The sequence below is a fragment of the Cibotium barometz genome, chromosome 62 (genome assembly GCF_041138505.1).
Source record: "Cibotium barometz isolate CiBa-2024 chromosome 62, ASM4113850v1, whole genome shotgun sequence".
Classification (NCBI taxonomy): domain Eukaryota; kingdom Viridiplantae; phylum Streptophyta; class Polypodiopsida; order Cyatheales; family Cibotiaceae; genus Cibotium; species Cibotium barometz.
The window spans coordinates 35,692,869-35,981,226 of record NC_141107.1 but is presented as its reverse complement, the minus strand read 5'-3'; the positions used below and the strand labels follow the sequence as shown (position 1 = coordinate 35,981,226).

The 288,358-nt window shown below is 42.7% G+C and overlaps 4 protein-coding genes and 1 pseudogene across 11 annotated transcripts; 3 read left to right on the top strand and 2 right to left on the bottom strand.

The window, feature by feature from the left end:
* The first annotated feature begins 13,531 nt into the window (after positions 1 to 13,531).
* LOC147604419 (auxin-induced protein 15A-like) lies at positions 13,532 to 14,436 on the top strand. The gene has a single exon (XM_086795419.1). It carries the CDS (start codon positions 13,700 to 13,702, stop codon positions 14,108 to 14,110), a length of 411 nt encoding a protein of 136 aa, XP_086651545.1. The 5' UTR covers positions 13,532 to 13,699; the 3' UTR covers positions 14,111 to 14,436.
* Positions 14,437 to 89,898: 75,462 nt separating this feature from the next.
* Positions 89,899 to 90,882, bottom strand: LOC147604418 (NDR1/HIN1-like protein 26). Its single transcript, XM_086795592.1, has one exon. It carries the CDS (start codon positions 90,722 to 90,724, stop codon positions 89,963 to 89,965), a length of 762 nt encoding a protein of 253 aa, XP_086651718.1. The 5' UTR covers positions 90,725 to 90,882; the 3' UTR covers positions 89,899 to 89,962.
* A 30,629-nt stretch (positions 90,883 to 121,511) lies between these two features.
* On the top strand, positions 121,512 to 122,949 carry LOC147604417 (uncharacterized). The gene is made up of 4 exons (XM_086795320.1): positions 121,512 to 121,620; positions 121,807 to 121,851; positions 122,388 to 122,490; positions 122,603 to 122,949. Exons 2-4 carry the CDS (start codon positions 121,845 to 121,847, stop codon positions 122,694 to 122,696), a joined length of 204 nt encoding a protein of 67 aa, XP_086651446.1. The 5' UTR covers positions 121,512 to 121,620; positions 121,807 to 121,844; the 3' UTR covers positions 122,697 to 122,949.
* An 8,051-nt stretch (positions 122,950 to 131,000) lies between these two features.
* On the bottom strand, positions 131,001 to 277,060 carry LOC147604415 (uncharacterized). 8 transcript variants are annotated; one of them, XR_015265450.1, is made up of 10 exons: positions 276,878 to 277,059; positions 249,128 to 249,207; positions 248,453 to 248,508; positions 215,617 to 215,719; positions 150,683 to 150,759; positions 150,446 to 150,541; positions 141,796 to 141,933; positions 141,419 to 141,481; positions 131,260 to 131,451; positions 131,001 to 131,178 (listed from the first exon to the last, which is right to left on the bottom strand). XR_015265450.1 is itself a non-coding variant. In XM_086795521.1 (9 exons), the coding sequence occupies exons 2-9, from the start codon at positions 249,198 to 249,200 to the stop codon at positions 131,359 to 131,361; spliced, it is 699 nt and encodes a 232-aa protein (XP_086651647.1). In that variant the 5' UTR covers positions 249,201 to 249,207; positions 276,948 to 277,060; the 3' UTR covers positions 131,001 to 131,358. The 8 variants fall into 8 exon arrangements, 6 of the variants coding, with proteins under 6 accessions (XP_086651647.1, XP_086651643.1, XP_086651646.1 ...); XM_086795521.1 differs by having other exon boundaries at positions 131,001 to 131,451; positions 276,948 to 277,060; XM_086795517.1 differs by having other exon boundaries at positions 131,001 to 131,451.
* LOC147604416 (uncharacterized) lies at positions 186,437 to 187,513 on the top strand (annotated as a pseudogene).
* Positions 277,061 to 288,358: the final 11,298 nt, after the last annotated feature.

Genomic DNA, 288,358 nt, shown 5'->3' with positions numbered 1-288,358 from the left:
TATTTAACAGGATGATGGAGAGAGAGAGAGCGAGAGGGAGAGAGAGAGCAAGAGAGAGAAGAACATGACGACATTAAATCCTAGGATCAAAAATATCGGTTTCAATTACAAATATCGGTTTCAATTACAAATAAAACTAAGTTCATTCAGATATAACTTTGAAATACAACTCTTCTATCATAACTAGTATTCAAATCATGACAACAAACTTGAAATTTCATTTAATTAATCAAAATAACAACAAACCAAAAATTTAACAAGGCAATTAATACAAAAGACAAAGAAATCTATAGTTGGGACCACTTTATTCCATAAAAGTTATTACATCATCCTCTCGGGCTAAAGACAACTATGTACTTATAAGGACTACTGCAATCAAGCATTGTTCCTATGAGCTTTTTTGGGCTGCTCTATTCTTTAACTCCTCTTGTTGTAGGGGCTCCTTTGTCTCTTCGGCAATATACTTTTAACTTTGCCAAGTGCCGATAGTGCTTCCAATCTTCAAATTCCACACATACAAATCACCAAAATTAATAGGCTCATCTGTCTTGCTCAAAAGATTGTGGGCCTCTATCGTGATTTTGAGATGTTCTTCCGTATCTCCGTCCGTTTTGTTACACAAATCTTTGCAAACTCTATCAAGGGTTTTCTTCATAGTATAGCTTGGGCCATTAGAAGAAGCCATCACAGATCAATAAAGGTTAGTTGATGATGGTGAGGGTTATAAGAAATAGAACGATGGTGAGGGAGAGAGAGGAAGGTAATAAGATTTGGAAGTGAGGTTTAGAGTAAGAGGTAGGGGTCATATTTATAGATATACAAAGCTAAAAGCAAAAGGTATTTTTTATGGCTATGCACTAAATTTAGAAAAGTAGATGCATGGCTTTTTCCTAAAATTAGAAAAGTAGATGCATGGTTATCCACTTAATTTACACTTAATTTAGAAAAGTAGATGAATGGAATGAACATATTCAAGCCATTGACATACAACCATATTGATTGTCTTGCTAAAACATTAGGAAAACGAAAATAAATAGTCCTTGCTACAGAATTGAGACAAAGGACATTTTATTATTGCAACATGAAGCATCTTTTCAAAACTACAGTACAATGTCATCATTACAAAATGAGGTCCTTTTCACATTGTTCTTCTGTTGAACATTCTCGTTAGGTCCTCCTTTTTTAAAGTGGGCTGATGTATAACCATATTATGATTTGCATCTAACCCTATTAATCCCATTTTGGATTAACAAACATGATCCTCAATTGAGGACATTAATAAGTGTCATGAAACGGCACTATAAAAGTTGTACATTATGAGATATTGGCCACCCAAGGCCTAGTAAGTGAGTTTTGGGTGCCCAAGTGTGAATAAGGGCCAAATGTATATAAGGCATTTTCTCATAAATGAAAAGACACAATCCCCTTTGTGCTATAGAGAGCTCTCCCTTGTGGCAGAGATTGAAGGAGTGAGAGCATTCTAGCATTGTGCCTCTTTCATGCTTGTATGATTCATGCTTATGTGAGAGTAATATCAAACAAAAGGAAGATGAGTTGATGAGAGACTATGTTTCTCGTTTGAAGCACTTAAATTCGAGGTGCAAACTTCGGGAAAGGTTAACTGATGATCAATTGTTGCCTTGTTTCCGGAGGGGGTTTGAGACCATAAAATGCAAGATTACCTGGTGCTAGCCCGACCTGCTACTCTTGATGCATGCTTCAAACTGGCAATCGAATATGAAGATAATATGTTAGAATTGCTGCAACCAGAAGATGTTAAAACATCCTCAGCCAACTACAACTTCACGTGTCTCGAGCCACCAATGAAATCGGAACTCAAAGCAAGAAGGTCGAAAACATGATGGTGGATGAGCTTAGTAATGCCATATTAGAGAGATTGAAAGTCAAGGAAGGAAGAGAAACATCTAGGCATGGGCATAATCACCTTTACCCCCGCAGGGAATTGGTGTGGTGCTCTATGTGCAGATTAAATCACACCACCACCAAGTGTCCATAGTTAAGGCCATTACTCTATAGTGTCCACAGTTAAGAGCAAGGCCATTACTCTATGGTGCTCACTGTGTAAAATTAGGAAATCATGACACTTCAATGTGTAGATATCCAAGGTTTCAAAATGTTGCACAGCTGGTGCACACTGAGCCCCATTGTCTTTATCGACGCCACCTTCGACGCCACCTGTACATATCACTGCTACTGCTGGATAACCCAACTCTTCCTACTTACCTAGGGGGATGTTTCGGGTACAAGACGCTTCACCTTTGCCACCACCAGTTCTACCACCACAGGCTAAGATCAATCAAGTATTGATCGTAGAGCAGACAGAAGATGTTAACATTGTGAGGGAAATAGAACTTAGCGAGGAGTACTACGAGGAAACGACTGAGGTTACATCGGAATACTACATCCTACTACAGAATAACATGCCAATACCTGTGTTTCAAACCACATCACAATGGAAGGGCAAGGACATGAACTCGAATATGAGAAGAGGACCGCTATAATTCTTTGGCTGTGGAGGGCCGCATCGAGTCACGGAGTGCCCAAACAAGAATATGGGTCATACACATCAACCACAACAAGTGACGGCTTTGCCCAATGACATGCCAGTGCTGCTCACTTGTACTAAATGTGGAGTTGATCATTTGATCAAGGATTTTCCATACCGAGCAAGTGGCTCTACTTCTACTGCCAATCAGGCCACCATCCGGACCATTAGTGTACAATGTGGGAAGATCACACTGCTCAATGTCCTAGCAAGAGCTCAAGCTCAACTAGGAGACAAGGGAAGAAATCGAGCGGATGTGACTATTTCCAGAACTGGCCACTGCAGGAGGAGTGAAAAAAGTAGGTAAGGGTGACACAAAAGTCACAATCCATTGAAGAAGATATAATTGATACCGGATCCACCCATCGAAGGAAGAAGGGTGTCAAGGGATCTATCATAGAGGATCAGACCAGGAAAAGTAAAGAGAGCAACCAACAACTCCTAAGGGGGTCGGTGAATACCCCAATGCCGATGAGGAAATAAGAAAGCTTGAAGATGCCAAGGCCTTAGTCAAAGAGTACCAACGGCTTCATGAAGCCAAGCTGAGGGCCAACCGGGTAAGGGATACAATTTATCCACGAAACGAGCCAACCCGGGATAGGGAATTAGACGTGCCAACCCCAATTATGGAAGGAACAGAAGAGGAGTCCCAAGCAAACACACTGTCCAGAATGTTTGAGGAAAATGGGTTGGGGGAGTCCATCCATTCCTTCCCTATGGAAGGATACGAGATTCCTACATGGGAAGAACCCTCTATCTCCAAAGAGCCTAGAGACATAGGAAGTCTCGCAGCTGTGCTATTCACGCCTGTCCAAATGCCATTAGGGCAATTGGTACGCAATTCACCAACCCTATTCGTACAGACGTAAAATATTAAGGGACTAAGGTTATGTAGAAGGGGAAGAAAAGGGTGTGAGTGTGAAGGGACTTAAGGTCCACTAGCTCATCTATTTAGAGCAAGGCCTAATTGTATGCATAAAAAACTTAATAAGCAAGATATTGTTCTTGTATTTTGTGAGTTCTTTTCCTCCACACACTTGATCTAGCATGAGCACCATGTTTTCTCGACATGGTATCAGAGCCTTAGTCCCTTAATAAAGAATGGGTAAAGGGAGGACTAAAGCCAGTCGATACTATAGATGATACTCTGCCACTCTAGTAGAGAGAACCTTGAGGCATACAAGGAAAACCCAAGTTATTAAGATACCAGTTAATCAATTGGGATGCTACTACGAAAGTGATGACACAAATGCTGCCATTCCGATTCATCATAATGGGTACCAACCAAGCACTGGTGGCTATCCTCGATGGTGGGGCGGGGGTTAGCATTATTACAAAACGTTGCTGGGAAAACTGGGGAAAACCTGATCTAAAAAAACTTGATTTGATCGTTAAAATGGCAAACGGAACATCTTCGAGGCCCATTGGGATTCTGGAGAATGTTAAATTTAGACTTTTTACGTTTCACTATCATCATACATTCGTGGTCATGGACTTCCTGTGCGCCAACCTGATACATATGACATAATATTGGGGAGACCCTTCGTGAGGGAATCCAAATTGCTGCATGATTGGGCCTTGGATCATGTGTATGTACGTAGGGATTCGCAAATCTCCAGAGGCCCATTGGGCTTCTGGAGAATGTTAAATTTAGACTTTTTACGCTTCACTATCATCATACATTCGTGGTCATGGACTTCCTGCGCGCCAACCTGATACATATGACATCATATTGGGGAGACCCTTCATGAGGGAATCCAAATTGCTGCATGATTGGGCCTTGGATCATGTGTATGTACGTAGGGATTCGCAAATCTCAAAGATTGATCTGAGAACATGGAAAGCACATCCCATGGAGGGGCAGTTGTTTGGTAACGATTCGGTCACAACGGAAACCTTGAGGCATACAAGGAAAACCCGAGTCGTTAAGATACCAGTTAACCAACTGGGATGCTACTACAAAAGCGACGACACAAACACTACCATTCCAATTCATCATAATGGGTACCAGGCATTGGCTATCCTGGATGGTGGGGCGGGGGCTAGCATCATTTTACAAAACGTTGCTGGGAAAACTGGGGGAAACTCGATTTAAAAAAATCAGATTTGATCGTTAAAATGGCTGACGGAACATCTTCAAGGCCCATTGGGCTTCTGGAGAATGTTAAATTCAGACTTTTTACGCTTTGCTATCATCATACATTTGTGGTCATGGACTTCCTGTACTAACCTGCTGATACATATGACATAATATTGGGGAGACCCTTCATGAGGGAATCCAAATTGGTGCATGATTGGGCCTTGAATCACTTGTATGTACGTAGGGATTCGCAAATCTTAAAGATTGATATGAGAACATGAAAAGCACACCCCATGGAGGGGCAGTTTTTTGGTAATGATTCGGTCACACAACGAAATGAACCACTTCTATACAAATATGCCAAACCTTGGAGGGAGATTCCAAGGATGAGGAAGAAATGAAAATGTATGCGTCACTTCCTCCTCTGGACTTCCGTCAAAATTGAATGCATGTGTTGGCTACCATTGATGTAATGCAGCCTAGGGGAATCCAGTACTTGGAATCTGGAACTGTCCCTCTAGGACCTCTATCTGCATGTTTAATTGGAAGATCATGGATGAGGAATCAGGAGGGGAGACATCAAGTACAAAAGATACTGTAGCACGAAAATAGAAACGGTATATAGCCCGACGAAATGCCCTATTATTATGAAGAAAACCCACGGATGCCCAATGGCTGAGATACCTCTCAAGGCCACTACGGTACACGATGAGTTCTCAAAGGATTGGGGGGCGAGGAGTGGAGTAAAATATCATTGGAGAGGGAAGGCACAAAGAGAAAGTCGTCCTTCAAGAGCTAGACACACACAATCTTATTACAAAAGCTAGGCGCCAAAAACTTAATAAAGCCCTAGTAGAGGTAGAACGTGAGGCTAAAAAGCCAGACTTGCTTTCAGTACCCGACCATTTCAAGAACTACACTATTGATGATGAACAGAGGGTGGTTCGACTGACAGCTACTAAGGTGAAAGAGGATGGGCTTTCCACATCATACGATGGCCCTGGCCCGATAGAAGTCAAGGAGGTGGATATTGCGGGACCAGGGGAAGAAGCTGGGCCCGTATACATGCTAAAGATTTAACTTCGCTTGAAGAAGAAGAGCTCATTGCTCTCCTCAAGGAATTTCAGAATTGTTTCACCTGGAATTACAAGGAGATGAAGGGGGTACCTCCTGAGGTGGTACAACATACGATTCCAATCATGAACGGATTGAGACCAACCAGGTAGAAACCATACCAGATGAATCCTAAGTATGCAACAATTATAAAGGAGGAAATTGACAAGCTCATTTGTTGCGGATTTCATCTATGAAATCGAACATACGGATTGGTTGTCACCAATCGTCATAGTGCCAAAAAAGAATGGGAAGCTTAGGGTATGTGTTGATCTTAAAAAGGTTAATGCAGCCACTATGAAAGACCATTATCCATTGCCTTATACATAACATGTTTTGGAAAGTGACTGGGAGAGAAGCGTACATATTCTTGGATGGATTCTCCGGCTACAATCAAGTGTCCATAGCACTAGAGGACCAGCACAAGATAGCTTTCATGTGGGGGACATTTGCATACAAGGTTATGCCGTTCGGCCTCACAAACGCCCCAGCAACCTTTCAACAATTGATGTGCACAGCCTTCAAGGACTACTTACAAAAATGGTTAGAGGTATTCATTGACGATCTATGTGCACTTTCTCGATGGGTAGGCCAAGTGTTCGAGCGATGTTGATTATATATCACTAAACCCCTTGAAGTGTCAGTTTTGGATCAAGCATGATGTGATATTAGGACACATTGTCTCAAAGAATGGTATATCCATTGATGATAGCAAGATCAAACTGATATTGGAGCTACCACTGCCTACCAACTACAAAGGAGTGCAAAGGTTTATGGGTCATGTGGGGTATTATCGACGTTTCATAATTTTTTATGCTAAGATAGCCAGACCCTTATACAAGCTCCTCATTGTCTTTGAGTGGACCGAGGAGTGTCAAGAAGCATATGATCGTCTGAAGCAAGCATTGGCAAGCGCGCCAATTCTACGACCCCCCAATTGGGATCTCATATTTCACGTGCACATTGATGTATCAAACTTTGTTGTTGGTTGCGTACTAGCCCAGGGTAAGGTCTTACCACTTGGGACTCCCAAGGGTAGTGTCTAATTCCTTACAATAAAATGTGTTCACTTGGGCTTACTAAAATGAGTGCAAGAAGTTGATTTGGCCACAATTACTTTCTTGAGCTAAATACCTTGTATGTGTGCACTTATGCAAGCTGTGCAAGAAGGATTATGTGTGAGAGGACCTCAAGAGGAGGATTAATTTGATGAAGATTAACTCAAATAAAGCCAAATTAAACTCCAACAAATGGTAATTAAGGACTTTTGAAAAGGAAGTTGAACTTGATTACCGGCAGCTTCAATGGAAGCTTGATGATGGGGTGGATAGTTGATGACAAAATCAATCTATACGGCCACGTGGGTGCTTAGATCACCACAATACTTTAGAGATTCTTAGAAGGGTGCTAGATAAGCCTCTAGCTCAAGCCGTTTGAGTGGATAATATGTGGGTGATAGTGGATATGGTAGCAAGAAGGTTAAAGCCTAATCATACTACTTAGTAAGTTAATTAGAGTGGAGAATTGATGCAAAGGAGTAGAGACATGACTAATGCAAGCTCATAGCATGTAACCAAGCCCTGATACCAAGATAAAATACCATGAGAGCTTGCATTGGGTGAGCAAGGAGAGCTATGGTGGGTATATATGAGTGGCATTCATAGTGGCTTGTGTAGTGATAGTAGTGAGATAGTGGTTATAGATGGGCAAGATAGAACTAGAATAGCAAACGCATGATTTTTTTCTGATTCATATGGCCTATTAAATAGACAAGATACATGGCTACACTTTTACAATGATTGGTGCCATTTGGCAATGCCCTTTTGTTCATTGGCTTGTGCTATTGCACTCTTTTCTAATTGGACCACCTTGATTTGCTCTAATGCTGTTGGACCACCCTTTCTACCATTCCCTTTTCTTTCTAAAGGTGCCATTGGCTTTATGTAATGTGAGATTGTGTGGTCATAAGCACATAGTTAGCATCACTATTTTAACACAATCATGCACCAATTTGGATTCCCTCATGAAGGGTCTCCACAATATTATGTCATATGAATCAGGTTGGCGCCGGAAGTCCATGACCACAAATGTATGATGGTAGCGAAATGTAAAGAGATTGAATTTCACATTCTCCAAAAGTCCAATGAGCCTTGAAGATGTTTCCCCCAATTTCCCAGCAACGTTTTGTGATGATGCTAACCTTGGCCACACCATCCAGGATAGCTAGTGCCTGGTACCCATTATGATGAATCGGGATTGTAGCATTTGTGTCGTCGCTTTCGTAATAACGCCCCAGTTGATTAACTGGTATCTTAACGACTCGGGTTTTCCTAGATGTTGGTTGCTCCCTTTGCTCTTCTAGGTCCGGCCCCTTGTGATTGATCCTTTGATCCCCCTCTTCCCTCGATTGGGTGGATCCAGTGTTGATTGTATCTTCTTCCGATCCATCTTGGATTGTGACCCTTGTGTCACCCTTATCCACTTTTTTCACTCTTCTCCTGTGGCCAGTTCTAGAAATAGTTGCATCTGCTTGGTTCTTTCCCTTGTCTCCTAATTGAGATTGAGCTCTTGTCAGGACATTGTGTGATGTGATATTTCCAAGTTGCACACTAATGGTACGGATGGTGGCCTGATTGGTAGTAGAAGTCGAGCCACTTGCACGGTATGGACAATCCTTGATCAAATGATCAATCTCACATTTAGTATAAGTGAGTACTGCCATGTCATTAGGCGTAGCAACCACTTGTTGCGGTTGGTGCGTATGAACCACTTGTTGGGGTTGGTACGGATGGTGGCCTGATTGGTAGTAGAAGTCGAGCCACTTGCATGGTATGGACAATCCTTGATCAAATGATCAATCCCACATTTAGTATAAGTGAGTACTACCATGTCATTAGGCGTAGCAACCACTTGTTTAGGCACTCGCGCACGACTCGATGCAGCCCTCCACAGCCAAAACATTGTAGCAGTCCTCTTCTCGGGTTTGAGTTCATGTCCTTGCCCTTCCATTGTAGCGTGGTTTGAAACACAGGTACTAACGTGTTATTCTGTAGGACGTAGAATTCAGGCATGACCTCTGTCGTTTCCTCATAGTACTCTCTGCTAAGTTCTACTTCATGCACCATATCAACATCTTTTGACGGCTCTTCAATCAATACTTGATTGATTTTAGCCTGCGGTGGTTGTGTTGGTAGAACTGGTGATGGCAGAGTTGAAACATCTTGTACCCAGAACATCCCCCTAGGTAAGAAGGAAGAGTTGGTTTGTCTTGTAGTAGCGGTGATCTGTCTAGGTGGCATAGGTAAAGCCAATGGAGCTCTAAGTGGTGGTAGCTGTGTAACATTTTGGAATCTTGGATATCTGCACATTGAAGTGTCATGATTCCCTAATTTTACATAGTGGGCACAATAGAGTAATGGCCTTGCTCTTAATTGTGGACATTCAGTGGTAGTGTGATTCAATCTGCACATAGAGCACCACACCAATTCCTTGCAAGGGTAAAGATGATTATTCCCATGTCCAAATGTTTCTCTTTCCTCCTTTACTTTCAATTTCTCTAATATAGCATTACTGAGTCCACAGTCATGTTTCCGACTTGCTTGCTCTCCGAGTTCCAATTTCTTGGTGACTCGAGACATGCGAAGTCGTAGTTGCTAAAGATGTTCTGACATCTTCAAGTTGTGGCAATTATAGCATATTATCTTCATATTCAATTACTAGTTTGCAACATGCATCAAGAGTAGCGGGTCGACGGGCTAGTACCAGATAATCATGCATCTTGTGGTCTTTAGCCCCTCTCCGGAAGCAAGGCATTAACTGATCATCCATTAACCTCTCCCATAGTTTTCACCTTGAATTTAAGTGCTTAAGTTGAGACACGTAGTCTCTCATCGACTCAAATTCCTTTTGTTTGATATGCATATACTCAATATATTTTTTGGTGTACAGACGGTCCTCCACTTCGCCTGCCACTCTTACTAGGTTATCCTCTTCTTCTATGGTTGTAAACCCTTCCTCAGCTCTAGGCTCCTCATTTATGGGTTCCAAGTTTGGAATTTCTCCCTCACTTCTTTCCATAACCAATTCTGGTTTAAACCTCTCGTTTCCTTTTGCTTAGCTCTCGCCCGTCGAGTATCGAGCTCCTGTTTCCTTAATCTCAACTCTCGTAGGTAGCTGTCATTCCACCTCGCTCCTTTTGAGATCTAACTCTACTTCCTCCAAGGTGGGGAAGAATATTTGACCCGTCTTGGCCGCACTTTTCATGTCCCGTCTCATTCGGGGGGTGCCAGTGTTGACAGCCTAGAATTCGACATTTGGATGGGCACTTCTTATCGTGGACCGAGTCCATCGCCTAGTTGACGGACCCATGCCCGCAGATTGTGCTTCTTCGTCATGATTGGTTTACCACTGGACCTAGTTGGGGAGGGTGGCTTCTCCTCTTCCCCAAAACCGGAGTACCTTAGCCCTTCTTCCATGGAATCTTTAATACTAGTTTCAACGGTGGTCAGGTTCCTTAAGACACTCAGGTGTGTGCTTGCTGAATGACCTAAATCCACACTTTTTTTTATAAGATCCTGGGTGATTCGATGCACTATTGTCAAATGTAAGATCGTCTCCGATGAGTTTTCTAGATCTTAAGTGCATGTATGTATGATTTGATAAGCTACTTTGTTGAGCCAATTTAATTTTGATCTGATTCTATCGCTTTGTTTCTGAGGCCATGAGATTGCAGAGAATAGATCACGACATGAAGTGTCAAAAAATGGTTCACGACGTGAGTGTTTTTTTGCACTTTCACGTGTTTAAATTTTTTTGCTTTTAGGGTCAGAACCCCTTGTCCTAGTTGTAGGCATCCTCCCTTACCGACCTTCGTGGCCTTAGCCTGAGTGTTCGTTGGAATGGACTTAACCTATGAGTTTGCAGGAAAAGTTCACGTTGTGGACAATAAAAGGGTTCACGGCATGAAGGTTTTCTAATTGGCTCACGTCATGAACAAATTGCTTCATGTCGTGAAGAGTGTCGAAAAAGTTCATGGCGTGAATGTTTTTCTAAACTTTCATGTGTTTCGAGGCGTCAGAGGTGTCAAGATAAGGTTACCTATTTTTGGCAAGGCAATCCCTTGAGTTGCGGTGTTAATTACGGCACTGATGTCAGGAGCGATTTGTGACGTGAAGTTGCAGAAAAAGTTCACGACGTGAGCATTTCTCTGCAATTTCACGTGGAGACTTCCCACGTTAAATGTTATGTTTTTTGGATGCAAAATACTTATCCAACGGATCCAAAAATGATTGTGCCACGCCTAAGGAGTGGAATACAAGTTCACAGCACAGTCAATGGCTCCTTATGTTTTTGATTTTTGTGAATTTTTGGAAAAGAAGAAAACAAAACACCAATCTGTTCATTCACATTAATGCTTCCAATGATGCAAATATCAAAATTAATAAGAAAAAACAGTGAAGCTCTATTCTAAGACCACTCCACCATACACATACACAACAACACAACCAATTTCACATGATTTCTTACTTTTTCACACAAATCTTATCCATTCATTTTCTACACAATACACTACCAGATTCCAGAATACAAGGGCAATCATGAATCTTATGCAATGGGAGCTGAAACTCCAAGAGGAAGGAAGAAACAAAGGTGTTTTCCTGGGGCAGCGGCGCTAAAAATGTTATGGGCTACTACACCTCCAAGAGGGAACTCAATGCATTCACCTAATGGATGAGCAATAGATCACAACTGTCGTAGGGCACTTACCAATGCTTCGAACTTGAGTCCCTTGGGGCCTCCAATCTCACTTGTTGAGCTCCAAACCTCCAAGCTCCACCTCCACACTGTCACCATAGAGTCGCTCGCACCATCGCATAAGGCAATCACTCTCTCTCACTCTCCCACACAAGCATGAATCATACAAGCATAGAAGAGGAACAATGCTAGAATGCTCTTTGTCTCAATCTCTCTCAAGACACAAGGAAGAGCTCTCTATAGCACAAAAGGGGATTGTGTCTTTTCATTATGAGAAAATGCCTTATATACATTTGGCCCTTATTCACACTTGGGCGCCCAAAACCCAAAATGGGATTAACAGTCAGAGAGGCTCTCTCTATAGAAGAGATCAGCTTGGTATATATGTCTACACATGACAACATAGCAGATTTATTCACGAAGGTGCTTTCCAATGAAAAGTTTGAAGCTTTCCGCAAAGCTTTGGACTTGTTACCATTTGGGGAATGATTTGCTACATCCATGTACTTGTTCACATTATCATTCCAAGGGGGTTTATAGACATTTATGTCATACGAGTAGTGGTGTGTGAACACTAGGACCTATCGGGATACTTTTCCCCTCGTTAGGAGGTATTTCCCCCTTGCGTAGGAACCCACTCTTACGAGAGTGTGAAGTGTCCCTAAACACTAACCTTATATTTGTAGGGTTCAGCCGTTTTCATTATTTTAAGTGAATCATGTTGTACGGTTCAGCTCAACGTCTCTACTCATTTCTACTTGGTGCCTCTATGTGTGTGCTGTGAAAAAACAATCTAACTATATACATATATCAAATGTATCCAATGATGTAAACCATTCTCAACAGTGATGTTCATTTTAGATTGGGTATGTTTAATGCATTCCAACAAAGTGAGTTGCACCTTGTAGGTATATTAATATCAAAATGAAGCTTTTATACCATGTGAAGCTTCTACAGTGTTTAATATTTTTTATGAAAATGTAAAAATAAAAAATATGGAAAAGTGTGTCTCACATTTAAACTATAGTATAAGTTGGTCCTTGTATAATAGAATAGTTAGGTGAAGTTCTTATAAATAGGCATAGTTTAAGGTGATCTTAACTTTTCATCTGATTTGCGTATGCAATTGGAAGGCCCAAGGATCAATTGTGACATCCGGATCAACTGCTCTTTATTGCATTAGCAAGTTGTGATTTCATTTTATCTTACTATATGTAATAAAGAGTGACCATAAACCCAATCTATCACTTCAATTGCTCTTTATTGCATTAGCAAGTTGTGATTTCATTTATCTTACTACATGTAATAAAAGAGTGACCATAAGCCCAATCTATATTGTATATTGTAGATTGAAAGAAGGCAAAGTGTTTTTTTTTCCCTTTCTTGTTTTGAAATCCTCACAATGTTTTAATTCGAGAATATTGTAAATTTGCTTATTAATTTGGTAGTGGAAAGAGAATTGTTTTTTTCGCTTTCAATATTTATTAAACCGTTGATTCGACGTTGATAAGTTTAGAAATCCTTTCACACGTGGAGTGCTTGACCAACTGATTGAGATATATGGCATTGGCTTTTATTTTCAAGGGAACAAAATCCTATATTTTAGTTATACTCGTGATATATTTCCGTTATTTTTTATTATTGAATCCTTTTTATTTTGATTGATTGTTATAAAAATCGTTGTGTTTGTTATGTGTTGGGGCCCGACGGGCCCGACACGTGTACAAAAGACAACAGTAAGGTCATGATATTTATCCAAAAAGCTCTGTTTATTCTTGATCATGAGAAAATATTTCTGTTATAAATGTAGAGGCGCGCACTGCCGACATATTCCAAGATGTTTAATATATATGTTGTGCTTTCATGAATGGTTGACCTAACCGCGAAGCTACATTTCCTGGTTTTAAACAAGTTAAAGGCCTACTTTAAAATGGCCAGTTAATGCTTAATTAAGCCTTAATTAGGGGACCAGTCACACCACGTTTGTTTGCATCGAAGTTGAAGACCTCAGGTGCCGACACCCTAAAAAAGATTAAACAGCACTTTGGTAGTGGTGGTGGTGGTGGTGGTTAATGTGCAGCACTAGTACTGCGACCTGTAAAGCCCTGTACCACTTATATACTAGCCTGTGCACTCCTTCCTCGTAGCATCATTTAAACCTAATTATCATCATCATCATCATCATCATGCTGCAATTATCCAACCTCCTCCTCCTCAAAACAACGTCCAACTCTCAACAGCTCTCCGCTGTCGTAGCTAGCCCTGACTTGAAAAGACTTGAAAAGGTAGATCAACATGATCCACCTTTTGAAGATCGGAAAAGCTCCAGAAGGCCGGCCTGCATGAAGTGCCCTTCTTCGACCACCACAAGGGTGCCTAGAGGATACCTTCCTGTTTGTGTTGGAGATAAAGCAAAGAGATATCTTATCAAAACCAAATACCTTAATAACCCCCTCTTTGTAGAGCTTCTAGAGCTCTCAGCTCAAGAGTATGGCTACTCTCACACCGGAGTTTTGAGAATACTGTGTGATGCAGACGTCTTTGAGAGAGTCGTTGCCGCCTCCACCAGCTCTAGGGGAGTTAGGGTAAAGCTCTAGAGGAGCTAAGGTACTACTGTCTTCTAAGAGATGAGTAATGGTGGACTAAAATAGCTAATTAGTAGTACTACTTTGAGGTTGATTATCACTACAACTATAACCTTGGTGGGGAGCAAAAACAACTCCCACACACAAAAACAAAGAACCTCAACCATAAGATGTCTTGAGCTTGTAGTACAAAAAATGGCGCCAGTTAAATCTTTCCATTGTAAACCATGTGTAGGTGAGTTTCTAGTTTGTATCCCATGGAAAAGTTTCTTTCACTCCGAAGGTTTGTAATTAAGTTTCCACTTTAATCTATGTGAGAGCCTATGAAGCCTTTTGTATGGATGAGAGTATAACCCCTTCTTGCTTATTTGGTTTCCTTATGAGATGTGCTCTTTTGAAGTGTTTTCATAACCTTTCTTGATTTATCGATGAGACAAAGAGGAATATCACTAGGAACTCTCCCCACTCACTAACACTAGAATGCCTTCAGATTATTCTCACATTAAAAGATAAAATCAATAGCATGTGACACATGGGTGTAGCCAGGGGAGTCCACTACGTAAAAACCCCATATAGCATGTATGGTTCAAGGGGTAATTAAAAAACCCTTACCTACAAACTTTTATAATCTATACTCCTCCTATAAAACTTTTTAAAATAAGAAACCCCTTATATATATTTACTTCCTATAACTCCACAAATGGCTGTTGATTGCATGTGCTATCTTACATATTGCTAAGTGGACTCCCTTGAGGGTATAAGTTATGAAATTTAGACTCAAGGTTCCTATGTTGGGAGACACAACTCCTCATCACTAGTCTAAATGGCCGTTGGGCAAGTGTGATAAAGCTTCACCATCTTTCATCATATTTCATGAGTTTTTTACAAATTTCTTTTTCACTTTTCACACTAAAGTTTTATCCTTAGGCTATATTATAAAACTTTGGCTAAAATTTTCACTTTCAAAATAGTCCATTTATTTAGCCCCATTTTTCCCATTTTATTTTGACATTCTCATGCACACTCAATAACTAGTGAGGTGAGAAGCACTCAAGGGATATCCTGTGTTGAGAATTTAAAAAATCATTTGACTTACAGTGCAAGTATCAAGAGTTTAAGTATATATATCTTGTTACAAGCTCTTGCTTTTTACTTCACCTTAAGCTTTATGTTAGATGTTATCATTTCTTTTTGCTCATGGTATTAGAATTTTCTTCCTTGCATATCTCATTGTTCTTATTATTATTAAGATGAGGTGGTTGTACTTAGGTGTGCTTACTATATTAAAGATACTTTAGCTAAAATCTATGGTCGAAGAAAGGACTTGATAGGTGGGTGGGTTTTTAGTGAAAAGAAAAAGCTCAAAAATACTGGAAGGGACCATTTAGGGTTTGTAAAGTTACTCCACAAGATACTATACGCGTTGAGATTCTTGACAAAAGAAGACCTAAACCCAAGAGGAGGCAAGGGAAAGACGAGCAAAACTTCAATAATGTTAATAAGCAAACCTTAGACATGCTATACAAGATTATGTTGGAGAGGTAATCGACAACATATCCCAGTTATCAAAACACCCATTGAGTTGCCTAGCCCCTATGGTAAAGTGTTCTATAATGCTATGCTTGATGCGAGTGCTAGTCACAATCTACACTCCTTTGCTAAATGGAATCAGTTGGGTAAACCTTGACTTGAAACATCTAACATGAAAAAAAAGGGCTTACGTGCCAAAAATACCAAAGCACTTGGGTTGTAGCTTTTTGGTCATGCCCATAGGAATGTTGAAAGAACATGTTGTTCTTGGATGGACCTTGATGATAGTGGCTCAATGCAGAATTGGTTGGGCCATAAGGAGTGTCTCAATGGCAAAAAATCCTAAACCTATACATTTACACTCCACGAACATTGCCTCCACATCAAATGCATTGGACCAACAGCAACAAGCATTTGAATGCCGCAAAGACAAAGTCTCAATATCGACACGATCCAATGTCGTTCCCTCCACATCGACATCCACCACCACAAGGTTCTTCATCTTCAAGTTCCACATTTGCATCTACCTCTGTACAGAATCAAATTATAAGGCATCCGCAAAAAAAGCCATAACCTACCCTTAAGTGGGTCCCTAAAGCCTCTCCACTAGTTCTTGATTGCCACCCACTATCAAAAAAACTAAGAGGTCTCGTCGCTCGTAACAAAAATCAATCCAAACCACATATATACCTATAAATGGATTCTAATTCATCTTCTTCAAGCTCAAGGCTACTACAAGGGTAACACGTATTTGGGTGGTGCCAAACAGGATGCAAATGTCTATAGCCTCATCATCCACTAATCAACAATCTTTGCCAACCCTAATGCTAGAGCAGATAAAGGAAAACAAATTGATAAACCTTCATTGCCAACATCCCACAAGATTTGGATTTTGAAAGCTATTCAAAAGATGGCCTGCCCTTTGAGAAAATAAGACTCCAATAAATCCTCCAGTTCCAATGAGGCCTTTACAAATTGTTCAATGCACGACGAGACTCCATTTTCAAAAGCCCTTCAAGAAATCCCAATACCTGAGGAAAGCCATGCTACTCAACAAGTTCTCGCATCAACGTCAACACCTCTCTAAGAACTTGCAAGTCCTATACGTGCTTATGAAAGACTCTTACCACCTTTAATCTTTGATTACTCAATAGCATCAACAACCAGGTGTGCCCCAAAGCAAGAATACCAAGTGGAAGTGGATAAAAGCTAGAGAGGATGGCTATAGAAAGCTTACATAAGCCTCTGTGAAGTCCAGGGATGACCTGTATAATAGGAAGGGGGTGTATCCATAAAGCCTAAATCCTTACCCCCCTAAACATCTCCACTCCCCGATATTTCTTCACATCCATATGCAAAGGGAATTGTATATCTATACATATTTAGAGAAAATATACACACAAACTAACCCCATAGCAAAAAAAAAAACCCAAAAAAAAGCGATAAGAGAGGAGCACAATAACAATAGAACAAGAGAATAAACAATATCAATGTATTGGCTTTTTTTGTAAGACTGATTGTTTATGTTTCAGGTATCAGGCAATGGATTTCACTTGGCATGACACAAATGCACCTATCTTGGACCCGGACTATCATGAATGGTATTATCATGGAGGGACTAGCATACCACCTTTCTAGACCCACTCTCACTACTTTTATGCATCTTTAGGGGAGAATTGTTGTGAACATGCATTTGTTGAATTATTTTTATTGTAATTTCACCCCATCGCTCCATGCCATGCATGTGAGGGGCACATGCTGTTTGCATCATCCCATCTTTGCTGGCAATGTAGAACCTATGGGATAGCATTAGTCAAATCCATGGTAGGAGTGACCTAGGTGTTCTTTATGCAGTCAATGGACCTGATCAAGGAAGAGCACCCCTTGAGAAGTAGACGAGCAATGGAGGCAAGAGCATTATCGTGCACTCAGCCCATCACTTATGAGATACTTTTATCCACGCCATGTTCATTCTGGGTCATAGTAAGAGAGTTTATTGCAGCTTCTCAGGGCGTGATATGCTGCTTGACCACCTGACGTGGTAGTGTCTATGCCATTTTATAGCCCGAATGTAGTGAGACCATTGCCTACTCATCCAACATCATGTTATATCTTAATAGGCCCAAGTGAGAAGGAAGGTCCACCTAGTGATGTCAAATCAGAGCTGTCTTATGAACTATGGTTATTTGACAATGAGCTTGCTAGATAAAGATTTTTTACAGGTTATCGAGTTGCAATCTAAAGACTTCCGTCATGGTGCACCAAATCTAGTTTTACACCACATAACCTTGATATGGATGAGACTTTTCAACTTGCTCAATTGTATCCTAAATTGACTTAATCTTTCAAATTTTTCTTCAATCCACCTCTATGCATTTACGCATTAACTAAATGAATTTATGATTGGACTAAAGTCTCTTATGCTTATTGCTTAGAGGAACCCTAAGGCTTATTATTTTTTAGATTTTATATTAAACCTCTATGTCCTTGTTGACTGACTTTTGAAATGTGCCGATGGAGTATGTCATGTATTCCCCCTTAGCTTTTAGCTATATTCTAATCCTTTAGGTTAATAATAGTGGTCTTTCGGTATATTCTAATCCTTTAGGTCAATAGTAATCAAAAGACTCCTATATATTTTATTTCAAAAAAATAAAAAAACAAAAAAGTGACCAAGATCATGTAGGATCATGGTAGGACTCTTGGTTCCTCACAGTACTTTGAGGCCAATGCTTTAGTCCTCATGGGGTAGAACCTTGTTCTAAAAATAAGTTAATGAAGCAGAGGCTATGCCAACACCATAATCAGAAGATGTTTGGTGGTCCTTTGATACTCTTGGTAGAGGTTTATGGTCCATTGCCTTGGTCTCCACGGGTTGGTGCCTAATCCTTTTTTTTACCACCTTAATAAAATCTAATCATCTTCCATCTTACCAATAAGCTTAGCATATACCTTCTAACTTCACAAAGTCCGAGAGAGTGAGTGAGAGAGAGGGTCGAGCTTCCATTGTAGTGCGGCGGTGGTGGCGGAGTGGAGCTTTTGGGTGCAATTGCGTGGCAATATCATCTCCTCGAGAATATCATGGCAATATCATCTCCTCGAGAATCCGTGTTATGGCAATATATTTTAAGCCCTCTTAAAAATATTATTCTACCCTCTTAGATAATTCGAGGATGCTTGGATTATCTTTGCGTCATGCCAAATTATGTTAATATCATGGGTGATACCATTTATATATATTAATACGTTTGGTGGATATTAACGTATGCTTGGGGTCTCCAATGTTTGTTTCAGTTGGTTCGTATGTAGGGGTGATTCCCGGGTTACTTACGCCTAGCAAACATGTGTGTGATGATGGTTTGTATGCTTATGGAATATTTATTTCACCAATTTATTGTTGGTTATTTTATAGGTGAAGAGGATTCCGAGGATTGAGGAGAAGTCGTACCAATTTATTACTTTGCACACCATTTTTGTAAACAAGCTTTGTAAATACATGTGCTAGCTTGTGCACATTTCGATTTATTTTGTAAAAGCTATAGTTTATCAAGCATAGACTTGATCTTTAATATTTGGTAAAGCATTATATGCTTTAAACCCAAGCCTCAAATTATGGGCACTCTATTTTTGAAGATAAGAGAGTGTCGTGCAAGAAAAGCACCCTTTTTGTATTTTTGGAGGCTATGGCCTAAATTGGAATAAAATATCTCGTGTGTGGGGGAAAATAGGCCATACACACATGAGGGGTGATGATTGTACCCAATCTTGGAGCCGAATCTTTGTGAGCTAAGTATTTTCATTTTTTTTGAATACTTTAATCATGGTCATGTGATGTTTGATGAATTGTTGAATTTAAATCAATTTCTTGCAATTTATTTGATTTCTATCTCCCTAGAAATTTAGATCCCGTGATAATTCTAGGCAACAAGCTTTCTCGACTCTGCATGACACACCTTGACTATGCATTTGTGTGCTAGGCCATGGTAAGTTGGTTTCTTGATTGAGCTATTTGTGCTCAATCAAGAAACCAACTTGACTATGCATTTGTGTGCTAGGCCATGGTAAGTTGGTTTCTTGATTGAGCTATTTGTGCTCCCGAGTGTGGTTGGGTAAAGACCCATGACATTGGATTGTTCCCTACATTCTTTCTATGACGCAAGGGCTTCCCATCATCTAAATTTTATGATAGTTTATTTAAAAATCTGAAATCTTTATGCAACTTAGATATATACCTCCTACACAGGGGCAATCAAAGATGTATATCTCATACACAAAGATATATACCTCCTCTGAGAAGCTAGTGAGACCTTCTGTCAATGATCAAGAAGAGCTACTGAAAGCATACACAATGTTGTCAATAGCTATCCACACCTGCAGCACAATGTGGCTACCCATAAACGTGATATGACATGGGGATGAAAAAGGGTATGAGCTACATTGGCATGAAATTTATTCCCTAAATTTCTAAATCTTGGTCGATCCGACATCCTACCTTTATCTACACTACCACCATGTAGATGCTAGTGTAATCCATAGATAACCTTGAAAACCTCCATACAAACTCAGTGTCTAAATACATAGAAAAGTATATGGTTATCTAGTGATGTTTAGGCATACTCTCATAGATAGCTACATAGCACCTATAGATATGTGAATCCATCAATGGGTGAGAGCACCTAGAGATGGCGAGTGGTCTCCCAGGTGTAGGTTGGGCACCATGCCCATATAAGAATATGGCACAGCGGAATGAGATAACAAGGCAAAGCACAATAGACAATGCAATAGATACACAATGGAGAGAATTTAAAATTCTGATTATACCAAAGAGGTATAAGTGATGGTGTTGTCCACCCGTGCGCTCTCAAGTAGAGCTTAGATGGCAATCTAGACAAACTCTGGATGGAGTATGTACGAGGTGTAGAAGGGGGTGGATACTCACAAGCATTGGATATCTTAGCTCATGGCAACCATGTCCATATATAGTACTGTAGCCAATGTGGTAGACACGTATACAATGAGGGCAGTTACACTGCATAGACACGGTCACCGCCTGCGTATCAAGAACGCGGGCCACCGACCACTGCCCACTAATGATGGACCTAGTATCCAAGGGAATATTCTAGGACCCCAGCTAACGCTCGTACCCCTGACCATCTCCTAACCATCATCAATGGTCACAATAATGACCCCATCGGCGTCTAAGGCAAGGTTCCTACTAAAGACATATGCACCATGGCTACTCCTCATAATGGGGGCCTAACAAATATGCATTATACATCAAAGTGAGATACATGCTGAGAGGTCGGCATTGAGTGTATACTAACACCCCCCCTCAATGTCCACCCAAAGATGAACTAGGTTTTTGGCCCAATGCCAAGTCGATGAAGATGCCGAGTGAGCTAGTCCTTCCCAGGAGCCTTGGTGAAGATGTTGGTGCAATTTTGCTCCGTAGAGCAATACTCCAGCTCCACTATCTCATCCTCTATCAGCTCCCGCACATAATGATACTGAATCTCAATGTGCTTCGTGCATCATGAAACACGGGGTTCTTAGAGATAGCCATGCAACTCTGTTTGTCGCACCTCAAGACTGTAGCCTTCCTGATCTGAACTCCCATGTCAACAAAGATTATCCTCAGCCATACTACCGTACATGTAGCAAAGCAAGCTGCCTTATACTCAGCCTATGTGGAAGAAAGTGCCACTAGGTTGCTCTTTGCTAGTCCAAGAGAAAGCACCAAAACCAAGCGAAAAAAAATATCCAGAAACTCATTTCCTAGAATCACAATCTCTTGCCCAATCTGAGTCACAATAACCTGTTAGAGTGTCACCCATGTTGTAAGTGATGCCATACTCAAGAGTACCTCTGATATATGTAAGTACCCTCATCCCTTCCTTCCAATGACTCTCTCGTGGCTTGTTGGAAAACCTGCTCAACACACCAACTGTGAAGTTGATATCTAGTCTAGTGTTGATGAGAAAAATCGAACTCCCCACCAACTTCATGTACTTCCCGATGTCAATAAGTGATGAAGAATCCTCTGCAGAAAGCTTCATGTTAGTAGTTTTTGTTGAGATATCGAGCTCATCCAGTGAGGAGATGGACACTGATGACCCGCCTGGGGGATAGGCCCCACACCTACACCACTGGCATGGTTGGTGAGATCTTGGGTGATATGCGGCCAGTGGGATGACAGGGTGTGTGGCAGCCATTCTAGAGACTGGCATAGTTATAGCGCCAGCTCATTTAGTTAGGTTCACACTATAGAGAACCCGTGTATGTATTGGTTGAGTACCTTTCATATTATGTGTACTCTTATCTTGTATATGGCGTGTTGAGTGTTGAGTGAAGAAGAAGAAGATATTCAGCCTCTCACCTTGTGTGTTCTCTATTAGGGTTTTGTGAGTGTGTGTGTGTGCTTGCAAGAGCTCAAGCTCTCTTCCCCCTTGCATCTTTTCATGGTATCAGAGCCTGGTTCGTGCTAAAGGCTGAGCTGCAAGCAAGAGAACCACAAGAAGCGGTACGAGGGTAAGAGCTTCAACTACTCTTCCCTATTTGTGTTGGTGACTACACCCTTGTCGGGAGCTCTACGAGAGGCACCGGCAAATGATCTCTGATTAAGGAGCTTTCTTCGCGGGAGTAAAGCTATAGGGCAACTATACTGTTCTATCGGACTTCATTTTCTGGGCCGAAAAAGCGTTTCGGGCACGTCTGGACCTCCGTTTTTTAGAAAGCAGGAAAATTCGAGCACTGCGGGTAAGTCATCGATTCTTTGCAGAACTCTGTTTTAAGAACTGCAGGAAGACAGATTGATTGTGCAGACACTGTGGGTGCTGCAAAGTGGTCAACAGTTGCCATTGGGTGTATGTATGCACATTGAAGTCACTAGTTGTGACATTTGAGAGTACTACAGTACTGCTGCAAGAAATACAGCAGTTTGTGCAGGACAAACCAGAGTGCTGTTTCTGGTAAAATTGTGTGTTTGGCAAGATGTCAAATGATGGGATAACCCAGATTGTGGCTGAGAAGCTAGATAAGAATAACTTCCATGCTTAGAGGTTCAGGTTGACAAATTTCTTGATGGGAAAGGGCTATTGGGACTACATAGAAGGTGAGCATGAAGAGGCAACGGAGATACCGGACATAAATCCGACTGCTGCAGATGTGAAAGAGTTTAAAGACTGGAATCAAGGAGCCAGGAAAGTTATGTATTGGCTCTCTATTAGTATACAGGACACCATGATTGGGCACATTCAGGATGCCAAGTCCCCCAAGGAGGCGTGGGACACCTTGGTAAAGCTAGACTATGAAACAAATACCAAGGCACGTAAGATACAGTTGAAGAATGAACTTCATACTGTGGAGAAAAAGAGCATGTCTGTGAATGACTATGCGTTGAAGATAAAGGGTATTGTGGAATGCCTTGCATCTATTGGTGTGTCAGTAGATGATGATGATAAGGTGGAGGTCTGTCTACGTGGTCTCGGGCCACAATACAAGGCATTCAAGACGTCTATTCAGACTCGGGAAAACATTCCCAACTTTACAGATTTTGTGTCTATGCTGATTATAGAAGAGAAGAGCTTGGGTGAAGACCAACAGTCTTCACAAAACAGAGCAACAGGCCTTCTACATAAGTTCAGGAAGAGGACGAGGTAGAGGAGGCCGTGGACGCAGTCAAGGAGGTGGCCAAACAGGTGATCAGAATTATGGTTAGCAGCAGCAACAGCAACAGTCCCAGAATACACAACAACAACAACAATAACAACACGCAGGCGGAAGAGGAAAATTCAGAGGTAGGGGGAGTCAAAGAGGCCGTGGAAATTGGCAAAGGTAGTATAATGATACACGTGAATGCTATTATTGTGGTAAGCCTGGACATGTACAAGCAGAATATTATAAGAAGCAGGCTGACATGCAAAATGGAAAAGTGCAACAAAACAACTATGCATCCTCAAGTAGAAATAATGAGGATAATGAAAGGTTGTTTGTTATGCAGCATGTCATGAATGCCATGTCTGAAAATGTTGATGCAACACAAAAAGATGATGTATGGTATGTGGATTCAGGTGCTTCGAACCACATGACAAGTCACGGGGAGTGGTTCAAGGAGATGAAAAACCCAGAAAGACCAGGTTTTGTGGAAACAGGGGATGATACTCCTCATCCAATTGCCCATGTTGGAGATGTGCCATTGTCTATGTAGGATGGCAAAGTGAAGTATCTTGTAGATGTACTTCACGTTCCACAAACATAACAAAAAATCTGGTTTCAGTTGGCCAGATGATTGAGCAGGGTTTGCAGGTTTGGTTTAACCCTGATGGTTGTTATGTTGAAGACTTTAAAGACAAGTGCAGGTTGGTTGCGAAAGGTAACAGAGTGGGCAGAATGTTTACATTGGATGTAGACATGCCTGAAATGAGTGCTGCGATGTTTGCAAATGGTTCAGGAATTGTTGCAGACACAGACATTTGGCATAAAAGAATTGGACATGTGAATGTGCAGAGAATGAAGTCTATGCAGACTAAAGGAATTGTGACAGGGTTGCCAAAGTTTAGTGTGGAAGGTATGCAGAGAATATGTGAAGCATGCCAATTTGGAAAGCAAACAAAGCATGTATTTCCACGTAATAGATATGTGAGCAGAAATAGACTAGATGTTGCGCATTCAGATGTATGGGGTCCTACGAAGACCATGTCTATGGGAGGCTGCAGGTATTATGTGACATTCATTGATGACCACACAAGGACAGTGTGGGTATATTTCATGAAGGAGAAGAGTGAGGTGTTCACTCACTTTCAGAATTTCAGAGTTTTGGTTGAAAAGCAAACAGGGAAATATGTAAAGTGCCTAAGGTCAGATGGAGGGGGAGAGTACTTCTCCAATGAGTTCTTTGAATTTTTGAAGAAGAATGGTATTCAGAGACAGTTTACATGCAGATACACTCCACAGCAAAATGGAGTTGCTGAGCGAAAAAACAGGCACATTGCTGAGATTGCACGAGCATTGATGGAAGAGAAGAATATGCCGCATAGTTATTGGGCTGAGGCTGTTTCTACAGCAATATACATCATGAACAGGACTCCAACTGCAGCCATACATGATGTAACTCCAGAGGAGAGGTTTACTGGCAGAAAACCAGATTTGTCTCATCTGAAAGTCTTTGGATGCATTGTATATGTGCATGTGCCAGATGAGCTGAGAACTAAGCTGGATTCGAAAGCTGAAAAATGTGTGTTTATTGGATATTCCCTTGAGCAAAAGGGATACAGGTGTTATAACCCTGCTACACGTGAGTTGAGGGTAAGCAGGGATGTTGTATTTGATGAGATGAGCAGCTGGTATGCTGCTGAAAAAGAAGCTGTTGGGGCTGATGTGAGTGGAAGTGTGGTTGCACAGAATGCAGGTCAGCAATCACAGTCTTTGAGTGGACCAGGAGAGTCCTCATCTAGTGGGTCTGTTGATAGACCATGGAGTGGCACGCTGCGTCATAATACCAATCCTGCAAATGTGATTAGTACATCACGTAAAGGAAAAGAGAAAGTGGTTGAGCCCCTTGGTATGCCTAACATTTTTGCAGGGCATTCTCATGTTGATGGAGAGTCTAGTGGCTCAGATATGAGCCTTGATGAGAGGAGCTTGGGATCCCAGCTATGAGAACACCTGGTGTAAAGAAGGCTATGGAAGCCATGAATGAAAAGCTGCAAAGATCTGGGAGAGTGAAAAATCCTGTGCAGAGATTTACCTATGATGGTTATGTGGCACATCACTATGCATATATGGCAAAGGTTGTGCAGGTTGTTGAGCCCACATGCTGAGGCTGTTGGAAATGTGTGTTGGGAGAAAGCTATGGATGAGGAGATGAATGCACTATATGGAAATGAAACTTGGGACTTAGTGCAATTGCCTGAAGGCAAGAAAGCCATTGGATGCAAGTGGGTGTACAAAGTTAAACATAACAGTGATGGAAGCATAAACAGGTACAAGGCTAGATTGGTAGCCAAAGGATATGCGCAGATATATGGCATTGATTATGAGGAAACTTTCAGCCCAGTTGCCAAGATGGCAATAGTGAGAGTTGTGATAGCAGTGTGGCTGCGTCAAAGCAATGGTCTTTACATCAGAGATGGATGTAAAGAATGCATTCTTACATGGGGATTTGCAAGAAGAGGTGTATATGTTGCAGCCACCTGGTTATGAGGATGTGGGTCACCCCGAGCATGTTTGCACGTTGAAGAAAGCCTTGTATGGCTTAAAACAAGCACCAAGAGCATGGTCTCACAAGATTTTTGAATATCTTGTCACTATTGGCTTTCATGTAGCCAATGCAGATTTCTCGCTGTATGTGAGCCATGGTGATAGAGGGGTTGTGCTTGTTGTCATCTATGTAGATGACTTGATCATTACGAGGGACCATGATGCAGAGATCTTTGATGTAAAGATCTTGCTTAGACAGAAGTTTGAGATGAAGGATCTGGGGGAGCTCAAATATTTCTTGGGCATTGAGGTGATTAGGTCACCACATGGTATTGGATTACTGCAGAGACAGTATGGCTTGGACATGTTGTCCAAGTATGGTATGACAGGCGCTGTAAGCCTATCATACCACATGGTATTGGATTACTGCAGAGACAGTATGGCTTGGACATGTTGTCCAAGTATGGTATGACAGGCTGTAAGCCTATCTCAGTGCCATTGGATTAGAATGGCAAGTTGAGTGCAGATTCAGGAGAGATTTTGGAGGACCCTACTATGTATAGGCACATAGTAGGAAGCTTGATATACATGACGATCACCAGGCCAGATTTGAGCTATGCTGTTGGGTTGGTGAGTCAGTTTATGTAGGTTCCACGAAAACCGCATTTGGATGCATTGAGACGCATACTGAGGTATGTGAGGTCTACTTTGCATTGTGGACTATTCTATGAGACTGGGACAGAGATATGTGTACATGGGTACACAGATGCTGATTGGGCTGGTAGTATCTCAGATAGAAGATCTACCAGTGGATTCATGTTTTCTTTGGGGAGTGCTGCTGTGACTTGGAGCAGCAAGAAGCAGCCTACGGTTGCTCTATCCAGTACAGAGGCCGAGTACAGAGAGGAGCTGCTATGGCAGCATGTGAGGTAGCTTGGTTGAGAAAGCTACTTACAGATTTGGGTCTATTAGTGGATAAACAAGTTGTCATTTTCTGTGACAACATTAGCAGTATACAGTTGGCTAGGAACCCAGTTTTTCATGCTCGTACGAAGCATATAGAGGTCCACTACCACTTCGTCAGAGAGAAGGTCTTGGCAGGAGACCTTGACCTTGTTTATGTCAGCACAGAGGATCAGGTAGCTGACATCTTCACCAAAGCATTGGGTACAGAGAAGCTCCGTAGATTCAGGGCTTCGCTTGGTGTACATGAGATGGAGTTGAGCTCGAGGGGGAGTGTTGAGATATCGAGCTCATCCAGTGAGGCGATGGACACTGATGACCCGCCTGGGGGATAGGCCCCACACCTACACCACTGGCATGGTTGGTGAGATATTGGGTGATATGCGGCCAGTGGGATGACAGGCTGTGTGACAGCCATTCTAGAGACTGGCATAGTTATAGCGCCAGCTCATTTAGTTGGGTTCACACTATAGAGAACCCATGTATGTATTGGTTGAGTACCTTTCATATTATGTGTACTCTTATCTTGTATATGGCGTGTTGAGTGTTGAGTGAAGAAGAAGAAGATATTCAGCCTCTCACCTTGTGTGTTCTCTATTAGGGTTTTGTGAGTGTATGTGTGCTTGCAAGAGCTCAAGCTCTCTTCCCCCTGCATCTTTTCAATTTTTACTACTTTGATATTGATAATGGGACTTTTCTTAAATTTCTGCCAATTGCTTGGTCTAGATAAAGGTTCTTTTTCTCGACGACTATTTTCATATTCTTTCTCAATTTCTCAAATGAATTAAATTCAATATTCCACTTTTGGAATATAAGAATTCATGGGATTTACAGAAATCAATTCTACCCATATTTCCACTTTTGATAAATAATCATAAATCGAATTATACTAAGAATTTCTCTTTTTTTCATTTAATTTCTTGGACCTCAATTATCATGGGAATTCCTCTTTTTTGCATTTGATTATTTGCATTCCAATGTCATGGGAATTCCTCTTTTTGCATTTGATTATTTGCATTCCAATGTCATGGGAATTCCTCTTTTATCATCAAATATTTCTCATGAAATAAATTCATCTAAAATAAAATATCCATTATTTCAACATGCTAGGAATTTCTCTTTTTACATTTAAATGATTGAATTCCAATTGTTATAGGAATTCCTCTTTTATTATTTAAATATTTCTCATAGATAAAATAATTTTTTCTAAAATTAAAATATCCAATAATTTCAATATGTTAGGAATTTCTCTTTTCCCATCTAAATGATTGAATTCCAAATGTCATAGGAATTCCTCTTTTACCATTTAAAGATTTCTCATAGATAAAATAAATTTATCTAAAATTCATCTTTGAATTGAAATAAAATATCCAATAATTCTAATATTCTAGGAATTTCTCTTTTCCCATCTAAATGATTGAATTCCAAATGTCATAGGAATTCCTCTTTTATCATTAAATATAATTATCATAATTTTTTATTTCTTAATTATTTAATTACACATAAACTTAAAAATTAGTTTTCCATTGAATGTGACAAAAACCATTCTTTTAACCTAGGATATTCAATCCTAGAATATGATAGGAAGTCCTCTTTTCACATTATGCATAAGAATGAATTATGCATCAATTTCTTAAAAATTTTACCATAGCTTCGCTCCTATTACTGGTAATTTTTAATTTTTATGAAAAAAGAATAAGACATAGTAAAATAATTATGATAGTATAACTATCTTTTAGCATTAAATCCAATTTATGAATTTATCCCATAATATTACCATATTTTTCAAGCATATAAGAAAAAACTATTTTTTTAAACCTCGAGCTTTACAAGACTAGAGTTTGATTTGTGAATAGAGAATTTCTCCATGAGAAGCATAAATTGAATATAGAATAGATCATAGGAATAACCATTCTTTGGGGGAGAGAGAGATATGCTTTTTAAAAAAAATATTTTAATTTAAGCATAAATGAAAACTTTATGTGTTTAATCACTAAAATCCATAAGAGAGCTTCAATTGCATTAAAGAGCCATTCAATTGAATACTTCTCAAGCTTGAGAGGGGTTGAGAAGTGAGAAACATTTAGAGATTAAGAAAAAGACCATAAATCACACTTTACCTCTTATTTTGCTTGATTCTTTAGTCTAAGGAGAGGCCCCCAGTATTCTCTTCACTCTCTCTTTCTCTCTCTCTGATGCATAAGCTTCTTATGTTTAAATTTTTTGAATGGTATTGTCTTCTCCCCAATCAATTGGTTTAGTATGTTGATGAAGACTCCAAAGAAGGTTGAAGAGAGAGAGAGAAACTCATTCTCTCCAAATTATAGAGGATTTTTCGAGGATAATAGAAAATATCATTATTTCAGTATAATACTGGCATGGTATAGTTCACATATTTTTTTACAAAGGGCTAAGGATCTATTTATAGGTGAGGGAGGCCTCTAACCAAGTCCAACTAGGTTCTAGAATTTTTCAGGTTTAGTTTGGTTGAATTTGGACAAGATTTGGACCTAGTTTGGCTCCCTTTTGATTAGGTTTGATCCAGGAGAGAGGAGAGATAAAAATATCTTATTATTTTTTAGTTTAAAACTCCTCCACACATGTGAAATAGGCACCTCCTTGAAGTGCCCCCTTCTCCTTACCAAGGTGTCAAAAATGTATCATTATACCCAAAATATCTCATTTTTTTAGTAATATTCATAGTTTTTTACTAATAAACCTTATACTCAGTCAACTCTTCATCTTATGTGGGTATTTACTCATTTTTGGGTATTTTTCTTTTATAAATTGGATTTATCTCCTCCCCACACTTGGATTGATCCTATTGGCCCATAGGAACCTTAATTGGACCATAATCTAAAAATTTCTAAAAATCTAGACCCTTAGGCTAAGGTCCTTTATACGTATTTTCAATTAATTCCAATTGCACATTGGAAAATTCTTTTTGAATTTCTATTTCAGGGAAAACCTTTTTAGACACTAGGAAGATTTTTTAATTAAAAAATATCTCAATTTTTTATTACCTCCCTCTAGACATTTTCTCTCTCCAGGCCAAAACACGGTAAAATAGGATCTTTCTTTTATTTTAGAGAGGGAAATAATTATAAGATCAGAAGGGGAGGTTCTTACTCCTTTACACCTCAAAAGCTACACCACTTAAAAAACGCGAGATGTCCTCATCTCACAACTGGAGGTCAAACTCTTTGCCTTAAGATCCACCTTATTCTAGGGTTCCTTATAGTCTGATCAACCCAACAGAATCCTTGGATAAAGATCCCTTTAGATAGAACCCATTATCAGATAACAATTCATTCAGATCATATCATTCATATCCTTAACACAATAATGGTCCATTAGACCGAAAATTCCATCTAAACATTCCTCCATGGGAATTTCAATTATGCAGGTTTTTAATTTGTCATCCCTTAACTTGATCCAGTGGGTCAAGTGTTAACAGTAGCAATCTGTCAGCACAATCCACTAATCTCATAGTGATTTGCTGAAGTCACAATCCACTAATCTCGTAGTGATTTGTTGAAGTCATTATCGCCATTCTAAATATTAACATCATCACAGGGACTCGTCCTATTCATCCTCATTGTGGTTTTGCTCACCTTATCGCTTTTCAACCAAAATTCAGGAATCATCATTTTTCAATTAGAATCCAAATCAACTCATCAGTTCTCAACCAGAATTTTAAAATCATATAAATCACATTCGAATCTATCATCTGGATAGCATTTTTGCTTATAATTTCAAGGTCTTCGATTTACTCGTATATACTGCCAGTAAAGACCTGCAGTTATACCCTCGGTATATATGGGTAGTCACGGTCCTTGAAATTATAAGGTAAATACCATCATGTCTAGGCCTCAAGCAAGTTAGGGATTCCATACAATTGCGGTACTTCCATCTAAAGACCCAATTACGTATTTATGAATCTTCATTCTGAATATCAACTTGTATGAATTTCATCACACAATTCCAAGCTTTTACTGCTACTTCTTAAATTTTTGACATTTCTGGCTTCTCGGTTGATCCACTTTAGCCAATTCGCTCTGATACCAGCATCACATCACATATCATCCATTCACATCTATCCCAATTCACATCACATCTCATCATATCCATTTCACATCACATCTCATTCATTCACATCCCGATTCACATCACATCACCTCTCATCCATTCACATCCCATATTATTCATTCACATCTCGATTCACATGACATTACATCTCATTCATTCACATCCCGATTCACATGACATCACATCTCACTCATTCACATACATGACATCACATCTCATTCATTCACATCCCGATTCACATAACGTCACATCTCATTCATTCGCATCCCAATTTTCACATCACATCACATCTATTCACGTCCATCACATTCATTTACATCACATCCATTTACATCCATTATCACATCACATTCATTCATATCCATTACATTCATTTACATCACATCCATTTACATCCATCATCACATCACATCACATTTATTCATATCCATTACATTCATTCTCATCACCATCCCATCACATACATTCTATCCACATTACATCACATCACATCTATCCACATCATGTCTCATTCATACACATCTCATCTCATTCATCCACATCCATTCAATCGTTCACATGTACGACTACCCACATCCATCCATACATTCATATCTCTCACTTCACATCCACATGTATTCATATCACATCACATCTAAATCACATCCATTCTTTCACATACACATCCACATCCCTTTACATCACATCACATTCTTTCACATACACATCACATCACATTCTTTCACATACACATCTACATCCATTCTTTCACATACACATCCACATCCATTCTTTCGCATACACATGCACATCCCTTCTTTCACATACATAACCACATCCATTCTTTCACATACACATCCACATCCATGTACTTCTTATCTCACCCTTTCACATATCCTCTCATCTCATTCTCATCTCATCATTCTCATCTACATCCATTCTCATTACATCACATCCATTCACATCCTATCGCATCCCATTTACATCTTATCACATCCATTCACATCCTATCACATCCCATTTACACCTTATCACATCCCATTTACATCTTATCATATCCGTTCCAGATTATCTGTTCGAGATTCTATCACATCCCATTTACAGCTTATCACATCCGTTCCACATCCTATTCCCATTTAGTAGTTTTTATACTTTGATACTGATAATGGAACTTTTCCTAAATTTTTGCCAATTGCTGGGCTTAGATAAAGGTTCTTTTTCTCGATGACTATTTCCATATTCTTTCTCAATTTCTCAAATGAATTAAATTCAATATTCCTCTTTTAGAATAGAAGAATTCATGGGATTTACAGAAATCAATTCTACCCATATTCACTTCTGATAAATAATCATAAATCAAATTATACTAAGAATTGCTCTTTTTCCCATTTAATTTCTTGGACCTCAATTATCATGGAAATTCCTCTTTTTTGCATTTGATTATTTGCATTCCAATGTCATGGGGATTCCTCTTTTTGCATTTGATTATTTCATTCCAATGTCATGGGAATTCCTCTTTTATCATCAAATATTTCTCATGAAATAAATTCATCTAAAATAAAATATCCATTATTTCAACATGCTAGGAATTTCTCTTTTTCCATTTCAATGATTGAATTCCAATTGTCATAGGAATTCCTCTTTTATTATTTAAATATTTCTCATAGATAAAATAATTTTTTCTAAAATTTATCTTTGAAAATAAATAAAATATCCAATAATTCCAATATGCTAGGAATTTCTCTTTTCCCATCTAAATGATTGAATTCCAAATGTCATAGGAATTCCTCTTTTACCATTTAAATATTTCTCATAGATAAAATAAATTTATCTAAAATTTATCTTTGAATTTAAATAAAATATCCAAGAATTCCAATATGCTAGGAATATCTCTTTTCCCATCTAAATGATTGAATTCCAAATGTCATAGGAATTCCTCTTTTATCATTAAATATAATTACCATAATTTTCTCATTTCTTAATTATTTAATTACACATAAACTTAAAAATTGGTTTTCCATTGAATGTGACAAAAACCATTCTTTTAACCTAGGATATTCAATCCTAGAATATGATAGGAAGTCCTCTTTTCACGTTACGCATAAGAGTGAATTATGCATCAATTTCTTAAAAATTTTACCATAGCTCCGCTCCTATTACTAGCAATTTTTAAATTTTATGAAAAGAATAAGACATAGTAAAATAATTATGATAGTATAACTATCTTTTAGCATTAAATACAATTTATGAATTTATCCCATAATATTACCATATTTTTCAAGCATATAAGTATAAAAACCATTTTTTAAAACCTCTAGCTTCACAAGCCTAGAGTTTGATTTGTGAATAGAGAATTTCTCCATGAGAAGCATTAATTGAATATAGAATAGGTCATAGGAATGACCATTCTTTGGGGGAGAGAGAGATATGCTTTTAAAAAAATTAAGTTAAAATGTGTTTAGAGCTTCAATTACATTAAAGAGCCATTCAATTGAATACTTCTCAAGCTTGAGAGGGGTTGAGAAGTGAGAAACATTTAGAGATTAAGAAAAAGACCATAAATCACACTTTACCTCTTATTTTGCTTGATTCTTTAGTCTAAGGAGAGGCCCCCAACCAATCAATTGGTTTAGTATATTGATGAAGACTCTAAAGAAGGTTGAAGAGAGAGAGAAACTCCATTCTCTCCAAATTGTAGAGGATTTTTAGAGGATAATAGAAAATATCATTATTTCAGTATAATACTGGCATGGTATAGTTCACATTTTCTTTTTAAAGGGCTAAGGATCTATAGGTGAGAGAGGCCTCTAACCAAGTCCAACTAGGTTCTAGAATTTTTCAGGTTCAGTTTGGCTAAATTTGGACAAGCTCCCTTTTGATTTAGTTTGATCCAGGAGAGAGGAGAGATAAAAATATCTTATTATTTTTGAGTTTAAAACTCCTCCACACATGTGAAATAGGCACCTCCTTGAAGTGCCCCCTTCTCCTTACCAAGGTGTCAAAAAGGTATCATTATATCCAAAATATCTCATTTTTTTAGTAATATTCATAGTTTTTTATTAATAAACCTTGTACTCAGTCAACTCTTCATCTTATGTGGGCATTTACTCATTTTTGGGTATTTTTCTTTTATAAATTGGATTTATCTCCTCCCCACACTTGAATTGATCCTATTGGCCCTAATAGGAACCTTAATTGAACCATAATCTAAAATTTTTTGAAAATCTAGACCCTTAGGCTAAGGTCCTTTGTACGTATTTTCAATTAATTCCAATTGCACATTGGAAAGTTCTTTTAGAATTTCTATTTCAGGGGAAATCTTTTTAGACACTAGGAAGATTTTTTTATCCAAAAACATCTCAATTTTGGATTATCTCCCTCTAGACATTTTCTCTCTCCAGGCTAAAACAGGGTAAAACATGATCTTTCTTTTATTTCAGAGAGGGGAATAATTATAAGATCAAAAGGAAAGGTTCTTACTCCTTTACATCTCAAAAGCTAGAGGGAGGAATCTTACAGGGGTAGTGATCGTCTAAGCCCTAAACTTTGTATGTCACCACATCCACCACATATCTACAAATGGGACAACTCGCTCGTCGCACCAACTAGATGTTGAGATTCAAGCTCGGTGTCAGCTCTTGTGCCAGTTGCACTATGTGCTGGCATGTTAGGTAGTAACATTTGTGAGACATAAATGACCGCGTCCAGCTGGTCATAGTGTGTGGACAGTAGCTAGGGTTAGCAGTGTGTGGACACAACACAAGTAGTGTGTTGTAGCTTTTGGATTATGGCTTTATGCATGGTGTGAGATGGGACATGGCTTCCCTCTATGGTTAGGGTTTGACCAATACATTAGGGTTTGCTCTTGTGTGTGTGTCTCCTCTCCCTCTACCTGTTTTTTATCATGGTATCAGAGCCTGGTGCTCTCTATTAGGGTTTATGAGTGAGTGAGAGAAGAGGGAGAAGAAGCTATGAAGAAAAGCTATGGAGCTTTCCATTGGAGCTGTGAAGCTTGGAGCACACCGATTTTAACCAAATCTGAGAGCTTGGCCTACCGGGTAAGGAATACTAAACATCCTTGAGCGGATTGCAGGTGCAAAAACACAAACAATATCATATTTGAGTTGCCCAAAGCAAAGAAAAATTTCTGTTTTGCAAGCTCTCCACTGAAGCTTGATTATGGTGAATGTATGAGGCAAATGGTTGCAAATCTGGCAAATATTCATGTATTTGGCAAATGGGAATGTCTTGGCAATTCATGTGCAAGCCCTAGAATGAATTTGGAGCAAGTTTGATGCATTGGAGTGATTGGAAAATTACTGTTTTGAAGCCCTCACAAAAACAGAGAATAGAGGTTCAATTTTGATGCAATTGGAGCTGGTCTCCTGAAAAAATCAACCAATTGGAGGCTTGGGTGCATGCCTAGGAGTGTTGGGAACACACATATGTCTTCAATAGCCACAACCAGCTCTCCAAACCCCCCCAACAGCAGGTGGCACAACCTGAAGGCCAGAAACAGGGTATCATTTTGCAAAGTGGAGGTCAAATACTAGCCTTGTGAAGATTGATTAATCTCAAAATCTTCTTAGAAATTTTGTGATACACACAAAGGAGAAGGTTGCTATGTGGTTTGTTGGAGCAATTATGCATTTGGTGCTAATTATGAGCTGATTAAAAAGGCTGTAAATAGTGATTAGTAAAACATAGGGTCATTAATTGGCTAACTACTCTCTCAAGTTTCACAAATTGGTCTAATTCCTTTTACATGGAGTTAATAGACATCATTGCTAAGCTAATGAATGCCTGGTCCCTCAATTTAGACAAGAATTGAAGAAATTGGAGCACTTTTCCTACTGGTTTTACTGGTTTTTCTCAAGACATAGAAGGGGATTTGATATTTCTGGTATGTATGCACCTTGGTTGGTGTTAATATGCAACATTGAGCTTGTTTGGGTGTCAACGACAGTTATCCACACTTGATTGAACCACTATATTGCAATTTGAAGCCTTGGAAAGCACGCCAAAATAGGGTACTTTGGACTGCGTACGCCAGTTCAATTTGAATGCAATCAGTGTGATTTTCTACATCAACAGTGAAGTTCGTTGAGTACTTTGGAGTATTTGGAACACTTATTAGAGTGTGGTTGAGGTGAGGAAGGCTTATTTATAGAATTGGACGTGTGCGGAAGGTGCATTTGCATTGAGCAAATATGTTAGACAACCAAGTACAGATTGTGGGTGAGAAGTTGGATAGAAAGAACTTTCAGGCATGGAAGAACATGATTAAAAGCTTCTTGAAAGGAAAAGGATTTTGGAACCTTATTACAGGTGTGGAGCCACAGCCGGATCTACCCCGACAACCTACATAACAACAAGTTGTAGCTCATAATTAAACAATGGTCAGAGAGAGCATACAAAGTTTTGCATTACTTGTCTATATGTATCTCGGATGCTATACTCATACATATACATGATGCTGAGAATCCCAAGGATGCATGGGATACTTTGGTAAAGCTGTTTGATACAGATACTAGTGCTTGTAAGTCTCAGTTAAGATAACAGATTCATAATGTGAAGCGGAAAGGAAGGAGTATTCATGATTATGTACAAGAGATAAAGAAGTATGTAGATGCATTGGCAACTATCAATGCCCCCATGCTTAATGATGATTTGGTAGACATTGCCTTGTGTGGTCTTGGCAAGGAATACGTCTTTTGATACATCTATCTCTGTTCGGAGTACAGGTTTACCAGATTTTGATGAGTTGGTTTCACTCTTGCTTGTTGAGGAAATCAAACTCAGTGACTCTTTTCATGATGCATCTACTAGCCATGATGATAATGGTAGGAATCAGGCTTTCTATTCACAAAGGGGATTTAGAGGCAAGGGGAGATTTGCATCATGAGGTCGTGGGTGACAGGATAGGTCACCACAACAGAATTTTCAGCCTTCATATGGTGCTAGAGGTGGTCGTGGATATACACCTCAGAGAGGCAGAGGTAATCCTCGTGGAAGAGGACATTGGCAAGGCCAACAAGCATCTATGCAAAATGTGGAATGCCAGTATTGTGGAAAGTTTGGTCATATGGCACGCGATTGTTACCGCAAATAAAATGATTTGAGAGGGGGTAGAGCACAACATGGTGGAAACTTTGCACAACATGGCGGAAATTATGCAAATGGTGAAAATTTTGCATCAAGCAGTCATGATGGCATTGCAAATCACTTGTTTGCCATGAAACATGTCGTGGGATCTATGATGACAAATGGTGACAGTGATGACACTTGGTATATGGACTCTGGAGCATCAAACCATATGACTTGTCATGGCGAATGGTTTGAATATATGAAGCCAATGGATGTGAAAGGCTATGTGGAGACATGTGATGATTCCTAGCATGCTATCACTCATGTTGGAAGTGTACCATTGGTGATGCACAATGGTGAAACAAAGTCTATGGCAGATGTCTTATATGTACCTTCTATTACAAAGAGTTTGGTCTCAGTTGGTCAAATGGTTGAACAAGGTTTACAGGATCGTTTCAACGAGCATGGTTGCTTCGTTGAGGATTTCAAAAATGGATGTAGAGTCATTGCCAAAGGCAAGAAAGTAAGTTGAAATCGGCCATTTTCTCTAAAAGCCGAAATGTGGTATAGGACATTGAAATGTGACATAACAGGATTAGACATGTGAACATACAAAGGTTAAAGAACATGCAGGCAAGAGGCATTGTTGGTGGGCTGCCTAGATTCAAGTATGATGGGAATATGCATGTCTGTGATTCTTTGCCAGTTTGGAAAGCAAGCAAGGTTGCCATTTCCTAAAGAAGGCAACATCAGTAGCAGGCCACTTGAGATTGTTCATAGTGATGTATGGGGTCCTGCACAAAACCCATCCATTAAAGGTAGCTTGTATTATGTGACATTCATTGATGATTTTAGTAGAATGATTTGGATTTACTTTCTCAAAGAGAAGAGTGAAGTGTTGGGAAAGTTTATAGACTTCAAAGCTTTTGCAGAGAAGCAATATGGTTCTTGGATAAAATGTTTGAGGATAGATGGAGGTGGTGAATACACCTCACATGCTTTTGAGAACTTCTTGAGAAATAATGGCATAAGAAGGCAACTAACTTGCAGGTAATGGTGTTGCTGAGAGGAAAAATAGAGTCATTGGTGATGTGGCTACGGCAATGCTCAATGAAAAGAGCATGCCAGACTATTATTGGGCAGAAGCGTGTGCCACAACGGTGTATGTACTTAATAAGACACCCACAACTGCCATACATGGAAGTACGCCAGAGATGCATCTTACAGGTTATTTTAGGCCAGACATTGGACACCTTAAAGTGTTTAGTAGCATAGCTTATGTGCATGTGCCAAATGAGAGAAGGAAGAAGGTAGATCTCCTAAGGCAGAAAAGTGCATTTTTGTTGGGTATGCACAGGATTGCAAAGCATATAAATGTTACAATCCACATACTAGGCAAGTGGTTATCTCACGAGATATGGTGTTTGATGAACTTGCTAGTTGGTACAAGGAAAAGGATGAGGGTGTCATTGATTCCATTGATGCTGATGTGCATGTGAACTTGCAACAAACAAGTTCTATTTCTATGTCTGGGCCAGCAGAGTCAGAGAGGCACTATACGTCCATGGTTAGGACGCTTGAGACATGAGAGTGTGAGCACTGGATAAAGGGAAAAAGAAGGTTGAAGGAATTGGCATTACAAGTTATGAGTCGTCAAGTTCAGAAAGTTTGGATGAGGAACTTGGCATACCAGTTTTACGCACACCAGGTGCAAGAAGGCAGGATAGATATGTGCCTCCACATGCTAGAGTGATAGGTGTTCAGAGTGATCCGCATGCATTGCAGAGATCCCAAAGGGTCAGGTATCCAGTTAATAGGTTGACATATCATGACTTTGCTATGCATTACGCATATATGACCTCTTTGGTGAAGCATGTGGAACCTACATGCTATATAGAAGCTATTGGGAAGCATGTATGGGAGAAGGCAATGGATGTTGAGATGGACACATTGGTTGCAAATGGGTTTATAAGGTGAAATGCAAATCAGATGGTTCCATTAAGCACCATAAAGCGTGGCTGGTAGCTAAGGGTTATGCACAAGCCCAAGGCTTGGACTATGATGAAACATTTAGTCCAGTTGCAAAGATGGGAACAGTGAGAGCAGTCATTGCTATGCCTGCAGGTAAATGGTTGGGAAATGCATCAAATGGATGTGAAAAATACATTTATAAATGGTTGGGAAATGCATCAAATGGATGTGAAAAATACATTTATAAATGGTGATTTACAAGAGGAAGTTTATATGGCACTGTACACCCGAGGTACCCTATTCATGTACCCTACTCATGTATGCAGGTTAAAGAAAGCATTATATGGTTTGAAGCAAGCACCTCGTGCTTGGAGTGATAAGATAAACCGATATCTTATCTCCCTTGGATTTCAGGTTTCTTCAGCAAATTCTTCACTCTATGTGAAGAAAACAGATCATGGGATTGTCTTGCTTGTCACTCATCTATGTGGATGACTTGATTGTCACGGGAGATCATGCTACAGATGTTATGCATGTCAAGAAGGCATTGAGTGGGCAGTTTGATATGAAAGACTTGGTGAATTGAGATATTTTCTTGGGATAGAAGTGATCAAAGTCCATGCAGGGACATGGTTAGTACAATGCCAATATGCATTGGATATGTTGGCAAAAATGGGATGACAGGGTGTAAGCCAATGATTACACCTTTGGAGCAGAATGTGAAGCTACGGGCTGATTTTGGTGAAGAGTTGGATGATCCATCTATGTATAGAAAGATGGTTGGCAGTCTTATTTACATGACTATCACACGACCGGATCTCAGTTATGCTGTGGGGCTAGTAAGCCAATTTATGCAAAAAAAAACCTCATTTGGATGCAGTGAGATGCATTATGTGCTATGTAAAGACCAGTGCACATTATGGTCTTCTTTATGAGCATGGTAAAAGCTTGGATGTACATAACTACACAGGCACAGATTGGGCAAGTAGCTCGTATGACAGGAGGTCTACTAGTGGTTATGCCTTTACATTTGGAAGTGCAGTGGTAAGTTGGAGCAGTAAGAAGCAACCTATTGTTGCTTAGACAGAGGCTGAATACAGGGGTGTAGCCATAGCTACATGTGAAGGAGTATGGTTAAAGAGTCTCTTGGTTGATTTGGGTGAGCCTATTGATGGCAAGGTTGTCATTCATTGTGACAACATGAGCAGCATACAGTTGGCCAAGAATCCAGTATTTCATGCGCAGACCAAACATATAGAGGTCCACTATCATTTTGTTAGAGAGAAAGTGTTGGATGATACAGTGGATTTGCAGTATGTGAAGATTGAAGAGCAGGTGGCCGACATCTTTACAAAGCCACTTAGTAGGGAGAAGTTTGAGTACTTCCGTACTATGTTGGGAGTACATGGGATGAGCTTGAGAGGGAGTGTTGAGAGCTTTGAGAGCCCAAGCTCATCTACATCTTCATCTATGGCAGTACATCATGAGCTTGAGAGGGGCTGTTGAGATTCAAGCTCGATGTCAGCTTGTGCCAGTTGCACTATGTGCTGGCACACTCCCCTACCACAAACTACAAGTTGAATCTGAAAGAAATAGTCCTTAGAATGATGCTCCACGATCTGACACCTCGTCACCTCATCAAAAAGATACCCTCTCATATCCTCTAGTTGCAATTTAACATGCTCTCTAGACTAGTCGAGCTCTGCTCTCACCTACTGGATCTCTGCTCTCGCATGGTTGGAGCTCAATTGTGTGTGTGTAGCTCAATTGTGAGACTCTAAGTGATATGAGATGTGACTGGATCAACAACATCGACAAACGTTGGTGCCTATATAAAAGGTCGATGTTTAATGAGATATATACCAAATGCATAAAGAACATTTTGAAGAAATTGTTGATATATTAAAATAGAGAACTACCTCAATAAACGGGGTCTTGGATCGTGAAAAACATTGCACCATGTGTTGGATGCTCTTTGTTAGCTGAATGCACATCCACACCAACGTGCGGACCTAGTGCCTTGACACTAGACAGGGGCACGAAATCCGCATCCCCCTGACCTATGCGAAGGGCTAGTGGAGGTCTCCTAGGACCCTGGTCTTGCATACGCCCTCTGCCAGCACCACCACCAGGCCGATGGTTTGTGTAGGCCACCTAATGTCCCAAAGCAAACTCTACGTATAATTATTTCACAAAGTGTAATGGGATCTGTCAATGGTTAGGTATCCTCCCATTGGCAGCGACATATAGGCTATAGATATGCGCTGCCATTATAGGGTGGCAGCACCTGAAAATAGAAAGGGGCTTCCCTATCCCAGGTTGCACTCCCTGCCTATCGACAAAAAGGTTTAAAACTCCATCTCTAATACCAACTAGTCTATCTACCTCACGATAAGATAAGCTCCATGACACACTAGATACATGTACTTGTCTATCCCCAGCACTGATTTACAAACAAAATGCTAGAGAGGTTGCAAAGCTACGTGAGAAGGGCTTCTAGGTTTGACATAATGTATAGTGTAGATGGACTATTTATAGCGATTACACGAACATCAGGTACCTTGCACTCAGTGGAAGCTATCAAGTCGACTATGGAGTCGCATGGCTCATCACTTGACTGATTGTTGCTAACTAAGAGACCTAGAAGGTCAAGTATGAAAACACTAGTTTGAAAATGACAAAAGGATAATTAGGCTTAAGGAAGCCTAAAAAGGGCTAAAATAGGATTATACTGAAGGCACTAACCACTAGAGCTAGAGAGCTTGGTGTGAGAATGGTACTTTTTTTCAACCTTTTATAACACCTTAAACGTCGGTTTAGGGCACCAATGAAATGGTGGTAAAAATTAGGGATTTTTTTTGCAAGACAGCTGAACAGTGTGGATCAATCCATAGTACCTCGATCAAGGTAGCTATAGTCGAGGTTTGCAACTTTTGAACGGTTGAGATTTGATATATATAGCTTGATCGAGGTCTGGACGATAGAGATTAAAACCAAAATATTTCTATTTTGTAGAGCTTTATCGAGGTACAAATGATATGGATATGATATGCTGCATACACATACATGTACAAATCCACATACATGGACCTCGATCGAGGTCCTTTGTGGTGTCAAAACGGAGTTCTAGTGTGGCACCTATGGACCTCGATTGAGGTCCTGCATAGCAAATGACTCAACACCCAATGATCTCGACATGGATTCCCACTTGGACCTCAATCAAGGTCTAGATTGGCCATGTGGATGCCACTTAGACCTCAGTTGAGGCATCCAATCGGTGGTGGGGGATAGGTGGTATGTTGCGATTTGTCTATATACCTTGATCGAGGTAAGCCACCCACAATTTTTTGCAAAAGGTGCTTGTCCCATCTTTGGGTTGATGGGACGGATTTGAGCACACTTAGCTTGCAACCATCCAAGTATGCCATTGTTAATGCTACTTCCATAATTAGCCATTCTCATGTTTGAGAGCTTGGATGATTATTATCGTGGCTTGTTTGTGAAGGTAAATGACCTTTTTTTTTAATGATGAAGAGACATTAGGGCATTAGGCTTATTATAATGTAATTAAGCCATCATGAATACTTCCTATTTGGCCACTCTCATCTTTAAGAGCTTGGATGATGATTGCTAATCCTATGATTGGACTTCAATATCTTTGTCTTAAAATAATGCTAATTTGGGGCTTCTGTTTAATCTTCTATCTTAATGCTCTTTCCTTAACCTTCATCTACTCTTTGTTTAATGGTGATCTCTCCTTGCCATTCCATAATAAAGTTGATTTTTAGACATTGCAAGTCTTTAACTTGCTTTTTGGTTAGCTTGCTATGTTTAAACCCGACGTCAAGATCAACTTGCTAAAACAAGGAAGCTCAACAGAATATGTGAGCATCTTGCTATGCTTAAAACCCGACATCAACTTAACTTCATCATCATCACGGTTTAAAAAATGTAAAAAACATCCAACCTAGCCTCCACAATAAGCTGCGATATTGTGGCCTATTGTGGGCTAGGCTAGGCTATTTTTAAACATTTTGAGACATTATTTTGGGCTAAAAACTACACCATCTAGGTTGTTAAAAACCACATCATTTTGGCTGCCATTTCGAAATTATATGGCTCACCATCATGACATCATCAAGGGTTTCATTAATGAATACCATGAATGTGTGCTATGTGGATTGGGTAGGCATTCAAAAAAGGGGTCACGATACTCCTCAATAGGTGCAGCTAGAAGTAGACAACCATCACCTTGTTCAACAAAGATGATTAGTTTATGTGCATGGGATGATGTCATGACCTTTTCAAAATCAATGAAAATTATTTATGGATCAACATTACATCAGGACGTCATGCCATTATCATGATTGTTGGTAAACACATCTATGTGTAAGGGTCAAATGTTCTAAGGTTATTTCATCATTATAATTTTCAATCAGCCCACCATGAATCATGGAACTAGAATCATAGAGAGAGAACAATAGAGTGTGGAGAGATTCTAGGAAGAGAATCTAGGAGATAATTTGAGGGATGCCTTTGGCTCCTTTTGGATGTACTTTTCCTATATATTTAGGCACATCTTTTGAACTAATACATATTCATAATTCTCCTTAATGCCACTCAAGGTTGATTAGCTCACTAATCATAACTATGATTAAGCTCTTGTCCTTTCTTAATCCTCCATAGTTTCATTCATTCATTCTTATGTTTATGCTCTACACCATGATCTCCAACATGGTATTAGAGCACGTTCAACTCTAGCTATCCAATCCACTCCAATCACTCACTCTAACCTCTCAACAAACTACAGTTGTAGCTCAACAGTGCACAACCCTTCCCAAAGTGTTCACAGAACTCTTCTGAAACCCACTTTGGACAAGTTTCTCTGACACCAAAAATTTAAAAAATTTAAAAATATTTTTTTTAAATTAATTGTTCAGTTCCTTTACTCTTGAACAACCTTAATTCACATGCACTTATGATTAGAGGCCTGTTTAGATGATAGTGCGTCTATTGAGCTAGGTATTTACCACCTTACACTAGGCTCAGGACCTTTGGTTGGAACCCATTTTAGCATTGTACAAGGACTTGCAAATAGAGACCAGTGATACTTCGTATGACTTGAAGTCAATGGAAGAGGATCCCTAGTCCTAAGAAGTGAAAACCCTAACCAAGCCTCACCATTCTAGCTAGCCGCGTAGCTAGTTATCTCAAAGGTACGGCCTTAACTACTACCTATGAACCATCCTACTACATATCGACCACATGATGAAGGAGTTGAGATAAACTCTAGAGAGACGCCTGGGGAAGTGCCATCATTATAAATAGGGAGCATTTACATTGATATCCCTGTCCATACAATTCATGTTGCACCTACTACAATTATGACTATCGGACTACCCCTCGCACAAGTGCTTATGCCTGATAGTAGAACATTAGAAGAAGTGCAAGCAGTAGAGGCACTAATCTAGGCTGCTAGAGCAAAGGAAGAAGAAACTTTACAATTGGTATAGCAACGATTAGCAACCCAAATAGCTCAGTATGCCCAAAACGAGTCCCAAGCGAGGACTACACAAGTAGTACTCGATAGTATCGACACATGCAATAACACCACGTCTACCTCAAGAAAAGAGCTAGGTTTGCAAATCTCAGATGATTGGGAGTATGACACATCAACAAAGACTCTCGTGGATTTCGGTACATACCAAGCTTATGATGTTTGGAAAGGGATTGTCCAGTCAATATTTGGGGCCACAATAAACGAGAAATAATTTTAAGGCATGTGTGATTGCATACATAGGATCATTGAATATGAAAGGATCCAAAGTCCTACGGTGCAAGTTGGGACATCCAAAGCAAGAATGCCCATAATGAGCGAATTGGTAACACCTCCGTGAGCCCAATGGATCCTACTTTTGTAGTATCACCCAGTTATACCATGGACCAACCCACATCTTCTAGCCCCACAAGGCCACGCAAGGACTCAAGGGCATACTAGAAGGAGCTTCACATGCTTAGATCCTAGAGTTGTCTTGTCCAATGGTGGCAAGCACCAAACCACCAACTTTGGTGCCTATGATGACTGATGTATCAGTATTACCTTTGATCCACATGCCCACGGTTTCCACAATAGCCACCACCACCACTTTACACACAGGCCCCCCTGCAGCTTGCACATCTAGTATTGCCATTCTGAGAGGGGTCACATATTATTCTAGTGCACCAATGACACATCCCATTCCTAGAGTGAGTGTGCTGCCAACTCATGCTGCGAGACTGACTGCACTTAATGTCCACATAACTAAAGCACCTATTAGGGCATTAGAAGGACACATGAATTATGTTACACATCCACCCCCACCTAGATTTAGACCAATGCATCCTCATCATGTAGTGCCACGTGTTGCACCTACACCTACTCCTATCATTGCTCGTGTTATGCTAGCACCAGCTTTACCCCCACAAACCTAGCTGCTTTTACATAGGCCCTGGGAAGAGCGATAGTGAAGAGCATAGCATGTGTTGTGAGATATGATGGTCAACACAGCCATCATGGAAAGGATGCCCAGATAGCAAGGCTAACTCATAAATTCACTAGAGATGGTGATCCTAGGAGACATTTAGAGGTATTTGATCAAGTGTGTGAGGCATTAGGAGAACGAAATGAGGTTTCCAAGACCAATGCCTTTAGTCTCTAACATTAGATGGTAAGGCTAGGGATTGGTATAGAACTCTCAAGGTTGAGGAAAACTTGAACTTCACCACTATTAGGAGATTGTTCTTAAAGCAATTTGTGCGTGAAGCAGTCTTATGGGGTGCAGTTTCATAGCTACAAAAATCTGAGAGAGAAGAAGAGGAGTAAGTTAGAGATTTCATTAGCCAGCTCAAGCATTTGAGCTCTCGTTGTCTTCTGCATGAGTGCTATTCAAATAATCAACTACTTGATAGATTCATCCATGGGCTTAAACATGAAGCGATGTATAATGGCTTAGTCATTAGAGGGATCACTACATGATGGGATGAAGTCACCAACAAATTCCATTCAACTAGAAGATAATTTGATGGTCAAGGGAGCCAAAGCATCAACTTCTAAAACTATTCCTTCCATAGTCACGAGGCATAGCACTTCTACAATCAAACCCATTGCTAAAGGTGACACTTTAGCAGAGAGATAAATTTCACAGATTTCATGAAAGCACTCCAAGAGGGAATGAAGGTCAATAAAGCTCCAGAAAATGTACATATATATCTAAGGAGAGAGCTTCAATGGTGCTCAATCTGCTGACAAGGGTATTTGACTAGTGAGTGTCCAGTCCTACGGGCACGCTATAGTTGTAATTGTACTTTTTGTGGATGTTATGGTCATGAGGATTCATAGTGCCACACACGTTTGCAAACCCTTTCTAATGCTTCCAAACCTCTGTAGCAATTGGCTTTACCAGCTCCATCACAGCCACCAGCCCATAATGTCTACTACAACACCTCAACCTAATGTTGAGCAAATGGCACAACAACCTATTGCAAGGGTGATTTACAATGCACAAAATTTGTCATTACCTCTACCAATTTTGGGACCTCAACCTCCACACACTATTAAACCAAATAGGTTTTGAGGAACCTTTGGAGTGTCTAGAGTACGAGGATGACTTGGACAGTGCATCACATGTTGTTGAGGACTCCACGAAGCTTTATCCGGACTACTATGTAGTCAATGCAACAAGCAAAGTCAAACCAGTATACCAACTAGCCGCCGTGATAGGAAGAGATCGAGACATCAATAACTCTACTGTCAAGAGAATGCCTCTTCAATGCTATCATTGTCAAGGACCACACCAAGTCTCTGATTGTCCCATCAGAAACCAACCAATCACCCAAGATGCATCTTCTAGCATACCACCTGCAACATGTGATCATTGTGGCATAGATCATTGGATCAAAGATTACCCAATGAAAGTGGTAGTTTCAAATTAGTAGAATGGTCCTACCATCACGCCTCTCAATATGATTGGAGTGGGTGGTCAACTCAGAGATCAATTTTGAGAAACCCTACCCCACCTATGAATGCAATAACAAGACTCATATCTCAAAACACACTTATTGTGGAAAAGAAAATAGAAATCCAAGCTACTTGAGTAGTAGGATCCAAAAAGAAGAGGGGACATAGAAAAAAGAGATCCATAAAAGGGGAAAAAACTAAGAAAATAGAACGAATGAACTTGGGAACACCTAACAAACCAATCTACATGAATGATATTGATGAGGATTCTAATTCAATGGTCTCACAAGCTGGTTCTTAGCAAACTAGAGACACTCAAACAAAAACGAAGGCGACCAAAAAGGAAAGGATACAAGCCATCAAGAAACCAAACAAAGAGAAACTTGGTTCATACCTTGACCCTTTAAAATAATTGGAACAACTTCATGAGCTCAGGGATATGGTCATACCCTCAAGAGGAGTTACAAACAAGACCAAAACAAGTAAACATCTCTGACACCGTTCATCCAAACAACCTAAATTGTAACCCATAAACCATTGGATATACCTCGTGTCATCCTTGAGGTCAGTGAAAACTCTCCTATCCCAAGCATGTATTCTGAACTCTTTTAGGAGAATATTTCAGTATGAGAACCCTAAACCCATTCAAGACGTGGAGATTCCAATCTCACCAGCACCCTCATATCTTAGAGAGGTGATGGGTACTCCATTGAACATCCCTAAGTTGCTGGATTTTATTGCTTCAAAAATTGAGACCATAATCATTGCATGCTTGTGCAGAGGCCCTAAAATCTTTGTAGCATTGAAAGCTCTTCTTAATGGGGAACTTAATGTTGGGCTAACACCCTTTGTAGACATGCATAATGAGACTACACTAGAGCCTCAAATGGATGAGGACAACACCAAGTTTGTGGTCAAAATACCATTGAACAAGTTGGGACAATACTTTGAGAGTGATGAGACTAATGCAACCCTCTCCACCATCACTGCCAAGGGAATCACAGTAATGGGAGTCCTAGATGGTGGTGTGGAGTGAGTTTAATCACCAAAAAGTGTTAGGGAAATATGGTTAAATCTCGTCTTAAAGTCTTGAGTAAATGGGCTAAATTTTTAGCTTTTAAAGTGACTTTTCGAAAGTTCACAAAACTATACATACTCCCACTATCCACACAAGCACATGTGCCGCCCTTTCATTAATGCTTCCTTTTAGGCACAATGTCTTTGCACCTTTTGCATCTAGTAAATATATCATATGATAAGGTAAATAGTGTGACATCATTTACAAGTTAATCCAAGGAACACATACTAGGAAAAAAACCATGATTGCTCCATTCCTTCGTGTGCAATTCCACCCGGATCTAAGGGAAACTCACCTTTACGGCGTGAGCCACCCAAATCAAAGGGAAACTCACCTTTAGGGAGTGATCCATCTAGATCAAAGGAAAAATCAGCTTCAGGCTCACGATATTCCATCACCTTATAGCAATCATCATAAATGTCCATGGAATTCTCCAACCACATGCTCATGGTTTGATGTGGTAATAAGGATCATGCTTAAAGATATCTTCTTTGCTTGTTACACTCTTTGAAGTGGTCTTTGTTCCACTTCTCCCCACATTTGAAGGATAGACCTTTGCTCTTCATATCATTAATTCTATCCTCTTTCATAACCATTCTCTTGTTAACACCATTTGTGGCCTTGCCATCACCAATGACACCCTTTTGTGACTTGGTTCCAAATCTGAAATTTGGTCTTTCATCCCTTCCATATATTGAAGGTATTTGGGAATGGTAGGAGTCAATGACACTTGATCCATTGACAAAGCGTTCACTTTTAACCTTCCATAAGACTTGGACTTATATTTCTCCTCTCAAATCTCCACCAAAAGTATTGCCTCCTTTAGGTTTGCGGGTGAGGCTTTAACACTAGCTCTTATGTTCATCTTGAGACCCTTGATATATATTTAAGCACTTTGAAGTGCTCACTAGAGCCATCCCCATGCAACATGAGCTTCAAAAATTTGTGGGTCTGGTTTGCTCTAAGTCATCCCATTCACTCATCAAGTTATCATTATACAATTGGATATAAACCTCATTCTTGAAAGCTTCCCCCCAGAGATAATGGAATAACCTCTTGCAAAAGGAGATGTTTCCATGAGGACAAGCCCTTTAATTTGTAGGTGTGCCTGGCATCTTTAAGCTTCCCTTTAGATGTTTTTTAACATGGAGGAATTGTGTTAGCAATGGCAAGCTTTGGATCTGATGGCAATTTTCAGCCCACTAGTTTTTGAGTGGATAAGGTTGATTAAATAAGCTTAATGTAATTTTCACTAGTGGATTTTTGCGTGGATAAGGTCAATTAAGTAAGCTTAATGCAAGCTAATTATGGATTATTAGCACTAATAATGGTAAGTAATTGATGATGATAGGTTAAAAGCTACACTATAGATAAAGATGAAGGAGGTTTGTGAAGCTCAAGAGAGATGGGGTGGCTTTATTACCATGTCAATGGCCATGGCAAGATCAAGAAAGAAGAGAGAGATTGGAGCTCCTCTCTCCCTTGAACTTGGTAAACACCACTTTATCCTTGACTCCCTTAAAATCATCTTTATCTTTATTGCTAGAATGCATCCTTGGTCTCATTGATATGTGGGAAGTCAAAGGCCAGCAGATTGCATTACTATTGATATGTGAGAGGCCAAAGGCCACCACTTTGCTTTACTATTGATATGTGGTAGGTCAAAGGCCACCAGTTTGCTTTACTATTGATATGCGGGAAGCCAAAGGCCACGAGTTTTCTTTACCATTAATATGTGAGAAGCAAAGGCAAATTGTTTGCCTTACCACCACCACTTGATAAAGAAGTGGTTGGCTGGTGCATATCTCTAATAAGAGAAAATTAAGATGGGAAGTTCTCCTTGTCTCCCAAGTCTTCATCATATCCAATTCATCCAAACGAGTCATCCAAAACTCTTGGTTGCCTTTATGTGTCTAACATGAATAGTTTGCCTTTGTTTGATGCATCCCCACAACATATAGGTTGCTTTTCCTTTTTGTGCATCCCCATTTAGCATAAAAGCATCCAATTTTTACCTGAATTCACAACAAAGCACCAAGCCTTTCACCAAGTGAAGAGAGCTCTCAAACCATCTCCATTTGGTCACTCTTGAGCTCACAAAGCATTTTCATTCATGCATTTTTTAACCCTTGAATAAAGTTGTCCCCATCATGGTCAGCATCATCATCATCACTAACTGCATATTGTTATTCACTTGAGGACCCATATTGGCAATATGTATATTCCCATTTGTTTGAACCCTTGCATTGGCATCATCAAAATTTTCATGATCATTTGCTATGGGCACATCTTCATGCATTTTTGCCTGCTTTTTTTTCATTGTCACACTAGCAACCTCATCTTGTAGCATTTGTTATATTTGAGCTTTACTCAAACGCCCCCAATTGCCCATGGTTAAGTGATGCTCCTAGACTCCAAATTCAATGATCTTTGGCTTGTTGGAAGGGTTTTGAGAAGTGTTCTCCACCTACGTGATTACTTTTGGTCCATTCAAAGCACAATACCTCTCTATTTTGACTTTTTATTAGTTAGGGTTCTCGAATTGGGGTGTTCTTTGGTATGTTAAAGAGGTGTTAGGGGGATTGCCTTACAACCATCCAATCCAATTTGGTTTAATCTGATTGGAATATGCCTCTATTTTAACTTTTATAGCTAGTCAATTGGGTCAATTTGACCTAGTTAGGATTGTTGGATTATTCAAGAGGTTGATAGCCCAATTGAAAGCCCTCTCCTAGTTCTTTTAAGTCCTAAAAACCACTTTAGTTCAGTCCAAAAGGTTCGGGACTGATTTAAAGTTTTTCTTGCACCATCAGTTATGCCCTAGTGTAGCCAGAATGCCACAAAGTTTTGCATACCATTATAAGTATTGCTTCTGATACATCATTTAGCATCCCGAATCCCATTACATTGCCAAAAGTATGAATGCATTCACCAAACTCAAGCACTTATCATGTACATTCCATAGCCTATGCATAAGTTCGAATTACATAGGCTCAATGCATATCTAATTGCAAGTGTCCGACAATTTGCATAGCATACATGTGCCCAAGAGATTGTTAATGGAGTCCATGAACTCCAATGAGTGACAAAAAATCAGAATAGCACCATGAACCTCAATTCTCATCCAATGATGAGTGGACAATGAGATCAAATATGTCCAAGGAAGTTATCCACCTTCCATGAGTCAAATACTTCATGAAGTGCCCCCAAACATCCCCCCAACAATGCACTGTGAGTGCTTGTCTCCCATGAAGCTTCTCAAAATGAGGATGTCAAAATTTCATCAATGTGAAGAGTTGACTGAGTACAAGGTTTATTAATAAAAAACTATGAATATTACTAAAAAAATGAGATATTTTGGGTATAATGATACATTTTTGACACCTTGGTAAGGAGAAGGGGGCACTTCAAGGAGGCGCCTATTTCACATGTGTGGGTCATGGAGAAATTCTCTATTCACAAATCAAACTCTAGGCTTGTGAAGCTAGAGGTAAAAAAAATGGTTTTTATACTTATATGCTTGAAAAATATGGTAATATTATAGGATAAATTCATAAATTAGATTTAATGCTAAAAGATAGTTATACTATCATAATTATTTTACTATGTCTTATTCTTTTCATAAAATTTAAAAATTGCTAGTAATAGGAGGAGCGGAGCTATGGTAAAATTTTTAAGAAATTGATGCATAATTCACTCTTATGCGTAACATGAAAAGAGGACTTCCTATCATATTCTAGGATTGAATATCCTAGGTTAAAAGAATGGTTTTTGTCACATTCAATGGAAAACTAATTTTTAAGTTTATGTGTAATTAAATAATTAAGAATGATTTTTGTCACATTCAATGGATGAGTGGTTGCATATGACTAAATTTGCATACAATAGTACTCATCATATGAGAATTGGGATTTCACCATTTGAGGTAATGTAATTCTATAAGGTGAATGTACCCATGGTTGCATTCAAGCAGTACATGGTGAACCCAACTGCAAAGGAGGAGAAATGGTGAACCCAAATGCAAAGAAAATATGAAGAGTGCCAAAGCAAGAATGAAGTAGTATGAAGATACTCATAGGTGTCCACCCTTTAGTTGTACGGGGATGCTAGTGTGCCATCCTAGTGAATTGGTATCGTGGGTGAATGAAGTAATATGAAGATACTCATAGGTGTTACATAATGTCCACCCTTTAGTTGTACGAGGATGCTAGTGTGCCATCCTAGTGAATTGGTATTGTGAGTGACTCCACATTAAATACTAGTTACCTAGTGTTATTGGGATAGCTTGAGACCATGCTTGACAAGTGTATGTTGTTAAGGTGTAACAAGTAGTGTCATGCTTGATAACTATATTATGGTCAAGTGAAACAAGTGGATTATGCTAGACAGTTAGCACATGGTCAAAGCGTAACAAGTGGTTTATGTAATTGATGTGCCATGCTAATTGAAAGTGTAACAAGTAGCAATACACACCATGCTAGATGATGTGTATAATATACTCTCATCGTAGTGAAACAAGTGGTAAGTGTATGTTGTGTTTGTGCCTATCAACGTTTCATATTGGGATTAATTGTAGAGAAGGGTAATTAATTGAAACAATTAATGTGCTTACGTTTGTAAGATAGGTAATGAGCAATGCGTGTGTCGCACATGGAGGATCTTGTCTATATCATCTCGAAATATTATTATCTCATATTATTTTGTTGGCCACGTGCCAAAAGATTGTACATATTATTTATGCCCACTTGTGTGTGGCATTGCTATATTGTTAGCACATAGAAGAGTTTTGATTATTTACACTTAGTGTGTGAACAAGCTCTAGTGTTTGAGCTATTTTTGAAAAAGTGAAAAAAGCAAGCCTAATTTTGTACGCACAACTATTGTTAGCTCCTTGGGGCTATTTATTGAATACAATTCTCAAAATTACTCATGTCGTGGAAGTGGAGCTACACGCATGAGAGGGGAGATTGCACCCAATCTTGTCTTGATGGTGATGTTGTTCTATCTCTCTTGTTTATGCTATGTTATGCTCTTTCATATCAATTTGATGCAAGTCTATGCTTTAACCTTGATGTCTTTTCATTATTGCCAATTTATAGAATATTTAAATCTCCATGTACCAAAGCTCATGTAAACAGTGGTATTAGAGCACGACAAATTCAAGTATTGAATTTGGGTCATGGAGACTTGAAGAAAAATCAATAAATTGATTTTTTCTCAAAGGTTATTGGCTTGGAGCAAATTTGAAGGCTTTTCAAACAAATTCAAAATAAGTGGTATTAGAGCACGACAAATTCAAGTATTGAATTTGGGTCATGGAGACTTGAAGAAAAATCAATAAATTGATTTTTTCTCAAAGGTTATTGGCTTGGAGCAAATTTGAAGGCTTTTCAAACAAATTCAAAATACTTGCACGGGAAAAGAAAAGCTCCATCAAGGATACAAAGACTTTGGACAAAGAGAGAGTTCATTCAAAAATCCAAGAGGTAAAGAAGAGAAGGTGTGGAAGACCTTTGGGCAAAAGAAGGCATGGTTATGTGAATTTTGTGCACCATTGGATGAAGATATGGATCAAGGACAAGGAAGAAAGCTAGCTTTCAATTCTAATCCTCTCCATCACTATAGATGAAATGAGCTCATTGAGGAGATTAAGACCCATTCTCAGAATTGCTAAGCTCAGAGCAAGTACAAAATCTATATTGAAGGGTTCAAATTTTTGCCTTTTCCTTCTTCAACAATGAATGAGTGCTTACACGGAGAAATTCTTTTTGGAATTTAATTAAATTATTTTACGATTGCATTGAGTAATTGCTAAATTCCTTCTCTCCTCTCTCTACAATTCAAGCGACGGCGGACTGCGGGTTCTCTCCAAATCGCGCTACGCGTGGGTGTGTTTTACTGTGCGCAGGGGCTGCAACTGTCGACTACCCGTTTCGTGGCCATTTCGTGAAGTTTTTGATAAAGTAAGCTTAGTATAGCTTTAATTAAAACTTCTACTTAAAAGCTTTAAAAAGCTTGATAAGCTTATAAAAGCTTAATTTCAAAGATTTTCTAGGGTTTCAAAGAAAAATAAAAAAAGGGACACAACCCAAAGGGAAATTTAGAAATTTCAGGATTGCAAAAAACTACAAGAACTTCTTTATATTATTTAGTAGCCTCTTGTAACAAATATTTTCGATCTTTTGAAGATTATCGGAATCATAGCTTTTTTTTATTATACAACATCAACAAAATTCTTTCTATGATTTGTTTTTTCGACATACAAGCTTCAGACTTCTTCCACATTGTGGGTGAAAGCTAAGTATTGTCATTATTTTAGCAAAATTTTCACTTCTACATTTAAAATTTGCAAGCTTTATCTTTCCACGTCTCTTTCTTTCATGAATCCTCTGTAACCTCCAACCATTCAAGAACATCTTCAATCACTTCAAAATCAGATTCTTGTTGAGAAGAAGTTGAGGATGGATCTAGAAGATAGGTTATCCTGCAAAAAGAGTCATAGCTCGAGAGTCAGTGATACATCTTTAAATTCCGAATGGTGATCAAATTCAGCTCCCTCTAGACATTTTCTCTCTCCAGGCTAAAACAGGGTAAAACATGATTTTTCTTTTATTTCAGAGAGGGGAAAAATTATAAGATCAAAAGGGAAGGTTCTTACTCCTTTACACCTCAAAAGCTAGAGGGAGGAATCTTACAGGGGTAGTGATCGTCTAAGCCCTAAACTTTGTATGTCACTACATCCACCACATATCTACAAATGGGACAACTCGCTTGTCGCACCAACTGGATGTTGAGATTCAAGCTCGGTGTCAGCTTGTGCCAGTTGCACTATGTGCTGGCATGTTAGGTAGTAACATTTGTGGGACATAAATGACCGCGTCCAGCTGGTCATAGTGTGTGGACAGTAGCTAGGGTTAGCAATGTGTGGACACAACACAAGTAGTGTGTTGTAGCTTTTGGATTATGGCTTTATGCATGGTGTGAGATGGGACATGGCTTCCCTCTATGGTTAGGGTTTGACCAATACATTAGGGTTTGCTCCTGTGTGTGTGTCTGCTCTCCCTCTACCAGCATCATGGTATCAGAGCCTGGTGCTCTCTATTAGGGTTTATGAGTGAGTGAGAGAAGAGGGAGAAGAAGCTGTGAAGAAAAGCTGTGGAGCTTGCCATTGGAGCTGTGAAGCTTGGAGCACACCGATTTTAACCAAATCTGAGAGCTTGGCCTACCGGGTAAAGAATACTAAACATCCTTGAGCGGATTGCAGGTGCAAAAACACAAACAATATCATATTTGAGTTGCCCAAAGCAAAGAAAAATTTCTGTTTTGCAAGCTCTCCACTGAAGCTTGATTATGGTGAATGTATGAGGCAAATGGTTGCAAATCTGGCAAATATTCATGTATCTGGCAAATGGGAATGTGTTGGCAAATGGGAATGTCTTGGCAATTCATGTGCAAGCCCTAGAATGAATTTGGAGCAAGTTTGATGCATTGGAGTGATTGGAAAATTACTGTTTTGAAGCCCTCACAAAAACAGAGAATAGAGGTTCAATTTTGATGCAATTGGAGCCGGTCTCTTGAAAAAATCAACCAATTGGAGGCTTGGGTGCCTAGGAGTGTTGGGAACACACATATGTCTTCAATAGCCACAACCAACTCTCCAATCCCCCCCAACAGCAGGTGGCGCAACCTGAAGGCCAGAAACAGGGTATCGTTTTGCAAAGTGGAGGTCAAATACTAGCCTTGTGATGATTGATTAATCTCAAAATCTTCTTAGCAATTTTGTGATACACACAAAGGAGAAGGTTGCTATGTGGTTTGTTGGAGAAATTATGCATTTTGGTGCTAATTATGAGCAAATTAAAAAGGTTGTAAATAGTGATTAGTGAAACATAGGGTCATTAATTGGCTAATTACTCTCTCAAGTTTCATAAATTGGTCTAATTCCTTTTACATGGAGGTAGTAGACATCATTGCTAAGCTAATGAATGCATGGTCAATTTGGACAAGAATTGAAGAAGTTAGAGCACTTTTCCTACTGGTTTTACTGGTTTTACTGGTTTTTCTCAAGACATAGAAGGGGATTTGATATTTCTGGTATGTATGCACCTTGGTTGGTGTTAATATGCAACATTGAGCTTGTTTGGGTGTCAACGACAGTTATCCACACTTGATTGAGCCACTATATTGCAATTTGAAGCCTTGGAAAGCATGCCAAAATAGGGTACTTTGGACTGCGTATGCCAGTTCAATTTGAATGCAATCAGTGTGATTTTCTACATTAACAGTGAAGTTCGTTGAGTACTTTGGAGTATTTGGAACACTTATTAGAGTGTGGTTGAGTTGAGGAAGGCTTATTTACAGAATTGGACATGTGCGGAAGGTGCATTTGCATCATTGAGCAAATATGTTAGACAACCCAGTACAGATTGTGGGTGAGAAGTTGGATAGAAAGAACTTTCAGGAATGGAAGAACATGATTAAAAGCTTTTTGAAAGGAAAAGGATTTTGGAACCTTGTTACAGGTGTGGAGCCACAGCCCGATCTACCCCGACAACCTACATAACAAGTTATAGCTCATAATTAAACAATGGTCAGAGAGAGCATACAAAGTTTTACATTACTTGTCTATATGTATCTCGGATGCTATACTCATACATATACATGATGCTGAGAATCCCAAGGATGCATGGGATACTTTGGTAAAGCTGTTTGATACAGATACTAGTGCTCGTAAGTCTCAGTTGAGATAATAGATTCATAATGTGAAGCGGAAAGGAAGGAGTATTCATGATTATGTACAAGAGATAAAGAAGTATGTAGATGCATTGGAACCTATCAATGCCCCCATGCTTGATAATGATTTGGTAGACATTGCCTTGTGTGGTCTTGGCAAGGAATACTAGTCTTTTGATACATCTATCTCTGTTCGGAGTACAAGTTTACCAGATTTTGATGAGGTGGTTTCACTCTTGCTTGTTGAGGAAATCAAACTCAGTGACTCTTTTCATGATGCATCTACTAGCCATGATGATAATGGCAGGAATCAGGCTTTCTATTCACAAAGGGGATTTAGAGGCAAGGGGAGATTTGCATCATGAGGTCGTGAGATTTGCATCATGAGGTCGTGGGTGGCAGGATAGGTCACCACAATAGAATTTTCAGCCTTCATATGGTGCTAGAGGTGGTCATGTGGATATACATCTCAGAGAGGCAAAGGTAATCCTCGTGGAAGAGGAAGTTGGCAAGGCCAACAAGCATCTATGCAAAATGTGGAATTCCATTATTGTGGGAAGTTTGGTCATATGGCACGCGATTGTTACCGCAAACAAAATGATTTGAGAGGGGGTAGAGCACAACATGGTGGAAACTTTGCACAACATGGTGGAAATTATGCAAATGGTGGAAATTTTGCATCAAGCAGTCATGATGGCATTGCAAATCACTTGTTTTCCACCATGAAACATGTCGTGGGATCTATGATGACAAATGGTGACAGTGATGACACTTGGTATATGGACTCTGGAGCATCAAACCATATGACTTGTCATGGCGAATAGTTTGAACATATGAAGCCAATGGATGTGAAAGGCTATGTGGAGACATGTGATGATTCCTAGTATGCTATCACTCATGTTGGAAGTGTACCATTGGTGATGCACAATGGTGAAACAAAGTCTATGGCAGATGTCTTATATGTGCATTCTATTACAAAGAGTTTGGCCTCAGTTGGTCAAATGGTTGAACAAGGTTTACAGGTTCGTTTCAACGAGCATGGTTGCTTCGTTGAGGATTTCAAAAATGGATGTAGAGTCATTGCCAAAGGCAAGAAAGAAGGCAGGTTATATTTAAGTTGGATGCTAGGATCCCTGAGTTGAAATCGGCCATGTTCTCTAAAAGCCGAAATTTGTGTATAGGACATTGAAATGTGGCATAAAAGGATTAGACATGTGAACATACAAAGGTTAAAGAACATGCAGGCAAGAGGCATTGTTGGTGGGCTGCCTAGATTCAAGTATGATGGGAATATGCATGTATGTGATGCTTGCCAGTTTGGAAAGCAAGGAAGGTTGCCATTTCCTAAAGAAGGCAACATCAGTAGCAGGACACTTGAGATTGTTCATAGTGATGTATGGGGTCCTGCACAAAACCCATCCATTAAAGGTAGCTTGTATTATGTGATATTCATTGATGATTTCAGTAGAATGACTTGGATTTACTTTCTCAAAGAGAAGAGAAGTGTTGGGAAAGTTTATGGACTTCAAAGCTTTTGCAGAGAAGCAATATGGTTCTTGGATAAAATGTTTGAGGATAGATGGAGGTGGTGAATACACTCACATGCTTTTGAGAACTTCTTGAGAAAGAATGGCATAAGAAGGCAACTAACTTGTAAGTACACACCTCAAAAATGATGTTGCTGAGAGGAAAAATAGAGTCATTGGTGATGTGGCTACGGCAATGCTCAATGAAAAGAGCATGCCAGACTATTATTGGGCAGAAGCGTGTGCCACAATGGTGTATGTACTTAATAAGACACCCACAGCTGCCATACATGGAAGTACGCCAGAGATGCATCTTACAGGTCGTTTTAGGCCAAACATTGGACACCTCAAAGTGTTTGGTAGCATAGCTTATGTGCATGTGCCAAATGAGAGAAGGAAGAAGGTAGATCTCCTAAGGCAGAAAAGTGCATTTTTGTTGGGTATGCACAGGATTGCAAAGCATATAAATGTTACAATCCACATACTAGGCAAGTGGTTATCTCACGAGATGTGGTGTTTGATGAACTTGCTAGTTGGTACAAGGCAAAGGATGAGGGTATCATTGATTCCATTGTTGATGCTGATGTGCATGTGAACTTGCCACAAACAAGTTCTATTTCTATGTCTGGGCCAGCAGAGTCAAAGAGTAGCACTATACATCCATGGTTAGGACGCTTGAGATATGAGAGTGTGAGCACTGGGAGTAGTGCTGTGGATAAAGGGAAAAAGAAGGTTGAAGGAATTGGCATTACAAGTTATGAGTCGTCAAGTTCGGAAAGTTTGGATGAGGAACTTGGCATACCAGTTTTACGCACACCAGGTACAAAGGCAGGATAAATATGTGCCTCCACATGCTAGAGTGACAGGTGTTCAGAGTGATCCGCATGCATTGCGGAGATCCCAAAGGGTTAGGTATCCAGTTAATAGGTTGACATATCATGACTTTGCTATGCATTACGCATATATGACCTCTTTGGTGAAGCATGTGGAACCTACATGCTATATAGAAGCTATTGGGAAGCATGTATGGGAGAAGGCAATGGATGTTGAGATGGACGCATTGGTTGCAAATGGGTTTATAAGGTGAAATGCAAATCAAATGGTTCCATTGAGCGCCATAAAGCGCGGCTGGTAGCTAAGGGTTATGCACAAACCCAAGGCTTGGACTATGATGAAACATTTAGTCCAATTGCAAAGATGGGAACAGTGAGAGCAGTCATTGCTATGCCTGCAGGCAAATGGTTGGGAAATGCATCAAATGGATGTGAAAAATACATTTCTAAATGGTGATTTACAAGAGGAAGTTTATATGGCACAGCCAGAAGGATATGTACACCCGCCGAGGTACCCCACTCATGTATGCAGGTTAAAGAAAGCATTATATGGTTTGAAGCAAGCACCTCGTGCTTGGAGTGATAAGATAAACCGATATCTTATCTCCCTTGGATTTCAGGTTTCTTCAGCAGATTCTTCACTCTATGTGAAGAAAACAGATCATGGGATTGTCTTGCGTGTCACTCATCTATGTGGATGACTTGATTGTCACGGGAGATCATGCTACAGATGTTATGCATGTCAAGAAGGCATTGAGTGGGCAGTTTGATATGAAAGACTTGGTGAATTGAGATATTTTCTTGGGATAGAAGTGATCAAAGTCCATGCAGGGACATGGTTAGTACAATGCCAATATGCATTGGATATGTTGGCAAAATATGGGATGACAGGGTGTAAGCCAATGATTACACCTTTGGAGCAGAATGTGAAGCTACGGGCTGATTTTGGTGAAGAGTTGGATGATCCATCTATGTATAGAAAGATGGTTGGCAGTCTTATTTACATGACTGTCACACGACCAGATCTCAGTTATGCTGTGGGGCTAGTAAGCCAATTTATGCAAAGCCCCAAAAACCTCATTTGGATGCAGTGAGACGCATTATGTGCTATGTAAAGACCAGTGCACATTATGGTCTTATTTATGAGCATGGCAAAGGCTTGGATGTACATGGCTACACAGGCACAGATTAGGCAAGTAGCTCGTATGACAGGAGGTCTACTAGTGGTTATGCCTTTACATTTGGAAGTGCAGTGGTAAGTTGGAGCAGTAAGAAGCAACCTACTGTTGCTTAGACAGAGACTGAATACAGGGGTGTAGCCATAGCTACATGTGAAGGAGTATGGTTAAAGAGTCTCTTGGCTGATTTGGGTGAGCCTATTGATGGCAAGGTTGTCATTCATTGTGACAACATGAGCAGCATACAGTTGGCCAAGAATCCAGTATTTCATGCGCAGACCAAACATATAGAGGTCCACTATCATTTTGTCAGAGAGAAAGTGTTGGATGATACAGTGGATTTACAGTATGTGAAGATTGAAGAGCAGGTGGCTGACATCTTTACAAAGCCACTTAGTAGGGAGAAGTTTGAGTACTTCCATACTATGTTGGGAGTACATGGGATGAGCTTGAGGGGGAGTGTTGAGAGCTTTGATAGCCCAAGCTCATCTACATCTTCATCTATGGCAGTACATCATGAGCTTGAGAGGGGCTGTTGAGATTCAAGCTTCATGCATTTTTTAACCCTTGCTACTTGTTACACTTTAACCATGTGTATTGCTACTTGTTACACTTTCAATTAGCATGGCACATCAATTGCATAAACCACTTCTTACGCTTTAACCATGTACAATTGTCTAACATAGTCTAATTGTTTCACTTGACCACAATACAGTTATTAAGCATGGCACTACTTGTTACATCATACACCCGTCAACAATCATGGTCTCAAGCTATGCCAATAACACTAGGTAACTAGTATTTAATGTGGAGTCACCCACGATACCAATTCACTAGGATGGCACACTAGTGTCACCGTACAACTAAAGGGTGGACATTATGTAACATCCCTCCTGCTTGGATAAACAATTGACCTCAGTTGCATGTTTGCTTATTACGAGCAAAGGAGATCAATTATCATATAGTATATAAATTCAAGTATCTTCTCTAATTATAATAAAACACATTATATCAAGGATTTCTACGTGTAATAAATTCTAATGTCTCATACCACCAAAAATTATCCCACATAAATCTAGAGATAAGTATGCATCGGAATCCTTCACATAGGATTTATCTTGTGTCTCATACCACAAGACTAATGCATAGTGAAAATTTCATAAAGTATATTTGAAGATGGAAGGGCCAGTTCCCTCAAGAAATTCTACTTTTGATGCATAAAAACTCTCCTTGAAATTTATAAAAAAAAGTCTTAAATATTATTCATTGTAAGAATAATCAAATGAAATAAATAGGTTATCTCAAGAGTTGGAGTAGTCGTCGTAGTATTCTTCTTCTTCATCCATCATTGATCATTTGAGTCTAAGTGAAATAAACTTTGACTTCTGTGGACAATTTGATGCGATATGTCCAATCTTGTTACACCTGTAACACTTCTTTGAATCATGTTTATTAGCTTTTTGTGAAATATCTACCTTGGTGTCAATACGTGTGTTATGGTCATTATTAAGAGATGTATCAAATGATTTTGAATCATGTTTATTAGCTTTTTGTGAAATATCTACCTTGGTGTCAATACGTGTGTTATGGTCATTATTAAGAGATGTATTAAATGATTTTGGAGAGGTTTCAAATGATTTTGGAGAGGTTTTAGGCTTTAAAAATGTTGATGTCGAGGTTTTAGGTGTCATTGGTTTCTTAGGGAAACCATTTTTTTTTCACAATTCAAGGCTAAAGAAATAGCCGAGCTAAGGGAATGCGGTTGAAACATATTCACCTCTAATCGAATTGTAGATTTTAGATCTGCTATGAACTTCTTTCTTTAATCCTTGGTGTGAACCTTCTTGATTACCTATATTTGTAACAAAGTTTACCAAAACTTGTCCACATAAGCTGATATATTTTCTCTGTCAAGCTGTCTGAATGTAGACCATCATTGTCAAGCCTTAGCCTTGTATTGTGAAGGTAGAAAATCTTTCTTGATAAGTTCCGAAATCTCTTCCAAGATTTTGGTTTGTGCTTGCTAGTTCTGATGATGTTCCACCATAATGCTGCATTGTCACCAAGTGATTGGTAGCACATTTGATTTTGTCCTTTTCAGATAATTTCTCCCCAGAAAAATAATTATCTAGCCAACTAAGCCAAGAAAGTATGGTGTGAGCATCCTTCTTGCCATCAAAATTCTGAAAAGTAAAAGCTTTGCCTAATCTTCTTTTCTTTTATAGACTCTTGAGCTCTAAGAGTAGCTTATATGGTTCTCTGAATTTGATCACCATTCGGAATTTAAAGATGTATCACTGACTCTCGAGCTATGACTCTTTTTGCAGGATAACCTATCTTCTAGATCCATCCTCAACTTCTTCTCAACAAGAATCTGATTTTGAAGTGATTGAAGATGTTCTTGAATGGTTGGAGGTTACAGAGGATTCATGAAAGAAAGAGACGTGGAAAGATAAAGCTTGCAAATTTTAAATGTAGAAGTGAAAATTTTGCTAAAATAATGACAATACTTAGCTTTCACCCACAATGTGGAAGAAGTCTGAAGCTTGTATGTCGAAAAAACAAATCATAGAAAGAATTTTGTTGATGTTGTATAATAAAAAAAAGCTATGATTCCGATAATCTTCAAAAGATCGAAAATATTTGTTACAAGAGGCTACTAAATAATATAAAGAAGTTCTTGTAGTTTTTTGCAATCCTGAAATTTCTAAATTTCCCTTTGGGTTGTGTCCCTTTTTTTATTTTTCTTTGAAACCCTAGAAAATCTTTGAAATTAAGCTTTTATAAGCTTATCAAGCTTTTTAAAGCTTTTAAGTAGAAGTTTTAATTAAAGCTATACTAAGCTTACTTTATCAAAAACTTCACGAAATGGCCACGAAACGGGTAGTCGACAGTTGCAGCCCCTGCGCACAGTAAAACACACCCACGCGTAGCGCGATTTGGAGAGAACCCGCAGTCCGCCGTCGCTTGAATTGTAGAGAGAGGAGAGAAGGAATTTAGCAATTACTCAATGCAATCGTAAAATAATTTAATTAAATTCCAAAAAGAATTTCTCCGTGTAAGCACTCATTCATTGTTGAAGAAGGAAAAGGCAAAAATTTGAACCCTTCAATATAGATTTTGTACTTGCTCTGAGCTTAGCAATTCTGAGAATGGGTCTTAATCTCCTCAATGAGCTCATTTCATCTATAGTGATGGAGAGGATTAGAATTGAAAGCTAGCTTTCTTCCTTGTCCTTGATCCATATCTTCATCCAATGGTGCACAAAATTCACATAACCATGCCTTCTTTTGCCCAAAGGTCTTCCACACCTTCTCTTCTTTACCTCTTGGATTTTTGAATGAACTCTCTCTTTGTCCAAAGTCTTTGTATCCTTGATGGAGCTTTTCTTTTCCCGTGCAAGTATTTTGAATTTGTTTGAAAAGCCTTCAAATTTGCTCCAAGCCAATAACCTTTGAGAAAAAATCAATTTATTGATTTTTCTTCAAGTCTCCATGACCCAAATTCAATACTTGAATTTGTCGTGCTCTAATACCACTTATTTTGAATTTGTTTGAAAAGCCTTCAAATTTGCTCCAAGCCAATAACCTTTGAGAAAAAATCAATTTATTGATTTTTCTTCAAGTCTCCATGACCCAAATTCAATACTTGAATTTGTCGTGCTCTAATACCACTGTTTACATGAGCTTTGGTACATGGAGATTTAAATATTCTATAAATTGGCAATAATGAAAAGACATCAAGGTTAAAGCATAGACTTGCATCAAATTGATATGAAAGAGCATAACATAGCATAAACAAGAGAGATAGAACAACATCACCATCAAGACAAGATTGGGTGCAATCTCCCCTCTCATGCGTGTAGCTCCACTTCCACGACATGAGTAATTTTGAGAATTGTATTCAATAAATAGCCCCAAGGAGCTAACAATAGTTGTGCGTACAAAATTAGGCTTGCTTTTTTCACTTTTTCAAAAATAGCTCAAACACTAGAGCTTGTTCACACACTAAGTGTAAATAATCAAAACTCTTCTATGTGCTAACAATATAGCAATGCCACACACAAGTGGGCATAAATAATATGTACAATCTTTTGGCACGTGGCCAACAAAATAATATGAGATAATAATATTTCGAGATGATATAGACAAGATCCTCCATGTGCGACACACGCATTGCTCATTACCTATCTTACAAACGTAAGCACATTAGTTGTTTCAATTAATTACCCTTCTCTACAATTAATCCCAATATGAAACGTTGATAGGCACAAACACAACATACACTTACCACTTGTTTCACTACGATGAGAGTATATTATACACATCATCTAGCATGGTGTGTATTGCTACTTGTTACACTTTCAATTAGCATGGCACATCAATTACATAAACCACTTGTTACGCTTTGACCATGTGCTAACTGTCTAGCATAATCCACTTGTTTCACTTGACCATAATATAGTTATCAAGCATGACACTACTTGTTACACCTTAACAACATACACTTGTCAAGCATGGTCTCAAGCTATCCCAATAACACTAGGTAACTAGTATTTAATGTGGAGTCACTCACAATACCAATTCACTAGGATGGCACACTAGCATCCTCGTACAACTAAAGGGTGGACATTATGTAACACCTATGAGTATCTTCATATTACTTCATTCACCCACGATACCAATTCACTAGGATGGCACACTAGCATCCCCGTACAACTAAAGGGTGGACGTTATGTAACACCTATGAGCAACTTCATATTACTTCATTCACCCACGATACCAATTCACTAGGATGGCACACTAGCGTCCCCATACAACTAAAGGATGGACACCTATGAGCATCTTCATACTAGTTCATTCTTGCTTTGGCACTCTTCATATTTTCTTTGCATTTGGGTTCACCATTTCTCCTCCTTTGCAGTTGGGTTCACCATGTACTGCTTGAATGCAACCATGGGTACATTCACCTTATAGAATTACATTACCTCAAATGGCGAAATCCCAATTCTCATATGATGAGTACTATTGTATGCAAATTTAGTCATATGCAACCACTCATCCCATGCATGTTGCATTTCATGACAATAGTGCCTCAAGTAAATTTCTAACCACTTCTTAACTCTCTATGTTTGATAATAGTTTCTAACCACTTCTTAACTCTCTATGTTTGATAATAGTTTCTAACCACTTCTTAACTCTCTATGTTTGACCATCTGTTTCAGGGTATTAGGCCATGCTTGGAGTTAACTTGGTGCCCATACTCTCAATAAGAATACTTCAAAATATTCCCATTTCACATCCCGATCACAATTTATTGAGGCAATCCATGCATCTTGAACACGCGTTCCATATTTCTTGGCAACCATAGATCTTATATATGCGACTTTTGTGGGAATGAAATGGGTTGCCTTTGTCACAATCACATAGATGCTGTCCCAACCCCTCCTCCTACAAGGAATCCACGTAATGAAATCCATAGCTATGTGTGTCCACTTGCCTTTAGAAATAGGTAATGCTTGAAGTAAACCACCGGGCTTATGAGTGGGATTCTTGTTGAGTTGACAAGGCATGCATTTAGCCCCACAAAAGCACATATATCTATCCAGATGCCATTCCAATGAAAGCTCTTCCTCACTTTGTCATATGTCTTCAATAGCTCTAAATGTCGTGCCCCCACCATTGAGGAAGAATGCATCTCTTCAAGGCAGCACCTTGTAAGATGTCACAAGACACACGGTGTCCTTCTAGTAGAGAACATTTTTGTACCCAAAGTTAGGAAAATATATTCACGTGACCCATGCTATAATTTCTCTAGCATGCAAGCAACACCTTTATCATTCATGTACTCCTCTTGTATATTCACAAACCAATCATGATGCACTCCTCTTGTCTAATCATGATGCACTTTGAAAATGGCCATAAGTGAACATGCCCACATTCTAAATAATGCATTGGCTACAACATTATTCCTTCCCCTTTGTGTATGTGATCTCAAAGTCATAGTTTTGTAGGGTTTCTAACCATCTCTTTTGCTTGGGTGTGGTCCGTTTAAAATCCTTAAGAAGATTGGTAGCGTAGCATACAAACTTGAGTTGCTGGAGAGCGCTCAAGTACATCCTATTTTTCATGTCTGTAGACTCTGAAAAACTAGACCATAATAAGGACAATGTAGTTACTCCTAATGTTCTGGTAGACCTTCTTGAACTACCGACTATTCCACAAGAACCTAAAAAGATTCTAGGACTCGGGGATGGGAACATGGGGCATACTGTTGTTGTTGGGATATATCAGAGCGTGTATGTGTGAACATTCTCTTTAAGTGTAAGTGTGCTTTAGAGTATTTGCGTGTGCACCACCACCTTTTATAGGCGGATAAGCTCGCATTTAATAAGAGCGCCATCAAACTTCGCACACCTTTTTCTCGTCTCTTCGTGCGCCGACTTGTCAGCAACCTTATTATTTTCAGTCATAAGTTACCACGTGGATTTGTTAAGCCTCAGGGCTTTAAATAAAGCCTTATATTAAGGCTTATCAAGCCTTATTTTTGAAAAAGTTGACAGTCCATGGCTCTTTGCCTTTGTGGAAGCTGATTACTCAGCCAGATGCATTGTTGGCTTACTCTTTGGCCCCCGCCCACCTGTGGACTTTCTTAGGAAATGGATGGAAGATACTTGGAGCCCCTTGGGGGTAGAAATCGATGCAGTCCAAGTACTACCCAAAGGATACTACCTCTTCCTGCTTAAAAATAGCGCTATGGCGATCAAAATTCTGGGGGCAGGTCAATGGATGTACAGAAATGCTCCTTTCTGTTTCTTCAGGTGGACTAAGGAGTTCTTTGCTAGTGGCCCCAAACCCTCTACATGTCCGGTATGGATTGAGCTCCCCGACTTACCCTATCATATGTATCAGTGGACTGACAAGATTGCAGGCTCTCTAGGAAAAGTATTAGGACATAGACCGAAAACCTTCATCAACCCCTCCTGGCACCCTCAAGTCCTGATGGAGATTGATCTTGACAAACCCCTTAAAGAGTCAATATCTATTAACTGTGGAGAGTACAGCATTGTGCAGAAAGTGCTCTATAAACACCTCCCGCATGCGTGCTTTCATTGTGGGATGAAAGGGCATGTCATTAAGGATTGCCCACTTAAAGCCCCCTCCAAGATAAAACCCCTGCAAAGAGATCTGGTACAGAATGAAAAGCTTCCTCCATCTGGAAATCCTCCTACTGAATTAGGGCGAAAAGAACCTCTGGCAAGCTCTCCCCCCATTATCTCTGGCTCCTCTTCCAACCAGTCTAACCCTATAGGAAGAGATTCACAAACAGGAAAAGGAGGGGGAGAAGGATTTACGCCGATCCCCAAAAGAAAAACCTTCAAGCAAAAGAAGTTTAACTTGGCCAACACCAAAGCCAACTTCTACACACTTCTAGATAAACCTGAACTCTCAGACGATGAAGAGGACCTGCTGGAAACAGTTCCAGGAACACAAATCGACCTCAAACGTCTGACGTCAGAGTTGGCTCAACTGGAAGATACCCATATCCTCGAAGTAGAAGAAACCACTATAGAGAAGGGGACAGAACAGAACCAAAGACAGCCTACTATGGCAGATAATGAAATGGACATTTCCAAAGAGCTCAAAAGAGCTCATGGCCAAGTGGAGGACTCTCCCATAGAAGTCAACAAGAGCAGGAGACAGAAGAAACCTAATCAAACACCCCCTCCATGAGGATTCTATCTTTGAATGTCAAAGGACTTACAGACGTCAATAAAGCCAAAAAAGTCAAGACTTGGCTAAAGCAACAAGGGAATTTCGATGCTCTGGTCTTAACGGAGGTTAAGGTTAGTGGAGATAACCTTCTGCAAAGACTTAATACTATTAGCAATAATCTCATGTGGATATACACAGTCCACCAACAGGGGTCGGGAGGAGTTGCCTGTGGTCTGCACCCAAGATGGGAGAATCAGATTAGAGATTTTCAAATAGATACTTTTGACCAATGGGTAGCATTTGAGCTTGAGGAGTTTGTGCTTATTGGAATGTATGCAAACTGCCCCCAAGCTATGAGGGCAAGAATGTGGCATTCGGTCATGCAAGAATATGATGAGCCTATAATTTTAATAGGTGATTTGAATATGGTTGAACTGGAGGAAGATAGGTACAAGAAGCTGGGTAAACTTATCTCAGGGGCAGAGAAATTGGCCTGGGACCAATGCAAAGAACATTTTAATCTAGTAGATATTGGTTCCCCTGGCCAATTCACATGGCAAAATTATGGCTCGGGAGAGCTTCTGAGGAAAGCTAGAATAGACAGATGTTATGTCAGCCAGGAAATAAGCAGGATGTATGTCAATGTGGAATGCAAAGCTATACTTGATACCTGTTTGTCAGATCACTACCCCATTAGAGCCTCTCTGGATAAAGAAGATAAAAAAAGAGGCTCCAAGTGGTTTCATACAGACCCTGCCCTATTTAAAATCCCCATGATACAAGAAGAAATTAAAAGGATATGGGGTCATTTCTTTAGTGTAGGCCTGTCTCCCGCTAAAGCTTGGACTCTAGCAGTAAAATCTACGCAATCTCTGCTCATAAGCACCAGGAAAGGGGTTAAAAAGATAAGGTTTGAGAAGAAAAGAGCCTGTATAGAAGAGATTAAAGAGCTTGAAGACAGGGTGGACAATGGAGATGATACAGCTCAGAGGAAGCTAAAGGACACGAGAGCCAAACTCCACAAGCTTGAAGACCAAGAACTGGAGGAAAGCTCCCTCTTCTTCAGGGAATGGTGGGCTGGGAAAGCAGATAGACCATCTAAAGAGATGTTCCAAATGCTCAAAGTAAAACATGCAGCGGACACAATCCCCCCCATGAAAGACAGCTCAGGCAATCTATTGCTAAAGGATGAAGACAATAAAGCCTGGATAGCACAGCATTTCCAAACGCTCCTCACAGAAACTACCACCCCGGATGAGGAACAAACGGGGGCCACTAAGGTTATTGAACAGAGCAGACGCAAAACTGTACCTGAGCAACAAGCCCATTGGCTGGACAAAGCAATCACAAGAGAGGAAATTGCCACAGCCATTGACATGCTCAAGGTCAAGAAATCGCACGGCAAAGATGGCCTCCCAGCGGAATTCTTCCAAACCTTCAAAGAATTTCTGATAGAGCCCCTTCTCAAAATCTGGAATGAAGCCCTCCTCTTCGAAGCCCTCCCCCAGACTGTCAATGCAGGTATCATTAAACTTATACACAAAAAAGAGGACAGGGACATTATAACCAACTGGAGGCCGATCACTCTCCTCAATAGCGCTTACAAGATCTTTGCCAAAGCTCTTGCTTTAAGGCTGAAAGATCATATGAATGATTGGATAAGACAGGAACAGAAGGGATTTATTAAAGGAAGGTTCATTCTGGACACTATAATCACGCTTTGGGAAACTATGGAATATGCAGAAGAATCAGAGCAGGATTACATTTTCTTTAAAATAGACTTTGACAAAGCCTATGATAGACTTAGATGGGACTATATGCTGGATGCTCTGAAACACATGGGTTGTGGCCCTAGATTCTGTAGCATGGTTAAAACCTTATTGGGCAATGCTTCTGCACAGGTTTGTGTCAATGGAGATTTGACACAAGCCTTCAAATTGTCAAGGTCCATTAGGCAAGGCTGCCCTCTGGCCCCCCTTCTGTATGCAATAGCGGCGGATGGACTCAATTGGCTTATCCATGACAGAATAAGCAAAGGTGATCTGAAAGGTATTTTACTTGGTAATGGAGAACAGGTGTGCACGGAAATGTTCGCAGATGACTCCAATGCTCTTGTGGAAAATGAAGAGAACAGCATAGACACCTTTTGGGAATGTCTGCAAACCTACTGCAAGGCCTCTGGCTCAGTGATCAACCACAACAAAACAGGGATCAGAACCAGCATTCAGCCCCCGCCTAACTGGCTCCTACAAGAAGGATGCAAGGTTATCCAGGATGGTGAAATTATTAGGATTCTTGGAATACCTATGGGATTCAGAGTGTCTCTAAGGAAAAGATGGCAATGGGTCATGCAAAAACTTGAAGTCAAGCTAAAAAAATGGCAAAATAGACAACTGAATATGGCAGCCAGGAAAATGGTGCTTAACCACTGCATCATTCCAATTGCAATCTACTTCTTGAGCTGTTGGAGACCTCCTGAAGAAGATGTGAAGATGTTCTTGTCCCTTTGCAGGAACTTTCTCTGGGGAGGAGACCCGTGGGTAAAGAAAGTGGCCAAAGTGAAATGGGAAATCTGCTGCCTCCCCACTGAGCTTGGAGGATTGGGAATTCTAGACATAGTAGAATTAGCTGACAGACTGGCAGCCAAATGGATTCTGAGAGGATTAATGCACCAGGACAAGAGTTGGGCGTGGCTTCTCAACAGGAAAAATCACATGTTTACTCTTAGAGGCCAACATAGATGGAAAAACCTCCCCCATCTAACCATTATTGGAAGCAAACACGGGATAAACCCAAAAGGATCGGAACTGGTGGTTTCGATATGGAAGGCCTGGGGGAAGGTGAAAGGGCAGTTGGAGTTAGCCACGGCCCTCAAAGATTTGCTGGGTCTGCATCCTCTCGACTCCATATGGTGGCCTACCCTTGATCTGCCACCAACGGATACTCAAGATTTGGAAGAGGCTCTGAAGCTGCACAACATGGGCATTAAGATATGGGCAGACCTGTGGGACAGAGAAAAGAAAACATGGCTAGCAAGAGCGGATCTCATAGCTAAACACAACCTCTCAGACTCACAGCTGGACACTGTTGGGAGAAGACTGATGCTATGGCAGAGGGAAGACTGGTGGCTAATGACAATAGAGGTCCCCCCCAAGTTGAATGCCTTCCAGTGGAAATCCCAAAGGTACATCTGGCCTATCCCTCCCATAGTCTCCTCCCCTCCTGTCCATCGGTTTCTTAACCAAAGATGGAATATCCTCAAAGACAGAAGACAATGGTATTTTCTCTTTAAGTCCTTATGGGGGAAACATGTGGAACCTAAGAAAGCCTGCCTAGCTTGGCTTATCATGTACAGAGCCATCTGGACTCAGAAAAAGGCTCTTGCTATCGGGAAGGGCAATGGTACTTGCAGCAGATGCAACAAAGAAGAAGATGATGTCCACATATTTCTTTTGTGCCCTGCCATAGAGCTAATGGTTAAGAAACTTAATGAATATGTGGCTAGTTGGGGGCAAACATCACTGTCATGGAAACATCTGCTCATTGGTGATTCAATAGGATGCTCTACGGAGCTGTGGACTGTAATTAGAACAGAGATTCTCTGGTTCTTTTGGCTTGAAAGACTAGCGGCCTTATACAATGGCAGTACTCGGAATACTAACACCCTCAAAAGTCAGCTCACCTCCGCTGGAGAGAGATTCTACCTGAAGAAGCTCACTGCCATTGAGACCAAAATTTCAAGAGCTAAAGTCCAGATTGAAAGGTCGGCCATGAACATTCAGGCGAAGTTGAAGCTACTACAGCTACAAGAAAAGAGAGAGCAACTCGTCAAGATTGATCTCTCCTATGTTCTAAAGCTCCAGTACCTATAGGAAGCCATCTTGTAACTCAGTACTTTGGTAATCTGTAATCCCCCATGAATCCCGGTATGTAACCTATAGGAAGCCATCTTGTAACACAGTACTTTGGTAATCTGTAATCCCCCATGATTCCAAGTATCAGGAGCTTGGCCATAGCTAATTCTCCGTCTCTTGTAACCTGTATTGTCTTTTTTCAGTAATGAAAATGCCTTTTATTGAAAAAAAGTTGACAGTCGTCTCTGCTCGACGCCGCCCTACGTGATGCCATATGTGCAAGCTCATCATCGTCGCCTCTGCTGACCACCTGCCTACAAAATCTCCACGACAACATCAAAATTCGGGCTTTTCCATAATGTGGTAAAACTCATCAAATAAAAGCTGTTGTGTTAACAAAAAGTTCGGGGGTTTTTCCAAAATTAAGGCAAAATCATCTAATTGAAGCCCCTCCAAGTAGGGAAAAAAAAAGGGGGAAAAAAAGAGAGCGGACATTTTTAATTATCAACAAAATCAGCAAATTTGATTTAAAAAATTTAAGCTCGTGCACTTTATAAAAATTGGGGGTTTCTCTAGTATCCGAGAAATTGACCTCATTGAAGAAAGAAATATTAGGGCTTTTGTAAAAATCAGCCCTTTGCATCGACATTGAAGCCCCTGCAACAATAGCATTATGTCTCTCAGCATTATGGCTCTATCAACCACTATTGCAATCGACAGATTCTCTGTGCTAGTTTTCCTACCTGGCAAACCAAGATGCAACTTCTCTTGACGAGAGAGGGTGTCGAAGCATAATCTCTGGAGATGATGAATACCTAGGAGCCAACGAGCTAGAAATGTAGAAGTTGTGGCGACAATGCAACAAGAGAGCTATTGCACTAATCAGCCTCAATTTGGCAAACACTCTTGTTCATCACATAGACTGCACACAAATCCCCAAGCAAATTTGGGACAAATTGGAGACTCTTTTTAGTAACAAAATTACTAATTTTAAGATTTTCTTAAAGTTGAAGTCCTATGATTTGAAAAGGGGATGACTTAAAAGCGAGCACCATTGAGCGAGCAGATTTTTTTATATAATGGTTTGGGTCTGTAAGCATGATTGAGTGAGCATATTTGAGTTTTGTAATTGATTACACTCTTTCATGGAGTGCCTAGAGAAGACAATACCAATAGAAGTATTAAGCAACATTCCAAAGTTAATAGTGAGTTCAGCAAATTAATTCACAAACCATGTACCACTTTTTGCTCATCAATGTATGGCATAACATAAAATTAAATGAAGTTATAAAATGTAATAATATTGACAATACCTTCACAAATAAGCAATGTTTAATATCGTAAATCTACTTAAAGCATAGCAAATGTCCACAATAGCAAAACTGAGATAATGTCCATAATGTTTGAAGTTGTAATAGTAAAAGGAGATTCTTAGTCTCATAATAAACTGTCACGTAGGCTGTAATGCTTGTGACCGACGGCAGACCGGATGGCCATATCCGGGGTTCAGTGGGAGAGGACGCCCATGCGGAGTCATGGGCGGCCAGGCTAGTGTGGACGGCAGGCCACACACTATATAGCCTGGGGAATGAGGGGCAATCCTCATTCTTCCTCTATGGCTGGGTGGTGAGCCAGAGGCCGTCCCCTCTTGTGGTAATGCCCGTAGCGGCGTTACGGGAATGTAACATTGGTATCAGAGCATGGTTCGATGGGATTGTCAGAGCCCGCGCGTGACCGGGGGACCGGAGCCCACTCGATGGTTTTCGACCATTCGTCTCCTTATCCTTATCTCGAATGGAGGGTGAGGAGGGAGGCAGCCATGGAAGAATGGAGGGGAAGAACTCTCTCTCTCTCTCTCTCCCCGTCACACACAGCAAGTAATGGAGGTAAGCGAAATTCGTTTTGTTTTGTCTCTCTGCGTTGAAATTGTGAATCGTTTCGTAGGAGAGAATCCCCTATCTGTATGCTGTGTGTGGGAGTGGGGGGGCGAGAGCCCACTACTGTGCGTGGGGGCGAAGAGCAGCCACGCTTTGAGACGAAGCTGAATGGTTGCGTGGCCAACCTTAGGCGGCCGCGTGCGTTGAGAGGCGAAGACCACAGTTAATGTGGGAGGGGCGAAGAGCAGCCCCAGCGAACACTAGCCCCACCAGCCTGGGGGGGCGAAAACTTGTCAAGATTTCCCTCCAACGAACACTAGTCCCCAGCGTAGAACCCAGGAGCTGCTGTGCTGAATGTTGACCAGTGTGGGGGGGGCGAACGCAGCCCAACGGAAGACACGACTTGCTCCCTCGACTGTGAATACCGGCTACGGCGGGCGTGTGGAGGAGGATGGCTTGGCCTAAGCCACGAGCCAGCCAGGCGGTGGCCGGCCTAGGCGGTCAGGCCAGCCAGGGGCGGCCAGCCTTAGGCGGCCAGCGGGCGGCCAGCCCAGCGGCGGCCGGGCGGCCATGCCAGCGGGGCGGCCGGACACCCCCCACGGGCGGGCGAGCGGCCACGCCCAAGTGGCGAGGCGGCCCGTTATTTTTTTTAAAAAAATCACATTGGCGGTCAGCGGGCGGCCAGGCGGCCACCAACGAGCCGACCAGCGCACGAGAAAATATATATATATATATATATATATATATATTTATATATATAATAATTGTTCATTTTTTAAATTAAAAATGAAACGGGCGGCCAGCCCAGCAGGCGGCAAACCAGCGGCGGCGGGTCCTAAGAACACTCCCCACGGGCGGGCGGCCACGCCCGAAGCGGTGAAGGCCGGCCCAGCCCGTTATTATTTTATTTTATTTCATTTTTTTGAAAAAAAACAAAAAACAAAACAAAACACAAAACAACGGCACACCCCACGAAACAAATCCATACGACCGTCGTGTCGTGTGGTCGTAGTGCCTGTTTTCCACGAGAGAGACCCACCGCATACGGCCGTAGCGCCGCGTGCTAAGAAAGAGACAAATCCCACGGCCGTAGTGCCGAGTCCTTCGAGAGAAAGCCGTTCTATGGCCGTTGTGCCTAGTGAACACGTCTATGGCCGTAACGCCTCGAAAGTAGCACATGTGGTGATTACACATTTGGTTCAGAACCTAAATTTAAGCTGAGCATAGACTTAGTGTTGACCATCAAAGTCACGTAGTTTGGCTAGTGTAAATCTAAAACTGAGGTGTGTTTTACTTGGGCTAAGAGGACCGGCAATGGCGTCGGTTGTGCCCAAATTAGACGAAGTGCTTATCACGAGAAATCTAGGTAAGCATAATTGAGCGGTAGTGCTCATAACCCTTCACAATCTTTTAACAGATGCTAGAAGATTGTGATAAACTTTGGCAATCAGAACCATGTACAAGCGTAGTCTTGATGTGGTTATGGCTTGTGTCCATGAAAGTTGCTTACTGTTTGTAGCAACAAAAAACTTTGGCCCGTACAGCAAGCTGGCCCTTGTTAAAAGTAACAAAAAAGTGTCACTACTTGGGCCTCGAGATTAGTGACTAGTTTGATTTAGTCACGTACATTGCTTGGTAAAAGTAATCCCTAAGGTGTGTATTACTTGGGATAAAGGGGCTAGCAGTGTTGCTAGCAGTACTCAATTTGGTTTATCTAGGAGTACTAATCTGAGGGATTAGCATACGCATAGATAATAATACCAGATTTAGGATTGATTTGTAGAAATCAAAGGTAAATCTGAAGGGGTATAGTCTTGAGATGTAATGCTCAATGCCCTTATAGAAGTTGATCAGAACTGTTCTTAAACTTACTAGCATGGTTTTCTCTTCTTTTTATTGCCATGCGTCGACATCCCACTGCTCGAGAGTTTGTGGTGATCTTTCGAAGGGGGAAAGAGCCTTTTTATATGTCACATCAATTGGTTTGGTGGTAATTTGATGGTATGGGACATCAAGTTCTCACGGAATCGATTGTAGTCTTGGTGGAATGGGACGCCAAGGCTTGTGCATGTAATTGACTCTTTGGCAGGTCTGTATGTACACTTGTCTGTAGTGATAAAGTGTGCAAGATAAAATTTGAACTTTGACAATTACAAATATAGCCATGAGTTGGGATAAAACCCAGTTACAGAGTTTGGAGAAGCTCTAGGTAGCAAGACCATGATGGTGTACTAGTGCTAACAGAGTAATTTAGTTCCGGAGTGATCTAAATCTAGAGGTTAGCAGTAAGACTAGTTTGGTTGGACAGTTTCATGCATGGGGGACGCCCTATAGCATTTTGCAAGCGTAGTCTTGCCTATGTTCAACATAAGTGTGCGATTGTGAGCACATGTTAGTTGCTACCATATGAATTTGGAAAATATATTACTTTCCTACATAAGCAATTGTAATATTGCATGACAGGCTATTTTGCTTACAAAGTTCATGTGCGTGTAAACCCTATAAGTTGTATGACCCCTTGGGAATGAGTGGAGCATTCCATGGATTTAATAAGGTTTTACATGGCAATAGTGAGTAGTATCTCACTCCAGATGAGCCTGATTGTTGTTAGTATCGGATCCGACATATGTAGTGTACATAAACTCGGGCTGAGTTAGGATAGAAGGCTAAGCCGGAGAGCTTAGTGGTAAATCCTACTGTATCTGGTGAGTTTTGACTTAACCGGAGTGTTAAGAAGTAAACTCAAAGTCTGGGGCTGAACTGGAGTGTTCGGAGGCAGACATATCTTTTGTTAAATCGGAGAATTTAGCAAAAGATGAGCTTAGGGTGAACCATGGTACCCAGGAAAAAAGCTCTTCACACTAAAATAGTGCACAATTATTTTAGGGTGATAAAAATCCATCTCGCAGGAATGTTTTACAACTTTCCATAGATGATAGATGAAGACCATGTACTTTACGGAGTTAAAGTACATAGGTGGTGACTTCGGCGCCACATTTTTTGTAGGAAGTCACCAGTGGTGTGGTTAGGTCAGCCGAGACTCCACAAGACCTATGCACTAGTTTTTAAGTTGACCTCTATGATAAGGACGTCCAAAAATTTGTGTTGTAATACCAGATATTGTACTGCAATGTGCAATGGAGGGGTCAATTTGGGTAGTCACTTCTTAGCAACAAGTGACTTAAGCATCTTGTTATAGATGGTTGTATATGGTACTCCCACTCGTTTTACGCCATTGGGTACGGAGTTACTCACAGACTAGTATGGAGCTACTAGTGTGATGATAGTGGGTACGTAGTTACTCACTACTAATACATAACTGCTAATACATAAGATCCTCGAGTGAAAGACTAGTATGGAGCTACTAGTGTGATGATAGTGGGTACGTAGTTACTCACTACTAATACATAACTGCTAATAACATTAAGATCCTCGAGTGAAAGATACTCTAGATCAACATTTTAAATTACCGAACCACAATCCATGAGTATCGAGGTACTCATAAATATGTTGATGTTGCTCAAATCGAGGGACCGATTTGTTCCATGGTATGGAATAAGCAAGAAAGTGGAGTAACTTAAAAGTTACACATCACTAGTCCTAGTGAGTTGTCAAGGTCATCCGTAGTTTGATGATCCCCTCTACCTATCAGATAACATTCAATTTTGCAAGCCCTGGCATTTAATCCGTAGTGATTATGAGTTGGGTGTTATGAAGTTCTTACAAGAGTACTCGTTTATTTGCTAGTCATTGGTTATAGCTTGGTAGAGATTGCCACCTGTGATGGGTAGGTAGCTTTGCCGCTATAATGAGGAGGCAGCAAATGATGTTCTCATAGTGATACTTCATACCAACACCAAACAGGGATAGGATGAAATTCCTAAGTTCATCATCACGAAGTACTGTGATGTTTGCATTTATATTGAATGTATGATGTAATGAGACAATGAGCTTGTGTAATTACCATCAATTATCTAGCAACCTATGGCTTCGCAGCAAGCTCAGTCATTATCTGTGGATTGATAATGTAGTTATTAGTAGTTTGGAATTTTTCTTGATAGATGGTACAACCCACCCAAATGATTCATAAGTGTGTAATCGCTTATGAAGGGTAATAATATGCAACAATGAAGCACTTTGTTACAAGTGTGAAACCACTGATCTATTGCAAAGCAATTTATCAATAGTACCACCATATGTGCGTAGACACTATATCACATCTTCGTTGCAAGATAATTAGTTTCTTGGAAGGACTCAAGAATATAACATATGATATTAAACATGGTCTAGATTTGTTCTTGGACCTATGACACTAGCGCGTAGTTCGTTAAGAGTACAGTTTTTGAGGACAAAAACCTTTCTTGAGAAAAGGAGAGATATCCTCAAATATCACATAAACTCGAATAGTTGTGTGAGTCCAGACAATACTTAAAGGGATGTGTCTGGTAATAGCAACAAGGAGTTGTAAGTGATTGGATGTAACTCCAGACACCCGTAGTGGTGCAAGAATCTTTATCAAACATCTCCACATACTATATGGTCTACCTGCATATATAGTATGGCATAAAGATAGGAAGTTTGATTGTTATAGTTGAAGGAAAATCTTCAAAACTTACATTTACTCTGAGTTGGAGTGGAGTTTAACCATCCGTAGATTGATGGTAGTTAGAAACTCAACAAGATTCTAGTACATATGCTTGTGCAAAGATGTTACTCTGAGAGGAAGTATCTCTCAACTGTGGAACTAATCCTTATGATGCATGATTAGATTGGCCGTAGAGCTTTCCAAGGAGAAGTTTTAACAAGTTGGTGAAGCAACATGGTAGCGTAGTCTACAAATATCTAGTAGCATAGTCTAAGAACTTGCGCTACTAGAGTGCTCTCTAGCACATTAGCATCTGTGCTAATGACATGATGCAAAATCAAGGCATGAAATTTGCCTTGGGGTTTTGGTTGAAATACCAAATCATGGCTTGTGTGAGCATGATCCTATCTTTACAGAGGTCTGGCGCGCAGTACGCGTACGCACTTTGTCACAGCCTCGCCCACCTTCCTCGCCGACACGTAATGCTAGTCCGGAGAGACTGGCCGTAGGTGCGGCGGATAGCGAAGCGAGAGTTAGTCCGGAAAGGCTAGCCAAGTCTTCGGGGTATAGTTTTAATAGTCCAAGTGCGGGTCATACTGGGATTCAGAAGACCTATGTACTAATAAAAAGACAGTTTTATTGGCCTCGTTTGTTTAAGAACGTCCACACTTATGTGCTGAAATGCAGTAAGTGCCAAGTCAATAAACATGAACGTCTTAAGGTTACAGGACTACTCCGTCCACTGGAGATTCCTCAAGGGAAATGGGAAAGCATTTCCATGGATTTCATTACCGGTTTACCCAAGACGAGTCGAGGGAATGACTCGGTGTGGGTAGTAGTGGACAACTAAACTGGCAAAGTTTATTACCACGAAGAAAACTGTAAAAACGCCAGAGTTAGCAAAACTCTTTATTGAACATCTCTACAAGCTATATGGCCTGCCCACAGATATAGTGTCGGATAGAGATAAAAAGTTCAACCGTCATTTTTGGAGGGAAATCTTCAAAAAGTTGGATACTACTCTGAGTATGAGTATGGTAGATCATCCGGAGTCTGATGGTCAAACTGAAAAAGTTAACCAAATACTCGAGGATATGTTGCGTTCTTATGTAAGTAAGAAGCAATCAAATTGGGAAGAATATTTGCCCATATTGGAGTTTGCTTATAACAACTCCAAGCATTCAGCGACGACTGGATTTACACCATTCATGTTAATGTATGGATTCCAGCCGAGATCTCCAATGGCTGTAGGCCTAGAAAAGGAGAAGATTCAATTTGTCAAGGAGTTCCTTGATAAATGAATGATATGCTCAAAGCTGTACGCGAGAGAATCCGTAGCGCACAGAATCGCGCTAACACATTTGCCGATAAAGGACGCAGACAAGTGACCTTTGTAGAAGGTGACTTTGTATTTTTAAAAGGTTCCTGCGTAGTCAGCAACCATGCAAACGGGAAAGTGTGATAAACTGTCTCCTAGATATTGCGGTCCTTTCAAGGTCCTTAAGAAGATTGGGGATGTAGCCTACAAACTTGAGTTACCGGAGAGTTCTCAAGTTCATCCTGTCTTCCATGATAGTAAACTGAAGAAATCAGTTCACGGGTTAGAGAACGTAGTTTCTCTAGATATTTTGGTGGAATTGATCACTCCACCAAAGATACCACATGAACCGGAAAGGATTCTTTGGTATCGAGACAGACAAACCCGACATAAAGTGTACCAGGAGGTACTTGTTAAATGGACAGATAGGGATGAGGAAGTGGCAACCTGGGAACGCCGTAGTGCAATTTCCAAAAGGTTTCCCCAGTTTGTTTTCGAAGACGAAAACTCTTCTTAAGGGGGGGTACTATCACGTAGGCTATAATGCCTGTGACCGACGGCAGACCGGGCGGATGGCCATATCCGGGGTTCAGTGGGAGAGGACGCCCATGCGGAGTCATGGGCGGCCAGGCTAGTGTGGACGGCAGGCCACACACTATATAGCCTGGGGAATGAGGGGCAATCCTCATTCTTCCTCTATGGTTGGGTGGTGAGCCAGAGGCCGTCCCCTCTTGTGGTAATGCCCGTAGCGGCGTTACGGGAATGTAACATAAACAAAGGCAAGAAACCTAGAGTGATCATAACAAATGTCTACAATAGTGAAACTGAGATAATGACACTAATGTTCGAAGCTCTAAGTATAAGAGGAGCTTCTGAATCTAAATAAACAAACACAAGAATCAAAACATGGAATGATGTTCCAAACAAGAAGACATCAATGGTATTCTAGGTTGTTTGACTTTGTTCTAAATCTGCAAAAGAAATATGTATGTTAGGTAGAGGAAATTATATTTCAATGCACATTAGTGTGGGAATAACTTTACTCAAGCTTGGAAATACTTATGACCTTAACAGAGTAGGGTTCTAGTAGGCGCTCGTAAATGCGCTAATTCTTCTCTAACAATATCACATTGCGATTCATATATGCCCACCTTTGTAGCCTCCTCCATTGTGTATAGGTATGCAAAGAAGCCAACATCAGAGAGACAAAAGTCGACAAATTTAAAGGCATGGGTATATAGATTATCATCAACCCTATTCCAAGATGGAATCTTATTTATGGAACAACCCTCTACAACAATGTCAAATGGAGAGTCACCAAATATTAGCTCAACATAATGATCCACCATCTTCCCTTTCACCTTGCATGTAGTACAAATTATATTCTACGCTTCCATAATTCCACTCATGATGGTGGAGGGTTGCTTCCAATTCTAAACATCCAAAGAAAGATCTACAATGCTTGTATTAAAGGCAAATATAATTCCTGTCATAATTTTAAATGTTAGCATGGCTAGGTCAAGTAGGGATCTTCATTGTGATATGTATGGAGAGTCAACTCACCTTTTGGCTCCAAAATGTCTATTGGTGGATCTCCAACGTTCTTAGTTTCCTATCCACCAATGCTACTACTCCGTGCTTGTGTTACTTGCCTCTTGCTTGCCTGCAAGACCCTATTCTACAAGTTGTCTTCCTAGGTTCACAAGTGGCGTGAGTAATGTGGTTGTGTCGATACAGTAGACTAGGCATGGGATGTAATGGGAGTATTCTAAACATACAACACAAATGCAAAACACATGTTACATCATGTAATTATATTATATGTTGTCTTCCTAGGTTCACAAGTGGCGTGAGTAATGTGGCTGTGTCGATACAGTAGACTAGGCATGGGATGTAATGGGAGTATTCTAAACATACGACACAAATGCAAAACACATGTTACATCATGTAATTATAACACATGAAAGACAATAGGCATGGGATGTAATGGGAGTATTTTAAACATACGACACAAATGCAAAACACATGTGACATCATGTAATTATAACACATGTAATTATATTATAACACATGAAAGACAAATGATTCTCACTTACCTCCTTTGTAATCTCAGGCTATGCTCATAGAAGTAATACAGACTTATGTTGTTGATATAGATCTATCTCTTCATCGGGTGCTATATTTTTTTCCATGTCCAACCACCTGTTGAGATATCGAGCTCATCTAGTGAGGCGGTGGACACTGATGACCCGCCTAGGGGATAGGCCCCACACTTACACCACTGGCATGGTTGGTGAGATCATGGGTGATATGCGGCCAGTGGGATGACAGGCTGTGTGACAGCCATTCTAGAGACTGGCATAGTTATAGCGCCAGCTCATTTAGTTGGGTTCACACTATAGAGAACCCTATTATGTATTTGGTTGAGTACCTTTTCATATTGTGTGTACTCTTATCTTTGTATATGGTGTGTTGAGTGTTGTGTGAAGAAGAAGAAGATTTTCAGCCTCTCACCTTGTGTATTCTCTTTTAGGGTTTTGTGAGTGTGTGCGTGCTTGCAAGAGCTCAAGCTCTCTTCTCCCATGCATCTTTTCATAATATCGGAGCCTGGTTCATGCTAAGGGCTAAGCTACAAGCATAGGAAGCGGTACGAGGGTAAGAGCTTCATCTACTCTTCCCTATTTGTGTTGGCAACTACACCCTTGTCTCGGGAGCTCTACAGGAGGCACCGGCAAATGATCTCTAATTGAGGAGCTTTCTTCACAAGAGTAAATATATAGGGCAACTATATTGTTAGGACATTATTTTTTGGGTGAAGACCAACAGTCTTCAACAAAACAAAAATAGTTCAGAGCAACAGGCCTTCTACACAAGTTCAGGAGGAAGATGATGAGGTAGAGGAGGCCGTGGACGCATCCAAGGAGGTAGCCAAACAGGTAATTAGAATTATGGCCAGAGCAGTAACAACAACAGTCCCAGAATTCACAACAACAACAACACGCAGGTGGAATAGGCCAATTCAGAGGAGGCAAGGGGAGTCAAAGAGGTTGTGGAAATTGGCAAAGGCAATATAATGATACACGTGGATGCTTTTATTGTGGTAAGCCTGGACATGGAAGTATTCCAAACTATGCAGTCTGCCACTTTGTGAGGTCCACGACAATAGAAACACTTAAGTGTTCGATTAACTGCTTCCTGAGTAGTTTCTACCCTTTGGACTGTTTCTGTTTGGTGCATTAGAGATGGAGCTTTTGAGTCAATTTTTGATGAATTAGGATATTGAGTAGTGTCATGACCAAAGGTTTTACAATTTATGCAGTATAAAAAAACAGGTGCCTTGTATGCACAATGGGGATTGGGATGGTTGTAGTGATTGCACTGAACACAAGGCATTTCACTCCTCACTTGTAGAGGCATTAAGGATGTGTTGTGAAGGATCTCATCCTCTCTGAGATGTCAATTGAAAGCTTTTAAGCAAGGCTGCACAAAATTCAAGGAATGACAATTCTAAGATCAATCTTTCTTTTGCCATTGCTTCACTGGATTTAGATGAGGAACATCTCGTAGCATGATCATCTTCCATCATGTTGTCATCTAAACGTATTGCTTCTTTATAACATTGATCAAATGTATCTAGATTGGATACAATGAGCAAGTTGTGTAAGCTTTTTTTCTTTGAGCCCATCATGAAACATATCTTCAATTGAGAATTGTTCAATTTCTCCCATGACTCACATTGTGAGTCCAAGAGTTTTATCCGAAGGATAAAGTCTCTAATGGTTTCTTTTGGTTTACACTCAATTGAATAGAATTCTTTTGGTTTACACTCAATTGAATAGAATTCTTTTGCTGCACTCCACTGATCACCTTGTCTTGAAAAGCCATGAATAAAGACTGTTTTCAAGGTTCTGAAGTTTGTGTTGATCGTCGGCATCAATGTGATGAACCATCGACTAGCCTTTCCCACTAAGCATAGGTTCAATGCATGTACCTTGGTGGGGCACTTTGGATTTCCAAAGGCTTCACATCTCTATTCAAATATTTGAATGAATTGAACAAGATCAGTTGTTCCGTCGTATTTGCCCATGTTTTTGGAGATCTGTATGGCCGTATTTTTGTATAAGTCACTGAGGCCGTGTGTCAGTGCTGAGGTGGGTAGGGACTTAGTCCTTGGCAACCCCCCTTCCTAGACTAGTCAATATGTCCAAGGTGTGGGCATTCAGGGGTTGGAAAGGGTTGGTACTTATAGAATTTGTGGAAATGTTAGGTAAAGGACCAAAGCCCGCCGATGGGATTGAAGTGACAGGGGATGCAAAACCCAATGACACTCTTATTGTAGGCATGGCGGATGGTATTGGGAGATGCATTTGCGGCATGGATCTCAATGGCTCGAAGATGTTAGCCATTGGGTTCAATGAGAGTATCGGCCCATGTAGTCCCTCTATCGATGCCATGTCTGACGCTGTCAATTGCTCTTAATGAGAAAGCACTCGTTTTTTTTTAAGATTTTCTCACAGCCCGTTTTATAGCCTCAAGAGACCTGGCGTACTCTTCGTTAGGTCAAACGAGTGTCCGTTTGTCCTAATTAGCTTAGGCACTACACGCACATGAATGAGCTCTTAGAGATATTTTTCCAGAAAAGGTGCATGCTAGTAGCTTTCCACATGGAAGAGGAGGTCCTAAAACCTATTTTCCATCACTATCTAAAGATTATACGAATTTTTTTCCTCTTTCGCATCCCGTTTCTGAAGGTGTTCCAAAAGGAATTTGGAAAAACTCTATATGAAAGAGTTGTAGTATTTTTGGAGTACTACAACTTTGTCTCTCTGAGTCATTCGTGATGTTATCGTTTAGACTCTCAAAAAGTAACCCAAATATGGTTCGCAATCGTTTTTGTGTTGTTTGCGATTTTTAGTACTTTTCGAGCTGTTGTTTGCCTCAATTTTCGGGTTAAATTTTGAGGCTTCTGGTCAGAGGCCAAAACAATCGATCTTTCCTTCAGACGGTCAAAACCAAATTCGATGAGCATTAGAGCACCTTCATCGGATTCACGGTTTAGGAGATATAGGCCTTCGAACAGGGGTGTTTTCCAGAGGCTTAAGGCATAAGCTTAGGCCATGAAGCACTTAGGCCGTGAACTGTGAGACACGTGTCACGCGGAATTTTTTTTTGGCGCGGACTCCTAAGTCATGAACCCTTAAGGCGTAGTGTAAAAATGGTTTACATGTGAATCGTTTTTTTTTAAAGTCTAGTGGGAAATTTGAATTTCCTTGTTTGGGGGAGATTTTCTTTGAATTTTAAATTAAAGAGATATGGGAATTATCCCAAAAAGGCAAGTGAATAAAAAAAAATCAACCTTTTTATGACACCACGTACACCCTTCATAAATGACCCCCAAAATGAATAATTTGACAACTCATGGGCATCTACTCATTGAATGCTCATTACCCTAATGAGTTATGTAAAAAAAGTGATTAAAAATTAATCAAGTATTAATCTTTTCACTAATCTTTTTCTCTTTTAGACTAATCAAGGGCTCTAATTAACCCCTAATCATTAATTAATTCACACAATTGAGCACATCATTGGATAGAGCAAGGAATTTCTAAGCTATGTGCATCAACTAATGTGTAAATTAATATATAATTAGAGATTAATCAAAATTTTAATTTTGGTCTTTTCTTTGAAGGCAAAATTAAGCAAAAGAGAGTCAAATTCCTCCAATTGATGAAGAAATTGATGTAAGTAGGTGTTTTGATGCATCTAGATGCTCTCAAAACACTAACTTCAACTACTTACATGATCAATTTGGATCCCAAATACTACATTTTTTAATTTTTTTATCTCTTGAAGTGGATTAATCACCCTTAATGACAAACCAGTCAATTAAGAGAAATTAGTCATTTTCAAGAGTTTTTTAATGTTTTTGAGAAATTTTTTCAATGATTAAGCTACTCATAATGGTTGCTAACACTTTATTGCATACAATTCCAACAAAAAACATACAAATTAAGCTAAAATTAATGATTCTAGTTCTATGTTTAACTCTAAAAGAGCTAACATTCACTAAAAATTGCATTATTTGATGCAATGGATGCAAACTAAACCTAATACACTCTATGTGTAGGTCCTAAGAACATTAAAAACCATATTAACAACAACAAAAATAATAAATTAAGCTAAAAATTAAGCAAAAACATTCTTTTCAAAACAAAACAAAATAAAAAGAGCTATTTTACAACAAATTACACATAAATCACCATCAATTCCACATCTTTTTCATGGGAAACCATTAATCAAGATAATGGGAAATGGGTAATGCGTAGATTAAAGAAAAAACGATGCACAAATCCAAGGCATGGCTCCCCGGCAGCAGCGGCACCAAAAATGTTATGGCTCACCCTAACCCCCCTTGAAACACATCCAACCAGAGATTACCTGGTGAACTGCAACTCATGAAGATCTTTCCAATGGCCGAGCTCGTAACCCTTGAAGTCTCCCTCCTTGACAAGCAATTCTATCGTGTCTCTACGAGCAGTGTCGCACCACTGTGTTGCACTACGTATACTCGTCCCTCCTCTCACCTCACATAACTCACACACACTCACTAGCATGCATTAGAGAGAGATATTAGCAAGATCAAGACTCTATTACACAATGGGAGAGTCTCCTTGTATTATGAGAGAAATTCACTTAAGTGTTCACACTCACTTAAACTGTGGGCTGACCGGGCACTTTAGGCTCATAAGAGGCCTAATGCTATTACAATGACTACTCTCATAATATATCCATGAAGTACACCACTTGGGACTTCCTACATGCTACCATATGCTTTTGAAGCGAAAATCACCCCATAAATACTTTGTCACACCATAACAAGCGCCCGTCCAAGTTGTAGATTTGGATACCATTGCTTGATGTAAGATAATGGTGGTAGCGTAGCTCTTATTAACCCTAGGCATGGGTTAACAATGTGGCACCAGGATGAAATGATGAAGAGGCACCATGACCAGCACTCACATTTTGATTACCACTAGAAGTAGTTGTCTGGCGAGTACCTCTCTTCGCCACCACAAGCCAAGGTCTATCATTTGTATCTGCCAAAACTTGTTTACCTTTATCTACCACTTGCTCACTTTGTTTTGGTACTTGTTTTCCCTTCTCTACAGATGGCAACACAGGAGCTAATGTATCCTTATGAGTTGGACCCTAGGACACATTCGGTTGTGGCTGAGCATTCACATCCTCTGGACACTCTGAAATGAAGTGACCCATCTCCCTACAATGGAAGCAATGGCTTGCAAATGATCCCTACTTTAATTCGAAATACAGCGGGTCAAATCCATCCATGCATAACCTCAATTGTCAAGGTCAGGGCTTCCTAGTATCCCACAGCATGCAAACCCTGTTTTTATTCATGGATGGCATTCTGGGCTCCACCAACACCTCCCCAATAGTCGCATGGCCAAGGGTAACAATTCCCTCATAGTTGATGGAAAGTCTACAACCTCCACCCAAATAGGGCATGCCGGGCACAACATATCTCTATACTCTGCCATAGGGCGCCTGAGTACAACATGCACTAACTATCCATCTAGAAATAATGGCTTTCTGCATTTATAACCAAATCTTGAACCTTTTTGGATGAGAATAGGACCTCATAGGATCCTTTGGGACCGTCAAAGATCTTCTCCAAAAAATTACCATCTAGTAAATCATGCAACCAATCTATAATCCTGTTGAAGAATGGAATTTGTCCAGTAAAAAAGAAAATTGCAGCCTTGTTATGAAAGGATTCCACTTGTGCCACACAAACCGCCATGTTTCCACTAGGGCATCTACCACTGCCTCTATTGGAACCTTGGTAACCCTAACATGATTTGTGATGCACATATGGCTGCAAAATCTGATTAGCTTGTACAACTTGAAAGTCAAAAGCCACCTCATGGTTCTCTTCGTGAGGTGCATCAAGAGGCAAGGTATCCTGAAGCATCCGACCAGCCTCCTTCTCTCCATATTCACTGCCGATCAATCTTTGCCTTTTAGCCTGATCTTTAGACTCTGGCTCTGGCCCTCCACCCTCAAACTTCTATGCATCTTCTGTTAAGACATGTGCCTCTACAAAATCCATATCTATGGTTCTCTGACTCATTTCCATTGCTCAACACCAAAATTAATGCTTCCACCAGAAGAAGGAGAAGAGTTACATTTTAGCCCTGCAAACAAAGAGGAGAAGAGTTACATTTTAGCCCTGCAAACAAAGAGGAGAAGATCCACTGCCCGGATGGAAAATCTGTCTACACGAGTGGCTCCGAAAGCGGGGTAAAACCCTAGCACAACTAATACAGTTGGTGGAACCGCTTCAGGCTCACCCACAGAGAAATTAGGGCAAACATAAACACTGTGCAGGTTGAAGATCTATGTGCGGCCGCGATCTCAAATTCTCCACCGCGCCTGGATGGAAAATCTGTATGCACGAATAGTTTCGAAAGGGGGGTAAAACATCAGCAAAGCTACTAGAACCACTTTAGGCTCACCCATAGAGAAGTTATGGCAAACACAAACACTGTGCAGAGGCTGAAAATCTGCACACACACACTCTCTCTCTCTCTCGCTCGCTCGCTCGCTCGCTCAGCACACTGCTTTGTAAAGAGATTCTTTGTCGTTTACTAGTGTATTTGCACTTTTATAAATGTGGTCTAGATGTCCTTGCATCATTTCTCTTGGTTTTATTAAATTTCATACTCAACAAAGATGAAGAATATAGTGCAATTGTGCAATTACACGTGAATTTTCTTGGGAGACAACTTTGAGTTTGCACTTTTAGGAAGCCTTGATGGTATTATTTAGATTGGTCACTCAAAAAAAAACACACAGTAAATAAATGGGATTTTTAAAAATATACAAAGTAGATGCAAGCTCGCTCGCTCGCTCGCTCACTCAGCACACTGCTTTGTAAAGAGATTCTTTGTCGTTTACTAGTGTATTCGCACTTTTATAAATGTGGTCTAGATGTCCTTGCATCATTTCTCTTGGTTTTATTAAATTTCATACTCAACAAAGATGAAGAATATAGTGCAATTGTGCAATTACACGTGAATTTTCTCGGGAGACAACTGTGAGTTTGCACTTTTAGGAAGCCTTGATGGTATTATTTAGATTGATCACTCAAAAAAAAAAACAGAAGCCTTGATGGTATTATTTAGATTGATCACTCCAAAAAAAAAACACAGTAAATAGATGGGATTTTTAAAAATATACAAAGTAGATGCAAGCTCGCTCGCTCGCTCGCTCACTCAGCACATTGCTTTGTAAATTGTCGTTTACTAGTGTATTTGCACTTTTATAAATGTGGTCTAGATGTCCTTGCATCATTTCTCTTGGTTTTATTGAATTTCATACTCAACAAAGATGAAGAATATAGTGCAATTGTGCAATTACACGTGAATTTTCTCGGGAGACAACTTTGAGTTTGCACTTTTAGGAAGCCTTGATGGTATTATTTAGATTGATCACTCAAAAAAAAACACAGTAAATAAATGGGATTTTTAAAAATATACAAAGTAGACGCAAGGAGGCAATGAAAACATTACTAACCTAAAAGCCTCCATGTAAAGATAGATCGCCAATGGGCTAGTGTACTGTTGGGGCCTTCCAAACTAAGGACCTAGTTTATGGATATCCATTGCCTGGATGGAAAATCTGTATGCACGAATAGCTCCGAAAGGGGGGTAAAACAACAGCAAAGCTACTAGAACCACTTCAAGCTCACCCACAGAGAAGTTATGGCAAACACAAACACTGTGCAGGCTGAAAATCTGCACGCACTCTCTCTCTCTCTCTCTCGCTCAGCACACTGCTTTGTAAAGAGATTCTTTGTCGTTTACTAGTGTATTTGCACTTTTATAAATGTGGTCTAGATGTCCTTGCATCATTTCTCTTGGTTTTATTAAATTTCATACTCAACAAAGATGAATAATATAGTGCAATTGTGCAATTACACGTGAATTTTCTCGAGAGACAACTTTGAGTTTGCACTTTTAGGAAGCCTTGATGGTATTATTTAGATTGATCACTCAAAAAAAAAACACACAGTAAAGAAATGGGATTTTTAAAAATATACAAAGTAGATGCAAGGAGGCAATGAAAACATTACTAACCTAAAAGCCTCCATGTAAAGATAGATCGCCAGTGGGCTAGTGTACTGCTGGGGCCTTCCAAACTAAGGACCTAGTTTATGGATATCAATCCATCACATCTAATTTCAGTACAGTCTTTTTTTTTGGGGGGGGGGGGGGGCATTTTTTAAAAGAAACAATGGATCGATCGATGAATCTCATTTGGTGCCATTGCCCCTAAAGCCATACATTTACAACTTTGAGCTTGCAGGACTTGGAGAGGAGCTGAGTGCCCCTGCCAGCTACAGGGTTACTAATCTCCAGATCACAGTTGACTCTAACCTTGGCATCTCTGGACTTCCAGCCCCACACTTGGATGCGGGCGTGGGTGACCGTCTTCACCTGCAGCCAGATGCTGCTCCCACTGCTCACAGCCTTCTGGAGGCCAGACCCAACAGCCTGGACAAGGGGGGTGTCCTTTCCTCTCATCTGTAGCTGCATCTCTTTGCTCTCCTTGTGCCCAACATAGACAGAGGGCAAGGAGCCCGTGGCGATCTGCACCCCTTCATAATACAGCCCCACATCGATCTCATCGTAGTAGATCCCAATTTTCTTGTTTGGGTTCCCCGCCTGCACTGTGAAATTCACATCAGTCTGCAGGTAGACGGGCGCTTCTTCCACACCCGAATTCGGCTGTAGCGGCTCACTTGTCAAGTTGAACTCTGTGATGTAGGCTTTTGTGACGGAGAAATTGGGCGCTTTGGGCTGCAACAGTATGTAGAGAATGGCAGCTGCGATTATTAGGAGGAAGAGGAGGGTGGCCAAAGTGCTACAAAAGCAGCAGAAGCAGCAGCAGCATGGGCTGCGACGCCTCCGATGGAGTCGATACAAGGGGAGGGGAGTGTGGGCATGCTGCTGAAGTGCCTGCTGAAACCTCTTCTTCTGCGCGTCTTCTTTCGAGTGCGCATCTCCTTCCAAAGGATACACTCTATCAGCCATTTGATAGCAAAGAAGAGACACACTTCGATCCACTCAAATATCTACACACAATTGATCTCAATTCTGCAGACGACGAAAAGCGTGAAGTGCAGATGTGGCCATGATGATTTGAAGGCAATACTGAGGTGACGACCCATTCAACGTGCTACAATTGTCAACGCGGAAACGAGCCTACAACCACTCCTCCACGAGGAGAGTGAGACTAGATAGATGATCATTCTACATAATACACAAGAGTCTTTCTTTTTTGTTATTTTCCAACTAAAATGACTCAAATTGCTTTCATGGTGGGCCCATGGGTTCCCTTCACACTGAAATAGATGGCTCTATATTCTTTTGCTTCTTTTTCCAAGGCATCTTTTCTTTTTGTGGCTTAGCCCTTATTCATCCATCCCTTCTTGCTTGCTTCCTTGCTTGTTGGTTTCACCTTGTTTGCTTGCACGTCTACCTCTCACCTACTACACCAGCAAGTGAAGTTTTACATCATGGCCATCTCTCAATAGTGCTTCTTCCTACCACCACCACCACCATGATAAGCCCACCTTCCGTTCAACCACCATCAAGTTGTGTCATCACCATGTAGAAATTGTATGTCTTGCCTTTAAACCCACCCTCTCGTATATAAATAAGGGAGCTTCTAGCATGGTTTTAGGTAGCTTTTCTAACTTCTCCTCTACTTTACTTTAAAGATGCATATGGACCTATTCCTTAGCATTCTATGCAATAGCACTTAAATAAGTAACCATCCTAAAATCTAAAACTAGTTCTTTGATTCTAATTTGAAAATTTTCTCAAACTTTGTGAGTCTCCTACTCACTCTCAAAGATAATGCACTAACACCACATCAAAATTTTACTTTCACACTGAAAAATTAAAGTCAAACTTTAAAATACATCCATAAGTACATAGCCCCACTTTGAAGTCTTAATCTCATTCACCATAATGATCTCAATATCCATAACTTAACATATAGAGTTTGTCCTTAAAGAACGCATGATCATTATTCAATCACCTTTAAAGTTCTCATGAGTGCATTTAGAAGAATGCACTCTTTGCAAGAGCTCACAACTCAACCTTTCGTGAACTCCAGTAAGCCTCTATAGAGTATTTACCCACGTCCACCTCCATAGAAGGTAACTTGTCTCACTGTCTAAGGAGTCTCTCTCTCTCTTCGTAATAGAAGATATATTACCAAAATTACTTTACAAATGGCCACATACTAATTACTCCGAACCACAGGTGTAGCTCAGAGTACCCTGATCCAGTATATAGCCATGTCATTCCCACCAAATGAGCTAACCTCAAGGAAGAGACTTGCCATAATAGTAGCCCTTTATATGACATATGTGAGCTATAATACCCACTTTTGCATCAAATATGAAGGCATTCCTAGTTAACCAAATATGCCACAAACATGTCCACCTGAAAAAATGAAAGAAAACTGAATGTTCTAGTAGGTTGTCCGGCCCATTCGTAATCTTGCCAAAAATCCCAGTCTTTAACCTTTACGATCCTATCTATTTCAACGGAATCCATACACGAGAAAGGAAATCCCACACCTTCTTCGCCACTAGACATGAAATGAAAAGATGCGGGCATGTTTCTAAGCATGTAGAACAAAACACACAATTACCAAAAGCAATCCGTCGCTTTCGCAACTCGTTCCCCAATGGTAGGTCTCCAACTAGCATTGTAAGATTCCTCCCCAGTCCCTAAAGATGTCAAGTATCTTCCCCCTGTAATCAATTTCCTCTTCAGAATCATGAAAGATCTTGTTTCTACCTATTTTGGCTTAGAGAGAGAAAATATTCTAGAGAGATATTATTCACATTTTTGATATTTTTGGATGGAAAAATATCTCTTCTTATTAAAATAAATTCCCCCGAAACAGAAGTTCAAAAAGATTTTCAGAAGGTGCATTAGAAATAAATTATAATCAAAATGCCTTATCCTAAGGGTCGAGATTTTCTAAAAAATTTAAATTAAGGTTCTGAGGAGCCAATCAGATTCATCCAAATGTATGGAGGAGATAAATTGAAGAAATAAAGAAAATCCCCCCAAAAATGAGTAAATACCCACATAAGATGAAGAGTGGACTAAGGACCAAGTGGACTAAGGACCAAAGGAAATACTTAAAAAATGAATTTTTGATACCTCAAGAGTAGGGATTCCCCCTCATGAAGGAGGTGCCTATTTCACATGTGTGGTGGAGTTTTAAATTCTCAAATATTGAGATATTTTATCTCTCCTCTCTCCTAATTCAAGTCTAGTTCCAAAAAGTAAGCTAAACTGACCCAAAAATGGTCAAAGATTGACCAAACTGATCTGGAAAATTCTTGAATCAGTTTGCTTGGTTAGAAGCTCACTTTTTCCTATAAATAGAAGCCTCCCCTTTGTAGAAGCTTAATAGTGTTTTATGCACTGTTACTCTACTCCACCCCAAAGCCAAAAACAGTGAATTTATTTGATAATTCATTAGTTTTTGACCTTTCCCTCTTCAAAAGAATTGGTGGCCACTCTTGTTGCAAACAAGAGTAGATCCCTCAAACCATCAAAGGAAAGCTCACAGAAATTCAAGTAAGCTAGAAATCATACTTTTTCTTTATTCCTTTTAATGGTTTTCTAATTTTTATTTTCTTTAAAATGAAAAAAAGATGTTATGCCTTGTTGGAAAGACTTTCCCTCTCTCTTCATTCTTAAATTCAGCCTTTCTTTATCCTAGATAAGTAATCAAATTATTAGAATTAAACTTTTCATATTGTTTCTCTTTTAAAAGTGAAATTTGATTAGTTTAGAATGCTTTAAACCATTTGGGATAATTTTTAAGTAACTTGAGGATATAAAAATTTGAAAAATGGTCAGCCATACAAAGGAGATTATGGTGAAATTTTCTTAAATTTTGTGAAATAAGTTTTATCTTTTATTATTCAAAAAGAGTAATCCCCACCATTTGTGTATTCTAAAAGTGTTATTTTCATTCTAGGCATAGAAAATGCATAGTAGAAATATTTTTATTATAAAAGTGTTATTTCCATTAAAATTTAAATTCTATGCATAGAAAGATGTATATTGGTTATGTTTTTCTTATAAAAGAGTGATTTTCATTAGATTTAAATTCTATGCATAGAAAGATGCATATTGGATATTTTTTTATTAAAAAAGTGTGATTTTCATTAGAATTAAATTCTATGCATAGAAAGATGCATATTGAAAATAATTTTTTTATTATAAAAGTGTTACTTTCACCAATATTGATTTTTATGCATAAAATGATGCATAAAAGAATTTTTTTTATTATAAAAGTGTTACTTTCATCAAAATTGATTTTAATGTATAAATAGATGCATAAAAGATTTTTTTAATTATATAAGTGTTACTTTCATCAATATTGATTTTCATGCATAAAATGATGCATAATTTTTTTTTTAAATTATAAAAGTGTTACTTTCATCAATATTGATTTTTATGCATAAAAGAATTTTTTTATTATAAAAGTGTTACTTTCACCAATATTGATTTTTATGCATAAAATGATGCATAAAAGATTTTTTTTAATTATAAAAGTGTTACTTTCATCAAAATTGATTTTCATGCATAAAATGATGCATAAAAGAAATTTTTTTATTATAAAAGTGTTACTTTCATCAATATTGATTTTCATGCATAAAATGATGCATAAAAGAATTTGTTTTTATTATAAGAGTGTTACTTTCATCAATATTGATTTTCATGCATAAAAGAAATTTTTTTATTATAAAAGTGTTACTTTGATCAAAATTGTTTTTTTTACATAAATAGATGCATAAAAGGATTTTTTTATATAAAAGTGTTATTTCCATAGAAGTTGGATTTTATGCATAAATAGTTGCATACATAATTTTTATATCAAAATAAGAGTTCTCTTTAATCCTATGTTTAAATCCCATGAATATTGGTAAATGAATAAGTAAATTCTCTATGAGAGAAAATTCTACCGTTTCATATTCTTTAGGATAGTAATGAGAAAATTCAGAAAAAATATCAAAGTCAGAATTTTAGATAAATGATTAATTTATTCCTCTCATAGGAATTCATGATTAGTTTTAAATTCAGTTAAGCAAAATACTCAATGAATGAAATTCAGTAAAGTAGTAATTGAAATATTAACCTTTGAGAAAGATAGTTCAGGAGAACCTTTCTAGACTCAAATTCTGAATCAGACTATAACCAAGACATAACTCCTTCGTCAGTTTCAAGAAAAGACGATGTGACCAGTTTCAGAAAAAGTCACTCAAATCACCCACCGAATCTGAAATCAAGTTAAGACCCTTAATTCTGATCTACAGAATTCAAGAAATTCTGTTAGAATTTTAGACCTGTGATCTAGAAGTATTGGGATACGGATTTTAGATATACCCATTGTCAAAAGAAAATCAAAACTGAAAACTTGCATAGAAGTATTGGGATATGGATTTAAGATATACCCATTGTCAAATGAAAATCAAAACTGAAAACTTGCATAGAAACCCTGTTTTCTTAAAGGATTGTCTTATGCCAGAATGCTGGAGGGAGCATTGGTATATGTGTTTTTCTAAGGGAAGTTCGGTTGCAACAGCTGTGGCGGGGAGTGTTCAAAGGATGGCTCACGTGGCAAAAACCTACCCAGGTCTTGACCAGCCTGGGTATAGTGAAAAATGGTGTGCTTCCGGTACGATGGGCGAGGGCCGATGAAGCGGTCCTCACTGAGTAAAGTGCCAGGACACCTAAGGAGGATCTTGGAGGGTTTTGACCAGGCGATGCACGGGCTCGCGGTGCTTAGGACACCCATGCGTATGTCGTGGAAGATATATATATATATGATGAGACGAGAAAATTATCATAATCTGTTACTGGATCTCGTTGCTGACCTGCTAGTCTCAACGGAGAGTCCAGAGTGATACTGTTTTGTGAGAAACAAGGATTGATTGGAAATTTTGAGTTATGACATCTGTAACCAATAATTGTTTATCAATGGATTGTTTTTAAAAGTTAAAGTTTAAAGAGGAGTGTGTGCGTATCTGTATTCTAAAGCAAAAGTTAAGAAAGGCATTCAATTATGGGTGGGTGAGTACTTGTCTGGTTCTACTAATTCTAGTGGCTAACCCATGGGCCGGATGGGGTAGGCTAGAATCAATAGAGTTTTAATAATAAAATTGATTAATAGGAATACGCTTAGAACTCGAGTAGTTAAATAAAAGCCTGCAAACTTCTCTAATGAATAGATCAACGGCAATGCCTGATTCAATTAGAAAAAAAGCGTTGATTCCTTCAAGATAAGTCTGTAATGGTTTTCCTTCTATCTGGTTTAATCAGATGAAGGTTAGTTCAGTATATTGACCTCGTTAGAAAAAATCGTTAAGAAATTCAAAACGGTGGAATCGTCCCCGTTTTTCGGGCATGGGAAATTTCCCCGGTTTTGGTTTTCGGAATGACCACCAGCTTAGTCTCGTGCCTAGACATTCGAGGGCGAGGCCCCGAGTAGGAAACCCTGCCCCGCACATGAGGGAGCTGCTTCCGCTGCCAGCTACCGGGAATTCGGTGTGCGAAGGGGGTAGTGGGATCTCACAGTTGGTATCAGAGTGCTGTTGTAAATTTATGTGTAACAGCAACAGAAATTGCTTAAAATTTTAAAGTAAATCTGCATAAATAATGTTTTCACTTGTTAATATTATATTGAATGAACTTCAAAAATTGAATGAACTTCACTTGTTAATATTATATTGAATGAACTTCAAAAATTGAAAACTCATAAATTGAAGGAAAATTTATAGATGGATACCCCGAATCTATCTGGCTTAAACTCTCCCAGAGTCAGGATATGATAGCCTTTGCATTCGAGCACCTCATCAACTCTGCTACGACCCAAGTAAGCAAAGTGAGACTTGCACGTCATTTTGAGAGTCTTTACTTTCTTGATCCTATTGAGCGACGTTGGTATATGTGGTTCTTTGGAGGACGATGTATTAATGTTAGAGGCTCAGGCAAAATATTTTCTTAGCCATGATTCTGATAAGGCTAGGGCTTGTGTTCAGCATGTACAACTCTTTGATCATTCACCCAGGAACTTCAGAATTTCATGTCGAGTTTTTAGGCTTCTTAGCCACTTTATCCCTAAAGTAGAATTATAGCACATCTTTCTGTAATGAATCGTGTGTACCATGGTATGTCTCCTTCGCAGTTTCACTTCTTTATGCGTACGCGATTGAGGCAGTGATTTTGGGAGCCGTGATGCTCTATGTATATATCGAAAACTTTTGATAATAAACGATGTTTTGTAAAAAAATTCCAAATTGTTTTCATGATTGTGAATATGGTTAATAAAATTATTAGAGTAAATCTTGTTTCATGAAGTATGATGAAATAATTATCTGTTTAAAGAATAAATCGCAAAAATTAAATAATCATAAATCTGTTGTCAAAGTTAAGATGACAAAAATCTCGTTTTGTCATGAGCGTGCAGCCCGTGCAAGGCAACCGGATCCTCTAACCGATGTGACGAAGAGTTAGATCCGGATGTCCCAACCTGGTCCCTTCAAGGGTGAAGGGGAGCAGTTAGGTGAAGTAGTGGAGAAGTGGATTGAGGCTATGGAAGAATACTTTGATATAACTGGCTACAATGAGAGAAGCAAGATGGCTCTCACCAAGTTAAAGATTGTGGAAACGGCCAGGGTCGCTTGGAGGAATTTGTGAGACTAACTGTCTCGATCGGAATACCCAGACCTGGACCGATCTTAAAGCTTACCTCAGAAAGAGGTTTTGTCCTCCGAGCTTCCTTGAAACTAAAATAAATGAGTTCTTGGAACTAAAGCAGGATCGTCGGGGACAATTGAAGAGTACCATCAAGCTTTTGCCCTTCTCCTCAAATATTCCCCGCAATTGGATGAAGAGCAGCTGATGGCCAGATTCATTCGAGGAATGAACGAGCCATTGGACACCTTAGTGAAGAATGCCAAACCTGTCTCAATGGCTGAAGCTGTAAGAATGGCAAAGGACTTTGCCAAAGCCTGTGTCCTGCCGAAACCTACACCCTCTAACTTTAAAAGATTCCAAACGCCGGGAAGTACTTCAAACTTTCCTCCCCCAAAAAGGCAGCAAGGCCCAAATCAGAATTAGGATACTGGGAGATTCAGAAGTGAAGGAAGACCCTTCTTACAAAGAACACTTTCTCACTTCTCAGGAGCCCCACCTCTTTCAAGGATTCAGAGGGATGAGCTCAAAAGTGAGAACTAGTGTTTTGGATGTCAGGGTTTTGGTCACCAGTTGAAAGACTACCTGACTCCTGCCATGTCAAGGGGACAGGGAAGTCAAGGACCGAGAGTGCAGAGACCATCCCCTTCCTATCAGTCAAATCAGGGTCCATCTCGTCAAAATCAGGATAATCCTAGGAGAACTCAAGCTCAGCCATTTGCCTCTATCCAGAGTAGCCTCAGAACTCCTTCCCAGAACTGGGGCAACCAAAAAGAAAGAGTTCCGCCTCAGACTGCAGTAGCCAGAGTAGTCACAATAGCAGAAAGAGTGGAAGAGGAAAGAGGACATATTTATGTAGCAATTGAAAACCAAGGACCAATCACCAATTCTCCGTCATTCATACTCCAGCTGAGTATCAGAGTAAGCCTTTTAAGCTTTTGATTGATTCAGGCAGTACTCATTCTTTCATGTCCCCAGGATGCTTGCGTAAGCTAGTCTTAGAACAGAAATCAGGGAAACCTATGCAAGTTAAATTGGCCAGTGGGAAGATTCTTTTCACTCACCTTGAGACAGATCATATTCAGTTCAATCTAGATGAAAATTTAACTGACTGTCAGTTCAGAGTTATACCTTTGGGAGTTTTCGACGGGATCCTTGGAATGGATTGGCTCCACAAAAATCAAGCTGACATTCACTGTCATAATGGAGCCATTTCTTTCCGTAACCTTCACGGAAATAAAGTTCAAGGAATCGAAATTTCAGGATCCCCAAGTCTGCAGTTAGTAAAGGCTTCTAAGTTACTAAAAGGACTTAGAAAGAAGCAGCTCATTTATGTTGTCAAAATGAATCCAGTAGACACAAAGTTAAAAGCTAAAGAACCTGAATGGTTAAGTGATTATGATGATTTATTTCCAGCAGAATTAACAGAGATGCCTCCAATTCAGGAAGTAAATCATGTGATAGAATTGACCCCCGGAGCTCAGCCAGTAGCCCTGCGCACGTACAAAATGCCAGTTCTTGAAGCCATCGAACTCAAGGAATAGCTTAGACAGCTGTTAGAACAAGGGTTTGTAAGACCCAGTGTTTTACCTTGGGGTGCGCCAATTCTCTTTCAGAAAAAGAAAGATGGAACGCTAAGACTCTGTGTGGACTATAGAGGCCTCAATCAGCTGACATTTAAGAATAAGTATCTTATCCCCAGAATTGATGAGCTTCTGGACAAGCTAAGTGGAGCCCAGATCTTCACAAAGATAGATCTCAAATCAAGGTATTATCAGATTAGGATTACTGAGCAAGATATCCCGAAGACAGCCAATCAATACTTGGTATGGGCATTATGAATTCACTGTCATGCCGTTTGGCTTGACAAATGCCCCAGCTACATTCAATCGCTTAATGCAGGACATTCTCAGAGAATACTTGGATGATTTTGTTCTTGTTTTCTTTGATGATATTCTGATTTACTCAAAAAATGCAGCTGACCATGAAACTCATGTCAGAAAAGTTTTGAGATTCTAAGGAAGCACCAACTCTTTGCAAAAAGAGCAAATGCACTTTCTCTGCCGACCATGTTGAATACTTGGGCTTTCTAGTATCCAAAGATGGAATTTCTCCAGATTTCGCTATTTCGGTCTCAAATTCCCATTCACTTTCATTCTATGCTTGGCTTTCAACTTTTTCAATAGTACCCAATGTGTACAATGGCACACTCGGTCCTCTTACAATTTCACCTTAGGTCTATTTGGAAACTTGTGAATCCTTACAATCTTGTTCCATGTAGCTCTTTATGTCTTGGTATAACTCATGTTTAGCCTTTAATGGTGCAGGTGTTGATGCTATGTTGGCTTCACCCACGAGAGAAGAGCACTCCTCCAAATATGGATCTAGGAGACTGCTTTAATTTTGTTAGGGATTCATCGAATTCCTCACGTGCTTTTTCAACTACATAATTCATGCAATATGTCTCTAATGACTCTTCTGTAGAGAGTGTGTCTTTCTCTCTTGAAAGGGGAAGCGATACTCCTCCGGTTTTTGTATTTTGGTTGCTTTTTTAGGATTGGCATTATGAGTTTCAATCACAACTAGTGATCCTGTATGACACTCAACAATGCTAAGCATGCTCTCCTGAGCTCATTTTTTTGTTCCGCATATGTCATGTGATCATAATTTTCAAGTCAGGGTGGTTGGGCGGGTTCTAGTTTTTTGATTGGTCTATGAAGTGAACCTAGAGACAAATCAGAACCTGGTTCATCCACACTAAGTGACGTACTAGAAGTTGTATCATCTTCCTCTTGAAAGGGAAAGTGATACTCCTCTGGTTTTTGTATTTTGGTTGCTTTTTTTAAGGATTGGCATTATGAGTTTCAATCATAACTAGTGATCCTGTATGACACTCAACAATCGCAACTAGTGATCCTGTATGACACTCAACAATGTTAAGCATGCTCTCCTGAGCTCATTTTTTTTGTTCCACATATGTCATGTGATCATAATTTTCAAGTCAGGGTGGTTGGGCAGGTTCTAGTTTCTTGATTAGTCTATGAGGTGCACCTAGAGACAAATCAGAACCTGGTTCATACACACTAAGTGACGTACTAGAACTTGTATCATCTTCTGACTTTTCTTGGACCGCCAAGTTTTCATTATGTTTGCCCATGCGACGAGCCCTTGTTTTTCTTGGGTTTAGAAGGTTTTGTTTCCTCTTTTGGCTTTTGTTTTAAAACATGCTCTTCTACCCATTTCAAAATATTTTCTTTTGCATTCTTTTTACTGTATTTCATGCCCTGGATTGTAAGCGTGTAAGCACATTCAAGGGTACCATGGACAATTGCCCATTTTACTGTATTCCATGCCTTGGATTGTAAGCACATTCAAGGGTACCGTGGACAATTGCCCGTTTTATACACTCAAGATGTTAAGAGTTGTATTTTGTGAGACAGGTTGCAAGGAAGCAACTCACCTTGGGAAATCTTGGAATATGTGATTGATTCCACATCGTTCACATATGGGTTGCAAAGTGTCAGTGCTGTGGGCATGAAAGTATTCTAAACTGTGTAGTCTATTACTTTGTGATGTCCATGAGACAATAGAAACACTAAAGTGTTCATTAAACTATTTCTTGAGCAGTTTCGACCCTTTGCACTGTGTTTGGTTAGGGCATGGGAGATAGAGGTTTTGAGCTAATTGTACATGAAATGGGACATTGCGATTTCTTTCATGACCAAAGGTTTTGCAATATATACAGTACAGAAAGATAGGTGCCTTGTACGCACAATGGGAATTGGAATGGACATAGTAATTGCAAAATGGACACAAGACATTTCGCCCATCACTTGGAGAGGCATTAAGGATGATTGGTTTTGAGGGGCTCATCCTCTCTTGGAGATTCTGGTTTAAAATGTTGAAGCAAGGCTACATAGAATTCAGGGAATGACAATTCTAAAATCAATTTTTCTTTAGCCATTGCATCACTTGGTTTAGATGAGGGACATCTCATATCATGATCATCCTCCATCATGTTGTCATCTAAAAGTATTGCTTCTTTACAACATTAATAGAATGTTTCTCGATTGGATACAATGATCAAGTTGTGTAAGCTATTATTCTTTATGCCCATCATAAAACATCTCTTCAACTGAGCATCATTTAGTTTCTCCCATGGCTCACATTGTGAGTCCAAGATTTTTATCCGAAGGATAAAATCTTTAATGGTTTCATTTTGTTTCTTCTTAATTGAATAGTTTTCTTTCGCTGCACTCCACCGATCACCTTGTCTTGAAAAGTCATGGATAAAGGCTATTTTCAAGGTCCTGAAGTTTGTCTTGATCGACAACATCAATGTAATGAGCCATCGACTAGCCTTTCCCACTAAGCATAGGTTCAACGCATGTACCTTGGTGGGGCAGTTTGGATTTCCAAAGGCTTCACATCATTGTTCAAACATTTGTATGAATTGAACAGAATCAGTCATTCCATCGTATTTGCCCATGATTTTGGAAATCTGTACGACAGTATTTTTATATGTCACTAAGGCCGCGTGTGAGTGCTAATGTGGGTAGGGACTCACATAGACCTTGGACAACCCCCTTCCTAGATTAGTCAATACGTCCAAGGTGTGGGTATCTAGGGGTTGCAACAAAGGGTTGATACTAGCATGTCTAAAGGCTTAGGACTTGTGATAGTGCTAGGCAAGGGGCCAGAACATGGAGGGATTGATATGACAGGAGGTGTAAAACCCGATGACACGCTTGTTGTAGGCATGGTTAATGGAATGGGGAGATGCATTTGGGGCATGGACCTCAATGGATTGAAGATATTAGCCATTGGGTTTAGGCTGGGTGTGAGCTCACATTATCCCTCTATATATCGTAGCCATATCTTGACGTTGTCAATTGCTCCTTTAGTGAGCAAGCATAATTTTTTTTTGGCTTTTTAGGTTTTCTTATAGCCATATCTTGACGTTGTCAATTGCTCCTTTAGTGAGCAAGCATAATTTTTTTTGGCTTTTTAGGTTTTCTTATAGCCCGTTACAGCCTCAAGAGGCCTGACGTACTCATCATTAGGTCAAACGAGTGTTCTTTTGCCCTAATCAGCATGTGTTACACGCACGTGAACTACCTTTTAGAGATATTTTTTCAAAAAAAGTGCATGCCATTGGCATCCTAGATGGAAGAGAAGGTCTCAAAACCTATTTTCCATCACTATCTCAAGATGGAAAAAAAAATCTAGCAAGATTTTTCATATTTCGCAACCTGTTTTTGAATGTGTTCCAAAAAGAACTTGAAAAAACTCTGTATGAGAGAGTTGTAGTATTTTTGGAGTACTACAACTTTGTCTCCGAGTTTTTCGTGATTTCATCGTTTAGACACTATAAAAGTAGCCCGAATACGGTTCACAATCGTTTTCGGGCTGTTTTAGGTGATTTTTAGTGCTTTAAGGATCGTTTTTTTGCCTCGATTTTTGGGTTAAATTTTGAGGCTGCCGGTTGAAGGCCGAAATGCAAGAACTATTTCATGACATGAAACAGCGGGTACCGTTCATGGCGTGAACTGGGTGGTTCACGGATTTTATTTTATTTTTTTGTGCGGGAGACGTGAAAAAGCATGTATGGTCCACAGTGCGAACTAGGTGGTTCACGGATTATTATTTTTTTGGAATCTAAAGGGAAATTCGAATTTCTTGGTTTGTCAAAAATATTTTTTTATTTTTAAATTGGGGAGATATGGGCATTTTCCCAAAAGCCAAGTGGTAATCAAAGAAAACCCTTTTATGACACCCCCTTACACCTTTCATAAATGAGCCCCAAAATGGACAATTTGATCTCATTGGCATCTTTTCATTCAATGCTCATTAGCCGTAATGAGTTATGTAAAAAAGTGCTTAAGAATTAATCAAAGATTGATCCTACCACTAATCTTTCCCCTTTTAGACAGACTCTAATTAATCACTAATCACTAATTAATTCACAACATTGAGCACATCATTGTATAGAGCATGAAATTGCTAAGCTATGTGCATCAATTAATGTGTAAATTGATCTATAATTAGAGATTAATTAAACTCTTAATTTTAGTCTCTTCTCTTTATGCAAAATTAAGCAAAAGGGAGGAAAATTCACCCAATTGATGTTATTAGCTATTTTGATGCACCTAGATGCTCTCAAAACACTCAAAAACACTAATTTCGACCTCTTACATGATCAATTTAAACAAAAAAAACACTCAAAACACACTAATTTCGACCTCTTACATTATCAATTTCGACCTCTTACATGATCAATTTAAACAAAAAAAACACACATTTTCTAATCTTTTTGCCTCTCTTGAACTAGATTAATCACCCTTAATGACAAAAACCAATCAATTAAGGAAGATTAGTCGATTTCAAGGATTTTTTGATGGTTTTGAGAAATTTTTAAAAGGATTAAGCTACTAATAATGCTTGCTAACACTCTAATGTATACAAATCAAATAAAAGACATACAAATCAAGCAAAATTTAATAATTCTAGCTCTATTTTTAACTCAAATGAAAGCTAAAAATCACTATAAATTGCATTCTATTGCACAATGGGAGAGTTCCTTGTATTATGAGAGATATTCACTTATATACATGGCCATAAGTGTTCACACTCACTTAAACTGGCCGATCGGAAACTTTAGGCTCATAAGAGGCCTAATGCTATTACAATGACTCATCTCATAATATATCCATGAAGTACATCACTCAGGACATCATCCTAATTTACTACCACATGCTCTTGAAGCGAAAATCACCATAAGTATTCCATAGGACCCTTGCAGGCTCCTGTCCAAGTTGTAGATTTGGACACCATTGCTTCATCTCTTGAATGTATGACCTTTTGGTGTATCTAACTTGAATCCTTGATATAAGATAATAGTAATAGCTCTTGTTAACCTTAGGAATGGGTTAACAGAACCATATGAATCACTTGTGGCTACACTTAAAAATATACCTAACACTAAGCTTCAAGACATAGAATCATCTTTTTTGGCGCATGAATCAAAATTCAAGGACAAAGAAACACTCAAGTGCACAAGCACTATATGCAAAAAGTGAAAAATTTAAAAGGAAAAATCAATCAGCCTCTTCACTTCAAAGATGCTATCATTGTGAAAAACTTGGTCACACAAAGAATGAATTTCGTACTTCAATGAGTTTGTCAATCTCATCCTTGACCATTCTAGAATACTTTGGATTCATTTAGTAGACTCTACGTCTATGCTCTTTCCATAATGGGAACAATATGCTTGATCACCTTTGGAGGTACACCCCTCATGTCCATATATTTATAAGCAAGGCAATCTCGGAATTCTGTTAGGTAGGTGAATGAGGTCTTTTTTTTCTTTAGGGGATAGGTCTTTCGCAATGCATATAGGTTTGGATCCTTGTTAGGTCCTACTTGGTTGACCTCTTTAACCTCAGCCAATCAATTGTAAGATTTCCTAGGCTTCCCATCAGGGGGTCTCTTTGCCTTGTCAAAGTGTAGGAAATAGTCGCACACATTTTATATTTTGGAATACTCAGGCACCTGTCTAAGGTCTCTCGCATAGGTGCTCTCTTGTAGGGTGCACTTAGCTTCTTTTTTAGATTATTCTGAGGCTTTTTTCTTTGCCCTTCTAGCACAATGAGAGAGCTTTATAGACTCACTTGATCCTATGGGATCATCTCTCTTTCTATGGCCATTAACTTGACCAAAATTTTAGAAAGATTGAGCTCATTCTGTAATTGATGGCAAAAATCTACATAGGAGTCTATGGCCTTGATGTATCAAAGCCAATGGTCTTCTTTCCCTCCCTAGAAAAGATATAATTCATCCCTTTTTTATTCTTTTTCCCCAAGCTACCATCTCTTAGTCATGGAGATTGCCTTTAAATCCTAGAGCACATTGCATTTCTACATCACTCAACATATATACGAAAGCAATTTCTTTGCCATCTATCATAGCATATCTTGTGCCTATTCTTGTTGGGAGGATGTCCATAGTTTGCAAGGATGTGCAGCTAATTTTCAGAGTCTTCTTGCTCTAGAAGTGAGGCAAACTCCAAACTTTCACATTCTTTATCCAATGTTTTATGGGTTTGGCACATGTTTAGCTAAGTGGTGTTAGTGGTGGTTCTGGAGTCTTCGGCAAAAGGTCCACCACTCATTGGGTGAGATTTCCATATTCGTAAGTTCACTTTGAGGGCTTCATTTCTCTTTTGTACATAGATGTGGTCAATTTCCCAATTGTGGACCATTCCAATCTCTCTCATAAAGGGTCAGCCTAGGATGCAATCAATTTCCCAATTGTGGACCATTCCAATCTCTCTCATAAAGGGTCAGCCTAGGATGCAATCATAAGAATTAAGCTGCTGAGAAAAGTTCATCACCACAAAAGAGTGACAGAAACTTAGGCCAAAATTTTTAATTATCAGGTTTCACAATAATAAGCCCATGGGTTTTTATGTGGCACCATGCAAGCTTGACTATCAGGCTGGTGGTGTGTCTATTGATGTTTTCCCCCACTTCTCCCAGCACTATTTTGTAATGATGCTGACTCTAGCCCCTCCATTTAAGATGGCAGTGACTTGGCTATCCTCATAATTCATAGGGAGGATGACATTTATGTCATCACTTTCAAAGTAGTGGCCCAGCTTATTCTAGTACCTTTGGAAAGGCTTGGTGAATGACCTCTACCTTTGTGGGTTCATCATTTTTTGACCTCAAAGATTTTTTCCACATCCCCTAAACCCTATTTTGAGTTTTCTTGGGTCATGGGATGGATTGGTTCTTTCCTTGGTCTTCTCCTAAGAAAGTGAAACTAGTTTCTACATTGGAATCCTCTCCACCATGGTGGTGGGACCACTAAAGGGTCAGCCTCCATTTGAGCTTGGCATGCTCTTACCAATTTTTGGGCTTCTTCGAGTCTGTTTTTTCCTTAATAGGATTGGATACTCTACCGGATTTTAGGCAAGTTTTTTGGGGTCTATGACTAGTCCTTCTAAGTATCTGGTGCGTTGCGGATTCACTTCTTCCTCTGAAGAGGATGAAGAGCTATTGGAGACTATGTACTCTCGTGATTCCTCTTGAACTATCACTCAGTTTTCCCTTTGTCCTATCTTCTTGGTTCTTCGTCTTCTAGTCTGAGGGGTAACTCTATCCTATTTTGAATCTTTGTCAAGCAGATAGTAGGGCTGGTGCCGGCTTATGCACCCTTTGAGTATTGGGATATGGAGCCTGTCTAGCTTCATAAGCAGTGGCTCTCCTCCTATTCTGCATTCTAGGCACAACACTGAGAGGAGCCATTTGTAATAGACCATCCTTAATGGGGTTAGCAAATTAAGGCTCATACTTGGTTTATGCTTATGGGTTGGATGCTCTTAATGGGAAATCCTTGTACATGTGGTCAATGCCACATCCTATATATGTAGAGTGGTACTAATGGCTATGGGTGGGTTGGTGCGAATACCATAGCCTTCTTGATGGGACACTCTACCACCCCATGGGATCCCTTACACTGATAGCATTGTAATGGCATGTGGGATCCTAAGGCATTGATTCCCCTTCCCCTATTTGATTATACGCAGTATATAGGGTAGACATTATTGCCATCTTAAACGTAGTAGCTTAAGATCTAGCTTGGGGACTCCGAGCCTCTAGTGGTTCTAGGTAGTTAGCATCCCCTATTATTCCCTCTCCCTTTCCCTTAGGGATTCTTGTTAAGGTTAAATGGTTTATGGGGGTCACTTAGGGAAATGGTGGTTATTGTGGTAATACTAGAGGCGCTAGGGGTAGTTTTGGGACTCTTAGGACTCCTCTCTAGGATATATACTACCTCGGATGAGGTATGTTGGCAAGCATGGGTCTTTCCAGTGGATCTGATAAGGCCAAGTGTTATGGCTGGGTGGAGCTGGTGTAGCCATTGATTTTTGTCTTTGTGTGGCTGACTTTTGTAGCAAAAATGGATAGTTTCATGGTTTCCCATCCTCATGCAATATGTGTGCCAGATACCTGCTTGCCTCGGTCTTAAGTGGGGGAATTCTGTGCTTGTGTGGTTGGCATAGCATATTGAATACTAGACCAACTCACATCTAGGTTACAGATGTGGTTGGCCTACGTTATCTTTCCTTACCCCCCAACCTTCCAACAGTGCTTAATCATTTGTTGCATGAGTGCAACTACTAAGTCTTCTATGGCCTATGTGTCTTTCCTTTTAATGCCTACCTTGGAAGGTATTGTGCCAAAGGATGCTTCAAAAGAGGTTTCTTTAGGGAGATTCCTTAAAGAAGTTCCTATGAAGTTATCATTAAAGTCTATGGCGCTTCTACAACACTGCTCAAAATTCTTATGTTTTTTTTAGTACAAGGCATTATGCAAAGTTAAATCAAGAATTCCTTCTAGGAATCTCCTAGTTAACTATTCGTCAGCACCGCGTACAATGCATTATGCAAGGTTAAATCAAGGATTCCTTCTAGGAATCTCTCAATTAACTGTTTGGTAGAGAATTTCATTGTCTAAGCATTGTGAGTAAAGGTATCTCACTTTGTTGATATAGTCTTTAATGGATTCTTTCCGTTATTATTTGATGTGGTAAAGCTAAAATCAACTGGGTTCCATCAAGTTCCTTGGTGGGAGTACCAACTGTGTGAAAGCAGTCTTCAAGGAGTCTCAACCTTGCCTTATAGTTTTAGTGATCAAAACCATTGTCATGCCTTCCCTTATAGGTTAAGGGAAAAGGAACTTAGTCGTACAAGGTCATTCATCCACATGTGGTACACATCTAATCAAACACTTCTAGGTGTGCAATAGACTCTCCAGTCCCATTGAACTTGGACATCAATTTCGCAATTACATGGGCTTTATAAAAGTTTGGTGCCTAGGTCCAGTCCTACAAGGTGGAGGTGTTATGGCTAGCCCTATTCTAACCCCCTCCTTATTTGGGTTGCAATCCTCAAGATATCTTTCATGGTTAGAGCAGAGGTAACGATGAATGTGGTAGTTAAGGTAATGGCTATGGGTGGTAGTATGGATAGGGTAGGTAGGTGTAGGCATGGTATATGCTGGGTGCTGCCCTTGTTCCTAGGGCAAATTTGTATACTATACACAATATAGTTGTAAAAGGCTAGTTCCTATTATGGCATGTATGATCTTCCTAGAGTTGGATCTAGCTTGGAGCTCCCTACTTCGTGCCGCATGGCTCCCATGGTTGTGCATTCGGTAGCTTGGATGGGCTCCTTTGCCCTAGGGACTTGAATGGCTGTTGTGGCCTCTATATTCATGTTGAACCTAGATCCCCCTACATTTCTCGTACTAGGGTGAGATGTAGTGAATTCAAAGGAGATAATGGATCTCCAAGGTGTTCCAAATACACTTGTAAGTTGGCCGAGCTAAAAGCTATTAAAGAAGTTAGTCTCAGTAACCATTCTCATTGTGGTTCTAGGAAGGATTACTCCTTCCTCTATAGGGTTGATGCTTCTCGTTCTAATGCCAAACTGGTTAGGGTGGTCCATATGGGGTGCAAATGCCTCCATGCTTGGGCTTTCTTGTGAGTGGTCTCTTAGTCAGTTTGATGAGTCTTAGACTCCCACTCCTCAATTGGAACACTTGTGTGAATGATTTTTCTAATGACATCTACAAAGCTCCTTTGAGTAGTAATATGGGAGTTATGTGCTTCAACTTCTTGATCCGTACACCTCTCTGAAGAAATAGGTTCCTTGGAATAGGCCTCACTCAAGCTTGCATCCTCTCACCTACTGCTCAAATGCTCAGTAATCTAAGGTCGCTTTGCTTATGTGGAGGTCTAGGGATTGTGAAGTGTGTAGAGATTCCTCTTGAGAGGGTGCTCTTGATCTGGCATCATTGGAGGAACTCTCCCCTCTGGAATTAAGTCCAAAAATGCTACTTGACCTCGTGTTGATTTATGGGGGGTGGTTAGCTACTAAGAGCACCCCTCCTACTGACACAAGTTCAGTAATGGTCCTGGATATTTTTTATTTGACTGAATTTTTTAAGTTTTCATCGATGTTGGACTTGTGAACATGCATTCACAAGTTGAGTACATGCATTTTGAGAAGGTATGTATGTGGCTAAGTGAGTTGGGAACATGCATGGCCAAATCCCAGTTAAAGTTGCAAATGTGCATTCATAACTTTTGGAATGTGCATGGGGAAGTGAGAACGTGTGTTCTGAGTTAGGAATGTGCATGGTCATGGCTTGTGAATGTGCATTTGTAACTCAGAATACACATTCTCACTTTAGCACATACGTACGGAATTCTAACAAGTCTACCACTTGTAGTGGGGTGGAAATCAGGGCCACATGACAGTCAGTTTTCAACTGTTTTTTTCATCATTGGGCATTTATGTGAGGAATATTTTCTGACCCCTTCCTTAATAAGAATTTATTGTGTAGCTTTTCCTTTTTATACTTGTGGACATGCATTCACACTTGCGAACGTGTATACCTATGCCTAGTCGAGCATGTACCGAGGCAACCCAAAGAGCAATTTTATGTGTTTTAGCCTAAAAATCTAGATTTTTCACTGTAATTACTCCTCCATGCTATATATTTTTAGAATTTTGATTTGATAACATGCTTTAGCTTGTCCTAATCTATCTAATTATGTGCACAATACATCCTAATGGTGTTTGTAGATTAATAGTGAGATTCAGACTATGATGAACAAAAACACATGAAATTGCAAATGCAAGAAGAAATCAACAAAAATCAAAGAAAATAGAATTAGAAACTTACTTATAGCCATGCAACTTGAGCTCAAGGGGTTTCTCCATGCTACATTACATCAAGGTAATCAAAATAACCCATAAAAGATCATCAAACAAAGGTTAAAATTGGTAGATTTGCACTCCTATCGAGCCATGAAAATACTTCAAATGCAAACCCTAAGCCAAGGCACTTCCCCGGTAGTGCCAAAAGATGTTCAAGGGAAAGAACACTCAAGCCTTACAAGATAGAGAGAAGGAGAGGAGAATGCAAGGGTCATACTGGTGTGCACCTCAAGCCACTCTTGGTAGAGTAACTCTCTCTTATGGAGAGCTAGGGTCCTCAACATTGCCTCCTTTGTTGTCACCATAAAAGGAGCTTTATAAATGGGTGGGGAGAAAAGGGAGAGAGAGCTATAAAAATCTCAATCTCTACTTCTCTGCCATGATATGAGTGATAACATAAGAGAGTAGATAAAGAGAAGGGGAGAGGGAGAAGCATATGTTAACACCATCACTCACCCACACAATCACTAATAATACATGCAACAAGAAGAAGATAAAAAGCATACAAGCAACTCAATCACACAAGAGCAAGAAGACTCGAACTTAATTGCAAGAATAGGATTATGTCCTTTCTCATTAGTCAAAATGTCTTATACAATATTCATTTGTACAATGTCCAACCACCCAACTAATATCCAAGGGCCCAATAAGATAATCTAGGCTAACTCCCTAGCCTAATTGTACATCACTGGCATTACACCAGTCACATGAGCTCAGTGTTTAACTATCTTCCAGCATTACACTAGTCGTGATCTCAGTGTTTAACTATCTTCTAGCATTACACAAGTCATAAGCTCGGGGATTTCCCATAATCGTTTTACATGAAGCGCATTGCATTGTTATACATGGAGTAATGTTAACCAATGTGGTTAACAACTGACATACTTCCAAATCTACCTGCCTCTCCACATTCTCTTACTAGTGCTTCCGATTGGCATCTGGATTTAATCAAATCATTAAATCGTTCAATGTACCCAGCATAGAGATCTTCCATGAGTTACATTATTCTAGCCTCATATGAATTAATAAACCTGGCTACTGTGAACTCTACCTGTAGCTGCCTGCACCACATCTATTATGCATTATTCTTGCCTCATATGAATTAATAGACCTAGATATGATCTCATAGACCTCTAGACCTTTGGTTGCCTCCACCATATCTATCCTACTTTATTCTAGACTCATATGAATAGACTCATATGAATAGACCTCTAGACCTTTGGTTGCCTCCACCATATCTATCCTACTTTATTCTAGACTCGTATGAATAGACCTCTAGACCTTTGGCTTCCTCCACCGATATCTATCTTGCTTTATTCTGGCTTCATATGAATTAATAAATTGTTCAATGTACCTAGTATAGCATCTTGCCGGAGAGCTTCAACTATTTGCCTTAAGTCCGCATCATGATTAGCTTTCAAGGCTATCACATTGTTCCATATTATTGGTAACTCCAACAACTCAGCTCTAAATCTATCCAATTCATTTTGCAAAGCCTCCTTTTGCAAAGCCTCCTTTTGAGTTATACTACACTAGTTATGTTTATTTCACACTTTTAAATATAATGGCAAGCATTAGCAAGGGAAAATCAAGATGATCTAAAAAATTAGTCCTCCTGCTATACAGCTTCTAGAGTTAAGGCTTTTAGCACTCCAACTATGATGGAGTCTATCGGAGGGTCATCTAGATTGACTTTTGTCACCACCCTACCTCTGTGACTCTTCTCTCCCTTCAATTTTTTTTTTGCTTAATCTACTCTTTATCGAACACCTCATCCTTGTCTTGTGCCTTTTATATTTTCTTCTAAAATTACATCTTCTTTGCCACACCTGCATATGTTGTAATGGGCATTGAAAACTGCATCTAGTATGCCTTGATGATGCAATAGATACAATTACTATCCAATCTTTATCTTTGAATTAGGATAAATATTTTTAAGCTCTCCATGCAAATGATAGAACAAAATATGGGCCTATCATGCAATAGGCTTTCCTGCAGATGTATACAAGTATAACCCTAAGGCCTTCTTGAACATGTATGTGACCTTATGTGTGAGGATGTCATCTTAATGATGAACCTAAAATTTAAACAATTGTGGGTTTCTTTATGGTTATTTAGCTTATACTCCTTGCCAAATTGTTTGGAGCTGAAATAGAACTCCATGTCCTCTTCTATTGTAGATGGGACATCGATGGCTCCCTCAGAGGTAGATGGAAGGTTTTCCACATATTTTGGAGTGAATATATATGAACCTTATGTGGCTGTCTTCACTACACTATTCTCATGCAACTCAATGAGCTACTCATTCACATTAGGGCTAAGTGTCATCAGACTCCATGTGGTAAAGATGTAAACTATAACAGTCCCACTTTTTTTAGCCATCTGTGCAGTTGAAGGTTGTGTTAACATCCAAAACCGTGTGAGTTTTCACACTCCACCATGAGATCAAGCAAGAAAGTGAAGGCTAAGAGCTCTGTAGAAACAAATGGCAAGAATGCAAAATGAGGTTTGAACTGAGAAAAACTAGGGTAACATGGGTAGAAAGATTACATACCAAATTGTGATTACTTAATTCAAGGGTTACACGAATTGAGATGGTAGGGTGCCTTAAATAATCAAAGAAAATCCCATTCCATAAAAAAGCATTCATGCATGAGGGATATTACATAGTACCCACAAATGCATGCACACCACGTGGATTCACATTGTTGTCAAGTGGAGGTATAACAAAAATGATATATAGTGGTGCTATCTCTGGGAATTTTACCAAAATAGGGTCTCAGCATCAACCCATTAATTGGATTTAGTAACTTCACATCATCCAATGATGTCAACTTGAATGTATCAGTACTAAATTTTGTGAAAATTTAATAACTCTATCTTGAGCTTACCTGGATGCAGACCCATTCTAGAGTTGAGTAGTAAAACTGGATCAAATTTTGTGAAAATTCAATAAGGTCTAGTCCATCATCGCATCTTGAGCTTACCCGGATGCGGACCCATTCTTGAGCTTACCTGGATGCAGACCCATTCTAGAGTTGAGTAGTAAAACTGGATCAAATTTTGTGAAAATTCGATAAGGTCTAGTCCATCATCGCATCTTGAGCTTACCCGGATGTGGACCCATTCTAGAGTTGAATAGAAAAATTAGATCACCTGTATTAAAAATCTTAAAGTTGGTGTTTCGATCCATAAAGAGCTTTTGATGCCTCTAGACAAAATCAACAATCTAGCTACTCTAAAGCCCCAATGATGATAAATTCCATTGGCACTATTTCTTCTATAGGGGGTGTGACCTGTTGGCAATTTTGTAGGCTATTCGGAATTCCCATAATGCTAAATATAATTTTTGATCCCAGTCTGTCCGATTTTGATTAACAATCTTTTTTTAAGATTTTCTACAATACTTGATTTGTGGATTCAGCATATCCATCCACCTATTGATAATAAACTATATACTTTTGTGGATTATCATATGATATCAGACTCTAGATGACCTCATTTGATCACTTACTTATTCGATTGGATAGCCAAATCTACATTATCATCTCATACAAAAAATTTGCTATTAAGGAAGCCTAGTTATCTTTGAAAGATTTGGCTTTCACCCACTTTATTGCCAATTCTTTAAGATGGAGGTGTTAAGCTCACCATAACGTGTCATGGAAAGTTTCCAATCTGCCGAGCTCGAGCTATGCTTAAGAGCTCCATCGCCGCGTGTGGATAGCTGCTCATCATCGCCCGTGATCCTCCTGCACTCACTGTCTCACACCGAGGTGGTTCCTAATCCTACGGGTGGTGCAACTGCTCTCACAAAGATCATGTGGGATCATGATCACGTGGTGATAGCCTAAACACTCAAGTAAGAGGGAGAGAAGAAGCAAGAGGAAAGCACGAGAGAATGAGCAATTAGCACTAATCACACCCAAACCCTAATCCTAAGCATATCACACATGCTAGATTAGAGTTGCGAGAGAGAGGGAGAGAGAACACTATTGCATAAATCGGAGAATATGAGTTACAAACAAGAGAAGTTGGCTTTTATAGTTCCAAGCCTTTTCCCACTAGGCCACCCGAGAGTAAGTGACCCGATGTGCCCAAAACATAGTTTACAAGGCTTTTCTTTATGGTTTAGCCAATTAGTGGAGATCCTCTTATCTGTCCTTTGAAGCTCAAGACGTGGGAGTGTCTTTAGGACATTTCCCTCATCAAATGACGGGATTTACAATATAGTATGGGTGCCCATTATATAAGTGTGTAGACTAGTTGTCATAGAAATGTGTTAACCACATGTGGTTAACATACTCTCTTTCCTAAACTCAATCACGTCCTCATGATCAGTTAAGAAGTTGCCAAAGCATGCTGGGAAGGGTCGCACTTGATTGATCTTCTTGGCTCTCTAGAAATGAGAGGGGGTGGGGGGGTTAGTAAGATGGAGAGAAGTTAGTGGACTATTAATTAAGTATCCATCTAGCCGTATGGGCTCTTAATTACTAGTGGACTAGTAATTAAGTATCCATCTAGCCGTATGGGCTCTTATGAATTATGCTTTCTTGTATGTGCCCAGTAGCACTCTTTATTTTGTTTTTGTTGTTTTCTTTTTTTGTTGCATTTATAGCTTAACATCCGCTTGAGAGGAGTCAGAGTACTTGAATGAGTAGACTAGCACAGAATACTTAATGAGTAGACTAGCACAGAATACTTAATGACCAATATCTAAGTGTGGTAGGTGGTGGTGTTAAAATGAGGGGTTAGAAAAACAATGGTGTTAGTAAGCAAGTGACGAGATGGGGATTCCGGAGGGACATAAGGAGGTAACTCACATGGAAATTGCTCTCTCTGAGATGTTGTACTCGATGCAATGTACATGTAGCTATAGAATCTTCATCAAGACACCTTAATGGGCATCTTGGCTCCCTTGGGTGTTGACCTTTTGGTGGTCGATGTTCTCTCTTTTTATTTTGGTTTTTGTCTTCTTCTGTCTTTGTGACTCATGTGACTAGGATCCACAGGGTAGCAGCTTTTGAGTATGGAAGTCGAAGCTACTTTGGATTATTTGGCTACCAAAGCTAAGGGAGCATAAGAAGAAGTTATGGATAGGATTGAGATTTCCACACCTCCAAGAATATGAGATTGGCGTGGACCATAGGATATATGTGGGCTTGCCACCTTTGTAGACCATGCTCAGTCAATAATCCAATCCAGATTCTTGGTGGGTTTTGTTCTTGTGGTAATTCGGGGGCGGTGGAAGACTTACCAATTTTTGTGGGTGTGAGAGTCACCTTTGTGGAAGCAATTGGTTGTGGTGGCATAGGATCGGATATGGGGGACTCCCCTTCCTAGAGGATCATCATTACCTTTCTCGTGGGAAGCTCAAGGGTAGCTGTGTTGTCAGCTGAGTTTATTGTACATGGGGCGTTCTTGACCCAGCTCCCTCCAAGGATGACTGCTGCTTCTTTGGTCTCATCTGTGGGAACCACATAAAATTTATAAGCCAATGGGTTAGAGACAGTATGTATTGTTCGTCTAAAAGACCCAAGGCTTCATATCCATTTTCTGCGAAGGCAGTTGAATTTTGGCATGAGCAGTGTGAAGAGATGATTTGCCTAGGGAGACCCTTGTTTCCCATGGCAAAAGATTTTGACTAGATGTTGGAGGTAGTAGCAGCAAGGCACACTTTCTTTTCATATTTCTGCCAAAGGGGAAATCTAACCATACCTGAACGGTTACAGTTTTGTGTTGGGGAACTATGCTTACACTAAGAGTGTTAAGTGAGGTGAAGGGCTTGTAGGGTTCATGAAGGCACTAGTAGGTTGGGACCACAAAAATTATGTTTCATGTTTGCGATTTGGGAGTGTATCAAGTGTAGCTAGGATTTTCATCCACTCGTGGGTCGGCTTCGTAGTCCACGATAGAAGCGATTGTGTCTAGCTCCCGCTCTTCATCAAGGATTTGATGACAAGCTTGGCAAACAAAGAGATTGTTAGTCCTAGTTGTGGTCACATAATCTTTTGCGTGCGAAGGGACCTCTCATCATGGGATGTGTCTTCCATGTACATAAGTTCAATTTGAGCGTTTGATCCCATTTGTGGAGGTAGACATGATCTATGTCCCAGTCATGGACGAGTCGTATGAAGGGCCTTCCCATGATGCTGTTACAGCCACCTTGAGTCGGGTACACTCTGACATAAGTCATAGAAGTTCTAAGGGTGGATAAGGGTCATGGGGAAATGTCCGAGTCATAGTACTTCAGATAAAAGACTTTTGAAAGTAAAAACTATTAGATTTCTAGAATCAAGAATCAATAATGCGTTCTTCTATGTTGTTATCTGTTACATCTACTTTTGGTTCCAATAAGAGGCTTGATGACAAGCTCTTTGGATAAATTATTTTGAAGATAAATAAAAAATGAAAATAAAAGCAAGATTGACTTAATGTTCCTCTTGCTATCAAAATTATAAACTTGAAATTTATAAAATTAAATTGAACTTAGCCACTGATGAGTGCATGTCATTAGTTGGTCAACTAGTATAATTCTAAACATGGTCAAAGGTTCAAAATACTTACAGCATTTGGTCAGGATTCCATACCTTAGAGTCCATTTGAACTTACAGTCTCAATAGTAAAATGCGGAATGTCATTATAATGCTTCAACTATATCGGTGTCAAATGTCAAACATGGTCTCAAATAATGTCTTCAATAGGGTCATATGAAAGGTCAACATAGTGTACTGATAGATTACTCGTAAAGTATTTACCTTTAAGCTTGTCTGAAGGGTCTTAACAATAAAAATTAAGACTTTCAAAGTCATTTAAGAAGTCATTTAAGACATCTAGATGTTACTTCCATAGTAAGTAAAAACCTCAATTTTAAGAGTAGTCTCACACTTCACTAAAAGTAACTTATGGTTCCCATGGGGTTTCAACTTAAGGCAATTTAAATAGATTTTTTTTTTTTGATGAAGCTATAAGCCTCCTAAAGCTATAAGTCTTTATATCTAATGGCCTCTCACTTGCTAGTTTGTTGGCTACCAATTTCACTAGCTTTTCAACCTCTTCCTTTGCATGAAGTCCCGGGGGATCTCTCAAGCTTCTTGCTGCTTTAAAACTCGCTCGTAGTCCTCCAAATATTGGTTTACGGTTGCACAATTGAAGAGTATAAAGCAGGGTTAGAGTTTGCCAGTTCATCCTTCTCAGTGTTGTGGGGGTAGCTATATATGCTTTCAAGAACTTCTTGCTAAAGAAGCATTTCCTAATGTGTACCCCATCCTTGTGTTCAAGGTGGTATTGCCTGCCAGGGATGCTCCATATTCTAGGTGCAGTTTTTTAGAAAAAGATTAAACTAAAATAACCAAAACGTTTAACGTTGAGTCTCTCTCTCTCTCTCTCTCTCTCTCTCTCTCTCTCTCTCTCTGCCAGCCTCTGTTGCCAGCCTTGGATGAAGAGAGAGAAAAGGTGGATTAAAGAGCTACTCACAAGCTGCTATTATTTTGTAACCAACCTTCAAACCATAAGGACGCCATATCTCTCATCTCTGATCTGATCTTGCTATGATGCCCTCTTTAATTTCCCGTTACAAAGAACATGGCCCCGTTATTTGCCTCCGTTCACCGTTTTCGCAGAAGTTTAGTTTTAATTCTGGCTTTGATTTAAACTCGAAGCTTTGGTTATGAGTTTGTCCCAATGTAAATTTAAGTCTTTCACTACTTTGTCCAAAGGTCTTAAGAACTTGTTCTCTTTTGTCCACCAAAGAGACAAAATCATTTTGTACTTTTGTACTGGTTTTTGCAGAGATTTTTTGTAAGATTACAACAATTCCATACTTTAATGAATTTAAATCAATAAGGAGGGGCTTACCTCTTTCTTTTAAAAAAAAAACTCCAAAAATAATTTGAATCCAAGCTTTCAACCATGTGTCCTCATGTACTTGGCCTATGCTCTAATACCACTACTAAACATGAATCTTTTCTCCAAGTATTTAAATGAGTTTGTAATTCAAATAAACAAGGGTGCACACATTAAATTAACACACCATAACATAAGACAATAAGAAGAAAATTACTCAACAACACAAGAATAAGAGCATTGGGTGTAATCTTCACCCCTACATGTGTGGCTCCTACTCCCACACGCGGTATTTATGTCATATTTATATTTTTAGCCCTTGGAGCCAATAATAGCACCTATTTCACTTTTGAGATTTTGCTTTACATATAAATAACCTTATCTAAAGTTTTAAAGGTTTACACATGCTAAAACCTTTGCCCAATAATAAATCAAATGGACTTATACATACACAACTACTTGTGCATACATGCACATTAAATAACCTTTTTATATACCTTTAAATAGTTCCTCTTTAGAGAGATCATCTTTAGAAATCATATTTCTCTTCAAATACAAAGTAAAACTATACATATCAAGACTCCTATCCGGCCGTAAAGGGGTACTAGAGGCACCCAAATAACCAAACAAAACAAGGCCAGGACGGAGGCATACACACATAAAATAACCTTATTCACATACATACATAACTCTAGCCACATGATAGGCTACAAATGATCAATTAAATGCTAATATTAAAAATCATGATTAGCATATTATCTTTGTCTTCAGAGCACCGCTCAGTCTACCATCTGTACGACACCTCAATCGGTACCCTCGTACAATGTAACACTATTACAGGACCTTTTCTCCAAGTACAAGATTTCAATAAATTTTATAAATTACTTTAAATAGGTTAACTACGAGTTAATACATCAACCTCAGAAGAAGAATTAAATAGAAAACTTAAACGAAAAAATATTTATGAATACAAGACAAAAGCATTGGGCCCCATATGTAAGACCCGTAGTCTCACATATGAGTATTTCAATGATTTATTAAGGTATGAAGTAATTTGATACAATCATACATCTTCTCATCAGAGGAGAAAAGAGAAGATAGAAAGAAAAGAGAGCTTCATCCAAGGAACCTACAATTCTTACAAACCATGTTTAATCTCTCTCTCTCTCTCTCTCTCTCTCTCTCATGAAATAATTAAACCATACAAGGAAAACAATAAGATAATTAATACTCCCTGTAGACGTTTGCTAGCCTGTCTTGACTCCCTGTATACAAGTACAAGCTTGCAACTTACAGCCACTGTATGTCTCTGGTTTTTCGTCATAATATAGTCGAGTTGGTACTTAAAATTACAGGAATAGCCCTGGTCTACAACTCAACGGGCTATTTCGCTAAATTCAATCATATGTAAAAACTGACTTACTTTTTGGGATCTCTATTATAAAGATACTGTTTTTATCACAAATTTATTTTCTTTATATTTTTCTAATTGTTTAGAGATATTCATATACTCTCATCTCTAATTATAATTTTCATTGAATAAATATAATTAAATTCTCAAGAAAGTTCACTCACATAACCTCCTGGTTAAGAAATCAACTGTCCTCAGTTACGTAGCTTATAAAACCTGGCCTATAAATTTGACAAAAGAAAAGTTTTACAAACTAGCAGGGTTGTACACATGGTACATTAGATCATACATTACCAATAAAATGTGTTTGGCAAGTCCTACCAAAACCATCAATAACAAAGTATGCATGTTGTTAAATATATTTCTTTTTTTTTCTTCAAAAAAATAATAACAGTTGATAAGAAGCATGCCCGTCATACCAAAAGCCTGATATTGTTGTTAAGATATCAACCATCTCGATCTATTGTCTTATATTCATGCCATATTCACCTTGGCTAATGAGCAACACATGCTCACACTCTCTCCAACTGTACTAGTTGTCCACCATCACACAATGTTAGTAGCTCACAACTACTAACACCGACATCACTCATGAGTACTAACCCGTACTCAAGTCCAGTTTTCTCTAAGCGATGGGTATCCCCAATGACCCTAGAGGGTGATTAAACACATTAGATCAGTGCCTCTTTCCCGAGAAAACAACTGTCGTCCAGTGTGTGGTTGAGAAAACCCTTCTCGGTAATTACTCATAGCATATCACCACCATCACGTCCTAGCCATTTCGGCTTACGAGCACAAAGCCCGTCAATCTCAGCAACCTACACAAGGTTGTCCATTCAAACACACTACAAGTTAGCAACACATACTAAAAGTCCATGGCAGCACATAAGTAATAAATCTAATACTTAGTTCCAGCTATCCCTAATTTCATATGTCCTACACATGGAATATTCAGAATCACCTAAGTGCCATGCTATGAACATAGTGGTAATTAGGCGTCCCCAATTAACCACAAAAAGATGGACGGACAAACTGTGACGACCACCTCACTCAATACCCTTGCACATCTTGCCCCCTATACTCGTAGATATAATCCAAGCTAGTTAAATAATCAATTGAAATCACATTAATCAATCCCAACACTGTCATGAGAAGTAGGCAACCATAATATCAAATCACATCTATCCACTGGCACATCACACATGGGCATCCTCGACATACAATAAACAATATAATTCCCAATAACTCAAGAGTGATTTCGTAACAAAAACAATGAAGTAGTGGGAGTTGTTTCATATCTTTGTTATTAATGGCGATGCGATGGAAGATGCGTCAGATCTTTCGCAGTTTGAGGATGCCTTCAATGACCTCACTGGTGCATTAGAAGAGGGGGAAAGTTTTGTAGTCCTTGTTGCTACGTCTGAGAAGAATGAGGAGAAATGACTCGTACTTTGTGCTACAATGTATGAAAATGAAACACAAGGTTGAGGAAGATTTTAAGGACCAACTTATGAGAACTGAGATGTGGTGGTGGGAGGCATCTAGTATGAAACACAAGGTTGAGGAAGATTTTAAGGATCATTAAGGACCAACTTATGAGAACTGAGATGTGGTGGTGGGAGGCATCTAGTATGAGACAATTTCCAAGAGAGGTCACAGATACATACTTCTTAATAAGAGTCCATAAGTTTACTCTCATCTAGTCAAGGCTATCAAGTTCCAAATGCACATTGTGCCAACAGGAAAGAAGGGGTGTAGATACATACTTCTTAACAAGAGTCCGTAAGTTTACTCTCATCTAGTCAAGGCTATCAAGTTCCAAATGCACGTTGTACCAAGAGGAAAGAAGGGGTGTTCGGGATGGAGCTCATACTCGTGAGCACATTATCGGTTGCCTGGCACTTGATGAGAGGATGAGAGAACCGGATCATTTATACACACATTCTCATTCACATTAAAATTTTGGCCGTTTATTGTAAAATTGACATGCTTTCCAATGGGTGCGGACGGATTATTACTACAAAGAAAATAAAAAAGGGGAAGCGGAGGACGTGGGTGTGAAGAGGCCCCGATCGCAAGGGCAAGCATAGTATTTCTGTGCGTCTACCATCATTGCGTTTTGCTTCTTCTTGTTGACGAGATCAGGTATGCATACGCTTTCTCTCTCTCTCTCTCTCTCTCTCTCTCTCTCTCGTCCCTCGTCCTTCAAATCCGATCTGCTGCCCGTTTTCTCTCCGCATATCTACAACTCTGAAAGATGTTCTAAATTGCGCGACGAATATTGCTTTTTTATTATGGAATTGTCTTTTGTTGTTGTTTTTTATTTGACAGGGAATTCTGCGTGCAGAAGCTACCTTCGCTGAGACATAATGACTCATATCCTGTGTGTGTGGTGTGTGTGTGTGTAGAGAATGCGTCTTGGATCAATTTTTAACACCATTGCCCTCCATCATCATGCAGACATTATGATGACAATATGATGGATGTCTTGGGGCCTCTTTGTTGCTGTTTACTCGCATGGAAAAAAGGGTGTTTTGAACCTTTATTCGGATTTTCCCTTCTTTTTTCATTATTTTCTCCCACTTTTGTATCCCGTTTAGGTATTAGCAACCTTTTTTTTTTCGTTTATTTCACGCTTAGCCACTGGTCATGTGATTTCTGAGAGCTGATTTAGGGTTTTGATGCATTTTTGCCCATGATGCATCATGGTCCAGTACAAATGAACACAATTATATATCATGGTGTACCATGATGCATCATACCCCTAATGCAAGGTACCCTGTGGTACACCCTAATTATATGATGATGCAAAAATGCATTGGACATTATCTGCAGTGTGCACCAGTTGTCTAGCTTCTGCAAGTGTTTATCATTCAAAGGTGAAACATATGCGCCCCTTGACTCTTGTCCACGTGGGAACCAGAGGGATCGTGACCGTGAGCGTGCGCAGGCAAGATCTGGAAAGGGTGCGGCAAGTAAGAAGGATGATCTGACTCCAGAGCAGAGAAGGGAGAGGTATTTCTGGCCGCTTCTGTGTTTGTTGTCTTGCATTTACTTGATTGGTATATCGCCGAGCATATGTGTAGGTAGACTTCACTTTGAAGTGTTTTTCCCCTGATCCCTCCAGGGATGCCAAAGCTTTGCAAGAGAAACTGGCCAAGAAAGCAGGTCAATCTGGAGGCGGGGGTGATGCAAATAAATCAAACACAACAAAAAAGTAGATAATGCAGGGAAAGGCCTCCAGGGCATGACTAATAACCTTAGTATTATTAGTATTATTATAGGTCCCTGGATGTTAACATCCATGCTTCATGACTGTATTAATAAGTACTGTTATTATCGAGAGGCTCTGCCTCTTGATTTGTGTCATCTTGAAGTATGTTTGTATGCATTGTTTCACAGAACACTCTCGACATTTATCACGCATGCTGAGTTGATGTAATAAATGCTTTCTGCATGCATTCTTTCACAGAACACTTGGCATTTATTATGCATCCATAATGCATGCATCTATGACTGAAATTGTACTGTTCAGTGTCTGGTATGATTGCATCACAAATAATTCGGAATTGACATTTCTGGTTTGAGTTTTGATGTAGAGGAGAGAGGCCTAGCCTTGTGCTTGAACCTTTAATGACTTGTTAGACTCTCGGTTCAGTGACACACTCTGGAGTGGTCTTCTATCTTTGTGAATGTGCTTGGAAGGACATGTTGCCAGATGTGAAGATCACCTCCGCATCCTGAGCTATAAGAGCACTCACTGACAAAAGGTTAAATGCCAAATCTGGAGACTGGAATGTATGATAAAGGTGGGTGCTAACCTCCTGACCCACTGTGGTGTGGTGTTAAAAACCATAATCTTAATCTTGCCAAGATTCACGGCGATGAATAACATATGACGATTGGCTTTGGTAAAGAAACTGCAGAGGGCACTTCTACTATAACCAGGGAGGGTCTTGCTGGATGTAAGTGGCCACTTGGCTTTCTACTAGTGTTCTGAAAACTATGAAGGTTGGATCTACTCCCAGCCCTAGCTTGTGACTTGACTTGAGGCGAAAATCTAGTGATACTGTATTGTGATGTAATGTTTCCAACTTGGTTGGTGGGTTGTCGAAATATACATGCCCACATTCGTTTGGCCTCAGGAATGAGTTTCACTCTTGAAACGATCACAGATCCTATCCAATCCCTTGTGGGGGTATTGGATCATGGTTTTTAGAGAAGTGATAGAAAAAGTGCAGTTTTGACCACTGAGGGAGCTAGTTGACAGCACAGAGCTCGGTACGTAGTTTGGGCATGTTTGGTGCCCATTCGTTTGTGGGATGGTGCCCATGGTTTGTGATCCTTAAGGGGACTAGTGTATGATATTTGTAAGCGATGACTTAGACACCTAAAGTACAGCTTCATGGAAATTATGCAAATAACATTGTTGGTTTCATATGCCCCATATTGCTTTTGGAAGAAGTGGAAGTGTATATGTTTCTTTAATGTAAAAACTGAAGATGTCTATTCACTGTGAAAGCAGTCTCCCACGAAAGGTAAAATTGGTAGTTCTGTGGTTTAAGAATTTAGAATTATTTATATCTACCCTATAGATATATGCTTCTTATTAGATGCACGTGTGGGAACTGAGCAAGAAATATTTTGTTGTGGTAACTTTAGAATTTTTCAACAGCAATGAATGTATCACATCCGAACATGTTCATATACAAGAGCACGACTGTTTTACTTTGGTAACTAATAGAAGGATCTGTTTCTCAAGGGAAAACAAAAGAGGTGACCAGGATGCATAGGGTGGTTATTACCCTCGAGTCTATTATAAATATCTTTATCATGGTGTTTGAGGTCTTAAGCATGTGACTATCTTGCTTCAGATTTTCTGAAGGTGTGCCTTCAATTTTCTAAGAGCCCCACTTTTCGTAATTGACAGCTAGAAAATGCTATAAACATATATCTACAGTAAAGATGATACTTTGAGAAAGTGCACACAGGGTTGCAAATGTGGCCCAATTTTGATACCCATCTTGCATATACCTTCAACTAGCGGTAGAAAACATATATTTTTCTTTGAGCAAGGCATAAATTATATGTATATGGAAATCAATCTTTTGTACCCACATTTTCATGCAAAAACATAGTAATATTATATTAAAATTTTGTTTGTTGCCTTAAAGTTAAAATATCATATATATAGGGAGTGTGTGAAATTTGTTTTAGAAGCAATCTTTAGTACTCTTTGTATTTTCATGCAAAATAAAAGTCTGTCCATCCACAGTTTTGTGGATTGTATATGGTAAGAAAACTACTTGAATTTTTCTAAACAATTGAGACAATATTTGTGTTAAATAACTAGACATCAACTGAGAAAATGGTGCACTCACTAAAGTCCACCTTATGATAACTACCTTATGAGAACTTGTATTTTTCCACGTTAGTCTAACTTGGTTGTAATCGGTGACTCAAATGTGCTACCCTTCATGTATACAATTAGTAGTTTTTTTTAAAATTTTGCACTACTAAATTTCAAAAATAGTATACAATCTTGCCTAATAGCCAAAAAGAGGCATTTGCTCATGAGCAAGCTACAACCCTCCAAGGAAGGTGCTTTTTTTTTTCTCTCAACAAACAAACTAAAAAGAGATAGAGCGTGTACTTAAGGGAAAGTACTCTCTTGATCTATCTAGCTTGTGGCCAAATGGGCGCGTCATTTGTCTTTGCTGCTTGCACCTATGCTCGTTGCTCCTGCAGAGAGTACACCTTATCTAGTTCCTCATGAGTTTGTACTTAGTCTCGTGGAATATCAATGGTCTTTGTTGTCGGGTAGTTGAGTATGGTAGTTGGTTCAAGCTACGATTGCGACGAGTTAAATTCCAAGATTATTGGGCAGTTGGATGTTCTTTTTTTTGTAGGAGCATCACATTTTCGATTCCCAAATCAATCAATATGGAAAGATTCTTGTAGGTCAGTCACACTTTTTGGGAGCCTGCCTTGGACAAGAGCACTGTAGTATGTATCTTTGTTGGTGACAGATGGTCGAGTAGTGTTTGTGGTCATGGGACTTTGGTTGCTGTCAAAGCCATGTGCATTGGCCTACAAATTGGAGACACTAGATTGGGGATTCTGAATGTGTATGCTCCTATTGATGTGAGAGCTAGAGGGTAATTTTGGACTGATATTGCTGTTTCCCTTTCTACCTTGGATTATTGGAGGAGATTTCAAGAATCTTGAATCTCAAGAAGACTTGAGGTTGCAATATCTGCATGGAGGGAGCCAGTCAATGGATTCTTTTGTTGGGATTGTAGCGATTGAGCAGGAAGGTTGGGATCGTTGATGCTCTCAACACATTGTTTGGATAGTTGGCATGAGACCTCTTTTCATAGACTTTTTGGCAGTCTAGCCTTCTCTTGGGGCTTTGGGCAACATGCAACTAGAGAGATTGGATAGATTCCATATAGATCACTGGGATGTTACCAAAGGTGGCTCCGTTTACATTCAAGCCAGGATCACTATGTCAGATCATGTGCCAGTTCATTTATTGCTTGACCCTCCCTCTGTGTCGGCCCCAGGGCGGCCTTGTGGGATCCCTAATAGTTTATTCTAGTGTGGGGAGGTCAAGGAGGCCATTAGATTGCTTTGGGATAGAGATTGGATAGATACAGAGGATGTGGCGGAGAGGGTGGCCCAAACCTTGGTCGACTCGAGTCGGATTTGTCATGAGATGACAGAGGCATATAGGAGTATGCAAGAGGAGGAAAGAGCTATGATGCAGTCTCTAGCCTCTATCCGACGACTTCAACAATAGTATCCTAGTGTTCCTTCTCTCATGGATGACAAGGTCCATGCTAGAGGAGCTTTGAGTACCATACTTGAGAGTAAATTTGAGTTCCAGTTTCACTCTTTTGCTTCATTCTGGGCCCGCAAGGGGGATCGAATGAACAAAGAGTTTTTCCAGACTCATGGAATGCAACCTTGTTGACATCAGCTTAGGGCTTTGAGAGATTGCCAGGGTTCAGTCCATATAGCACTAGATGAGGTTTTGGAGGTGGCCACCATTGAGTTCTATTCTACCTTGTTCTTCGTTGAGGTAGATTCTCCAGAGGTCGAATTCGGTTAGACAGAGTCTGGAGTTTGCACTCCTAGGGTGGTCACAGAGGAGATGGGTAGGTGTTTGATGGCCCCTTTCACAAAAATGGAGTTGGCAACCACTTTTGTATCATAGAGTGCACACACGTGTCCAGGTGAGGATGGTCTCTCTCGAACCTTCTCTCTCTCTCTCTCTCCCTCTCTCCTTTTGGGAGTGGTTAGAGAACCCTCTTCTTTTGGCCTTTCAGAGGATTTTCTACTCTGGTAGGATGTCACAAAGCATGACATACAGCTTGATTTGTCTCCTTCCTAAAGGGGGTGACAAGATGGAATTGTGACAATGGAGATCGATCACTTCATTAAGGGGTTCGCGTGTTTCTCCCAGAGCGTATTCATAACACTCAGATAGGCTTTGTCTAAGATAGGAGTATCTTGGACTATCTTAACCTACTTTGAGGCTGTAGAGTGGGCTTAGCAGAGCAGGCAACCTTTGGCCATTTTATTGTTGGATTTTGAGAAAGCATATGATAGAATGGATTGGTCTTTCTTAGAGGGCACTCTTAGTAGGCTTGGCTTTCCAAGACTAGATTATGGGGTGTTAGGCCTTTATCGTTGTGCTAGGTGATTATTTTCACTTGTAGCAGTCTGTGAGACAGGGATGCCCTCTTGCTCCTTATTTGTTTTTGTTCTTTGCTTAGGCTATGTCTTATTTTATTTGAGACAGTAGTACAAGGATTCATAGCTTGAGGCTACCTTTGGATTTACCTAAGGACCTCCTTGATGCGAAGTAGCTGATGATACAGCTCTGTATGTAGAGGATAATGTGCAGGTCTTGGAGCATGTGCGAGTTGTTCTTGATACTTTTTGCTTGGTAGCTGGAGCAAAGATCAACTAGAACAAGGCTTTGGATTTCCTGATCGAACCTTTGGCTTCTCCTACTTAGGGTCAACAGTGGGGATTCACTTGGATTGGTTACTCACTATTTAGGTTTCCAGGTTGGCCTTGACATATTGGAGCCCAACAGTTTGTTCCGTTGATCTGCTCTATCAAGAGAAAGTTGGCTTTTGGCAATTCGACTAGACTTTCTTTGGCTAGCAAGGCCTTGGTAGTTAATCAAGTTCTCTTGACCACAGCTTGGTATGTCGCTTCTTGTTGGTGCCTTTCACGCTCTCCCCTCTTAGCTTTGACAATTGATCCAAAATTATTTGTGGGCTGGCTCAGATGGCACTTAGAATACGAGAGCTAGAGTGGCTTGGGATACAATTATTCTACTGACACATGATGGAGTGACATATCCGATTCTAATCTTGCCCAGTGCGTTGTAGGAGGTCTCACTTCCATGCATGCTTGACGGACCGAGATTGACAAGGCTATTCGTTTATAGTGATTGTTCACATTGGATCATCACTTTGAGGGGGATTTTTGAGCCCTTTTGGTAGGCCCAGTTCTCACCGATAGGAGTTCCTCTCATGGTTACTAGAGGATTTGCAAGTTATGGCACCTCTTACTTCCATGTGGGTGATAAAGGCTAGTTACACAGGATTGATCCTCCTTTAGTCCCAGAGATTGATAATCTTAGATGGCAGAGAATTAGGGTGGTTTCCTCTCGCAACAAGGGGTGGTTTATTGACCTTGTGTTGATTGATTCTAGTTTATGTGAGTATAGACTATGGTTGTGGGAGAACCGACCTTTCGTGGACTTAGATTGGGATCCAAGTGAGTGGTTTTTCCTCCATTACAACAAGGCCAAGAGCCGGTTCCCTTCTTTCAGTACACTACCAAGATTGGGTAGCGCGCATTGCTCAGGTAGTCCCCCCCCCCCTTTCGCCCCTCCCCTTCTAGAGCCTCTCATTGGCATGCACATGCGATTTCTTTGGCTTTCTTGGAGAGATTTTGGGGGATGCGTGGAGACCACATAGGACAACTTACTTTATGTGGATGTTGGCACATGTTCTACTAGTGGGTAGTTGGCTAGTGCAAATGGGGATTCCTGGGCATGCTCAATTTGCTCAAATGGGATCCTCGAGACTCCTCATCATTGTCTTTGGTCCTACAAGTCCTCTCAAGCAAATGGTGTGGACATGTGTTTCTTGGCTTCTTCGACGGATTTCTCTGAATCTCGCTTACATTACTTGGGGTGCATTTTACTTTTTGCTGCCAAATTTGGTAGGCCGGCATCTTGGATACGAGGTTGCTCTAGATGATTTAGTTTTCCACATCGAGCATGGGATCTTTGCTTGCATGAATTTTTATGATATCCCTCATCATGTTTTGCGGTCTCAAGAATCATCAAATAGCTCAAAGACCTTTAGTATCATCTGGAGGGCCAGATGTCGCCACACTCTTGGAGGAGAATCTTCTTCCACTCGTCAGATTTTGGTAGATATTTGGTCCGACACCATTCACACGCTATTATTGGTTGTTGCATTTGGAGGGCTAAATGTCGCCACGCTCTTGGAGGAGAATCTTCTTCCACTCGTCATCAAATTTTGGTAGATATTTGGTCCGACACCATTCACACGCTTTGTGGTGAATGGGACTATTTGAATGGGCCAGAAGTCGCCACACTCTTGAAGGAGAATCTTCCACTCGTTAGATTTTGGTAGATATTTGGTCCAACACCATTCACACACTATTATTGGTTGGTGCATTTGGAGGGGCCAAATGTCGCCACGCTCTTGGAGGAGAATCTTCTTCCACTCCACAGATTTTGGTAGATATTTGGTCCGACACCATTCACATGCTTTGTGGTGAATGGGACTATTTGATGACTCTCCTCTCAGCCTGGTGAGTTGCGGAGAGAAAATTTCTTGGAGACTTGGGAGTCATCACTTGGTTTTCTTCTACTTGCAGGGCAAGGTAATACCCCACCACAACAGTAGATTCCTCCAGAGTGGTTTATATCCCACATCTCTTATCTCCCTCCTTGAGATTACACATAGGTTTTGTTTTTTGGCAAAGAATTTTGCCTTCGAGTGGGGTTGGCCGTTTTGGTGCTTTAGCACCTGTTTGTATGAGATTATGTGGTAGTATAATCAGCCATGTTTTACTCAAAAAAAAAAAGAAAGAAAGAAAGAAAGAAAAAGAAAAGAAGACTTCGACGAAGTCCTCCCTACTTGGAGAATCTACATGTTGGCCGATTATACAATCCCTATGCCCATGTTCGTCTGAATTTCCATGGGTAGTAACCACGAGGGATTTCCCGTCACGTGCACAAAATGTCATGGTGTCTGAGGTCTCCAATTTCCTGAGAAATCTCAGTAACCTCGAGACACGACCATCCATTCCACACGGCAAAGGCAAACATATTCTTACCACTCAACCCTGCCTCTTTACTATTGGTTCCTCTCCTGAACATTTTTTTTCCGTGTCACCCTTGGGAAAGGGCAGCTCTACTGCTGGAAAAAGCTATAGGGCCAAAAGGCTCATTTGACCTATTTGACTGAAGGGGGAGGAGGCGCCCCCATCAATCATAGAAAAACATCCTTAGAATAACACCCTATTATGCCCATGTTTACTTACACATGATCTTACACTACATATAATGAAAAAATACTCTTTGGTAAATTAAAGGTGTGCGCAACGTTTAAAAGACCCATTTGCCTGAAGCCACAAAGTGAATCCCCCCTTGGTTGGAACCTGACATGTAATATTGCTATCTTAGCTATTTAAGAAACAAAGACATGTGAGTAGTCTCTATTCTTATATCAACCAAGCATTTTTTTAATCAAAGATGTTCACTAGCACAGTTTGTCACATCAAGCTATTCACAGCAAAACCAGGTTTTTAGAGAGACACAGAGAGAGAGAGAGAGAGAGATTCAACATCGATTTAAGGCCTTCTCCATACCTTGTTGAACTCCTAAACTTTTCACATTTGAATAATACATAAATACGTATAGCATTTGAACGGCAAATAGACACCTACATACATACTAATTTTACCCTCAATATATTAAGTCTCTGACTCAATGGGCAAGGGCAAAATCATTAAGTAAACTCCTTGTGCTAGCACTAGGATGATTTTGCTGTACCCATCAAATTATGGGAGGCCTAAACCTTTTGTTGTGGCATTACTGAACTCATACTTATTTCTGTGTTTTATTTACTTGCTGTATATATATAAGAGCTGAACCACAATCAAAAGCAGATATGCTGCATTTTGACCATGTCAGTCTGTCTTATAATTGATGCACACCCACTTTCATGATGAAGCGAGCAATACTTTTTTTTTGGGTGCATAAATTAAATTTTTTTTGGTGCATAAATTAACGTTAGCTTGCTCCTACAATGTCACTATCCTTATATTCAACAAAAAGAACAAAAGAAGACAGCTCAAAAACCTGCTTATGAGAATCATCACATGTGCAAAGAGAGAGAGAGAGAGAGAGTTTTATTAAAGGCTTACAAAAGAAGTCTGTGAGACCATAGTAACACCTCAAAAAGTACAACCGACATGCACATTATGAAAATACAGTCATAAATAAACACAAATTATAACTGACTAGCCATGAAGACAAATGTGATGATCAAAAGGAAAGTAGGCTAGTGTGAATACAAATGTCATGGTAAGTGGGCAATATCACCTATATATAGCCATAGATGCTCTGCTCAAGTGCCTCTGCAAGTAGAGAGAGAAACACTAACTTTCGGCATGTAAGAAGTAAATCAGGACAGAAATTGTTCAATGACAAGTTTCTACCTTGTCTCTTGCCGTGATTTATATACAAGGGTTTGTTGCTTGATATTGAGCTTAGAAAAAAGATTTGCATTAAATCGAATAATCCAACGACACAGCCCTTCACAAATCAACCACCTTCAACTTAAGAAGCTCAGAAAGTGTGACAACAGAAAACCCACGCTTCCTCAGATTTGGTAGAAGAACTTGTAGGACCTGAGATCAACAAACAACACAAATATTCTACATGAAATAGCATCTAAATACTCCCTCATTCTCACACGTACACACGCGTGCGTGCATGCACACACATGCACACGCGCACGCGTGCCTGCTTTTTGGGCTATTCATTGAATTTCATTGACAAATTGGGGGGCACAGGGTCACAGCTATTCCAGACAGTAGTGCCTATCCTCCTGTGTGCAGATAACATAGTCCTTATCTCAGATTCAGCAGATGGGGTTACAGAGACATGTTGATGCACTTCAGACTTTTATGAACAGATGGATCTCAGTGAATCTTGGTAAAACCAAGATCATGCTTTTTAAACCTCACACCAGGTAGCAGCCAGACACTTTCTCGAGGCCGTAGAGAGAGTTATTTCATATGTATATCTAGGAAGTACTTTCACCAGTCCTATCTTCACCGTATGGACAGCTGCCTAGGCGCTCACTTAGTGAGAGGATATGCTGCCTTGGCGTGAATGGAGAGAGAGTGTCCCATGCCCACTTCGGAGAACTGAAAATGAAGAGTTGGTTATTTGAAACACTGGTGAGACCAGGTATGATGTACCAGGCTCCGTTCTGGGGTCCAATTCGGGAGGAGGATAGTGTGTGTGTGGAGGGCAAGTGGTGATGTTTTCCACAATGATCAGGAGTAAGCCCTCTGTACCACATGAGATAGTATTGGCCAAGTTTGGGGTGGCACTGCTGGTTCTTGATGCACTCTTTCGAATGATCACATACGTCTCCCATCTGTACACATTGGACAGAGACTGCCTGCTGAGATGGCATTTGAATCTTCCAGACAGATAACACAGGAGGAGGCAGAGCACATCTTGGTACTCATAGGTAGTCAGGCCTTGGACTGCCTCCCCCCCCTTTGAGTATAGTTGAGATTCCCCATTCTTGGATCTTTCCCGGCAAGAGATCAATTGCATCATCCGTTTGGACCTGACCTGGCTTCACAAAAGTCATGGAAGGGTGACCACACTAGAGGTTCCCATGAAACTCCAGTTCAATAGAGAGCTAGGGTTTCAGAGGATGGCTTCCTTAAGACACCAACATCTCTCTAGAGATACACGTCCCATGCCATGCGGATTGCCATTGGCCCGCTGAGAGTATCCTCACACCACCTTGGGATTGAGTCAAGAAGAGCTGAGGGCATTCCACGGGAGGCATGGATAGGCAGGCTATGCATGGCTAGGGAGATTGAGACGGGGGAGCAGTACTTGTGCAATGCACAGTGTACTATAAGATTCGTGGGAGATTCCGTTGTCTCCTCCATGATGGTTTTGGTCCCCTTTCACAGGTAATGTAGTATAGAGATTAGAGATGCATGGGCTTGTACTTGCTGGAGCTTCCGTTATCAAGACTCTGGTGCAGCAAGACTCAAGGAGGCAGGATCATTATGACAACGCTCAAACCTCCATTACAGACATTTTCGGGCCCCACCATGTAGCCGCTAAGGTTGCCCACACTGGACCGTCCTGGCGGGAGCATTCCAGTGGACGATCCAGAAACGGATATCCTGAAGCGCACCACCAACGGATACATAAGAGGTGCATGCACCGGCATTGCACTGCACTGTCATCCCGATGGGCATCTGCCAAAGATAGGAGATGCCACCTACTCCGCATTAAAATGATTCCTCAGCTCATCCTTGGGATCATCCTTTTTCATCTCGTCTTGTTCATTGAGATCTGCAGTCACTGTGTCGTTCTGTCCTCTGTGTCGACCAACTCACTGTTGTGTGACCACTGCTCCGTATGCATGGTGCAGTGAGAGGCATGTAACAGTTTCTCGGTAGTAATACAAGTAATGCTTACAATATTCTTGTCATTATGCCTGTTTAAAGTGTACATTGTGCCATGAGTGTTGACAACTCCGGACATACTGTCCATAGGAGAACCAACACTTACAGTGTGCCGGGCAACCAACCTTGCTACCCGAAACTTGGAGTCCTGTTAGCTCAGCTCCTGTCTGTGTCCTTTGTATGCTCGATACACGCTCCCATTGCTAGCCCGGTGAGACCACTCAAGAGTCCCCTCTCAATACACTGCTATAGCTGGAAGCGGTTCAATTACGTACCTCCTAGGGATCCCGTTCTGCCGATCTTGGTAAACCTACCTTTGGTAACAATGCTGGAGGCCCAGGGCCCCAGCCAACCCTCTTGGTCCGGAACCCCTTTCCACAGTGTTGGGCTGGGTAAATGTCAAGCTTCCCACCTTCAAAGGATCTATCGCTGAAGATGTTGATGACCACACCTGGTGGTTTATTTCTATATGCAAGAGCCAAGGACTTGAGAGGGAGGACGCCATCTTGGTACTTTTTCCATCCTTTGGAAGGTTCAGTTAGTTCCCAACTGACCACTTTGTGAACTGGGCCACCAAGAGAAACACCTTCCTCCGCACCTTCTGACCTGATAACTATGAGGACTGCCTTCTACAGGAGCTAGGGAAACTCCAACTACTACCAGGGAAGAGCGTGTCAGAACTCATGATGTGGACCATAGTGTTGGTGGCCTACCTACTGACTTACCCTGGCAACTTCATGGTGCATCAAACAATGGGTGATATGCACTTTGCACAGGACCACCCAGCAGAAGATTCAGGAGAGTCGGTCAGCAGCAACCACCTTGTTGGAGTTCTAGGAGCTAGCCTCCCAACAACTAGAAAACGTACACCTCATGTTTGAGTGTGATGTGCTCTCTACACCTCCAATGGTAACACCCTTGGATGACCTAGTGGCTCAGCTAAAGTGGGAGCTAGAGCCACTCCAAGTGAGCCAAAAGTCTCAAAATGAGGAAAGCACTTTGCTCCAACTCAAGCAAGAGATTGAAGAATTGAAGACCCAACAAGAAGCCAAGAAGGGGTTGTGGTGTGCCATATCATATGCTAGTCTTTTGGACACACCATCCAAGAATGCCCAAAGAGGAGGGCTTGCTCCTTTTGTGAAAAGGGGAGACATGAGGATAAGGACCGTTCTTATTTGAAGAAATTCCGTCAACTTTACTAGCAATAAGCCCCACACTCTGCCTCAACAACTCCTAACGCTATCCATTATGGCACTATGTTCTATCCTCGTATTGTTCCTTAGGGTGACAGATGTGCTCTATTTTGTAAGGCTCTCTATATGAGGAGTAGCCGTTGTGGTGAGCACCCATGCACCCGATAGTTCCTAGTTTTGCCACTATAGTGGCCAAATAAAGCCAGATGGTTAGGAGACGGCTTATATAGACTTGGCACTCTGGCGAGTAGGATGTATGCTTGCGCGGGCTATGTGACCACATTAGTGAGTGTTGGAGAGCAAACCGAGGAGACACTATTCTCGGGTTACAGGGCTCGTTTGAGGGTCCAAACGGTCTTAGATGGCCATGGGAGCTGCACAAAGTTTCTAGGGAGCTTGTTATAGTTTAATATGGTCCCAATGGATGATATGGTCAGTTGGTTATTTTGGACCAAGTTGTGAGTTGGCCAACGTGGTGGACCTACGTCCATGCCGACCATAGGTACCAAGTTTATCATGAGTTCATTGTGCTTGTAAGTGAGACATCCTCCATCTAGAATTTGTCTAGATTGTCCTCAAAGCTTCTTACTCCGGGCACACGGGTGGGCAGACAGCCACTAGTTTGTACTCAAAGTTTGCAAGCAATAATGTTGTTTACTCTCCACTTCTTTCTGCAATTCAGTGCTTTGTATCTTGCTTCTGCTATTGTGTATTCTTACATGTTATCAGAGCATAGGCTCTAGGCAAAGCTTGTTTTTGGTAGTTTGCTATTTGAAGGCAGATTTGGAGAGATGACTCAACCAGCAAATGACGCAACCGCATTGCGTGTCCTCCACCGTTTGGTGATGGAAAGTAGGATGGAGCAAATTACACTCTTTGGAAGTTGAAGATTAGGTCTATTATTCTTGATTCATATGAGTTGTAAAAAACAACACCACGCATTGATGCAAAGCTGGGTCCTACTCTGGATCGAGCAGTTCCACTACAAACCATCCCGCTAGATCTTGCTCTCGCTTTGGCATGGAGGCGAAGGAATGCAGATACGCTATGTGCCATCATCACCACCGTCACTAATTCGGCGATGACTCTAACTCATCATACTACCACAGCTTCTAAAGCATGGCAAGTTCTTAAGACCAGTACGAGACGAGGAAGCAAACAAGGATTCAAAATCTTGTGAATCAGCTTGCAACAGAAAGGCATTCTCAAGAAGAAGCAACATAGCAGTTCATATCGCGGATAAAGAATCTGCACGATCAGATGGTGGCGGTGGGGATCACTAAGACCAATGGAAAACTAGCACGAAGATGCATCAGAGTGTTGCTCCCAGTTTGGTGACCTCACCGCATGTTTGGGGCCATATAAAATGGCCCCATGGCCCCCACACCATTGTATCTTGTTTTACACTTCGGGATCTTGTGTATAGAGCAGAGTTACACGCCTATCTCTCTCCTTCTCTTGTGCTGTCTATTTTCTGCACTCTACTTGCTCTTGTGGTCTCAGATTTGGTTATCATCTCTGCTGCGTATTTTGATAGCACCCGCATGTTCTACACACACTGCCATGGTGCATCACCACCTCTCTCGCAAGAGGGGGATTGTTGCGTTGCTGATTGGTGGATTGTTAGGGATTGTTCGGGAAGAGAAGAAGCAAGAGGAAGGCGGGCTGAGTTGCTGGACAGCCACTTGCATGTTTAAAGTTTTTTTTTTCCCACCCACCCACCCTTTTTCAGTTACATCCCCGCAATGGTAGATTAGAGATGGCTAAGAAGCATGTGAAGATCCCAACACTCCGTCAGTTGGACGGGAACAATTACGGCATTTGGAAGGTTATGATGGAGTCTGTGTTGGAGTCATATAGTTAAAAATTATGAAATATTACTAAAAAAATGAGATATTTTGGAGTAATCATTCATTTTTGACACTGGTAAGGAAAGGGCATTTGTGCACTTAGAGATGATGGACTCAGATGCTTCATCGTCTTCGAGCGAGGAGGCAGTTGGCTTCACTGCGAAGGATACCCGGGAATGGATTCTTGATAGTGGTGCTTCCAGGCACATGACTCCGTCCCGAGACTTCTTTTTGGAGAATGGTATCCACAAGCTCTCTACACTCTCCTAATTGACAGGTTCTTAGGTCGGAGATCTGTGGCACCAAATCCCGCAAGCTTATATTTGTGGGGTATAATTCTCTTTCCAAGGAATACAGATTGTATTATCCAGATAGGAATGAGATTGTCGTCAGCCGAGATGTGGTCTTTGATGAGCATGTTCCAGTATCCACTGTCGAGGAGCCGCCACTTCTTGGAGATCCAGAGGAGTCTAATGATGATTCCCAGACCATTGTTCCAGTTGATCAACCATAGTCAGTACAGGAGGTTGAGCCCGAAGCCGGAGTAGAGCCCCCGCAACGGCAGGAGGCTCCATGATCTGTTCGAGTACCCAGGTGGTTGATAGACACCCTTCGGGAGTCAGGTGTCATGGAGCTACCCTCCAAGTGGACCACAGAGGACGGCTCTCGAAGATCGCACAGAGTCCGCGACAAAAGCAATACAACGGAGCTTCTTCAGGTAAACTATGCTTGATGTCTCGTATTATGCCAAACTTCCATTAAGAAAGCCCTTTCACAGGATATTTGGAGCCCACTTCCATTAAGAAAGCCCTTTCACAGGATATTTGGAGGAAAGCCATGCAGGTGGAACTTGATGCCATCGAGAAGAACAACACATGGGAGTTGGTACCGAGGCCGTCGAAACGGTCAATCATTGGTGTCAAATGGGTCTTTAAGACCAAATATGCGTTTGATGGGTCGGTGGACAAACACAAAGCCAGACTTGTGGCTAAAGGTTATGCTCAGCGACCAGGCATCGACTACGAGAATACCTTTGCACCGACAGCAAGGATGACCACGATTCGGACCGTTCTTGCCCTTGCTTCTTCTCAGAGGTGGCCTGTGTATCAAATGGATGTAAAATCTGCGTTCCTTAATGGTGACCTGCAGGAGGAGGTGTATGTTGAGCAGCCTCTAGGCTTTGTTGTTCCAGGATCAGAAGGGATGGTTTACAGGTTTGGTCTTAAGCAAGCTCCAAGGGCTTGGAATCAGAAGATTGATTCCTTCTTTGTTCGGACTGGTTTTCAGAGATCGGTTGCGGATCCCAACCTGTATCTCTTTCGGGAACACGGCATGGTTACGATTATCATCCTTTATGTGGATGATCTCATTGTCACCGGCGGTCATGTGGAGCACATTGGCGTGACGAAGGCTGCCTTGTCAAAGGAGTTTGAGATGACCGACCTAGGTTTACTCCACTTCTTTTTGGGATTAGAGATCTGGCAGACCCAGAGGGGGTTTTTTGTCTCTCAGCAGCGGTATGTTCATGAGTTGCTTGAGGCCTTTGGGATGGAGAACTGCAAGCCTATTACTTCGCCGATAGACCCAAATACAAAGTTAACTGTTAATGATCCTTGTGAGCCAGTTGATGTCTCGTAGTATCGGAAGTTGGTTGGTTCATTGATCTGGTTGCTGAACACCAAATTGGACTTGAGCTTCTCCATGTGGGGCTGTTGAGCTCTTTTATGCAGACGCCATTGAAGTCTCATTGGGACGTAGGATTGTGGATCTTGCGGTATCTGCAGAGTACGAAGGATCTAGGACTCTTTTACATAGGAGGGGATGGAGTCAGACTCCAAGGTTGGAGTGACTTAGATTGGGGAGGAGATCCAGACACGAGGAGATCTACTTCAGGTTACAGTTTTACCCTTGGCTTAGGAGCAATTTCTTGGAGCAGTAAGAGGCAGCCAACTATTGCCCTATCTTCGATAGAGGCAGAGTACCGGGCTACTTGTGGTGCTGCTTGCGAGGTTGTGGGGCTGCGGAGGCTGCTAGGCGAGATTTGGTTTAGTGTGATAACCAGAGTTGTATAGCTAGTGCTCGGAACCCGGTCTTCCATGCCCAGGCCAAGCACATAGAGATACAATATCACTTTGTACATGAGAAGATCTTGGCTGGTGACATCTTGCTACTTTATTGTTCGACGGAGGACAATGCGGCGGACCTCTTCACGAAGTCTCTACCTCAGGCTATGCTCAGGCGGCACTCTAGCTCCCTAGGGTTGATTTCACAGCCAGGAGCTGAGAGGGGGTGTTAGAAGTCATCTCTTGTCTTTATTAGACACCAGGGCCTCTGTTGTGGGTGTGCCCGCCCTTTGTAGGTGTTTTCTCATTTTTCCTCACTCCCCGTATTTTTCTCCATTTTTTCCCTATTTTTACTAGGTGTGGGAGGCAGTTCTTTGCACCCTGGCTGATCCAGACACTGGCCGACTGCTGGTCAGGATGTCCTGGATGCTGGCCGACTGCTCCTAGTCCCCGACCTCTCATGTATGCTGGCCGACTGTGTACAGCTGGCCGACTAGTGGATGGAGCTGGTCGTGGACATTTAGGTCCAGTCGGCTGCCTTTGCAACAGGCCGACTGCATGTTTGGGGCCATATAAAATGGCCCCATGGCCCCCACACCATTGTATCTTGTTTTACACTTCGGGATCTTGTGTATAGAGCAGAGTTACACGCCTATCTCTCTCCTTCTCTTGTGCTGTCTATTTTCTGCACTCTACTTGCTCTTGTGGTCTCAGATTTGGTTATCATCTCCGCTGCGTATTTCGACAGCTCCTGCGTGTTCTACACACACTGCCGTGGTGCATCATCACCTGTCTCACAGGTGTAGGTACAGTGTACGTCTTCATCCTCGTCATCCACATCTAATTCATCCACCACTTGATCCACTAGCGACCGTCAGTACCAACCCTCTGAAGATGACTTGGTGATTCCACCCCCCACCATACTCCCTCTAGCCCCACCCCAACCATGCACCCGCTCCACCCACCTCATCCTCCCCCCACCCCCATCATAATGCCATATACCCTTCCTCCTGTCTTCCCCACCTCCATCCTGCACTACCCCCTTCCACCTCAATTTCACCAACCCCCATCCGTCCCATTTACCTCCCCTGTCCACCTTGTTCACCCTGGGAGAGCTGGCTACTATGGGCTTGACGGGCCTGGCTTCAATCCAGCCCTACAGACCTGGATTCCCTGTTCTGTACTGCCCTTATTACCAACTTTCCTACTATGCCTAATGGCCAATGCATACACTGAACCCTTATCTCTGACACCATTGGTCCTGTTGACCCTTAACGTTCTCGCTCGTCGCTCCGACTCTTCCATTACAGACATCTCTTCCGTTGAGCTACTGCAGCTATCATCACCCTTCTTGCCCCAAATTCTGCTGCACCCCCTCGGACCCTCCACCTTTATGCCCTCTTCCACTACTGCTTCTTACTTCGAGATATTCCGTCTGAGCCTATCCCCTTCGCCTCTGCCCACCACAAAGAAGGCTTCTATTGTTTTAGCCATTCTCGCCCCTTCCCCTTCCACCATCTCATTTATGAATCCCTCCATTTTTGTTGCCGCCGTTTTTGCACCCAACTTTCTAAACCCAACATATCCACATTTACTTGGCCCTCTGCTCGCTTTCTCACATTTCTTCTTCAGCACCATGCTACCACCGCCCCACCCAGCCTTTCCCCAGTCCCCAAATGTTGGGCCCTGCTCCACTCGCCCCGCTCGTTCGTCACTCTCGCGTTCTTCAGGATTCTTCACCATCATCCTCGTCACCCGACACCCGAGCACAACCACCACCGCTATTACCACTTCCACCACAACCACCCCCATAGTCTCCATTGACTGCTATCTTCCTCTGGAGTGACTGTTAGCCTCGTGGGAATAGTCCCAATCCCATCGTCCTCCCCTCCAACCCCACCATCATCTTCCCTTTTCCCACCTCTATCCTCGTACCCAGATTTTCTCACATCAAATCTCACCGCTTTTGGTCCTTAGTAGATTGAACACCGGAGCGCACCAGCTGCACCCCTTTGAGGAGTCTGAGGCTGAATAGTTATTGGCCTCGTTTCATCACACGAGACCACCTCCTAGAGGGCCTTGCCGATCAGCACATTATGTAACATGGAACTCCATAAGAAGTAATTAGTGCCATCCAATGTGTTCTCTTGGGACAAGAAACTCAAACTTCCACTACATCTCTTGCCATGATGATTGAATATCCAACATGGATACTGTCCAACAAGTGTACCAAGAATGTGCCTAACAAACACTCACTTACAAAGAGTATATGAAGCACTTTGTGACTCAAGACCTGAAACTTGATGAATAAAAGCAGAAAAAGAGGGTTGGAAACAATACCTGAACAACCATGTTAGCTGTAAATTTCCAGAGGATGTGTATCCCTAAACTGTAGGCTGTTGGAGAGTTGTCCACATAGGGCCAGCTGGTCACATGCAGTGTATAAACTGTCCCACGAGCAGAAGCAGGAGCAGAGAAAAATTGGTCTGAAGGTCCAATAGTAGAAACAGGGCGAGTTGTTGGCCCAAATCAGAATGCTGAATCAGAACACAGGGTGTGTGGGCTTTGTTCGAGCTATCACAGAGAAAAGTTCTCTCGGGTCTGGTACAATTGTGCATAGAAGAAGACAAGCTGTGGCCATACAGCCCTAACAGGCTGTACATGTGGCCATACCTGTGCGAAAACAGGTCGTACAGCTGTGCACATGCAAAAGAGCTCACGACCTTGCCAAAAACAGCCAATAACCTCGCACACAGGAGCAAGAATGCCCTAAGGCGGTTTTTTGGGTGCTTCTCGGGAGCGCCAACCGGGGCTTGAACTTGGCAGAACCACAACCCCCCCCCTCCCCCCAACAACAACAACAAAATGGTTTTGTGGAGTGCTTCCATCGCTGGGCCAGAAACATGGTCGTCTATAATTGACATCTTTTGCTCATATCCTAAACTAATATCCTGGGGCCTATTACTCATTTCCTTCAATATGTATGTCACACGTTCTTAAAAAAAAAAAAAAAAAGGAAAAGAAAACCTTGAAGATGTTGTACCTTGGCAGTTTGTGCCTTTTGAGGCCCTCGGTCATGCAAAATGATGATTGCTCCACTATGAATCTGCTATTCACATAAAGCATCAAACTCCACATGTTACGGAAAGAAAATTTTGAAAGAATAGTTCATGCTGGATGCAGAACATATACTGTTTGATTGGGTAAACTATGCTTGAGAAATGATAAACAACGATCCTATCATTTAATCACTCAAATAAGGACAGACAATGTGTTTGCTGCACAAATGTCAGCAAGCAACAAAAGTGCATTAAAAGTGTATATATGTGTAGATTTACCCTCCAAAGAAGATACTTGGCAATTTTCTCCCCATGATTTGTGAAGAAAGTGGATGAAAAGTGTATATATGTGTAGGTTTACCCTCCAAAGAAGATACTTGGCAATTTTCTCCCCTTGATTTGTGAAGAGAGTATCAAAAGGAAAAAGTGAACCCAGAACAGTCTTGTAACCATGAGCCTCTGTAACTTGAAGCATTTTCTTTGTAAAGAATCCATGACCCTACAAATGTAAAGATGCATCCATATCATGACTATTCTTGCGATAACAAACAACAAGAGAATCACATGCAGAAACTGTAGATGAATTTGAAAAAACGAACAAAGTCTCAAAATTATACATTACAAAAAAGGGAAGGTAGAAATTTTTTTTGGGTGATTTAATGTTGTCGCATGAATATGGAAACTGTTTGTTGGTGGATTGTAATTTTATCCCGAGGATACTCTTTTTTTAAAACCAAGTTCCTTCATTTGTCATAAAAAAGAAACGTCCATGGAAAGCAAAACTACAAAAAACAGCCCCAGGAGGAGCCTACTGTGTATATGCCTCCTAAGAAGAGAAGAAAAACCGGAGGGTGGGCTCCCTTTCCGGCTGGTCGCTCTTGCAGGGGGGGCTACATCGGGGGCCTGTAGTGCCAAAATGGTCCGTCTCCCTCTCTAGCGAGGAAAGGGCCTGGACTCCAAGTGTGTAGGAAGGCGGCCTGGATCTGAGTCGCCCGTGAGGCACTCTCAACGTCCTCACAAAGTGGATGATGTCTAGCCAAATCAAATCATATCTCCTAGTAGGTCGAGGCACCATCAATGGCCTCTCTACAAGTCACCCGCCAGCAGTGATGATAATAATCTCCCATACTCCGGGTCCATCGTGTGACTGGAGTCACCATTTCCGGAATTTATCAGTATTTTATTGATTTATGGACTTTTGGATAAGCTTTGGAAATGGGAGGTTCTCCAGAATTGGGTTCTAAGCATCGTGGACATCTCTCCAGGAACAAGTCTTAGGCTTTCGACTATGTGGGAAAGGAATGCTTGGAAAGCCCGTTGTGTGTAAAGCAAGCTTAAAACAGATTATTGGAGCGTGTTCACATCATTAATAATGAAGGTGGACAACTTACTGTTACAGGCTGGGCAACTTATTATTTGGGCCCCTCATGGGTAAAAGACTTCACCCATTATTAATATGTGGGTGTAGCCACTAAGGGTGCCCACACTGAACTGTTCCAACCAGACCATCCTAAGGCGCCCCACTGGATCATCCCGATGCTGGACCGTTCCACTGGACCATCCCGGAACATTCGGTGGACCATCTAGACATGGAAGCGCACCACCAACGGATAAATGAGAGGTGCATGCACTGGCATTAAAGGCACCACACTCACACTCTGATGGGCATCTATCTAAGATAGGAGATGCCACCGACTCTACTACCTTGCAGGAATCATTTTAAATAGCCCCTCAACTCATCCTTAAGGACATCCTTTATCCTAAATAGTCTTGGGGAAATCTTTTATCCATCTAGTCCTGTTCATTGAGTCTTATCCATTGAGTGCTGTAGTCACTTCTCATTGCGTCTGTGTGTCGACCTACTCACTATGATCATTACTGGGTGTGCACGGTACAGTGATGGGCATGTAACGTCTTGGGAGTAATGCAAGTGTTGTTTACAATATTCTTGCCATTGTGCTATGCTCGTATTCTAATCTGTCTTAAGTCTATTCATGTGTGCATTGTGCCATGAGTATTGAGGACTCCGGACATATTGTCCAAAGGAGAACCACCACTTTAGTGTCTTGTCTCTATGTTCTCTGTATGCCTGATACACGCTCTCGTGGTAGTCCGGTCAGCCAAGCCAAGAGTCCCCTATCAATACACTGCTATAGCTGGAAGAGGCTCAAATATGTACCACCTAGGGGTCCCTTTCCGCCCTTCCCTATGGTAATCCCACCTTTAGTAACAATGCTGGAGGCCCAGAAATGCTACTTCTTAGACTGGGAAACCCGGAAGAACACCTTCCGCACCTTCTGTCCTTGAGGACCGCCTTCTCCAGGAGCTAGGGAAACTGCAATTGCTACCATGAGAGAGTGTCAAAACTCATGGCACGGACCACAATGCTGGTGGCCCGCCTATTGACCTACCCTGGCAACTTCATGGTGTGTCAGTGGGTGACACATGCAATGCCCAAGACCACCCAAAAGTAGATTCGGGAGAGTTGGCCACCACCCACCACTTTGCTGGAATCGCAAGAGCTAGCTTCCCAACTAGAAAATGCACGTCTCATGTTTGAACGTGATTTAGGCACTATACCTCCAATGACAACACCACTGGATGGCCCAATGGCTCAGCTGGAGGCACTCAAAGTGAGCCAGAAATCTCAGAATGAGGAAAGCACTATGCTCCAACTTACGAAGGAGATTGAGGAACTGGAGACCCAACAAGAAGCCAAGAAAGGGTGTGCCATATGCCAGCCTCTGGGACACACCATCCAAGAATGCCCAAAGAGGAGGTATTGCTCCTGTGAAAAGGGGGGACATGAAGATAAAGACTGTTACTATCTGAAGGGATTCCGTTAACTTCATCAGCAGCAAGCTCCTCACCCCAACTCAACAACCCCTGACCCCTGGATCCACCATCAGCCATAGTGGTCACCCATGCACAAAAGCAGGCCATGTCAGAAGAACCAACCCATGCAGGGGATAAGCCCAATGATACCAATCTTCCACTTCCCCCCACAATCATAGACTGCAAGCCTTCAAGGTTCTACTCTGGGAGAATAAGATGGCGGTGAATCTCTTTGATCTTCTCTAGATTAGCCCTAGTGTCTGACAATGCCTCAGTGCTCTACGGTAAGCCACCCAATTCTGGTAGTGTGGGCAGTTCCGCACTGGTGGCTTCCCACTTCCTACAGGTGCACACGTTGCGGGTTGCATGGGTATTAGCCACACTAACCCTTCCCTTACTGACTACCGAAGCCCCCCACCTCTCTGGGATTCATGGCACCCCACTTTTCGGGGCAATTGTTGATGGTGGCTATGGGGTAAACCTAATGCGAGACTTCACACTCCCTGCAGTCAATCTCCACGTAACGAGACCAACCAACTTCTGTGTCCAGATGGCAGACAAACAGGAGATGACCCCCATAGGCCTAGTGGAAGGCGTGAATGAAGGGGGGTGTTGGCGAGGCTTAATCCCATATGATGTTGCACCATATCCCAAACCTTAGTATAAAGGATAAAAACGACCCTTGCCCTCTCTCATCCCTCCAACAGACCTTTGGTGTGAGTGGCCTCACACGTGATAGGAGGGGGACAGAGAGCCCGGCCTCCGCTTGGCCGCGACCCTTCGTGGCTGCTGTTTGTGGGTGGTGCTGCGCTTCTAACAACTGTACCGAATATAGCATGGCAGCCCGGGAGACTCTCCCTAGGTGCTGCAAAATACAAGCATCAGTACAAAGAACTGAGAGGCTAAATCATACAATAGGGGGGGGGGAAGAGCCAAACAGGTGGCCTGTAGTGCCAACGGGGGGATCCCGTGTGTAAGGTGTAGAAAGGGCCACAGCGCCAAGTGGTGTGAAAGGCCTGGCGCCGTAAGATCGCCTCATCCGAGTCTCCCCGGATGCGGTCGTACTGTCCTCGCAGGGTGTGGATCAACTCCTGCCAAATCCCCCGTACAGTCTCTGCTGGTGGCTCCAATCTCCCCTCAAAGGCCGTAAAGCACCGGGCCCTCCAGGTGAACCAGATGGTGAGGCTGCTGAGGAGCTCCCATCATAAATCCCTCTCCTGTGTCCAGCTGGCGGACGAGAAATCCGGTGCCGGAACCAGGCGAGGCTGGCCCCTAATAAATCTGATGGCCTGACTGCCCTGCTCCATCTCATAGCCCATAGCAGGCCCTGACGAAGTCGACCAAGCAGCGGCACCCCACGTAAACATACCCTTTGGAGAGAGGGGGGCCAGAATACGCAGCATCCGCAGCCAAATCTGCTGTGCCTGAGGGCAATCCCAAAGGCAATGTCTCTGTGTCTCCATAGGGTGGCCGCATCGGACGCAGGCCGCCGGAAGACCGCTGTAAACAAGCCAAGTGCCAACTGCTGAGCCCCTGTGGGCGACCAGCCACTGAAAAGTCGAGATCCTGCGGGCCTGTCGACTAGCCCAGAGCCGAGCCCAAAAATCCTCCAGGAACTCCTGTGAGAGTCCCTGTAGTCGCCAATGCCCCGCTGCCGCTGGAGAAACCGTCCTCCTCGCCGTCAAAATATGCCGCCCCAGCCGAACATTATACTGGAAAAAGGTGATCTCTGTGGCCTCAAGGGATGCATAAGGATCATGCCACTCGTACTCCCCGGGGTCCCACTGTAGCCGGGCCAAGGGGCACGCTGCATATGCCCATATGCGCCAATCCGGGAGCACATCAGCAGGGTCGGGGTCTTGAGAAGCCCTCTTATGTACTTTGACTGCAACATAATCATGCCATCATCTTTCTGTATAAACTATATGCCCAAATAATAGTGCAAAGGCCCTAAATCTGACATCCAAATGAAGTTCAAATCAGCCTTGAATGCAGTAATTTTCTCCTCATTAGTCCTTGTAAGAAGCATGTCATCTACATACAAAATGATGACCACCAAAGCTTTTTTTTTTTCCCTTGACAGAAAGTGCGCTCTCAATTGGACTATTTTGAAAGCCTTGGCTACCCAAATATGCATGTATTTTCTCATACCAAGCGTATGGATCTTGTTTCAAACCATACAATGCTTTCTTTAATCTACAAACTTTATTTTCCTCACCAGGAACCACAAAGCCAATTGGGCTGATTTACATACACTTCCCTCATGCAAATCTCCATTAAGAAAGGCCGTCTTTATGTCCAACTGATGCACCTTTCATCCCATATGAGCCGTAACGTAACCTTTTGTGACAAGTAGAGGCTTACACCTGTCAACAAATCCATCCGACTTTCTTTTCACTTTGTAAACCCACTTTGTGCACAAAACATTCTTACCATCAGGCAAGACTACCAGATCCCATGTGTGCATCTAGGCACATTTTGCTGTCCACTCATCTCTTAGAGCCTCTTCTACATCCTTAGATGTAGCAGGGTGATTCAAAGTTCCTGTATCTCATCTTTCTTGGGCAAATGATATTCAACAAGTGGCTGATCTGATCTTCCATCAACAGACAAAGTTAAATAGCTCATCAAACATAACCTGTGGGCTTATATTCAAGTGTTTGCCTGCATCTAAGATGGGCTGAACTGAATTTTCAGCAAACACCACATCTCCACTTACACAAACTTATGTGTGAATAGGTTGTAGAGATGGTAGCCTTTACTTTCGCTACTGTAACCCACAAAAATGTACTTCACCGATTTGTCATCCAGCTTAATTATGAGCTCTAGTACCACATGAGCATAAGCTAAGCATCCAAAAACTTTCATGTAGTTGACATTGGCCTTTCTTTTGTGCCAAGCCTCGTACGATGTCATGTTATTTAATGCTTTGGTAGGGCACCTGTTAAAAATATATGTTGCACACATGATAGCTTCCATCCGGAATTTTGTGTCGCAACTTCTGTTCTTTAACCATGGAGCTTGCCATCTCCATGAGAGACCTATTCTTTCTCTATGTAACACCATTCTGTTGTGGTGAATATGGCATTGTACATTGGTACTTTATGCCCTTCTACAACATAAAAGCCTTAAATGCATTTGACATATACTCCCCCTTTGTATGGAATGTACACACTTGTACAGTTTGGTCACCATCCGAGCGCATTTGGTTGAAATGTGCATGCCACCATCCGAGCGCATTTGGTTGAAATGTGCAGGCCAGACGCCTGTTTTTTTGGCTAGAACCATCTTGAAATTGGGCCTTTGCCCTACACAATCTAACCAAATAAGCTTGGATGGTGACCAAACTTTGCAAGAGTGAGGGTGGGATCCACATTTACACACGTGAGTGTCAAGTGTGATATTTACGCAGTGTCCAAGCCCACAAGACCTTTTCCCCACTGAGGAGAGGAAAACAACCGTGCTTTGATACCAATTTAATTCACCTAGCTGGGAGTACTCGCTTTAGCTGAAGCATCGAGATGACCACCACAGGGCCCGAATGTGAGGAAATGGCTTTCCCAACCTCCTCTAGCTATCGGCTAGATCCATCTGTAGAGACCTTCCGAGAGCGAAAGCTGTCTCCTATTAGTCTGCAAGGAAATCATTAAGTAGGCCCTGGGCATGCTAGTGTGATGTAGCTGTTAGGGTACCATCTAGTACCTCTAAGAATGTGCCAGCCCAAGCTAACCGAGTACAAGAGGAAGGGGGGTGCCTTGGATCTCTGGGAAGGTGGCAGGTTGCGTCCGCCAATGCCACTCTCCCGGATCCCACTAGAGGCAGATCAAGGGGCAGCTATCCCAAAACCAAAGTCGCTAGGTCGGATCATCACCTACCTTCGCACGGAAAGGGTCAACGTGCCACATGTGGTTGTGAAAGCCCACAATCCTCACCCGTTGGGACACTGAAGGGTAATCCTCCTCGGTAAGGTTTGCTCCTAGAAGAAGTCATCCCTAATGCCCTACCATGGTGGGAGTATCTTCCTGTGTGCCGAAGGTCATCGGAGTAAGACGGATTGCTCCAATATAGAAGCTTCCTCTAGATGCTTAGGAGGAGGGGAGCTATTTGTTGCTTTGAGGTGATGTCAATGCCCACTTAGCATCCAAGATAGCAAGCCAAAGCGCCTTTGGGAATCCACTCCAAAGCTTCAATTGGGTGGGTGGGGCGGGGCAAAGGGGGGTCTCTATGGGTGGGAGTAGGGGAGGTAGGACAGTCATCAAGCAGACACATGCAATTAAGCAAAACACGGATATATATATAGACTCTGGCATCTAGCTCACCACCTAACCATAGACTCTGCCATTCAGGCTCACCCGCGAGCATGGAGGTTAGTAAAATCCAAGATATGGCTCCACGTGCAAAGACCTGGTGCCCCATATCACCAAGACACACCCCTCCGATGTACGCACAGAGTAGTTTGACGGGCCTCGAGTCTAGGTCTGAGGAGCTCTCCTCCAAACTCACTCCAAAAGTCACTTACATAGACCTCCTATAAATCAAGAGACATATAGCCCATGCCTAATCTTGAGTTATGTAGGCGTGCACAATGCTTAATGTAGAACTGCATGACTAGAGTGCACTAGACTTGGATTAGACCAAGACTAGACCGAGACCAGAACAAGGACTGGATTGGTCAAGTAAACCACACAATAATTAACACGTGTACTTGCAAGTCTCCTATGTTGCCATGGTAGGTTCAAGTTCAAGGGTAATAAAGAACCCACAGGATATTAATTTATTCCCAATACAAGAAGTGCACCATACTGCATCAACAAAATAATTGTGCACATGGCATCTACAAGTCACAAGAGAGCGCCCAAGAGGTGCAGGGTGTGCCTGAAGAGTCATTTGTCAAGAGATAAATTGATTAATGGAAACAACCCCCAAGCATTGTACTATGTGATATGTGGGATAAAACCCCTTGCTTGTATATTAACTCAAGTCGAACAATATAATAAGGGGGTCAAGTATGAAAACAATTGAAACTTTCAAGCAATCCTTGTGGCAAATGGGATGGAGTTTTATCATAATCTAATCAAAGAATTGAATGAAAAACTCTTTCTTAAGGGCAGCCCAACCACCTCCTTTGCTTCAACATGCAAGCTTCAGCCATGTTTCTGTCCTAAACTTTAGCTTCAGCCGTGTTTCTGTCCTAAACTTGAGCTGATATGAAACCCTAAATCAAGTCCCCTTGTTTGCTTAAGCTTCAGCCTTAATTCTGCCCTAAACTTGAGCTGATTTAGAACCTTGTTTGCTTAAGCTTCAGTCCTGTTTCTGCCCTAAACTGCAATTGATCTGAAACCCTAAATAACACCCCTTGCTTACTTCACAAAATCAGCATATCTATGAGACTGTGTAAACCGGCAATACAAGCTAAAGCGGTGGTGCTATGGGAGGGATCTATTGTAAAATATTGACAAATTCCGAGTGTGTGAGCCTCTTTTGTCTCTCGTCTATTATTTATTATGCCATTGATTGTTGTTAATCTTTGATTCTAAATAAGTATATCAAAACCCATTTTCTACTATAAGCACTATCTCAAGCCCCATGCATATTCTCTCTCGGTATAAAGTCATTAAGGTTTGTTCTCTTGGTTAATTGAAAAAATGTGTTGATAATTATCAATTCACTAACTTAATTAATGAACCATTCCTTAAAATGGATAACCGTTCCCACCATCCAGAACCCGCCTACATAAGCAAGGGATGGTGACGGTTCCTATCGGAAGAAGCTTAATTAATGCACCATTCCTTGGAATGAATAACCATTCCCACCATTCAGAATTCACCCACATGACTGAGGGATGGTGACGGTTTCCTGAAGAAATACTTATAAAATGGCTTAATTAATTAATCATTCCCTAAATGGATAACCATTCTTGCCATCCAAATCTGCCTACATGAGCAAGGGATGGTGATAAACCATCACGGAGTTCTTAAAAAGGGGTTAATTTTGATTAATCATTCGTGTAAGAACTTTATCCTAAGATGTAACGTGTGGGATACCCTTATTCTCCATCTTCAAAAGGCTTCCATCAGAGATAAGAAGGAAAACAGTATCCTACACACCAAACATGTGGCAACATTGCTTTTCTTGTCGAAGCACATCCATCATTCTAAATTATATAGATGACATACAGGACGAAACCATTTGATTCTTTTTCTAGCAGCATCCTTGAAATAGAAATCTGTGAGCTTCCTATCCACTGCAAGCAGCTGGTCTTCAAATTCTTCCTGCAAAACAAGTTAGAACAAAGCCAACCTCAGACTTTGTTGCCAATACTAAAAATTTTCTAACAAAAATACTTCTTCCAAATACTCATCACAAATCAAGTTTGTAAGTAAATGTATAGCAAAAGTGCCAACTGACTATACTTGTGACGGGACTATACATACCTGAGGAAGCTTCCAACTAGCGACATCGTGCATAGTATGGTTCCCAACCTCATGACCTGCAGAAAGAAACAAAAATAAACCATCTCCCTGTATTAGAAAAAAGACTTTTTGATGATAAAATATGCACCTACAATATGGCAGTATCCTTAGGCCTGCTTTGGGGCTTTTACTAGCTCAAACTTCTAAAAGTATATTACATAGTGCAGGTGAAGTAAGCTCAGTAGGCTACAATTATGTATGCACCATTTGCTAGTGACTGGTGTTATTCGATCAGTAATTGGTTGTGCCAATAATAGCTTGCAAAGGATTTCCAATAATTGAAATAGGTCTCTTATCTTACTGGCTATACTTTATACATACATACAACATAAATGTAAAATGTTAACAAAAAATCATGTTATTTTCGAACAAGAACACAAGTGCATTCTTGACTTCATTGCTCGTTGTCGACGTTTCAGAAACATTTCGTTCGAAATGTTCCATATGTTTCATTAACAAATGAAACAATTCTTAAAGGTTCATACAAAGAAGGGGGAGGGGGGTTCTAAAATACTGTTTGGTCTGGGTTCGCGAATAGATTAGAAGAGATAATACGATGCAGCAATAAACCAGCAATTCACACCTCTATAAGCAAGCCCCCTGTCACTTCAATGAAGTTCACTGCTAGCCTGCTTAGTTCTTGGAAGAAGCTCAAACCAGCCCTTTTCCAGCTCTCCCCCAGTGTCGAGGAGGAGAGACTTTGACAACCATTAATTTGGAGCGACTTGGTTCACATTCCCTATGGCCATCTGTTGGGGGAGAAAACCCGCATCACCTAGGGAAGCAGCCAGACACTGGCCTGACCAAGGCCCTTGGTTCCTGGCTCTTCTTCTCCCATCTTCCAACCAAGTGGCAGCACAAGAGAACTGCATGCCTCCATGGAGAACGGGAACAGACTCCATTGACTCCACCATCCCTCCCGAATGGTTGCATCCCATTGCTTCTCCCCCTACCCTGACATGGATGGTGATCTTCACCCCTAGACATACCCCTTTGGATCCTCTTGCTTGATGGTCTCACCCAAGATAACACTTCTTCAACTACTCCGCTAGGCTCAGGAGACAAAGCCAGATACAAGCAAGCGTCATGGTTACACATGCCCAGGAGAACTCACGGACGTCGGACAAAAGGCACGACTACACCCAACGGCCTTCCAGAAAAGCCTGCAAAATGGTTTCAGACCCCGCAAGATCCCCTGCATTTTATGGTTCACCACTCATAGGGGTCTGGTCTTGGCTAGCCATAATGGGTTGCCCAACAGACTGCAGTTGCTGTGAAACCCCCAAGGAATCTAAGTTTCACTGTCTATGGGAGACTGGTGAGACCTAATATATGCTAATCACTATTTTCAGAAATCCTATTCTCTGATTTTAGTGCACAATTTCCTTGATTAGTGACTTTTCTCATCAAATCTTTTCATAAAGTTTTCTTCAACATTTGCCTAGTTTCTTTAGATTCTTGGCAGTTTGCAAGATTTTGGTGGTGATGGTGCAAATCTTGGTGCAAAGTTCATCAACAAAGTGTGAAGATTACAGTTCTGTTGTAGATTTGAGTAGATTTATGTGCAGATTGCAGTTTTCTTGTAAATTTGAATAGATGTATGTGAAGATTGTAATTCTGTTGCAAATTTTGGGCAGATTTATGTGCAGTTTATAGTTCTGTTACAGATTTGTGCAGAGTGGAGTTTAGAGGAATCTTGGTGCAGATTTGAGTAGCTACAGCATCAGAGTGCGTAAATCAACAAATCTGGGAACAAAATTGACATATTCATATTCAAGACAAGTCTACAACAAAGTTTTGAGTGAAAACATGGTTTGAGATAGTTTCTTGAAAAAGATTGGTAGATTAACAACAAACTGCATATTCAAGGCAATGCAAGAGTGGATTTTAGTAAATCTTGGTGTAGAGTTGGAAGATTAGCAAGATTTTGGAAGTACATACATTAAATTTACTCAAGACCTTGAAGACAACACATTTCTACAGAGGGTGTCTTATCATCAAAAGTATTTAGGCTTGGTCCAAAGTAGCCGCAATGCAAAGCATCTAACAGATCTAACCAGGGAGAGCTTGCATACAAGTGTAGACACATACAGTTTTCAAATTCCAGAACGATAGTACCATAGCCTATGTAGACTTTGAGAATGATACCATCTATGCAGTTCTCAGATTGCTGGTCAGGCTGAGCACAGAGAACATTATACAGTTCTCAGATTGCTGGCCGAACTGAACACAGAAAAGATTAATCTTCATAGCAAGCAATTCAATGATCATGATAATCTGCTCATGGCCTAAGCTTCAGGGACAGGGCTATAAAGAACCCAAGCAAAGGCTTGACGATGTACTAAGCTAGGGGTATGGCGAATCCACGTCAGTTTTAGAGCCCTTGCTAGACAACAATCTGCAGTTGCAGCTCTGTGAGGGCCCAGGACAGATCGTCATCTCAGGACCAACGCAAGAACTATACTGGCTATGCATCAACGCATGACAGCCAAGATGGTCAGTGATCCAACGCGTAGGCAGCTGCGAATGTGGAGAAGGTAACAAAGAAAAAGAGGCAGACTGCAATAGAAGAACTCCGCCAACAGATTTTGTGGGAGGGACGATCTTCCCCACCAACACCTTGTCCAGCACAGGAATGATCTTCTTCGCCATAGCTTAGATATAACCCACCCCTGAGACTAAGCAGAGGGGGCAATGTGCGAGTCTGCACCTCAACTCAAGCAGGATGCTCTTTAGGCCAGGATCAGAGAGCACGCGACACGGGCCATCCTGAAGGAAGAAAAAAAAACCTACAAAGCAAGCCTGACCTAATCACAAGATAAGGTAGCGCGGACGATCTAGGTGCTTTCCCCAACTAAGGCAATTTTTTGAAACTCTTTGTTTAATACTGTTGTGAGCTGTAACCAAAATTGGGGACCCAGAGCAATAGATAGACTCTTCAAATACCAGATAGAGCTTTGAAAACACAGCGGAAGAACCATAAACAATATAAAAACACCGCACTGAGCATGAATGGCCGGCCCCTCGTAGGAACTTCTTTATTCAGATAGAAGCTTTTACAAGAAACCAAGGTGCGGGTGCGACTTGCACCGGATTTTACACAAAGCATCAGCAGCTTTCCATAGAGCGCAAACAATACTCAGGCTTGTCCCTCTTTACAATAGATGGGCCACAAAACAGCGCAAGACTGTCACAAAACAGTCCCATAAACTGTCTCAACACAGTCCATAAATCAGCCCTAACACCGCCTATTACACGGCCAATAATATCAGACAGAAGACGCCGGCAAAAACCCACACATGTGGAGGCCGCATGACAGCCGTACGGCTGTCTAAAACGACCAGCTGAGAGAGAACAAGAAAAATGATCAGCACAGTGTGCCATACAACCAGTGCACAGTAAAGAAACACCAGAAGACAGCTGCTGTGTACGGCCAGGACAGAGAAGAGAGATAAAAGTCATTGTCTTTTGTACGGCCAATCATGGAAGGAGAGAGAAACAATGAACAAGTCAGCTGCCTACTGTATGACCGGCGCAAAAATTACCACCAGAAGGTCAGTTGTACGGCCAGCGCTGAGAGAAGTGAGAGAGAAGCTGCAGTCGGCCAACACAGGCATGCCCATAATGATCCAAAAGAGAAGCCCCTCCCTGCTTTTAATAGAGTCAACCAGCCCTACTTTTGGCTTCTGCTTTCCCTTTTTGCCAAAAGTAGCTAGGTTGCCCAAAATATCAACTTTATGCTTTTCGTAGGCTTGTAGCCCGAGTTTTCCCTAGGCGCCTCCTTTTGTCCGCCTATCCATGCCCAAAATAATATTATGTCCAGTCCTTCATTAATGATGTGTGAACACACTAACTTATAAGCATTATAAGTCACTTCGATAAATAAAATCCCATGCTGCTCATGCTCTGTAGCCATCTTTCAAGCCAAACTTTGCCAGTAAATGCTTCAGCTTTCTTCTGTGGAAAAATCCCCGTTCACACCTTGGCTCTACTAAGGGTGTGAAACACTGGTCAAGACTAGTCCAGCGACCAAATGGTGACATCCCCTCCGTCTTATAAAGCAGTTGTCTGCAACTGTATAAGCCTGATACCACTGAAATATCCTTCAAGTATGGCAGATGCACTGCCAATTTGTAATATTTCATGATTCCGGGCATTAAAACCAGAAATGCAGATCCACGATCCGAAGTCAGATACAGGCACAACAGCCAACCATATCAAGAAAGAAACTTTATCCATATCCCGAGTGAACAACTTTGATAATAACCAAACACAGGCACAAGAGCCAAGTGTGTCCCAAATATTCATAAATCCATAAGTAGCTTAAAGTACCTACAAAATGAAAATAAGCAGAATACATAGCCACAAAACATCTTGCCATGCCATTGGACTGCATAAGAGAACCACTACTATGATCCATACGCATGTCCAAGCCAAATATGCTTCATATGTCCATATCGTTCACTAGGGCAACAACCCTTCTATGAAACCATACATGCTCGCTAGAGTTTCCCGAGACTTTACTCACTAGTGTCACCAACCCTTCCATTAGTCCAAATACTAACTCACTAGAGTCACCAACTCTTGCAAAAGTTCACAGGATCGCCAACCCTTAGTTACTCACTAGGGTCACCAACCCTTCCATGAGTTCATGAAATACTCACTGGATAGAGTCACCAACTCTTTCATGATCCCATGAGTTCTAATAGTGAGAAATCAGAGTAACCAACTCGTCTCACTAAATGGAGTCATCACCAACTCCTCTCACTGGACAGAGTCACCAACTCTTCCATGAGTTCAGATTCTCACTCACGAGAGTCACCAACTCTTTCATGAGTGTATCCATCCACAGTTGGCGTAGACATAGTTTGCTACCACCGAGATGTTGGATCACATGACCCTTGGCATAGCCATAAGTCCCCTGCCAACAAGGCGTCGTGTCCACTCTACCACATGCACTTCGTGCCGGTACTCAAAGCATACACTTTGGACGAGAGGTGGGCTCAACTTCACTCTACCACATACACTCCGTGTTGGCACTCCGACCACACACCTTGAGAGGAGACGTGGGCTCAAGTTCACTCTACCATGTGCACTCCGTGGTGGTATTCTGATCACAGACCTGGAAGGAGAGGTGGGCTTAAGTATAGAACATAAGATGAGAATGAGTCACATGCATAAATATCCTGGTGCTCCATAAACATTTCTGTTGCATATTATTTTATAGGCATTTCGGCCACCAATAGTTTTACAGGCATTTCGGCTGCTAATAGAAATCCATAGAAAAATGCTCGATCCATAAGATATCCAAAAATCCATTGCATCCCGAATAAAAGGGAGCCAAAAATCCCAATAAAAGAACTGTATATAAAGCCCAAGAATCGCCGAGCCAATAATAACCATATAGATGCGCCAAACCATCATATATGTATAAATCCTCGAGCAAAGATATGCCAAAAACTTAATCCATAGTCATTGAACATATCCGTATGAAAAACCATATAAACCAGGCTTTTCAACCATAAATATTGTTTACCTGAAATAGTTCAAGGCAAACAACAAACAATTCTCCTTGTACGGAAAATACAATGGTTAAGTGTCCAAAAAAAACACTTGCAATAAATTGCAAAAAGCACCAACTTTGCCAAACTCAAAGTATACTTAACTTTTGTTTGCCAGGTTCAAGAAGCCAAAAGGAATATCTCCTTAGCATACGCATAAGATATCTTGAGATATAGCTCTATATAACTTGTCTGTAAGCTTGATTTATAATCCACAATGATCCATATGGGAAGTGTGCTGAACATGGGCACATAAATCCAACTCCATACTTTGAGGATAAAATCTATGAATCCATAAATAGTTAGATCAAGCTGTCTACTGCTCATGCTCTTGACACATGCCTGCTTCCATAAGCTCAATAGCAAAACTGTTGGTCAATATGGTCCCCACCTCTGATTTTTTCTCTTCCTTGTTGTTGGAAGGAAGTCTCTGCTTCCGAGAAAGCCTATGCTTTGATACGACTATAACCAAAATCGGGGACCCTGAGCAATAGACAGACACTTCAAATACCAAACAGAGCTTTGAAAACACAGCGGAAGAACCATAACAATTTTAAAACACCGCACTGAGCCAGAACAACCGCCCCCCCGGGCCCCTAGGAACTTCTTTATTCAGATAGAAGCTTTTACAAAAAACCAAGGTGCCGGTGCAATTGGCACCGGATTTTCCACATGCATCAGTAGCTTTTCACAAAACGCAAAAAATACTCAGGCTTGTCCCTCTTTACAATAGATGGGCCACAAAACAGCCCAAGGCTGTCACAAAACAGTCCCAAAAACAGTTGTCCAAGACGTGTCTCAAAACAGTCCAAAAATCAGCCCTGAATCAGCCCCAAACACCGCATGTTACACAGCCAATGTATGGCCAATCATGGAAGGAGAGAGAAACAGTGAACAAGTCGGCTGCATGTTGTACGGCCAGCGCAAAAAGTACCACCAGAAGGTCTATTGTACGCCTAGCGCTGAGAGAAGAGAGAGAGAAAGCTATTGTCAGTCACCATTTGGTCCATCTCCATTTCCGGAGCCACTTCTATGGGACTGTCACTCCACAGAGCGGCCAAATTTGTGCCATGTTCACATGGGGCCAAGCCAGTGTCCCATGTGAAAGGGCCAGTCTTTTGGTGTCACATGGACAGGATCTAGATTAGTGCCACCTGTGTGAGACCAGTGCTGCGTCACATGGACGGGAACCAGTTTCGTGCCACCCGCCCCCACCTGCCCCACTGCCTTTGCTACCCCAGCTGCTCCCGCCCTTCTGCTCCTACCTTTGCCCCCCTCTTCTCCACCCGCCTCTCTATTAGCAGCAATTTTACATGGATTCAAGTCGGCCGCCCATTTTTTTTTGATTGGCTTTATGGCTTCTTCTGCCACAGCCAATCTTTCGTCACCCCCATTGGCCGGGAGAATCATAAATTTTTCACAAGACGAGTTCACCTCTCTTCAGCACGACATTGACCTTGAGGTCCAGACTACCCTTGTTGCGAGAGTTTATGGTTCCCACCCTTCTCGTTCACAGGCCCGTGAATGGCTTCTAGCAGCTCTCCCTTCGGAGCTAATTGTGCACTTTCAGGATACTCGTTTACTTAGTCGAGGCTTCTTCCAGGTGGACTTTCATTCTTCAGAAGCTACTTCTCAGGCTTTGGCTAGCAGCCCCTTTCCTCTTGGTCCTAGGAAGATTTTCTTCGTTCAGTACCAGCTGGGCTTTGATCCAGTGGTGGAGGATCAGCGCCTTACCCCGGTCTCATTACGGTTCCCTGCTCTTCCTCGGTCCTATTGGAAGCTTTTAGCTTCCATAGGGGCATCCTTTGGCCAAGTTCTAGAGGTACCAATCCTCCCAAGCTCTCCCGCCGTAGCTTCCGCGGCCGTTACCGTCACTCTTGATGGTGTACCCCGGGTCCTTGTGCTTGTTCCTGATCCATCGATTACTGATGATCATGTTATGCTTCAGAGACCTGACGGATCTCATTTCCGCCAAAGGATGGAGATTGTAGGCAGACCTGACCAGTGTCGGATTTGTCGTCAGGGTCACATTGCTAGAGATTGTCCCGATCGAGGGGCCATGCTAGGAGGCGGCGTGGTCCTGCCCATCGAAGGCCTTCTGCAGATGCCGAGACTCCAGCTGCTCCTTTGCCACAGCAGACCACACAACGTTGGGTTGTGGTTAGGGATGGTTTGCACCCTCGGACCCCCGTACCTGCCCCTTCACCCACACTCCCTGTGGGGCACCCTAACCCCTATGCAGCTCTTGCCTCACAGGATGTTGATCCTTTTTTGGAGGATGAGGCCTTGCAAGCACATGATCTGGATCCCTCACAGGAGGATGCTGCATTACAGTTACAGGAGGATGCATTACAGTCACAGGAGGATGCTGCATTACAGTTACAGGATGATTGCACCCTTGAGGATGATGTTGCACATTTGCATTGTCATGGTACCTCTCCAGTTCTGAGGACTAGCCCTGGCTTTTCCCCGGAGTGGGAGAGAGAGGTAAGGTTTACATCGTCTGATTTTCCCTCCCTTACCTATGCGAGACGTACTTCCGCCTCTAAAGGGGGTCCTTCGTCGACCATGAGATCTGGTCGTTCCTACTCTGAGTCTTTATGAGGATTGTCTCTTGGAACATTTAGGGTCTTGGGGGTTTTTTTCCGCATCGACGGAAACAAATTGTTAAAACCCAGCTTCATTGTGCAGGTGGACCTATGGATATATTGCTCTTGCAAGAGCATAAACTGGATGCTAGTCATTGTGGGAGATCAGGCAAGCTTCTCTCAGGACACACCTTTTGGTCATCGGCTATTGGTACCAAGGGTGGTGTTTGTATCTCTGTTTCAGCTTTGATCTTGCCTTGCATCATTGGACATGGTGTCATTTTGCCTACGAGAGCGCAGTGGATCCTTCTTATGCAGGGTACTACACGCATTGGTATTCTCAACCTCTATGCTCCTAACCATAGAGGTTAGAGGATTGCCTTTTGAAAATCTCTCACTACACTGATGCCTCTTGCCGACCATTGCGTTATTGGTGGGGATTTTAACATGGTTGAGATGCCAACGAATAAAAGAGGTGGACATGAGGGCTTGGTGCATCCTCTTGAAAGAGCGTCTTGGGAGAGGTTTATACTCTCCATTCATGGTAGAGATTGTTGGCATGAGGATGACATTTTGAGGAGTCCATCCACTCTTCTTTATTCATGGTCTAACAGGAGAAGAGATATAGGATGTATCTATGCACGGTTAGACAGATTTTATGTGGATGATTGGGTGCTTGACAGAGGTGCACATACTTTGATTGCCACAAGCACCTCCAAATCAGATCATTGCCCAGTGGTTTTATGTATTAGAGATCCGAATTGCCATGGATCAGCACCCCATGTACGCATCCCAGTTACATTAGTTAGATTAAGTCCTAGGAAGATCCTTATTCTGTGGAAGGGAATCAGCGACGGCTGTGCCTCGCTAAAGGGGGAAAAAAGCGGTGATTCTATGGACCAAGTGCAAGTCTCTTCCTTGATCTGACCATGTGACTTTCGGGTTCAGTTGGATTAGTTTGGTTAGCTAAGACTTTGACTTGTTAGATCAATTCTCCCGTGTTGGTGCTTCTCTCGTGCGTGCATTGGCCAATTGCGGAGATTGATCCACAATTTTCTCTGGTTGGCGGGCTTGGATGGCACCTCAGAAACTTGTGCCAGGGTTGCTTGGCTCACAGTTATTTAGCCCAAAAGAGAGGGATGCTTGAATATTATCGATCCGGATGTTCAATGCAGGGCCTTGCTTTGCAAACTTGTGGTTAGAGGTTTCCTACCAGGCACTGAGCCTTGGAAGGATTTTTTCTTGTCTCAGATTTCCAGATGTACACCTAGGGTCGGGAGAGACTGGATGCCCAACACACGTTTTTTGTTCACAGAGGCTGATATTAGGGCACCATCTTCCCCTCTTATTGCAGCCATGGTCAGAGCATGGAGAAGCATTAGATATTTTTTGCGACAAAGGCTTCCTAGGTCTTTGGATGAGGTTGACCGACAACCTATTATGTGGAACGAGTTCATTAGGGATGAGGCTGGTCGGCCACTTGGTGCATCTCGTTATATGCAATGGTCAGGATGGGAGAGATGCGCATACACTGTTCTTGCTTGGAAGACCTTTAAGAGTCTTCCGGAGGATCGGAGAGTTGCATCCACTCAGCATCTTAGGGGCTCTCGCATTCGTATTGATCAGATTGATGCAGCTATTCCGCATGAGTGGCTTTCTAGGACCTTTCACGGAGACTATCATCCGAGTTGGCTGGGAGTTTTTTCGAGGATAGGCATACCTCTGCAGGTTATTGCTCTGCCAGGCCAGGAGGATACGGATTTCCTCATGTATTCTATCATGCCTGGTGGGAGATTGACGAGATGTAGTATGGAGGAGATCATACCAAACACTAGGCTTAGTCCAGTGAGGATCGTTGGTCGCTCGGGGAAGCACTGGTTCATTGACCCTTCTCCTCAGATAGTGACTCATGGCTCTTGGTGTTTGTGGCTATATGGTGGCAGTCCTATCAGATATCTTCAGTGGGATCCAGGAGAGTGGGAGTGGATTGATGCCTTTGATTCTTTGAAAAGCCTTCCTTTTTACAGTTTCACTGTTCGGAATGCCAGGCTTCTCCTCACTTGACAGATGGATAGGATCCCTACTCTCGGGCCTCATTGGGAGAGCTATGATATTTCTCTAGTGATACAACGCAGATATTGGCATAGACTTTGGCACTCATACAGAAGGAGCCAGATCTCTCATTTCTTTTGGTTATTCTTACATGGTGGTCTCCCCACCAATCAGTGGAGATCAGTTTTCGGTGTAGCACCTTCCTGTCCTAGATGTGCGGCAGATTCTGAGTCCGTACAACATTGTCTATGGGGGTGCAGCATTGCACAGCAGATTTGGGGTCCTATAGCCCAACTTATGGGCAAATTGAGTGGCCGAGCAATGCATGTGACTTGGGGGGCAGTTACTTGGCTCTCCCAGTCCGGTCCGCAACTTTTTTATGAGAGCAGTGGTACAGATTCTGTTTTTTTCATTCGTAGAGGTATTGCCCAGCATGGTTTATTGCAGGATGTTCCTCACTCTGATTATACACCCCCTAGACAGAGGATTGACACCAGTTGGGAGATTATTGCCAGTATTACAGCATGGCAGATCTGGAGAGCTAGATGCATGGAGGCTATTGAGGGTGTCCAGATTTTTGGGTCTCAGTGTATTAGTACTATATGGGGTGATATCATCCACACTCTTATGGCTACTTGGGCTCGCATTTAGGGGCCCAGTGTATTAGTACTATATGGCGTGATATCATCCAGAATTACAATATTTAGAATTTTTTTAATGGAGTACTTTTAGAATTTCAATGTTTTCCTTTTAGAGATGTACTCGAGGAGTCAGGACTAAGCCTTAAGGAGGCAGAATACATGGACGGACTCAAATGAGTCAATGACAAAAAAGTGCTGAAGACTAGAGGCTAGAGGCTAGAGCCAAGTAGTAAGGCCCATGAATCATGATCCATGATCCATGAATGATCATCCACGTGAAGTGCTCGCCTCATGGTCATGGGTAGCTTGTGCCAAAGAAGCATCAAGCTCATCCTCAGTCTCATCCTCACTGGCATGCTGCTCCTGCACCTCATCCTCTTGTTGCTCTTCTTGTTGACTCATCTCCCACTCGGTGAAGGAATCTGCCTTCTTGGTCACGCTCTTGCAAAGCATTCACAAGTTCGCGCTGACGAAGACAAGGTCATTGGCACGCTCTACCCCGAGTCGGTTCCTCTTCCTAGAGACAATGTGGCTGTAGGTACTCCAAAGTTGCGAGTTGACAGCCTGGCTAAGTATGCGGATGGCAGGCTGCTGCAGCTCCGGTCCATCTGAACCAAAGTCCTCCATCTGAACCAAAGTCCTCCCACCATAGAGCAGCACCAACTTTGGAGCGGTCAACCTGTGCATCATGACAGCCATAGGAGCCATGAAATGACCTGTACATCGAAAGCTGGTCCCTGATCTTGCGCATAACCGATGCATCAGGCACAAGACGATCCAAGATGATCCTCCATCCAGCGCTCACCTCCCGGTCGCTCTCCTGCTTGTTGCCTTGGAATTCTGGGTCCACCACATAAGCTGCTACATGCAATGGAGAGTAGTAGGAATTCCACCTTCCTAGACACAAGGCATGGATCTCCTCGTATCTGTCTTCGTCAGGCCCGAAGTGTTTCGACTTCTCTATCATGCGATCCATGGCCTCGTAGACCTTGCCTATGCATGGTTGCATAGCGTCTACAATCCTCAATAGGTGGACTATGGGCCTCACCATAGCATCTGTGGTCGTCACACGCTCCCACCAAGAGGCGTCATCCGCCCGTAGCCTACACTCTTGGCCAGTGTTTGTATGGGACTCTTGCATGGCGACAAACTCGTCGCTAAGGAAAAGCCCCCTCAAAGCACCGCTACAATCCTTCAACCGGCCCAACATGAGAAAGTTGTAGGCAAACCGGGTGTCGGAATCTTTGAGGAGAGAGACAGGACCTCTTATTGAACTCATGCCGAAGTCTTTGGTGGTTGAGGACAAAGGAGACCATGGTGTTGGCCTCCTCAATGAGCGGGCTGATCCATGGTAATGCCCCGATGTCCTTGAGGAGGTTGTTTAGGCAATGAGCCATACAAAAGGACACCGTGACATGTCCATACATACCTTGGAGAATAGCTCCCGCCGCCGTATTGGAAGGCTCCCCATCCGCAACAAAGCCCACTACATGCTCGGGGCCAACGATCTCCATGGTGGTAGCCCACTCCGCCGCAAGCACATCCGCGCTCTTTCCAGTGTCGGATGCATCATGAGATGAGATGAAGTACATCTCTCCGCGGGAATATGCAACCATGCCGTGAATACTCCTCTTGCGGGTGTCACTCCATCCATCCACAATGAGGGAGACTCCGTTCCTCTCCCATTGCCGCTTTGTGTTGTCGGTCGCTTGCTCTACAATGCGCTTCTCCTTCTCGAGCAATGTAGTGCGCAAGCTCTCGGATGAGGGGGGCGTATAGGTTGAGCCATACTCCCCAATCTTCTTAACCATGACCTTGAAGTATTCCGACTCTCGGATGAGGGGGGCGTATAGGTTGAGCCATACTCCCCAATCTTCTTAACCATGACCTATTCAAGAAAGTAATTTACTAATGAGAAGGGGACTAGGATGATGAGAACATGAATGATGAATTGGCAATGATCGATTGCACTTACCTAGCCGCTTGAAAGGCAATGTGGTCGTGGAAGAAGAAGCGGGCCACCGCCATATCCACCTCCTCCTTCAACTTGGAGTTCCAATTCTCCCCAAGTGTAGATTGTCGCCGTGGGCCATAATGGTTGAGAGGCCGTGGAGATGGAGGGTGACGGCGTCGTGGATGGAGTAACATTCCGACTTGATGGTGAAGGTGATGGTGTACATGATCCCGATCCACCACATGACTCCATTGTAGAGGCTTGAGTTCCTCTCCCTATCGTCGCGGGCCTTGTGTGAGAGCCTAGAGGCTTGGAACTTGGAAGTTGGAAGCTAGAAGAAGCTTGAAAGCTTGAGCCTTGAGAGTTGTGTGTGCTTGTAGCCTTGTAGAGGCTTGTTCTTATATAGATAGGCAAGAGAGAGAGAGGAAAGCCTCAAGGGCAAGAGAGAGAGAGAGGGCCAAGCCTCAAAGGCTCAAGGCTCAAGGGCCAAGGCCCAAGGCCCAAGGCCAAGCCAACAGCCATAAACGGCTAGAAACGGCAAACGCAACGGCCAAAAACGGCGAGTGCAACAGCAAAAAAACAGCCTGAAAAAAACGTAACGGCTCTCTGCCGTCCCCCCAGAGAGCCGTCCCCCACCGGCGTCCCCGTCCCCGTCCCCTGAGTGACGCGTCGTCGGGGACGTCTGTCCGTCCCCGTTCATCCCCGTCGCTATTCCGTCCCGATTCGACGTCCCCGCGTTCCAAGTAGACGTCCGTTCCGTCCCCTGTGACTATTCTCGGAATGCACCGCTAAATTTTAAAAATAAAAATACGGTGGAGGTACGGTCCATTAAAAAATACTTAAAAATAAAAATACGATGGAGGGAGAGGCTTGAGCCTTGGCCCTTGAGGAAGAGGGAGAGAGCCTAGAGGGAACTCAAGGGAGAGGATAGATCATAGACTTGAGCACTTGTGAGGATGGGGTTGGGGAGGACCTATTATATAGAATCTAGATAATAGAGAGAGCCTAGAGCTAAGAGACTCAAGCCTCAAGCAAAGGCAAGTTGGAAACCAAAGGGCCAACTTGCCAACTTGCCAAGCCTCAAGCCTCAAGCCTCAAGCCTCAAGGGCCCAAGGCAAGCAAGCAAGAGCCCCAAAAAACGGCCATCAAACGGCTCTCCAAACGGCGGAAAAAACGGGCGAAAATGGTGGAAAAAAACGGTCAGAAAAAAAAACGGTAACCTCTGAAAGAACCGAACTGAACAAACCGGATCGAACCGAACTGTTCGAATCGAATTTATGTGGCGGTTCGTGAACCGGAGGTAACTATGATAGGCATCAAACTTCACTAACTTGTCCTCTGCCTTGAACTCCTTGAGCTTTTTGGCATGAGGCTCAAGTTCTTGCCTCTTTCTCTTGCCCTTGTCCAACGGGGCAGCTCTCTCTGCATGAGCTTCATGGACAATCTTAGGTGTTGCACTAAGCAAAGTGACATGGGTCTTTGGTTCTTGTGGCCCCATTGCATGTGACCTCGCTGAAAGATGCCTTGTCTCGCCACGAGACAACTCAATAGGCAAGGTCTTTTGGCTTGCATGCCGACCACCATTGTCCCCATTATGCACATATTTGGAATCCATATGGCCTTCAGCATGCATGAATCTGTTTCTTTCTGTGCCATGAGGAGTGGATGCATGGCGAGAAGTGACCGATACTTCTTCTTTATGCAAATATGATCTCAACCTTTGAGAGGCTGGGTCTCCATGTCTCAAATGGGGTGGATTCTTGAACATAAGCTGTCCATCCTCTCCCTCTTTTAGGTCACCCTTTCGGATAAGATAAGAGAGTGCCAACTCCTTTGGCTTCTTGCCCACTTCTCAAGCCATAGACTCAAAAGTCATGTCCACCATAGCATCAGCTTTCTTGGCTTCTATGACACTTTGTACATGGGGGTCTTCATGCAAGAATTTCAACTCTTGCTCTTTTTCCTGCAAGAGCCTCTTCATGTGCTCCAACTCAGCCCTCAATGCCCGTGCCTCCTCTTGAGAAAGAGAGACGACCGGGCTCTGATACCAATGTGACCGCTCCCTACAGAAGGCCTACAGATCGGAAGACAATATACACACATTTAGAACACTTGACTCAACTGAAGTTAACAATGGAAACAACAACAACAACATAAATACTGGAAATACCAAATATACACATGACACCAGCACTGGGGCTAGAAAGGGCCGCCCCCCCCCTCAATACATTTTGTATTTCTTGGAGTATTCACCTGCCTTTCACTGGTCTTCCAAGACCATGCACAAACAGGCATGCCCGTACTAACGCAGGCAAAGTGGTACACCGCAGAGGGAACGTTTCCCGGTTCTCCCAGATAAGCTTTGCACCCGGTTTTTCTCCTAGGTTTTTGCTAACCTTCACTGGCCCTCTGAACTTGAGGGCGCGGTTAGCATGCACACATAGGGGAAAACAAACGAACAAGAAAATTTCCAAGGAATGGAAATGAAAAAGAAATTATATGTTCCTGCACTACACAACCTGTAGAACTTGAAACTTAATTTTAAAAGTTAAATTTTACAATTTTTTTTTTTCAGAAAGAGACTTCTATTAAGTATGAGAAAAATATACAACAATCACAGCTATAAGCCGGAAGAGAATGGAATCACCCCAATATGTAAGGTGATTTCAATCACTGAGGAGCATCATGATGCCATGTAAGACCTGTGGTACTAGAGGAAAAGAAGATGCAAACTCATTTTGTATCTACTTAATTATTAATATGACTCAAAAGCTTACCATTTTAGTGTAAATTTGTGCTCATTTTGATGTACTTCCAAAGTAGAATAAGTGTAGAGTAGAAAATTTAAAAAAAAAGTATTTTTTGAGTGCCGTTCCCTCCCTCGTCCCCGTTCCCTACTTATGGCCGTCCCCCGTCCCGTCCCCGTCCCCGTCCCCGTCCCTTGTGACTATGGTTCTGAGACCGTATTTGAACGTACCGTACCGAATCGAACTTTTCGTACTTGACAACTATGATGCCTATCATGGGAAATTTGATGCCTCTAAGGTGCTTGCTTTTGTGGCTCAGTTTGATATTGCATTTCGTGAAGAGGACTTCACTGAGAAGTCCAAGATCCGTCATGCAAGCATGTTTTTGAAGGGGACAGCTGCCCATTGGTGGATCACTGAAAAGACCACCAAAGACCCAATTTGCACTTGGAAAGAGTTCAAGGACAGAATTTATTCCCAAGTCTTGCCACCAAATGCAGAGCATACACTCACCCTAAAGTGGGATAGACTTGACCAAAAGGATAATGAGAGTGTGCAGCAGTATATGTGAGCAAATTTTGAAAAGTTTTGCTCGAGGTTACTCCTTTCATGCAACTCTCCGAGGATGAAAAGAAAAGAAAGTTTCGTTCCGAGTTGCAACCAGCCTATCGTTCGGGCATCGAATTGCACCCGAAACACACTCTACAGCAGCTTATAGCATCTGCTCTACGGAGCAATTGGTGCTCAAAATCAAGCAAGATCAAGGTGGTTCCAAGGGCAAAGAGAAGGCTGTCCCAAACCTGTAAAAAGGTGGATAGCCACCTAAAAAGAGCTTTTGGGAAGCCCAGAAGGGAGGTAAAGCTGAAAATACCTCATCCAAGGATCATGGGCCAAAGAAGAACAAATTTGGCTTGACTTCCGAGTAAAGGGAGCAATATGCAAAGGAGGGGAAATGCTTTTCTTGTGGCAGTAAAGAGCATATGTTTAGGCAATGCTCCAACCGCAAACAAAAACATGAGGATAAGCAACCCAAGGCAAATGTGCATGCAGTTCCCGATGTGCAGGGAAACAAGAAGCATAATGGTAAAGAGAGGATGGTAAGCAAAGCATGGGGTCAAATCAAGGATCAGCCCACTCTATTCATGTTTGATGATTGTGCAACAGATAATTTCATCTCTACCCAGATAGCAGCTGCCTTGGGCATTGAGGTTGAGGACATGGGACCTCAAATTCAAGCAGAAGCTGCGTTTGTTGGTAAAGAGGTGCAGGTTACCCCACTTATTGGGAAGTTGCGCATACATATTCAGGGTTATCTTGATCATGAGCATTTCTTGGTTGCCCCACTTAATGGATGTGATGTATTGCTTGGCAAGCCATGGTATCATAGGCTTGAGCCCCGCAAAGAGTACAAGACAAACAGAATTTCCTTTATGCATAGAGGCCGCATGCATATTATTGATGCTGGCAAGGAAGGGGATTCTATCCCAGTTGTATCTCACATCCAGATTAATAAAGCAATGAAAAAGAGTCTTTCAACGTACTTGGTTTTTGTTCGTGATAACATTCAACCAAGTCATGAAAATGTGGATGTTTTGACTTAGGATAGGCTGAATTTTCTTCATGCATACAAAGATTGTTTTGCTGATGCATTGCCAGGTGAACTACCTCCTCAAAGGCCCGAGGATCATCGCATAGATCTTGTGCCAGGTAGTTCTCCACCTAACAAACCCGCATATCGTGTGAGTGACGCACAAGAAGAAGAGATTATGAAGTAGGTTAATGAAAAAGGTTTGGTTCAGCCAAGCTTCTTGTATAAAAGAAAGATGGGTCATTCCGCATGTGTGTGGATTATAGAGCTCTAAATAAGCTCACCATCAAGAAAAGATTTCAATCCCGCGTATTGATGACATTTTGGATAAGCTTTATGGCTCGGCTTATTTCAGCCGTATTGATTTGAAGAGTGGTTATCAATAGATACGAGTGGTGCTGACGGATGTCCACAAAACTGCAGTCCGGACAGCTTTATGAGCCTCTTTTGGGGGGATTTATTTGATAACATGGGCACTAAGCTTGAGTTTTCATCAGCTTATCACTCCTTAACGGATGGCCAAAGTGAAGCTGCAAATTCAGCAGTATTGGATTTGTTGAAGCATTATGTGGCAGATCAAAAGACTGCGTGGGAGAAGTATCTTCCACTTGTAGAGTTTGCCTACAACAACACAAGTCATGCCTCCACGAGAAAGGTCCCGTTCGAGATTATTTATGGCAGAGTGGTCTTGCTACCCATCCTTCGTACAAAGGATGAGATTTTTGCAGCTGATGAGTATGTGCGTGACTTGGATGTAGCCTTTGCTCAGGTGTGGACAGCCATTGCAAGATCACAAGACAAGCATAAAAGGGCTGCTGACAAGCATAGAAGGGACATGCAAGTCAAGGAAGGTGATTGGGTATTGCTGAAATTTGAGAAAGCTAGGCTTTGGAAGAGGCCAAGACGAGAGGATCATATCCAAAGCTTTCTACTTGATATTATGGACCCTTCAAAGTGATTGACAAGATCAATGAAGTGTCTTTAAGGCTTGCTTTACCCAGCCATTGGAAGATTCACAATGCTTTTCATGTGAGTCTTTTGTGGAAGTATGTGGGGCCAGATCCAGAGGAGCCTGTCATCACAGAAGATCCGCCAGAAATTGATGAGCTTGAGGAGATCCTTCAACCAGAGCAGATTGTATTTCACAAGGAGAGAAAGTTACCACATGGGAAGCTTTCCAGGAGATACCTTGTGATGCAAAGTGGGTAGACGAGGATTATTTTGTTGACTACCCTCAGCTTTTGCAGGCATATCTTGAGGCTTTTCAGTTGCGGACAACTGTTTAGAAACCCGGGGGGATGTCACCATTTGGTCCATCTCCATTTCTGGAGCCACTTCTATGGGACTGTCACTCCATAGAGCGGCCAGATTTGTACCATGTTCACATGGGGCCAAGTCAGTGTCCCATGTGAAAGGGCTAGTCTTTTGGTGTCACATGGACGGGAGCCAGATTAGTGCCACCCGTGTGTGACCAGTGCTGCGTCACATGGACGGGAACCAGTTTCGTGCCACCCGTGTGTGACTTGCTTCGTGCTATATGGACGGGAGCCTGTTGGTGCCATCCGTGTATGGCCAAGATGGCATCTTACCTATGGGACTGTCACTCCATAGGAAGACCATGACATATTTTTTAAATATTTCTGTCGCACCAGTTTTGTGCCCGACAGGAACTTCTTGTACAAGTTTCAGGAAAGGGAGATTTCGTCCATTATATGTGCACATGCATTTATGCCTGCATGCATAAATTTGTTTTGCATGACTTGTTTGCGTGTGTCTGCTTGTTATGTCGTGCCAGTACATTGGATGGGGACGTCCCCAGTGTACCGTGGAGTGCTGTTTGCTAACTCGGTGGTGTGGCGTGTGAACATGTGGTAAGTATTATCATTTTTTCCTTTTCAAAATGTACTACAATGTCCTTCTAGCTGATCCCACTTGGGTTCCCAAGGTGCTTGCCAAGGCCCCGCTCTTTTTTATGAAAAGCTTTATCCATGTTTTACCATGGGACCATGCTTCAATGTGGACAATGGGCTCATTATTAATGCTTGTCCGGTCTGGGTGGAATTTGTGGACCTTCCACCTTGGCTATGGCCCTCTATTGGAGATTTTGCAAAAGCTCTTGGAAGTTCCCTGTTTGTTCCCTCTAATCCATCCCTTGGAAAGGGCTCAAACAAGGTTTGCATTACTTGGGATACAGAGGTTTCCACCCCCTCATAAATGAATATAAACTTGGGTCAATATGGTAAGCTAAGAATTAGCTTACAATTTGGTTCATTTTTAGGGGCTTGTTTCCATTGTGGGAAATTTGGTCATTTTGCCAGGGACTGCATGAAAGCAAAAGAACAGTTACAAGCTGGGCAAGTGTAGGCTAGACAAGTACAGGCTGGGCAAAGCAAGCACTTAACCCCAGAGCAAGGACAAATGAACAAGGAAAGGAAAAACTCTGATCAACATAAAACGGCACAATCTCCGACATTAGAGCAGACGTACTACAGGAGAAGAAAGACCTCTTTGCTTACCTCTGAGGTTCCATCATCCAGCAGGGATATTGGCAAGATAGGAGAACAGAAAGGCAAAGCAAAGATGGTGGATAAGGTTCAGCCCCGCTTAGAGGAAATGGTCCAGGAGAGTGAAGAAGATAGATGGCATGAGATCTTCAACAGGGGAAGTATAAAAAACAGAACCGACTCTGCCTCCCCTATATATGTGAGGAATGCATTTGAAATCCTTGGTCAGGAGGAGTCTGATATGCAGGACATGCCCTCAAATCTTGATGTTCAGATGTCAGGAAAGGTCCTGCATAGCACGGAGGTCCTGAGAGATTCTGAGGAGGGAAAGGAGAGAGTATTGGACTCTCAACCACAATAAAGTGTATGGGACTTTCAGGATGCTCTTGGAATGTTTAAGGATTGAATGCTAGACATAAGCGGGATGCATTTTGGGATCACATAAATGAATGGGGGCTGGATGCTTGTATGTTGCAGGAGCATAAACTCTATGGTAAGAAAGCTAAGAGGAAGCAGAGATTCAAGAGAATGAAGATCTTTTACGGGGGGTTGGAGTATGGTTAAAGTGGGGTGATGACAGTGGTACATAATTCATGGAACCCCACAGTGATAGCTAACCATCCCTCGGGCAGAATCTTGGTTCGTGAAGTGTCCAAGGAAGATGAACAATTCTAGCTGATTAATGTGTACGGAGCACACTCATCTAAAGAAAGAAAGGAGATGTGGGAATGGATTTGTGATCTTGATAATCAGAAAGCATGGATCATGGCTGGGGACTTTAACATGGTGGTCAGACAGAGGGATCGGTTAGGGTCTAACAATGTAGTTATGGATTCGGAGAAAACCAAATGGGAAGAGCTTATTATGCAAAAAAGGCTGGTGGATGCTTGGGACCTTGGGGATTGGAGTTCTACACCGGGACATACATATTTCAGCTTGCAGTATATTTCTAGCTCTTCCAGGATTGACAAAGTTTATTTCAACAAGGATGCAGAATGGATCCCTCACACCTTTTAAGGCATGGGTTGACCACACAACCACTTCTTCTGATCACTTTCCCCTGAGGGTGGGTTTTGGGAGACCAATAATTGCTGGGTTGAGGATAGATTGCCTTTTAATAAGAGGAAACTCATTGTAAATAATTCTCTCATCAGGGAAGATGCCTTTGTGGATGGAACTAGAGCTGCAATTGCAAGGTTGGAAGTAAGGGCTTATCATGATGCCCAAGCATGGGTGAAATTTGTGGGAGAGATGCAAATGGAGGGGACTCTCTTGGATTGATAAGATCTTTTCCCATGCTCCTCGTCTTTAAAAATATGCCCTTCGCTGAATTTCTGATTAAGAAATGGAAGAGGATCATTCCCCTCATTCAATGGCAGGGATCTCCCAGAATCACGGGAAATTCATTGTAATATGCGGAAGCTTCGGAGAAGGATCGGTACTTCAAAACTCAGAAATCAGCACTCTTTTCGCGACGGAATTAACGCACAAACTGAAAGACGATGTGCAGAAAATAGAGAGAGAAAGGGGAGATGGAGAGGACACAGTATTGGGTCCCAATTACCCTCTGTAGGGCCCCCACCACGGATGGTGTATTTGCTTTATTAGAATGATGTAAATCTGAAAACAAATACAAAGTACTTGACCTTTTCTTGGCTGGAAAACCTGCCCTTGACCTTCAGTCCTTCACCCCTTTGCTTTAGCAATGTTCTTGGCTGTCCTGGCCCTTGTTTGCTTGGAGCACTTGGTGAATTATGAGATGGATTCAATGAATTCTTGGCTGGGCTTTTATACCACCTTCAGCATCCAGTCGGCCTGCTAATAACAGCCCCACGACTGGGTTCTTTTAATAAAGTGCTTTCACACTAATAATACCTTCTGTCCAGCCTGCGCATGTTTTCACACTGCTGTCCAGCCTGCGCTTATGCTTGTGTGGGACAGTACCATGCTGCGCATGGGTGTGGGACTGCCCCTACACCTGGCCTGAACTGCTGGTTAGGGTTTCTGACCTAGTCGGCTGCCTGTCCAGCAGCAGTACAGCTGGCCGACAGCCCCTCCAGCCCATGCCTTGGCTGGTGGGCACAATGTGGGCCCTCCTGGCCCCTTGGGGGTGGTTCTATACCTCCCCCATGCCCACACTAAGAATGCAAATGCAAATCCTTGCACTGGGGTAGCCCTATGGGCTGGCCCCATCTCTACATGCAAACGTACATGCCTACAGAGGCCTGGCATCCAGTTGCAAACCAGATACACAGAACATCTGACATCATTCCAGAGGGAGACTCACAGCGCGGACTGGCACTGCTTCATGTGCAGGACAGTGCACACCTGACCTTGGACTCATGTGCAGGACAATGCACACCTGACCTCGGACGACTGAGATGGATCCCTGGCTGACTCGTTCCCGGACTGGGCTCACATGGGACCAGTTCACCATCCCAGGTCTTGCACCTTCTGTACAGAAATGTCTACGTGGCATCCAAGTGCGGGATGCACGTGACATTCATTATTCATGTATAATGTTTGGTGGTCCCCAATTTTTTCCCCCCCATTAGTCCTCATTGAGCCCAAAAGGAGCAAAAGACTCAACAATAAAGGGATAAGCAGATTTGAGGATTTTTGGGATGGTCCTCTTCTGGGGTGGAGAGATGAGGATCACCTATCTGTCATGTATGGTCTCTCAAGATTTGATAAGAATCATCTGCATGTAATTATTGGTAAGCTCAAGACGCTAACTATCAATACTTCTAAGCTTACCGAAAGGTGGATCAAAGATTGGGGGTGGACAGATGGACTTCCCCTTGGTCGGGAATCAACTGCCAAGTTTTATCAGATGTTAATGCAAGAGAAGAGAGATTTTAAACATTTCAATACAATATGGAAAGTAGCTTGGCCGGACAAATGCTGGGAATCCAGATGCAAAAGAATTTGGGGATCCAAACTGCCAACACATGCTCAGACTCTTTTGTGGAGAATCATGGTTGGGGCTCTTCCGTTAGGCTGTAAGCTGATGATAAGAAATATGGCCTCAGGGATATGCCCAAGATGCAAAACAGCCATCGAGGATTTCAAGCATGCCTTTTGGGATTGCCCGGCATTAAGATCCTTTTGGACACAGCTCTCTAAATGGGGGGGGAACATTTTTGGGCTGCAATATACATGGTCCCATTGGTTTTGGGTAAAAAGATTGGTCCAGCAGAGGAGAGTAATAGCCTTTTTAGATTTGCAAGCTTTACATGCCTGTGGGAGATATGGTCTACGAGGAACACTGTGGTCTTTGTTAATGATGGCATGCAAAGTGTAGATCCTAAGAAAGTTATTTGTTTAGTGAAAGCTAACATTGCTAGTCTGGTGAGTATAAACAGACTGGAGTCAGTTGCAATGAAACTACTCACTAAGAGGATTTTGGATTGAGCAGTTTCTCTGGGTAGTTCTTCGCTTGATTGTTTGAGAAGACTATCCCACAGTTTATATGTACTCTTTTCTTATTATTAATAAAATACATCTTCACTAAAAAAAAATCTATAAGTTATAGCCAACCTTAATATTTATAAGGCAATGTGTTCACACACATTTAAAAGAAGGGTTGGACATTTTCTAGTGTGGGTCCCATAGTATTAAATGGGTAATAAGGTTTTATAACCTTTGATAAAGGCTTTGCATGGAACATTTTTTTAGGTTTTCCCACGTGTGTGGCTGGTGGTTTCTTTCTCTCCATCGCCTAGTGGCTGCTCTCTCTCCTCCATCGCTTCTCTCCCCAAAAGGCTGAATTCACCTGCCTTCAAACCGTGTTGTACCCGCCTGAAGCTGCTGAATTGTACTTGCAGCTGTACCTGTCTGCAGGATTGCACCCGCCTGCTGTACTTGCAGCTGTACCTGCCTGCAGGGCTGCACACGTACCTGTACCTGCAGCACCCGCCTACTGTACCTGCTGCACACGTACATGTACCTACAGCACCCGCCTACTGTACCTGCTGCCCATACCTGTACCTGCAGCACCCACCAACTGTACTTGTTGTACTAGCTGTACCAGCAGCACCTATTGTACCTGCTGACCGTACTGCTGACCGTACAGTACTTGTTGCCTGAATATTTACTGCACCTATTACAAATTCAGTCTTCAGCCCTGCTGCTCCTGGCTTGTGTACACCTGGTGATGTTGATTTACTTGCATATGGTGTTGCAAATGGTGTTATCTACAGCCTATTAGTTGTACAAACTGCTGCTATTGAATCAAAAGAACGAGACTCCAAAATAGAGGGACTCTTCTGTTGTTTTATCTGCAACAAGCTATTCCAGACGCTATGTTTGAATTTATGTAAAATTTAACTTTTAAAATTAAGTTTCAAGTTCTACAAGTTTTGTGTAGTGCAGGAACAGAGAATTTCTTTTTCATTTCCATTCCTTGGAAATTTTCTTGTTGGTTTGTTTTCCCCTATGTGTGCATGCTAAGCGCGCCCTCAGGTTCAGAGGGCCAGTGAAGGTTAGCAAAAACCTGGGTGAAAAACCGGGTGCAAAGCTTATCTGGGAGAACCGGGAAATGTTCCCTCCGCGGTGTACCACTTTGCCTGCGTTAGTACGGGCGTGCCTGTTTGTGCACGGTCCCCGAAGACTAGTGAAAGGCAAGTGTGCACCCAATGAAGGTGGGAATGAGCCTGTGATTTGAGGCTACTCCGATCAACACATCATCATCGACTTGAACTAGTTTGTTTAAGTTGTTTTCACTCCCTGGTGGAGAAATCTGGCCTATTAGGGCCCGTGACACTTGTACATATATAAATACTCCAAGAAATAGAAAACGTATTGAGGGGGGGGGGCAACCTTTTCCGGCCCCAGTACTGGTGTCATGTGTATATTTGGTATTTCCAGTATTTATGTTGCTGCTGTTGTTTCCATTGTTAACTTCAAGTTAAGTGTTCTAAATGTGTGTATATTGTCTTCCGATCTGTAGGCCTCCTGTAGGGAGCGGTCACAGTTGTAGTCGGCCAGCAGAGGCATGCGCGTGATAATCCAAAAGAGAAGCCTCTCCCTACTTTTAATAGAGTCGACCAGCCCTACTTTTGGCTTGTGCTTTTCCTTTTTGCCAAAAGTAGCTGGGTTGCCCAAAATATCAACTTTATGCTTTTCCCAAGCTTGTAGCCCAAGTTTTCCCTAGGTGCCTCCTTTTGTCCACCTATCCATGCCCAAAATAATATTATGTCCAGTCCTTCATTAATGATGTGTGAACACACTGACTTATAAGCATTATAAGTCACTTCAATAAATAAAATCCCATGCTGTTCATGCTCTGTAGCCATCTTTCAGGCCAAACTTTATCAATAAATGCTTTAGCTTTCTTTTGTGATGTGTGAACACACTGACTTATAAGCATTATAAGTCACTTCGATGAATAAAATCCCATGATGTTCATGCTCTGTAGCCATCTTTCAGACCAAACTTTATCACTAAATGCTTCATCTTTCTTATGTGGAAAAATCGCCGTTCATACCTTGGCTCTGCTCAATGTGTGAAACACTGGTCAAGACTGGTGAAGGGACCAAATGGTGATATCCATGAGAGGTAAGCTGAGTAAAGTTGAACTTTTGGCAGTGCAAAGTTAAACAAGTCATCACCAAGTTCTGAGCTCTGAGCAACGGTAAGCCAAGACCATCCATTGGTTGCTTCATCAAGCTACACGTTGAGCTCTCAGCACAATATTACGAAGGAGAAGCCTTCATTGAACTCAGGAGAGTTCACAATTCTCAGCGCAGCAGCTGACCACCAACGTGACAAGAGGCACAAAAAAGTTGATAAAAAAGAAGGGAGGGGAGGGGGGGGGGGGTAGGGTTTTCTTCAACCTTTTCACACTTCCCATTTCCTTACTCTTTCACACCTTTCTTTCCTTACCCTAAAGGTTTTTAACCTTTCCACACTCTATACGCCCTTCTATTTTTGTTTGGAAACCCCCCTCCTCTTTCCTTTTCATATGTTTGCGTGCACTTGTGCATTGTTAGTCCTTGTTCTTACGCTTTGAGCACTTTGGTTTGTGTTCAAATGCGATCATGGGCTACTATTTCTACGCTTCATTTAATCGCCATGGTGTGATCTCACATCATCTTCAACACCAATTCAGATTCAGATCGTGGGAGACATGCTCATGCACTATTATCATGGCTCTACCCTCGATATCTCGAGTTGCTATTTGGTGTTTGCCAAGATATGGCCAATCATGATGGTTCTGTAGTTATTAGGATCCATGGGATCTCCCACCTTATGGATAGGCACAATAATGTGTGATAACCAGGTGGGGCGAAAGCCCTCTAAGAGGGTCCTATTAAACATATGGGTTAGGAGCCAAGGTATCACTTGCATAAGAGAGGTGCTCAGCCACAAGCCCCTCGTGATCCTGTGATCGGCCATTCTAAAGCCTACATATAGCCTTCACCACCATGTCTCTTGTGAAGGTGGATGTGGTGGAACGTGTGTGAGGTGGATGTGGGAGGGGCGGGTGATGGGGTATGTGGTATAATGTGTGTGCATATGAGTGCCAGATGTGCGGGTCTGTGACGAGGGTGGGTAAGCGGCGTTCCCGGTCCTACGCCAAGCCTCGTCAGAATTACCACTTGGGACGAGTTGCTATAAGTCCTCATGCTGTTTACGACAATGTGCTCGTTTCTTGCGGGCGACTAAGGTACTCGTTAGTCCGTTCAGCTTCAAGCTTCTCCGTTTGGTTGGTAGCTAACTCACACAAAAGACGTGCACGTGTGATATGCCATCCATCGTCATACCAACAATTCTGAGACAAGTTACCTAGGCAGGCTTTGGTGGTGGACTGGTGGGTGTGTGGAAAACTATCGATGGCAGATGTGTGGATGATTGTTATGAGCTATAAGGTGAGGGTGGTGAGGGGTGCAGATGGGTCTACATCCAAGAGATGACGGTAGAGCCTGTAAAGCTTTTATAGCTTTATTAACATGATTAAGACTTAATTAATGAACATAAGACAAATACTGAAGGAAAAGACTGAGTGATTGCATTGAGACGGAGACCTTTCTTAAATAGAGGCTGAAAGGGTACAACTGAAGAGACACATCCCTGAGAAGGGGTGTGGCTCTTGAATCAATGGTTGTCCTTTGGATTTTTGGGGTGTCTTTTAATGAATAGACATGTTCTTTGATAGTGATCCATGTGCAAGGGTGTGACCCTTCACAGGTGTCTTTATAGTTAATGAGAGATTAAGGAGTAATTAGAGAGAGATTAAGAGAGTTAGTCACGATCGTGACATTCCCTCCCACTTAAAAAATAAGACTCCGGCTAATAAGAAGAGATGGTTGTCTTTGAAAGAATTCCTGAAGAAGTTCTGCATATTCCTGTAAGTCTTCATCACTTTGCCAAGTAGAGTCAGAATCATCAAGATCTCTCCATTAACCAAAAATTATGTAGTGAGCTTATGTCGTGTTTCTTTCTGTCTGACATCAAGAATTGTCTCTGAAATTAAGAGTATGTATTCATCTTCGATTTTTGGAACATAATCCAAAACATCTAAAACTGGAAAATCACCATCCACAGCTGCTTGAAAAGGTGTCATTCCAATAGCTGAATGATAAGAATTATTATAAGCAAATTCCATCAAAGTTAAATATTCTTCCCATGAAGCTAATCGAGACTGAACATAATGATGCAACATTTCTTCCAAAATCTCATTAACTCGTTCCGTTTGTCCATTTGTCTGTGGATGATAAGCAGAGCTAAAGAGTAAATTTGTACCAAGAGACTTGAATATTGAAGTCCAAAAATGTCCTGTAAATTTTGGATCTCGATGAGAAACTATAGATTTTGGCAACCCATGAAGTTTGAAGATATACCGTATGAACAATATTGCAATATCCGAAGCCTGGGCTGCTTTCTTGCACGGAATGAAATGTGCCATCTTAGAAAATATGTCAACCACCACAAGAATCTGTGTATTACCTTTAGAAGAATGTGGCAATGGGTCTTCCCTCCCTCGGAGTTGTCAATGGAACTCACAAAGTATGACTTACCCGTGAGTATGCAACAATGCCTTGAATCAAGCGAGACCTTGTGTCGCTCCAACCATCTCCAATGAGAGTGACCCCATGCTTCTGCCACCCCTCTTGGATAGTCTCCAATGCTAGCTCAATGGATGCATTCTCATCCTGCAAAAGCTTGGTCCTCAAAAAAGCCTCAAAGCTTAGTGGCTCATAAGTGGGACCAAACCTTGCAATCTCTTGAACCATCTCCTTGCAATAAGGAGATCTTGCAGCATTGAAAGATATGCCACAACTGTAAAAGAAACGAGCAACAACTGCATCTACCTGTGCCTTCCTGCCTAGATGCCATGTAGCTGCAAGGTTCGCCTGCCTGCCTGATGGAACAGGAGCATGAGAAGGAACCGCAGAGGGCCCTACATGAGAAGACCTAGAAGGAGTGGAAGAGGGGGCCCCACCTCCTCTTGAGCCCGATGAACAAGAAACCACTCGTGTCATAGGTGCTTTGGGTGCATCCAATGAAGCTGCGAATGCGGTAAGATCAGCCTTCTTTGGATTTGGAATGAGAGGGCAAGAGTTGATGCCGTGGCCTTTCTCTCCAATGAGATGAGTATGGACTTTGTTTATTCCTCCATTCTTCTCGATGCCACGATAGCGGCACTTCCACTTCCTTGCTCCTCCCTTGCTGGAATATTTGTTAGTGCTATCAACCTCATCCCACCACTTAGAAGCCATTTTTTGGAGACGGATAGTGACCACTGACAAGTGTTGCTTGAGCCTTGGACTCTGGAGACGGAGACTCTTGGCACTTTGCACTGCAGCAGCAATCAGCCGGTAAATAGTCACAGTCGACAGGCTGCACACCCTGGATGGCACGTGGCAGGTTCTAGACAAAAGTTACAGTTGGCCCAGGCTCTGCAGGCCCAGGCTGGTAGGTACGACAGCCAAGCTCCAGCAGCCTGCAGGTGTGATGACATGGCAGTGCCCAGGCTGGCTGCTGCAGCCTGCAGATGCTATAGTTAGGAGCCTATGTAGTATGGCTATGGCTGGCTGCACAGAACAGCACGGCACAAGTACCTGGTATACGGAGTCCGGACGAGTGGCTACAGTTGCAGACGACGGACGGGCGACGTGCGAAGGTAGGTGGTCGACCCATTTTGCAAACATCAACGGCGCACATTTTGCCACTTTCCACAACCACTCCTACAGAACAGCCTGTAAGTGGGTAAGGGAACGTTCCACGTGGCCGTTCCATGGCATTCCTTGGATTTCACACAGACAGAACGCCGTTCCCACGTTCTAGGTGGGCGGAACGGCGTTCCGTGGTTACTATGGATCATGAATGGAATCATCACTAAGCCCTAATGCAACAATTGCAAATGCTTTTTCATCCTTAGCTTCCCACTCTTCCTTGGCCTCTCTTGTCCCAGGCTTCTCGCCCTTTCCATTAGTGATAGCCCATAAGCCCTTTTTCATTAGAATGAATTTCACCCTTACTTGCTACATGTGGGATCCCGTCCCATTAAACCTCACGTTGTGCATGGAGTTATTCATGATCTTTACTTAGGAGACTCTCGCAAGCAGTGACTGATGAATTGACAAAGATTCAAGGAGGAATAATGTTTAGCTTGAGTGATTCAATCATGAAAAATGCAAGTGCAGTCCCAAAACAGAGAACAGATTTGTATAGTGAATTTGAATGCATGTTTGGGATACAAAGGTAAGGGGAATTGGAATTTTAAGTCATGAAGGGCTGGAGCAAGACCCCAATGTTGAAGTTCAACCCCCAATTACTAAAACAACACTGAGATTAGTGATATTTAATCACTCATTAGTGATGGTAAAATTCTGGTTGTACTGCAGAAAAATAAGGTAACTTGGGGCAAGAAATTGATGACCCTCCTCAAACATACAAGTAAAAATATTCAAGAGGGAGATTTAGCAATGTGTTTAATTGAGTTTTGAGCCCATAAACATAAGATTAAGCAATTTGATTAAGCTTTAATCTCACACTTATCATAACAGCCTTCTGAGGTGTGTACAGGCTTGGTTGAGGTAGATAGCGACGTTTTCTCTCAAATCTAAGGCTACAGATCAATTCACCATGCCCAAAAACCCTTGGAAGTGAGAGGAATTGGGATAATTTGATTAAGAGAAGCCACAGCAATCAAAGTTCTTCAGAAAACTCCCTGGTGCTGTAGGTGCGAATTCGCAGCGCTAGCGGCGACTTCTGTGTGTGTGTGGCGATGAGGAGCAGTGCCTAGGAGCTAGGAAGCCTTCCCAAGTTGTGTGGAGAGAGCATTCAACAATCAAAGGGCTGTAGGTTTTGACAAAAACCCGGAAATCTTATAAAAATGATTTTTTAAAATAATTATATAGTAATTAGGCTTAATTATAAAACAAGCTAGTAGTCACTTGCTTAATGTTAAGTGTAGAAGAGATTAATCCTAGGCTTAACAAATCTCTGATACCACTGTTAGGTTTAGGGTGGATCAAAGTAGAAGAAGGAGCTCATGTTTTAAGCATAGCTAATGGCTAATGAAAAGAGATTAAGATACTTGTGCACTAATTGGGCATAGAGACTAAAATATTGAAAACAGAAATTGTATACGCTCATAGCATTTCTATTAGATTGTGCCCTTTTTTATAAAGGCAACTTTAAAAAGCATATGCCAATATATTCTTCAAGCATATGTGGATTATTTTATGCTTGGATAATTTCTCCTATTTTTTAAGATACATAAAGTCAACACTTTAAGGCTCCATAAATGTTGATATATCACATGTGCTATTGATGTGGACGGCTGCTTTTCTTGCATTTCTTTTTTTCTTCTTGAAGTGTATTCCAATTTCTAAAGATTAAACATGCCTCACAACCTTAGACTTTTGACATGGATATTGTGTTGCTTCCTCTAACGGAATAGAGGACGATGCTAATTTCCAATCACGAAGAATGGAAGATGCATAAGGGCATCCCAAAATTTTTAGTTCAAAGTTACTAAGCATTGCTTCTTCCCAATGAGAAATGTGCCGATTGCCATAAGCTCTAGTCTTGATGGAAGCACACGTCTGCAAGCATTATGGCCCATGGCTGCCAAAGTTGAAAAAAGTAGGAATCATGGTGGCCTTTCTTGCAAAGAGATGATACTGCAGATCAAGTATATTTAGTCCACCATGCTTTTAGGTGTGCAAACCAAAGATCGTCTCAGAAGACTGTAGCCAACCTAAGTGGCTCAGGTCCCCTACTCATTTGTGGACTCTCTCTCAGATGACAGTATGTCGAGCTAGGGAGTCTACTCACCAGAACTGCTCAAATAGCTACAAAGTGCTAGTGCATAGTGAGAACAAGCCTATCATGAAGAGAGAAATGCAAGGTGCTCACATGCAAGTGCTCAGTGAACATGAGTGAACATAAGTGCACAAGTACTAAAACAACAATGAACTGCAACAACCATGAATAGTAGCAAAAAATGAGAATAGCCAAGCCAAGACAATCCACTATATATCCCAAACATAGTTTCCAGAAACGGCGTTTCTGGACCACCGAAACGTGGAAACGTTTCGGAAACGTTTCCAGAAACGGAAACGGCGTTTCCAAGTTTTATTTTTTCCAGGGTTTAGAAACCCGCGTGCTCTCTTTCGCCGGCATTTTGCGCCTTCTTTCCGCCGCCTGTTTGGAGCTGCTCTACCCATCTACCTTGCCCTCTACTCCTCTACCTCCACATCAGCCCTCTACCACACCCTCTACTTGAGCAAAGATGTATTTTTCAAGCTTTTGTAATGTTTTTATTAATTATATATGTATGTATTAAACCCTAAAACCGAAACTCCGTTTTCCCGTTTCTTCCCGAAGGCCGAAACTCCGAAACTCCGTTTCCCGCCGTGCTCCGCACCCCCGTTTCCGAAACTCGTGGAAACTATGATCCCAAAGAGTACAAGAGTGGCCACTGTCTCCGCACACCAACATCTAGACCAGTAGCCAAAGGGAAACCAAGGGATGCGTAGGGAGGGCACCAAGCTAGATTACTGTAAGAGAAAACAATGCAGCTACAGAGGAAGACTAAGGGCTAAGTGCTCCAGAATTATACAAAACTGATGATGAGGATGTGATATATAGCTGCTCCCACCAGGAACGTGTGTAGTAGCCGTGTAGACACCTTGCTAGAGGTCGACCGAAATAGCCTATGGTAGGTGGGTAGCTGACTCCAGTAGTGTAACTTGGTTGAACACAATGCTAATCAATACATTTAAATACACCAAGATTTAATGGACAACATGCTCAATATAAGAAGTAATTTGCTGAATTGACAAGAGACGCACAATGAGCCAGAACGGCCGCCCCCTCCCTCAAATAAAGTATATTGATCTTGGGAGAATCAAGTACATAGTGTCATGGGCATTTCTGACCTGATTTCCATACCAATGCATATGAATACAGTATTGCAAACAATGTGGTTGTTGGTGAAGACTTGCAACTCACACTACCCTCTCAAGTGCCCATGTTCCCTACTATCTGCTCTCTATTGTTCCACCAACACCTGGTAGCAACAATATGGAAGAGAGCACGTAGAACAAGAGAACACTACACAGGGTATGTGATCTTGTAATCCAGTTCCTCCCTCTTGCTACTTGCTTCCATATTTAAGCATAAAAGCTTACCAATTGCAAGTAGAGTCGATGACAGCGGAAGTCTTCGCGATGGAAGTGCTTGGAGTGTTGAAATCTTTGTTTTGTCGCAATCCTTCGCGACAAAAGTCTTCAAGAGGATGAAGGGAACCCTAGGAAAGCTTCCCCTATGGTTCAACTTGAGAAAGAAAGGCTAAAATTAGGATTTTCAGCAAAAAGACAAGAAATTACAGCAAGAAAGAGAGCTGTTTTGCTGAATTTCAGTCATTGGGAGTGTGTAGGAGAGTGAATAGTACCCAGAAACACTTTTGGAAGCTTGGGAAACACCCGGCATATACAACTGTCATGGACACTAGCCCAATGTACATACATGATATGAAAGCACGGGTGAACCAATTAGGTAGCCAAATGGTGACATCCCCCCGGCTTCTAAACAGTTATCTACAATTGAAAAGCATCCAAATATGTCTGAAGCACATGCAGGCAATCTTTGAAGAACTCTTCATCTACCCATTTAGCATCAATGGGAAAATAGTTCTTAAACTTCACAAGGTAACGCCTGACAACTTTGCCTGCAGCCATCTCGCGTTTCTTGTGATATACAATCTGCTCTGGCTGCAAGATCTCCTCAAGCCATCCACTTTTGGTGGATCCTCAATGACCGTTTCATTGGGCTCCGACCCTACATACTTGTGAAGGAGATTCACATGAAAAGCATTGTGTATGTGCCAATGACTAGGCAATGTCAATCTGAAAGCCATTTCATTGATCTTCTTGATCACTCGAAAAGGCCCATAGTACCTGGTTGCAAGCTTAGGATATCCACCCTCTTTGCCAAGCCCGTAGTTGCACCGAGTTCACGCATCGCCGCCAGAGTTCAATTCGATACGGTACAGTATGGTTCACTTCGATGTGGTACGGTTCAGTTATTCGGATCTGACCGTTTTTTTTTTCCATGTTTTTTTCGCCGTTTTTGGACCGTTTTGTTCGCCATTTATGACCGTTTGGAGAGCCGTTTGTGGGGCGTTTTTTGGGGCTGTTCATTCCTTAGCTCTTGCTTGCTTGCCTTGAGGCTTGGCAAGTTGGCCCTTTGGTTGCCAACTTGCCTTTGCTTGAGGCTTGACTCTTGAGCCTTGAGCCTCTCCCTATTATCTATATATAACAGGCCCTCCCCCAACCCCATCCTCACAAGTTCTCATTGCTCAACCCTCCCCTCACAATTACTCATTGCTCAAGTCTATCCTCTCCCTTGAGTCCCCTCTAGGCTCTCTCCCTCTTCCTCAAGGCTCAAGCCTCCCCTCACAATTGCTCATTGCTCAAGTCTATCCTCTCCCTTGAGTCCCCTCTAGGCTCTCTCCCTCTTCCTCAAGGCTCAAGCCTCCCCCTCAAGGCTCAAGCCTCTCCCTCTTCCTCAACTTTCAAGCCTCTAGGCTCTCCCTCTTGAGTCTTCCTCAAGCCTCTCCCTCCCTCTCCCTCTCTCTCCCTCTTCCTCAAGCCTCTCCCTCCCTCTCCCTTTCCTTCTCCCAGGACCCTTCTCTCCTCTTTCACCATGAGAGAAAAGCATGAAGCCTTTACTTTGCATGCCATTACACATGAGAAGAATGAGGGGAAGTCCGGGGCATAGAAGTGGCCTTGCAAATATTGTGGCAAGGCCTACACTAGTAGTACCACTAGGCTTCTTGCACATCTCTCCAAGATGGGGGGGCAAATTGCACCTTGCAAGATGATCTCTCAAGACATTTCCGATGGCATTGTGAAGAAGTACTCCTTGCTTGGCGAAGCAAGTGATAGTGGAAGAGTCCCCCCCGCCATTGCCGCCGCTCAAGACGAAGTCATCCCGCCAGCAAGAGATACTTCCTCTTCATCCTTCTCCGCATCCTTCTCCCCCTTCACCAACTCCAACCCCTCATCAAAGAGACCAAGTGAGTTTGAGGTTCCACACAAGAGGCAAGCCACTCTTGGAGACTCCATTGGAGCAAATGTGGCCTCTCTCTCTCTTGGGTCCGAGCAAAGCAACAAGACGCAAATGTGGAGATTGCACGCACGGTCATTGAGTGCAATCTCGCATTTCGTGTCCTCAAAACTCCTCAATGGCAAAGGATGGTGAGGGCCATTGCCGAAGTAGGACCATGTCATGGCCCTTGGCATCGTATCACCTACAACGACATGTGCACGAAGGCACTTGATGAAGAAAAGGAGAGAATCAACAAGACCCTCGAGCCCGTCCGAGCGGGATGGGTGAAGTAAGGGTGTTCCATCCTCTCCGACGGATGGACCGATAGAAAGAAGAGGGACATTCTCAACATTCTAGTATCTTGCCCTCTTGGCACGTACTTCTTGCGGGCCGTGGATGCCGGAAAGGCGGAGAAGAAAACCTTGGGCAAGTTCATCTATCGCCACATTCGACAAGCAATAATTGAGGTGGGATACAATTTTAATTTTTGAGTTTGAAGCTTGAAAGTTTAGCCTTTTACTCAACTTTCAAGTCTTATTTATTTTCCTTTTTCATGCATCCATCATCCTTGTAGGTTGGCCCCGAAAATGTGGTTCAAGTGGTTACGGACAATGCGTCCAATTGCCGCAAGATGGGCTGCTTGCTTGAGGAGGAGTTTAAGTCTATAGTATGGACTCCTTGTGCCTCTCACTGCCTTGACTTGCTTATGGAGGACTTAGGCAATTTAGAGTGTGGTGACACAAGCCACTCAAATTGTCACTTTTTTCAGTCAAAAAGTCAAGGCCCTTGCTATCTTTCACCATCAGAGCGACTTGGAGATGAAGAAGCCACCCTCGACGCGCTTTGCCTACATGTGGCTTCTTCTAGAGAGCCTTTATGATGTCATGCCTAAGCTCCAAGTAATAGTGGTTTCACTGGAGTGGCAGGAATGGATACAAGGTGAGATACCTTCGCGTGTCGATGAGGCAAGAGCCATTCAACGGCTATGCTTGAGAGAGGAGTCATGGTGCTAGGTCTGCACCCTAGTCATTCCGGTTACTCCCTTATATAGGGTTTTACGCATGACAGACATGGAGGGGGCTACTATGGAGCTCCTCGCTCACTTTATGAGAGAGGCCATTGCCGAGATTACCCGCATCACAGTCCTCGATGAGCTTGATCCAGAGTATATGCTAACAAGGTAAATAAGATTCAAGAATAAGTAATAAGCTAAAATAGAATGTTGAATCTAAATACTTGTTCTTTCGTTTTTCTCATATAAGATATTCTTCTCTTTATTTTAAAATTCATAGTGATCCCCTTGAGGCTACTCCTCAATGCGATGCTATCTTGGCACTTGTGGAGAAGAGATGGAAGTGGATGAAGAGGCCTATCCATCGCCTTGCTACTTTGTTGTATCCTGCCTACAAAGCACTCTCACTTTTCATTGATCAAGAGTTGCTTTCAGCTAGGGATGCTTTCTTACCGAAGTGGATGAAGAGATGGAAGTGGATGAAGAGGCCTATCCATCGCCTTGCTACTTTGTTGTATCCTGCCTACAAAGCACTCTCACTTTTCATTGATCAAGAGTTGCTTTCAGCTAGGGATGCTTTCTTACCGAAAGCATTACCTGATGATGAGAATGGACAATTTTAGTTCTTATAGGAGCTCATCACCTATAATGATCAGAGGGGCCCCGCATTCGCCAATGCGGTATGTTGGAGGAGGGATTCTATGGTGAAGCCTCTCTTTTGGTGGGAGTCATTTGCTTACTAACAGCCTCACCTACAAAGAGTGGCTTTGAGGATTCTAGTGCAGGTAACCACTAACCACTTGGCACCAAGTTACTAAACTATATGTTGATACTAGAATCCTGAACATTGTTTATTTTTTTGTGGATTAGGATTGCTCTTTGGGTGCATGTGAGAGGAACTGGAGTTTCTACTCACTTGTACACACGAAGTTACGCAATCGATTGAGCACGAGACAGTTAGAGTGGCTGGTCTATTGCCGCAATAACTTGCGCATGGTGCATGCAATGCACGATATGAGTCAAGCTAGACAAGTATATTGTTATGTAACATGTTAGACTTATAACTTTCAATGTTTTATTATTTAGCGCCTACTCAATTATAAAACTTGTAGGTAAACGTCGACGAATTTAAGTTGACGGTGCACACTCTTAAAAGTGTCCACAAGGAGCGTAATGTAGAGGAGGAGGCCATATATGCAGAGCTCTACAAAGAGCTAGAGGAGATTGATAGACGAGTCTCTCGCACTCGTTGTGGCCGCCGAGTTAGAGGTGGAGTACACGTTCAGCCTATTCTTACCTTTGGCTCCCGAGGCTCTGATCGCCCAGTTGCTACCTATGTCAGACGTGGTTCCACGAGTCGGAGCTCTACCCCTGCAGTGATTAGAGTTGAGGATGCTTCCATTGCGGAGTCTTCTTCGGTAGTTCATGGTGATATTAGGGAGCCCGAATATGATAATGAGGGCAACGTTCTTAGCGATGGGGATTTTGGTGGGAGCTCTAAGGTGTCCTCCTCTAGTGAGGATATTGAAGAGCCTAGCGATAGCTCTGAGTCCTGACTCCTGACATAGATGGTGACATAGGCTTTTGGCCTCTATAGTCCTCTATGGGCTTTTTGCATTTTTGTACTCACATTTTTGTACTTGCCCATGCGGCATGCCGACTTATGTGGCTTTATATATATTCACGACTCTTTGACATGTCACATGTACATTTGTCTACTTTCATTTCCTATGCAGCTTGCAAGTTGCAACATTCTAAATTTTTTATGTTTTGGGTAAGTTGTAAACTGTACAATGTAAGTTGTAACCTGTAACTTCTCTAAGTTTTACATCTATATTTATGTATTAAAGTATTTTTTAATGGACTGTATCTCTTGTAACTTGTAACTTCTCTAAGTTTTGCATCTATATTTATATTTTTAAGTATTTTTTAATGGACAGTACCTCCATCGTATTTTTATTTTCAAAATTTAGCGGTGCGTTCCGAGACCATATTTGAACGTACCGTACCAAATCAAACTTTTCGTACCTAACAACTATGGCCAGGCCTCTTTGCTAGTCTTGCTTTCTCAAATTTCAGCAATATCCAATCATTCTCTTTAACATCCAATTGCCTTCTATGCTTGTCGGCAGCCTTAAAGCCATCCATGAAGCTATACAGAGCATGACTGGTGACATCTTCTAGGACCCTATCCATGAAGGGGGTAGGAAAGCCATCCTTAATGGTGGCCTTCTTGGCAGCACAGATGAGGATAGTGGTCTGCTCACTTTTTCTAGCAGATATTAGAGAGATCAGAGCACCCCTTGGAGGATTTCAGAGGTTGCACCTTGCAGAGGGCGAGGGTGATTGGTTTTCGGGCACAGGCACGGACATGGCACATAGATCCATCACCGGCCAAGGTGGCCAGGGAGAGACTTTGGCGGCTATGGATTTGGGAGTGCCGACCTCTCACGCGGTTGCACTGGGACCCAAGAGAGTGGACTTGGCATATCCCACACATCAGGTGGACTCTCTGGATGCCCCTTTCTTTGCATATACAGCGCGGCTTGGCCGCAAGATCCAGATGCCTGAGATAGATGGCACACTGAAAGCAGTAGCACACTGGCAGTCTCAGGGCCTATCACAACGATTCCTTTCAGATTTCTAGAATAGGCTCTGGGACTCTTTCGACTGAGGAAGATCACTCTCTTTCTTTGGCTGACGGCATAGAGGAGTCTGGCAGTTCGTAGTTGGTTGGCAGTCAAAGGTCGGTCAATAGCTTGCCTGAGGTGCGACCACCCCCAGGAGTCTCAGTGACATCGCCTTTGGAATTGCCTGAAGGCTCAGCAGATTCGGCAGCGGATTCTCCGCATCTTCGCTATGCATGAGGCATCGACCCGGATCATCACTCGGGGTACTGTTGCTTGGGCCACCGAAGCTAGAATGGTCAGGACTTACGAGGAGGATGGGGGAGGACTAGCCCTTCAGGTCTCCCACCATCGTATTGTAGCAGTATCAAGCACAACCCCACCGATAGGTGTCTGGCGACCAAGCTCACGCCAGTGATGGGAGATTTGCAGTTGCATAGCAGCCTGGCACATCTGGCGTGCTAGATGTAGCGAGGCCATCAAGGGCACCAACACTCCGCCGATTGAGACCATCAATGTAAGGTTCCCCCCTTCCACAAATAGGGGAAACACTTAAGATAGTCCGCTAAGTCTTATCTTAGAGAAAATTTCCTACTCATCGACACCTTGACCATACAGAGATTCAAGGATACGATTCATAGGTAAGACCTAGTTCTATCCCGCAGGGGAAGCGTGGTCTTCTAAAATCAAATCACCCATAGGGTAATTGATCACATAAATTGGGCAACTACAAGACTTGATTTCTAGAGGCAACGCTTTTTTCCTCATCCATGCAAGGCACAGCCGCTGGCCTAGTCTTCTAGAATAGAGTTGCCCGAGAACCTATTTATCTAACGTAGGGCTTTCACTTAATATGTTGGAAAGCTACCCGACTAATCGGGTCCACCCGTCCGTAGGATGGTGCCGTCGGGGCATTCCATCCTCCCACTTTCCACCCTACTCACGCGTCAATTTGTTTTCTAATTAATCCTACCACACTGTTTGACATAAACAAACATGTTCCTTAATTAAGGTCCTTTCACAAGGTTTATTAAAACAGCCTTTGCCTTTTTCCACAATACAATAATGCCAAAGATAAGATTTATAAAAATAAAGTTTAAACATGAATCAATTTCATACAAGCCAAACTGGCTCTCTTATTCTTTTCCTTTATACCGCCGATGATCTAGAATTCGGCCTTCCAGCCTCCACATGCTGGGCAAAACCCTACGGGACCATACACCTCATCGTCGGCCGCTGGCGAGGACTCAAGCCGGCTTGTCGCCCTCTCAGGCTCCATCGCTCGATCCTCCCGCCCCTCAGAGGGATGTCTGCGCACTAGGGTGGGCTAATTCACCGCACTAGCCTGGGCTCTCAGAACTAGGCAGCATCATCACAATCACTTGCCTCAATCGGCAAACCTCATTCTCCCAATGGTATGAGGGATACCATGGGCCAACTCCGGGCCTTACTAACGTCTCCGCCGTCCGGCTACACAAGCACAAGAACGGGGCAGCGTCAAGGCAGGGAGAAGTTGTACTTGTACCTTAATTTAACCAAGATAACAATCCATTTACTCACTAAACCATATGACTAGAATCCATGTTACCTTCTTAAGAAAACAATCCTTTTCTCACACAGATTTTTGCATTTCAACTTGAGATTGCGATAAGACATTCTTTATTAAGACATATGCTGTTGTTTAAAAGAATACAAACTTTAAATGGTAAATCAATCAAATAGATCACTGTAACAATCAATAGAGAAGCCGGGGCCATACCTCAACCCCTAAGAATGATATATAATTGAAAAACAAAATATGTATATACCTTATAGAAATTTGTCGTTTATCGTTGCCTTTGCTCGTTAACAAGAGCTTCCGAACTTGACATATGAGAATAGAGTCTTCTAATACCTTGTCCTTTGATTGAAATCATCCAATAATCTCCAAGCTTTATCTCCTCTTACTCATATTGTGATTCTTCTCTCTTTCTAAGATCTATGGCAAAATAACCTTCTCTAGCAGGACTACGGTCTACTATTCTTTCTCTACAAGAAAAGCTATGGAGTTTTGGTCTCTTCCTCCGAAAGACTATAGCAATCTAAGCTTCTTTTCTGAGATATTAGATAAGAATGAAGGGATATATACATCTCAAACTCTAGGATTACCTTGAGGCTACTTGCTGCCTTCTCACAGTTTTTTCTAGGTAGAGACCCTGACAGAAACAGCAAACTGTTTCGGCCATAACTCTCTGATAAAAACTCAGAATATGGTCATGTAACCAGTCAAAAGAACGGGAAGGCATCTGGTCTACAAGCCAGCGCGGGCAGAATAGGCAAAAACGTCTGTATATAGCCGCAAACGCACCATCTTTAGAAACGCGTTGTTTTTTTCCACATTTTTAGTATGCATGGACTCTAAATGTGTAAAAGTACTCTAAAAATGACCTCTTATCACCTAAAATCGAAATTCTATTTTTGGGGATACTTATCTCTTAATAGGACTATTCTTATGTTCTTATTTCTCTTAGGATTTTTGGAGCTAATATTTTTATCCTAACACTTTTCTAATGTTTCTAGCCTTATTGTCTCACTCTTTCTAATTACACTCTCTTTTCTTATTGAAATCTATATTAAAAGAGACACATACATACATGGCTTGGGAGGGACGTTACAATCTCCCCCACTTAAAAGATTCGAGATGTCCTCATCTCGCGAGCTGGGGTAGTATCTAAGTGAATCCTCTTGTCTCTTTCAAATTGGTGTCCCCACCACTAGGTAAAAATTCTCTTTTATCTAAACATTGTTCTTAAAGAGTCTTTTATTTCATGTGCTTGGCTCGTTTTGTTGTGCCTCCAAAAGGTCTTTATTATTCTAAAATTAATTGGCCTTATTATCCTAATTTCATGCATCATATACCTCTCATATGATATGAACCTTCGAAATCCTTATTCTATACCTCCATGTAATATGGTACTTAATAAATTATCATAGAAAAACGTAAGGAAATCAATCTATTACGTAATCTAACCTATGATAACAATTTCATAATCTTAGTATCGTCTTGTAGAATACCTCTATTCATCATGCACACTACTTCACATGAATCTTGCACCAATCCTCTTCTATTTACTCACAGAAATACTTGTTGAATTCGGTTTAACCCTACTATCCCTATTTCTTGACCTAATTTTTGCTCTAGCTCATGATTCCTTGTAGCCAAGGGTGGGCTTGACGTTCCTCTTGAATTAGGGGACCTCTTCTTGATTAACATGGAAGGACTCATGTTCTTCTCGACACTTTCTATATATATATATATATAAAACTTTATCACAGTCTCTGGCTATAATTATGGCTTCTGAAATAGAGGATGGTTTTACATTCTTGATGAGGTTATTCAAAGGTAGATTAAGCTTCCAAATGAATCAATGGAGAAGAGTTACCTCATCCATCTCTGGAGCAAATCGGAGAAGTTTAGGTGGTATTCTTTTAGGGTCTTCCTTTCTTGGGTTAGCTCCAAAAATTCATTCATTTTATCCTCTTGAAATCCTAGAGGACAAAACCTTTCACGAAGGTGTACTTTCATGGCATCTCATATAACTGATTCTAGCTCCAGTGGTTAGATTGACAACAGTGCTTCCAACTAATTTGGCATTTCGTACGATTTTTAGACGCGAGCAAGGGTGAGCTTGCTTCTTTCATTGTATCCATTAAAAGTTCAAAACTATCAAATACTTATCATAGCACCACATCTAAAGGCATTCTGGATTAATATATGTGAGTTCTTCATTTTTTTGAGAATTTCACATTTGGTGCCTTGGGATTGACACATCTGGTGCCTTGGGATTGACACATCCAAAGATTATCAGGATTGACACATCTGAGATGATTAGTTTTCTAAAAATTACACATCTAGTATCTTGGGATTAACACATCTAAGAGCATGATCCTCTGGGAATTACACATCCGAGACCCATGTTTGTCTGAGATGGGTTCAAAATCTTGGATGATTGTCCTAGTCTAAAGCATCCAATGGATGGCATTCACATGACAACTATTCAAACCTTAATGGAGTTATAATCTTAATAATTTATAATATGCAAGTTAAAGAGATATATCTTGAAAATTTTTCTAAACAAGTTTCGGTCTATCCTTCTAGTCATTCAGTCTCTCACTAGTTTCTTAATTTGATCATATTATAAATTATTAAGATTATAAACAAACATGTTCCTTAATTAAGGTCCTTTCACAAGGTTTATTAAAACAGCCTTTGCCTTTTTCCACAATACAATAATGCCAAAGATAAGATTTATAAAAATAAAGTTTAAACATGAATCAATTTCATACAAGCCAAACTGGCTCTCTTATTCTTTTCCTTTATACCGCCGATGATCTAGAATTCGGCCTTCCAGCCTCCACATGCTGGGCAAAACCCTACGGGACCATACACCTCATCGTCGGCCGCTGGCGAGGACTCAAGCCGGCCTGTCGCCCTTGTTGGAAATAAGTGCACACTAGGTGTACTATTTCTAGTCTAGTTTCACTTAAGTCTTTGTGTCTTGAGTCTAGTGCCATGTGGCACCTCTACATTTATCCCATAAGTCAGTCTACTCAATCTTGTACTTCTCACCTATATATTGTAGGTGTCACATCAATGAAAGTATCAATCTTGTGTCTTGTCTACACTCATCTCAAGGTAACTCTTTGTATTTCATTTGCTCTTGTTTTATTTCTAGTTTTGCACTTGCTTTTATATTTCCTACATGGTATCAGAGCTAGGTTGCCTGCCATAGCTTCTCCCTAGCTGCGCTCAGCCTGTAGGACCAGCCGGTTCCACTCATCTCATAGCTGCGCCAACCTGAATCTGCTGTCCACCCTGCGCCGGCTCCATTTATCTCAAGGCTGCGCTGACCTGAATCTACTGTCCACCCTGCGCCGGCCTGATTTCAGTAGCTGCTGCATACTTCTGTTGCTTTCGTGAAGCTGCTACTGCTCTCTCACTTGGAGCTGCTGCTGCCCGCCATACTGTTGCAGCCCATCTTTGGCTGCCTTCTTCATCAACTCAAGGGTGTGTATCATCTCAAGGAAGCTGCAGATCGACTGTCCTCCTAAACGAGCTATTTTTTTGCTGCATTCAGTTCTGCCATTGCTTCCTCTTGAAGAGTCTACAAGGTAATTGTGCATTGTCTCCATCAGTTTGCTGATTAGTCCTTTTTTATCTACAAACTGCTAGTTCCTCATGCTTCGATAGGCTGTCAAATGCTATGGCCTTGACAAGTGGTGAGAGAGCCGGCTTCTAAAAACAGTTTGGATCTCTTCTTTCATTCATTTCTGCAATCTTGTAAGGGAATAGACACTGCCCTTGCATTTTAGCAAGAGGTAAGACCTTCCCACATGGCCTCTTCTACTCATTCTCTCATGTCTATCGACAAATTCAATGGCTCCAACTTTCATACTTGGCAAATCAAAATCACGTGCCATCTTATGAAAGAAGGTCTCTGGGACATTGTTCACCATGCTGCTCCCGAAGATTCCGACATTGAGCAAGTTATCACTTATGCTCCCACTGCTAAGAATGACAAAGCCTATGCTATCATCCTGCTCGGTCTTGGAGATGATTACATTCATCACATCTCCGACATACAGTCTGCTTCTCGAGCATGGATCACTTTGGATACCCTCTTTGGACCCCGCTCTAAAAATTCTAAGATTGCACTTATGATCTCATTCTTTGATCTATATATGCAGGAGGGAGCTAGTATAGCCTCTCATGTCAATTATTTTCGCAGTCTTATGGTTCAGCTTGCTTCAGTGAAGTCCCCCATCTCCGAAGATATTGCTATTGCTGTGCTTCTCAAAAGCTTACCTGATACCTATGCTACTCTTGTCACTACCTTCAAGTATCACAATAATCCTACTCTTGAAGGTATCATCAATGCTCTCCAAGAGGAGGAAAGAACAAAACAAAAAAAGGTAACTGACACTGCATTTTTAGCAAAGAAAGGAGGATCTAAGGTAAGAAAGCCTTGCACCCATTGTGGAAAAACTAATCATTTGGAGAAGGACTGCTTCAAGGCTCATCCATGCACCATTTGTGGCCGTGATAATCACCGGGAAAAGGACTGCTACTCTAAAACCTCTACATCAGCCCCTGCATCTGCCTCAGCACATGTTGCTGCAGCATCTACAACAGCAGATCTTGCTGTTCATTCCTCACATGATGAGGAATGGGCTTTCTGATTACTTCACCTTTCTTGTCTACCACTTTGACCACCGATGATGTAGGTCAAGGGGTTCTAGTGTCTTACTCATTATGCTTTTTGACCTCTCTCTTGTCCCTACCCAAGAGGCAGCGATTGCCCTTGAGGAGGGGTTGTCTTCAAGGTCCATCTGCTTGTCTACAGTCAGTCATCTGTCTATCTATCTGTTGTCTGTCTATCTATCTGTTGTCTGTCTAGTCTTGTCTGTCTATCTATCTGTTGTCTGTCTATCTGTCTATCAATCTGACTGTGTCTTGTTTTAGATCCATCTTGTCCCTACCCTTGTGGACCCATATGAGGATATCACTTGAGGAGGGGTGTCTCAGGATCTTCTTGTCTCTCATGTCTTGTCTCTCAGTCTATCAGTCTTTATGTCTATCTTCTAGTCTTGTCTTTTTTGTCTTCCTCCTAGTGTCCACTTAAGGAGGGTGTTGGAAATAAGTGCACACTAGGTGTACTATTTCTAGTCTAGTTTCACTTAAGTCTTTGTGTCTTGAGTCTAGTGCCATGTGGCACCTCTACATTTATCCCATAAGTCAGTCTACTCAATCTTGTACTTCTCACCTATATATTGTAGGTGTCACATCAATGAAAGTATCAATCTTGTGTCTTGTCTACACTCATCTCAAGGTAACTCTTTGTATTTCATTTGCTCTTGTTTTATTTCTAGTTTTGCACTTGCTTTTATATTTCCTACAGCCCTCTCAGGCTCCATCGCTCGATCCTCCCGCCCCTCAGAGGGATGTCTGCACACTAGGGTGGGCTAATTCACCGCACTAGCCTGGGCCCTCAGAACTAGGCAGCATCATCACAATCACTTGCCTCAATCGGCAAACCTCATTCTCCCAATGGTATGAGGGATACCATGGGCCAACTCCGGGCCTTACTAACGTCTCCGCCGTCCGGCTACACAAGCACAAGAACGGGGCAGCGTCAAGGCAGGGAGAAGTTGTACCTGTACCTTAATTTAACCAAGATAACAATCCATTTACTCACTAAACCATATGACTAGAATCCATGTTACCTTCTTAAGAAAACAATCCTTTTCTCACACAGATTTTTGCATTTCAACTTGAGATTGCGATAAGACATTCTTTATTAAGACATATGCTGTTGTTTAAAAGAATACAAACTTTAAATGGTAAATCAATCAAATAGATCACTGTAACAATCAATAGAGAAGCCGGGGCCATACCTCAACCCCTAAGAATGATATATAATTGAAAAACAAAATATGTATATACCTTATAGAAATTTGTCGTTTATCGTTGCCTTTGCTCGTTAACAAGAGCTTTAGAACTTGACATATGAGAATAGAGTCTTCTAATACCTTGTCCTTTGATTGAAATCATCCAATAATCTCCAAGCTTTATCTCCTCTTACTCATATTGTGATTCTTCTCTCTTTCTAAGATCTATGGCAAAATAACCTTCTCTAACAGGACTACGGTCTACTATTCTTTCTCTACAAGAAAAGCTATGGAGTTTTGGTCTCTTCCTCCGAAAGACTATAGCAATCTAAGCTTCTTTTCTGAGATATTAGATAAGAATGAAGGGATATATACATCTCAAACTCTAGGATTACCTTGAGGCTACTTGCTGCCTTCTCACAGTTTTTTCTAGGTAGAGACCCTGACAGAAACAGCAAACTGTTTCGGCCATAACTCTCTGATAAAAACTCAGAATATGGTCATGTAACCAGTCAAAAGAACGGGAAGGCATCTGGTCTACAAGCCAACGCGGGCAGAATAGGCAAAAACGTCTGTATATAGCCGCAAACGCACCATCTTTAGAAACGCGTTGTTTTTTTCCACATTTTTAGTATGCATGGACTCTAAATGTGTAAAAGTACTCTAAAAATGACCTCTTATCACCTAAAATCGAAATTCTATTTTTGGGGATACTTATCTCTTAATAGGACTATTCTTATGTTCTTATTTCTCTTAGGATTTTTGGAGCTAATATTTTTATCCTAACACTTTTCTAATGTTTCTAGCCTTATTGTCTCACTCTTTCTAATTACACTCTCTTTTCTTATTGAAATCTATATTAAAAGAGACACATACATACATGGCTTGGGAGGGACGTTACAATCTCCCCCACTTAAAAGATTCGAGATGTCCTCATCTCGCGAGCTGGGGTAGTATCTAAGTGAATCCTCTTGTCTCTTTCAAATTGGTGTCCCCACCACTAGGTAAAAATTCTCTTTTATCTAAACATTGTTCTTAAAGAGTCTTTTATTTCATGTGCTTGGCTCGTTTTGTTGTGCCTCCAAAAGGTCTTTATTATTCTAAAATTAATTGGCCTTATTATCCTAATTTCATGCATCATATACCTCTCATATGATATGAACCTTCGAAATCCTTATTCTATACCTCCATGTAATATGGTACTTAATAAATTATCATAGAAAAACGTAAGGAAATCAATCTATTACGTAATCTAACCTATGATAACAATTTCATAATCTTAGTATCGTCTTGTAGAATACCTCTATTCATCATGCACACTACTTCACATGAATCTTGCACCAATCCTCTTCTATTTACTCACAGAAATACTTGTTGAATTCGGTTTAACCCTACTATCCCTATTTCTTGACCTAATTTTTGCTCTAGCTCATGATTCCTTGTAGCCAAGGGTGGGCTTGACGTTCCTCTTGAATTAGGGGACCTCTTCTTGATTAACATGGAAGGACTCATGTTCTTCTCGACACTTTCTATATATATATATATATATAAAACTTTATCACAGTCTCTGGCTATAATTATGGCTTCTGAAATAGAGGATGGTTTTACATTCTTGATGAGGTTATTCAAAGGTAGATTAAGCTTCCAAATGAATCAATGGAGAAGAGTTACCTCATCCATCTCTGGAGCAAATCGGAGAAGTTTAGGTGGTATTCTTTTAGGGTCTTCCTTTCTTGGGTTAGCTCCAAAAATTCATTCATTTTATCCTCTTGAAATCCTAGAGGACAAAACCTTTCACGAAGGTGTACTTTCATGGCATCTCATATAACTGATTCTAGCTCCAGTGGTTAGATTGACAACAGTGCTTCCAACTAATTTGGCATTTCGTACGATTTTTAGACGCGAGCAAGGGTGAGCTTGCTTCTTTCATTGTATCCATTAAAAGTTCAAAACTATCAAATACTTATCATAGCACCACATCTAAAGGCATTCTGGATTAATATATGTGAGTTCTTCATTTTTTTGAGAATTTCACATTTGGTGCCTTGGGATTGACACATCTGGTGCCTTGGGATTGACACATCCAAAGATTATCAGGATTGACACATCTGAGATGATTAGTTTTCTAAAAATTACACATCTAGTATCTTGGGATTAACACATCTAAGAGCATGATCCTCTGGGAATTACACATCCGAGACCCATGTTTGTCTGAGATGGGTTCAAAATCTTGGATGATTGTCCTAGTCTAAAGCATCCAATGGATGGCATTCACATGACAACTATTCAAACCTTAATGGAGTTATAATCTTAATAATTTATAATATGCAAGTTAAAGAGATATATCTTGAAAATTTTTCTAAACAAGTTTCGGTCTATCCTTCTAGTCATTCAGTCTCTCACTAGTTTCTTAATTTGATCATATTATAAATTATTAAGATTATAAACAAACATGTTCCTTAATTAAGGTCCTTTCACAAGGTTTATTAAAACAGCCTTTGCCTTTTTCCACAATACAATAATGCCAAAGATAAGATTTATAAAAATAAAGTTTAAACATGAATCAATTTCATACAAGCCAAACTGGCTCTCTTATTCTTTTCCTTTATACCGCCGATGATCTAGAATTCGGCCTTCCAGCCTCCACATGCTGGGCAAAACCCTACGGGACCATACACCTCATCGTCGGCCGCTGGCGAGGACTCAAGCCGGCCTGTCGCCCTTGTTGGAAATAAGTGCACACTAGGTGTACTATTTCTAGTCTAGTTTCACTTAAGTCTTTGTGTCTTGAGTCTAGTGCCATGTGGCACCTCTACATTTATCCCATAAGTCAGTCTACTCAATCTTGTACTTCTCACCTATATATTGTAGGTGTCACATCAATGAAAGTATCAATCTTGTGTCTTGTCTACACTCATCTCAAGGTAACTCTTTGTATTTCATTTGCTCTTGTTTTATTTCTAGTTTTGCACTTGCTTTTATATTTCCTACATGGTATCAGAGCTAGGTTGCCTGCCATAGCTTCTCCCTAGCTGCGCTCAGCCTGTAGGACCAGCCGGTTCCACTCATCTCATAGCTGCGCCAACCTGAATCTGCTGTCCACCCTGCGCCGGCTCCATTTATCTCAAGGCTGCGCTGACCTGAATCTACTGTCCACCCTGCGCCGGCCTGATTTCAGTAGCTGCTGCATACTTCTGTTGCTTTCGTGAAGCTGCTACTGCTCTCTCACTTGGAGCTGCTGCTGCCCGCCATACTGTTGCAGCCCATCTTTGGCTGCCTTCTTCATCAACTCAAGGGTGTGTATCATCTCAAGGAAGCTGCAGATCGACTGTCCTCCTAAACGAGCTATTTTTTTGCTGCATTCAGTTCTGCCATTGCTTCCTCTTGAAGAGTCTACAAGGTAATTGTGCATTGTCTCCATCAGTTTGCTGATTAGTCCTTTTTTATCTACAAACTGCTAGTTCCTCATGCTTCGATAGGCTGTCAAATGCTATGGCCTTGACAAGTGGTGAGAGAGCCGGCTTCTAAAAACAGTTTGGATCTCTTCTTTCATTCATTTCTGCAATCTTGTAAGGGAATAGACACTGCCCTTGCATTTTAGCAAGAGGTAAGACCTTCCCACATGGCCTCTTCTACTCATTCTCTCATGTCTATCGACAAATTCAATGGCTCCAACTTTCATACTTGGCAAATCAAAATCACGTGCCATCTTATGAAAGAAGGTCTCTGGGACATTGTTCACCATGCTGCTCCCGAAGATTCCGACATTGAGCAAGTTATCACTTATGCTCCCACTGCTAAGAATGACAAAGCCTATGCTATCATCCTGCTCGGTCTTGGAGATGATTACATTCATCACATCTCCGACATACAGTCTGCTTCTCGAGCATGGATCACTTTGGATACCCTCTTTGGACCCCGCTCTAAAAATTCTAAGATTGCACTTATGATCTCATTCTTTGATCTATATATGCAGGAGGGAGCTAGTATAGCCTCTCATGTCAATTATTTTCGCAGTCTTATGGTTCAGCTTGCTTCAGTGAAGTCCCCCATCTCCGAAGATATTGCTATTGCTGTGCTTCTCAAAAGCTTACCTGATACCTATGCTACTCTTGTCACTACCTTCAAGTATCACAATAATCCTACTCTTGAAGGTATCATCAATGCTCTCCAAGAGGAGGAAAGAACAAAACAAAAAAAGGTAACTGACACTGCATTTTTAGCAAAGAAAGGAGGATCTAAGGTAAGAAAGCCTTGCACCCATTGTGGAAAAACTAATCATTTGGAGAAGGACTGCTTCAAGGCTCATCCATGCACCATTTGTGGCCGTGATAATCACCGGGAAAAGGACTGCTACTCTAAAACCTCTACATCAGCCCCTGCATCTGCCTCAGCACATGTTGCTGCAGCATCTACAACAGCAGATCTTGCTGTTCATTCCTCACATGATGAGGAATGGGCTTTCTGATTACTTCACCTTTCTTGTCTACCACTTTGACCACCGATGATGTAGGTCAAGGGGTTCTAGTGTCTTACTCATTATGCTTTTTGACCTCTCTCTTGTCCCTACCCAAGAGGCAGCGATTGCCCTTGAGGAGGGGTTGTCTTCAAGGTCCATCTGCTTGTCTACAGTCAGTCATCTGTCTATCTATCTGTTGTCTGTCTATCTATCTGTTGTCTGTCTAGTCTTGTCTGTCTATCTATCTGTTGTCTGTCTATCTGTCTATCAATCTGACTGTGTCTTGTTTTAGATCCATCTTGTCCCTACCCTTGTGGACCCATATGAGGATATCACTTGAGGAGGGGTGTCTCAGGATCTTCTTGTCTCTCATGTCTTGTCTCTCAGTCTATCAGTCTTTATGTCTATCTTCTAGTCTTGTCTTTTTTGTCTTCCTCCTAGTGTCCACTTAAGGAGGGTGTTGGAAATAAGTGCACACTAGGTGTACTATTTCTAGTCTAGTTTCACTTAAGTCTTTGTGTCTTGAGTCTAGTGCCATGTGGCACCTCTACATTTATCCCATAAGTCAGTCTACTCAATCTTGTACTTCTCACCTATATATTGTAGGTGTCACATCAATGAAAGTATCAATCTTGTGTCTTGTCTACACTCATCTCAAGGTAACTCTTTGTATTTCATTTGCTCTTGTTTTATTTCTAGTTTTGCACTTGCTTTTATATTTCCTACAGCCCTCTCAGGCTCCATCGCTCGATCCTCCCGCCCCTCAGAGGGATGTCTGCACACTAGGGTGGGCTAATTCACCGCACTAGCCTGGGCCCTCAGAACTAGGCAGCATCATCACAATCACTTGCCTCAATCGGCAAACCTCATTCTCCCAATGGTATGAGGGATACCATGGGCCAACTCCGGGCCTTACTAACGTCTCCGCCGTCCGGCTACACAAGCACAAGAACGGGGCAGCGTCAAGGCAGGGAGAAGTTGTACCTGTACCTTAATTTAACCAAGATAACAATCCATTTACTCACTAAACCATATGACTAGAATCCATGTTACCTTCTTAAGAAAACAATCCTTTTCTCACACAGATTTTTGCATTTCAACTTGAGATTGCGATAAGACATTCTTTATTAAGACATATGCTGTTGTTTAAAAGAATACAAACTTTAAATGGTAAATCAATCAAATAGATCACTGTAACAATCAATAGAGAAGCCGGGGCCATACCTCAACCCCTAAGAATGATATATAATTGAAAAACAAAATATGTATATACCTTATAGAAATTTGTCGTTTATCGTTGCCTTTGCTCGTTAACAAGAGCTTTAGAACTTGACATATGAGAATAGAGTCTTCTAATACCTTGTCCTTTGATTGAAATCATCCAATAATCTCCAAGCTTTATCTCCTCTTACTCATATTGTGATTCTTCTCTCTTTCTAAGATCTATGGCAAAATAACCTTCTCTAACAGGACTACGGTCTACTATTCTTTCTCTACAAGAAAAGCTATGGAGTTTTGGTCTCTTCCTCCGAAAGACTATAGCAATCTAAGCTTCTTTTCTGAGATATTAGATAAGAATGAAGGGATATATACATCTCAAACTCTAGGATTACCTTGAGGCTACTTGCTGCCTTCTCACAGTTTTTTCTAGGTAGAGACCCTGACAGAAACAGCAAACTGTTTCGGCCATAACTCTCTGATAAAAACTCAGAATATGGTCATGTAACCAGTCAAAAGAACGGGAAGGCATCTGGTCTACAAGCCAACGCGGGCAGAATAGGCAAAAACGTCTGTATATAGCCGCAAACGCACCATCTTTAGAAACGCGTTGTTTTTTTCCACATTTTTAGTATGCATGGACTCTAAATGTGTAAAAGTACTCTAAAAATGACCTCTTATCACCTAAAATCGAAATTCTATTTTTGGGGATACTTATCTCTTAATAGGACTATTCTTATGTTCTTATTTCTCTTAGGATTTTTGGAGCTAATATTTTTATCCTAACACTTTTCTAATGTTTCTAGCCTTATTGTCTCACTCTTTCTAATTACACTCTCTTTTCTTATTGAAATCTATATTAAAAGAGACACATACATACATGGCTTGGGAGGGACGTTACAATCTCCCCCACTTAAAAGATTCGAGATGTCCTCATCTCGCGAGCTGGGGTAGTATCTAAGTGAATCCTCTTGTCTCTTTCAAATTGGTGTCCCCACCACTAGGTAAAAATTCTCTTTTATCTAAACATTGTTCTTAAAGAGTCTTTTATTTCATGTGCTTGGCTCGTTTTGTTGTGCCTCCAAAAGGTCTTTATTATTCTAAAATTAATTGGCCTTATTATCCTAATTTCATGCATCATATACCTCTCATATGATATGAACCTTCGAAATCCTTATTCTATACCTCCATGTAATATGGTACTTAATAAATTATCATAGAAAAACGTAAGGAAATCAATCTATTACGTAATCTAACCTATGATAACAATTTCATAATCTTAGTATCGTCTTGTAGAATACCTCTATTCATCATGCACACTACTTCACATGAATCTTGCACCAATCCTCTTCTATTTACTCACAGAAATACTTGTTGAATTCGGTTTAACCCTACTATCCCTATTTCTTGACCTAATTTTTGCTCTAGCTCATGATTCCTTGTAGCCAAGGGTGGGCTTGACGTTCCTCTTGAATTAGGGGACCTCTTCTTGATTAACATGGAAGGACTCATGTTCTTCTCGACACTTTCTATATATATATATATATATAAAACTTTATCACAGTCTCTGGCTATAATTATGGCTTCTGAAATAGAGGATGGTTTTACATTCTTGATGAGGTTATTCAAAGGTAGATTAAGCTTCCAAATGAATCAATGGAGAAGAGTTACCTCATCCATCTCTGGAGCAAATCGGAGAAGTTTAGGTGGTATTCTTTTAGGGTCTTCCTTTCTTGGGTTAGCTCCAAAAATTCATTCATTTTATCCTCTTGAAATCCTAGAGGACAAAACCTTTCACGAAGGTGTACTTTCATGGCATCTCATATAACTGATTCTAGCTCCAGTGGTTAGATTGACAACAGTGCTTCCAACTAATTTGGCATTTCGTACGATTTTTAGACGCGAGCAAGGGTGAGCTTGCTTCTTTCATTGTATCCATTAAAAGTTCAAAACTATCAAATACTTATCATAGCACCACATCTAAAGGCATTCTGGATTAATATATGTGAGTTCTTCATTTTTTTGAGAATTTCACATTTGGTGCCTTGGGATTGACACATCTGGTGCCTTGGGATTGACACATCCAAAGATTATCAGGATTGACACATCTGAGATGATTAGTTTTCTAAAAATTACACATCTAGTATCTTGGGATTAACACATCTAAGAGCATGATCCTCTGGGAATTACACATCCGAGACCCATGTTTGTCTGAGATGGGTTCAAAATCTTGGATGATTGTCCTAGTCTAAAGCATCCAATGGATGGCATTCACATGACAACTATTCAAACCTTAATGGAGTTATAATCTTAATAATTTATAATATGCAAGTTAAAGAGATATATCTTGAAAATTTTTCTAAACAAGTTTCGGTCTATCCTTCTAGTCATTCAGTCTCTCACTAGTTTCTTAATTTGATCACCCTGTGTTTTCCTCACAAAAGGTTTTCTCCCCAATCTAATTTCTCAAATTTATTGTACAAATATCTTGCGTGTGCACCCCCAAGATACAAGCACAATTTCATAAGATGATTGTCTCAACATGTGAGGATATTCAAATCACTTCTATGGCCAGTAGAGATGATTGATTCGTCCTCATATGATAAACAATCACTTGTTTTAATCCCTTTGATAGTTAACCTTTGAAAAACAAATCCTAGGAACTAAGATCCGCTCTGATACCACTTGTAAGGTTCCCCCCTTCCACAAATAGGGGAAACACTTAAGATAGTCCGCTAAGTCTTATCTTAGAGAAAATTTCCTACTCATCGACACCTTGACCATACAGAGATTCAAGGATACGATTCATAGGTAAGACCTAGTTCTATCCCGTAGGGGAAGCGTGGTCTTCTAAAATCAAATCACCCATAGGGTAATTGATCACATAAATTGGACAACTACAAGACTTGATTTCTAGAGGCAACGCTTTTTTCCTCATCCATGCAAGGCACAGCCGCTGGCCTAGTCTTCTAGAATAGAGTTGCCCGAGAACCTATTTATCTAACGTAGGGCTTTCACTTAATATGTTGGAAAGCTACCCGACTAATCGGGTCCACCCGTCCGTAGGATGGTGCCGTCGGGGCATTCCATCCTCCCACTTTCCACCCTACTCACGCGTCAATTTGTTTTCTAATTAATCCTACCACACTGTTTGACATAAACAAACATGTTCCTTAATTAAGGTCCTTTCACAAGGTTTATTAAAACAGTCTTTGCCTTTTTCCACAATACAATAATGCCAAAGATAAGATTTATAAAAATAAAGTTTAAACATGAATCAATTTCATACAAGCCAAACTGGCTCTCTTATTCTTTTCCTTTATACCGCCGATGATCTAGAATTCGGCCTTCCAGCCTCCACATGCTGGGCAAAACCCTACGGGACCATACACCTCATCGTCGGCCGCTGGCGAGGACTCAAGCCGGGGCCTGTCGCCCTCTCAGGCTCCATCGCTCGATTCTCCCGCCCCTCAGAGGGATGTCTGCGCACTAGGGTGGGCTAATTCACCGCACTAGCCTGGGCCCTCAGAACTAGGCAACATCATCACAATCACTTGCCTCAATCGGCAAACCTCATTCTCCCAATGGTATGAGGGATACCATGGGCCAACTCCGGGCCTTACTAACGTCTCCGCCGTCCGGCTACACAAGCACAAGAACGGGGCAGCGTCAAGGCAGGGAGAAGTTGTACCTGTACCTTAATTTAACCAAGATAACAATCCATTTACTCACTAAACCATATGACTAGAATCCATGTTACCTTCTTAAGAAAACAATCCTTTTCTCACACAGATTTTTGCATTTCAACTTGAGATTGCGATAAGACATTCTTTATTAAGACATATGCTGTTGTTTAAAAGAATACAAACTTTAAATGGTAAATCAATCAAATAGATCACTGTAACAATCAATAGAGAAGCCGGGGCCATACCTCAACCCCTAAGAATGATATATAATTGAAAAACAAAATATGTACATACCTTATAGAAATTTGTCGTTTATCGTTGCCTTTGCTCGTTAACAAGAGCTTTAGAACTTGACATATGAGAATAGAGTCTTCTAATACCTTGTCCTTTGATTGAAATCATCCAATAATCTCCAAGCTTTATCTCCTCTTACTCATATTGTGATTCTTCTCTCTTTCTAAGATCTATGGCAAAATAACCTTCTCTAACAGGACTACGGTCTACTATTCTTTCTCTACAAGAAAAGCTATGGAGTTTTGGTCTCTTCCTCCGAAAGACTATAGCAATCTAAGCTTCTTTTCTGAGATATTAGATAAGAATGAAGGGATATATACATCTCAAACTCTAGGATTACCTTGAGGCTACTTGCTGCCTTCTCACAGTTTTTTCTAGGTAGAGACCCTGACAGAAACAGCAAACTGTTTCGGCCATAACTCTCTGATAAAAACTCAGAATATGGTCATGTAACCAGTCAAAAGAACGGGAAGGCATCTGGTCTACAAGCCAACGCGGGCAGAATAGGCAAAAACGTCTGTATATAGCCGCAAACGCACCATCTTTAGAAACGCGTTGTTTTTTTCCACATTTTTAGTATGCATGGACTCTAAATGTGTAAAAGTACTCTAAAAATGACCTCTTATCACCTAAAATCGAAATTCTATTTTTGGGGATACTTATCTCTTAATAGGACTATTCTTATGTTCTTATTTCTCTTAGGATTTTTGGAGCTAATATTTTTATCCTAACACTTTTCTAATGTTTCTAGCCTTATTGTCTCACTCTTTCTAATTACACTCTCTTTTCTTATTGAAATCTATATTAAAAGAGACACATACATACATGGCTTGGGAGGGACGTTACAATCAAGAGCATATGGCTCGATATCATTCACACCCTCCGCGGTCAGTGGGGGAAGCTATAGGGAGGTTCCGACCGCATGTGGAAGTGGCGGGAAGCCTTCTTGAGACTCTGGAGGCCTGGCCCTTTCCTCACAGATAGAGGCGGTGACTCCATTTGACATTACAGACCACCTGTATGGTAGTTCCCCCCCCTTCCCCCCCCCCCCCCCCCCCCCCTCGGGCACTTTGAGATAGCCTTCTCCTCACAGAGCAGCCAGCCAGAGGAGAAGCATCTCTTCCCCTTTGATCATTTGTCTCCCGCCCTTATATGAGGTGAGGCTGTACTTAACTAATTTAAGGATCTTTTTCCCGGGAAAAAAAAAAAAGGAATGCTAAAAAGCCCTACTCCAATGAATACTTTCCTTTCGCAAGGAGTTGCCTCTATCTGGAGGTCTGCCTGACCAAGAAAGATGACAAAGAAGCATTTGCTAATCATGTATAAGCTTAGTGGAATAAGGGCAGCTCACAATCTGGCCTTCAAATCTTCGAAATATGACTTCTTGGTGAGAAACTATCCAATCCCAAAAAGCTTTTGTTTTCGTAGTCGCAATCAAATGTGCTAGCATTAAAGTCCAAGGTTGCTTTTGGTGAAGGAATTCAAGAAGTAAAGTTTCCTTTCTTGCAATGACATGGAAGTTTCCTTTCTTGCAATGACATGGTAGCGAATATTGAGTATATTCAGGCCTCCATGCATTTTGGGAGTGCATACAAGTTCTCTTTTTTGCAATTTGACAGCCTTTTCATCTGTTTTTGTCCGCCATAAGCATTCTAAAGCTTTGGACATGAAACTGTCAATATCCTTATTTGACCAAGGCATAAGAGGCAAGTGGAACTGAACATGAGCCATGATGATGGATTGGACAATACACAGCCATACATGTGATGGCCATGTCGACATTTCCAATATTCAATCTTATGATTCAACTTATCTATGACCCATTTCCTTTCTTAATTGAGAGACACGTTCCATCCAATAGGATATCCAAGGTGTTGTACAATCTAGTCTAGAGGCAATATGAAACCTCGCCAAAGAATGGAATACCAGTCACATTTTTTAAGAGACGACAACTTGGACTTAGTAAAATTAACCTTCAATCCAACAGCTAGTCCATACAGCTTCAAAGCATTCATGATTGCATTGACATCATGTTGTGTGTTTTTGGGAAAAAAGAAGGAACCATCTACATACACTTGACTAACAAATTGGCTAGCTCCTGCAATGTCAATATCATGTAGCTTCCCTTCTACAATCAAATTGTCCATGTACAAGAGAAATGGGTGAGTAGCTATTGAATAAAGCAAGGCACTCAGTGGACATCCCTATCTCACAGATCGTCCAAACTTCCATGGAGCAGAGAGTTCGTTTCCAAGAATACATTGGGCTTTCCCTTCCTCATACAACCAATATATGATATTCCTCATTTTTGGACCAAAACCCATTTTGTCCATCACTTGAGCTATGAATTGCCATGAACACTGTCAAAATCCTTTTCAATATCTATTTGCATGATGAGTACATCCTGATTCGTATATTTAACGTATTCAATGCCTATATAGGCATTTGCAATATTATCCATGATTTGTCGCCTAGGCACAAAACCATATTGAGCAGGGTGCAGCCCATCATGAAGCTAGCAGCTTGCAAGAGAGCCAACAAATAATTAAGCACTTCATTTTTAAGTGAATCCCGATACTCAAGAAAACACTCTATTGTCAAGTCATCCCAGCCAGGAGATTTCCATTTCCCTAAACCATGTAAAAGACACTTCCATCTCCAATGCTTTCTGAGGTGTAACAATTTGGTTAACCTGCTGTAAAAGAACATGGCGCGCATGATGTAGGATTTGCTGTGATGGCTATGTAGGGGCAGCAAAAAGGGCAGTAAAATGGTTCAATACTTCTGTCTCTAGCTAATGTTTATTATGAGTCTATGAATAGACTGACTAAGCCTGGAACTATGTAGATTTTTAAAGAAGGCCTTTGAAGAGCAACCTTTATCCTTGAGAGATTTTTGTCTTGCCCTAATTTGCCATTTTTGAAACTTCTTGGCATCATTGCATTTCAGGCAATTTTGGGCCTCTAGAAGGTCATCCTGCTCCTGAGTATCTAGTGTCCTATATTGACTATACTCAATCAGTAATTATATTGTTGATTTTGCAATCAATACATTTTCCCTTTCCATGCTCATATACCATTTCCCATATTTTCGAATGACATCCTAAAGTCTGATTGCAAATCTGTACCATGCTAGATCTACATCTATCTACATGTAAAGCTTTACAGGCTGAATTTCAGCCTCCCCCAAAAGTACATTTTGCCATGTCCTTTTCTTAAAAGCAATCATGTGTGATCTATGAGAGCTATTGTCTTCATAGTCTATTGATTTATTAAAGTCACCACATAAAAAAGCATTTGTGACTCATGGATAAGCTTGTAATTGTTGCCACATTTGAGCTCGCATTGCAAATGTTTGCGAAGCATATACAGTAGCAAACTCAAATATTTCACTATTCACCATACATTGAATGATCATCCATCCTCATGCCTAACCAAAATGGCAGTGCCAGAAAAAGCACAATTACTAGCATAGAAGATACGAAAACCCGTAAAGCTAGCAATTGCAGGATTCACATGGCACTCTTCATTCAGATCCTCTTATGGTTAGACAAATTGCCACTGATTTCTATCGCCAATTTCTTAGTGCTGAGCCTCACCCTGATTTGAGACATAGGTCACAGATGAAGGTTTGGAATGTGTTGCCACATTTGATTATTGAGGAGATGTGTGCCATTCTGCATGCCCCCTTTTCTATGCAGGAGTTCAGTCATCCTCTTCATGCCTTACCTCATGGTAAGTGTCCAGGGGAGGATGACCTCTACTCTATTTTTTTCATTACTTTTTAGGATGAGATTGGGTCTAAGATCACATCGGCTCTCTAGGAGATGTGGGACACAAGGTCTATGCCTTCTTCTCTCACTAAGAGACTTATCTATCTTATCCCTGAGAGTGGGGATAAGACATTGATTGGCCAGTGGAGACCTATCACCTTACTTGGGACTACATATAAGATTCTTGCTAAGGCAGTGAGCATTAGATTGCAGCCAATTTTGCAGGATGTCATTCATGATACTCAGAATGGATTCTTACACGGAAGGAGCATCTTTGACAACATTTTCTCGTTTTGGGAGGCCGTGGAATGGGCCAAAGCGAGTAATCAACCCTTAGTCATTCTGCTCTTGGATTTTGAGAAGGCCTCTGATAAAGTGGATTGGGACTTCCTTGACGGTACTCTTAGCCATATGGGTTTCTCTCAGAGATGGATCAAGGGAGTTTCATGCATGTATTGTGATGCCCACAGTAGTGTGCTCGCTTGCGGTGATAGAGGAGAGCGGTTTCAGATCTCTCGCTCAGTACGGCAAGGTTGCCCTTTAGCCCCATTAGTTGCAGAGGCCATGAGCATCTTCCTCCACTCCACTACTAGTATTTCTGGATTGAGGTTGCCTCTTCATAGTCAAGAGGAGTTGGTTGACTTTGAGTTACCTAATGACACAGCCATGTTCTTGGAGGCCACACACATATGCTTATGTTCCTTCCGGGTAGCACTCGAAGAGTTTTGTTTGGCAGCAGGGGCACTCATTAACTGGCACAAATCTGTTGGCTTTTGGATTAGTGACTCACCAAGAGTTGCTTGGGGTGCAGACCTTGGGTTCACTTGGATCAGTAGAGGATGCACTGCTAGATATTTGGGATGCCCGGTTGGGGTTGATATTTCTTCTACAGAGTAGTTTGCTCCGGTACTTATAAGCATCCAAAAGAAGCTTCTTCATTGGAGCTCCAGGAGATTAAATTTAGCTTCCAGAGCTTTGGTGGCTAATTAGATATTGCTTGCCTCGGCTTGGTTTATTGCCTCTTGTTGGTGCTTCTCTCGTGCATGCATTGGTCAATTGTGGAGATTGATCCACAATTTTCTTTGGTCGGGTTTGGATGGCACCATAGACACTCGTGCCAGGGTAGCTTGGCTCACAGTTATTCACAAGAGGGGGGGCTGAATACTGTTGATCCGGATGTTCAGTGTAGGGCATTGCTCTGTAAACTTGTGGTCAAAGGTTTCCTTGTCTCATATTTCCGGATGTACACCTCGTATTAGGAGAGATTGGCTGCCCAGCACATGGTTTTTGTTCACAGAGGCTGATATCAGGACACCATCTTCCCCTCTTATTGCAGCCATTGTCAGAGCATGGAGAAGCATGAGACCATTTTTGCGACAAAGGCTTCCTAGGTCTTTGGATGAGGCTGACCGACAACCTATTATGTGGAACGAATTCATCAGGGATGAGGCCGGTCGGCCACTTGGTGCATCTCGTTACATGCAGTGGTCAGGATGGGAGAGATGTGCATCTCGTTACATGCAGTGGTCAGGATGGGAGAGATGTGCATCCACAGTTCTTGCTTGGAAGACCTTTAAGAGTCTTTCGGTGGATCGGAGAGCTACATCCATTCACAATCTTAGGGGCTCTCGCATACATATTGATCAACTTGATGCACCTATTCTGCATGATTGGCTCTATAGGGCCCTTCACGGCGGAGACTATCATCCGAGTTGATTGGGAGTCTTTTCGAGGATAGGCCTATCTTTGCATGTCATTGCTCTCCCAGACCAGGAGGCTACAGATTGCATCATCTATTCTATCATACCTAGAGGGAGATTGAGGAGATGTAGCATGGAGGGGATCATCCCAGCTAGGCTTAGTCCAGTGACGATTGTTGGTTGTTCGGGGAAGCATTGGTTCATTGATCCTTCTCCTCACAAATGCCAGGCTTCTCCTAACTCGACAAATGCATAAGATCCCTACTCTCAGGCCTCATTGGGAGAGCTATGATATCTCTCCAGTGATACAGCCCAGATATTGGCATAGGCTTTGGAATTCATATAGAAGGAGCCAGATCTCTCATTTCTTTTGGTCATTTGTACATGGTGGTCTCCCCACCAATCAATTAGTGGAGATCAATTTTTGGTGTAGCACCTACCTACCCGAGATGTGCGGCAAATTCTAAGACTGTACAGCATTGTTTATGGGGATGCAATACTGCACAGCACATTTGGGGTTCTATAGCCCAACTTATGGGCAAATTGAGTGCCCACGCCATGTACGTGACTTGAGGGGCAGTTGCTTGGCTTTCCCAGTCTAGCCCGCAGCTTTTCTACGAGGGCAGTGGTACAGACTCTGCTATTTTCATTCGTAGAGGTATTGCCCAACATGGTTTACTGCAGGATGTCCCTCACTCTGATTAGACACCCCCCAAATAGAGGATTAACACCAGTTGGGAGATTGTTGCTAGTATTACAGCATGGTAGATAGATCTTGAGAGCTAGATGCACGGAGGCTATAGAGGGTGTCCAGATTTTTGGGTCTTAGTGCATTAGTACTATATGGGGTATCATCCATATTCTCATGGCTACTTGGGCTCATCTTCAAGGGTCCTCTCGTTTCGCGTAGGCAAAGCGCGTTGTATTTATGCGGGAGCATAGTAGTTAGGGGGTCGTTTGAAACAGGTTTCCTAAAAGTTTCAAACGTGTTTTAAACGGGTTTCGTAAAATCAGCCCAAAGTTTCCTACAAGTTTCCTACCTACAGGTTTTTGCATGTACAAAATTTCAAATATATATTGTATCAAATATGTAAAAATAACACTAAATGCATAGAATACATGGAAACATCAATTTGAAGCCTACAGTCTTTGAATCACAAATAACAAAAACCATATAATCATCCATCATCAATGTCAAATGATCATGATTCAAAGACCATGGTCCACTATCCATGATGCATGATCCAATCATCTATCAAAAAAAAACCATGCCACCAATCATCCATGCCACCAAAAAAAAAAAAAAAAAAAAAACCCATACATGACACTACATAGGTTAAAACTTATAAGTTTGAAGTATTCATGTCACATGAATCATGATGAATCAACAGCCATGGCCCAATGCCCATAAATAATACAAAATAAATAAGACTTGATGAGGGAAAGCGGTACACGGAAACCAAAAAAGCCTTTATCAAAAGAGTCGCACAGATTTCAACGTTAGATTTGGGGCAAAAAAAAAAAGTCAAAAAATTTGCTTGAAAAAAACGTGTTTCCTACAAGGAAACGTTTTTCACGTTTCCTTCCCTATAGGAAACGCGTTTCCTAACTACTATGTGCGGGAGTGGGATCATGGCATTTTCTTTTCCTCTAGTCCCACCGGTCTCTCATGGCATCATGATGCTCCTGAGTGGTTGAAATCGCCTTACATATTGGGGTGATTCTATTCTATTTCAGCTTATAGCTGTGATTGTTGTACGGTTTTATCATACTTAATAGAAGTCTCTTTCCTGAAAAAAAAAAAAAAACCCCACAAAGCAACCTTCCCTCCCAACAAAGGAATGTTAGTTGTGTTCTTGTACGCAAACAATGTGCGTTTGAGTTCTATGTATGTAAGCCCAAATCAGCCTCCATTTATTTATTTGACAGAGGCCTTATACATTATATGTCAAACATCTAAGTGGTATATACATATTTACATGTTTTGTAGTGGGAGCAACGGCTCTTAAGTTTCCACCAGCATGGCTAACTGGCTCCTAGCATAGCCATGCTCAACATTAACCATAGCATCAAAATCACTCGCATTTCCAAGGTTATGCACAACATTTGCAAGGAGCAGTGTTTGGGTTTGCTCATATAGGGGATCAGCTCTCACACATGCCAACCAAAGTCGACCAACCCCCGTAACGTCATTAGTTATTTCATTAGTATTATGTCCATTAGTCGAGGCAACCTATGTCCAATTACGCGAGACAGTAGGTCTCGGTCTTATTGTTTTTTCGGGGGTCTTCCAAGCATTTGTATCTTGATTTTCTTTCTCCTTGGGTTTTGGCAAAGGAGAACTAGTGGATGCAACTTTCATTTTGCCTTTGTCTATGTTAACATTTGAGGCCCGCTGTATATTTTTCCCCTTTTGCAGGTGCATTGTTCCCACCAGCGTGTTCTCATTCGATTCCATTGCAATGGCTGGTGGTTGCAATAGCACAGTCGACACTCTGATTGCATATGACCAAATTTGCAACAAGTGAAGCAAGAGCCAGTAAATCTTCCCCATTTAAGTTTAAAGAAGACATCCTGGGAGGGCATGCCAATCATCTCCACATCAAACGCAACATCTGATGGTGTGGGTTTATCAGTATCCCACAATATGCAAAACCTATTGACATTTCCATTCGAGCGCGGGAGGCATACAGCTTTACCCAATGCTTTTGCCAAAATTGGTAGTGCAGCCCCGCAATAAAGCGGGAGGTCAACTACCTCCACCCATGCAGGGCACTTGTTCCTTATGCAACTCTTCTCAGTTGGCAGCCAAGGGTAAACATGCACTAGTTGCCGACTATTAAACAAAGGCAAATTTTCCAGCAGTGTTTGTTTGTATTGCGGATCTGTGAATATCACTTCAAAAAAGCCGTGGTCAGCTTTATGCACACCAGCTACAAAACAACCCCCAAGCAACGCCTTAAGCCATTGTGCAACATCTGCTGGGTCTGGAATTTTTGCAAGGAAAAAAAGAACTACAGCCTTCTGAGCCAAATTCATCATAGGATTAAACATTACTATGTCCAGGAACTTTGACGCGGAATTCAGGTGCAGGAGTCTCCCAAACTTTTTTGATTTCAGTAAAACCTTCATGGAGAGTGTCTGCAAGCAAATCAGGATTGTCACAGTGCAAAGGGAAAACATCTGAATCAGGATTGTCACAGTGCAAAGGGAAAACATCTGAATCTCCAATGAGAACTTCTCTCCTCTTTATATCACCACGCTTGAAATTTTGTATTGAATCCATAGCTGAGAGGCTTTACAAAAAAAAGGGGAAAAATCCTGAACACACACAGACATGCACAGAGAGCAGGGGAGAAGAGACAAAGGGCAACCAAATATAACTACAGACACATACACAGAAAACGAGAGGCTGAGCAGAAACAGGAGTGAAGAGAAAAAAGCTTGCAGCAAAATCGAGGCAGTGTAGGTCAGCCGGCAGCAGAAGAGGACGAGCAACAGTAATCCAGTAGAGAGCAGGAAGGAAGAAGCCACACACACACACACACACACACAGGGTAAGGCGAGCAGAGAAGGAGCGGGAGCTGGATGTGAGGCAAGAAGAGCCCGTAACTTTAGAACATCGGTCGCGAGGGGCTGACAACATCATGGCTGCGACGAGGGGGGTCTAAAACTCTATCCTGGTCTCGCGAAGGGGAGAGGAAGGGGTCAGCTCTCAAGCTCGGAGGCAGCTTGACAGGTGCACTCCCAACACCACCACCCATCGCCCCAACCCCCACACACACACACACGTGTACATACATACACTCAACAATGGAAGATTGGGATTGCATGAAGAGCACCAGTATAAGGCCTCTAGATAACACACCACCTTGCTTGTGAGCAAACAGTAGTGGCACCCCATACCGCCCATGGCAGTCACCATTGTGTTCAACAATCTGTGATCTAAATCTAGGGCTAGACAAGATCCAGTGGCTCGTCACTCGATTGAGTGAAACAATCAAATTAATCAGGACCATATTGAAGGAGTGATGGCATCCTAGTGTCTGATACATATCATAGTCTATTAGGCCCAACATAATTTCTCTAAACGTGGGGTCAACCTTTTTTGAAAGCAACAACCTAAAAAGTTAACAAATTATGTCTACACTTGTAAGGCAGCTGCAAGTTTTAAGATAGAAGGTAAGGTTGATAGAAGTACCAAAATCATGATAGAGCGTATCAAAAAAGGGCTCAGTAACCAATGTGAACTAGGGAAACCAATAAGCTCACAAGAACATAATTCCATCTCATACGAGTGAAAGCCACCAACTTTAATAAGCAGCTTCCACTTTCTCTAACTATTCAAGGGGCCTGATAAATTTCCATGCTTCACCAGAAAAATTTCAGAAACCTCACTACTCTTTTTTTTTCTCAAACACAGTTCAACTTGATGCGTTTCTAGATTCAGCTTTTACAACAAGACTTATGCATACCTTCAGAGTGTATTTGTGCCACAAGATCTGGACATCTATCCATGTTACTTCCAATGATGAACCATGTTGCACGGCAGTCATTCTCCTTCAGTATTTTTAAGAGCTGATTCAAGTAAAAACAACCAAATGGATCATGTCCTAAAACAATTACCTGAGGAAAATAGTCCCCATACAGTGTGACGTCACTCCTGTCAGGTCTTTACACATTCATCTTCCTTTATTTGTAATTGACAACCTGACCAACTCATTGTTGGGTCAAAAGTTATCATACAAACAAGTGTACTAGTCTAAAAAGTCATAAGAAACCTGTAATGGGCCCATACAGGATCCAGAATCCAATATAATAGATTAGACCTGCATCACTAATACCAACAGTGTCCAATTGGTTTTTCTTAATCCAATGATGATGCCAATAGTGGCATTGCTTGTGAAATAATTTTCCCAAGTAGTTATATGAAGGGCAATAAGTGGGATGATACTGCAATAAAAACAAAGAAAGATAACCAAGTATTTGCCTAGGACCAAGAGGTCCTAGGTTCAAAACTCCCCTTGGTGCTTCCTCGGTGGCATCGCCTACGGGTGGATAATTAAGTGCCTACAGCCGGTGAAAAATCCACAACTACCTGGAGGATCTTGGGTCTAAGGCCAGTCGGGAAAAAAAAAACATAGAAAGATAAAAATATGCAAAAATAGCAGCAAAAGTAACCAGCATTGCAAGCCTTTCAAGAAGACAGGAATACTTAAAACACAAACAGAAGTGTGGAGAATCATTTGCAGGTGTGAATACTTGACAAAGCAGACAGTAGGAGTCTTCCTACATTTCCCTTTTGAAATTGTTGCTGCACGGATGCCTTTATGGTTATGTTGCAAGATGCCTAGGGCAGGGATATCTCCATCCACAATTTCAATATATGTGCTTACAACGTGTCATTCTCGAGGGGCACAACATGGATGAGTAACTCCCTTTTCAAAATTTTCTCCCATTGTGTGGTTATGTTGCAAGATGCTGAGGGATATCTCCACCCACAATTTTTTTCCATTGTGTGGTCATGTTGCAAGATGCTGAGGGCAGGAATATCTCCACCCACAATTTCTATATATGTGCTTATTACAACATGTCATTCTTGAGAGGTACAACATGGATGAGTAACCCCCTTTTCAAAATTTTCTTCCATTCTGTGGAGAATTTTTATTGCAGACCGTCAGTCCCCAATTCCTAGTAACCTAGACAATTCAAACACTGTGATGCCTTTAAACAAGAGACACAAGAAATTTTGTGTTATTGAGACAAATGAGCCATGTATACAAAAAAGAAGACTAAAGAGGACCAATGCGCACTGAATCTGCCCTAGGAGGCGGTGCCTCTAATAACGGGGGTCGAAATCCTCCTTCACTGCATCTAGCAATGCGGGGTCTGGGAGAATGGTTGTGGGTTCTGTAAAGGCCTTTGGCACCCTTTGAGGCTCCCTCACATATTATATGATTGGCTTTGGGATAGGATCAGGGATACACTCACGTGGGGTCAGTGGTTTGTACTCAACCACTTGGTCAAGGACAGGCTCTAGTTCATCATGCACCTTCCTCAGAAGCTCTTGGGCTTGTTTATTCATTCTTTCTCCGACACAAGGTTGGGGTACTCTTTGAGTTTCTTTGGAAGGTTTGCATGGTCTATGGCTTCTTCTCTTTGGGAAGAGCTAGTTTGAGCGGGAGATCGCTTGTTGTCAAGAGGATACAAACCTAGCTACCATGTAGGAATTCAAGGAATAATGATTGATGTAATTACAGAATTTAAGACATAATATCACTTGCTCAGATACAACTTACAGACTATGTCGATGGCATGTGACAATTTCAATTGGGTAACTACATGTCGGAATATATCATAACACATGCCGCTTTGCTTTCAATTATTTGCCCTTCAGAACTTTGAACGTGGGTTACCGGACGTGAGCAAGCCAACAGCACCAAAATGTCCTTCCCTTCATGTGGAATGTACAAAGCCTAGGAGGCCCTTTCTAAAAGATGACCTTACAGGCTGAACTTCAGCAAGCGCCTTGATCCCCAGTCTCATTAATATTCTTCTTAACCACTAGAACCATGTAGTGACCAAATCCACATTTATGGCCTTGCCATTCTAGCCATGTCTCAACCGGAAAGCCTCCATAGGCAAAGAGCCATAGAAACAAGATTGCTTCAAAAATCATTTCAAACCCCTCGTTTCCCATACAGAACTTTCTGTACTTTGAAAATTTTATGAAAAGCTCCTTTATAAGAGTTTCTGAACCCCACCTACATGCAGTTTCTAAACACTTTCCTAAAGTTTCTCACATATATCATCAAGGCTCTTAAGAGACCTCCGTCCATATAAACTTGGCGATTGCTGGGCCATTTATCATCGAAACTTTGACATCCTTATTATTTGTCAAGGCGACCTTATGCTTTCAATTATAGTCCCCAAGCTGTTTCAAAAAGTGATGCATATGCTCAATGGTCTAATAAACAACTCAAGCAAAGTTGCCCTTGCTTAAGTTACAGTTGTCCCCCAAGACGGGCAGTATACATTTAAAAGGTGTGCCTCTATGCAACTCAAATTGTGCAATAACAAAGATTGACGACAGAACTCTATTTACTGATGTGGTACAATAGATAGCTATAAGCCCACACCCGTGTGTTCCTGTGAACAAAGCTTAGATGGATATTCTAGAACTCCTGAGATAAGAGGTTGTCTGCTAATAGAAGCTAGGACACAATAGATAGCGATGCAAAAAACTTGTGAGTAAAAATGAGCATTCACCAATTCTAAAGATTGACGAGCCCATAACGTCGAGCTCCCGCTGCAGTCCCACCCCGCTGTGTGAAGGAAATAATGATCACATATTTTCAGATTTGCAGATCAGCGTGTGCTTAATTGGATAGTGCTCGTCAAGAGCTTTGCAATGATATATAGGATGGGTGGAACATTTACATTAGATAGGTTTTTATGTAAGTTTTAATGTATGGACTTTAATAAGTGACTTTAGGACATTAGTAAGTGTGAAGACATTATGGTTTATTTTCAGCCATGAAGAGGCACATACAATTAACCTCTATTCATTCATGCAAACGTTGTTTTTGATAAGACTCATGAAATCAATAGTGCTTTCCATGTTCATTCAATCTGTTTCCTATATTCAAGCTTTAATAGTGATCTTGATTGAAGCATAAAGTTGAATTTCTTTATTATTGTGCACCTGTTGTCCATGCCTTCGCCCCCCTTTCTCTGACCTTCCCTCCCCATAGCCATCGATTCCGCCTCCCCCTCCCTCTTCTCCCGCTTCTTACGGGACCCAGAACAAAAGAGAAACACTTCAAATATGCAAACAAAGTATAAAGCAAGAAGCCACAAGAAATACAAATAGACAGCACACAGAGCTAGAACGGCCGGCCCCCCGTAGGAACTTCTTTATTACGTAGAAGTTTTACAAAGAATCCAAGGTGAGGGTGCAGTCATGCACCAGATTTTCCATAGTATACTCAGCAACTTTCCACAAAGCATAAACAAGCCTCACAACAAGCTCTCTTCCCAGAGCCAAGACAAAACAGTCCAAAAAGTTGCCCCAAAACTGTCTCAAAACAGTCCTAAATCAGCCCTGTAGGCGACTAATAAAAGACAAGCACCACTCAACTGTAATCACCAGATTGAAGACGGCCAGTAGTAGTGAGAGAGAGAAACCACCAGCTGCCGTCACACGTGTGGTTGTGCAGCTGCTGTCCGGCCAGCTGTAAGACCAGCTTGGAGACGGCCAGCAGACAAGGAACTGCACAGCAGCCCCTTTTTCGCATAACAGCGAGAGAGAACTGTTGCTGTACGGCTGTCTGTACAGCCAGCAGGTGGCCAGGTTTGGAGGCACCCAACAGAAAGGACAACCAGCAGTAAAGAAAAGCAGCACTGCTACCGTATGGCCTGCAGCTCTGCAGCAGCCAGTCGAGACAGAGAAAGAGAGATAACACTGCTGAGCAACCAGTCGTAAGAGCTGCTGTACGGCCTGCGCAAAGAGAAAGGGAGAATCTAACAGCTGCTGCCCGCCTGTGAGGATCTATACACATAGAAGAGAGAGAGAGAGAGATCAAACTGCAGTCGGCCACTGCTCTCATGCGCATGCCCTAAAAAGAACAGCCCCATGCCTTTTTTGAGTCAACTAGCCTAAAATAGGGCTCATGCTTTTCCTTTTTGCCCAAAGTGGCCTTGGCTGCCTAAAATATCTCTCTTTTTGCTTTTTACCAACTTGTTGCCCAAGTTTGAACCTAGGCGCCTTCTTTTGTCCAGTGATCCATGCCCAAATAATGATTTGTCCGGCCAAACTTTAATAATGTCTAGACACATTGACTTATAAACCATATAAGTCACATAACTGATTAAAATCCATGTTACTCATGCTTTGTGGCCATCTTTCAGGCCAATCCTTGCCCTTGGTTCCGTTGTGTGTGTGGGCTTGTCCCAAAACACTAATCAAAGCTAGTGAAAAGACCAAATGGTGACACTTCCCCTCTCCTTCACTCTGCTGCCCACTTGCGCCTACCTCAAGCCCGCCCTCCGCCTTGCCTCGCTCCTCGACCTCAGCCCCCACCTTTGTTCTGCCTCCACCTGCCTCCTCATCCTCACCATTTTGCCTCTCTTCGCCCTTTCGCCCCCCTGCGCAGCCCTCCAACCTATGCACCGCCTCCTGTCTCCTCCTGTGTGCACCCTCAGCATCCTCTTCCTTTCTGGTTTTTCACCCTCCCTCTTCAGTCACCCCTTTATCCTCAGCTATGGTGCTTCCTTTCCGGATTGTTCTTCATCGGTGAGAGTGGGCACCTCTGGTATTCACCTTCTAGGACTCCATGGCAGCTGCTCCATCATGCCCGACTGAGGCTGCCGTCCCCTTCCTTTTTTCAGAGGTGGACCTCCAGCTATTAGCTTCGACAGTTTCCTCCCTCACCGCCTCTTTTTTGTGGTTTGCACATCGTAGGGAGCATCCCGCGCATGGACATATTCGGGGTTTGCTCCAGGCAGCCCTTACATGGCAGTTCTACTTCTAGGCTTTAAGAAGGCCTATGACAGAGTCGGTTGGGCTTTCTTGGAGGGAACCATGCTTAGGATAGGATTTCCAGCAGAATGGATCAGAGGTGTCTCTGCCCTTTACTTGGCAGCTCTCATCCTCTCATCCAGGGGACAGGTTTTCGATTTCCAGATCCAATTTCCAGATCAGTCACACAGGGATGCCCCCTCGCCCCTTTCCTCTTCCTCTTCATAGCTGCAGCAAACGAGAAGTTTTTTTTTTTTTTTCAGAAAGAGACTTCTATTAAGTATGAGAAAAACATACAACAATCACAGCTATAAGCCGGAAAAGAATAGAATCACCCCAATATGTAAGGTGATTTCAACCACTCAGGAGCATCATGATGCCATGTAAGACCTGTGGTACTAAAGGAAAAGAAGATGCCATGGTCCCATTCCCGCATAAATATCACACGCTTCGCTTGCGTAGAACGAGAGGGCCCCGATATTCTTGAGCGGATAGCTGTAATTTGTGCTCGCTGAAGCTCCCGCCGTCACCCCCCCTGCTCGCGCTGCTCGCCCCTCGCCATCCCTCCCTCGCGCCCCGTCCCCCCCCCCTTCTTCTCGCCATCGCGCCCCCCCCCCCTTCTCCTCGCTTTCTCTCCCTCTCTCGCGCTGAAGCGCCCCCCCCCCCCCCCCCCCCCTTTCAGTTCGCCTTCGCGCCCCCTCCCCTCGTCAGCGCCCCGTCCCCCCCCCCCTTCCGCCAGCCCTCTCTCCCCCCACCGCCTCTCCTTTCGCGGTGCTCCCCCCCCCCCCCCCCCCCCCTCTTGCTGTTTCTTCGCCGCCTTACCCCCCCCCCCCCCCCCTTCTTGCTGTTTTTTTTCCGCCCCCTAGGGATCCTTCTTTTTTTTTTCTTTTTATCCTCCTGCCTTCCCTCTCCGCCCTTCGCGTGCAGCTCGGTTCTTGCAGGTATCGCATTCGCTCCGCCTTCGCCACACAGCTTCAGACTCTGATGGAGGCTCCTCCCGCCCCACCTCAGAGGGACTCTTCTGCAGCCCCCTCAACCGCCCCTGAGGATACCCCCATCAGGCTTTCTCTTTCGCCAGAAGAGGAAGCGATCCTCGCCGCAGAGGTGGAATGCCTCCAGGCACATTCCACCATCTGCCGTATAGTCGGCACTCGCCCCAGCAGAGGGGAGATCCGGGATCTTCTTCAAGCCTGCCTTCTTGCAGATGTGGGCAAGATCCTGGACGTACAGCTATTGGGCTGTGGACATTACCAGATCGAGTTCGAGGCCGCCCAGAGTGTTGCCAAGGTCCTCGCCATGAGTCCCCTTGACATGAGGGGTGGTCGGGCTTTCTTCAGACCTTGGCAGCATGGATTTGACCCAGCAGCGGCGGAGCAGGGAGAGCGCCTTTTTCATGTTACAGTTTGCTTCCCTGGACTCCGCCGGGAGTATCTTCCGCTCCTCCCCAGGCTCGGAGCATTGGTGGGCTCGGTACTAGAGACTGGCCCCTTAGCTGCTTCAGTGGTGGCCAGAGCAGCTGGGCTACCTTCGGTCAGAGTGTTGGTGTGTGACATCTCCTCCCTTCCTAAGGTCATTCAGCTACCTAGGATAGGGGGGGGATGGATAGATCAGAGAGTGGAGTTCTCGGGGCTCCCGAATCAGTGCTTCATTTGCAGGCAGGTCGGCCATCTGGCCAAGGCCTGCCCGATCGAGAAGGATGTGGGTTATGCTTCGGATGCCTCGGAGCAACAAAAACGTCAAAGACTTGATGTTGATGCAAGCTACACTCCGGTGAATGTTGGAGAGAATGCAGAGGAAAGTTCTCAGGTACCTTCTCCGGAGTTTGCACGTTTGCTTCTGCAGATCACTGGTGAGCTTCTGCAAGAATATGTGAAGGCAAATAGCGTGCAAATGGCTGCAGTAGATAATGGTGGTGTGGCTAATGTATGCATGGAGACTCCTTTGTTGCTACAACAGCTAGCAGATTTTCATGATCGTGCTGCTATCTTCTTCTTTACTGGGCGTATTCCGTTGTTGCCTCGTCTTAGAGCATGGTTGGGCCGCTTGGTGTCGCCTGAGGCACTTGAGGAGATTTATGATGGTCCAAGGCTTTTATGATATACTTTTTCGCACTCCGGAAGCCCGTAGGGCAGTCTTGGAGCAAGTGCCACTCTTTTTGGATGGGCAGTTGGTTCATGTGGTTCCGTGGAAGCCTATGGCAGAGTACCAAGATATGTTGCACCAGGCTTGCCCAGTTTGGGTTGAAGTGAAACAATTCCCACCAATGTTTTGGCGTGTTTTACCAGGTCTCATGCGAGGTATTGGTGATGTCTTGGTGGTGCCTCGAATGACATCTAGAAACCGAAATCGTCTATGCATGTTGTGGGATACTGGGAGACCTAGGCTGACACATTTGCGTGTCAATATGGCTGGGCTGCAACCTTTAATGTATGAATTGAGGTGGTGGCCATTGTTTCAAATGTGGTGAGATGGGCCACTTTGTCTCTGAATGTCCTAAGAAAGAACAAGTTGTTGCTACCAAGGATATCGTTGATGGGCAGTTGCCTGTGGAAGATGAGCATGACGCTCCTTTACATGATGCCCAGCACATGGATGTACATGTGGATGTTCAGAATGAGGTCGAGCAGCCATGGGTGGAAGTATGTCGTAAAAAGACACGATTTGTTGCCCCGCGGGGGGGATTTCTCAGATGCTATTTGGCGGGGGCCTTTGCGTACTCATCAAGGGCCCTTACATACATATGCTCGTCGCCCTTTGGGTTCAGGTGCCTAGCAACAGACCAGGATTGAGAGGCTGGGAGGCCAACTTTCTCAGGGTACTGGGGCTCTTGGGGTGGATAGAGTAGAACGCTATCCTATTAGAAGTCACCTAACAAAAGAAGCACAACAACAATTGCCTCTTGTGTTTGGTTCGAAGGGTGAGGTCATCTCGCCATGGGATGGTCATTACCCTTCGGCACGTGCTCGGGAACTCCAAGGGTAGTCTGAGATCACAAATACCATGTCTAAAAATGCAATGCTTCAAAAGGTTCGTGATTTGGCAGATTGTTCTCGGCCTAGTACACGGCCTTGTTGATTCCTTTTCTGGGAAGGCTTATGAAAATTGTACAATGGAATGTAAAGGGTATTTCTTCGCGCCAAAAGCAGTTCAGGCATGGTTGGGATGTTTTGTGTGCGGTTGAACATAAGCAGCATAAGTTGGCTGGCAAAGCCTATGTATATAAGGGGTTTCATGTTTTCTACAGCGGACATCCTGCTTCGCAGTCAGGTGTTATGTTTGCTGTTCGTTCGCAGTTTCAGCCTTCTCTTGTGATTCAAGATGTTCATGGAAGATTTCTAGTGATACAGATTGTTCGGGATGATACGCCTTTATGGTTGTTAGGGGTGTATGCTCCAAATAATGCTCGTGCACACCGTTTGCTGTGGAATGACTTGTGTGCTCTTTCAATCTCTCATCCTGGCTTTGTGATGGGAGACTTTAATATGTGTGTCTCCAGGGAGCAAGCCACGTCGCCTCATTCTGTAATGGATGGCCCGGAGAGAATGGCGTGGGAAGCTTTTACAGCAAGGTCGCTAAAACAAGACATGTGGTCTTGGTTGCATCCAGATGAAAGGGGTTACACTTATGCCTCACAACAGTTTCGGGGATGCTAGATTGGATAGGATGTATATTTTACATCAAGATCTCTTTTTGCGAGAGGTTCTTACTATGATGGTTGATCAGCGACAGGTTTTGTCGGATCATTGGCCGCTTGTGTTTGAAATGGTCTATCATCCTGTGGATGCATATAAAGGCTTGTTGGGATGCTTGCCTTTGCGCTTAAATCACACTTTTTTGGAGCATGAAGTTTTTGATGTTTATATGCATCGGTTGATACGACATTTCTCCACAAGAGTGTCCATGGCTGATTATCATGCTTGGCCAGTGTTCCTTACCAACACTCGGAAATTAGCGCGGCATTATGGTCTTGCTAATGCCTCTATACAAAAACAGCATGTGGCTCTTCTTGAGTCGCTTTTAAAGGGCTTGCAGGCGTTCATGTTTACTGACTCTATGGATGCTGAAGTTGTGGATGCCATAGAATGGCTGAAAAAGGAGCTATCTAGGATGCAGGAAGCACAATATGTTCGCTTTAAACTACTTGCACGTCTTGATGCTTTGCGGGATGCTAACTGTCAATCTCATCGCTTCTATGATAAGTTGCATCAAAAACATATGCGTGAGAATATTGTTAGGCTGATGGATGCCCAAGGCAACCTTGTTACTCAACCTTCTGAGGTTATTCAGCATTGCATCAGGTTTTATGAAGATTTGCTTGCCCCTCGAGAGGATGTCTCGCCGGCTGTCCTGGCTGCAAAAGGGAGTCATTGTTTGCTGAAGTACGATATCAAGTTGACCCTGATGTGGCAGTTCAGCTTGATGCTCCTATTACTCAAGGGGAAGTGGAAGCTGTTCTCTCCAAACTTCCCATGGGAAGAGCCCTGGTTGGGATGGTTTGACAAATGAGTTTTTTCGAAAATATGCTGATCAGCTTGCAGAGCCTTTGACGCTTATTTGTCAAAGGGTTTGGGATGAGGGATATATGCCTGCCGATTGGAAGTTGGGCATACTTCGTTTGTTGCCCAAAGTCCCTTCGCCTACTTCTTTGGCTCAATGGCGCCCGATCTCACTTATGGGTATTATGTATAAAATCTTTACAAAGATTTTTGCCAATCGCTTGCAGAAGGTGCTTCCTACTCTTATTCATCAATATCAATATGGATTTGTGCATGGCAGGAATATTTTGCATAATATTCTTAATGTTCAAATTGGAGTGGATTATGCCAAGGCAAAGAAGCAAGAGATTGTGATGGTGCAGCTGGATCTTGAAAAAGATTTTGATCATGTCAGCTAGTCTTTCCTTTCTCAGTTAATGACAGCCATGGGCTTTGGTCCCAAAATGGCTAATTTGGTGCATTTACTTGGCTCTGGCTCTATCACGCGGTTTATGCTCAATGGAGGACTTTCGGATGGTATTTCTCTCACCCGTTCTCTCCGGCAGGGCTGTCCTCTTAGCCCTCTTTTCTTTTTGCCATTGCCACTCATCCTATGTTATCTCGCCTAGATGCTATGGCATCGCATGGTGAAGTGGTTGGTTTGCATCTCCCTCATGGCAAGCAATTGGTTGCTCAAGCCCTTGCGGATGACACTTTTATGTTTCTCAGAGCCGAAAAAGCCAATATAGATCGACCAATGGAAGCTTGGAATAATTTTGCATTGGCTTCTGGGCTGAAAATAAATTCAACAAAATCAGCCCTCATTGTATGCACGGAATTTGATCTTGAGGCATTAGGGTGGCAAGGCCGTGTGGTGCATACAGGAGACATTGTTCGTCATCTTGGGTATCCGGTGGGTGTGGATGTAGACCCCCAAGCGCTTCTTGCTTGGATTTCTGCTCGGATCTCGGATAAATTTGTGTATTGGAAAGCTCAAGGGTGGCCTATGCACGTGAGGGTTAAGGTAGCTCAGGTTATTATGCTTAGCATGATTTCCTATTTTTTGCCTTTGCTACCTTGGACGCACAAATCTTTTCTCCGTTTGGTTGCTCCCATTCGGTTTATGCTGTGGAAGAGGCAAGGAAATATTATGGGTCAAACATGGATAGCTTGGAATCACATTACAACACCCAAAAGAATGGGTGAGGCTGCTTTACTGGATATCCGCTTGCATATGGTGGCGCGTAGGTGGGCGCTTTTTCAGGATGTGTGTTTGCAGGAGCAGCCTTGGGTATTCATGGCTCGTGACTTGATTGAGTTGGAGGGATTGTCACATGGACGGACACGTGTACAGGCTTCATGTTAGGACATTGTGAATGCGGCTCATCCTGTCCGTATTCGCTCATCTCACTTTTTATTTTATATTCTCCTTTCTTGGCATGAAGTTCTACTATTGGCTCGGTGGGATCCTGGTCATGAAAGACTACTTTTGAACTCTTTGCAGTTTGAAACATTTGTGGAGTCGCGTGTCATGTTTGGCCAGACAAGATGCTTCACGCATACGACTGAACCGCATGGTCAGGTTAGGCTTGGTTAGAATCCGAGATGCTGTGATACCTGGTCGTGAGACAGGCCATATTCGTTTCGTCGTATTCGGCAGCACTTTAGGGTTCCTCGGACATTTCAGCCACTATGGGTTGACATCATGCATGCAGTTGAGCCTTTTACTCCATTGCCTCGGCCATGCAGATCAGCCTTGGCTTGATTGGGCACTATGTAAATCTGGTGACTTGATAACACTTTCAGCTAACCAGGTCTATCATAAGCTCGTATCAGAGAAAGATTGGGTTTCAGCCAAGGCCAATAAGGTGTGGGGATTGCACAAGTCTAAATCATGGTGGTAGAAAACTCTTATGCGTGGTTGGCAGTCTAAACTCCCTTACCAAGGTAAGTTTTTCATTCGGAGGATGTTGGTGGGAGGGTTACCTACACGGGATCAGCTCAGCCGTCGTAAAATTACATTGGCCTCTTGCTTCTTCTGCACGACATGCACTGAAACAGTTATGCATCTGTTCATGAGTTGTCCAGTGGCCCGTCAGATTTGGTCTTTTGTCTCTCGCATTTGGGAGGCAGTAGAGAGGTCTACTGTTTTGGCTCATCAGTGGATATTTGGGATTTGTCCTCAAGTCATTACTTCGGACAGTCACCTTCTGATATTCCATTTCCTTAGATGGACAGGACTTTGGCATATTTGGACTACACGGAATGGGTTCATCTTTGATTCCTTGTCTGGAATACATGGGCACATTCTACGTATCCGCGGTTTGCTGCTTTGGCAGTTTTCTTCTCTTCTCTCAGCTCAGCTCTACTGGATGCAGATGTTATTTCGTTATGGTCTACGGCGGCTCGGCTGGCTCATCTTTGATGCTTTTATCTGGGATGCTTATTTCGCTAGGAGGCTTTCTTATTAGTGTACAGGTTTGCATGGTCATGATCCTTTAGAGGATCTTTTGTGGGGGTTTTTTTGGGGCCATAAGTTCTGTGTGAGCCATGTGGCTGATGTACATTTTTACATATAATATAAAACACCATTTCACGAAAAGAAAAATGAAATGATATGAAATGATATGATATATTGACGTCTCTAAGAGGCCATAGTGGTATGAGACCAAAACTGAGAGTACATCTGAAGTTGGTGTCTCATCAAAGAGAACAACTAAATGAGACTAAAAAGTACAATAAACTGATTGTCCTACAGTTATAAGAACAGAACTATAAGACTCCGAGATGATACCGAGTAGAAAATACTCGAAAATACTGAAAATTGTATATCAAGTAGATTTATGTATGCTGATCAATTGAAGTGTTGCCCTCTCCTTAGATCAAGTATCTCCGCCATGGGGCTGTCTAGAATGGAGAGGTCGTAGAAGCGAGGTAGGCGCCTCCGATTTTGAGCAATAATGGCTCTGATCTGGCGATGGTGAGGATGCCGTGGTCGGGATCTTGGTGGGCGTGGCCGACGAGCACGACATAAGATAACTCCTCTATCAGTGGTGATTCCCTGGGAGCATGGTCGGTGCCCTGATGGCCCAATGGAGGATGTATCAGGAGGTGTGTGGGCTGGGGTGCTGGTGCCGAAGAAATCTGTCAGGATATTCTGTCTAGGTACATCATGGCTCGGCCTCCTGTCTGCCAAGAGAGTCTCTCTGCGTCTCCTGAGCTCAAGTAGAAACAATCCGAGGCATCTCTGATCCTCAAACTCCATGACCCTGAAGAGGCAGTGATATCTCCCTCGGATCTCATAATAGACTGTACATCACCAAATGTAGTGTTCCTCTGTCTCTACCTCCTGGTATAGCTGACAAATGCGGTCATCCAAGATCTGATGCACATATCTCCATGTCTCATTCCGCAGCTGATGTGATGAGGTCCGGATCTGTCCAATGGCACAATGTATCCCATGTGATAGGTGTACATCCATGTACGCCGGGCGGGTGATAAAATCATCCGGTGAGAGGTGTAGAAAATGGCTCTTGTAGTGAGCCATTTTCGTGCCCAAGGGCTCAAGGGGGCTAGTCCATGTCCTCTCTGTGTCCACTCTGATGATATCCATCCTGATCACGCGGTTTTGCTCTGAGCGGGTGAGATCCAAAAATGGACAATCCAAACTGTATTGAAAGGGTGGTAGTGCCTCTATCCGCAAACCATGTAGGTCAAACCATGATCTCATCTGAGCGTACCAACAATGAGTATCTCCATCCTCTGCCAACTGTATGGATGAGGTCAATGCCAATTGGGAGAACCTCTGTTGAGGGAGCTCCCATAGCCGCTGTAAAAAGGTAACTGCCTGGAATAGGGCCTCGGTTACTACTGGTGGGCACCCAGCTCAGCCCGAACAATCTCATGTGGTACTGATGATTTGCTCCGAATCATGCGGGCAATCATCATTATCAATGGTCTCTCCATTTGCCTCCATCCCTCATCTGTCCCTCTCTGAGATCTGTGATGTATACTAGGTCCCCAAATTGGAGCTCCGTACAGGAGGGTCGGTGTGACAAGCGTATCAAATAGCCACAATTTGGTGAGTGGCTCCTGAAACTGTATGTGTGCGCACTGCCCTCTCAAGTGCCCCCAAGGCTACATGCCCTCGAGCTAATTTAGCTGCTGCTGCCTCCTTCAGGGAGAAACGCGGTCCTGTGAAAGTAACTCCCAAGTAGACATATGACCTGACGTACTCTACCCGCTTCCCTCGGAAAGTGAACTGAGGCTCCGATCTCGTCACCCATGCCTGTGTGGTGTTAAACACCATAATCTTGGTTTTCCCAAGGTTCACTGTCAGATCTTTATCCGCACAGAAAGCCTGTAATGCATCCAGGTATCTCTGTAATCCCTCCGGAGAGTCTGAGATTAGAACAATATCATCAGCATATAACAAGATGGATATCAACACCCCTGCTAGGCATGCCCCTGGGCCTCCCAATCTGTCTACATAATCAGAGACCGCATCAATGTACAGTCCAAAGAGGGTGGGCGATAGCAGGCATCCCTGCTTCACCCCTATCGTGCAGGTCACCCTATCAGATAGTCCGCCTGGAGCTCGGACTCTGCCTGTCACAAACTCATACGAAGCATATATCCCCCACTCACAGAGAGAGAGAGAGAGAGAGAGAGAGAGACAGAAAGAAAGAAAGAAAGATATGAGTAGCATCACCTCCTAGTAGATGGTATACCACTCTTCAAAATATCAAGCATGGGGCTAATGAGTATGGCCGAGAGGTCTCCCTCAGCTATGTCACGTGGAAAGGTACCTCGATGGCAGTGGATCATGTCCTGGATCTAGAGCTGATGAGGGGATCGTGTCCGACGGCCAGGGGGCCGTCGGGGGCGTTGGGGTGCGGAGGCCCAATCCGAGGTAACTCCTCTCAGGCAAGGTATGTCCACAGAAGCTCGAGGTGGGTCCACAAGATCTACTATATCGGTGTCCTCCACCTCTTGGGTCCGGAAGAAACTGGTGATGGTTGGTTGGCGAGGGAGGGGGCACGGTGACTGGGGCCGAAGCTCTGTCAAGAAAGTGTCGATATGTCTGCGGAGCTCAAGCAGGAAGAGTCCTAGGCAACGCTGGTCTGAGAAGTCAATGATCTTGGAGAGTGGACCAAATCCCTCACGAAACAGGCAGTGAAACCTCCCTCGGATCTCATAATATACTCCTCCCTCGGATCTCATAATATACTCGGCAGCGGCATATGTAATGTTCCTCCATCTCTCAACCTCTATGTGGCATAATTGGCAGATCCTCTCATTAGGGCATCCTATATCTGTAGCGGTGGTAGAGAGCCATAACCTTGGAGTAGAGAACCACCAAGAATAGAGAAGAGTTGCCAACATGGTAGAGGTTAGTTTGCAACAGTAGAGCCTGCCCAAATGAAGAGAGAGGCCTCCAATTTATAGATTTGGGACTCTCATGAGCTAGAATGGCAAATAAAAGCTATGATGACAAGTGACATGTGTGAGACCACATGTCTCACTTTGATCCACTATCTTGCCACATGTTCCAATTTAAGAGATGGTTCCCACCCATAAACTTCATCTCTAAAAAGATATCAACTCATAGACATTCTATCAAAGGTGCTTCAGCAATTTTGCCTAGCTTACGGATGTAATGATGAGAATGGAATTTCCGTTGGGGGTTGTCCAAAAATAGTAACCCTTCTAGATTTTAGGAGTGTGATTTTTTGCATTCCACCTTATTAGAAATGTATGTGGGCACCATGTCGAACCATGTTTCAATACTAGATCTCTCCCAAATCCCCTGAAGCTCACCATACATGTTTTCTACTTGAGATGTGAGCTCCAATATCCATTTTTTTCTCCAAGAAACCATCTCAAGTGCCTAGACCAAGCTTCAAGCGCTAGATCTTTTGTATCGGATGATCCCCCAGTCCCAAAGCTTGTACTTTCCAAATATTTAGACGTCATGGGGTCAACCAGACCCCTTTCGTACTAGGAAATGTCTGGGCTAGTGACATCCTCCCTAGCTTCTTAAAAGTTATCCGCAACTATAAGCTTCAAGCTACATATCCAAGATATAATCATGTCCCATCAAGTGGGCGAGACAGTCTCAAAAATCCAATATAACTGAAAGAATCCATGCCCCAAATAAATGGGCAAGACTAAATAAGTCTCCATGTAATACCAATATCAAAATCATGTCCCAAATAAATGGGCGAGACAAATCCATCCCATAAGTCCAGATATCATAATCATGTCCCAAATAAGTGGGTGAGATAACAATTCCATGAGTCCAAATATCATAATCATGTCCCAAATAAACCGGTGAGACAAAACAGTCCAATAAGTCTAGATATCATTATCATGTCCCAAATAAATGGGCGAGACAAAATAGTCCCATGAGTCCAGTATCATAATCATGTCCCAAATAAATTGGCGAGAGAAAATTGTCACATAAGTCCAGATATCATAACCATGGGCCAAATAAATGGGCGAGACTAATGAGTCTCCATAATACAAATATCCAAATCATATCTCTATGTCCATACTCCAAGTCAAATCCACCAACTCCAAGGAGCAGTTACTCGTTCCCCAATTTCTAGTGTCATGTCAAATGCATGCTACTCTCCACACTAGCTTCCATGTTTATGCATGCAAACACTAGGCCAAGAAATAGAAGACCGATTGACCGTGCACGCGGATCTAGAGCATCCATTGGATGTGAGCTAGACATCAAGTCCCTAGCATACCAAATTCCAGTCCACTAACACTTCGCGTCGACACAAGTTGTCAGTCCACATGACGACCCTTGGCGTAGACATAAGTCCCTACCAACCAGGCATCATATGCACATGACCCTTCGCATACACATAGTCCCCTGCCAACCAAGCGTCATGTCCACATGACCTTTGGCGTAGACATAAGTTCCCTACCAACCAGGCATCATGTCCACTCTACCACTTGCACTCCATGTTGGTACTCTCATTACACACCTTGGATGAGAGGTGGGCTCAAGTGTGTAGCATAAGATAAGAATCACTCACATGCATACATATCCTAGTGCACATAAGCATTTCTGCTACGCATACTTTATAGGCATTTCAGCCACCCAATAGTTTTACAGGTTTCAACCACCAATAGAAATCTATAGAAAAATCCTTGATCCATGAGTTGTCATGTGCTCCACGAATCCAATACCCAGTGAAGGGAGCCATAAATCCATATGATAATTATGTATACCATAGATACCAAGCTTTTCAACCACTCAAAATGTTTCCCTTTAACAACTCAAGGCAAACAATTCACCCTTCTCCTTGCACACACATACAAGGGTAAACACTTATCCAAAATGCATATTTGCTAAATAAAAAACAAATAACAATGGAAAAGTACTTATCTCTTGTTGGTAAAATTCGTAGTGTGGAAGAGAATGCTAGGGTTCGATAGAATAACCCAAATACCAATAAACTGGTGCAAGCACAAGAGCGAAGTCCATGCTTCCAAAATAGATTACACGAACTCATATATCCATAAGCCAAACATTCTTTTGCTTGTGTTACTCATGATGCATGCCTGCTTTCATAAGTAGATAGGGTCGCAATGTTTAACTACACTAATAGCCAACGTTTATAGCCCAATAGGATCATCTTCATACAAGAGTGTCAAAAAGCCAAAGCTCAGATACCAATGTAACTCGGAGTGGGCCGGCAAGGGATCTCAAAACACTTGACCATTAATGCCATTAAACATTTAAATTGGCCACAGTCTTAAACATTGTTATGTACCTAGTGCTAATCTTTAGGATTAGTTGTCTAACCCAACAGTGTTAGGGAAGTCCTGCGATTAGAGGAAGCAAGCTAATACAAGCAGCAAAGGCTCATATAATACCAAGTATACTCGCTATTTATGACCGAACACCTATTTATAGCAGCAGTAGCCACTATATATGTCACGTGCATCCCACACTTGGATGCCATGTAGACATATCTGAACAAGAAGGTGCAAGACCTGGGGTGGAAAACTAGTCCCATGTGAGCCCAGTCCGAGACGAGTCAGCCAAGGTTCCACTCCATTCGTCCGAGGTCGGGTGTGCATTGTCCTACACATGAAACACTGCCAGTCCGCACTATGAGTCTCCCTCTGGAATGATGTCAGTTGCTCTATGTGTTTGGTCTGTGGCCAGATGCCAGACAGCTGTGTAGGTTGCATGTAGAAGGGGCTATCCCTTAGGGCTACCCCAAAAAGGGGATTATACCTCGTGTTTGGGCAGGGGGTAGGCCTTAGGCCACCCCAAGGGGCCCATGGCCCTTGCCCACCAGCCCAAGGAAGGGCTGGGCAGGCTGTTGGCCAGCCCAAGAGGGCTTGGCCAGGCAGCCGACTTGCCTTGGGCCAGCCCAACCAGTTGGCTAGCCCATAGGGCAGCCTGGACTGCAAGCGGCCAGAGCCCAAAAGGCTGTCCAGCAGCCTGCACAAGTGGCCAGTCAGTCTAGTGTTTTTTCAGCATTAAATGCTACTTTATGCAGTCGTGAGGCTTTTTCAGTCAGCCGACCTGGATAAAACCAGCCGACAAGCATTAGAGAGGGGTATATAAACCCAAAGCATAAATCAGTTCCAACTATCTCATATTTCACCAAGTGCTGAAGCCAATCAAGGGGCCAGGACAGCCAAGGAGAAGCTAACGCAAGGGTGAAGGATTGAAGGTCAAGGGCAGAGGATTCTCCTCAGCCAAGAAGGTTCAGGTTCAGTCTTTTATTTTCACATTTGCATCATTCTAATAAAAGCAAATACACCATTCGTGGTGGGGGCCCTACAGAGGGTATTCGGGACCCAATATTGTGTCCTCTTCTCCCTCTCTCTTTCTCTCTCTATTTTTTGCACGTCTATATTCAGTTTTGTACATTATTTTTGTCGCGAAAAATGTGTTGATTTCTGAGCATTGAAGTTACTGATCTCCCCTGAAGCTTCCGCATGTTACAGTGGTATCAGAGCCTACTTCAAGTGTAAAGATTCAACAAGAAATCAGAATTTCTTTCTCGCTCGTGTGGTCGATGGACCACCCCTTTCGGAGTGACTCCTGTTCCTCGAAGGACGGTTGGTTTTCAGCCTCCGGAAGTCTCCACACACATAGTAGATGGTCAAATTGCGCTCCGGAAAGGAGGTGCATTTTCCTGCTATGGCGAGCTTCGACGACGAGATAGACCAAGAACCTTGGGGACCAAAGTGCACCAAGCAGCCCAGCTAAGACATGAGTGTTAAAGAGATGTTCCAACAAATGATGCAAGCAATCGCAGACTAAAGTACCAAGTTGGAAGAGCAGAAGGTGCAGATACTGACTCTGGAAGAGCGCACCTATTCTCCAGCTCTGCGTTTTCCGTCTCCTCCTCCCGCTCCTTCCGTTTCCCAGATTCTAGATCCTCTACACAAGTACCCTCTCGAAGGGTCACGACCACAACCGAGTTCGATGCTTGAGTTGCAAATGCGTGCATTGGAGATCCGACAACGTGAAGACAAAGCCATGCGACGCGTGGAACATGAGTGATACCTTGCGGCTTTGGACACAAGACTGACAACAGCGGCTTCCTCAAATCATTTTTCCAAGAAAATGAATTTTAGTAAGTATAATGGTAAACTCGACCCCACAACTCTTTATTCATGGTTGCATCAATTTGAAGCTTACTTTGCCGCAGTTAGAAAAAATGATACTGACAGGGTGATCTTAGCCAGTTGATACTCGGAAGGTGATTGGGTGTATCTTTAGATTATGAAGCAAAGGTTGAAACAGGTGAGCAAGCGATGCCCAAAGTTATCATTCAGGAGCTTCGGACCTTTTTCCATCTAGAGAAAGATTAACGAGGTTTCAATGAAGTTGAAGCTACCTCCGAGTTACTATGCACAATGTGTTCCATGTCAGTTGGTTAAAACCATACGCACGTCCGATCCCTTCAGAAGTGAAGGACGAGGCGGAACCAGATATCATTGATGAAGCTGAAGTGATGGTTCCAGAACAGATCCTTTTGCACCGCTTCAAGCATGCCTGAAGCGGTGCAAAAGGCATGCTTGAAGCGGTGCAAAAGGATCTGTTCTGGAACCATCACTTCAGCTTCATCAATGATATCTGGTTCCGCCTCGTCCTTCACTTCTGAAGGGATCGGACCTGCGTATGGTTTTAACCAACTGACATGGAACACATTGTGCATAGTCCAACTCGGAGGTAGCCTCAACTTCATTGAAACCTCGTTAATCTTTCTCTGGATGGGAGAAGGTCCGAAGCTCCTGAATAACAACTTTGGGCATTGCTTGCCCACCTGTTTCAACCTTTGCTTCATAATCCGAAGATACACCCAATCACCTTCCGAAAACTTCATACCCCTTCGGTCTTTGTTGGCCTGTCGAGTATAGGCCTCCTGCGCTTTAGCCAACCTATCTTTTATTGACTCCAAAATCTCCTGGTAAGACTTTGTCAATCTATTCGCTTTCAGGTACTCAAGACGATATTCTAGTCAGTAGCGACTGGAATGGTCTTTCAAATGCTGCTTCATATGGAGTCCTGCCAATAGCTGAAGAAAAAGAATCATTCAAAACAGCTTGTACTAAAGGCAAATAAGATTCCCACTTACCTTGTTGATCGTGTACATAACACTGCAGCACATCAAAGGCCAACTGGTTGTAGATTTCTGTCTGGCCGTCTATCTGTGGGTGAAATGCACTTGAAAAATTTAATTTAGTACCAAAGTTATCAAACAATGCCCTCCAAAAATGACTAGTAAACTTGGCATCTCAGTTTGTTAGAAATATGCATCTCACGTGAGAATGGCCTCTTAGCTGTGGATAAGATATATATTTATTTATCTTGTTTACACTTTGTTGAGTCGGCCAACTTCATTTGGGAGGTATATAAGGAATTGCCCACCATTGTAACATTCACTCATTTTTGCTGTAATCAAAGGCCGCCTTGCCTATCAACTCTCTCTCTCTCTCTCCTATCTCGCGTGTGTGTGTGTGTGCTTCTGCGCTCTCAATTCTGACATGGTATCAGAGCTCAGCGTTTTGGGCTGATCATTGGAGCAGGTGTGTATCGGGGCTGGGCAGCATCACTACAACACCACAAGACGACCTTGCACACGGCGGCAAACGCAATGACGACTACAGCCGACAGCCAGCAACAGCCGTGTAGGAGAAGTCGGTAGGCAGCAACACAAGGCAAGGCAAACAAAGCTATTCAAGCGAAGCAGGCATGGAGGTAACGCGTGGCCCGTGTGGTAGGTGCAGAGGCAGGAGGCCGACACGCGCACACTTTTGCCATGCGGTGGTGTGTCCTTTGTTTTGCAAGCATGAGTCCGCCTTGCACCAGCAAGGATGAGAAGTTGACTGGTGATAACTATGCTCATTGGAAGTTACTTATGCGGGTATGGTTCATTCACGAGGGGCTATGGGAACTCGTTCAGGGCACTGAGAAGCAACCAGAACGTCCTCTTCTAGCCAGCACTCGTAGATGGACTCAAGCCAAAGAGGATGAGTTTCAGGAGGAACTTGAGGATTGAAATGATCGCGACACCAAGGCGCTTTCGGCAATTGTGCGTTGTCTTTCCCTTGAGATATCTCCGGCAGTGCAAACACTGTCCAACGCCCACACTGTCTCGTTCAGATTGGAGCATCTCTATGCCAGGGATTCATCAATGCAGGCCGTCACTCTTCAAGGTCAGTTATACACTCTTCAGTTTCCAACCAGTGGATCTATGCAGGGTTTCTTAATGAAGGCCAAGGGTATTCATGACCAGTTACTGGCAATGAATGCTGCTTTGACCTCTTCCCAGCTTGCAGCACTGATCCTTACAAAGCTTCCTCCTGAGTATGATATGGTTGCCAGAGCCCTAAGATCCCAGATCTCCAAGGACAAGCTTGATTTTGAAAATTTGAGTTCTCTTCTTTTGGAAGAAGAGATGGTTCTTATCTCTCAAGACAAGTTGCAAAATCATTCTATTCGGTCCGGTGATCAGGCTCTTGCGAGTGTTAGGTAAGGCAGGTTCTATGGTACCGGGGCTATGGATCATAGTCACAGGGGACGGAAGGGACGTCTGCTTGGAACGCGGGGACGCCGAATCGGAACGGAACAGTGACGGGGACGGACGGACGTCCCCCACGATGCGTCACTCACAGGGGACGGGGACGGGGATGCCGCAGGAATGGGGACGCCAGTGGGGGACGGCTCTGTGGAGGGACGGCAGAGAGCCGTTGCGTTTTTTTCAGGCTGTTTTTTTGCCGTTGTGCTCGCCGTTTTTGGCCGTTGCGCTTGCCGTTTCTAGCCGTTTATGGCTGTTGGCTTGGCCTTGGGCCTTGGCCCTTGAGCCTTGAGCCTTTGAGGCTTGGGCCTCTCTCTCTCTCTTGCCCTTGAGGCTTTCCTCTCTCTCTCTTGCCCTTGAGGCTTTCCTCTCTCTCTCTCTTACCTATCTATATAAGAACAAGCCTCTACAAGGCTACAAGCACACACAACTCTCAAGGCTCAAGCTTTCAAGCTTCTTCTAGCTTCCAACTTCCAAGTTCCAAGCCTCTAGGCTCTCACACAAGGCCCGCAGGCCACCGCCCTACTATCTAGATTCTAGACTCTCTCTCTCTCTCTCTCTCTCTCTCTCTCTCTCTCTCTCACCTCTCCCTCAAGCCTCTTGAGTCTTCCAACTTCCAAGCCTCTAGGCTCTAGGCCTCCCTCTTGGTCTTCCAACATCTAAGCCTCTAGCCTCTAGGCGCTAGGCTCTGTGCACACATACAGTTTCAAGAGCCACGCACCAAATTGTGGCTATTTAATACGCTTGTCACACCGACCCTCCTGTACAGAGCTCCAATTTGGGGGCCCAATATACATCACAAATCTCAGAGAGGGACAGATGAGGGATGGAGGCAAATGGAGAGACCACTGATTATGATGATTGCCCGCATGATTCGGAGCAAATCATCAGTACCACATGAGATTGTTCGGGCTGAGCTGGGTGCCCCACCAGTAGTAACCGAGGCCCTATTCCAGCCAGTTACTTTTTTACAACGGCTATGGGAGCTCCCTCAGCAGAGGTACTCCCGTTTGGCATTGACCTCATCCATACAGTTGGCAGAGGATGGAGATACTCATTGTTGGTACGCTCAGATGAGATCATGGTTTGACCTACATGGTTTGCGGATAGACGCACTACCACCCTTTCAGTACAGTCTGGATTGTCCATTTTTGGATCTCACCCGCTCAGAGCAAAACCGCGTGATCAGGATGGATATCATCAGAGTGGACACAGAGAGGACATGGACTAGCCCCCTTGAGCCCTTCGGCACGAAAATGACTCATTACAAGAGCCATTTTCTACACCTCTCACCGGATGATTTTATCACCCGCCTTGCGTACATGGATGTACACCTATCACATGGGATACGTTGTGCCATTGGACAGATCCGGACCTCATCACACCAGCTGCGGATTGAGACAGGGCGATATGTGCATCAGATCGTGGATGACCGCATTTGTCAGCTATGATACCAGGAGGTAGAGACAGAGGAACACTACATTTGCCGATGTACAGTCTATTATGAGATCCGAGGGAGATATCATCTATTATGAGACCCGAGGGAGATATCACTGCCTCTTCCGAGAGGGTTTTGGGTCGTTACGTAGGGTCATGGAGTTTGAGGATCAGAGATGCCTCGGATTGTTTCTAATTGAGCTCAGGAGACATAGAGAGACCCTCTTGGCAGACAAGAGGCCGAGCCATGATGTACTTAGACAGAGGACCCTGACAGATTTCTTCGGCACCAGCACCAGCAACCCAGCCCACACACCTCCTGATAGGGCCATCAGAGCACCGACCACGCTCCCAGGGAGTCACCACCACTGATAGACCAGTTATCTTATGTCGTGCTCGTCGGCCACGCCCACCAGGATCCCGACCACGGCATCCTCACCATCGCCAGATCAGAGCCATTATTGCTCGGCATCGGAGGCGCCTACCTCGCTTCTATGACCTCTCCATTCTAGACAGCCTCATGGCGGAGATACTTGATCTAAGGAGAGGGCAACACTTCAATTGATCAGCATACATGGATCTACCTGATATACATTTTCCAGTATTTTCCAGTATTTTCTACTCAGTATCATCTCGGAGTCTTGCAGTTCTGTTCTTATAACTGTAGGACAATCAGTTTATTGTACTTTTTAGTCTTGTTCTCTTTGATGAGACACCAACTTCAGATGTACTCTCAGTTTTGGTCTCATAGGCCATTATGGCCTCTTAGAGATGTTAATATATCATTTCATTTCTCTCTCTCTCTCTCTCACACGGCTGCATTACAGAGCTTCCCACATCGTGTACACTCGGGAGAGCCTGCGAAATCTGGGACTATGCCCCAGAACAGATGGTATGATGACGAGTGCAGAGCCCTATACCCATGGCTCCGCATACAGAGAGCCTTGGGAGCCATCACAGAGCAGGAGTCGAGGAGAGAGATGAGGAGACTTAGGAGTCGAGGAGAGAGAGGTCTTCGCAGAGATACAGGAGCTAGAGATCTTTCATTTCTTCATGAGTAGAGATAGCCCTGTCTCATGGCGGCACTTCAGAGAGCCCCGGACACCGACACCTATTGCAGACCCAAAGACATGGCACACATATGCAGAGGGCCTATACCACGCCCCACAGCAGCCACCTATACCTCAGCCACAGGAGCCTCGACCTACCACAGCTAGCTTCTTTACCCACTCGATGGTACATGAAGCTATCCGCCGCCTACAGCATGGACGGGCCACCGACCATATGGGCCTGCAGGGTGAGCATCTCATATATGCAGTAGATTCTTTGGCTCCTTTTCTTGCACTCCTGTTTAACAGGGCACTAGCAGAGGGTTTGCCTGCGGAGTGGACAATGCACACCATTGTGCCGATTCACAAAACAGGGGATATGCTCGATCCGAGCAACTACAGGACGGTTATGGTTGGCCACGTGCTGGTCAAACTCTATGGTGCAGTGCTGGAGCAAGAGCTTAGCTTATATGCTGAGCGAGCAGGTTTACGCTCATCAGGGCAGGCAGGCTTCAGGAGAGCTTTCTCTACCACTGACCATGTATTCACTTTGAGATGTATGATTGATCAGGCCAGAGTGAGGAAGAGAAAGCTCTATTGCTGCTTTGTGGATTTCCGCAAGGCATTTGACACAGTACCACGAGAGAGGCTCTTTCAGCGCCTGCAGTCTCTTGGCATACCAGCAAATATGACATGGGGCATCTATGCATTATATGAGCAGGTTTTTGGGCGAGTCAGATGTCCAGGAGGTATGTCCGAGACTATTGCTAGCACCATTGGTGTGAAGCAAGGATGCCCACTTTCCCCCACGCTATTTGGGTTATACATTGATGAGGTGGCTGACTTCATTACACGGGGAGGCGGAGATGGAGTTGATTTAGCAGGTACCTCAGTACATATTATGCTCTATGCTGATGATATTGTATTAGAGTCTGAGTCTCCAGGTGGTCTACAGCAGCATCTACATGCACTCGATGATTTCTGCACACAGAGAGGTCTTACTATGAACCTTGGGAAAACCAAGGTTATGGTCTTTCATACATCGAGACAGGGCAGGAGTCAGCTGACATTCACTCTCGCAGGACGCCAGGTGGAGGTGGTGACATCATACGTGTACCTGGGAGTTACCTTCTCTGCCAGCAGCCACACGCTTCACCATGGGTTCAGCAGCCAGAGCTAGATTGACACGGGGATATGCAGCATTGGCTATGCTAGAGAGACAGTGCCACCAGGCGCATTTTCAGGAGCCCCGGACGAAGGGGTGGCTATTTGACACATTAGTCACACCGGCATTGATGTATGGAGTAGCGGTATGGGCGCCAGGCCTTGCTACCCATTGGTGGACACAGATAGAGAGACCACAGGCCCTCATGATGGCATGCATGATACACAGCAAACCGTCGGTACCTCATGACATTATCCGAGCAGAGTTTGTTGTGCCTCCTATGACGGTAGAGGCCATATTTCAGACTATATGCCTGCTAGACAGATTCAAAGAGATGCCATAGGACAGATTGTCATACAGAGCTTTTGAGGCATCTAGACAGCTAGCTGAGGCGGCAGGAGACAGAGGATCATGGTATGCACAGGTCACACATTGGTTCTCACAGCATGGCCTAGACATGGATCATCTACCACCATTCCAGTATGACAGGGATGCACCACATATCCGTCTCTCATAGTGAGAGGAACAGAGTATTGAGACAGGATCTATGGCAGCTCTATACACGAGAGACATGGATATCGCCTACACAGCCTCTTCCACTGAAGATGCTATACTACAGAGATCACTTCATGAGTATCACTGATGATGGATTTATAGAGAGGCCTAGATACATGGAGGGCTTTTTACCACACGGCTCCCGAGTGGCTATTGGTCAGCTTAGAGTTTCATCACACCGATGGAGATTGAGACTGGCAGAGCAGCACGGATCCCCCGAGAGGAGAGGGTATGCAGATCGTGCAGAGAGGAGGTGGAGAGTGAGGAGCATTATGTATGTAGATGCAGAGCATACACAGCCATCAAAGAGAGATATCCCATTTTATTCAGAGAGCCACATTCCCTACGCCAGATCTTTGAGGCAGCAGACCAGCGCATACTGGGAAGATTCATTCTAGACATACAGCGCCACAGAGAGACATCATTACAGACTCAGACAGCTCCAGAGGGGGGACGACAGACATAGATTACTACATTTTTTCAGAGATCCATCACCGTCCCAGCCCCTACACGGCAGGGAATTACTCTCCAGAGAGCAGAGACACTTAGAGCCCGCAGGAGATAGAGGACACCTGGCTTTCGGACACCACGCCTATACCAGAGAGAGATGACAGAGATCAGAGCTCAGTTTTACAGAGAAGGTGCGAAGCGACTAGCTCGCTTCAGAGCACACCCAGGCATGTTCTTCAGGGAGCTGTGGACACCCCCTTCATTGATGTATACCATTTTATACCCCCAGTATGGTACAGAATGGAGCTAGCTAGGTTGCATATCATGATTGTATACTCCATGCATATAGCTTTGCATTCTCCTAGTAGTAGAGCTCCATCCCCTTCACCACTCATTGTACTTATTGCACACCCAGATTCAGCTTTTTAGTTCAGTACTTTTTCATTTTGTTGGGATGACAGAGGATACCCCATACAGGTACTCCGATTTGTCTCATAGGCCGAGTTCGGTCTTTTGGAAGACGTTAATAAAATCTTTCTTTCTTTCTTTCTCTCTCTCTCTCATTCCTCTAGGCTCAAGAGTCAAGCCATCTTCAACCATGGCATCCTCCTCACGTGCCGGGGCTTCTCGTAGAAGGACAACGGGATGGACATGGTGGGAGGAGGTTAACTACACCCCATCCGCTCATGGAGGCGGTTCTCGGCCATGGGTATGCAAGCTTTGCCCCTACCGGCGAACGGGTGGCGCCAACAAAGTGCGAGCCCACCTCTTGCATGAGAGCGGGCATGAGGTGAGGTTTTGCATGAATGTCACGCCCGAGAATAGACGGGAACTTCTTGACAAGCTTAGCGTCTACGAAGCAGTCGAAGCGACAAGAAGGACACCACGAGTGGCCGTGGATCCCGCGACGATGGGGAGAGGAACTCAAGCCTCTACAATGGAGTCATGTGGTGGATCGGGATCATGTACACCATCACCTTCACCATCAAGTCGGAATGTTACTCCATCCACGACGCCGGCACCCTCCATCTCCACGGCCTCTCAACCATTACGTGGCCCACGGCGACAATCTACACTTGGGGAGAATTGGAACCCCAAGTTGAAGGAGGAGGTGGATATAGCGGTGGCCCGCTTCTTCTTCCACAACCACATTGCCTTTCAAGCGGCTAGGTAAGTGCAATCGATCATTGCCAATTCATCATTCATGTTTTCATCATCCTAGTCCCCTTCTCATTAGTAAATTACTTTCTTGAGTAGGTCGGAATACTTCAAGGTCATGGTTAAGAAGATTGGGGAGTATGGCTCAACCTATACACCCCCCTCATCCGAGAGCTTGTGCACTACATTGCTCGAGAAAAGGAGAAGCACATTGTAGAGCAAGCGGCCGACAACACAAAGCGGCAATGGGAGAGGAACGGAGTCTCCCTCATTGTGGATGGATGGAGTGACACCCGCAAGAGGAGTATTCACGGCATGGTTGCATAATCCCGGGGAGAGATGTACTTCATCTCATCTCATGATGCATCCGGCACTCAGAAGAGCGCGCATGTGCTTGCGGCGGAGTGGGCTACCACCATGGAGATCGTTGGCTCCGAGCATGTAGTGGGCTTTGTTGCGGATGGGGAGCCTTCCAATAGGGCGGCGGGAGCTTTTCTCCAAGGTATGTATGGACATGTCACGGTGTCCTTTTGTATGGCTCATTGCCTAAACAACCTCCTCAAGGACATCGAGACATTACCATGGATTAGCCCGCTCATTGAGGAGGCCAACACCATGGTCTCCTTTGTTCTCAACCACCAAAGACTTCGGCATGAGTTCAACAAGAGGTCCTGTCTCTCTCTCCTCAAATATTCCGACACCCGGTTTGCCTACAACTTTCTCATGTTGGGCCGGTTGAAGGATTGTAGCGGTGCTTTGAGGGGGCTTTTCCTTAGCGACAAGTTTGTCACCATGCAAGAGTCCCATACAAACACTGGCCAAGGGTGTAGGCTACGGGCGGATGACGTCTCTTGGTGGGAGCGTGTGAAGACCACAGATGCTATGGTGAGGCCTATAGTCCACCTATTGAGGATTGTAGACGCTATGCAACCATGCATAGGCAAGGTCTACGAGGCCATGGATCGCATGATAGAGAAGTTGAAAGACTTCGTGCCTGACGAAGACAGATACGAGGAGATCCATGCCTTGTGTCTAGGAAGGTGGGATTCCTACTACTCTCCATTGCATGCAGCAGCTTATGTTGGTGGACCCAGAATTCCAAGGCAACAAGCAGGAGAGCGACCGGGAGGTGAGCGCTGGATGGAGGATCATCTTGGATCGTCTTGTGCCTGATGCATCGGTTAGGCGCAAGATCAAGGACCAGCTTTCGATGTACAGGTCATTTCATGGCTCTTATGGCTGTCATGATGCACAGGTTGACCGCTCCAAAGTTGGTGCTGCTCTATGGTGGGAGGACGTTGGTTCAGATGGACCGGAGTTGCAGCAGCTTGCCATCCACATACTTAGCCAGGCCGTCAGCTCCTCTTGCTTGGAGCAACTTTGGAGTACCTACAGCCACATTGCCTCTAGGAAGAGGAACCGACTCGGGGTAGAGCGTGCCAATGACCTTGTCTTCGTCAACGCGAACTTGCGAATGCTTTGCAAGAGCGTGACCAAGAAGGCAGATTCCTTCACCGAGTGGGAGATGAGTCAACAAGAAGAGCAACAAGAGGATGAGGTGCAAGAGCAGCATGCCAGTGAGGATGAGACTGAGGATGAGCTTGATGCTTCTTTGGCACAAGCTACCCATGACCATGAGGCGAGCGCTTCACGTGGATGATCATTCATGGATCATGATTCATGGGCCTTACTACTTAGCTCTAGCCTCTAGGCTCTAGTCTTCAGCACTTTTTTGTCATTGACTCATTTGAGCCCGTCCATGTATTCTGCCTCCTTAAGGCTTAGTCCTGACTCCTGACTCTTGAGTCATGACTCATTTTGTATCTACTTAATTATTAATATGACTCAAGAGCTTAACATTTTAGTGTAAATTTGTGCTCATTTTGATGTACTTCCAAAGTAGAATAAGTGTAGAGTAGAAAAAATTTTAAAAAAAGTATTTTTTGAGTGTCGTTCCCTCCCCCGTCCCCGTTCCCTACTTATGGCCGTCCCCTGTCCCGTCCCCGTCCCGTCCCCGTGCCCCGTCCCTTGTGACTATGCTATGGATGTGCACTATACAAAGCTTGGTTTAGTAGGAGCTATTGGCTGAGATGTGTCTCCAGCTGATTGTTTGTGGTTACGAGACATGGGATAATGGACGAACCTTCTTCTTCGACTCATAATTCTGTATCTACTTTGGTGATTTCTTTGCTGATCATGGTGGTCTACAGTTTTCGGGGACTCACGTTGATTGATGCTCACTCCGAGGTGATTCGAGTATTCGCGGTGCTGGAGGGTCCATGGTTGCATCTTCATCAACTTCTTCATTTTTCTATTCACTGTGAGCTGCAGAGAGGGTGTTAGAAATATGCATCTCACGTGAGAATGGTCTCTTAGCGGATAAGATATATATTTATTTATCTTGTTTACACTTTGTTGAGTCGGCCAACTTCATTTGGGAGGCATATAAGGAATTGCCCACCATTGTAACATTCACTCATTTTTGCTGTAATCAAAGGCCGCCTTGCCTATCAACTCTCTCTCTCTCCTATCTCGCGTGTGTGTGTATGCTTCCGCGCTCTCAATTCTGATAGGTTTGACACTATGGTCCTAGGGATCCCGCCAATCGGGTACCAATGCCAAATGAGCAAATGGGCAACATCTTCGGCGGTCACATTGGCCTTGCATGGGATAAGCATAACAAATTTAGTAAATCTATCTACTATAGTCAAGCATTGAGTATTACACTTACCCGGACTGGGAGGCATATTCGTGACAAAATCCATCGAAATATCTTGGAAAGGTCCCTCAGGAATTAGCAAGGCCTGTAACAACCCTATCTTCTTCCCACGAGGAGCTTTCACCTTTTGACAAATATCACAGTGTTGTACATATGAAAACACATCTCGCCTCATCTTTGGCCAATAGTATTGTCGTTCTAACTTCTCAAAAGTCGAATTCATGCCCTTATGACCACCAGTAATGGTGTCATGGGCGTCATGGAGAAGAGCTGCCCTGAACGACTTCATGACACAGTCGGCCTTTGTAGAAAAGCCATCGCGTATCAAAAAGTGGCATGGTCATGTAGCATCCAATGCCTGTTCCCACTATGTACCCGGATTCCTCGGAATCCGCGTACGTGTGCTTCATGTCGTCGAGTCCCGTACCAACAAGGTCGAGTCTAGTGGTCTAAATCAAAGTTACCTGTCCCTTCCGACTCAAAGCATCGGCCACTGGATTAGCCTTTCCTAGAAGGTACTCAATCATACCACCAAATTGCTAGAATATATGGCTCCAGCGGTGTTGTCGGTCACTCCACTGTGCACTTGGCATTGACTGAATCCAACGTAATGCCTGATGGTCAGTGCGAACCTCAAAGTCACGGCCATAAAGAAAATGTTTCCAATTTTTCAAGGCCTGTATAACTGCGAGGAGTTCCCGATCGTAGACCGAGTAATTCTTTTCTGCAGGCGGTAACTTACGAGACATGATGACCATTTTGTTGTAATACACCTCCAATTGCGATGTTACTCGCATCGGTGATCACCTAGAACGGATCGTCCCATGAGGCAAGTGCTAAACAAGGCACTTCTGACAAAGCCACCTTGAGGTTCTTGAATGCCTCCAACGCTCGTGGAGTCGTTCGAATCCGTTGCCTTTTAGTCTTGACACCCTTTAGCAGATTAGTGAGATCTGCCGAGAGGTCAGAAAACTTGTCTATGTGGGTGGAGTATGCCTGGCATATACCCACAAAGGATCTGATGTCATAAGCAGGCTGTGGTACTTCCCAATTGACAATCTCGGCCACTTTGGCCAGATCAAGTCAAATGCCTTCTGCACTATAGGTTGAATCTTCATGATGCCGGTGAACCATTTGATGCCATGATTTATAGCCACACTGTTAAATGCTTGATTTACTCCTGCAATATTATTAGACAAAACATTCAGTATGGTGTGTCCCAGCAGCTAGCAAATTCATGCATAGCCTAGGATCTAAGCATTGGTAGGCTATGAAGCGTGTCTTCAAGTACTTACACGCCACCCACTCTCTTGGATCATTCTATGCTAGGGGGGTGATATTCAGCTGCATGCTTTTAGCAATTTAGATTGAGCTGGTTGTTTTGACACTCGAGTGTCCACTAGGGGTAATTGCTTTCTTTTGGGTACTTCATGCATATCTTGGTTGAGCAAGAAACAATCAATAGTGGCAACTTCATCTTGTGAAGCTGAGTACAAAGCAACATTCACAGCAACAATTGAGTGTGTATGGCTCAGAAGACTATTGATAGATCTTCATGTGGGATCACAATTTGCCACACACTGACAGTTAGAGTGCTATCGCCGTGGCACAGAACCTAGTTTTTCATGCTCGTACTAAACACATTGAGGTGCTTAGTACACGCGTCGAAAACTGGGTTCCACACCAATCAGACTACTATCGCCGTGGCACACAACCCAATTTTTCATGTTCATTCTAAGCACATTGAGGTGCTTAGTACGAGCATGGAAAACTAGGTTCCACGCCAGACGGGACTACTATCGTCATGGCACGGAACCTAGTTTTCCATGCTCGTACACTAAGCACATTGAGGTGCACTACCAATATGTCAGAGAGAGGCTGCATGCAGGAGAGATCAGCATTTTTTATGTCTCAATACTGCAGATGTGTTCACCAAGGCACTGCCCAAGGAGAAGTTTAAATCTTTTTGAAAAACTTTAGGCTTACCATCTTTTGGAGATTGATATGTAAGATCTCTCTACAATGTTGACATCATCACTAAGGGGGAATCTGTGAGATTTATAGTAGTGACCATGTGAACTAGGGATACCGGAGCACTTTTTACCTTCACACTCAAGGGTTTTTTCCCCCGCATGTGAACACACTAAAGTGACTTACTAAGTCACTCACGTTTGTACTTGCACCCTAATCTCATTATTGTGTCCATCGTGTTGTTTTCACTCTCTCTACAAGTAGAAAATGCTCTGTGTGCTTCATTGCTAACTGCAGACCTCCCAACTTGCATACAGCAAATTCAAAATAAATCTTCTACAAGAAGTTAAAGCTAAGAAACTTGGTCAAACTCCATAGAGAATCAGCTTTTAAAAAAAAGTTGTTATATTCATAGCAGCAGCCTTCTTGTACTGAGTGATTGCAACAAATAAAATGGGTAGAAAGGCCACGTCAATCTAGCCGCCAGCAATTGTCTAGGTTCTGTTACCAATTGAAACCCCCACTGTTATCAGTTGAGTCGGGTAATAAAAACAACAGTAAACTTTTAAAGGTCATACTCGAAATCAAGAAGAACACTCCTGAATCATTAAGCAAGACAATAATAGATCAAACAAGAGGCAGCACAGAAAACAAGAATATATCTTGTGTAGCAAAGCTGCAAGCAGCAAATAAGATTGGAAAACAGTTCCATTCCAATCAAATCGTACATCACCACGAAATTACCTCAGGGGTGATATCCTGATGGGGCCCATCATCAATTGTCAAAGCAACAATTGGATCTGCAAGGGAGCAGAGAAAACATCAAATTGCTATGCAATTTACTGTATACAATCTAAAGCAATTCCTAAACGCAACGTAATGATGAACATTCTCAGTAAAATTATGGGATATTAACATAAAGTTGAAGATCACAAGATGCAAAACAGCCATGGAGGATTTCAAGCATGCCTTTTGGGATTGCCCGGCATTAAGATCCTTTTGGACACAGCTCTCTAAATGGGGGGGAACATTTTTGGGCTGCAATGTACATGGTCCCATTGGGTTTTGGGTAAAAAGATTGATCCAGCAGAGGAGAGTAATAGCCTTTTTGGATTTGCAAGATTTACATGCCTGTGGGAAATATGGTCTACGAGGAACACTCTGGTCTTTGTTAATGATGGCATGCAAAGTGTAGATCCTAAGAAAGTTATTTGCTTAGTGAAAGCTAACATTGCTAGTCTGGTGAGTATAAACAGACTGGAGTCTGTTGCAATGAATCTACTCACGAAGAGGATTTTGGATTGAGCAGTTTCTGTGGGTAGTTCTTCTCTTGATTGTTTGAGAAGACTATCCCACTCTTTTCTTATTATTAATAAAAATACACTTTCATTTTTTTTTTTAAAAGTAGAAGATCACAACCTCTTGTATGCTGGAAAAACAGTACATTTGACCAGCGTTTCTGCACCCATCTCACTGCCCAAGTAGGTTGCATTGCCAAGCTGTAAATACAATACCAAAGCACTTGCTTGTGATGAACATTTCACCTATGGTCGAGTTACTGCTTCCAACACTAGAAAGAAACACAGGGTCATACATTATAAGCTTTATGTTTGGACACACTGTGTAATATTCTGATCAATAAAAGGGGCATCATTTTCTTTTTTTTTTGCAAGCAGTTAAAAATGAGCAGCAGCAGCATCACCCAAACCACAAGTTAAGACTAGCACTCCTCATGCCATCAGTTCTCAAAGTGGAGAAAGATGTATATGATAAGTGTTTGCTTTAGATCCACCGTGTCTTAAATTTCAGGATGGGACATTTACAAAGTAGCTCCAAAAAAATCCTTGTATAGATTGTGTACAACAATCCATGCTTTACTCCAACATGGAAATGGTTCGTAGTGTCATGGTGGGTCAATCCCATGCAGTATAGAGAGAACATATGATGCACAGTGATTGCATGCATAGCAAAACAGCTAATAGAGCTAATAGTGAAGTCATGGAATATATGTGAACTCTTCAAGTCAATCATTTTAATTCTCATTTTGCTAGATTATGACAAGTGTGGCTCAGTTTACATGGCTGAATATACAAAGAACAGAAAATGGAAGCCCAAAAGAAAAAAAAACAAAGAAGTGGGTTTAGTTCTTTTTCCTACAGAAAAGCACAAGGAAATCCTAGGGCAGCCACATCTTTACTGTCACATGCAAGCCCTAATTAGTGAAGGACTATGTATAAGTGGAATGTCTAAAGTAGGAGAGAATGAACCTTGTTCTTTATTGACATGCTACGAGTTCCAAAAAGTTGGAAATCAAGGAGGAAGCTCCCCTTACTGCTGTGCACTCCCCTCCCTGTACCTGAGCGCCTTCCGCCTGCTGCCCACCTTCTCCATTCCTGCCGTCCACCTTCTCTCCTACCCGTCCTCTCTCCTGCCCGCCAGTGCTCCTGCCCGTCACCTGCCTGCCAGTGTTCCTGCCCACATTCTCCTTTCCTGAGTGCCTTCCACCTGCTGCCCAGATTCTCATCTCCTGCCATCCGCCCTCTCTTGCCCATTCTCTCTCCTGCCTGCCAGTGCTCCTGCCCACCTTCTCACCCAGCTCCCGCCTCCTCTGCATTCATCCCGCCTCCCTTCCTCTTCAACCCCTCCTCGCCTCTTTTCCAGCCCTTCTTCCTGCCCCTCCCGCTTTGTTGCTTGCGCAGCTTACGGAAAACTCCTCCTGTATTCAAGTTGGCCGCCCGTCCCTTGATTGGCATTATGGCTTCTGCCACTCTCACAGGCCATGAGAACTATCAATTTTTCACAAGACGCACTTCTCATCCTGCAAAGCGACATCGATAATGAAATGAAGCCCACTCTCATTGGGAGAGTCTATGGCGCTTACCCTGCCCGCTCTCAAGTTAGAGATTGGCTTCTGGCAGCCCTCCCTTTGGAGCTGGCTGTGCACTTTCTTGATGCATGTTCACTTGGTCGAAAGGGACCCTAATCTACAGCCATAGGCTGCCTTACATAAAAAGTGGTAAACACCCAAAATCTGTCCTACTCTAAGACCCATTCCATGAGGGAATGAATGAGTTCATCCATGAGCAAAACTGCATATTTATAGGCTCTTGGACTTCATGGAGTGCTGGCCGACCAGCAGTCAGCCAGCCGACTGGTCATATAATCCATATATGTGATGCGCCTGTAGCCGCCTTTGTTCTGGTTCATCTGTAGCCGCCTTTGTTCTGGTTTAGCCGACAGCCTTTCTGTCTCAGCCGACAGCTCCTGCTCTGCTCTGGTACAGCCAACAAGGATCCAAGTCCTTCTCCAAGTCCACACTAGCCCAAACAGCACTTGATGCTCCAAATTCTGGTTCTTATCATTCTTTTTCTAGCTGCCCCTTCTGGACTAGTTGAGGAACATGTCCATGGGCATACATACTTGCACATGACATCCCCCTCTGCTAAACTTGATGACAGGATTCCAACTTTTTCCTTGGATGACTGTCATCATCCCATTCTGTTCCAAGCGTCCCTCTGTCATCCATCCATCTATGGCAACCCTTTTTATCACTGAAAACCCGGCCCAGTCTCCAAAACCACTCTAACTATGAATAAAATCTCTGCATCTGTTCCTTCCAGTCCCCAATCCATTCCTGCCCTCTCTTTGAACATTGTCTTGGTCTTCATTCCTGAGAAATGAGTCTGGCACTCTCACATCACCCCTTGGAGGATAATCCTCCCTTGGGACCGTTGCCCGAGAACCTATCTGGCTCACAAGACTGCCATCCCCTCTAGCTTTGTGGAACACCACCAACAAACCTCCTGGGAGCTCTTCCTGTTCCTGTGTTCCTTCCCTTGGGCTTCGTATCCGTGTACTTTCCTGTACCTTGGACCTGTACACCATCATATGGGACTGAATCAATGTTTAGCTTTGCTGAGCCTGATGCTCTGATACCAATGTAACACGTGGAAGCTCTAAGAGTCTTCTTTCTGACCTAAACACCACTTAGAACATGCTGATGCAAAAACGTAGACAGAAGGGAGAGTAGAGAGAGAGAGATATGCTGGAAATTCAGTATATTCTTATGGTACAAAAAGGTACCCTAATCTACAGCCATAGGCTGTCTTACATAAAAGGTGGTAAACACCCAAAATTTGTCCTACTCTAAGACCCATTCCATGAGGAAACGAATGAGTTCATCCATGAGCAAAACTGCCTATTTATAGGCTCTTGGACTTCATGGAGTGCTGGCAGACCAGCACTCGGCTAGCCGACTGGTCATATAATCCATATATGTGATGCGCCTATAACCGCCTTTGTTCTGGTTCAGCCGACAGCCTTTCTGTCTCAGGTGACAGCTCCTGCTCTGCTCTGGTACACCCAACAAGGATCCAAGTCCACACTAGCCCAAACAGCACTTGATGCTCCAACTTCTGGTTCTTATCATTCTTTTTCTGCCTGCCCCTTCTGGACTAGCTGAGGAACATGTCCATGGGCATACTTGCACATGACAGGTGGTATTGGTTATCACTTCTAGATCTCTCGCACTGTACGACAGGTATGCCCCTTAGACCTATCGTATCTCATTGCTGCCGAGGCTACGAGCATTTTTCTTCGCTCCAGTGTTGGAGATTCTAGTTGAGTTTGCCCTTGCACAGTGACTGCCACTAAGGATGAGCTTTCGGACTCTGAGCTTGCTGATGATACTGCTATGTTTCTCAAGGCCTCATGTCACGTGTATCCCACACTTGGATGCCACGTGGACATATCTAAACAAGAAGGTGCAGGACCTAGAGTGGAAACTGGTCCCATGTGAGCCGAGTTCGGGACAAGTCAGCCAATGTTCCACTCTATGCATCCAAGGTCAGGTGTGCATTGTCCTGCACATGAAGCAGTGCTAGTCCGCGCTGTGAGTCTCCCTCTGGAATGATGTCAGGTGATCTAAGTATCTGGTCTGCGACCAAGTGCCGGACATCTGTGTAGGCATGTAGGTTGCATGTAGACAAGGGAGCAGTTCCTTGGGCTACCTCAAAAAGGGACTCAAGACTCCTTTTCTCTTGCATAGGGAGGTCTTTAAAGGCCACTCTATAGGGGGCCAGGAGGCCCAAGAATAGGCCAGCCTGCTGTCGGCCAGCCTCAAGGTGGCCTGGACAGCAAGGCGGCCAGGCCTAGAGGCACGGGCCACCCGTCGGCCATGGCCTTGGCCAGCCAGTCGGCCAGGCCATGGTGGCTGCCTGTAGCAGCCAGGACAGTCCACAAGGGCAGCCATTCCATTGCACACAGCCTCGACAGTATATAAACCCAAGCAAGCCTGACAAGAAAATGTTGGCTTTCCTAGTTGTGTCAAGCAAATAAAGCTGAACGCTTTAGACAGGCTGGGTTGTTGCATCCTTTGCAAATCCCAGGTAATAAATGGGAAAATATTTCCATGGATTTTATTACTGGATTGCCAAGAACAAGTCAAGGCCACGATTCTATTTGTGGTAGATCGCTTCACAAAAATGGCTAGATTTTTACCGACACGGAAGACCATTACAGCTACGCAATTAGCAAGGCAGTTTATCGAGCAATTGTTTAGACTGTACGGTTACCGCAGGACATAGTCAATGATAGGGACTCTAAGTTTACAAGTGACTTTTGGAGACTTGTTTTTGAGAAGTTGGAAACAACTTTGAATTTGAGTTCCTCATATCATCCTCAATCTGCTGGCCAGACTGAAAGAGTGAATCAGATTTTGGAGGATATGCGTCAAGCATATGTATTCAAAAGACAGAGTTCATGGGAGGATTATCTTCCTATGTTAGAATTTACATATAACAGTACTAAGCATACGAGTACAAGTTTCAGTCCTTTCATGCTTATGTATGGTTTTCAACCTAGATCACCTGTTACAGTGGGATTTTCAGGCATGATGCAGCACGTAATTTTTTGCAAGATATGCAAGAAATGTTACAAGTTGCGAAAGAATCTATTAGAAGTGCTCAAGATAGAGACAGATTTTATTCTAATAGACATCGTTCACCCAGAGAGTTCTCTGAAGGAATGATGGTGTATTTGCGAGTTCCGAAAGATTCCGAGACTTTACGGATAGGTCGATCTCCGAAATTATCCCCTAAATATCGTGGTCGCATATGAATTGGATTTGCCTTCTCATGTGAAAGTTCATCCTATATTTCATGTCAGTAGACTTAAGGAAGTATTGGGTGGAATAGATCAGTTAGTTACTCCTCAAGAAATCATAGATGTCGAGGACATGACATTTATTCCACATGAACCTGAAAAGATTCTTGGATTTCGTGAAAGAAGATTCTGTAATACGCTTATCACGGAATACAAGATCAAGTGGAAGGATCGTGTTGAGGAGGACGCTACATGGGAGACATTGACTACTCTTCAGAGAGATTACCTTGGCTTTTTAGTGAGCTCAGGAGTGAGCTCTTAGAGGAAGGGGAGTATGTCATGTGCACAGTGTGTATCTACCGTGTGCTACACGCACACAAGACTAGCTTCAAGGTTTGGGGAAGCTTGGAGCTAGGCAGGCTGATTGGCAAGCTGAGTTAGGGATAGACTAATGGGCGGGCATCCAAGTATGGACGGGCGGGCGTCCAAGTGTGGACGCCCGATGACCGGCCAAGAGCCTATAAAAGGGTGGCCAAGGTTAGTCATTAGTTCATAGAGTCTCGCGTGTCTTTGTGAGAGCTCTATGGTCAGGAGCCTGGATCTAGTGCAGACGTGCACCTGCTTTATGCGGCCGAGGCCGGCAACAGTCTCGAGGCCCGCGAGGGTAGCTTCGTGGCGGTATGGGACGTCACGAGGTAGAGATTGGTCGGTATGTCCATCTAGTTAGCTCAGCTCGTGGCTCGGTGGGGACAGCCAAGTCTTGTGGGCTTGCTCACAACTGTCAAGGTTGGGAGGTGAGTTAGGCCTGCACCCCCTTCACGTTTGTTTGGTTTGTTTGCAGGTTTCGAGTCTTGTAGCAAGAGCATTCTACAAGGTGATCCTATGGGGATTTGACAGGCCTGGACAGCCAAGGGAAAGTTTAACGCAAGGTGAAAGGTGAAGGTCAAGATTTCAGTCTTTATTTTGCTGATTTGCATCATTCTAATAAAGCAAATACACCATTCGTGGTGGGGGCCCTACAGAGGGTATTTGGGACCCAATACTGTGTCCTCTTCTACTCTCTCTCTCTCTCTCTCTCTCTCTCTCTCTCTCTCTCTCTCTCTCTCTCTCTCTCTCTCTCTCTTTCTGCACATCTACTTCAGTTTTGTGCATTATATTCGTCATGAAAGATTGTTGAATTCTGAGCATTGAAGTTACCAATTCGACCCCGAAGCTTCCACATGTTACATTGGTATCAGAGCCTTCTTCAAGCGTGAAGAAGCCAGAAAAACCAGAAAAAAAGAAAGAAAAAATTTTCTCAACCGTGCGGTTGGTTTTAGACTCCGGTGGACCACCCCCTTTCGGTGTGACTCCTGTTCCTCGAAGGACAGTTGGTTTTCAGCCTCCGGAAGCCTCTCGCACACACAGTGGATGGTCAAATTGCACTCTGGAAAGGAAGTGCATTTTCCTCCTATGGCAAGCTACGATGACGAGAGAGAACGACAACCTTGGGACCAAAGTGCACCAGGCAGTCCATCTAGGGCATCAGGTATGAGTATCGGAGATGTTCCAACATATGATGCAAGCAATCACAAGAACATGGTACCAAATTGGAAGAGCAGAAGGCGCAAATCTTGGCCCTGGAAGAGCGCACCTGTTCTCCAGCTCCTCTTTTTCCATCTCCCCCTCCCTCTCCTTCCGTTTCCCAGATTCCAGATCCTCTACAAAATGACCCTTTTGAAGGGTCACGACCGCAGCTGAGTTCTATGCTCGAGGTGCAAATGCGTACTGCGTACATTGGAGATTCGACAAATGGAAGACCGTGCGGCAATAGCCCGTGCTGCTGCACAAGACGACGCCAGGCGACACGTGGAACACAAAAGATACCTTGCGGCTTTGGACGCAAGAATGACACCAGCGGCTTCCTCCAGTCATTTTCCCGAGAAAATGAACTTCAGTAAGTATAATGGTAAACTCAATCCCACAACTCTTTATTCCTAGTTGCATTAGTTTGAAGCATATTTTGCTGCAATTAGAAAAACTGATACTGACAGAGTGATCTTGGCTAGTTGGTATTTGGAAGGTGAGGCCATTCCTTGGTGGACCCAGTGGGCTCATCCCCACACCAGATTAGGTATGGCGGCTTATGTTTGGGACGAGTTTGTCCTCGACCTTAAGCGGCGGTTTCTACCACCCCCTTACCTTGAGCGACTCGAAGACGAGTTTAGGAAGCGCGTCAAAGCACGCAACCGGTCCTTCAGTTTGCCAATCAGATTTCAAACTTATGTTTGCAGTTGGGCTTATCTAACGAGGACAAGAAGGGCAGTTCCTTTATGGCCTTGACATGCAAATCTCGTGGGAGGTGCGTATGTTTAGGACAGCCATTTTCGAAGACGCTTTTTTGACCTCTCGGTGGATCTCACCGATCTGCTAAAGGGTGTCAAGACTAGAAGGCAGCGGATTCCAATGACTCCACGAGCGTTGAAGGCATTCAAGAACCTCAAGGTGGCTTTGTCAAAATCGCCTTGTCTAGCGCTTGCGTCATGGGACGAGCGGCTGTTCCAAGTGATCACCGATGCGAGTAACATCGCAATTGGAGGTGTATTACAACAGAATGGCCATCCAGTAGCTTACATGTCTCGTAAGTTACTGCCTGCGAAAAAGAATTACTCAATCGACAATCGAAAACTCCTCGAAGTCATTCAGGCCTTGAAACATTGGAAACATTTCCTTTATGGCCGTGAATTTGAGGTTCACACTGACCATCAAGCATTACATTGGATTCAGACAATGCCAGTGCTTTGCTGGTATGAGACTAGATGACATGAAGCACACGTACGCGGAGGCTTTTCTACAAAGGCCGACTTTGTGTCATGAAGTCGTTCAAGGCACCTCTTCTCCATGACGCCCATGACACCATCACTGGTGGTCATCGGGGCATGAATTCAACTCTGGAGAAGTTTGAACGGCAGTATTATTGGCCAAGAATTAGGCGAGATATGTTTGCACATGTGCAACAGTGTGACATTTGTTAGAAAGTGAAAGCTCCTGGTGGGAAGAAGATAGGGTTGTTACAGCCTTTACCGATTCTCGAAGGACCTTTCCAAGATATATCCATGGATTTTGTCACGAATCTACCTTCCAGTCCGGGTAAGCGTAATACTCAGTGCTTGACTATTGTTGATAGATTTAGCAAATTTGTTATGCTTATCCCTTGCAGGGCCAATGTGACCGCTGAGGATGTTGCTCATTTGTTCATTCGGCATTGGTACCCAATTGACGGGATCCCTAGGACCATAGTGTCAGACCAAGATGCCAAGTTTACCAATCATTTTTGAAGGGCATTGTTTGATAACTTTGGTTCCAGTGCATTTCACCCACAGACTGATGGCCAGACAGAAATCTATAACCAGTTGGCCTTTGATGTGCTGAAGTGTTATGTCCACGATCAGCAAGGTAAGTGGGAATCATATTTACCTTTAGTTCAAGCTGTTTTGAACGATTCCTTTTCTTCAACTATTGGCAAGACTCCATATGAAGCAACATTTGGAAGACCATTCCAGCGTTTGGAAAACCATTCCAGTCGCTATTGACCAGAACCTCGTCTTCAGTACCTGAACCGAACAGAACAATGGAGTCTTACCAAGAGATTTTGGAGTCAGTAAAAGACAGGTTGGCTAAAGCACAGGAGGCCTACGCTCGACAGGCCAACAAAGACCGAAGGGATATGAAGTTCTCGGAAGGAGATTGGGTTATCTTTGGATCATGAAGAAAAGATTGAAACAGGTGGGCAAGCAACGCCCAAACATATCATTCAAGAGCTTCGGACCTGTTCCCATCCAAAGAAAGATTAACGAAGTTTCAATGAAGTTGAAGCTACCTCCGAGCTGGACTATGCATGATGTGTTCCATGTCAGTTGGCTAAAACTGTATGCAAGTCAATTCCTTCAGAAGCGAAAGACTAAGTGGAACCAGATATCATTGATGAAGCTAAAGTGATGGTTCCAGAATAGATCCTTTTGCACCGCTTCAAGCATGGCTCCAACCGAAGACAAAGACAGTTCCTCACGAAGTTTCAAGACCGAGGGACCCACGAAGCGGTATGGTTTGACAAAGAGTTCTTCGACGACTATCCAGCTTTATTAATGGACTATTTGGAGGCTATGCAGCTTCCGTCAAGTTAAGTAGAAGGGGATGTCACGTGCATCCCACACTTGGATGCCACGTGGACATATCTGAACAAGAAGGTGCAGGAACTCGACTCATGTGAGCCCAGTCCGGGACGAGTCATCTAGGGTTCCACTCTATACGTCCAAGATCAGGTGTGCATTGTCTTGCACATGAAGCAGTGCTAGTCCGCGCTGTGAGTCTCCCTCTGGAATGATGTCAAGTGATCTAAGTATCTGGTCTGCGACCAGGTGCCGGACATCTGTGTAGGCATGTAGGTTGCATGTAGACAAGGGAGCACTTCCTTGGGCTACCTCAAGAAGGGAGTGAAGACTCCTTTTCTCTTGCATGGGGAGGTCTTCAAAGGCCACTCTATAGAGGGCCAGGAGGCCCAAGAATAGGCCAGCCTGCTGTCCGCCAGCCTCAAGGTGGCCTGGACAGCAAGGCGGCCAGGCCTAGAGGCCTGGGCTGCCTGTTGGCCAGGCCATGGTGGCTGCCTGCAGCAGCCAGGACAGTCCACAGGGGCGGCCAGTCCATTGCACACAGCCTCGACACCATCCAGGGTAATGCACAGCCCTTCATAGTGTGAAACGAGTGTTAAAAGCATATATATTTCTGGAACAAGTCGTGGAGGGGAAAATTCTGCTGGCCGACTGGATGCATTATGGGGTATAAATACCCAAGTCCTGTATTCAGTCATTCATCTCATTATTCACAATCTCTGAGGGTTTTCAAGGGCCTGGACAGCCAAGGGAAAGCTTACCGCAAGGTGAAAGGTGAAGGTCAAGATTTCAGTCTTTATTTTGCTGATTTGCATCATTCTAATAAAGCAAATACACCGTTCGTGGTGGGGGCCCTACAGAGGGTACTTGGGACCCAATACTATGTCTTGTTCTACTCTCTCTCTCTCTCTCTCTTTTCTGCACATCTACCTCAGTTTTGTGCGTTATATTTGTCGTGAAAGATTGCTGAATTCTGAGCATTGAAGTTACCGATTCGACCCCGAAGCTTCTGCATGTTACACCTCACACATATGTTTATGTTCCTTTTGGATTGCTTTGGAGGAGTTTTGCTTGGATGCAAAACTCATTAACTGGCATAAGTCAAATGGCTTTTGGATTAGTGACTCCCAAAGAGTCAATTGGGGTGCAGAGCTCAGGTTTACTTAATTGACAGGGGTTGTACTGCCAGATATTTGGGGTGTCAAGTTGGGGTTGATATATCGCCTGCACAACAGTTTGCACTAGTACTTCTAAGCATTAGGAAGAAACTTCTTCATTGGAGTTCTAGGAGATTGGATCTAGCCTCCATAGCTTTGGTGGTTAACCAAGTACTGCTTGCCTCATCCTGGTTCATTGCCTCTTGTTGGTGCTTCTCTCGTGGATGCATTGGCTAGCTACGGAGATTGGTCCGTAACTTTCTTTGGTCAGGCTTGATGGTTTACTGGACACCCATGCCAGAGTGGCTTGGAGACTGTTATACACCCCAGACACGAAGGGGGGCTGAATATTGTAGATCCGGATATACAGTGCACGGCATTGCTTTGCAAGCTAGCAGTCAAAGCATTCCTCCCAAGCACTAAACCTTGGAAGGATTTTTTATGTTTCACATTTCCGGTTGCACACCTCATGGGAGGTAGAGATTGGATGCTCAGTTCACGTTTCATTTTCACCGATGCAAAGTATAGGCCACCTTCTTCTCCACTTATAGCTGCCATTATCAAAGCATGTAGTAGCATGAAACCTTTTTTGAGACAGAGGCTTCCCACATCAGAGGATGAGGCTGAAAGACAGCCCATTATGTGGACTGACCTCATTAGAGATGAGGTTGGACGACCTTTGAGTGCGTCTGGATATATGCAATGGCCTGGCGAAGTGTAACATGTGGAAGCTCGGTGGAAGAATCGGTAACTTCAACGCTCAAAATTCAGCAATCGTTTGTGAAGAAGATAATGCACGACATAGAAGATGTGCAGAAATAGAGAGAGAGAGAGAGAGAAAGAAAGAAAGAAAGAAAGATATATTAACGTCTGCGAAAGGCCAAAGTGGCCTATGAGACCAAAACATAGTACACATCTGATGGTGTCTCATCAAAAGTAAGACAAGAAGGACTAAAAAAGTCCTAAAACAGTCCTAGACAGCTATGAAAGGAAAATACTCCTACTGAGGTAAAACAAAAGTGTATAATATCTACAGCTAGCATAAAATGTAATCTGCTCATCTCCGTATCTCTCTCATGGGGTGCTGTAAGATAGAGAAACTAAAGTGGCAGGGCAGTCATCTCCTATGGCGGGTGATGATGGCTCTAATCCACCGGTGATGAAGCGGCCGTGGACGAGGTCCTGGTAAGCGTGGGCGTCTCGCTCGACAAAGTGCTATGGCTCTGTCAAGGGTGACTCCTCCTGAAGGACGTCTATGGGATGTCTGGCTCGCCGAGGGGGTAGTGGAGGTCCTGGTCGTATCTGCCGGGGTGGTCCTGGCCCTGAAAAAATCTGTCACATGGCTCGCTGGCGGGGTGGATCCTGGTGTACTGACCTGGCTCGTAGGAGAGTCTCTCGATGGCGTCTGAGCTCCAATAACTTATAAGAAAAGCCCCAAACATCTCTAATCCTCAAACTCCATCACATGTCGTAATGGTCCAAATCCCTCTCGGAAGAGACCAATATCTCCCTCGTATCTCATAGTACACAGTACATCGGCATATGTAGTGCTCCTTTGAGTCCACTTCTTGGTCACATAGAGAGAGAGAGAAAGAAAGAAAGAAAGAAAGAAAGAAAGCTGTATAAACGTCTACTAGAGGCCGAACTCGACCTATGAGACAAATCAATGTACAACTCTCAATGTCTTCTGGATGTCCATTAAAAAAAAGGACAAAATGAACATGAAATAAACTATGAAAGTACTGAGCTAGTGGGGAGGTGTGATAGATGGAGCACTACTGCTAGAGGCTCAGTATGCAACCTATATGCGTAGGGTATACAAGAATGCAATGCAGATCTGTCTAGCTCCAACCAGTACCATAATGGGGGTGTAATATGTGATACATAGGCAATGGAGAGGCAAAAATACCTCGGAGCATGATCTCCGAGTGTGAGTGTAAGTGAGCTAGCCGCTCCTAGATATGGTGCTGATGTCGAGCCCGTATCTCTGTGATCTCCCTCTGATGTAGTCTGGGAGTCTGGTAGCCTGGTGCTCTCGGTCTCCGTCTGGCTCGGAGGTCTGCAGCGCGCTGAAGTGTAACCCCTTCCTGTGTCAGGGTAGGCACTGGGATAGATCTCTGGAAGAAATCAGTGAGCTGGAGCTGTCGCCCACCTCCCCCTGTGGTATGAGTCCGTAGCAGTGTCTCTCTGTGGCGTTGTGTCTCTAGCAAGAACTGGCCAAATCTGCGCTGGTCTGTGGACTCCATGATCTGGCGGAGTGAGGGATGTCCACTGTAGATGGTGGTGTATCTCTCTCTAATGACACTATATGCTCTGCATCTGCATACATAATGTTCCTCACTCTCAACCTCCTCCTGGCATAGTCTGCATATCCTCTCTACTCTGGGGATCCGTGTTGCCCTACCTGCCTCAATCTCAAGCTGGTGTGATGACACTGTGAGCTGGCCAATCGCCACTCGGGCACTGTAAGGCATGTACACATCCATGTATCCAGGTCTCTGTATGAATCCACCCGCAGAGATACGCATAAATTGATCTCTGTAGTATAGCATCTTCGGCGGTAGAGGCTGACTAGGTGTAATCCAAGTCTCTTGAGTGTATCGCTGCCATAAATCCTGCCGAAGGACTCTGTTCCTCTCACTGTGAGAGAGCTGGATGTGTGGTGCATGTATATCATACTGGAAAGGTGGCAGGTGATCTATGTCAAGACCATGCTGAGTGAGCCGCTGTATCATCTGTGAATACCATGATCTCCTATCTCCACTCTCTACGAGCTGCCTGGATAAAAAATACTATTTTTTAAAGTTTTTCTACTCTACACTTATTCTACTTTGGAAGTACATCAAAATGAGCACAAATTTACACTAAAATGGTAAGCTTTTGAGTCATATTAACAAAATACGCCAATCAAAGAGTGAAGGCGTTGACGGTTGATTGTATTAATAATTAAGTAGATACAAAATGAGTCATGACTCAAGAGTCAAGACTAAGCCTTAAGGAGGTAGAATACATGGACGGACTCAAATGAGTCAATAACAAAAAGTGCTAAAGCCTAGGGGCTAGAGGCTAGCCGCTAGAGCTAAGTAGTAAGGCCCATGAATCATGATCCCTAAATAATCATCCACGTGAAGTGCTCGCCTCATGGTCATGGGTAGCTTGTGCCAAAGGAGCATCAAGCTCATCCTCACTGGCATGTTGCTCCTGCACCTCATCATCTTGTCGCTCTTCTTGTTGACTCATCTCCCACTCGGTGAAGGGATCTGCCTTCTTGGTCACGCTCTTGCAAAGCATTCGCAAGTTCGCGCTGACGAAGACAAGGTCATTGGCACGCTCTACCTCGAGTCGGTTCCTCTTCCTAGGGGCAATGTGGTTGTAGGTGCTCCAAAGTTTCTCCAAGCAAGAGGAGCTAACGACCTGGCTAAGTATGCGAATGGTAAGCTGCTGTAGCTCCGGTCCATCCGAACCAAAGTCCTCCCACCATAGAGCAGCACCAACTTTGGAGCGGTCGATCTATGGATCATGACAGCCATAGAGCCATGAAATGACCTATACATGGAAAGCTGGTCCCTGATCTTGCGCCTAACCGATGCATCAAGCACAAGACGGTCCAAGATGATCCTCCATCCAGCGCTCAACTCCCAGTCGCTCTCCTGCTTGTTCCCTTGGAATTTTGCGTCCACCACATAAGCTGCTGCATGCAATGGAGTAGGAATTCCACCTTCCTAGACACAAGGCATGGATCTCCTCGTATCTATCTTCGTCAGGCACGAAGTCTTTCAACTTCTCTATCATGCGATCCATGGCCTCGTAGACCTTGCCTATGCATGGTTGCATAGCGTCCTGCCGCGACATAGTTGCCCAGGGGAGGACGGACTGACGCCGGCCTTTTTTATGCGCTATTGGGACCTTTTGGGGCCAGGCCTCCGCAGGGGCTTTCAGCATGTTTTGGACACTGGGGTGATGCCGCAGAGCTTTTCAGAGGGCTTGATCTATCTTATCCCCAAGGGGGAGGGAGTATCAGATGACATTCGGCACCTATTACGATCCTCAATACTGTCTACAAGGTCTTAGCAAAGGCCTTGAGTTTGAGGATCCCACCCTTCCTGGGGGAGTTGATTCATGCTACTCAGACAGGATTTGTCAAGGAGCGCAGTATCCTTGACAACATCTTTACTTTCTGGGAGACGGCCCGAGCTAGATTTCTTGGCGAGGACTTGGTCGTGATGCTTCTCGATTTTGAGAAGGCATACGATAGAGTTGATTGGGGATTCTTAGAGGGCACTATGCTTCGCCTGGGCTTTGAGCCAGGATGGATCAGAGGGGTGGCAGCTCTGTATTCCACAGCTCGCAGCCAGGTGCTGATTGCAGGAGGACGGGGGCCGAGTTTTGAGCTGACCAGATCAGTCCGTCAGGGGTGTCCTCTCGCCCCTTTCCTTTTTCTCTTCTTTGCGGAGGCTATGAGTATGTATTTGACGGCAGAGGAGGTTGGTTTGAGAGGACTTCAACTCCCAGTCCGGGGGGAGGATTTGCTTGATGCTGAGTCTGCAGACGACACGGGCTTATTTTTGCATGGCCAAGAGGCCAATCTTATTCGGGCTGAGCAGTCGCTCCAGGTTTTTAGTGCAGCTTCGGGAGCATTGATCAATTGGCGCAAGACACTGGCCTTTTGGATCAGTAGTGCTCCCACTCCGGCATGGAGCCCGGACCCCGGTTTTAGATGGATTCCTCCAGGCACAGCAGTGCGATATTTGGGATGCCAGATTGGCCTCGATTTGTCACCTGAGCAACAGATTGCCCCGCTTCTTCTGAGCATTCGGAAGAAGCTATTGTATTGGAGTACAGCTCGACTATCCTTGGCTGGGAGGGTGGTGGTGGCAAATCAGGTGCTGTTAGCGACCATGTGGTACATTACGTCTTGCTGGATTTTCTCGAGCTCTTGCATCAGCCAGGTACAGAGGCTGATCAGGAACTTTCTGTGGTCTGGGCGGGACGGTCAGCCAGCTCGGGCAAAGGTTGCATGGGCAGTTATTACACTTCCGCTGGCTCAGGGCGGTTTGGGCATTATAGATCCAGTCGATCAGAGTAGAGCCTTATTGGGGAAGCTTATTGTTCGGGGGTTGCTTCCAGGCGCTGAGCCTTGGAAAGAGCTCCTCTTGCAGCGACTGCAGGCTCGGGCGCCCCCTGCAGGGGGTACTTGGGCACCAGAGATTCGCTGGATCTTCATAGAGATGAGGAGGACAGGCCTCAGTAGAGGATGGGAGGACAGATTTGCTTTGAGTATCCTGAGAGCTTGGGAGCTGCTGAGACCGGGGCTCTCTCAGCGGCCTCCTTCTTGTGTTGAGGAGCGGGCCAGGCAGCCGCTCATCTGGAGCCCAGCGGTTCGTACGGAGCAGGGTCATATGCTGGGTTCTCGGCCTCGTCTAGCCTGGGGACCTTTAGCGGCAGGCCCAGCTCGTAGTTTTGGAGACTGGCAGGCTTTCTGCAGTCTACCAGAGGAGATCCAGGTGGAGAGGCTGAGTCACTTCAGAGGGGGGTTGATTATGAGGGATGATATTCAGGAGGCACTCACAGAGGAGTGGTTCACACCTCTCGAGCCAGTGGCCCCACGGTGGATGGGAGCCTTTACACAGTTGGAGATCCTGATTGCTGTCAGAGCTAGCACTGAGGATGGCAGATGCCTCTACTATGAGATTCAGGATGAGGGCAGACTCCAGAGAGTGGAGGTGGAGCCGCCTTTGGTTGCAGAGTGCACCTTTCAGAGGATTCGGGTAGTGGCTGCCGCTTCTCGGAAGTGGCATATTGACCCCGACCCTGCTGATGTGCTCCCGGATTGGCGCATATGGGCATATGCAGCGCGCCCCTTGGCCCGGCTACAGTGGGACCCCGGGGAGTACGAGTGGCATGATCCTTATGCATCCCTTGAGGCCACAGAGATCACCTTTTTCCAGTATACTGTTCGGCTGGGACGGCATATTTTGACGGCGAGGAGGACGGTTTCTCCAGCGGCAGCGGGGCATTGGCGATTGCAGGGACTCTCACAGGAGTTCCTGGAGGATTTCTGGGCTCGGCTCTGGGCTAGTCGGCAAGCCCGCAGGATCTCGGCTTTTCAGTGGCTGGTCGCCCACAGGGGCTCAGCAGTTGGCACTTGGCTTGTTTACAACGGTCTTCCGGCGGCCTGCGTCCGATGCAGCCACCCTATGGAGACACAGAGACATTGCCTTTGGGACTACCCTCAGGCACAGCAGATTTGGCTGCGGATGCTACGTATTCTGGCCCCCCTCTCTCCAGAGGGTATGTTTACGTGGGGTGCCGCTGCTTGGTCGACTTCGTCAGGGCCTGCTATGGGCTATGAGATGGAGCAGGGCAGTCAGGCCATCAGATTTATTAGGGGCCAGCCTCGCCTGGTTCCGGCACCGGATTTCTCGTCCGCCAACTGGACACAGGAGAGGGATTTACGATGGGAGCTCCTCAGCAGCCTCACCATCTGGTTCACCTGGAGGGCCCGGTGCTTTACGGCCTTTGAGGGGAGATTGGAGCCACCAGCAGAGACTGTTCGGGGGATTTGGCAGGAGTTGATCCACACCCTGCAAGGACAGTACGACCGCATCCGGGGATGAGGCGATCTTACGGCACCAGGCCTTTCACACCACTTGGCGCTGTGGCCCGTTCTACACCTTACACACGGGATCCCCCCGTTGGCACTACAGGCCACCTGTTTGGCTCTTCCCCCCCCCTTATTGTATGATTTAGCCGCTCAGTTCTTTATACTGATGCTTGTATTTTGCAGCACCTAGAAAGAGTCTCCCAGGCTGCCATGATGTATTCGCTGCTCTTCTCTCTCTTAGGAGCAGGAGAGATCTTTTGTAGCCCTACGGGTGTTTTTATATAACTAATGAAAGGATCTTTTCTCGGGAAAAAAAAAAAAAAAAAGGTGGACTATGGGCCTCACCATAGCATCCGTGAACTTAACATGCTCCCACCAAGAGGCGTCATCCGCCCGTAACCTATACTCTTGGCCAATGTTTGCACCGGAGTTGTAGGCAAACCGAGTGTCAGAATATTTGAGGAGAGAGAGAGAGAGGACCTCTTGTTGAACTCATGCCGAAGTCTTTGGTGGTTGAGGACAAAGGAGACCATGGTGTTGGCCTTCTCAATGAGTGGGCTGATCCATGGCAATGCCCCTATGTCCTTGAGGAGGTTGTTTAGGCAATGAGCAATACAAAAAGACACCGTGACATGTCCATACATACCTTGGAGAATAGCTCCCGCCACCCTATTGAAAGGCTCCTCATCCGCAACAAAGCCCACTACATGCTCGGGGCCAATGATCTCCATGGTGGTAGCCCACTCCGCCGCAAGTACATCCGTGCTCTTCCCGGTGCCGGATGCATCATGAGATGAGATGAAGTATCTCTCTCCGCGGGAATATGCAACCACGCCATGAATACTCCACTTGCGGGTGTCACTCCATCCATCCACAATGAGGGAGACTCCATTCCTCTCCCACTGCCACTTTGTGTTGTCAGCTGCTTGCTCTACAATGCACTTCACCTTCTCGAGCAATGTAGTGCGCAAGCTCTCGGATGGGGGGGGGTATAGGTTGAGCCATACTCCCCAATCTTCTTAACCATGACCTTGAAGTATTATGACTTATTCAAGAAAGCAATTTACTAATGAGAAGGGGACTAGGATGATGAAAACATGAATGATGAATTGGCAATGATCGATTGCACTTACCTAGCCGCTTGAAAGGCAATGTGGTCGTGGAAGATGAAGCGGGCCACTGCCATATCCACCTCCTCCTTCAACTTGGGGTTCTAATTCTCTCCAAGTGTAGATTGTCGCCGTGGGCCACGTAATGGTTGAGAGGCCGTGGAGATGGAGGGTGCCAGTGTCGTGGATGGAGCAACATTCCGACTCGATGGTGAAGGTGATGGCATGCATGATCCCGATCCACCACATGACTCCATTGTAGAGGCTTGAGTTCCTCTCCCCATCGTCACGAGATCCACGGCCACTCGTGGTGTCCTCCTTGCCGCTTCGACCGCCTCGTAGGCACAAAACTTGTCCAGAAGTTCCAGTCTCTTCTCGCGCGTGGTATTCGTGCAAAACCTCACCTCATGCCCACTCTCATGCAAGAGGTGGGTTCGCACTTTGTTGGAGCCATCCGTTCACCGGTACGGGCAAAGCTTGCATGCCCATGGCCAAGAACCGCCTCCATGAGCAGATGGGGTGTAGTTAATCTCCTCCCACCATGTCCATCCCGTTGTCCTTCTACACAAAGCCCCGGCACGTGAGGAGGATGCCATGGTTGAAGATGGCTTGAGCCTTGAGCAATGAGAGGGAGAGAGGGAGAGAGAGAGAAATGAAATGAAATATTAACGTCTTCAGAAGGCCAAAATGACCTATGAGACCAAAAAGGTTACAACAATTGGTGGATCTGATACAATGTCTGTGTAAGAAAAGCTAAAAACAACTAAACAACTAACTGAAACTGAAACAACTATGAGGAAAAGTACGGTACTAGGAGCTCCTAATGGATAACATCTGGGAGGAAAACTCCAGCAACAAAGGTAAGCATCATACACATCACTATCCAAAGATGTCTCTCATCGGTCGATGGCGGATATCCTCAATGTCCTCCATGGTGAGTACTCTGACTGGACGTCTCCCATGCCGTGCTAGTATGGTCCTGATCCTCTGCTGTAGTCTCCGCCGGTGTCAAGATGGGCCTCTCATTGGAAGTTGGAAGACTCAAGAGGCTTGAGGGAGAGGTGAGAGAGAAATGAAATGAAATGAAATGAAATGATATATTAACGTCCTTAAAAGGCCAAAATGACCTACAAAAAGGTTACAACAATTGGTGGATCTGATACAATGTCTGTGTAAGAAAAGCTAAAACAACTAAACAACTAACTGAAACTGAAACAATAACTATGAGGAAAAGTAAGGTACTAGGAGCTCCTAATGGATAACATCTGGGGAGGAAAACTCCAGCAACAAAGGTAAGCATCATATACATCACTATCCAAAGATGTCTCTCATCGGTCGATGGTGGATATCCTCAATGTCCTCCATGGTGAGTACTCTAACCGGACGTCTCCCATGCCGTGCTAGTATGGTCCTGATCCTCTGTTGTAGTCTCTGCCGGTGTCGAGATGGGTCTCTCATCTTGGGGCGCCTGGACCGCCCCAGCTCTATAGCCCAATCAATCAGTGTACCTCTGGTGCGGCTATACTCTGGGACTAGCTGCAATGCCTGCTGGCCTAACTACTCAATCTCTGGTCGAAAGAAGTCTGTAATCTGCCTCTGTAGGTGTCTCTCCCTCTCTGATCCCCTCCCTTTCAAGAGACCCTCTCTATGTCTACACAGCTCCAGCAAGTATAATCCGAGGCATCTCTGATCCTGGTATCTCATGACTCTGGAAAGTGGTCTGAACCCCTCTCTGAACAGGCAGTGAAAACGACCTCGTATCTCATAATATACTGGACAATGACATATGTAAGACATATGTAATGTAACTCTGTCTCTGGCTCCATCTGGCACAACTGACAAATCCTGGCCTCAGCTGGTACTCTGAATCTGCCAGTCTCAATCTCTAGCTGGTGTGAGGATGTGCGCATCTGACCAATAGCACACCGTACCCCATGAGAAAGATGAGTATCCATGTAGCTGGGTCTAATCACAAACCCATCCTCTGTGAGCTGGAGAAGATGATCTCTATAGAAAGCCATCTTCGTACCAAGCTCGTGTGTCGGCTATATTCATGTCCTCCTAGTGTCCAGCTGAGTCAAGTCCTACCTGATAAGTGGTAATCTCTGCCCGTGTGAGAGAGAGGGAGGGTGCATCTAGGGAGTACTGAAATGGAGGTAGCCTGTCCATACTAAAGCCATGCAGTTGGAACCAAGCTGTCATCTGTGCATACCAACATGATCCGTCTCCCTGTGATGCCAACTGTCGTGAAGAATCCAGGGCTAAGCGAGCATATATGTCTCTAGGGAGAGCCCAAGTGCTATGTATAAAGGAGACTGATCGAGTGAGTGCCTCTACTACCAATGGGGGGGCAGCCATCTCTGCACAGATAATATCATGTGGTACGGAGGCCTTGGCCCTAATCATCCGGGAAATCATAGAAACCCCATACATCTCCATCCATCAGTGCTACCAGCTCGGCTATGGTGATCCACTGAGGGTCCCCATATCTCCACTCCATACAGCATGGCTGAAGTGACCAAAGTGTCAAAGAGCCAGAGCTTTATTCGAGGTTCCTCAAACTGAACTTGCGAACACATCCTCGCTAGTCTCCCCAATGCTGCATAAGCTCTGGTCAATCTGGTCTCCGCTGCTCTCCTCAAGGAAAATAGTGGGCCACTAAAAACCACACCAAGGTAAGTATATGCATCTGTATACTCCACTGTCTCCTGACCATATGTAAAGGTGGTACTGACCTCCTAACCCACTGAGCTGTGGTGTTAAACACCATCACCTTGGTTTTACCAAGGTTAACAGACAATCCACTGTCCTGTACAAACGTGTGCAATGCATCCAAATGATGCTGCATCCTCTCTGGAGAATCTGAGATCAGCACAATATCATCAGCATACAATAACAGCGGAATCCATGTCCCTGCTAGCTGTGCTCCTCTGTCACCCTCCCGCTCTACATAGTCCGAAACCTCATCCACATACATCCCAAATAAGGTGGGAGAAAGGGGGCAGCCCTGCTTCACCCCAATAGTGGAGCGAACCATCTCAGATATACCCTGAGTAGTACGTACCTGCCCCACAACTGTCCTGTATAAAGCCATGATTCCCCAAATCAGCTCTGTGGGCACTCCCATCTCCTATAGTCTGCGCATCAGTCTGGCTCTCGGTACTGTGTCAAAAGCTTTGCGGAAATCCACAAAGCAACAATAAATCCTCCTGCCATATAATCTGCCCTCCTCAATAATAGCTCTGAGTGTCAAGATATGGTCAAGAGTGGAGAAACCTCTCCTGAACCCTGCCTGCCCTGATGCACGTATGCCCTCTCTCTCTGCCCATCTACTCAACTCCTACTCAAGAATAGATGCATTTAATCTAGCCAATGTGTGACCAATCATGATGGTATGATAATTCCCAGGAAGCATGGGATCCCCTGACTTGAAGATAGGCACAATCATGGACATATTCCAAGTCTCAGGAAAACCCTCACACATGGCTCGGTTAAACATCATAGCAATAAGCTCTGCAAGCATATCTTTGGCATGAATAAAGTGCTCTGCTACCAAACCATCATGATCATATGCTCTCCCAGTCCTCATCCTGTCAATAGCTTTCCTTACCATCTCAGCAGTAAAGAAAGCACATGTTTCTGGGCATGGCTCCGATGGGTCTAGCAGGGGCTTGTGTGAGAGGCTTGGAACTTGGAAGTTGGAAGTTAGAAGAAGCTTGAGGGAGAGAGACTAGAGAGAGTAGATACACTCATAGAGTGTGGCTTGAGGCTTGAAAGTTGAGAGAGTTGCTTGAAGCCTTGAAGCCTTGAAAGTTGAAGGGGTGTGTGTGTGCTTGTAGCCTTGTAGCCTTGTTCTTATATAGATATTAGATAGGCAAGAGAGAGAGAGGCCGCCAAGGCCCAAGCCTCAAGGCATAGTCACAAGGGACGGGGGATGGCCATAAGTAGGGAACGGGGACGGGGGAGGGAACGGCACTCAAAAAATACTATTTTTTAAAGTTTTTCTACTCTACACTTATTCTACTTTGGAAGTACATCAAAATGAGCACAAATTTACACTAAAATGGTAAGCTTTTGAGTCATATTAACAAAATACGCCAATCAAAGAGTGAAGGCGTTGACGGTTGATTGTATTAATAATTAAGTAGATACAAAATGAGTCAGGACTAAGCCTTAAGGAGGCATAATACATGGACGGACTCAAATGAGTCAATGACAAAAAGTGCTAAAGCCTAGAGGCTAGAGGCTAGCTGCTAGAGCTAAGTAGTAAGGCCCATGAATCATGATCCATGAATGATCATCGCTCGCCTCATGGTCATGGATAGCTTGTGCCAAAGGAGCATCAAGCTCATCCTCACTGGCATGCTGCTCCTGCACCACATCCTCTTGTCCCTCTTCTTGTTGACTCATCTCCCACTCGGTGAAGGGATCTGCCTTCTTGGTCACGCTCTTGCAAAGCATTCGCAAGTTTGTACTGACGAAGACAAGGTCATCGGCACGCTCTACCCCGAGAGTCGGTTCCTCTTCCTAGAGGCAATGTGGCTATAGGTGCTCCAAAGTTGCTCCAAGCAAGAGGAGCTGACGGCCTGGCTAAGTATGCGGATGGTAAGCTGCTGTAGCTCTGGTCCATCCGAACCAAAGGAGCCATGAAATGACCTGTACACCTAACTGATGCATCAGGCACAAACGGTCCAAGATGATCCTCCATCCAGCACTCACCTCCCGGTCGCTCTCCTACTTGTTGACTTGGAATTCTGGGTCCACCACATAAGCTGTTGCATGCAATGGAGAGTAGTAGGATTTCACCTTCCTAGACACAAGGCATGGATCTCCTCGTATCTGTCATCGTCAGGCACGAAGTCTTTCAACTTCTCTATCATACGATCCATGGCCTCGTAGACCTTGCCTATGCATGGTTGCATAGCGTCTACAATCCTCAATAGGTGGACTATGGGCCTCACCATAGCATTCATGGTCTTCACACGCTCCCAAGGCCAAGCCTTAAGGCATCCCCAAACGGCCACCCAAACAGCCATAAACGGCCAAAAAAAGGGGCAAAAAAACAATCGGGACAACGCGCAACGACTCCCTGCCATCCCCCCACAGTGTCCCCTCTCTTGCAGCCGTCCCCGTCCCCGTCCCTTGTGAGGGACGCCTCCAGGGGGACGTCCGACCGTCCCCTGCCGTCCTTGTTTCTGATCCATCCCGACTTGTCGTCCCGGTGTTCCAAGCATCCGTCCCTTTCGTCCCCTGTGACTATGCCTCAAGGGCCAAGGCCCAAGGCCCAAGCCTCAAAGGCCAAGCCTCAAGGCATCCCCAAACGGCCACCCAAACAGGCATAAACGGCTAGAAACGGCAAAGGCATCCCCAAAACAGCCATAAACGGCCAAAAAAACAAGCAAAAAAACATTCGAGATGGCGCACAACGGCTCCCTGTCGTCCCCCCACAGTGCCGTCCCCCACAGCGTCCCCTCTCCTGCAGCCGTCCCCGTCCCTTGTGAGGGACGCCTCCAAGGGGACGTTCAACCGTCCCGTGCCGTCCCCGTTTCTGATCCGTCCCGACTTGGCGTCCTGGCGTTCCAAGCATCCGTCCCTTCCGTCCCCTGTGAGACTATGGTGTATTTGCTTTATTAGAATGATGTAAAACTGTAAATAAAGACTGGTTGTTGGCCTGCACTTCTTCACCTTGGCTGAGCACTTTCCCTTGGCTGTCCTAGACCTTGGAATGCAGCAACCCTTTGTGAATAATGAGATGAAAAGACTGAATTCTATCTTGGGTATTTGTACCCCTTTCATATGCTGGTCAGCCTATTCTATTTTCCCTCCACAAGCTAGTGAAATTAGCAAATAAATGCAGCAGCCCCTACGCAGGCTGTTGGGCAGCACCCAGGCCTAACTGCTTGGCTGCGCTAGGCTGGCCCATGGGCCCTGTCGCCTAACTGGCCAAGCCCCTTTGGGCTGGCCGACAGCTTGCCCAGCCCTTCTATGGGCTGTTGGGCAAGGCTTGGGGCATTCCAGGCCCCTTGGGTGGCACAGAGCCTGCCCCATGCCCACTGCAAGAGCCTAAGACTCTCTTCTGGGGTAGCCCTATGGGCTGGAGCCCATCCTACATGCAATCCCACATACTTCTATAGACGCCTGGTGTCCGGTTGCAAACCCAACACGCAGATCATCTGACATCGTTCCAAAGGGAGACTCACACTATGGACTGACACTGCTTCATCTACAGGACAATGCACACTTGCTGACTCGTCCTAGACTGGACTCACAAGGGACCAATTTCCACTCCAGGTCGTGCACCTTCTTATTCAGATGTGTCTACGTAGCATCCAAGTGCGGGATGCACGTGACATCCCCTTCTACTTAACTTGACGGAAGCTACATAGCCTCCAAACAGTCCGTCAATAAAGCCGGATAGTCTTCGAAGAATTCTTTATCTTGAAACTTCATGAGGAACTGTCTTTGTCTTCAGCTTGAGCCATGCTTGAAGCAGTGCAAAAGGATCTATTCTGGACCCATTACCTCAGCTTCATGAACTATGTCTGGTTCCGCTTCGTCTTTCACTTCTAAAGGAATCGGACCTGCATATGGTTTTAGCCAACTAACACGGAACACATCATGCATAGGCTAGCTCGGAGGTAGCTTCAACTTCATTGAAACCTCGTTAATCTTTCTCTAGATAGGAAACGGTCCGAAGCTCCTGAACAATAACTTTGGACATCACTTGCTCACTTGTTTCAGTCTTTGCTTCATAATCCGAAGATAAACCCAATCTCCTTCCGAGAACTTCACATCCCTTTGGTCTTTGTTGGCCTGTCGAGTGTAGGCCTCTTGTGCTTTAGCCAACCTATCTTTAACCGATTCCAAAATCTCCTGGTAAGACTCCGTTATTCTGTTCACTTTAGGTACTGAAGATGAGATTCTGGTAAATAGCGACTGGAATGGTCTTCCAAGCATTGCTTCATATAAAGTCATGCTAGTAGCTAAAGAAAATGAATCATTCAAAATTGCTTGAACTAAAGGCAAATATGATTCTCACTTACCTTGCTAATCGTGGACATAACACTTGAGCATATCAAAGACCAACTGGTTATAGATCTCTATCTGGCCATCAGTATGTGGATGAAATGCATTGGAAAAATTCAGTTTAATACCAAAATTATTAAACAATGCTCTCTAGAAATGACTGGTAAACTTGGCATCTCAATCTAACATCTGACAATATGATCCTAGGAATCCCGCCAATTGGGTACCAATGCTGAATGAACAAATGGACAATGTCTTCGGCGGTTACATTAGCCCTGCATGGAATAAGCATAATAAATTTGCTAAATCTATCAACAATAGTTAAGCACTGAGTATTACGCTTAACCGAACTAGGAGGCAGATTTGTGACAAAGTCCATGGAGATATCCTGGAAAGGTCTCTCGGGAATTGGTAAAGACTGTAACAACCCTATCTTCTTTCCACGAGGAGCTTTCACTTTCTGACAAACGTTATAAACCCTATCTTCTTCCCACGAGGAGAAGAGCTGCCCTGAACGACTTCATGACACAAAGTCAGCCTTTGTAGAAAAGCCAACCATCGCATATTAAAAAGCAACATGGTCTTGTGGCATCCAATGCCTGTTCCCATTGTGTGTAGTGAATTCATCGGAATCCGCATACGTGTGCTTCATATCATCTAGTCCCGTACCAACAAGATCGAGTCTAGTGGTCTGAATCAATGTCATTGTTCCCTTCCTGCTCAAAGCATCAGCCATTGGGTTGGCCTTTCCTTAAAGGTACTCAATCATACCACCAAATTACTGGAAGATTTGGCTCCAGCGGTGCTGGCGGTCACTCCACTGTGGACTTACCATTGTCTGAATCCAACGTAATGCCTGATGCTCAGTGCAAACCTCAAATTCACGACCATAAAGGAAATGCTTCCAATGTTTCAAGGCCTTAGTAACTGCTAGGAGTTCTCGATCGTAGACCGAGTAATTCTTTTGTAAAGGCAGTAACTTACGAGACATGTAAGCTACTGTAGCACACCTCCAATCGCGATGCTACTCGCATCGGTGATTACTTGGAACGGCTCGTCCTACAAGACAAGCGCTAGACAAGGCACTTTTGACAAAGCCACCTTGAGGTTCTTAAATGCCTCCAACACTCATGGAGTCATTCGGATCCACTGCCTTCTAGTCTTGACACCCTTTAGCAGATCGGTGAGATCCACCGAGAGGTCAAAGAATCTGTCTATGTGATTACCTAGAACAGCTCATCCCACGAGGACAACACTAGACAAGGAGTCTCTGTCAAGGCTACCTTGAGGTTCTTGAATGTCTCCAAAGCTCGTGGAGTCATTTGGATCCGTTGCCTTCTAGTCTTGACACCCGTAAGCAGATCTGTAAGATCCGCCCAAAGGTCAGAGAACTTGTCGATGTGGAGTTAGCGGTCCCACTCCGTTTCCATTGCCTCGAACAAGCGATATGAAAACTTGCTTAGGAATCTGAGCCTAGAAGGAGGTCAATCTTGTGATCCTCCGATCTAGATGAGGGGGAGGGGGGGAGGGGGGCTGGGTTGGGAGATTGCTCCGAAGAAAAATCTTCTGGAACTTGTTATGGAGAGCCCGGTACTTATCGAAAGTACTAACCACCGTCTGGGCAATTTGGATATAAATCACTACACATTGTGCGCCTTTCCGTATTTCTCGTTTAGCCTGCATGAGGCTTATGAGAGGAAAGTTTAAGATCCTTGGCTTACACCTAATGATTATTAGGACTTTGGACACATTTCGGGCAATCCAGAAAGTATGCCTATCCCAATCAATGCATGGCTGGAACTTGTCTGCTCCTACAAGTGGGACAACCATAAAATCTCCCACAAATTCGATGCCCTAAATAACTAGTTTAGCACCGTGAGCTTCAAACTTGATGCCCGTCGTCATGCCTATGCTAAATCCCTCTACCTTCTTGTCTATAGAAGTCAATAGGAACTGGACTCACCGAGCGACCCGTTCTATGACCACATCCTCCGTATTGCCGCTGTCAAACAAGACGACGACTCTCTAGCCACCTATATAGCTAAATGTCTTGAGCAATTCATTGCGCTTCGACATTACATTCCACCACTTATAACAAACCGAGAGAATATCTAGAATCTTTGGTGTTTCTTGATCCATTTGATCTCCTGCAAGCGTCACCCACACACGGAAGATGTGCCCTCCGTAGCACGTGAAGAAGCTGTTGCTGCCGACAGCCTCTCCGACAACCATTTCACTCTCCTTACACGAGTTACATACCCCTTTTGAACATTGTATTGCATACCGCATACATGTAAAGATTATAGCATTCTTTTTTTTCTTTTCTTTTTTTAACTGGCCTTTGGCCCAAGATCCTCCCTTAGTTACCTATTTTCACCACTCATAGGCAGCCGCCCGTAGACGCTTGTTTATCCACCCGAAGGCAATGCCGCCAAGGAAGCACCAAGGGGGGTTTTGAACCCAAGACCTCTTGGTCCTAGGCAAATACCTTCACCACTTGAGCAATCACCTCATTGGCAAGGTTATAGCATTTTTCTCACGAAACCACTGTTCGATTTTAGATGGGGGTGTTAAAAGAATGGTTCTCACCAGCATCACATATGCGCATAGTATCCCTCATGCACATTCGCACATGCATTATACATGCAACCTTAACTGCACTTCATCGGGCACCAACATCACCCCCCGCCTTTTATATTAAGGCACCTCCAGTAATTAACAACTATCCGGTACTACCTAACACATCAATACACTTCAGTAGCTTCAACCACCACTCTGTCATCTTGTTTGTTTTTTTACTTTCTTGCTCTGGTTTTGTCTCTGCGCTACAGTCATGGAGACCTTGAGATCTAACCTCTCCTGACTCCACTCCGTCAGCTCCAGAATCCGATCTGTCAGGTAGTTCTCTGCTTAACTTTCTCCATTAGTTTCAACGATTGTGTTTAAACTTTTCTACCCAGTAAAGTCTAAATTGTTGCTAACAAGAACTATTTCAAGAAAGAGAAAAAGTTGGGGTAGAGTACGAAAGCCCCGAAGCCACGACCGCAAGGAAGGGAAGCGCCAGAGCAGCAGAAGTGGCGACAGCAAACGTGCCTGATGTGTCCATGCGCTATTGGGACCGAGACCGTGATATAAGATCTCTTAGTGCAAAAAACTAGGATGCAACGGGTAGCCTTGGCGTCTCAATTCAGGCAGACGGCAAGAGACTAAGAATTGTTTATTGCTTGCGTTTTTTCGTATTTTGTTTTCAAAATACGAAAAAAATCCTTAAATTTGGTGTAGAGATGTTTTCGTATTTTGTTTTCAAAAATCCTTACATTTGGTGTAGAGATGTTTTTATTAGTTTTTATTGTTTGTAAAAAATAATTATTGTTTATAATAAAAAACCATCATTAGGGTGGAGGTTTGTTTTTGAAAACTTTTGGGGTAGATTTGTTTTGATTATTATTTATTGCATATATGTAAGTGTTTATCATTAAAATACTACATAGTGGAAGGCACCCTTTTGCCAAGGGATATTTGCAACTTGAAACTTACATGAGGATGAATTCAAAATGTTCCATATTATCTTATATCATATAGTGCATAGTGGATTTCATAAGTGTTGTGCATCCTATAGTCCTTCACGAAATTGATAATTTTAATTGAATATGATTTCGAAGTTTCACATACATATTCGTAAAGCAAGGTCCATGCAAAAAACGGTCGTAATGTATGGCAAAGAGAGGTGGCAAGCCTTTCCTTAAATTTATAAGCATAGGGGAACTTTCCCTTCCTCCATTCAAAAAACACTTTTAATGTTAAATAGATTCTTTTTCCAATGCCACGTAATGTGAAACTATTGAACAAAATAATTTTTGTGAGAATAGAGCAAAAGCTAAGGGTCACTTGGTTCAAAGGTCAAAATCCAAATTCAATCACTAGGCAGTGTAATAAGAAAAAGGGTTTCATCCAATAAGGTGAAAGCAACTCGTGGAGTATCTTCTAATAAGAAAAAAGGTTTCATCTAATAAGGTGAAAACAACTCGTGGAGTATCTTCTAGGTTGAGAGATTCAAGGGTGGAGGTGGGGGCTCACTTTATAGTGCTACATTAGAGGAGAGATTCTAGGTACATTAGTCTACACCTGATCATGGATTAGAGACACTTAATCTATTGTACTCTAAGAGGCACTCATCAAATGCAAGTACCAACTCTGATTTTTATATCATTATGCTAAGTACATATGATTAGTCTTAATCTTTTATATATGTGTGCCATTAAGCTAAGTACATGTGATTAGTCTTAATCTCTAATATGCGTGTGTCATTAAGCTTAATCTAGCATGCTAATCCTTGTGTTTAATCCACCATAGATTTCTTTAATATGGTATCAGATCCTTGATCCTCTATTCAACTTAATACTACTCTACGACTTGCATTAATCACCTCACTAATCATAATTAGTGAGTAGGTCTAATCTTTGTAGTACCCCCCTTGTGAAGAAGAGCTCAGTTCTCACTTCAGTGGCAATTATACCTCTAAATCTTTTAAGGGAAGTCTCTCCACTCAAGGGTGACCCTCTCCAACACGTCAGGTCATCAAATCTACATGAAAACGAGCTTGGAGATAGTAACCATTGTTTTGGGAAAAAGAATGATTTCTACTCATCCTCTTCAAATCAGAATGCAAGGACTACTCATCCTCTTCAAATCAGAATGCAAGGAGTCAACCCTAGGGATTTTCAAGGGTGTTGACCACGTTCATGAGGCTGGTTTTGCTCGAAATCATCTCTTAGACTTGGTTCTAGACTGTGACTGCAATGCACTATTATTTGGGAAAATCAGCCTGCTAGAATGTGTTTTCTCTCACATGTTAGTGCTTGGGGCACTCAACCCTACCAAGGGGAAGAGGTATATGTAGATTGTTTTATTAATTTTGCCTCTTAAATCTCGACATTGCATTTTCTCCAAAATTTATAATTTTTTTACTAATCTTTGATTAATCTAGTGATGATTAACTTCATTAATCCCAACAATTGACTGCTAAAAGTTATGTTTCCACACCCTAACTCACTGCTATTGAATGATAAATACTCTTTGTAAGCTAATCATAAACTTGCTTGAAGCATTTGATGCTCTAAGAAAGGTAATTTCTATACAAAGGGGAAGAAGGTGAAATTAGGGTTTGCCTCTACAATGCCTTCCTCATGTGAGTCAACCAACAAAAATTATCTCAAAGCCAAGAAGACAATCAAGAAAACAAAATCCAAAGGAATCTCTAAAACATATTATTTTGCATATACTAAGGTTTGTGGAACACTATCAATGGCAAGGAAAAGAAACCCTCAACTAGAGATGTTGAGACTATATGGTTAGCAAAAGATGAGAAGGCTCTTACCATCATAGCATAGGGGCTAAGTGACAATTATATCCATCACATTGATGGGAAAGAGACTTCATTTGAAGCTCAGAAAGAGTTAGCGAAACTCTTTGGTGCCCAAGCAAAGATTAGTCTCCTCATCAAGTTCTTTAAAGTAAAAATGAACTAGGGAGACTCTCTTCCTACACATTTAACTAAAAATGAACTAGGGAGACTCTCTTCCTACACATTTAAATTATATGAAAAGCTTAACTACCCAACTTGCAAGTGTGGATATTGAAGAATACATTAACATTGCAGTTCTACTAAAGGGCAACATTAAATGCCACTTCTATGGAAGACCAAGTCATTATGAGAAAGATTGCTACACAAAGAAGAAGATTTCTGCCAATGTTGTAGAAGAAAATGAAGAAGAAGAAAAACCTCTGAAATATGTTGAGGCCTCCCATGAGGACAACTTTGTTAATGTTGAATGGGATTTCTAGTTTTTTTACTCATCCTAAACCATTATATGTCACAAAGTTCAACTTGGATCTTACTATTTTGTAAACCATATAGCCTAAAACTAGAGAGGGTACAAGGATGGGAGCATAGGTGTTGACACTGGGAGGTGGTCAAGCTATGTAGCTTCCCTTTGACTACTGCCATGGATGAGGGTCATCAATCTGAGGGAGGGACTATTGGATAAATTGATTTTAGTGGGAATAGAGAAAAAGCTAAGGGTCACTTGGTTCAAAGGTCAAAATCCAATATCACTAGGCAATAATAAGAAAAGGATTTCATCCAATAAGGTGAAATCAACTCGTGGAGCATCTTCTAGGTTGAGAGATTCAAGGGCCTAATTATAGGAGATGATGGCTCACTTTATGGTGCTAAATCAGAGAAGAGATTCTAGGTACATTAGTCCACGCCTAATCATGGATTAGAGACACTTAATCTATTATACTTTTGCCTATTTAAGTGGCACTCATCTAATGCAAGTATCAACTCTCATTTTTATATCATTATGCTAAGTACATGTGATTAGTCTTAATCTCCTATATATGTGTTCCATTAAGCTTAATCCATCATAGAATCTCATAGATTTCTCTAATAGAACCATCGTACTTACCTTGTACTTGCAGGCTAGTTATTATATCTCATTACTTTTGATACCTTTCAATCTTTAAAACACCCACGTCAATATTAAAGTTATTAGGCTTGCTATTATGTTAGGTTGTTCTTTCACACTATTACAACCGCTTATAATCTAATACAAATTTTCTTTAATATATTTTAATTTAACTTTATAATTTGTTAAGTGGTTTTACCATAATACTTTTATTTATAATATTATTTAATTAAACTTTATAGTTTTATTTTATTTTTTTATCTACTTCATTAAATTTACTTACAAAACTAATATATACTTAATAAATAACTGTGTGGGGAGGCAAAAATCGTGACCAGATAAACCAAACAACTTGGTCTTCCTTCAAGACAAGTAGTTTTAATGGAAAGTGCCCTTTGTGACATATGGAACCTCAATTGTCACCAGCCAAGGAAGCAAATTATTCGTTCTTCAAGATAAGTAGTTTTAATGAAAATCCAACGGAAAGGGCCCTTTGTGACCTATTACACCTCAAGTGTAACTAACCAAGGAAGAGAACTATCTTTATAGTAAAAGAGTTGGGGATGTGTTATATCAAGCTCAATTAGTGTTGCGGACACCTGGGTGATGCCTTCCACACTTATGCCACTAGCATGGTTGGTGAGATTATGGTTGATATGCCGCCAGTGATGACGACATGCTATGTGGCACTGTGGAGTACAAGAGTTATGGCATAGTTATAGTGCTAGCTCATGTAGTTGGGTTCACACTATGGACCAACCATTGTATGTCATAGTAGGAGGGTACTTTCCCTTATAGTATGTACTCCTATCTCTTTATGTTAATGGTGGTAGAGAAGAGAAGAAGATAGAAGAAAACTCAGACATCCATCTCTCTCTTATGTCTTGCTTTCTCTTGTGTGTGTGTGTGTTTGCTTGCAAGGAACTCAAGCTCTCTCTCTCTCTCTCTCCCCCCTGCATTCTCTTTATGGCATCAGAGCTCCGGTTCATGTGAGAGCTAAGGAGGCAAGCAAGAAGCAAGAACAAGGCAAGCAAGGAAGCAGTACATGGGTAAGGGTATTTTCATCTCTTTCCCTATATATGCCCAATTTTTGGTTCGATATAAAGTTACAATAAAATTTTGGCTACATGACAGTTTGTGCAAAGAATCTAATTGTTGGCAGGTGTTGCCAAATGCATGTGTATGTGACTAGTTCACATATAGTGGCATTATAACAGGTTTATAGTATAGTTTGTAGAAGGTAGAAAATTTACAAGTGCATAAGCTTTTTTTGCAAGCATTGTTTGGGAAGTTACTACAAGTAAAGATGTTTGACAGTCTGTCATAGATTGTGAGTGAGAAGCTAGACATGAATAACTTCGAGGTATAGAAGTTCATGATGACCGATTTCCTTATGGGAAAAGGATATTAGGAGATCATCTCACAGGTGATGAAAAGGAGCCAAAGATTGCTGAAGAAAATTTGATCCCTCAGCAAGTGTAGCCATATAAAGCATGGTATGAAAAAAGCTAAAAAGGTGTTGTATTGGTTGTCCATCAGTGTGACAAATTCTATGATTGTGCATATACATGATGCATAAACTCCTAAGGAGGCTTATAACACCTTGGTGAAGATATACAATACAAACACCCAAGCTCGAAAGATGCAACTAAAGTAGGAGCTGCATAATGTGACCAGAGGAAAGCTAAGTATAAATGATTACTCTCATCAGTGAAGGTTAAAGAGCTTGCAGATATGGTGTCCGTGAACTTGAATGATCTTGGAAAAGAATACAGCTAGTTTTAGACCTCCATTAGAGTTCGAGAGAACTTTCCTAATTTTCTTGCTCTTCTCGTCCGTGAGGAGATAAATATTGGGGGAGGTTCAAACAAAAATCATGGATAGCAAAACAATACTAGGATCCATATGTATAAACAAGTGGAAGAGGACACTCAAGAGGCAAGGGGAGCCAGAGGGGCCGAGGTGGTTGGCAAAGAAATTAGAGTGCAAATAGCATAGAGTGTTATTATTGTGGGGGTAAACCAAGGCACATGGCAAAGGACTAATATAATAAGAAGAATGATATTAAAAGTGAAAAGTTACAGTAAGGGAACTATAAACAAGGTGGTGATAATAGAAGTGAGCAACTGTTTATGATGCAGCACATGCTCAGTTCCACAACAAGAGATATGTCAAGGTTTGGAGATCTTTGATATTTGGATTCTAGTGTCTCTAACCATATGACCACCTATGGTAATGATAGTAGTGAGCAGCTATTTATGATGCAACATATGCTCAGTTCCACAATAAGAAATGTGCCAAGATTTGGAGATGTTTGGTATATGGATTTTGGTGCCACTAACCATATGACCAGTCATGGGTGGTGAGTAGTTTAGAGACATGAAAAAAATGGAAAAACTAGGTTATGTAGAAACATGTGATGATACTGTGCATCCCATTGCGCATGTTAGTAAAGTGCCATTATCTATGCAGTATGGCAAAATAAAGTGCATGGCATATTTACTTCATGTTCTAAACATTACAAAGAACGTGGTATTTTATCTGCGGTTACCTAAAGCCTTGTATGGCTTGAATTAGGCACCTAGAGCATGGTCAAACAAAGAGAACTACGTTCAAATTGTGGATACACCTTCTCCAGTTTGCTTATGATAATACACCTCACTTAGCTAGTAATAGAGCACCATTTGAGATTATCCATATGGAAAGGCCTTGCCTATTCCTACCATGTGCCTTCTCAATAGAATAGAGGCTGTTGTGATGAGTTTACTGGAGACTTTGAGAGCATATTTTAGCAAGTACACTAAACAATACAAAAATCTCAAGCTACCTAGACACAAGAAAATAAGAAATATAAAGAGATGATGTTTAAAGAATGTGAATGTGTTCTCTTAAAGATTGAAAAGAGATGACTCAATAGTTTTGAGAATACCTAGTGGTAAATTGAAACCAAGGTTCTACAAAAACATTTAAGGTCACCAAAAAGATTACTGATCTTGCATATTGATTAGAGTTACCATTGTATTGGAGAATTCACAATTCTTCCCACATTATATTATTAAGGCCATTGAGAGGACCACTTCCATCACATCTTACGAAAGATGAGCCACCTTTAATTATTTACCAAGAAGAAGTACTTTAACCTATGACACAATCATTGATCACCAACATGCTGCCACACACACAGAAATGTTTACACCAAGTATCTTTTGACTTTCAAGAACCATCTTATAGAAGATGCTCTGAGTGATTTGTTTTCACTTGTCCAAACCTCATCCGCTCATATAAGCAAACATGCAATTGAGGTCAATCAAACTCAAGCAAAAAGGGATGTTAGCTAGCTATTCCTTCTATGGTAGATTAGGAATGCCAAAGATACCATTGCATTGACACTATTGCACCATGATTGCACTTGGTATCATGGGTGTGATCCCATGTTAAATACTAATGGACTAGTGTTACTGGTGTATGCATATTTGGGGCCATGTTAGTGCTATTGTTATTTATGTTTTATTTTCACATGTTGGTGCAAGTAAGCCACTCATACCTTATTACGCACCTAGTAAAGCACAACAAGCACATCACAAGCATGCTTCACAGTTTTACATGAGCAAATATGAGGAATAATTTTCCTTTTCACTAAAAGTTCCACTAATGCATATGTATGTACCATGCCACCTAGCTTGTTCCGCTATGGGAGGTGCAGATGCGGATACCATAGTTACATTAGAACTCATATCACCATACAAAGCACATGTATTATGTTGTTCTACTGGAAAGATCGAGAGTGCCTCAATACGAATAACAATATTCCAAAGCCCTTTAGCGGACAACCACTACATGGTGCATTATTATATAGGACCACAAAGGGTAGTTGTTCCCGTTAAGCTTATCCTTTGCAAAAAGTATACCATATACATCATGTGTGTGACATTCTACCTGCAAATAACTAATAACAAATGATACCAAATGCAAATATCCCAACTACCTATAAATACTGTCAATGCTTGAGTGCAACCGAAATGGCTGCTAGTAGATCACTGATGATGATGGAAAATTGCAGGATATAGAGTGTGGCAATGGTACTTAGTAGGAATACAAAAATCGATGATAATATGTTGACGATGCTATTGAAGCTATTAAAGATGATGCATTTTTCATATTGTCGTACGTCGAGTTCAGATTGTTCAAATATCCAATCCTGATCATTAGTCTCGATTATCCAATCTCAATCATCCAATCTTGATGATCATCAAGTAATAATCATCCCATTAGGGAAAACCAGAACTCATTTTGGGACCCTCTAAGAAATTCTTCATTTTCCTATTTATTTGATCTCAAGAATGTATAAAAAGAAAAAACATGATCTAAAAGAAACATTATAATATCCCCATGTACTGTAAAGGTGAATCTATTATATGACACTAACTACGTTACACATCATATTAACGAGCACTAACTATTGTAAACACTATACTGAAGGTTTTTTCTATTTAATATTAAACATTGAATTCACCACATCTATAAAATTTGGAGGGTAATAAACAAGTTTTACGTTATTAGTCGTAATTTGGCATGATAAAAGGTCTCATTTGTACCAGCAAACAACCAAAAAAATGGAAGGAAGTGAACTTTCAAACTGGAAGAGGCTTTATCATTTTTATATAGATCTTGAAGCAAATTAGGCTCCAGTTCAAAAAAGGAAAAAGGGTCCTCGCATTGGTGCTATGGAGAGAGAGAGAACATGAGGCCATTTTAGGATTGCACCATATTGATCTATGGTGTGAGTGCTGAATTTATCCCAAATGCCCAATCACAAACTCCACTCCCTCTTTTTTCAGTCCAACATCACTCTTAACATTTGTAAGGGATGGTTACAAAGGTTTGCTTGGATATATATTAGGTCACTCGATAGTTGCAGATGTGTACAAACACTTATATCAACATGAAGCAATAGATAAATCTGAAAAGATTGCTGAGTATTCGAAGGGGGTTCAAAGTTGAAGGAACTACTTGCAAGTGAGGCTGACGAATTGCAAAAGACAAAAGAGAAACTTAGAAAAGCAAGAAGCAAAGAAACTCTATTAGGCAAAAGATAAAGAAAGAAGAAAGTTCGCAATCTTGCAGAATTAAAAGCAAACAGTGAAGAATGCAAGCATAACGTGTGACATGCAAGGTAAGAATTATTACTAAAAAAAATTAATTGTTATTCAATGCAATTTTGAATAAGTAATAGTATAGAAAGATATTGTTTTGTTAGTTATTGAGAACACAATTTATTAATTAGGAAAATTTTGGAACCAAATAAAGAAAACGTGAATCCTAATAACATTCCAATCAAACACATGAAAGGATTGGTAACTTAGTATTGCAAAGGACATGATTGAAGAGAAAAAGTTTAAAAAGGTGAAAATAAATATTGTGCAACAATTTGTTGATAACAACAAAGTTGGTGTTTATGCAATTCAAGAAGCATTAGACTCAGAGCGGTGTTGGAAGAAAAGGGTATAGTTCTATTTTCAAATCTATATCCAGAAAAATGGGAGACCAAAGAATCAGATGTGTGCTTCTACCAACACCTGTAGAAGTATGGAGACTAAGAAGCCTCTTAGGTATATTTTTTGGTGAGCACTTTTGAGCGAGCGCTTTTCGGTGTTTAGAGGTGAGAAGTTTCTCTCTCTATATTTCCTTCCCTCCTCTATCAGCTCTCTATGGTCTAACAAAAAAAAACTCATGGTGAAAGTAGAGGAGAGGAGTGGATGGATACAAGAGCACTATACACACTGCAACTCATTTACAACTATCAATGCATATCAAGTTATAACTACCATTGCAACTTGTTTACAAAGTCACCATATTATGATCTTAAACTTCCATTTTATATTCTAGCAAACTTACAAGGCCACAGCATTACATGGCAAACATCTACGACATGACACGATCATTTGTACTTCTTTACAAAGATACCATATGAAAGCATTTTAGGCCTCAACTACTATCTTCGCCTTTTCCATCTACCCTAACTTGCGAATGAAGGTGGAAAATTCAACTCTTAGAGGATCCTCCTTTGCCTCTTCAATGATGCCGAAAGCTCTCCATATCCCAATGGCTGAAGCTGATTTCACCTCTAGCATGTTCTTGTCTACAAGGTCTACCGCTTGGCATGTTTTCAGCTTCTTGTAGATCTCATTTACTTCAGACGTTGTTGTCCATGCCTCCAAAATGGCATCCGATCTAGGTTCCTTTTCTTTGATTTGCATGAAAGATTGTTTTAATGTCTCCATTATACGTTCTCTCTCTCTCTCTCTCTCTCTCTCTCTCTCTCTCATGTTGTTGAGATCTCACTCCAATTGCATCATCTACCAAATGGTGGTATGGGGTAGGGACCTCTACCAAATGGTGTAAGTGCAGGTGGAAAAATTGGCCTTGCAAAATTATGCCGTCGTTTCCATGAGGGAACAACAAATGAAGCTACAAGGGATGTATGTGGCAACACATGTTGATATTGGGGCTCCATTGGAACACCAGGTGGCCATGATGAAGCACTAGACTGTGTTGGGCTCATGGATATTAGGAGGACTGGATGATATGGTTGCCCCACGTTCATCTGTTGTTCTCATCAAACAATCTCATTGACCTCACCCCTGAAAAATTGGTTACCCAAATAATCGTGCACATTGGCAAGTGGTTGCAGACATGAACTAAGGCACATCTCATCTCTCTCCATGCTGATGCAATGTCATTGCAGTGTCCTGCATGCTCTAGACATGGACCTAGTATCAACAAAGCAATCTAGGACAACATCCCCGCGATCAATAAACGTTTCGAGTAACCACTCTGCCATAGTAGAAGCCCACAATTACCATATGTACAAATGGATGACAATGTCTAAGACATTAATTATATAATAATTTTACTACTTGAATTGTGCACATGATTACCTTGCAAAAGGCTCGCTCAATAGTATATCGAGTGGGATCCCCGTCTGTATCCAATTGGTATGGGGAGGTTTCCTCCTGCGCTTTTTCAGCTCCAAGAATATATCATTGCTAACCTCAAAACCTCCGCAATCTACAGCTACCTCGCCTCCCCGCCTATCATACTTTGGACGAATGGACGTACTCTCATTGGGGTGCATGAAGATAGCGATGACCAAAGCAGAGACCTACTTGCCACATAGTAGCAAGTACTTTAGTAAGGAAATCATTGAGCTCGACTTTCACAAAAACCAAAGACTCCTGCACTCACCTCTTCTTGGTGGCCATCTTCTGACATGAGAGAGAGATCGCGAGACACGCAAGAACAAAGTCCTTTGCAATGTGAAGCTCCAAGTTCCTGCCTCTTGCACAGCAATCCCCAGGTGCTCCGCACATAGAGTGCACACCATAGTGCCATTGGCATGTAGGAACTCTACAGTAGCAAGAACAAAAGCTAAATCCACAAGTATCTCTCGAAAAACATTCCATCCAGGAACCTCTAAAGTGCCCTTGTGGAGACACACATCTATAGGAAAATCAGCCCACACCAAGCGCATGCCTCCAAGGCTATCGAAGGCGTACATGCCTCCAAGGCTATCGAAGGCATACATGCTTCCCCACCTCGTCAGAGATCCCATGAATTGTTGCAATACTGCAAGATTCCTGGAACAACAAAGCATATAAGGAGTGCAAATGCTATAATGACAATGAATGGAGAAAGTCACTCGCATGTCTGAGAGATCGTACTTGTGTTTTCGCTTTCCCATAAGCACGAGAGGGAGGTGATCAATCTTCAAGTTAAAAACTAAGTGCAGGGGATTCACCACAATCGGACGGTAGTCTACATTTACACAACACCAAATACATATTATGAGCATTGATGAATAAATGATCTAATGAATGCTTTAACATGTTAAAGTTTACTTACTAGATCCCAAGAGGTCCGCCTCGTCATCTTTTGAACTCTCTGACCCCTGCTCTTGGGTCTCGCCATGTGAAGGGGTCACATGCTCTTTGCCCTATGCATGGGACTGCCACTCATCTTCATGCTCATCATCCT

What these genes read in the sequence shown, in the direction of transcription:
- LOC147604419 (XM_086795419.1), top strand. Translation starts at nt 13,700, where the DNA reads ATGCTGCAATTATCCAACCTCCTCCTCCTCAAAACAACGTCCAACTCT.
- LOC147604418 (XM_086795592.1), bottom strand. Translation starts at nt 90,724, where the DNA reads ATGGCTGATAGAGTGTATCCTTTGGAAGGAGATGCGCACTCGAAAGAA.
- LOC147604417 (XM_086795320.1), top strand. An exon ending in CCAGAGCAGAGAAGGGAGAG is followed by an intron (nt 122,491 to 122,602) that starts GTATTTCTGGCC and finishes TGATCCCTCCAG; the next exon opens with GGATGCCAAAGCTTTGCAAG.
- LOC147604415 (XM_086795517.1), bottom strand. Translation starts at nt 276,960, where the DNA reads ATGGACACATCAGGCACGTTTGCTGTCGCCACTTCTGCTGCTCTGGCG. An exon ending in GTCGTGGCTTCGGGGCTTTC is followed by an intron (nt 249,208 to 276,877) that starts GTACTCTACCCC and finishes TTGTATTTACAG; the next exon opens with CTTGGCAATGCAACCTACTT. An exon ending in CCAAGTATCTTCTTTGGAGG is followed by an intron (nt 141,482 to 141,795) that starts GTAAACCTACAC and finishes TGTGAATAGCAG; the next exon opens with ATTCATAGTGGAGCAATCAT.